General features: G+C 46.6%; 7 protein-coding genes, 1 long non-coding RNA gene and 1 other non-coding gene across 25 annotated transcripts; 6 read left to right on the forward strand and 3 right to left on the reverse strand.

Annotated features, from left to right (window-relative positions):
* Positions 1-3,316: 3,316 nt before the first annotated feature.
* On the forward strand, positions 3,317-4,523 carry IMP3 (IMP U3 small nucleolar ribonucleoprotein 3). The gene has a single exon (XM_019750991.3). It carries the CDS (start codon positions 3,424-3,426, stop codon positions 3,976-3,978), a length of 555 nt encoding a protein of 184 aa, XP_019606550.1. The 5' UTR covers positions 3,317-3,423; the 3' UTR covers positions 3,979-4,523.
* Positions 4,524-16,848: 12,325 nt separating this feature from the next.
* SNUPN (snurportin 1) lies at positions 16,849-35,995 on the forward strand. The gene is given in 10 exon segments (XM_019750989.3): positions 16,849-17,380; positions 20,362-20,524; positions 22,933-23,080; positions 27,830-27,934; positions 28,141-28,237; positions 29,552-29,649; positions 32,508-32,582; positions 34,056-34,136; positions 35,412-35,690; positions 35,693-35,995. Coding segments are annotated over 9 exon segments (1,083 nt in total). The 5' UTR covers positions 16,849-17,380; positions 20,362-20,366; the 3' UTR covers positions 35,735-35,995.
* Positions 35,996-45,166: 9,171 nt separating this feature from the next.
* On the forward strand, positions 45,167-115,296 carry PTPN9 (protein tyrosine phosphatase non-receptor type 9). The gene is made up of 13 exons (XM_074328305.2): positions 45,167-45,810; positions 75,478-75,621; positions 77,844-77,933; positions 78,605-78,729; positions 81,827-81,932; positions 91,284-91,394; positions 93,148-93,476; positions 102,069-102,162; positions 105,991-106,057; positions 110,817-110,895; positions 112,022-112,172; positions 112,590-112,797; positions 113,452-115,296. The coding sequence occupies exons 1-13, from the start codon at positions 45,748-45,750 to the stop codon at positions 113,664-113,666; spliced, it is 1,782 nt and encodes a 593-aa protein (XP_074184406.1). The 5' UTR covers positions 45,167-45,747; the 3' UTR covers positions 113,667-115,296.
* Positions 115,297-122,938: 7,642 nt separating this feature from the next.
* Positions 122,939-186,839, forward strand: SIN3A (SIN3 transcription regulator family member A). Of its 4 annotated transcripts, none has more exons than XM_019750986.3 (21): positions 122,939-123,042; positions 142,455-142,676; positions 146,656-146,835; positions 151,133-151,239; positions 151,862-152,144; positions 153,157-153,408; positions 153,968-154,120; positions 154,259-154,417; positions 156,221-156,310; positions 158,491-158,609; positions 159,186-159,396; positions 159,674-159,790; positions 163,752-163,990; positions 165,552-165,735; positions 167,087-167,660; positions 169,867-170,036; positions 173,436-173,609; positions 177,410-177,502; positions 178,359-178,453; positions 182,540-182,747; positions 184,924-186,839. In XM_019750986.3, exons 2-21 carry the CDS (start codon positions 142,488-142,490, stop codon positions 185,152-185,154), a joined length of 3,828 nt encoding a protein of 1,275 aa, XP_019606545.1. In that variant the 5' UTR covers positions 122,939-123,042; positions 142,455-142,487; the 3' UTR covers positions 185,155-186,839. The 4 variants fall into 4 exon arrangements, with proteins under 4 accessions (XP_019606545.1, XP_088652940.1, XP_074184399.1 ...); XM_088796814.1 differs by lacking the exon at positions 122,939-123,042 and adding an exon at positions 123,175-123,345; XM_074328298.2 differs by lacking the exon at positions 122,939-123,042 and adding an exon at positions 126,982-127,244.
* On the reverse strand, positions 164,186-164,290 carry LOC141570851 (U6 spliceosomal RNA). The gene has a single exon (XR_012495297.1). It is a non-coding gene; the product is annotated as a U6 spliceosomal RNA (small nuclear RNA).
* A 1,314-nt stretch (positions 186,840-188,153) lies between the features above and the next one.
* On the forward strand, positions 188,154-199,120 carry MAN2C1 (mannosidase alpha class 2C member 1). 4 transcript variants are annotated; one of them, XM_019751009.3, is made up of 26 exons: positions 188,154-188,397; positions 188,668-188,793; positions 189,242-189,365; positions 190,536-190,606; positions 191,682-191,859; positions 192,099-192,288; positions 193,415-193,521; positions 193,706-193,816; positions 194,134-194,226; positions 194,354-194,470; positions 194,694-194,789; positions 194,906-195,051; positions 195,402-195,525; positions 195,858-195,979; positions 196,112-196,197; positions 196,304-196,459; positions 196,618-196,732; positions 196,863-196,994; positions 197,244-197,348; positions 197,454-197,610; positions 197,682-197,825; positions 198,058-198,167; positions 198,260-198,339; positions 198,458-198,606; positions 198,699-198,808; positions 198,880-199,120. In XM_019751009.3, exons 1-26 carry the CDS (start codon positions 188,291-188,293, stop codon positions 199,004-199,006), a joined length of 3,183 nt encoding a protein of 1,060 aa, XP_019606568.2. In that variant the 5' UTR covers positions 188,154-188,290; the 3' UTR covers positions 199,007-199,120. The 4 variants fall into 4 exon arrangements, with proteins under 4 accessions (XP_019606568.2, XP_074184400.1, XP_019606567.2 ...); XM_019751008.3 differs by having other exon boundaries at positions 188,156-188,397; positions 196,631-196,728; positions 196,900-196,994; XM_074328299.2 differs by lacking the exon at positions 188,668-188,793 and having other exon boundaries at positions 188,155-188,397; positions 196,631-196,728; positions 196,900-196,994.
* Positions 199,121-199,583: 463 nt separating this feature from the next.
* NEIL1 (nei like DNA glycosylase 1) lies at positions 199,584-206,597 on the reverse strand. Of its 11 annotated transcripts, XM_074328304.2 has the most exons (11): positions 205,836-205,971; positions 204,381-204,538; positions 204,104-204,227; positions 202,187-202,306; positions 202,027-202,090; positions 201,681-201,780; positions 201,008-201,135; positions 200,605-200,632; positions 200,365-200,426; positions 200,028-200,193; positions 199,584-199,883 (listed from the first exon to the last, which is right to left on the reverse strand). In XM_074328304.2, the coding sequence occupies exons 2-11, from the start codon at positions 204,535-204,537 to the stop codon at positions 199,813-199,815; spliced, it is 1,020 nt and encodes a 339-aa protein (XP_074184405.1). In that variant the 5' UTR covers position 204,538; positions 205,836-205,971; the 3' UTR covers positions 199,584-199,812. The 11 variants fall into 11 exon arrangements, with proteins under 11 accessions (XP_074184405.1, XP_019606529.2, XP_019606528.2 ...); XM_019750970.3 differs by lacking the exon at positions 205,836-205,971 and adding an exon at positions 206,163-206,597 and having other exon boundaries at positions 204,104-204,538; XM_019750969.3 differs by lacking the exon at positions 205,836-205,971 and adding an exon at positions 206,140-206,597 and having other exon boundaries at positions 204,104-204,538.
* Positions 206,598-207,098: 501 nt separating this feature from the next.
* LOC141570641 (uncharacterized) lies at positions 207,099-214,964 on the forward strand. Its single transcript, XR_012494879.2, has 2 exons — positions 207,099-207,931; positions 209,190-214,964. It is a non-coding gene; the product is annotated as an uncharacterized LOC141570641 (long non-coding RNA).
* On the reverse strand, positions 212,326-217,735 carry COMMD4 (COMM domain containing 4). The gene is made up of 8 exons (XM_019750978.3): positions 217,589-217,735; positions 214,269-214,340; positions 213,997-214,062; positions 213,750-213,789; positions 213,364-213,483; positions 213,185-213,265; positions 212,678-212,854; positions 212,326-212,593 (listed from the first exon to the last, which is right to left on the reverse strand). Exons 1-8 carry the CDS (start codon positions 217,589-217,591, stop codon positions 212,553-212,555), a joined length of 600 nt encoding a protein of 199 aa, XP_019606537.1. The 5' UTR covers positions 217,592-217,735; the 3' UTR covers positions 212,326-212,552.
* Between the last annotated feature and the right edge of the window lie 42,050 nt (positions 217,736-259,785).

Raw genomic sequence — 259,785 nt, forward strand, 5'->3', positions numbered from 1 at the left:
TGCTGGCTCAGGTAGTAAATGGCCATCAACTGTGATTGGATGGCCATCAGCTGTGGCTAGTTGGCCATCAGCTGTAACCAGTGAGCCATTGGCCATTAATATAACTGCTGTGGCTACGCTAGCATCAAATGGGGGCTAGCAAGAAGATGGTGGCTGGCAAGCGCGGATTGCAGTTAGGATGGCGGGTTGCGGACAGTGTGGCTCCTGCTTCCTGTGTCTCCAACCCAGCCGCCAGCGAGAATATAGTGGTATGACTCCCCTGTCTATGGCTCCGTGAGTGTTCCTTTTTGGCCTCACCATGTCCTGTGTTCTTATGTGGGGAGCGGGACCAGAGACCCCGCCTGACACCCTGTGTGACACATGGTGCAGCGAGCAGGGTCTCCCGCACGACAAGTGTCCTCCTCTCACTCAGCATAAAAAGTCCTTACAAGAGGCAACAGGCTTCTGTCATCTGAGTCCCTTTCCCTCCCCACCTAGCCCACTCTGCTCCAGCCAAGATGGCTTTGTCACTCCTCTTCTGACATGCCAGGCACATGACTCCTGTCATAAAGCATTCACACTGTTTCCTCTTCCTGAAATGCTAGTCCCCTAGATATACATATGGCTAAACCCTTATAAAATATCACCTCAATAAGACCTACCCTGACAAGCCCTACTTAAAATTACAGCCCATCCTCACCCCAAGTCCTATATTGTGCTGAGTTTTGTTTCATACCACTTATCACCTGCTAACATATATAATTTACTTATTTATCATGGTTTGTCTGAGGAGAAGGAAGTTAACCAAGAGCCCTACTGCAGACATGCTGAGCAGGAGCTGAGGATGGGAGGGAATGAGGCTAGGGGACTAGGAAGGGGGAGGGGGTAAAGTGCAAACTGGGTGTACCATGTGTAACTGGTCAAGGATTAATATCCGGAAATACACAAAGAACACCTTCAAATCAATGAAAAAAAAAAAAGCAATCTGTGTGAGTTTTTTACTGCAGCTGTTAACAAATTACCACAAACTTAGTGACTTAAAACAACACAAAAGTCTTATCTTATAGTACTGGAGATCAGAAATCCAAAGTGGGTCTCACTGGGCTTAAATCAAACTGTCAGCAGGGCTGTGTTCCTCTTGGAAGCTCTAGGGAAAAATCCATTTCCATGCTTTCTCTGGCCTCCTAGAAGCTGACCACATTCTTTTCCTGGCCCCCTTTCATCTTCAAAGACTTAGCACTCACATCACTCAGACTTCGGCTTCTATCATTGTATCTCCGTCTGGCTCGTCTGCTTCCTTCTTTCACTTACAAGGACACTTGTGATTACCTGGGACCCACCACATAATCCAGGATAATCTCACCATCCCAAGATCCTTGATTTAATCACATCTGCACACTCCTTTCTGTCATGTAAGGGAACATATGTGTATTAACAGGTGCTGGATGGACATCTTCGGGGGCCCATTATTCTACTTACCACACAACCCAATAGAAAAATAGGCAAAAGACATGGAGCATTTCATAGAGGGGGAAATACATATGAAACCTTTATTCATTGGGAAAATGCAAATTAAAATCATAATGAAACACTGAAACACTCCCCAAATTGGTAAAAAAAAAAAATTTTCTTCTCCCCCCTCCAGTTTACGCTGTTCTCAGTTTAGATGGCTGCCAGCCACCCAGCCACAGCAGCACACAGCAGCCCACCAGAGCCCAACTCCAGGGAGAGCTGTTGTTCACAATCTTAGCTGTAGAGGGCACAGCTCACTGGCCCATGTGGGAATCGAACCTGCAACCTCCGCCTCAGGAGCATGGTGCTCCAAACACGTGAGCAACCCGGCTGGCCCTGGTAAAAAAATTTTAAACTATCAATTGAGAACAAGGAGCAAAGGAAACTCTCATGCACTGCCAAAGGAGTATATAAACTGGTACAACCCTTTTGTTAAACAATCTGGCAATATCTATGTACTAAGGTTGAACACACACATATTTTACAACTCAGCAATTCTGCTCCAAGATGTATACTAGAAGCTATTGCAGATGTGCAACAGGAGCCCTAAACAAATGTTAACAACAGCACTGCTGAAAAAGTTCCTACCAAAAAAAAAATAAATAAATTGGATAGAGCCAAACAATGGAATATCATGCAGCAGTGAAAAAAAGCAACTACAGCTACACATAATAAAATCCTTATGGTGTGATTTCTTCTAAGCAACACTTCTCAAATGTCAATGTATATACAAATTACCGGGGATCTTGTTAAATGCAGATTTTGATTCTGTAGGTCAGGAGTGGGACATGAAATTCTGCATTCCCAACGAACTCTCTGCTGGTCCACAGGATACACTTCAGGTAAGAAGGTTCTCAGCATATTTAAGGATGATGTATAATGATAAAACTATTTTTCTTTTTTAAACAAAAGGTTAAAATAAACAAATGAAAGAGTCCTAGTGACGTTTTCTTAAACTGGCTGTTGGGTTCATAAGTATTCGTTGTACTGTATAACTTACATGTTACGTATATTATTTTCCACATATCAAGTATTACATTTAAAAAGACAATGAAAAGCATACAAAAATAAAACAAAATGATCAGCAAAGAAGCTAGGTGGCGTCAAAGGCTTGGGCATGAAGAGGCTAGCCCTGCAGCACCACACTCGGATGTTATCTAGCTGAAACAGTTAACCTGGTTAACTCAATACTCGCTAACCAGAGATCCACCCCGTCAGATATCGTTTGAGTCCATACTAAAGGGTCTGGGCGTCTACCTACTAGCCAAGTTTTTCAGATGTGTTGGGTTCTATGAATCAACTGGCATTCCTGTGAACAACGCAGATTTCCAGGAGGCTCCCGTGTAGATCACGATTCTGTGCGTGTAGGAAGCGGCCCGGGCCCACTTGGCAGAGAAGAACCGCTCCGCCCGCCGAGTGACTCGGCGCATGCGAAAAGAAGGGGACTAGCAGGTCAGCCCCCAGGTCGGCCGGCTCTGGGGATCCCTGAAGGTGGAAGGAACGCAACGGTCAGCACAGTAAACCCAAACAAGCGCCTCCTTCCCTCTTCCCGGCAACTAGACTCTTTAAGCTCTTGTGGGGGAGACTCTACTGGGAGTCCCTGAAAGGCAGAACTCTGAGGGTAAATGACTATGGCACTAGGGGATACGTTTCTGGCAACTGAAAACCTCGCTCCGCTCCCGGGACACCCACCCCAGGGCTCATGCCGGTGTTTCTTCCTCCGCCCCTTCAGCAAACCGGAAGAGGAGAAACGCGAGCTACAGTGTGGAGGCGTGGCCCCATTATAACCAATAGAAACCGGGGGCGTGGTCTTTAACTTCTCTTTCACTGGCCCAGTGGCCCGTGGGCGGCCGGGTCTTCGCGAGGCGGAAGTCGGGTGGGCGCCGGAACGCGTTCTTAGCCTTGGGTCCTGCGGCTCAGTCAGCCACCATCATGGTGCGGAAGCTTAAATTTCACGAGCAGAAGCTGCTGAAGCAGGTGGACTTCCTGAACTGGGAGGTCACCGACCACAACCTGCATGAAGTGCGCGTGTTGCGGCGTTATCGGCTGCAGCGGCGCGAGGACTACACGCGCTACAACCAGCTGAGCCGTTCTGTGCGCGAGCTAGCGCGGCGCCTGCGCGACCTGCCCGAGCGCGACCCTTTTCGCGTGCGCGCCTCGGCTGCGCTGCTGGACAAGCTGTATGCTCTCGGCCTGGTGCCTACGCGCGGCTCGCTCGAACTCTGCGACTTCGTCACGGCCTCGTCCTTCTGCCGCCGCCGCCTGCCCACCGTGCTCCTTAAGCTGCGCATGGCGCAGCACCTTCAAGCGGCGGTGGCCTTCGTAGAGCAGGGCCACGTGCGCGTGGGCCCCGACGTGGTCACTGACCCCGCCTTCCTTGTCACACGCAGCATGGAGGATTTCGTCACCTGGGTTGATTCGTCCAAGATCAAGCGGCACGTTCTGGAGTACAATGAGGAGCGCGATGACTTCGACCTGGAAGCCTAGTGACTCTTCGCTCCCTCACTCTGCCACGGCTGCATTTTATAGATGGAGAAGCGGAAACCTGACGCTGGAGTGTCTGGAGGCGCTCTCCCTGAGTGGGTCAGCCAGTCGTCGGTTCATAAGAACGTGCTTCCTCAGCTGCAGGGCACGCACGGAGCCAAAGGGTATGCTCCTGTTTTCCACGAAATTTTCTTAGCCCTTGGACTATTGGTAATTAAATGACTGTTTTGAAACAATGGGAAGCAGTTTTATGCTGCGCTGGGGAATCATTAGATTCTTGTATCTGAAACGTAATGTGAAAGCAAGAACTTTGCAGGCTCCGCCCCCCCGTTACCCTTATTGTCTCGTAGCAGGACAGTTTGATTCAATTTATTTAACTCGAATTCTTGCTCCTTTTCGTGATTAAGCTGTATATGTACAGACGATGAAGAATTTGGTCTCGAGTTTTTATAAAATGGGTGAAACTTTACCGTTCAGCGTCCCGTCTTTTGTTTAAAGGAATGCTTTCCTAATGCCAATAAATGCCCCAACTGCTTTGTAAGCACAAATTTTTGCCTTTCTGGTTTTCTCACGTAGGGTCACATCTGTGGGTCTCCTTGGCTCAGGAACGCGAAGAAGAGGGATAGGGTCGTCAGCGACCTGCCCATGGGTGGGTGGGGGGAGGCCTGCAATAGGGGCCACAGGTGGAGGTTGCAGGATATTGTACAACATGTGTCAGTTTACCAGTCCCTTCCTCGGGTGTGATAATTCTGGCAGAGCTCTTCCCCACAGGTCTTCTTGTTGATATTCCAGCTGGAGGAAATACCACATTAGAGGGCTGAAGTGTTTGCTTGCCTAAGGAAATAATCACCCTGTACCTTGGCCATCTAGTGGTTAGACGTGGCCCAGGAGCTTCCTGGAAACTTGGATGTTTCTAGGAGTGGTACAGAATTGAAAGGAAGAGTAGGGAGACGCCTTATTTTACACAGGACTTCTGCAAGAACAATAACTAGAGCACCGAGACCAGAGGAACAGCTTTTGTTTATTTATTTTTCTTCATTTCTTTTTTCTTTTACTTTTTAAATTTAAGTGTGTTTTTCCAGGAACAATCAGCTCCAAGTCGTTTCAGTCTAGTTGTGGAGGGCGCATCTCACAGTGGCCCATATGGGGATCGAACCGCCAACCTTGTTGTTAAGAGCACCACGCTCTAACCAACTGAGCTATCCAGCTGCCCTGAGGAACAGCTTTTAGATGTGCGTTCTCCATCTCCCCAGGTGTGAGGCAGCCTTTGGTGAACAACCAAGGGAAGTGACACTGGTAAATGCTCCTACTACATGTCATACAAGGTTTAAAGTGCATTACAAATCTTAACCATTTGATATAATACTCCTTTGAAGTAGGAAATCACTGTGTTTCTCTACTTTTCAGATGAGGGAACTGAGGTCCAGCTACCCAAGATTGCATAGCCAATAAGTGATGGAGCTGGAATTATGCTCCTTTAAGAGACTGTCGACATTGGCACAGCTGGCACTTGGGATTTGTCAGGGTTTAGAGAGTCCCTGAATTTGAGTTTTCAAACCAGCAAAGGAACAGCGGCATGAGGCAATGTGAGTGGTCCCTGGCCAGCTGCTGCTGTGGGAGGGTGTGAACCAGGAGCAGGCCTTGGGCAGCCAGGGCTTGGCTCTCTCCTGGAGGCCCTGCCTACGTTGGGCTGCCAATCGCTCTCCCCAACAATCCTGTAAGGCAGCTGTGCTAGCCACACTTTTGCAGTTTGGGAAACAGAATTGGGACGAGAATTTGTCCAAGTCTGGCATTCAAGTCCAGGCTCCTGTGACTCAGAAGGCCATGTTCTTTTCAGTGTCATGCCTTAGGAATGAAAGGAGAAAATCCTATTACTCAGCTCTGTTGGCTGGCACAGTGTCTGCCCATTTGAGGGGTGTTCTCAGGTCTCCCAGGACTAGGGATCTCATGGAAGGAGAGTTTGGTCTCTGGAAGGCAGGGCCCTCTTGCAGCCCTCCGGCTCCCTCCCACCAGCCCCCACAGAGCAAGGCAAGTAGACCAGCCAGGACATTTGGAGTGGTTGGAATCTGCACCTCTGGCCCAAGCACATGCAACTTCAAAGTTCTTGATGGGAACTGTGTTTGGGAACTTACGGGTAAAATACAAGATTGTTGAGAAAAGTCTTCTTTCTTCCTTTTTGGGGAAGCTGTGAAAGAAATGACTTACCAGAACGTGTAACCATAAACTTTGGCTTAAAAATAAAAAACTACCCAAGACAAGTGATTGAGAAAGTAGGCTCTGGAGAGTGACTGCCTGGTCTTAGGGCTTCTGTACTTAACTAGCTGTGTAATATTGATTATTTTACTTAGCCTCTCTGTACTTCCATTTTCCTCACCACAGATATGTGGTAATATGGGGTGGGGGAAAGAATGTGGGGAGTCATTACTTAATGGGTACAAAATACCTGTTTGGGGCAATGAAGAAATGTTGGAAATGGTGAAGGTTTTGAATGCCATGTGTGAATGTGGTTTGCTAAAATGGCAAGTGTTATGCTAGATACATTTTACCACAATTTTTAAAAAGGGTGGATAATAATAATACTGACATTAAAAAATAGAGAGAGGGGGCGGCCGGATCGCTCAGTTGGTTAGAGCGCGAGCTCTGAACAACAGGGTTGCTGGTTCAATTCCCGCATGGGAGGGTGGGCTGTGCCCCCTGCAACTGAAGATTGAAAATGGCGGCTGGACTTGGAGCTGAGCTGCGCCCTCCACAACTAGATTGAAGGACAACGACTTGGAGCTGACGGGCCTGGAGACACACTGTTCCCCAATATTGCCCAATAAAATCTTTAAAAAAAAAAAATAGAGGACTAAATGATTTGATTCCAACGTCAGAATCTTAGAAGAGTTCCGGGCATATGGTAGTTTAAAGCTTACTCCCTCCTCCCTCCCCAAATCATTAAACAAAACAATCTAATGGATTAAAAAATAGGTATACAAAGCAGGAAGGTAAATTGGTACTACTTCTCAGGAGAGCAATTTTACCATATGTGTAAAGAGCCTTAAAAGCACATTATATACTCTGACCTAGAAATACCTCTCAAGAATTTATAAGTAAATTAATGAATATTTTCAAAAAAATAACTATAGAGATCTTCATTCCAGTATTTATATTATTAATATAGTACGGAAAAATTGAAAATGTGTCCCAAGAGAACTGGTTAAATTATGATGAAACACAACCATTAAAAATTATTTTAGGGGCCGGCCTGGTGGCTCAGGTGGTTGGAGCTCCATGCTCCTAACTCCGATGGTTGCCGCTTCAACTCCTCGAGTCCCGCAAGGGATGGTGGGCTCCACCCCCTGCAACTAAGATTGAACAGGGCACCTTGAGCTGAGCTGCCTCCCGGATGGCTCAGTTGGTTGGAGTGCATCCTCTCAACCACAAGGTTGCCGGTTCGACTCCCGCAAGGGATGGTGGGCTGCGCCCCCTGCAACTAGCAATGGCAACTGGACCTGGAGCTGAGCTGCACCCTCCACAACTAAGACTGAAAGGACAACAACTTGGAAAAAAAAAGTCCTGGAAGTACACACTGTTCCCCAATAAAGTCCTGTTCCCCTTCCCCAATAATAAAAAAAAAAAAAAAAATTATTTTAGCAAGATATTTAAGAACTCAAAAAAGTTAACAAATAAAACAAAATGGTACCAGTAGTATCCCATTTTTCTGAAGACAAATGTAGGCATAGAAAAAATAATGGGTATAATATTGTCTCTCTGGCACTAGTAATACTGGCACTATTACTCTTCCTTTGTGCTTATCAATATTTTCTAACTTTTCTATGAAGACAGTACATTACAATACGAAATATAATTTTGTATGATCTCAATTAAGCTGAGACTTACTTACACGTGGTGAGTTTTGGAAAAAGAAATACTTAGCTTTAAAAAACACTGTTCCTAATCAAAGAGCAATTGAAAGGGTCTCATTAAAAGGGAAAAGGATTGAGGCTAAACTGGCTGCCCTCAGAAAGCGGCTTAGACAAAGGGCTCAGTGAGTTATAAATTAATTTCTTCCCCAAATGCAGTCAGTCAAAGAAAGGTTCTCAGCCTCTGGAAGCCTGATGTGCCATCCTAACTTAGACCAGCTTCCCAGAAGAGTTAAAGGTCTGTGAATAACTGAAACAAAAGTTTTATGAAACTGATGCCCTCTGGTGTTATCTGCTTCTTTTATTATTGTTTAAATGCTGATCCCAACCCATTAAAAATGTCACAAGTCTGCTAATGGGTCAAACTTTTTGCTGAAGTTTGAAAGTTAAAATTTGAAAAAGTGCTCTTGATGACACTTCAGCCTTTTCCCAATTAAATGGGCATTTTAACTTGGAATATATAAGAAATTGCTGTTTCTACCTGTTGAGTTCGAACACTGGCTCCATGTTTCTCTTAACGACTTGACCTCAAATAAGCTACCTCCTACCTCAGAACTTGTTTGCTGTCCTTTGAAATGGTGATAATAGGAAGAGTAAATGACGCCACATCCACACACACAAAAACTTGGCAGCATGTTTTAACTCAGAAAGTGCTCAGTGTTTATCAAAAGCAAAACCAAAACACGTGAGATCAGTGCTTCTCTGAGCATGCTCTGGGAAGCAGAGCTCAGATGGAGGAGCCCTGAGCTCCTCAGCGTGGCATTCCGGGGCCTCCCGGATCCTGCCCACTCCATACCATATTTCTAGCTGCCATCATCTCCCAGCCTAGGCTGTCTGCCTGTGCTTTGTCATCTGGCAAACTTCAGCCCTGGCATTGCCCCCCCACCCCATCCCCATCTGTGAAATCTTGGCCTACAACGTGACATCCTCTACGTGCTACCTTTATAAGGAGTGGGTGGCCTCACTCCGAAGGCTATGAGATCCTCCAGGACTGGGGGCCTAGAAATCACAGCTGACTCTGTGACTTGCAGGATACCTGGTTCATTTATTCCTTCATTAGCCTAGTGTTTATTGAGTACTTACTATGCCTGGTGCTTGACACACAGCAGTGAACAAAATAGATACGGCTCTGGATCTCTTGTAACTTACAGTTAAAAAAGTGAGACTTTAAGAAAGAGTCACATAAATTGAAATACACATTATGATAAGTGCTAGGGAAGTGAAATGCAGTGATAAGAGCATAGGAAGGAACCTACTGTAGCTGAGAAAGTGACATTTGAAACAATATCTGGCAGATTAAGCAGAAATTCAGCAGTCTGGGCAAACCTGGAGAAAGTGAAATTTAAGACCTGCAGATAAGCATGAATCAAGCAGAATGTCGGGAGAAGAACACACCAGGCAGAAAAAACAGAATGTGCAAAAGCCCTGAGGTAGGAAAGATGTGAGTAATCCAGAAACTGAGAGAAAGCGAGTGTGGCTAGAGCACAGGGAGCCAGCGGACAGATGACCCAAGGTAAACAACAGCCAAATCCTTTAGGCCTGGCAAGGACTTTGAATTTTATTCTCATTGTAGGGCGCAGGCATTTAGGGGGTATAAACGTGGCAGTGACTAATACGTTTTGAAGACCATTTTGGCTTGTGTAAAGACTGTACTAGATGTGGCCCTGCCTGCATGGATGCGTGGGTGGCAATGAGAAGGCTTTTTCTGAGTTTGTAGGTGAGAAACATGGCCTGGATCAAGGTGGTGGCAGTGGAGCTGGAGAGAAGTAGGATTTGCAGTCTGTTCTGGAGGTTGTAGTGGTTGCTCTTGGCACCCCCCCAGATGCTCTATGCCTAGCCAGGGTACCCATTCCTCAGGTGCTAAGAGTGTTGGCTGCTTCCCTTCTCTGGGGAATTGCGTCTGCTGACCTGAGCCTCCACACCTGAGCCGTTATACCTATTGCTGCCACCACCATTCATCTCCACCAATGACTGACTGATTTGAGGAACAAAAGGCCGAGCCCCTCGGTATCAAGGCAGGGCAACTGTGTGGCAGAGTCCCTGTGGGTCAAGCAGAGCCTGTGTTCCTGGAGAGTGGGCTATTCTCGGGGCAGTGTCCAGGTTCTTGGTGACTTGAGCAAAGAATTGAGTGAGACACAAGAATAAAGTGGTAAAAGAGTAGTTTATTAGAAGAGATAGTATACTCTAAAGGGTTTGGAGTGGGCCCCGAACAAAGGCAAGGCTCAAAAAGCTTTGTCATGCGGGAGACCCTGCTCGCTGTGCCATTTGTCATGCGAGGTGGCCTGCGGGGCCTCTAGTCCCGCTCCCCACATAAGAACGCAGGATGTGGCTAGGCCAAAAAGGAACACCCACGGAGCCATAGATAGGGAAGTCATACCACTATAGTCTCACTGAAGGCTGGATCCACACTACCTGCAACCTGCTGTCCGCTTCTCTGCTTGCCAACCAACCGACTGACCAACCAGCACAGCCGTGGCAGTTATATCAGGGGCTAATTGGCTAACTGGTCACAGCTGATGGTCAATTAGCCACAGCTGACAGCCATCTACTACCCGAGCCAGCACCTTTCCACATGAGGCCGAGAGCCTGGAAACTGCTCTCTGGGACTCTGTCCCCACACTCCACCCCTACAGGTCTCGCCTCACAATCTACGCGACAAGCGTCTTCCGCGAAGGTCCCTGTGCGAGGACCCTGGAGGTGAATGCAGTATCCTGGACACAGCTAGGCTCTCTGGACACAGCCAGGGTTTCTCAGGGCACCACCAGTCCTTCTGGGCACAGCCAGACTTCCTGGGCTTCTTAGGGTACCACCAGTCTCCTCCTGCCCTCCTGACAGGCGGTATTGTCACACTGTAACCACGCACCGGGGCTGCAGCAACACTTGAGGAGGGTGGTGAGCATGCCCGCGTGTCAACGCTTTCACCACCCGGCTCTGGAGACCGAACTCTCCTACCGACATCTGTAAGCTGAGGCCATGTAGCACATCCACCCCTAGAATATACTCCAGCACGGGGGAGACATAAACCTTGTAGGTATGAGGGGGAAGCCTTCCTATACCCAGTGGTAAGGAAACAGCTTTCATAGTCATAGTCTTTCCCCCGTAGCCATCAATGCAGATTGCTGGTCCAGGGAACAGTTCTGGGTTCCCATAAACAACACTGCAGTCTGCGCCAGTGTCAACTAGGGCCAAAACCCTCTGCACATTAGAAGGGGACCAATGTATGGACAGTTGCACGTGGGGCCTCTGGTCCCCGCTCGTCCCCTCTGATCGGGTATCTTCGCCCCACCCCTAATCAAGCTGAAAGGAGTCGGTCTCAAGTGGCCGCATGAAGTTCTGGAGGGACACGGGTCGTGCTTTCCCAGACTTCTCCTTTAGGCTTCTCCGGAATTGCTGTTACGGATGCAACTGTTTCTAAAGTTCCAACAAGACTGCATTGGATTGTCGGTCCATTTTTTCCCAATCAACCCCTGCTGCCACGAGATCACGCCACATCTGTGCGCGTGTTACTTTCTGAGGCCTGCGACCTCGCCCCTTTACTTTTGGTTTGGGCTTCCAGGTCTCAACTGTGCGGACCTCCTGTCTTAACTTCCTTTGCCTCCGGCTTTCAACATCCCCTAGGGTGGCCATGGCAGTTGTAACTTCATGGATCCGCCACCCCACATAGGGTGTAAGAATGGCAACCTAGGATCCAAAAGCACTCGTAGGTGCAGTGTCTCTCATGCTGGCTGTAACCAGATCTCTCATGCTGGCTGTAAAAAGCTCATCATCCAGCCCCCGCATATTAGGGTTGAAAATAGGATGTCTCATACCCATTTCACAGATGATTTGAGTAAGTTCTGTATATGACTGCCATTGACTCACAGTGTCTGGCAGCTCGCCAGCCTCTCCCCATACTGTGCGTACCGCAGCCGTGAGCCATGCCATTAGAGAATGGTTGCCCTGGTTGTGGGCCAACCTATGGCAGTTCTGTAACCTTTGTCCCAGGGACGGATGCACTGTCATGAAGGCTAGCTTTTCCATCTCGCCTGGGGAGCAGAGAATGCTGTCTGCTCCCTCATCCCATAAACGTAATAGCCAAGCCGAGACTGGCTCTCCAGGGCACTGTTGGTACTGCCTCCCCAGCTCCTGCAACTCAGTGGGAGTGTATGGGGTGTAGGTAGTGAACTCAGTCACAGCTGGGTTGCCGGCAGCAACGCCCCCGGGGCCCAAAGGTTGCTCACGTTTTACCCTTTGCTTCAAGATTGGCCGGGCTTGGGGGTTGGGAACTACATTGTCTCCACTGGCTTCCTCCGCCTCTGCCTCAGAGTCTCCACTGTGGGGCCCCTCTTCTAACAGGTGGACCTGAGCTTCCAGTGCCTCCAACCAGGACACCTGGTCCGGCACCTGGGCCATTTCATTAAGCGCATTTTCCATGTTGAGACTCAAGGCCGTGAGGAACATCCAGCCCACGCGGCCGGCTGTAGCCTTCGCCTCCTCCGGCAACTGCTCAGCCAGAGCCCGCAGGGCCCTCTCCATGCTGACCGGAGAGCCATCCATGTCCTCTTACCCCTCCTTGGGGGTCCAACTCCTGAGAACAGTGGCCACCGGGCACCACACACTGTGTGGGGGCCACCCGTCCTCCTGCCCAGAGTCAGACGCCATTCCTACCTGGTCGGAATCCTGCTCGCCATGCCAGGTTTCTGAGTGGGGGTGGAGGCCTCCGTGTAGGATGTCCACAACTCTAGGAGTCTACAGCAGCAGCAGACCACCAAAAGGAAGGCAACTCCTTCCATGGCCAAGGGGGTGGTGTGCCATCTGGAGGCTTGAGTTTCCCAGGACGTGCCTCCCGCTCCCAGCATCTCTCCTCACGGGCCTCCCGAAGCTGAGCTTTTACACACACAAACTGCTCCACCATCCCTCGGAGAGCTTTGGCCGGTGCCATACCCTGCTCGCTGCACCATTTGTCGTGCGGGAGACCCTGCTCGCTGCGCCATTTGTCATGCGAGGTGGGCTGCAGGGCCTCTAGTCCCACTCCCCACATAAGAACGCAGGATATGGCTAGGCCAAAAAGGAACACCCATGGAGCCATAGATAGGGGAGTCATACCACTATAGTCTCACTGAAGGCTGGATCCACACTACCTGCAACCTGCTGTCCGCTTCTCTGCCTGCCAACCAATGGACTCTCCAACCAGTGCAGCTGTGGCAGTTATATCAGCGGCTAATTGGCTAACTGGTTACAGCTGATGGTCAATTAGCCACAGTTGACGGCCATCTACTACCTGAGCCAGCACCTTTCCACGTGAGGCCGAGAGCCTGGAAACTGCTCTCTGGGCCTCTGTCCCCACATGCTTAAAGGACCCGGACTGGTGAGCACTTGGAGTTGCTATCCTTTCTTGTCTAGAATAGGCTGTTCCTTTCCGGGCATGGGACCACTTGATGGACGCCTGTGATTGACAAGAGGCTATTACTCATCTTTTTAGACTGCACATGTTCCTTCCCAGAATTCAGTCTGTTATAATGATATTAATAAACTTCTGTGCATATGTATGATATCATAATGATGGTATTAATGAGGCCCAGGTGAAATGAGGGTCGTTGTGGCCTTTACTGTGCAGGTGTGAGTGGCTGGTTTAATCTAGTTGAGTATTTTTGGACCCATTTGTTCCTCATAGGATAATTACAATGAAAAGGGGAAGTTTTGGGCGGAGAGGGGAGATCTTTTGGGTGGCTGCATTCTGTGGATTATGAGGAGTGCAGAGACCCGATGTCTATCTCTAACTTCCTGCCTTGTTTTCCCCATGAGAGACATGATACCCATAAAATCTCTAAGGGACATTGAGGGACAGAAGGTCTTTTCTTCTGTATCTGCTTCCTGCTGGGCAAGGGCATAGAGCTGTCCCTACCTATTGAGGATTCATGCCCTATCTGATCTCAGATGAGAGGAAGGGGTCTCGAGACCTGTATGGGAGACCGCGTTGGCTTCTTTGGTTGTGACTGGAAACCTTGTTGGGGCATCCTCCACATTCCCAAGACCCCTGAATGAGGAAAATAGATTTTAATTAATCCATTCAACCAGTCATTCAGGTATTGTTAATTGGCTAGGAGTTAGGCCCAGAACTGGCAGGAGAGAACATTAGGCTTCAATGATTACAATCAACAAGTATGAATCACAAGTTTTCTTTTTTTTTTGAAAGATTTTATTATTGGGGAAGGGGAACAGGACTTTATTGGGGAACAGTGTGTACTTCCAGGACTGTTTTTTCCAAGTCAAGTTGTTGTCCTTTCAGTCTTAGTTGTGGAGGGTGCAGCTCAGCTCCAGGTCCAGTTGCCATTGCTAGTTGCAGGGGGCGCAGCCCACCATCCCTTGCGGGAGTCAAACTGGCAACCCGTGGTTTGACTCCTGGTTGAGAGCCCACTGGCCCATGTGGGAATCGAACCAGCAGCCTTCGGAGTTAGGAGCATGGAGCTCTAACCGCCTAAGCCACCGGGCCGGCCCCCGATTTCTTCTTTTCTAGGTAGAGATCCCCACGCCCCCTTTGTGGGTGCTTACCAGATTTTAGGGGTGCACAGATTCCACTGTAAATAACATTAAATCATAGTGCTAAAATGGATCTTCCCTCTTCTGTTCTTTAAAGTTTTCCAATTATATAAAAAAAATTCTGTTAATGTTACTACTTATCACTTCGCCAGCACTTGCCGATCTCTGATTTTTACAAAGTTTTCAGTCTTACAGTTTTCTGCAGACATCTTGTATATAGCTAGGTTATAAATTATACTTTTTTCCCCTGTATATATTTTATAGATACCTTCTATTGAAGTGGGAAGTGATTTAAGGTAACGCTATGGTGTTCCTCTTTTAAACAAACATATTTAAGCTTTTTAAAAAAGTACTTGATTTAAATATATTAAATACAGGTATATGTTGTGAAGGTAGAATGTGAATGGCTATGGTTGCGGAGATAATGTACCAGGCAAAACAACCCCTTTTGGAAACCCAGGGGCTTCAAATGAGCCCCTGGGCCAAGTGCCATTTCGTTTTTTTATTTTTTATTGGGGAATATTGGGGAATAGTGTGTTTCTCCAGGGCCCATCAGCTCCAGGTCATTGTCCTTCAATCTAGTAGTGGAGGGTGCAGCTCAGCTCCAAGTCCAGTCAAATCGAACCGGCCAACCTTGATATTAAGAGCTCACACTCTAACCAACTGAGCCATCTGGCCGCCCCTCCAGAAGCTCAGTGGCAGCTCGATGTCTTCAATCTAGTTGTGGAGGGCGCAGCTCACAGGCCCATGGAGGAATGGAACCAGCAACCTTGTTAAGAGCTCACGCTCTAAGCCATCCAGCTGCCCCAAGTGCCATTTAGTTTTATTTCTGTGTTCTGTGGTATGGGGAGTTATTCCGCTGAGTATAAGAGACTGGAGCATTTTTCCTGGACCTCAGTGCATGAATTCGGGGAGCTCTTTGTCAATCTTAGTCTATTTCCTTCTATTGTATAGGGCCTTTGTCCTTTTCTGTGTAGTTCTGACCACTGGATGTGACTTCCGTGATCATGGTTAGAGAATGATAACTCAGGGACACAAAATACTCAGTATCCTGCTGTCAAAGTTCCCTAGTGAAGTCAGTCTCATAAATCAGGCAAACAGCTGCTTTTATTTGTGGATGCACCAAATAACCTAGTACATGTCTTGGCGTAGAATTAACCTCTGGTAGTTCACAGAATGTTAAAGAATTTACGAGACTCTACAAAAGTAAGAAAAGATTTACTGAAAGTCAAAGAGAGAGGTCTGGCAATATGAGTTTTGCCAGGGCAGAGCTCAATAGAGACAGCTGTCAAGACAGAGGGGTAAGAGAGATACTGGCAAACAGAGTTGTGCCAGGGCACAGTCTGATGGAGGACAGCTGCACCAATGAGGAGTACTGGGGTTTTATATTTTTCCATGCAGGATGTAGGGTGCTTGTCAGCTTGCAGGGGGATGCCATTACAATTGTCTTCTCCTGGGAGCTGTTCTGTTCCCATCTATGACGGATGTCAGCTTGCAGGGGGTTGCTGTTGTGATTGGGAACTGTCCTGTACCCATCCATGATGGGGGTTAGTTTGCAGGGGGTTGTCATTTTGATTGGGAACTGTTCTGTTCCTACCTATGATGGATGCAAGGTGCTTATCAGCTTGCAGGTGTGTGCCAGCCAGGGGTTTCAGAGCCAAGCAGTTAATGTTTAGCTGTTCCTGTTATTCCACAGACGCACTCCTGTTAACTCTTTGCCCATCCCATCCTGCCAGCTCACAAGCCCACTCCTGTTAGCTTTTTACTTGTCTCATCAGTACATGGCTTTGCTTAGTGTGACCATTGAAAGGCAGAGCTCACCTTCATAAATTCCGAGGTCCAAAAAAATTGGTCCCCAGAACCCCAAGCACCATTTATCTACTGTTTCATTCTGATTTCCTGTTCTTTTTAGTCCAAATGGATGGTTTCGTATACTGTACATAAAATATGCAAAGTCCACATCTTGGCATTCGTTGGACTCAAAATATGCTAACTTTGTACATTTTGTTTTTGTAGGATAGTATGTAATATCCAATTTATAACTCAAACACTCAGCAAATTCAAATGTTTGGCTCAAAAGCTGGGTGACTTTGGCCAAGTTATTTAACCTCTCTGAGCTTCGGTCTCTACTTCCTCGTGTTACTTGCAGATTAAATAAAATAATGCATGTGAGACAGTGACTGGCTCAAGGTAAAAGCACTCAATAAATGGCTATTCCTATTTTTACTTTGCATCTCATCAGCCCTCCCCCGCAGAGGTCGCACTGTAGTTTGATTAGCTCTCCTGCATCTGGGCTGCTTCCCCTACCCCATGAAGGATCATTCCTTTACCAGCGTCTACTCAGTGCCTCGTGCTGGACGCTGATGACTTAAGCAGGAATCAGCCGACCTTGCTTTGCCAAGCCCGCCACCTAGTAGGAAAGAGAACCTCCCAAACGGAGCAAAAGGGCTGTAATCAGGGCTGTTTCCGGTGTTGTACGGGCAGTGGGGAGGGACTTGGGGATGTCAGGGCTGCGGAAGAGTCATTCAGGAAACCCGCACCGACCGTACAAATCGCCGGCACGCGAGAGAGGACGGACCGTTGGCGCACCCTAACCACAGGGCGGGCCTGAGGGGCGGCAGGACCCCGGCCCGGAGGGCCTCGATCGCCCGGGACGAGATGGAGCTCCTCCTATTGGCGCCAATTGTCCCGAGGAGCTAATGCCCAGGGCCGAGGGCGCAGCCCGGCCAAGTCACCTTATAAGAGGGACTCGGAGAGACGGGAAAAGCGCCAGCAGCGGGCGCCAGATGTAACCGCCAGCGGAGCCGCTCCGCGAGAGGACTTCCGGCGGCCCCCGCGGCTGGAGAGGCCGGAAACGCTTGACGAGAGGCCCGTGGGCCGGACAAGGGCGGCTGAGGGGCGGGCCAGGCTCTCCCGGGGCAGCTGATTGGTCGGCCCCTGGCGGCCGTAGTGGCGACGATTGGAACTGTCACCTGAGACCGGTGAGTCCTGGGTTCGAGCTTGGGCCCGAGCCTGGGCCCCACTGGCTCCAACTGCTCCTCGGCGCCCGGCTATGGCTCCCGGTAGCCGGTTCCGCATCTCCGGCTCCCCGAGGCGTTCCCGCGAGGGGCAGAGCCAAGTCGGGACCTCCGCTGGGCGCGCTTCTGCTCCTCTGGTCCACGCGGTGGGCCCGCAGCCCTCGGGGACTCTGTGGGGGAGGGCGAATCCTGCAATGCCTAAATGGCCCCAGCCGTAGAGAAAGGCAGCGCGGGGCCGTGGCGGGGGGAGCTGCCACCCCGTGAGAGATGCCGAGGAGGCCCCGATCCCGGGCTGGGGATGCGAGGCTGGGGCCTCGGAGGACAAGAAGGGGGAGGCAGGGGACGCCTGGGCGCGTCGGAAATTTGGGAGTTAATAGGGGGCAGATGCAGGTGGAGGATGAGACCACCGGGCTAAGGTGAGAACCCTTGGAGACCGCCCCACCTGAGGAATGGGTTGAAAGAGCAGGAGCCAGCCAAGAGCAGCCATAAAGGAAGGTCCAGCCCCCGCCCCAGTATCCCAAGGCTGCGATTAACTTCGGCAGAGCGGGAGCTCCCACCGAGATAAAGCATGATACGGCCTAATAAATGTATTTGGTCATTACTTTGGTAAGCCGAAGACATAATTAAAAACATTTTTATTATAGAAGTGTTTAGATTGAGACTAAAGTACAGAAAAATATAGAAAATGGCACACCATTATGGATCCCAAGTACACATCACCTAGCCTGAACCACAAGATGGCCACACTGGTTGCATTACAAATATGTTAAGGTTCCACACTGTTGATCTTAAGAGTAAAAAAAAAATTGTTTTAAATTAAATTTATTGGGGTGACATTGGTTAGTAAAATTATATGGGTTTCAAGTGTGTGGGTTTTTTTTGTTTTTTTTTTTTAAGGAGGGCACAACTCACAGTGGCCCATGTGGGGATCAAACCGGTAACCTTGGTGTTCTTATTAGTACCACGTTCTAACCAGCTAAGCCAACCAGCCACCCCCTCAAGTGTACATTTCTATAATATATCATCTATATAAAAAAAGTTTCGTGTTTAATGGGTGCAGCGGTTCAGTTTTGCAAGATGAAAAGAGTTCTGGATATTGGTTGTACAGCAATGTGAATTTAACACTACTGAACTGTACACTTAAAAATGGTTAATACGGTAAATTTTGTCAGTTTTTAACTGCAATTTTTTTTTTTTTAAAGATTTTATTGGGGAAGGAGAGAGAACAGGACTTGACTGGAGAACAGTGTGTGCTTCCAGTTTTTTTTTCTTTTTCCAAGTCAAGTTGTCTTTCAGTCTTAGTTGTGGAGGGCGCAGCTCAGTCCAGGTCCAGTTGCCGTTGCTAGTGACAGGGGGCACTGCCCACCATCCCTCACTGGAGTGGAACTTGCAACTTTGTGGTTGAGAGCACACGCTCCAACCAACTGAGCCATCCAGGAGCTCAGCTGCAGCTCAGCTCAAGGTGCCATGTTCAATCTTAGTTGCACGGCGCAGAACCCACCATCCCTTGCAGGAGTTGAGGAGTCAGACTGGCAACCTGGTTGAGAGCCCACTGGTGCATGTGGGAATCGAACCGGCAGCCTTCGGCTTTAGTAGCACGGAGCTCCAACCACCTGAGCCACCGGGCCGGCCCTAACCACAATTTTTTTTTTTTTTTAACTTATTGGGGTGACAATTGTTAGTAAAATTACATAGATTTCAGGTGTACAATTCTGTATTACATCATCTCTAAATCCCATTGTGTGTTCACCACCCAGAGTCAGTTCTCCTTCCATCACCATATATCACAGTTTTTAAGAAAAGGTTTCTTTCAAATTAAAAAATCTAATGCTGCAAATTAAGAAAAAAAATCTGACTTCAAGTGTGCAATGGAAAGTAGCTCATTGCCAAGTAGAGGCCCATAGAGTTGTGTTTTTAACGATAGAGGCTCTAGAATGAATCTGTTGGTTTTGGTGTTCAGAGCAGTAGGACCTGGCCTGAGGTTGCGTTTAAGCACTGTGGTGCCCTCTGATTTACACTAGAACTGAAGGGTTAGGCCAGCTCAGCTCTGTGAGTCAGATGCCTCTTAAATGTTCCTGTTTTCTTACAGTCTTAGGTTCACCTGTAACCCTTGGGTATGCTCCTGTGCCACGTCCTAACTTCATTCTCAGGAGAGTTAATGAAATGTGAATTCACCTTTCTCTCCACTCCCATTCCTACCTAGATAGTCTCTCTCTAATATATCTACTCCTGTTTCCCAAGTGCACCACATGTCAGTCCTTCACACTCCTGGAGCGCCTGATGTTAGCCATCCAAGTTCTGGCTACATTCTAGCTATCACTTTGCTGATGAGTCCTACCTAGGTAGTCCTGAAACCTTCCTTCTGCCCACCGCAAACAAAACAAACTATAAAACCAGAAAGTAACAGGTTTGAGTTTTTGGCTTCCTCCAGGAGCTCCAGAACCAGTGTTTCTTCCAGAGGTAAATTTTCTTAATGTGAGTTGGTATTTATGAGAGAATTAAACAACCAATTGGATAAGATTTGCATCAGAAGATTATATTAGTTATTGAGTAATGGCTATTTAGAACTATGTAGGAAAAAATTAGGTGCTTGATCACAGCACTGGTTATCAGTGACAGTAAGAAGAAATTAGTTACAGGACCCCTGGTGATAGATGGCAAAGTGCAAAAGTTAGATTCAATCACAGGTTGAATTTGCTTAGTGACTAGTGTCTAAGTTTATATAATCAGAGCTATTGAAGTGATTATTAATGAAATATCTACAGGAAATAATGTAATGTTCATCTGTAGCTCATTTACTCTTTAACTTCCATTTTTCCCACGGAAACAGTTGTGATTTTGGATTGAGATATTTTTAGGAATGTAGCCATCATGCTACATCATAATTGCCTGTATACAGGAGGAAACATGAAATGAATGAACCATTTTCTTGTTTTTCTTTGTAGGGAAGATGGAAGAGCTGAGTCAAGCCCTGGCTAGTAACTTCTCTGTATCTCAAGATCTGAATAGCACAGCTGCCCCACACCCCCGCCTATCCCAGTACAAGTCCAAGTACAGTTCCTTGGAACAGAGTGAGCGGCGCCGCCGGTTACTGGAACTGCAGAAATCGTAAGGGATGCTTTAAAAACTCCTTGGCTTCTGTCTCTAGGCTGGGCACTGCGAGCCATTCAGGAGGCTCTAAATTTGCCTCTACAGAAACTGCTTCAAAGTAAACCCTTTGTAGGCTGATGGTCTTGCCCATGAGGTTGGAGGGGTAAATCCGGAGAGGTAGCCATCCTTTATACCAGAGCTTAGGAAAAGATGAGGAAGTAGGGAGAGGCTAAAGTTTGAAAATAAAAGTTCAGTTATTTGGTTAAGTTTTCTTTCCTTCCTGGCAGCAGTACTAAGCTTTGCAATTTAGGGACTTGTGAAAGCCACGCCCAGACTTCCACTCCCCACATTCCCTGTGTGGCTTCTTCTGCACTCTGAATCCTGGCATCGGTGTGGTCTTCCTGTCTGACTGCAGCCCAAATGTCTCTGTGGAGCCCTTGGGAGTTCCAGACAAATAATTCCACAGGAAACCTGAGGAAATGTCTTCCATACACATAATTCTCAGTGCCAAGATGGCACACAGGGAAAGAGAGCAGAATAGGAGTGTTTAAGGCTGGGCTGCTCTGAAAGCAGGGCCTGTCCTTTTGTTCTCAGTGTAACATGGACCTCTTCTGGGTGAAAAATTAAGGAATTGAAAATTAGTAGGAACTATTAACAGCCACACAGTTTCTAGGCTGTCTGCATTTTGCCCAATGCTGCATCCCTGGATGTATTTAGCAGAAATGGTTCCCTGTGGCCTCCGGGTTGCTTGCAGATTACATTTACAGATCACTCCAACCCCCCTCTTTAAAAAATTATAATTTAGATATTTTGAATTTTGAACTGTGAATACATACAATGAATGTATTACCTATTCCAAAATAATGTGTAAAAAGTCTCCTTTCCAATTCTATCCCCTTGCCATCCAGTTCCTCTTCCATATTATTTCTTGTGTATCCTTCCAAAGATATTCTATGCACATATGAGTGAGCAAGTTGTGGTTGCATGTGTACATAAGCTTTTTTTTTTTTTTTTTTAAAGATCTTATTGGGGAAGGGGAACAGGACTTTATTGGGGGAACAGTGTGTACTTCCAGGACCTTTTTCCAAGTCAAGCTGTTGTCCCCTCAATCTTAGCTGTGGAGGATGCGGTTCAGCTTCAAGTTTAGCAACCTTGTGGTTGAGAGGGTGCGCTCCAACCAACTGAGCTAACTGAGTTGCAGGGGGCGCTGCCCACCATCCCTTGCAGGACTCGAGGAATCGAGCTGGCAACCTTGTGGTTGAGAGCCCACTGGCCCATGTGGGAATCGAACCGGCAGCCTTCGGAGTTAGGAGCACAGAGCTCTAACCGCCTGAGCCATTGGGCCAGCCCAAGTTTTTTTTTTTTTTAAACAGAAGTAGCAGTGTAAAATACACTATTCTGCACATTTATTTAAGTTCTTTTTGTTGTTTGTTTTTTTCAGAGATTCTATATTGGTTCATAACGTACCAACTATTCTGTTCCATTGAATGGATAGTTCATGATGTCATCTAACCAGTCCCTTACTGATGGACATCTGGGTAGTTTCCTTCTCTTATACTTACAAACGATGCCTGGGAAGTAACCACGGGTGTGCATCCTTTGCACATGAACAAGTACACCAGCTCGCCCTTATTTTTGAGATAAAAGACCATTCATGTGCTTGCATGTGCTCTCTGGTGTGCTCCTTCGTGTGAGTGTGCAGGAACACGTGTGTGTGTGAGAGAGGAAACCAGCCGGCTTGGTCTGTCTCAGGGGATGACCTTTGGCGTCACTCAGCATTGAGGAAAGCAAGCCTGGGAGGTTATGTGGTATCTACAAATTACTTTGGAACAATTAGGTTCCAAAAATTCTTTTACCTCTCAATTTCCCAAACTTTCTATAATATGTAGTTTTTAAAAACGAGGAAGATAACAATAAAAGGAAACAAATAAAAGTAAATCATAAGCCACATGGTCCTTTTTGAAAGTTAGACAGGAGCTGGAGAAAGGCTTTAAAATTCTCACTGCATCTCAATGGTTCCTCTCTTCATTCCTGGAGCTTTTGCATTAGATGTCTGCCCGGCAGAGAAGTGGCAGCTCTTACCTGGGACAGGTGGGAGGAGTCTTGGAGGGTGTGGGGTGGGGGGCTTGGGGGGTGGGTGGGAGTGGGGTCAGCCTTTCCAGCTAACAAACCTTGAAATTTCCTTAAAATATTTTACTTTGCCCATTTTTAGGAAACTGGGGAAGGCTATGTTTAGAGTATTTAGGCTCTGGGAGGAGGTGGTCACTAGTTTAAGCCTTACAGAAGAAATTCTGTCATCTCTTATCCCTTTGGAATCCCCAGGTTGCTCCTGAATTTGGAGGCTTTGAATTGAATTAAATCTGCTACACTGTAGGGTGTCTTCCTATAAGAACAAAGAGCTGTCTTTATGCCTTTTCTTTCTCCAGCAAGCGTCTGGATTATGTGAATCATGCCAGAAGACTGGCCGAAGATGACTGGACAGGGATGGAGAGTGAGGAAGAAGAAGAGAAGAAAGATGATGAAGAAATGGACATTGACACTGGCAGGAAGTTACCAAAACGCTATGCTAATCAAGTGAGTATTCCAGAGACCATTAGGCCCAGCTAGTCCACTCCACTTCCTATGCAGTCAAACCCGCTGAACTAAATGTTGCCATAAAGAGAGGAGGAGGCAGCAGGACCAAGGAGGGGACTGCCAAGAAAGTGCTGATGTCCGGAAGTTTCTGGCTGCAGAGAAGAACTGGCTTACCGTGCGTGTGCTGACGGGGGTCACTGCTGGTCACTGGTGGGTTTGGGAACCATGACCCGGGCTGTAAGCCCAGGCTGCTGACACTACGGGACTCCACACATGTGTCCCTTTCATAGCCATTGCACAGCTGCTCTGCATGGGGCCTTTCCAGCTTAGCACTGCCCCATCCCACCTCCCAGACTTCCTATTACCCAAGCAGTGGACTAAATGTGTCAGCCTGGGATTTTCACATTCACATAATGGAAGATGGGAAGTACAGCTGCCCGTGAATGGAAGGAGCCTGTCCAGCCAGCCCAGGCCAACCAATTGGCCTCCGTGGGGCTGAGGCCATTAAACAACAGATCACTGTCAGAACCTTACTAAGTGCCCTATTGCTTCTAGAGAGCAATGCCAGAGGGAGAGCAGGCATGGGGACTGGTCAGCACTCCAGGCAGCCCAGGGATTCCCAAAGGCAGGGTATCGGTCCTAGTGGGGTAGGGGTCTGCCCACAACCAAGTGTGTTGTCACCCAAGAATCTCTCCCACCTTTAGCCTGTGGTCCTGGGTGCACATACTCCCCTCTTCCTTCTATGTCACAAACACAGCACCGATAGCATCCTCTGTGACAGGATAATTCTGTCATCTTCGGCAGGTAGTGTTGAAGTCCCTGCTATGCGTTAAGCTAGGCTGTGCCATGGGGAAGTAATAGCCCCTACACTCCTCGGCTGAGTGCAGATTATGGGTTTTGATCTAAGCAAGTGAGATTAACTTCCAGTAGGGAAAGAAGCAGGGCTGTAAAATCAGGACCACATTGATAAAAGAGGAGGCAGCTTTGAAGTGTGGGGTCGGACGTGGACAAGCAGAGGTGCAGGGCGTCCCAGGAAATCTAGGCAGTAGGAGCAGGCTAAGCGAGAGTGGAGGTGGGACAGGAGTATATGGCGTGTTCAGGAGTGGTGTGCCGGCCAGTGAGGATGCAGCAGCGTAGGGCTGGGGGAAGGAATACAGTGGAAATGTGTGTGAGGTTAGACTTTTAGATTGTGGGACCCCTGGGGAGTTTTGAGCCAGGGACTTCATGTGATGATAGCCACACCAGTGTGTAAAAGTGCCTGGAAAGAGAGACTGTGGTAGGGAGCTTAGGTTTGCTAAGACAATGTGGTGGTGGGCAGTGAAAGTGGGAAGGAAATGACGTCACGAGCATGAGAAATGTCACCAGGTAGCATGGACAGAATTAAGCAGTGGGTTGGATAGAAGAGGCACTATAAGGAGTGGTTAAGGGTTTAAGCTCTGAGGTCACTTAGACCTGAACCTGACCTCAAAGCCAGGCTCTTTGTTGACCTTCAGCAAGTTACTTAACCACTCTAAGTCTCGTGTTTCTTATCTGTAAAGTAGGGGATAGTAATAGCACTTTTCTCATAGGATTGCTAGAAGGGTAAATGAGATATAGTGTACCCTAAACACCTAGCCTAGCGCCCATAATAATGCCCCACAAGTATTAGCTGCTACTATTATTTTTTTAAACAGCCATATTGAGATATAATTCACATACCATACAATTCACACATTTTCAGTGTACAATTCAGTGGTTTTTAGTATATTTATAGGGCTGTGCAACCATCACCGCTGTCTAATTTCAGACTGTTTTCATCATCCCATAAAGAAACCTCGTACCCATTAGCAGTTGGTCAGTCCCCGCTCCTTTCCCCCAGCCCCTGGCAATCGCTACTCTGCCTTCTGTCTCCATGGATTCTCTATTCTGGACATTGCATAGAAGAGGGATCATACAAGATGTATCCTTTTGTGTCTGGCTTCTTTCACTCAGCATAAGGTTTTCGAAGTTCATCTGTTGTAACGTGTTCATTTTTATTGCCAATAATATTCTACTGTATGGATAGACCACATTTGTTTATCCAGTCACTAGCTGATGGGCATTTGGGTTTCCACTTTTTCGCTATTATGAGTAAGGCTGCTGTGAACATTCATTTACATTTTTTTTTCGTGGTCATATATTTTCATCTTGCTTGGGAGTGGAATTACTAGGTCATATGTGTGGTAACTCTGTGTTTAACGTTTTGAGGATTGCCAAACTGTTTGCCAAAGTGACTGCACCATTTTACATTCTCACCAGCGATATATGAGAGTTCCAGTTTCTCCACGTTTGTCAATACTTGCTGTTGTCTGTCCTTTTAAATATGGCCATCCTAGTGGGTATGAAGTGGTGTCTCATGATCCTGATTTGCATTTCCCTAATGACTAATGATATTGGGCATCTTTTCATGTGCTTATTAGCCATTTGTATATCTTCTTAGGAGAAATGTGTATTCAAATCCTTTGCCTCATTTTTAAGTTGCAGTATTTGTCTTTCATTACTGAATTGTGATAATGCCAGTCCCTTATTAGGTACATGATTTGCAGATATTTTCTCCCATGCTGTGTGTTTTCTTTTCACTGTCTTGATGGTATCATTAGCAATACAAAAGTTTTAAATTTTATATAGTCTAATTTCTCTATTTTTGTTTTGTCACTTGTGTTTTAGTGTTGTATCACTACTGTTCTTTGAGGGAATGTTGATTTGTGCCTTGGGTTTAAGATTCAGTAGCACAGGGCAACTGGATAGCTCAGGTGGTTAGAGCGCGGTGCTCTAAACAACAGGGTTGTTGGTTCAATCCCCACATGGGCCACTGTGAGCTGCGCCCTCCACAACTAGATTGAAACAACTACTTGACTTGGAGCTGATGGGTTCTGGAAAAACACACTTAAAATAAATTAAAAATTAAAAAATATTCAGTAGCACAGTTAGTGGTGATGTAATTACCAGGGCTACAGAAGGCAGCCAGGGAAGGGTGGGCGTTTCGGGATGGGAAGTACTTGGGCACCAGAAGACAGCGAGTTCTGTTTCGGAGACACTGAGTTTAAGGTACAGAGGGGACAAGCAGAGAAAGCGACAGCAGGTGGCCCACTGGGAATACACATCTGGGGGAAAGGAAAGAGACCCGGTGCTGAGAAAGAAGTTGGATTGGGAGGCATCTCTTAGAAGTGACAAGAAGGTACAGAAGTCGATGAGACCCACCCCATGGGGGCAGCATCTAAGAGAAAGGAAAAGGGAGACCTAAAACAGTCCCCTGAAGATTATCTGCATGTTTTTGGGAAGTGTGTGGAGGAACGTTTGGAGGAAAACACAATGGCACAGGGACAAGGGAACACGTGTGAAGGGGAGGATGTGAGTGGCAACGTCACAGGGGGAGGAAAGGGAGGTGAGGGCAGAAAGACTTGGCAGCACCTGAGGAGGTCACTGATGGCTTCAGCGGGCTGTGGGCAGCAGTGGACTGAGGGTGTCAGTGGGAGGGCAGGCAGCATCAAGGAATAGGAAGTAACTTAAAAAAGGAGAAAGTGCAATATCTTAACAAAAATGCAGAGTGATAACAGCTTTTCATTTTTGTTTTGGTTTTGAAGATTAGGGGTTGAGTATTTTGTGGGCTGAAGGGAAGGAGAGATGAAAGATTCAGTGGGAGGGATTAATTGATAGGCCAAAGTCTATAGATGGGAGGGACTAGGAGTGATGAGCAGAAGAGTTACATTTACTTCACCTTAGCCCCCTCCTTTTTTTTTTGGTTGGTAACATGATATTTTAATGACATTGATTGGTCAGGTAGGCTGAGAAATTCTACATTTTTAGGTTGGGCAAATTCTCTCTTCTGGAACATTTGAGCGACAACTATACAAGTAACCAAGAAAGTAACCATTAAGATTCCTATTTTTCTTTTCTGAGGCAGATTTCCTAACACGTGTGTCACCACTTGGGGAAATGATGATCTAGTTTAAAAGCATCTCAAGGTCAGGGGTCGTCTTCATCTCTGAGGTAGAACCCCAGGAACATAATAGTTATGATAATGGTAGGTGGGTGGCCAATGTAAGGAAAGGAAGAGGGCCCCGCCACCCGGATACAGGGGGTGAGGTGTAAGAGTGGGTGTGGATGCAGGGAGCGAAGGCGTGAAGTTGAAGTTCACAGTGAGTGGACTCTGTCCTGTCAGTTGAGCAGCAGACGAGTTGATTGCTAAGAGCAAGTGGGGTGGACGTCCCACTGTCTGTCTTTTCTGCCCCCATTCTTTTTTTTAAAGATTTTATTTCGGAAGGGGAACAAGACTTGATTGGGGAACAGTGTGTACTTCTGGGACTTTTCCAAGTCAAGTTGTTGTCCTTTCAATCTTAGTTGTGGAGGGTGCCATTCAGCTCCAGGTCCAGTCCCCGTTGTTAGTTGCAGGGGACGCAGCCCAGCATCCCTTGTGGGAGTCGAACTGGCAACCTTGTGGTTGAGAGGACGCGTTCCAACCAACTGAGCCATCTGGCCACCCGGGAGCTGAGTGGCAGCTTCTTGACTTAATTCTAGTTGTGGAGGGCGCAGCTTGCTGGCCCATGTGGGAGTCGAACCGGCAGCTCCGTTGCCCAGAGCTCGCACTCTAAGCAACTGAGCCACCCGTCTGCCCTGCCCTCAGTCTTTTAATTGTATTTTCGTTACAGATATAGGATGTGAATTCTCTGTCATTGTGAAGTGGAACAGCACATTCCTATTGATTTTTAACACCATGTTTTGTGTTCCCAGTTGATGCTGTCTGAGTGGTTAATTGATGTCCCTTCAGATTTGGGGCAGGAATGGATTGTGGTCGTGTGCCCTGTTGGAAAAAGAGCACTCGTCGTTGCGTCCAGGGTGAGTGCCGCCTCCTGTCCACACACCGTCATGCCTAGTCTGTAGCAGGAGGGGTTCTTTGTATTCCCGGTTCCTTGTCTGCCACAGCAGCTGTGCTTGGCCTGGGGACGGAGGCGCTTTCTTACAGGAGGATTTGTTGAGAGCCACCTTTGGATTGATGGCAGCCCTTGATGCCTAATGGGATTGGTACCTTTCTTTCCACACAGGGTTCCACCAGTGCCTACACCAAGAGTGGTTATTGTGTCAACAGGTTTTCTTCCCTTCTGCCAGGAGGCAATAAGCAAAACTCAACAACAGCGAAAGGTACCCACATAAGATTGCCTATTTAAGTTTTATAATCAGTAAAAGACAGTGTCAGTTGCTTGGGTAGTTCTTTTAAAGACCCATTTTGAAAGCCTACCTTTGGAACTGCGTAGACAGTGTCCTGTCCACCAGACAGGCTGTCTCCTTCGAGATCAGGTCTCCTCGGCTGCAGAACAGTCTCAGCCGAGTGAGATCTGCTGGATAGCACACCCCTGAATTAAAGTGAACATGCCTTTCCCATGGACCATCATTGCAGGTGATAGTTGCAGGGTGTTGCAAAACGTCCCTCAGGATTCCTAGGGTAACGGACAGAAAGCTGTTGGTGGGGAGTCCCTGCCAAATTCCCTTTTCTCTTTCATCATTGTCCTAACCTTAGCTTCTCCCTCCCACCTGAGCCCAACTGAGGAGAATAACATCACGGAGCTTAATTAACTTCCACAGTCATTGAGTGAGGAAGTGGCAGAGCTGGGCCCAGCTCCGCTCTCCTCCCTGCCTGCCTGGGCTCCCTTGGTGCTTCACTGTGCCCTTGGAACTAAGCCCCGACTTCTCTATGGGCTTTTTGAGGCCCTCCCGCATGGGCTTTGACCCACACACCCTTGTATCTTTCCCCTGCTCTACGTATCCATTCTCCGCTCTGCTCAGCGTGCTTGCCTCCTTGTACCCCACACGTGTCCAGTTCATTCTACCTCTGGGCCCCTGCTCATGCCACCTCAGTACTCTGGCTTGAAATGCACCTCTCCTCTGCCCTGTTATTTTCATCCTCTGGTCCCAGAAGACTGTTCATATCACGTCTCTTCCACGAAGCATTTCCTGCTGCTCCAATCCCTTTTCCTGGAATTCCTATTGCTCTTAGTTTGTGCTATGCAGTTCAGCTGTTTGTTCTTTCCTTATGTACTTAACTGGATTGTAACTTCCTTAAAGGCACGACTACCCACAGTTAATATTCCCCACAGAACACAGTGCCCGTGATAGCAACTCCAAAAGTAGTTGTAAACTAAAAGGGAAGATTACTTGCTTTCAAACGTGAGCTTCTCTAAGGTGGGTAAATGCCCCAGTTTATCTAGAAGTTGAGATTCCCACTTGGTTGAGGGGCTGTCTTGCTCCTTGTGCTCTCCTACCTCAGGTCACCCTTCAGTTGTGTCCTGAGGAGCTCTCTCTCCACTGAATCCTTTCTCCTTAGTGCTGGTGCTTGCTGCCAGCTCTGAGGATTGTTGGTCTCAGTTCCGAGGCCCTAAGATGGGGCTCCCTGGATAGTGATGCTGGGAACCCTGATTGGAGGGGAATTGTGTACCAACTTTGTGCGTTGTGTCACAGACTACACCATTCTGGACTGCATTTACAGTGAGGTAAAGCAGACCTACTATGTTCTGGATGTGATGTGCTGGCGGGGACACCCTTTCTACGACTGCCAGGTAAGGAGCGGTACTCCCCTCATGGCTTCTGTTCTCTCCTCTCCTCCCTGGAAAACGGCTGAGCATGTGGGTTTGGTACGTGACCAACTTCTTGGTATGCACAGGATGTGGTATATCAAGAACATTGTCTAATGTTCCTTGCATCTGTGAGTGTGTTTAAATTAGCTTCATTTAAAAAAAAGAAGTAGAAGGAACTATGGAAAGTATAGCAAATTCTTGAGGGGAAGAAAGAGAGAAACAGAGCAGAGGGTGGGCTGGGACTTTGTAGGAGCTGCAGTCACGGCTCCCCTCTCCAGAGTGCGGGAAGATTGCTGGCAGGGAAGACTGGGTGAAGGGGGTGCCACCTTGTGCAAGGAAGAGAAGGTGGGATGTAAGGTACCATCAGACAGACTCCTGCCACCTCCACTCCTTCACAAACCACACCCTGCCCCTGAAAGTGGCGGGTCTCCTCGGTATGACACAAAGCCTCGGATCTCTGAGGGGCTAGCTCCCGGAGGTTTCCCAAGTGAGGAGCAGCCCCAGTGTTCTCCTCTCAAGTTTCACCTTTCCCCATTATTTTTCTCAGCTTGGTGATTCTTATAAGTGACAGTAGCAGCCATCAGGGTGAGGCGAGGTCAGCCGCTCAGGCCCTATTTCTATTCCCAGCAGTTCCCATCCATGTCCGTTTTATAGTGTTGACTTTTTGTGCTCCCTGTCAGTTAGTTGATTATAGTGGTGCTCAGTGTTGTTAGAAATGTAAATTCTCAGACCTACTGAATGAAACTATGGGGTGGCTTATGTTTTAGCAAGCCTCCAGGAGATAGATCCTCATGCAGGTCCAAGTGTGAGAATCGTGGGTTCTCACCATCGGCTGCTGCTTCTCATAGCCTTTACCCGAAGCTGGGCTTCCACATGGTGCTAGGTGGTGGCCCTCAGGACCCTGTCGTTCTAACAGTAACAGCTGAGACTTGCACTGCTCAGGCTGTGTGAGCATCTTCTCCCTGGTCCCTCACAACAGCTCTGTAGGTAAGTACTGTTATTAGTCCTCAGCACACAGATAGGGCAGCACAGCCACGGGTGGTAAGTACCTTCTCCAATTATAGACTTAAACCTAAAACTCAGAGCTCGTACATTCAGTCCAGAACATATTTTCCTTTAATTCTGTTGAAGGATGTTTCCTAATGTGCATTCACAAGCTATGAATTTGGCAACTAAAGCCACCTGTATTTTTGTGTGTTTTTTTAAAGTGGTGAAAAAGGTTTATTAGAAGAGATAGTACACTCCAAAGAATTAGGAGCGGGCCGAGCCCAGCCACCTATGTTTTTACAATATAAAGAAAAAGACTGTGTGTGTGTGTGTGTGTGTGTGTGTGTGTGTGTGTGTATTTGAATGTTTATATCAACTTTATTCCTAATTGTCAAATTTGGAAGCAAACGAGATGTCTTTGAATGAATATACAATCTGGTAAATTGATCTCAAAACTATAAAAGTGCATTCTTCCCCCAAAAGGAAATATTTAAACAACATGAATGAAAATACCAATGTCATAGAGTTGAAGTTGAAGTCAAAGTAAAAATAAATCATCATCTGAATTTTCAATATTATTAAAAATGAAAGTATTAAACACATGAGAATAATAGATCAATGCAATAAAAGAAATAAGAGAAACTAATTAAAAAATTGATAAGACATTAAAGTAATAGAAAAAAATAACTAACCCAAATAAATCAATATGTAAGATAGTTCTTAATAATGTTCAGTAAAGTTTATGAAGTTCTATTTAACCTAATAAGGAGAAAAGGAGAAATGACAAACACATAAAATAAGAACTGTTATGATGACTAGCCACAAAGAAAAACAGGTAGTTTGCAAAAATAACTCTGAACAATTTTGTACTTTTTTACACTACTTTTCTTAACTCTATGCAAATAAAATACACATAAAATAAAAATTTAACAATATATTTTGTCAAAATTGACTCAGAAGTAGATAATCCAGAAAAACTGACATATATAGAAAAAATGAAAAGAGCTGTAAAAGAATTACTCTTCCAGCTGTGAAGACTGTGTGTGTGTTTTTTTCAAATTTCCAAAAACAAAATAATGTAAGGAAAGAAAAGGCCCTAAATAACTATAGGAGGATACATATCAGTAATTCAAAAAATAGTTTATGAGACGTTATAACTATATAGTAGTTTCTAATCCTCAGAATTAAAACAGAGGTTGCCCTCATGTGCTTTGGAGTTGGGGAGTCCTGGGCCCCACAGTATTTTCTCTGTGCACCTGGGCAAGTGACTTAATCTCTTTGAGTGTCAGTCCTCTGGTGTAAATAGAGATAATGGTAATACAACTCTCAAAGGGTGGGCAAGGGTTAATAAGATTGTGTGTGTAAAGTCCTGAGCACAGAGTCTGACACATAGTAGGCCTTCATGATAAATATTGGCTCTACTACTATCAGTAATCCTACTGGATTTTTTTTTAAATTAAAGTTTGTTGGGGTGACAATTGTTAGTAAAGTTATATAGATTTCAGGTGTACAATTCTATAATACATCATCTATATATCACATTGTATGTTCACCATCCAGAGTCAGTTCTCTTTCCATCACCATATATTGGATCCCTTTTACCCTCATCTACCACCAAACCCACCCCATCCCCCACCCCCGCCCAGTAATCCTACTGGATTTTAAGAAAAAAATCTTCGAAGATTTTATAAAGATCTTCCTGACCTTATGGCAGTTTTTTAAGGGAAATGAGTACAGTGACAGAAGGGCTTAGGTCTGCAAAAATCAGGTGGCTATTTAGAATGGGGTGTTTTTGTTCACATTCGAGTTTGCGATGAGCAGTATTTCATTTTTCTCTATCCATTCTCTGGCAGACGGATTTCCGATTCTACTGGATGCATTCAAAGTTACCAGAAGAAGCACTGGGAGAGAACACCAAGCTCAATCCTGTAAGGCCTTGGGCTTAGGACTGCAAAGCTTTTTAGGATTGGTCTATTATCTGAATATTATCCTGAATGAATTATCTTTTTTGGAGTCAGCGAGGTATAATGGGGAGAGTGTGGGCTTAATCGTCATCCAGATCTGAATTCTGTTTTGGGCCTTCACAGTTTCTAGGTTAATAACTTCACTTGGCCTTAGTTTCTTCATCTATGTAGTAGGGTTAATAACACTCATCTTATAGGGATGTTCTAAGAACCAGATGACATAAATATGCACGTCCTCCCAGCATAGTACTTACTTACAGTAGGCACGCGATAAGTTGTGACTGATACAAAGGCGATACAAAAGGCTGATAACTGCTTTTATTACTAAGGGATTACAATCCTCGTAGAGTGTTTCTCAGCCTGTAGCATCAGCACCCCCGGGCCTGGCAGAACACTCCTGGACATCATCCCAGAGCGTCTCACTCAGTAGGTCTAAGGTGAAGCCTGAGAATTTACATTTCTAAGTTCCCCAATGATGACGATACATGAGCCACATTTTGATACCCTCTGCTCTTATATCTGAGCTGAGAGTGACCTCATCTAGTCAGTTCCCTCATTTTACAAATGAGAACTTAGGTTCAGGGAGGGGACTGCCTTCCCCGAGGTCCCACAGTACAGGATGACAGCCCAAAGTGCATTTGTCACCTGCCCAGTGATTAAATAAGTGACCGCTATTTTCAGGGCATTTTATTAGTTAAGCCCTATGGATTGGCCTCTGCTTGGATGGCTTACAGCCTTTTTAAAGGCAATTGGATAACAGTTACGGGACAATCACTGTGGTCAGAACTTCCAGTGATGTTATCAATAGTGTCCTGGAGGAACATGCATTGAGGAAGGGGCAGTGGGAGCTGCTTTCTCTGAAAGGCTGTTGTATTATCTCACTAAAGCCACACGACAACCCTATGAAGCAGATACTTCTATTATCCCATTTTACAGCTGGGAAAATGGAGGCTTGCAGAGCTGGGAGTCAGACCCAGGCAATCTGACTGTAGAGTCTGTAGTCCTAATCATTTTGTTATGCTGCTTCAGTCTAAAAATCCTTGCTGGTGTGAAGGGGGCTTCACTCGTCCTCCATTAGGGGCAATTGTCAGAGGGCTGAGAGAACACGATCCCTAAACATAGCATGGGGCGGTGGTTCTCAGTCCTGACTGCATGTTAATATCCACTAGGAAACTTAAAATTGCTTGGGCCTCTCCCCAGACCAGTTCAGTCAGAATCTCAGGGTGGGGCCTGGACATCAGCAATTTTTAGGAGCTCCTCAAATGATTCTCCGTATAAAGCAAGGTTGAGAACCACTGACCTAATAATTCAGTGGGTAGGTGGAGGGGAGGGGAGAGGGGAGGAAGAGACTGAACACTTCTTCACATAGCTTTTCAGTTGCTAGAACCAATATTATTTGTAACATGTACTAATTCTTTGTTCTACTTTATATTTTAGTTTAAATTTGTGGGGCTAAAGAATTTCCCGTGTACCCATGAGAGCCTGTGTAAAGTGCTGTCTATGGATTTCCCTTTTGAGGTAACAATACCATAGTCTTTATTGTTCTGATGTGATTGCAGGCTGCAGTGAAAGTTGGTTACACAGTCTCGCGCCCTCCTCTGCCTGCTGTGTCAGAGCATCAGAAAAGGGCTGAAAGCTGGGTCCTGGTAGGGGTGTGCTCACCCCCTGCAGAACCTTAGCTCCACCCTGCTAGATAAGTCAGAGTGCCGAGCTGGACGGGCCCTGAAAGGACAGCGTATCTGGCGAGGCTTCCATTCCTACGTCCTTCTTTGTGTGCCTCTGCTACAAGCCTGACAACGAGGGCCTTTGACTTCTGTGACTGACAGAACACAGGAGTGTGGTCCCTGAGCAGTGGCGACCCACCCGTCCCAGTGTGCCCTGCACTGTCCCGGTCTCAGTGCTGAGCACCCCACATCCCGGAAGTTCCTCAGCTCGGGCGGTCTTTTGTCGTCCTTGGAAGCTGCTGTTACCCTCTCCAGGCTCAACAAGCAAACTTTCCTTTGCCCATCACACCCTTTAAAACTCTGCCTAGCCACCCACAAATCTTTGCTTGAACTGGATATAATTTTACTAGAAGAATCACAGCTTCCCACATGGCAAAAGCAGAGTTGCCTTGATTTCTGGGAGTCAATTAAGAAGGTGGTAAGAACACCATCTTTATTTATAGCTCTTATGCCCCAGTGACAATAAATGTTTTTTACAGATGAGTCAATGACTCACCAGAAAAGAAAATGTGGGACTATAGGCAGTCTTCCCGTTCAGAAAAACTGAGTTTCCCAGAACATAGCTCGCAAAAAATGTAGGGGGAGGTTTAGGCAGCCAGCAATGCTTTGGAGCAGGGATTCTTGACAGCCTGTTTCCTGTGCTCAGCAGTCCATAGGGGCTGCCAGTTCCCCTGCTTTATTCCCTGCGCAGAGCACATACCCCACCGCAAGACCTTTGGGTGGTGGAAGAGCATGGAACTGGGTTCAAGGTGAACGTCTGCTTCACCTTGTGTTTTCAGAGAGGTCCCCAGAACTCTGAGCAGTCCCACCTCTCAAATACCCTCACGGTGGGTGAGACGGTGAAATAGTGGGTAGGAAAGTACCCTGTAAACAAGAAAGTACTATTTTTGTTTTTATTGTCTAAAATTTAGTTTTCTAGGCCATTTCTTCATTTAGGGAAATTGCATGTGAGAAATAAGAACTTTTTTTCCTCTGGCAGTGGACCATAAGAGCTGCCCCTGTAAGTATAGGTCTCCTAGAAACATGTGGCCCCAGAAGTCATTTTGATCCCTGCTGTGCCCTCTTGTAGGTAGACGGGCTTCTCTTCTACCACAAGCAGGCCCACTACAGCCCCGGAAGCACTCCTCTGGTGGGCTGGCTGCGCCCGTACATGGTGTCCGATGTCCTTGGCATGGCCGTGCCGCCTGGCCCGCTGACCACCAAGCCAGAATATGCGGGGCTCCAGCTGCAGCAGATTATTGAGCACAAGCGGAACCAGAAGGAAGGTACGAAGGAGAAGCTCGCCCACAAGGCTTCTGACAGCGGACACTATGAGCTGGAGCACCTGTCTACCCCTAAGCTCACGAGTGCCCCCCACAGCCGGGACCGCCCGGGAGCCTGATGGAGAACTAACGGAAGCCTCCTTTGGGACTCACAGGGCAGTGCTTGGGCCCAGAAGGAAGGTTGGGGAGGACAGTGACTACAACAGGTGACTTCATTTTACAGTGGGCTTTCCAAACCCACTGCAGCTGGACACAGCTTATCTTCTATCTGAAATGCTGGCTCAAACAGTTGGGGGAGGTTCCCAGGTTAATAGGTCTCTGGATTTGAGCAACTCCTGTAAAAATGTATCCCAGATCCACAATGCAAATATACGTGATTCTTAAGAAAGAACCCGTGATTCTTAAACTTTAAACAGTCATGAATCTCCTCCAGCTGCACCCCCAGGCTAGTTAAACCATGACTGTTCACATCTTGGTCCATTCTACTGTTTTCAGCACTTACGCATTCTGCTGAGTTTCCAGTTGCTGTGTTGCCAACGTCATTTTCTAAAAGGTCTTACCAGGAACTGCAGTTCTTGGTATTTGACAATGTTCCTTCTTCTGAGAAAACAAGTGTGATTTTCTTTGGTTTAGACATTGCCAGAGATAAAATGCAAATGGGGTTCACTCACTACTTGGCCAGATGGTTGAGCTGTCGAGTGGGTTATGGAGATGGACAGGTCCTGCCCTTGAGGAGCACCCCACCCAGTGAGAAAGTAAATCCACCAGCAGCACCCAAAGTGCATCCAGGTAGTGAGATGGTTGCTTTAGTGCAGAAAGGCATCTAGAGCCTGGGGACTGGGAAGAATAGGAGGAGGGTCCACAGAGGTCGTCAGAGATGGGCTGAGGCTCAGAGGGGGACAGAAATGTGCTGTGCGGACGAGAGGGCAGGACTTGCTCGCCGGCGGGAGGGCATATGGTGCAGCCTGCAGAGCAGGGCAGGACGTGCTGTGGGACTCAGAGGGGTTCAGCATGGCTCAGCGTTATGCAGGACTGAAGGGCCATGGGAGAGGCAGCCCCAGAGAGATGGGCCAAATTATGTTATGCGGAAGTTTTGGATTTTATCTCATAGATGCAAGGGAGCCAGTGAAGAGCTTTGAGCAGGCCAGGTCCATTCAATTTGTGAACTAGAGCTCTTTGGCAACTGTGGGAGTGGAAGGACGAGGTGTCTGCCGTGTTCAGAAAACGTCCCATTTCCCATGGCTGCAGTATGCTCCCCACACTGCTTTCCACCTTTCTGGGACTTCTCTTATTGGACCACAGGACTTTACTATTCCACTCCAGCAGCACTAGCGTCCTGTGGACAGAATTTCAGAGGGATACATGTTAATGTTGTGTGACACGCTGTTGTTCCTTTGTGTTAATTCTGGTAACAAATCCGGGCAGGGGTTGTGCTTAAGTGGAGCCTGATCACACAAATTCAGCACACGAGTGGGACCAGCCTCGGTGTGGAGCTCTTAGAGGGCTGCTCAAGCGACTGTGTAAAATCCCCCCCACCCCCACCAGTGATGCTCCTGCTGGCTGCAGATTTCAGCATGCCCACATCAGTAGGCGCTTTCCTGAATTCCAGTGAGGTCAGCTGTACAGGAGGCCCTGCTCCTCTGGCCCAGATGCGTGCTGTGGGCTGCCTAGGCAGAGCCACCTGTATCGTCTCAGGAGCAGTGTGTGCAGTGGTAGTGAGGTGGGGCTGGGCCAGGTCTGGAAGGGCTACTTCCCCAAAGGACGCACTGTGGGGACAGATCCATGAGTCAGAAAACATACAACCAAACTTAGCACCACGCACAACTTGATACTGTTGAATGGTATCTGGATGGATACATCTCAGAGGAATGCCACTTACATTTTTAACCGAGGAGTCTGGTATTTCTTGTATTACTGAGCAGAATGTATCTCCTGGTCATATTTCTGTGTGAAATGTGTGAAATGCGACCTATTTCAAAGATGGCTGTGTTATAGGTTGCTGTGATGGCTGTGAGTTTTCTGGCCACACTTCTGAACAGCTCTGTTTCTTTTTGTGGAATTCTCTCTTCCCCAGGCTGTATGGTTCGGTGGGACTGTAATTTGGGGGAAATGCCCTCTCTTAGCCAAGCATCGGGCTCAGGCCTCAAGGTGGGCCAATCTCATGCCCCTCACCAAGAGTTTGTGTCTTGAGCCAAGGACCAAAGGGAGTGAATCAGTAGGAATGCATTTATTTTGCCCACGGAGGGGCAGGGGAGTTTCTTTTTCTTGCTATGAAACCTGTGAACATCCAGTAAAGTCGATCATGTTTAAAGTAGTCAGAGCTAATTTCTGGGCTTGCAACCGAAGAATCCTGATACCACTGCCCACTGTGGCCTACCCTGCTTGTCTTGACTAGAGGACCAGTTTGACACGAGTTAGCAAGGGATTACGAGTTGAGATAGTCTATTTCATGTGAGGTGCCACTGGAACCCAGGCACCTAGAAAAGACCAGGCAAAATAAGGAGTCTTGGTTAATTTAATGTTAGGTCAGAAAAGCCATGCTGGTTCTAATGCCTGCATGGAAGAAATGGTGTCAGACAAATCCACTGGTATTTGGCAGTGGCTTGTCTCCTTCACTGTTTCTCCACTAGCTCACTTCTCACTCATGTCTCAACCCTTGAAATCTGACCTGTGTTCCTACCACTTCAGGTGCTCTCCTCAAGGGACGGGTGGTCTCCTGATTTCCAAATCTAACGGGCATTTCCCAGGCCTTGTCTTACCTGACTTACCTGCTGTGTATATGCTGATGCCGTCTCTGTCTTACCTGCAGCCCTGCACTACGCAGCTAACACTTACCAGCCATCTCCCAGTCATCTCAAGTTCAGCATGTCTCAAACTGCACTCGGTATCTTCCCCCTCAGTCATGCTCTTCTTGGGATCCCTGTCCTTGTTAATATCATTTAGTCACCCAAGCCTGGGAATCATTTTTATGATTTCTGTCGATTTCTGACTTTTCATAGCCAGGTAGTCACCATGTCCTTTAAATCCCACCTTTTCTCCATTTCCTCTACAACCTAAGGCATTAATTCAAGCTTTCATCTTCTCTATCCTGGAGTACTTACCTCATTTCCTACCAGTCTCTGACCTAGTTTCCTGCCACCAGTGCCCTCCCCACACCACCACCACCCTGTCCCTGCCACACCTGGCACAGTGATCCTTTCTAAAAATGCAAGTCTGATCATATTAGTTCAGGGACTTCCCATTGCCTGGAAGGTACACGGAGCTTCTTGGCTTGCCGAGCTTCCTCGTGACCAGGACTTGTGTGTCTGTCCAGCCTCAGAATTACCTGGCCTTCTTCGCGGTAAAGTGATGCTGCTTTACCGTTCTCTGCACAAACACCTCTGTGTCATATTTCCCCCAGTGCATACACACCGTCCCTCCTTACTCTGATCGCAGTCACCTGGTGAATAACCTGCTCATCTTTGAAAAACTCCATTCAATAGATACCTATCTGAACCTTTACCTCTGTGGGTAGAATCAGCCATTGTCATCTTTGTGTCCCCTCCCCCCAGTCCCGCTACATAATCTATTAACCAAAGTTAGGGATGATCCACAGACCCGCCTCACTCTGCCACAACTGCAAGTCAGGGATTGCCCCCAGGACCAACCTCAGGTTTGCTAATTCACCAGAAGGATTCGGAGAACTCACCGAAAGCTGCTATACTCATGGTTACAGTTTATCACAGTGAAAGGAAATAGATTAAAGCCAGGCGAGGGAAGAAATGCATGGGGGCAGAGTCCAGGAAAGTTCTAAAGTGAATCTTCCAGTTGTCCTCTCCCAGTGGAGTCACGGACAGCACTGAATTTTCTAACTATGTATGACAGTACTCACCGAGTATTGCCAACCAGGGACTCACCTGAGCACTGGTGTCCAGTTTTCATTGGGGGCTGGTCATGTAGACCTGGTTAGCAGACCTCAGATTCCAGCGCCTCCAGAGGTCTAGCTGATAACATGTGATCCAAAGTCACCTCCCTGGGCCCAGTCACGTTGCTGGACTTCTCGTGTGGCCAAAGACCCTCAGGTAACAAACACACTTCTATTAGGCAGGACATTCCAAGGGCTTAGAAGTTACTTCCCCAGAGCCAAGGGCAAAGGCCAGCCTCTCTATGGGCAAGGTTAAGTTCTTTACTACACACTTCCTCTATTAGATTGCAAGCTTCCTGAGGTCAGGGAGTACCTGGCATTATGCCTGGCACTTGTATCAATAAATGTTGGTTGAGTAATTGAAATGATGAGCTGGAATGAGAAGGCAGTTTGGAGGAGCGCCCCTCCCCTCTCCACTGCACAGAAGAGTGACCCTAGAGAGAGAGAGAAGGCTGATTGGAGGTATGTGGCTGGCTGCTAAGAGGTGGTTGGATATGTTGCCGACATCTAATAACAAGAACTATATTTAGTTCTATGGATGTGATTACAAGTATAGCCTAAAAACCTCACACTGTGTACATTGGAGGGAAAGAAATAATCTCCCTAGCTACAGACTACCTTTCTAATAAGGGGAGAATAACAAGGAAGCAAATAATTGTAATTCAGAGTGTTGGGTGGACTCTCGACACAAGTATCAGGTATAAAAGTAACAGTATAGTGATTGATTAATCTGTGATGTGAGAGTGGTAAGTAGGGGTGTCAGATGAGAAAATTGTGTGAGGAAAGAGGCAGATCATTTTTTAATTATTAAAAAAACAAAAGCAGAGGATAACAATGGTAAGGACCAGTCCCTCAAATACTGGGTAATGGGCAAAATGTAATCTACCTGGGATAAGATTTTTCACCTTCCATACACCCTAGTGATTATAATAGACATGGCCTCTAAGGAAACAAGAAAATAATTTTCATTCTAGACACTGGTTAGCAGTATGACCTATTTATGAGGTGTGATCAAACAATATGGTGAGTGTTTAAATAAAAGAAAAATTTATTACAGTAAAAGACACAATGCTATTAATCCCCCTCAAAATACCTCCCCTCACTTTGAACACTCTTATCCCATTGTTCTTACCACTTTCTGATGCGGTTCTGGAAGTCATCTTTCGTGAGTGTCTTTAATTGCACTGTCGTGGCTGCCTCCATGTCCTGAATCATTTTGACTTTGGAGACAAGCCAGAAGTCGCATGGTGCCAGATCCGATGAATATGGTAGATGAGGACATGCTGTAATGTTTTTATTTGAGAGAAATTATTCCAGAAGCGATGTGTAACCCGGAAGATTGTCTTGATGGAGGATGAAGTAAAGACACTCATGTAAGAGGACGTCCAGAACTGCTTCAGAAAGTGGCAAGAATGATGGGGTGAGTGTGTTTGAAGCAAGGGGGAGTATTTTGAGGGGAATTAATGGCAATGTGTCTTTTAATATAATACATTTTTTTAAAACTTAAATATTCACTGTATTGTTTGATCACATTTCGTACTTTGTCTTGGAAAAATGGCAGTAAGAACTTCTTTGGATCTTTTATAGCCAAACATGTCTATAGCACAACACATGTCTCTTTCATAGGCAGTAGATATTTTGGAGCAATGTTTGAGAAGAGCTTTGGATTTTAGAAGTAAAGTTGTTTTGGGGGAAAGGTTAAAAAATTCCAATCACAGCTTTGGGAGTATCTCTATTCTTAGACAAGAACAGATATAAATAAGGCAGGAGAAAATGGCAAGATAGAGGCCTCAGAGTTAAAATGACTATCTTCATTGATTAGTCACTCAACACATTTGTATGAAGGGCCTATTTGATACTAGGCTCTAGGCACTGAGGGTCCAAGGGTCAGCAAGACAGACGGGCTCCTGCATTCCTGAAGTCTCCGCGAGCAGGCAGACCAATCCTAATGAACAACTACATGACTGCAAATCAACTCAAATTTTGATCAGCTCTCTGGTAAAAACTGAGAGGGTGCTGTGAGAGAGTAACGGAATCTAATTCAGTTTAGGGAAGAGCCACAGAAGGTCTTGCTGAGGAAGTGCCTTTTGAGCTGAGACCTTAAGGATGAGTCAGATTTGTCTGGTGAAAGAAGTGGGAGGAAGGGGAGGATAAGTTTTCTAGACAGAGACCTGAAACTATGCTTTAAAAGCAAAAAAGAATCATTACACCCCTCCCCCTAAGGTGGTTCCCTCTTTTATACTTTCAACTTTCAGACTTCAGTTCATGTTAATCAATTGATTAAATTTATTGGAGTAACTTGATTAATAACATTATATAAATTTCAGATGTACTTTATTTTTTTTCACAAAAAATCAATTTTAATAGATATTATTTTGTATTTATGTAGTGCCTTCTTCAAGAACTTAGATGCTTCCCAGACATTATAGCTAATTCATCCCCACAACAACCCTGTGAGGTAGGTATTACTCCCATTTTACAAGACAGGGCTATTGAAGCACAGAGAGGTTAAGTGACTTGCCCAGGGCCACACACTTAAGTTCGCTGAAGATCCAGGACCTGAGTGCCTTAGCCTCCCAGTTAAATACTTCATGAGAGAATCTTTAATGAAAAGTATCTTTAAAGAAAGTATCAAGAGTAGTATGTTAGGAAAATGAAGTCTTTCTACTGCCATCAAGGAAAGAAAAAAACCTATACTGATGGTTAGGCCCATATTATACTATTTGTATACTCTACTGTGTGCTCACCATCTGGTCTAATTTCCTTCCATCACCTCACATTTGACCCTGTCTACCCTCTTCCTCCTCCCCCCACCCTCATGATGATTTAATAAAAATGTGATTTTTCACCTTCACTCCTCTAACCCTATCCTAGCCTTCCTTCAGAAGCCCTGCAGCCAAACATTTCAAAATGTAAGGAGGCTATGTCAGTACGTATGGATCTACCATAAATTTTCTTTTTTTTTGTAAAATGAGGATCATAGTTTCAGCTATCTCATACTATGATGGTGAGGTTAGATGAATGAAAGTCATTTAGAACAGTGTCTGGCACATGGTAAGGACACAATAAATGGGAACTTACTATTTCAGTGTATGTGTGTACTATATTAAGTTTCCTGTTATGTTGTTTCCATTCTTTTGCTATTACAAACCATTTTGCATCTTTAAGATTTGATTGAGCAGAATGACATTGCCATACTTGATTTCCTTGGTTTGATCCTGCAGTTAAAGGCAAGATTTGTACTCTCATTATCCTAAGGTTTACCTCTCAGAACACATCCAGCCAGCTGCCTTGCACCTGGTTTTATTACCCACATCTCTGCTCAGAAACTTCCAAATATTATGCTGTGAGGACTGTGATAGGCAACAATTCTGAGAACTGTTTCCTTACACACCCACACGCCCCCACACACAGCTGTGCCTCTGAAAACATGTGTGTTCTCTTTCCTAGCTCACTCTGTTAAACTTCTCCCTTTAATTCTCACTCTATCCCTGCATTAAGAGTTAGAATGCTTGGGTTCAAGTTCTAGCTCAATACTAATTAAGTAGCTGTGTGACTTTGGATAAATCCCTGACCCTCGATGTCTCGAGGATCACTGGGCAAAACAAGTATAAAATTAAACAGTGGGCTGAGACTCTATCCTCTCCTGTGTCTACTCAGTGGTTGGTACCACTCAGGTCCTGCCATTTCTTCCTCTAGCTTGGTCCTCTAGCCATTTGCCTGCTTAGGGAGAAAAACTATAATTTCCACATATCAGTGGATCTGTGCACTTCAAACTTGTGTTGTTCAAGGGTCAACTGCATTTAAGTTACTATTTAAAAAATATTTTGAAAGGGTCCACATGTGAAACTTAAACACACAAACACACGCAACTCTATTAGAAACCAAGATAGTGGTTACTCTTGATTGTAGTTACTTGGGGGTAGTGACTAAGGGAGGGAGGGGGGTTTGCTATTTCTTGATTTGTGTGCTGGTTACATGGGTGTGTTGAGTTTATGAAAGTTCATCATGCTGTATACTTGTATGTTCACCTTTTCTGTATGTATAGTATACTTCAATAAAAAGTTAAAAAAAACCCCACCAAAACCTTAAAATGTACAAAAGACCATATAGGGAAAAGTCTCTCTGTCCCTTTTGTTCCCCAGACACCCCCCCATCTTCACCTTCCCCACTCCATCCTCCTCCTGAGAGACACCCAATTAACTTTCTTGTGTATTCTCCCAAAGCTTTTGCATGTATAAATTTACAAATATATGTTCACTTTTTTCCTTTGCACAAATGACAGCATATTATGCACACTGAGTCTTGCTTTTTTAAACTTAATAATACAGTTCAGGGATCATTCCATATCCTAACATATGGATGAAACCATTGTTTTGTTCATCGTCGTAACCCCAGTGCATAACCCAGTGACTGGCATGTAAATGTACTTGTTAAATAGCTGGTCTTCCAGAGAAGTGTCTGGTCGCAATACTGAAACTGGAACTGCTCTGGGAGGTTATGAACTCAACCCAGTCAGCCTTATTGGTATAAAGGATAAAATAACCTAAGTACCAGGATTTTCTTCTCGAATCAAGGGCACTCTGAAGTTCATGTTGCAATGATGCAGAAATGAGGTGAGGTCAGAGGTTGCTTTGAAAGTCCTAGGAGCATATCTTCAGTTGTCTGAAGACCCCCTCCCTTGGGTCTCTCAATTTCTCCAGGCTTTCAGGCCTTGGGACTAGCTGTAGCACTTGCTTGTTCGTTGGGTCCCTTTAAGAATACTTTTGGTGGGGGGGGTGGGAGATGAGGGTAAAGGGGATCAAATATATGGTGATGGAAGAACTGACTCTGGGTGGTGAACACACAATGGGATTTACAGATGATGTAATACAGAATTGTACACCTGAAATCTATGCAATTTTACTAACAATTGTCACCCCAATAAATTTAAATAAATAAAAAAAGAATATTTTTGGTCTGGACTGATGTAAAAACATACCAGACCCAGTCCTGCCTTCCTTGTGATTCCCGAACTGACTCCAAGACTACCCTGTAAGCTCCCCAAGCTTTTTGCTATACGCCTGAGTGAAAATCAAAGGCTTGCAAGAGCTGCGTGATTTCTGTCTGAGGTTTCTAAATCAGATGCTGTTTTCGAGGGACTAAAATTAGCTACACTGGCAATAAATGACAGGATACAGCAAGAACGAGCGAGCTGTAGGGCCGAGATGAGCATCCTGGACCTCTCAGGCAACCTTTCAATGCGCTTTCAGTCAGCAAGTGACAGGGAAATAGATGAGGACTGTGGGTTCCTCACTTGTAGGTGGGAGCCGACAGTAACCCCGAGGTGCCCGTAGGCAGCTGGTTTTCTCTTCCTCCTCCATGGAACTTAACCTTCCTTGTAAAACTCAACACTCACCTTTTTCTCGCTCCCCGCAGTCCCGAGTCGTCGAAGTCCCTCGCCTGCCCCCCCCCCACCACCCAGTCCTCGAACTCCTCAGCTTTGCCTTCTCAGGCTCCTTTTCCCCCACCGCTTCGCTCCCCCCTCCTCGAGCTCCTCTCCCCTATCCCCCCTCCGAACTCCTCCCCCACCGCTTCGCTTCCCTTCCTCCATCTCCTCTTCCCACCCACCGCCCCCGGGCTCCTCTCTGTCGCCCCCTCCCGGACGGCGTCCGTGCTCAGCGGCCCTCCTCGTGGCCCGCCCATTTGTGAATGAGACGCTCAGTTTCTCAATGGAGCCGCGGGGGGCTCGGGCGCCTGCAGGGTTGGCCGTGAGCCGGAAGGGGGGTGCGCGGTCCTGTCCCCTCCCTCTCCCTCCTTCTGGCTCGGAGGCTTTTGAGGAACGGCGCTGAGAGGCGGCCGCGCGGGTCGCCGGGCCCGCAGCCGGAGGAGCGGGAGCGCCGCGGAGGAGGCCGGCAGCCTTCGCTCTGGGCCTGGAAAGTTCTTCACTTCAGATTTCCTTTTTTCCTCCCGATTCCCTCAGCTCCCCGCCTGCACTTTTTCTTTTCCGGGAGAGGAGGGGGAGTGTGAGGAAAGGAGCAGAGAAAATAAACAAGGATTTCCGCCCAGAAGACAGCGACAGCTCAGAGCGCCTTCTCGTGAGGAACCAGCGGCGGCGTCCGTGGGCGCCGCGGGCGCGGGCCCGCCGGCCCACCATGCGCGAGCCGGCCCCGGGCTGCTGAGCGCGGGCACGAGGGAGCCAAGGCCACATCGGGCCCCGGCGCTCCGGGCGGGTCCTGTTCGCGGGCGGCGGCGGCGGGATGGAGCCCGCGACCGCACCCCAGGCCGACATGGCGCCGCAGCTGACCCCGGAGGAGGAGCAGGTAAGCAGGGCCGCGGCGGTGGGCGTGTCGGACCCCTGGGGCCTACGTGGGTCCCTGCCCGCCGCGCGCTCGTGGCGCCCGGGGCCCGCTGTGGCCTCCCCCTGGCGGCCGCGCCTCTGGCCGTCATCCCCTGAAACCGGGGCGCCGCCGGACGCTGCTTCTGCTCCGGACCTCCTCTGTCCCCTTCGGCCCCGGAGGCTCAGGCCTCGCATCGCCCCTCCCCCCACTCCGGAGGTGATTCAAGTTCCTGGACCTGGGGGCCTTCCTTTCTATCCACAAACGCCCCCGCCCCCGACGTTTGCAGAACAGCTCCTTCCTCTGGTCTTTGCGCCTTATACATATTTTGCTGCTTTCCGTGCGGGTTTTGTTTCTTTTTTCTTTTTAAGGGCAAGAAAAGCTCACTTTGGGGGATGGGCTTCTGCGGGGACCACCGCCCCTCCCGAGGACAGTCATGGTAGGCACTGGGTAGTAGATGCCCTAGATTTTCAGACGAGCCCCTCGGGCTTATCCCAGGGCCGTGGCAGGCCTCCTTGGACACATTCTGAAAGATCCAGGCCTTCTCACGCTCCCCAAGCCCCTGGCCTTGACTGCCCCATTCCTCTCGGTCTGGGCATATCCCCCACTCACACTTCCCTACCCCTATCTCACCCCACTGTCTACATTTTTCCGAAGTCTACATTGAGCTCCATTGTGCCTTAACTCTTAATGACCTTCAGTTCCAGAAGGAAGTGGTTTGCGGTGTCATTTTGGGGACTTGGGTAAGGGAAAAGTCGGGGCCCTTGTAACTTTCACTCTCGCACATTCCTGCGGGGGAGACGTGGACCACTCCTTCTGAGAAAGATAGGAAAGCCTGCGGCAGAGATGGGAACCCTAAAGGCTTTTCGCTGTCTCTTTGGCACTGCCCATATCCGGCCTTGGCTGTTTTCAAAAAGAGTCATAATCTGATTCCATGTTTTAATAAAAATCTGAAACAAGAAAAGATGAACCGTGCTGGTCACCCATTTCGACCTCTCCAGCCCTTGTTCCCAAGAACCACATTTGATAGCACAGTCTCTAGTGTGGAGACGGTCTGGGTTTACAAACTAATATTGGTTAATGGGTTTCTTTAAGACCTGATTGTTAAAAAGCCCTTGACTTTTCTCCTCATTTGTGGAGATGACATGTTTTCATATTTGGCCTCAGACCGCAGTCTTACCTTTTGATGTTTTGAGATAAAATCAGCCTGGGGGAAAAGAATTGTGCTTCTCTGTACAAGCATTCTGGTAACTGCAGTTGAGTGTTAATAAAATGCTAGTCAGGGCCTAATGCAAGCAGGTGACCAAGGAGCCCATCCTGCCAGAATTAGAGAAATACTTTAGTACTAAGGTGTAATGTGTTAGGTTGATTTTAAAGGGGCAAAACTCTTTCACTTCTTTTTCTGGGGTTAGTCAGATTTAAAATTCTATGTTTCTTAAGACTTATGGCATTAGTATTCCACTATGAAAATGGCATTAGGTTGCAAATGAAAAAAAAAAAAAATACCAAGGAGAGCAAATATTGAAGCATTGATAGTATTGCTAAAGTTGTCTTCATCTGTATACAGTGTAAATATACAAGTGTGTTTAGTAAAAATCTATTACATTGAATGGGTGTGTTGGGCATTAACAAGGACTGGATGGAAACAAAATATTTGTATATTAAGATCAGGAAGTTAATGTGGTTTTTTATAACCATACCTTCTCCTATATAATGCCAAGTTCTCTACAGGCGTTTCAAAATGTTGAAACACAAAAGCAGCATAGTTCCAAGGAGCATAGTTCCTTCCAATTATTGTAATGCCTGGTGGATTTCATATTTTACTTTAATAGCACAAGAATACTCTTAACTGTTAAGATTTCTTTAAAATATTTAAACTAAACGACAGCAAATTTGAGTTAGACTTAGCAAAGTAGTCATCCTGGGAAATGACACATTCATTCCATAATGCTACCTCATTGCTCAAACCAATTTTGGAATTCATTTGGAGTTGATTTCAAAGCTGTGGCAGAATCTTTTAAATGTTTTCAATGTTGGTTTTCTTGTACTTTCAAGAGTCAACTGGATTTTTGGAAATAGCAAAAAAAATATAAAATTAAAATGCATTTAGACCCTTTTTGGGGTGTGAAAATTGCCTTAAAGATGTTTCTGAATCAGATCCTTCCTGAATGGTATCTCTTTCTATGCAGTCATGTGAATCAGAAATCCAGACGTTTTCTTGGACACTCTTCTCCCTCAGCCCCTCTGTACTATATACGTCAGCAGGTTTTCCAGAATATTTCTTGAATTCATGGACTTCTTCCACTACCGTTCATCACCTTAGTCTCCAAGCCACTGTCACTACCTGACAGTACTTTTGTTTCCTGCCTGACCCATCGGCATTCCTTAGCTCTTACTCCAGAAGCCAAAGGCAAATTGCATTTCTGATCCCTTCAGCCTACCCGCTCCCAAAATGAGATTCATAAAAACCCTCCAGTGGCTTTTCATTGCTTTTGGGATCATGACAACTCTTGAATGTGGTGTATAAGCCTCCGCCCTTGAGTGGTCTAGAGCCTTAGCTAACTCTCACATCATCTCTGCTTCAGGCGCACTGGCCTTTTGGTTCTGCAAGCCCGTTTCCTCCGTCCTGTGGGGTCTTTGCACAAGTTGCTGTCCTGTCTAGAAGCACCCTCCACTGTTGACTCCCTCCTCATTCTTTAGCTCTCAGCTTTCACTTTCTCTGGAAGGCCTTCCTTGTTCTCCCCAGTTAGGTTAGATCTCTTTTATTGGCTCTCAGAGTACCATGTACTTACTGTCTTTTATATCGCTTACCACAAGTTTACACTATTTGTGTGATTGATGACCAGAAGCTCCATGAGGGTGGGAACGGTGCCTGCTTTTGCTTACCATCATATGCACATTGCTTGGCATAATGACTGGCACTTAATGGACGTTCAGGAAATAGTTGCGGGATGAATGGAAGTAGTTCTGTATGTGATTTGTACAGAGATGGCATCATCTACCTTTCGAAAGGCTTATAAGAATACGGACATTGTTCATTTTGACAAGGGTTGGAGGTCACTATGACTTCATAGTCTTGTTTCCTGTCTAGGCGTTTGTTGAACAGGTACAGTGTTTCCCCGAAACTAAGACTGGGTCTTATATTAAAGTTTGCTCCAAAAGACGTATTAGGGCTTATGTTCAGGGGATGTCATCTTGAAAAATCATGCTAGGGCTTATTTTCCGGTTAGGTCTTATTTTCGGGGAAACACGGTATAGCGAATCCTCATTTGTAACTTTGATGTTTCTTGCCTTTATTTTTTCAGTTCTCAGTTACAGAGCTCTGCAGTTGAATTACAGGAAAAAGTATGCTTTGCCTTTAAGGAACTTACAGGAATAACAACAGAGTAGTAACAGTAACTGTTTCCTAAACTCCTGCTTTGAGTCAGGCTCTGTTCTGGGCATTTCACACACAGTTAATCCTCATAAGATTGGAATTATTACCTCACATTGCAAACGAGAAAACTCAAACCGAGAGAAGGAAATTGCCCCAGATCACATGGCAAATGATGGGGCCATGCATTCCACCCAGATCTAGGTTCTTCGGCCTCCACTGCAAATGTTCCCTTTGTTATATATTATATAACTTCTCATGAAGCAATTAGCCAATTTACTAAGATGCCTACATGGGTATATAATAGATCATGTTGTGGGTTTTGGTATTGATATATGTGTTTGGTTTTGATGATTCTTTTTAAAATGTGGTTCAAAAAATTCAGACAGATGAAAAAATTTGGAAAACCTTTATCAGACCTATATATTGCCAGCAGAAGCATACCATACAATCTACGTAAGAAATTGTGATGAAATTACTCTTGGAGAAAAATTTGTTCCTTAAGATAGAGTTGGCAACTCTTCATTTTGAGGTGTAGTCAATAAAAATTTAATTTTTCATATCTTTTCCTTTTGTACAAGAGAAATAACTATTCTTGGAGCCAAATATGAGGAATGTTATCTCTGAACTGTAAAAACCAAGGGTTTTTTTTGTGTGTGTCAGGAATACATTCTTTTTTGATATGTTTTTGTGTAAATATAAGAGCCTTTTTGGAGCCAGCCTGGTGGCTCAGGTGGTTGGAGCGTCATGCTCCTAACGCTGGGGTCACTGGTTCAATTCCCACATGGACCACTGAGCTGCGCCCTCTACAGGTAAGATGTGAACAGCAGCTCTCCTTGGAGCGGGCTGCTGTGAGCAACTGGAGCTCTGTGTGAGCTGCCATGTACTGCCATGAGCAGCCAGTGGCCGCTATGGCTGTAAAAAACAAAAAAAGCATTTTTTCTTTTTAAAATTTTTAAATTGGGGAATATTGGGGAACAGTGTGTTTTTCCAGGACTCATCAGGACCCATCAGCTCCATGTCAAGTCATTGCTTTCAGTCCAGTTGTGGGGGGCGCAGCTCAGCTCCAAGTCAAGTCGTCGTTTTTCAATCTAGTTGTGGAGGGCACAGCTCACTGGCTCATATGGGAATCGAGCTGGCGACCTTGGTGTTATGAGCGCTGCGCTCTAACCACTGAGCAAACTGTGCAGGAGCCTTTCTTAATGTGTTGACAAAGTTGTACATTTGGCAGGTGTAGGTTGATTTCTACTTATTAGTATCGTGTTCATTCTTACTATGTTATTGTCTTAAATTTTATTTTTCCAAAGCACATACTTGCATTTGTAACATGACCTGAAGTTTTATTACATTTGCTAAATTATAATTGACCACAAAGGATAGTTAAAAGTATTTTATGTTATATGTCTTATGTTCTTAATGTTCAATGTCTGTGTAACCGACAGAAAGTTAAGTGCGACTCCTTGGGTTACATCTATTTGGGCATAAGTTGTGAGGAAAACTCTCTCTTTGTAATAAACTATAAAACAAAGACTCTCAACTAGGATTCTGAAGAAATTTGCATTCAGCAGTTAAGTAGCCTTTTAGGGTCTTGGTTTTGCCTGGATTTCCCAAGTCGTGATTCATAGGATAGAGTCGTTTTCTAAAGTACATGTGCTTTTATTCATATTTTCATTTTAGACTAGAGATTGTTCTAATGACCCATACAGTGTTTCCCTCACACTAAAAATAATTTATGAATTCTGTAAAGTCACCTTACTAAATAATCTAATATTTATTTTCAAAGCCTGTAAAGGAAATTCCCGTGTTGGAGTGCATGTTGTTTAGAGATTCTAGCAACTGTTGGGAGGGTTAATAAGAAATGCATGTAGCGCGCTTAGCCTGATGCTTGCATAGTAAGCACTGGTGAAGTTAGCTGCTGTCCTCATATTCTCTGTCTTCCCATATAGTGAAAGGTTTCACAGTGAAGTCAGCTTAAACCAATCCCAAGGGGGAAAATATTCATATTCACCCTTGGGACCATCTTTTAGCATGGATTCTTATAAATGCCAGAAAATAGTTACTTGTAACTGTTTAGTGTAGTTTTCAAAGACCTATTCTAATTCTGTGCTCTGGTTTGTGTTCTTCTTATAATGGAATCTTCTTTTTATTTTTTATTTTTATGAGTTTATTTGATCCAAACTGACGATATTTGCCAGGGAGCAAGATTTTAAATGCTCCCTAATGGAACCTTCTAAAACTAAAAATTTAATTGCCTTGCAGTAGACTTAAGAGATTTTTGGCATTTTTCCCAAGGGCAGGGGTTTTGTCCTGGTTCTTGTGGCCAAGAACTTCCCTTTTCCCACAGTCTCACATGTCCTGTGCTAAATGTCATCTGTCCCTCCGGAAGTCACCATACGTCAAGGACCAAGTGATTCATAATGTTAAGTTGAGGCCTTCCAGAGAGGGAAAGGAGAGGAGGGAAAGGTGAAATAGTCTCATTTTTGTTATTGCCAGTAACTAGTGATATTGTAATGAGCAATTAGGTAAAAATCTCATTTGGATGTGAGAATTTTACTCTTAAAAAATTTCTGAGCACCTAATGATCTTGGACTTTAGTTATATGAACGTTAAGGAACCTGGAGGTTTTCTCTAATGAACCTGACCTGAAGTACTTATTAATGAATTGAAAAGTAAGATAGATACTGCTTTATAGAACGGAGCTGAACTGTTTTGCGGGGATAACAAAACTCATTGTAGGTCAGTATATTTGAGTCCCATTTTCTGACTTGTGTACCTTCACTGTATTGGAAAAGATGTAGTAATGTTGGGATACTCCAACTTCATTTTGTAAATATTAAGCCCCATTTTATAGCAGAATGGCTGGTCTGCTGTAGTGTCAAGATGAGACGTTACAGCCCCTAACTATCTGTTCAGATACTAAAACACTCCAGTGAAATTTCAGCCACTTCACATCAGTTCTGCCACCCTGCTTGGTGTCTCAGATAATTGGAGGCACTTTGTTTTTCCAAACCAATCACTATACACACCTCCACTCAAGAGCTCCTTGGTTGCCCTTTCTGGCCGTTGCAGTAGTCACCGTTTTTTATTCCTCTTTCTCTGGAGTAGGGGTGTATGTTCCTAGAACAGATAGTTGAACCTGCACTCTTCAGTGCTAGAGGGCCTGTACCTACTGGAATGAGCATTTCCATACCTGATTTTGAAGAAACCTCTTGAGAACCTAACTGAGATGGCAAGGGGATAGGGTGATGGTGGTGGGAGACGGAGAAGCTTCAGAGCAATAGGAAGAGTTGTTTGTTTATTAAGGATTGGTTCTCTCTTAGGTCCAGACTATAAAATGTTGAGACCAAAACAGTAGATTAGAGGTAACTTTTTTTCTTGAGTTTCTGCTTCTGAGAAAAGCATTCCTTTTTTCCCTGGGAAAGACAGTTTCTGTTACCGTATATGTACTGGTTTCCTCTGAAACCCAAACCCATCAAAAACACACACGCACAGTTCTTGTCTTTTTATCCAGTACAGATGGCACCGACATGACTATGCTTACAGAATTATTGTGAAACCAGAATTTATTCTCAGAATTGATGGGCATATTCTAAAGAGAGTCATCTATGACTTTAGTACTAAAACGTCTTGAGGACATTGATCCATTCATTACTTGTTCGTTGCTTCAACAATTGGCTAATCTTTGCCTTTACTTTTGTAGACATTATTACATGATACACATCATTACTAAAATCAGTCTTTTTAAAAATAGGCATTTTAGATTATCTACAAAACCATATGTTTTTTAAAATTAAACCCAATATTTTGTAAAAAGTGCTGCATGCCCTCTATATGGGTATAGGCTTATGTGAAGTGCTGAGACCCCGGTATTTAAGATGGGTGCAGATAGACTTGTCAGGGGGGTTGCTGCATACAGTGTAAGCATTGTGACTGCCAGGAAACTTCAGTGGTTTCTACTGAGGAAAAAAAAAAAAAGATGAATGCAAATCTGGCCATTTCCTACTTTTTTAGTTAAAGATAGGTCTTTGGTTAATACATTCAGTATTCAAAAATGTGTCCTTAAATACTGATTTTAGCAATAGACTTCACACACTGAAAAACTCTAAAACTTAATTATTTTGCAGCTTAACCATAACAAAGGATAAAAGCCATTTCCACAGCCTTTGCAGGGGTTTTTAGAAACGGGATTTTAGATGACAAACAGAACACCTGAGCCCTGCCCTGGAATAATAATGGGAAGTGTCATTTTTGCTTTTTCCTCCAAATGTTTCTAAGGGTTGCTATGAAGTGTGTTTCTCCAGTGAGTGAGGTGATTATTATATATCAATCCCTTTCCTTTTAGGTTAATGTGGACCGAAAGGAAGGTTTTACAGATCATAAACAAAGTACAGTTTGTACATCCATTCAGCAATCATTTATAGTCTGTCACTCTGTGCCAGGTTCTTGTTCAGCATGGATTGGGGGTTCTCTGTCCTTGAGGAATTCCTCTCTAGTTCCCTCTAAACATTTCTTGAATTGTGGGGTACCCACCAAGGAGGAAGACCTCTTATACACAGTGAGTGCAGGGACTCGACCTCCTCTGCGTCTTTAGTGCACATTGTGAGACTTCAAAATATGTTTGCTAAAGAATGAGGGAAACTGTATTGAACTTAGTATCCCTCACTCAACCAGTGAAGGGTATTGTTTTGCTTAGGATGGTTATCTTTATGATACTGAAATGATATTCAGTGGCTGTCAATCTACCCAGAAAGGCAGCATTTGGACTCAAACTCTTCTGACTAAATGCAGCTCTTTCTAGTAAGCTTCATCTGTGTTACATTAACCGTGTATTTCTGTGTGTGCCACACCTATGTACATATAGACCAGAGACCACGTGTCTCTATGTGTGACACGCCTGTGTACATATGTATACACCAGAGATCATGTGTCTACACCTGTGTACATATACATCAGAGATCACGTGTCTCTACGTGTGACACGCCTGTGTACACATACACCAGAAATAGCTCTCTCTTGGCATTTGTGGGTTGAACATTCCCAGTTTTAGTCACTCACAAGTTTCCCTGCAGAGATGTGGTACATTGTTCCTAGTTGCTTATTGTGCATTTACTTATGAAAGAAATTATATGCTTTAATGGGGTTAGTGAACTTGAGGTTTCATGTAGGTCTCTGGTTGTTCCTCTGAAAATGTTGTGGGTCGGCTTTTTGCCTTTATAAAACCAGTCTTTAGTTTTTTATATATAGAATTGAATTTTTCAAATATTATCATCAGCATAATGGGGAAGTATACGAGTGTGTGGCATGCTCCTACACCAATAACTGGGCTGAAACTACAGCTGTTTAAGTTGTTTTTCCCAGGGTACCCTCTCTGCCCATGTTTTTGTCTGTGCTTAAGCTAGTACTAGATTTTCTTTCTCAACTTTTGCCAAGTCTAAAAGTCGAGGGAAGAAAACTTTCAAAAAATGGTTTTCCCCCTTGTTTTTACTTTCTATACTTCTAAGTGTTTTCTTTCTTAGACCACAAGAGTTACTGAGAGAAAGGCCTGAAGCTTGAGCATAATAAGTGAGCACAAGAAAACAGTTTTATTTGGGAATGGCGTTTGTCTCACTGAAACTCTAGCTCTTCCATTGGAAAAACCCCCAAATAAAGTGAGAACGGTATTTCTGGCTAGGTAACAGACTTAGAAGTGATATAGCTAGCAACATTAAAATATGTAAGGTTTTCCAATATACTTTCGTTTTAAAAAATAAATCCTTTTAGATTAGCACTCTAAATGTTTTAGAAAAACATTTTTAATATTTTAAACAGTTTAATATTTCTTGAACTGAATGTCAGTGAGTCATTTTGGTTATTGGTAAAACTCTGCATTATTTGGAATTGTTATAAGAGATACTGAAAACCATTCATCTTTTTTTTTGTTTTTCCTTTAGCTACCCAGAGCGTCATTTTCTTTTGTAGTTGATATCAAGCTAGGGAAATGCTAGCTTTCAAGGTGATTTTGTGAGAAAATTAGAAGCAAGTGGAAACTTTGAGTTTTGAATGAAATTGCTAGGACTACTTCAACTTGAAAACTAGTCAGAACCTCTGATTGTTGTCATGCTGTCCTTACAGTCCTACAAGTACCGGTAAAAACTCACATGAAAACTTGTGATAGTAATGTTGGCTAAGCACTGCCTGCCAGGATGGCTGTGATGAAAAAAGAACAGGACAGGTGCAGGCATTGCTGATGGGAATGGGATGGAAAGTAGCGCAGCTGCTGTGGAAAAGTCTGGCAGTTTCTCCAAAGATTAAACCTAGGTGTATATCCAGAAGAACTGAAAGCAGGCACCCAAACAGATACTGTACACCCATGTCATCGCAGTGCTATTCGCAATAGCTAAAAGGTAGAAGCAGCCCCAGTGTCAGTGGATGGGTGAATAGATAAACAAAATGTACACACACACACACACACACACACACACACACGCGAGTATTATTCAGCCTTAGGAAGGAATGATATTTAGCTACATGCTACAATATGGATGGACCTTGAAGACATTATGCTTACTGAAATAATGCCAGACACAGAAAGATAAGTGTATGATTCCACTTAGGAGGTACCTAGAATAGGCAAATTCATAGAGATAGAAAGCATATCGGGCTGGGGGAATATGGGAAAGGGGAGTTATTATTTAATGGCTACAGAGTTTCTCTTGGGGGTGATGAAAAAGTTTTGGGTATAGATAGTGGTGATGGTTACCTAACATTATGAATGTATACAATGCCACTGAATTGTATACTTCTGAATGGTAAAAATGATAAATATTATGTGTATTTCACCGCAGTAAAAAAAAAAAATCACGGCTAACCATTATTCTAGGCACTTTACAGGTTTTAATTCATTTAGTGAATAATGCAGCTGGTGAGGCAAAGGAAAGAGAATAGAGGTGTTACTTCTAGTTTGGCCGCTGCTCTTGAGCTTAGAATCACTTACATAAGTACCATTTCTTAGTTACAGAATGTATCTGCTTTAATAATTTGTTAGAACGTGAATTGCCATCTATTTTAAACATCCAGTTGAGGTCTATTCTGTAGGAGAATTCAGAGGTTTTTGCATGGGACAAAGCACCGAATGTTGTGTGACCCATATGTATAGCATCCTCCCTTCTTCCCAGTACAGTCCTGGGCCCGACTTGAAATATTACCCATCGAGAGCAGTGGTTCTCAGAGCATGGTCTCCACACTGCAACCAGCAACAGGAGAAAGCCCTGGTAGCATTATTAAAAATGCAGATAGTGGGCCGGCCCGGTAGCTCAAGCGGTTAGAGCTCCATGCTCCTAATTCCGAAGGCTGCCGGTTCGATTCCCACGTGGGCCAGTGGGCTCTCAGCCACAAGGTTGCTGGTTCAATTCCTCGAGTCCCGCAAGGGATGGTGGGCTGCGCCCCCTGCAACTAAGATTGAACACGGCACCTTGAGCTGAGCTGCCGCTGAGCTCCCGGATGGCCCAGTTGGTTGGAGTGCGTCCTCTCAACCACAAGGTTGCCGGTTCGAGTCCTGGAAGTACACACTGTTCCCCGATAAAGTCCCGTTCTCCTTCCCCAATAAAATCTTTTTTAAAAAAAATGCAGATATTCAGGTCCCACCCCAGAGCTACTGAATCAGAATCTTGAGGGGTGAGGTCCAAAATTTGTATCTTAGCCTCCAAATGCACGCTCAAGTTCGACAACTAGTGATCCCAGGGACCAACCAGAGTGCTGTATTGAGTTGGTCAGGGAACCACCTAGACGTGAGTTTAGACGTTCAGCATCACTTCAGGAAAGGAAGACCTTGATTTACAAATTGGCTCAGGAACTCTAGGTACAGAACCAGTGTGAACTGGATGAAAGCTCCAGGAGTCATCCGATGCTGGACCAGACCATGCTGTCCCGAAGAAGAGGAACAGTAAGGCGAAGTTCTCAGAGACTAGCATTTACCATGGTTTCATTCATCCAAAGAAAGAGCAGAGCCTCTGTCTACTTGAGAAACAGAAATGGAACCAGGATGTTAGCATGGCTGCATACAGGGTATTGAGACATCTAATGTCCACTGCAGGCGGCATTCCCCAGAGAGCTGCTTAGCTGCCAGAGGAGTATTAATGAAAGGAGACAGGCTGTTCTGATTCAGCTAGGAAAGCCTGCCTGCCTGGACAAGGCTGTATTCCCCAGGGATGCTCATGTTACTCCAATGTCAGTTGCCCTGAGAATCTGGACCTACGGTAGGAGTTACCAGATTTTACTACCTAAGTCCTTTCAGGGAACTGAGCCCAGTTCTAATTGGAATTGAAAATGAGGTACTGCCGTGAGGATGGCCAGATTGCAGACAGGTTTTCTAGGCTTCATTCTTGTAAGTTTGCACATGGCCTCTCAGGTACAATAAGCTGATCTGCTTGTATTATTTTATCAGCATGAATACATTTGTCCCTGAGTTTATCTGATTTTGAAACGGCTGAGATGTGAGATGACTGCATTGCCTGATGGTAGTCTCCTGGCCAGCTGTATCCCTCTGAAGGCAAAATGGAGACCTTTAGGGAGAGTCCCAGTTTCTTGAGTATGTGACAGACTCAGGATTCAGTTACCGAGGGCACAAGTTGTGGGGCTCAGTCTCAGGAAGCAAGCAGGGGGCCAGTTAGATTTGGTGTAGGTTAGGTTGGCAGCAGCAGGTTTAATCTGCGGCCAGGACCAGATTAGCTACAGGTCTGACATGTCAATTCCGAGAGTTTTGGGCTAGAAGTCGTGAAGTCACTCCTGTCAGATCCATTTGACATGGGCAGAATTGAATTTGAAGAGTGTGTGGGGGGAGGGAGATGAAGGTGGGGGCAGTGTTAGCTATTAGGAATGGAAGCAGTTGTCAAGTAGCTCCAGGTGTGTGGAGGGAATGTAGAATGAGGAAGGAGCTGTGACTGTGTTTTCAAAGCTGCTCACCTGATCTTTTCCTGGGCTGATCATAATTTGCCAGTGACCTTCTTAAAGTTGAGCGCTCAGAACCAAAGAAGACAGTATTACAGGTCTGACGCGCCTCCTTATTTTGGGCTCGCTTGTTTTGGACAGTGCTTCTGCAGTGTGCTCGGAACTCCAGTCATTTTTGGCTGTCTTAGCAAACTGTAGATAGCAAACTTAGCACACTTGATTCATAGATTTAAGTCAACTGAGATCCTTAAGCTTTTCTTAACGTGTTTCTGTTAAATTTCATCTGGTGCTTCTAAAACTGATTTTCTTGTACTTGACCTTCTTTAATGTTCACTATCATTTGTTGAGCTTTCTCATGTGCCAACAACTTTACAAACATTGCCTTTTCTCCCCTCTTACAACAATTTTATGAGGCACTGCTCCCATTTTATGGATGTGGAGAGTAAGGCTCAAAGAAGTTCAGAAACTTACTTGCATTCCAAACAGTAAGTGATAAAACCTGATAGTCAAACCCTGTTTGTCTGACTCCAAAGCCTCTTGCCTTTGAATACCATTCTAGCCCGTTGTCCCGTTCTTGATCTTTCAAGTCCATGTTGTGTATTTCAGTATGTTTGTCCTCTTAGCGAAGGCTCCTCCTCTTACGGGGTCGGCATCACCCTGTGCTCTAATCTGAGGCATTCGGCAGTGGGACCAGGCCAGGGGCAGACACACAGCAAATCAAGGGAAGGGTGGGCTTTAGAGGCAGACTTGGTTTTGGAAGCTCAGTTGTATCATCACAAGTATTGTGACTTGGCAAGGGCCTCACCTTGTCTGGGTCTTCATTTCCTCGTTTATAAAATGTCTTAATACCTACAGATGGCCTGTTGGAAAGGTTGAATAAAACATGGATGCAAAGTGCTTAATTCATCGCCTCATACTGTAGGCTCTTAATAACATTAGTCTATTTACCTCCCTCCTTTCAGGGAATGCCTGTAAAATCTTGTTATTTTTTATATCCTTTAAAATACACCTCCCACCCACCCCCCCCCGCAGGTCCTATTGATTTAAAAAAAAAAAAAATTGACTGTCTTTGGGGAGGATTGTTTATTGTGTCCCGCCAGCTACTCCATGCCCCTCGGTGGCAGCACACTTTGCCACGGGGAGTAGTGGTGAAGACCCGCACCACAGGTTTCTGGGTGATTCCAAGCAAATTGCTTAACCTCTTTTTGCCTCAGTTTCATCACATGTAAAATGTAGGTAATGATAGTACTTATCACAAAGACTTGTTAGGATTAAATAAATTACTACATATGAAGTCCTTGGAGCGATGCTGGGCAGGTAGTGCTGTTTGATCTGTGCTAATATTAACATCTGTAAGTTACAGATAGTAATGCCGACTTTGCAGGGTTATTATGAGAATTAAATGAGAGGTGTGTCAACTGCTGAACAGTTTGCCTGGCAAATACACATATATATATATATATATATATATATATATATATATATATATATAAAACAAATTAATAGAAGGCACTCTTTTTTTGTCTTTTAATTCAATTTTATTTAAGTAACCAGCATTGAAAACTTTACAAAAACGTTAATGATCTTAAATTGGTTAAAGTTCTTTTCTTTCCTTAAAGGGGCTAAGCATACGTGGGTCTTTTGTAGACACACCTATTTTAATTCTAAGGGGCATGTGATCGATTTTCTCTCAAATCAACTTTTTCCAAACAGAAATCCCTATATATATAAATGGGACCAGTATATGTTAATTTACGTGATGGTGTTAGTTTTCAAAAACATCTTTAGTAAATAAAGGGAGTGTGTAAAACACTGTGGCTTGGTGAATTTTGTGAAATTTCTTCGTCTTTTGAAACATCTTTCCTGCTGCATTTGCTGATTTTTCAGTCACGATCTCTGAGTAATAGAAGGCACTCTTATTGTCCACAGAGAGATCATGAAATGCTCATCAAATGCTTGAAAATGTAGATCTGTTCTATGCATCAGTGATTTTCAAACGTGATCATCTACGGAAATGACCTGGGGATCTTGTTAATGCAGCTTCTCACTTGGCTGCAGGCTGTGGTGGGGCTGAGCGTCTGCATCTGGGCAGACTCCGAGGTGATGCCAGTGCTGCCGTCTGCAAAAGTGAGCAGCGCCATTGGTACCACTGCATTCCTTTGTCTTTCAGTCTAGTTGTATTCTTTTTTGAAAGACATGTTTTCAATAACTTGCTTCTATGACCACCACTCTCCTTTCTAGAAGCTCAAAGCCCACCTTTTTACAAAAGAACCAAATGGGTCAGAGCTAGGTGTGTATGTATGTGAAAGAAAGCTCAGTTGTGCAGTTTATCCAGGACTCATGTCAAGGTTGCCAGGGACTGGGAACCATTTGCAGCCCTTAGTAGATGCCCCCTCTTTGAAATTTGGATTCTGTCCTTGTCATGCGGGGTCTCTGGTTCCGCTCCCCACACAAGAACGCAGGATATGGTGAGGCCAAAAAGGAACATCCACGGAGCCATAGGTAGGGGAGTCATACCACTATATTCTCGCTGGCGGCTGGGTTGGAGACACAGGAAGCAGGAGCCGCAATCCGCCGTCCGCTTCTCTGCCAACTAACCAACCCCGAGCTTAGCCATGGCAGTTACATCAATGGCTAATGGCTAACCGGTTATAGCTGATGACCAACTAGCCACAGCTGATGGCCATCTACTACCCAAGCCAGCACCTTTCCACATGAGGCCGAGAGCCTGGAAACTGCTCTCTGGGACTCTGTCCCCACAGCCCTCCTCAGGCTTTGGCAGCTTGCTCAGCCTTTAAATCCTTCAGCAGAGGCTCCTCAGGTGCCCCAGAGCTCAGGACGGGGACACGTTGCAGGTCTGGAGACGCGCTGGCTTGGAGTAATTAGGGGCTGTGCTATGTGAGCTTCAGTCCTTGCTTTCCACAGGCTTGTTCTTCCCCTCTTGAAGTGGAAGATTGTACTTGTTGATAGAGAAATGGAAGAAGTCAGAATTGATCTAGACAATTCTCACAAAGCCCTTTTTGTTCTCTGGCTTTATTAACAGGACTTGGCTCATTCTGGGCTGTGACTTTTCCTGGCACTTTTCTTTAGGTCAGAACCACCACTCTATTATCTATTTTTACTGCGACCGCTTTCTTTGTGCGTGTATGTTTGTGCGTATCCTTTTAACATCTATCTCGTTGGAGCATTCTGTGCAACCATGCTAGTCTCTTCAGATTGTTCCCTTTTAAAATTGGAATTGGAATAATTTATAATTAATTGCATATCGATGGTCAGAATCTCACTTTTGAGAATTTCTTTAAAAAATACCAGCATCTGTCCTCTCTTTAGAGTTTTGGATTATGAGATTTAAAATTTGTGAAGTGTACATTTTTTCTTTTTAAACTTTTATTTATTTTAAGTGTGTTTTTAGGACCCATCAGTTCCAAGTTAAGTAGTTGTTTCAACCTAGTCGTGGAGGGCGCATGCAGGGATTGAACCTGCAGGGATTGAACCTGCAATCTTGTTAAGAGAACTGTGCTCGAACCAACTGTCGTGCGGGAGACCCTGCTCGCTGCGCCATTTGTCATGCGGGAGACCCTGCTCGCTGCGCCATTTGTCGTGCGGGGCGTCCGGTGGGGTCTCTGCTCCCACTCCCCATACAAGAACGCAGGACATGGTGAGGCCAAAAAGGAACACCCACGGAGCCATAGGCAGGGGAGTCATACCACTATATTCTCTCTGGTGGCACTATACTCTCACTGGAGGCTGGATCCACACTGTCCGCAAACCGCCATCCGCGCTTGCCAGCCCAGCCGCCATCTCCTTGCTAGCCCCCATTCTTTCTCTCTCTCTGCTAGCGTAGCCACAGCAGTTATATTAGTGGCCAATGGCTCACTGGTTACAGCTGACGGCCAACTAGCCACAGCTGATGGCCATCCAATCACAGTTGATAGCCATTTACTACCTGAACCAGCACCTGTCTATGTGAGGCCGAGAGCCTGGAAACTACTTTCTGGGGCTCTGCCCCCACACCAACTGAGCTAACCGGCCGCCTGGCCGCCCTGCGTGTACATTTTGAAAGCCTATAACACAATGGATAAAAATGAGGGCTCTCCAGACTCAGAAAACCTGGGTTCTGATTCAGGCTCCACCATTTTTCTTGTTTGGGGAAATTGGGCAGTTAGTTGACAGTTGGAAATCTTAATTTTCTCGTCCATAAGATGGGGATAATAAGAGTATTGATCTTCTAGGGCCATCGAGAGGACTTGGCAGACTCTGTAAAACTCAGTGTCTGACTGGGGGTTAGAACTCAATACCTGACAAATATAGTAGCTATTGTTAATAGCTAATTTAATTTTGTTTTTTAAATAATTTTTTATTTTTCAATTACACTTGATGTACAATATTAGTTTCAGGTATACAACAGTGAGCAGACATTCATAAAACTAATGATCACCTTGATAAGTCTAGTACCCACTTGGCACCATAAATAGTTATTACAATATTACTGACTATATTTCCTGTGCTTTACTTTATGTCCCTGTGACTGTTTTATAGTTACCAATTTGCATTTTTTAATCCCTTCCCCTTTTCCACCCATCCCCCTAACCTCCCTCTCATCTGGCAACCATCAAAAATGTTCTCTGTATCTATGACTTTGTTTCTGTTTCATTTGCTTGTTTTTTTAAGATTCCACATGTCAGTGAAATCATATGGCATTTGTCTTTCTCTGATTTCACTTAGCATAATACAGCTAATTTTGTTATAGGCCTGGTGGTACTTAAATAAGGGTATAAGGTTTACTTACTTTCACAGATAGCCAATTATTTGATCTTGGGAGGTAGACAGGTGTCCTTTTCCGGAACAGGAAACTGTGGCATGCAAAGTGGTGACTGTCCTGAGGGCGCATGGCTGTGGCAGAACGGGGTCTTCACTCAGGATTACTGGTGCCGTGTTGAGGACTTGCTCCCTTAACAGCTTCCTCCAGATGTCACTTCCAAAGATTACATGTCTACTTTCTTTTTGAGACCCTTTGAGTTTTTCAACTAGTCTGTCTTTTGGTCGGGATTAAGTCCAGTATAATAGTTCCCTCATCCTTTTAGGACGAAGCTGTCAGCAAGAATTTATCCCATTTTCTACCCCCTCCCCTTTAAGATAAATGTGGTATCAGCAAAGCCGAGGTGCTTGAAGTTCCTTCCCTCTAACATCATTGTCACTAGGCCATTTTGGGATCTGAGTCAAGAAAACGATCCATTCTCCATTACTGAGCAGGCTGAGGGCACTCCAACAGCTGTAGTGTGTCCATTACTCTTTCCCTCATTCAGAAATTATCTAGTGTGGTTTGTGGATTTCTACTGGGGAGTATCATTTTGAGACACACTACCATCCTACTTCCCCTTTTAAGGTTTGAATGAGATTCACCCATCCATTCACATACAGCATTAAGAAATCCACTAAACTCAGATTTTCATGGATAGGGAGCGTGTCTTATTTATTTTATAAAAATCATAAATTTTAAATTTATCTTGGATATCTATTATGGTAGAGGTCAGAAGTTACGAAATTGGCAACTTAATTCTCAGATATTTTCTCTTCTGAGTTAATAGTCACCTCTCCCATTGCTTTTCTTCTCATGTCATCGCTTACATTGTTTCCCAGTTTGATCCAGGAATTTTTCTCTGTTTTCAGTTTTAAGCTCTCACAATCAGATGGGCAAGTGCTAAGACAACCGTGTCCTTCCTGCTCCCTGTGGAGGGCACTGCAGCAGGCGGAGAGCCACAGTCGCTCACACGTGCTCACCGCAGTGCTGCCAGGCAGTGTGCGTGGGCCCGAGCGCGCCGCCAGGAGCACGCCCGCGCCCTACCCTGCCCTGCCCCGCCCCCAGCTTCTAGTCCAGTGGGAGCTGATAGACGTAAGATTTTATAATGCTGTCTGCCCAGCTGGAAGGCTGTCAGCATTTACAGGAGGAAGAAGTGGGATTGACACTGACACCTATAGGGTGAACGAGGAGTAGGGGAAGGAGAAGAATGTTCCAGCATGGTCTGGAAAGGCGACTCCAATTTACCGACAGCCATTCACATTCCTCCTTTTCTAAAGTCTCAGCTATCAATTGGAAGAAGAGGTCATCAACATTGTTATGAAAGCCGTCCCCAGCCCCTAGGTTCTCCAAGCCCTTTAGAGTTTTTTTCCTTAGCAAGACTTTCCAAGTCTCTTCTGGTGTGTGACACACCCCTAATTAACCAGCTGGAGTGGGTAGCAGTTGGCAAGTTGCCCTAACAGTCTCCTTATGGAGGGTGACCAGCTACCCCCCCCCCTCCCTCGTCCTGGGGGGTGGGGAGGGGGAATGAAGGGCTTGGCTCCTGCTGGTGGCGAGGGGCTCCCTCTTTATTCTCCACATTGCTGTTTTTTCCTGTTTCCTTCGGTTAAATTCTTCTACCCCTCAACCTCTTGACATGAATTTTCTCCTGAGACAATTTAGAAATGTTTATTTCCTTGTTTGGAGAGTGGTTTGTAAGCTTGAGAGGTGAGATGCCAGCTCGTGTTTAGTAACCATGCTATTGGCTAATGCCTCCAGCAAGAAAGCAAGTGTGGCACAATTCCTGCCATGCCTGGGAGCACCCTGTGTCAGGGCTGGGGGCTCCTAAAGCACCTATAATCCTCTACCCCTTCTTAGAGGTCCCTAACTTGTTCCCTCTGACCCTGGTATGAAGACTATCAACAAACTTACATTTGGTGGCATAGTTTAGTTTAAAATAGTAGTTTTAAAGCATCTAGTTTTAAAGCATCATGTTCAGATGTCCCTATTATTTATATGCCGTGTTTCCCGAAAATAAGACCTAGCCGGACAATCAGCTCTAATGCGTCTTTTGGAGCAAAAATTAATATCAGACCCGGTCTTATATTATACTACATTATATAAGACCCGGTCTTATAGTAAAAGAAGAGATTTGATATCTTGAAATACATGGATACCAGAATAAAGACCTGATGATGGGGGAGATCTTTCCAAGTGAGTGCTCCCTGTGTCGTGTTCTGTGCTAGATGTTGTTTTAAGCAGTTGGTTGTGAGTTCCCAAAATACTGTTATCCAGGTTGCTGGGAGTTGTCGCATTCAGGACATGTTTTATAAACAAATTATATTTACTGTGTCCTCTCCAAAGGGACTTGCTATTTAGTATATTGTACAGGAGACTGAATGGGGGCACTACTGAAAGGTAGAAATGTCACCCATTTGAATGTGTGGAATTTGAATATGTCGTATTTTATTAGGAAGTGTGAAATGCAGAATTTCTTAACAGCTAAGGCATACACAAGGAATCAGAAAACATTTTAGAGACATTAAAATGCCCTATACTTTATCTGATTTTTTTGAAAGAAAGCATTAGAAATGTTGACTGAAAAATACCTACTAGGTGTTTCATCACCAAAAGGATTTATTTGGGAAAATGAAAGGGATGCAGCCCAGCGCATGCGGACATGGCAGGCCATGTGCACACTCGGCCTGTGTGCCCAGACGGAGGGGTGTTTATAGAAGGGAGAAGGAGGTTAATGGAACGGGAAGTTAGAGCCAGAGTTTTATTGTCCACAGAGCTCTTCCTGTAGGGTTCTCGCCGTTATGTAGCGTGGGGGCGCTTCTGGAAGCCCTCGCTCCTCCCACAGACCCTCCCCACTGGGTATGTTTGCTTCAGGTTCCACTTCATCTTTATCAGAGATCAGAAACAAACGAAAGTGAAACTGAATCTTAAAAACGTTTGGTCCATAGAGGTGGAACAAACACGGACAATGTAAAAAAGTGAGTAGGAATCAATTAGACCTGAGCACACTATAAACACTTTTAAAAAATAAAGGGCAGCAGGACAGACTGCAAGCCCTGCCCGGCCTGCCGCCCCGCCGCCCCTGCCTCCTCCAGTGGCTGTATTTTCAGCTGCTGTATGAGTGACCTGGGAACTGACCCAGCTGAAGGTAGACTGGGAATGCAGATGATAAATCATTGAATGTTGATATGTTGCTCTGTGATCTTTTTATGAAAAAAATAAGCTTTTTCTTTATTAAAAACCATGAAAAAGTCATTTATTGCCTTTAAAATAAGAACAATTTACAGTTATAAATGGATGCACAGATTTGGTTTTCACTTCCAATTTTTTTTAATTAGAAATTTAAAGGGCTGCCCATTGGAAGGACTTCCCCCACCCCCCCATTTTTAGGAAGTTTTTAGTGTCAGTAGTAATTATAGTATAATTTAAGTAATATTGGTAGTAATTTAAGTAAGCAAGTAGAACAATTTTGGATTTAAGTTGAAATTCATGTACTTTTTTCATTTTATTTTTTTCTAGAAGAAAAATACTGAAAAATGCAGAAAAAGGAATAAAAGGTTTTTGGTTCACTATTTTACAGTTTGTCATGTTTGCGGTATCTTAGGTTTTTTTTTAACAGAAAACTCTGATGTACTTTGATGGCTGCATAGTGTGGTCTATTATATGGACATTCCATAACTTTTTCATTTCCCTATATACTGTTGGTCATTTCGGTTATTTCTAATATTTTGTCATTAGAAACTGGAGATCAATAAATAGAAACCTCATTTAAATTGGCTTTGGGAGGGCCTGCGGGGGCGCTGTCAGGCACTAGCACTCATTGTCAGTTACCCCAAACAGGAGGCTGTTTTCCTACCGACCTCTCCCATAGGAAGAGGGAGGGTCTTTTCCTTGCCTGGCTGCCACTCAGCCAATGAAAAGCCACTTCCAACTGCCAGTTTCCTCCAACCGACTGTTGACAGCAGCCCCCTAAACACCTCTTTCCTTTGTAAAAGAACTTTTCCACTCCTTTCCTCTCCGGACTAGCACATCCCCAAGGGCAATTCTTTGTTGTTCTCAAATAAACCCAATTGTTGGAGAAATATCTGGCTCTTTAGGGTCCACAAAACAGTGCTGCAGTGAACAACCATATACCCAGTGTCCATTGCAGCATTGTTTGTAATGGCAAAATGTTACAAACAACGTGTATGTATATATCAACATACATATAATTTGTCTGTACTATTTTGCTTATATTTTTGTACAACAGATTCCTAGAAGTGGTGATGTGGGTCATAGGGTTTGCACATTAAAAACTGCTAGGTAAGTGCTATATTGATACAAAGAAGTGATATGACTTACATAGTTGCTATATTACATGAAACCTCCGTTTCCCATATTATCTCCAGTATTGTATGTTAACAATCATTTTAATTTTTGTCAATTGATAGAAATGGCATCTTTAAAAAAAATTTTTTTTTAAATAAATTTTATCGGGGAACAGTGTGTTTCTCCAGGCCCATCAGCTCCAGGTCATTGTCCTTCAATCTAGTTGTGGAGGGTGCAGCTCAGCTCCAAGTTCAGTCGTTGTTTTCTCGTTGTTTTCAATCTTAATTGCACAGGGCGCAGCCCACCATCCCCATGCGGGAATTGAACCGGCAGCCTTGTTGTTTAGAGCTCACGCTCTAACCAACTGAGCCACCTGGCTGCCTCAAAATTTATCCTTTTAATTTGTACGTTTTATTTCGCTCTTGACTAGGTTGTGCATAGACATGGACGTTTATAGTTTACTCTTCCACCCTGTTTCCCAGCCCCAATTTAGTTCCTCTCTCCAGAGGTAAACAATATTACCAGTTTTTAATATATCCTCCTACAAGTATTTTGTGCATATATGAACAAATTCATATATACTTTTTCTATTAATTGGTGTGTCAGTTTTATCACGTGCAAAGGATTGTATAGAAAAAATCTGTATATGCAGAAGGTTATTTCTGGATTTTCTCTTTAAAAATTACTGTCTTTATGTATCAAGTTTCTTTTTGTCTCATGGTGTTATGTAACCTTCACTTCCATAGTGGTAGTAATCTCAATCCTTTGGACCTTCCCATCTTTAGTAGAAAAAAAACACACAAACTTTTAATGTTTAACCATTTAGTATGAGGACTGCTCAGGTTTCTATTAGGTAATCCTTAACCAAATTAAGGTAATTCCTTCTGTTCCTAGTTTGCTAACTTTGTTTTTTAATCATGGTGGGTGGTGAATTTTATTCAATGCATTTTCAGCATCTGTTGAGAAGGTTGTATATACTTTTTCTCCCTTAGTATCTGTTAATACAGAAAATTGCTTTGATAGATTTTATGATAGTAATAGTAAACCATCTTTTCATTCCTGGAATAAGCCCTCTTTGGTTATGATATACATTTCCTCTGTTATCCTTCTCTTTGTATAGCAAGAGTTATCTGTTATTAAACATGAAGGTTTAATAAATATGGCATAAAATCATTTGAGCCTGTTGGTGTTATTATTATTGTTGTTATTATTTTTGGTAAGAGATATTTGGCAAGTCTTGTTTTTTTTCTTGTTTTTTTTTTTTAAGATTTTATTGGGGAAGGGGAACAGGACTTTATTGGGGAACAGTGTGTACTTCCAGGACTTTTTTTTTTCCCAAGTCAAGTTGTTGTCCTTTCCATCTTAGTTGTGGAGGGCGCAGCTCAGCTTCAAGTTGTTGTCCTTTCAGTCTTAGTTGTGGAGGGCGCAGCTCAGCTCCAGGTCCAGTTGCCGTTGCTAGTTGCAGGGGGCACAGCCCACCATCCCTTGCTGGAGTCCAACCGGCAACCTAGTGGTTGAAAGGATGCGCTCCAACCAACTGAGCCATCTGGGAGCTCAGCAGCAGCTCAGCTCAAGGTGCCGTGTTCAATCTTAGTTGCAGGGGGCGCTGCCCACCATCCCTTGAGGGACACAAGGAATTGAACTGGCAACCTTGTGGTTGAGAGCCCACTGGCCCATGTGGGAATCGAACCAGCAGCCTTCGGAGTTAGGAGCACGGAGCTCTAACCGCCTGAGCCACCGGGCCGGCCCCAACAAGTCTTGTTTTTTAATTTACATTTCTTTGATACTCAGTGGTAACTAATTTTTCTAAAAGTAAATCTTAAAACTTCCTTGGTTCTTTCTTCTCTGCCCTCTAAATGTTAATATACTTCAGAGTTCTGTTCATTATTACTCATCATACATACTTAGTCGGAGATATTAGAAACATTGATTTTGCTCTGCACAGTGCTGAGAACTAGGTGAGTTAAATAGACATGACCCCTACCTTCCAGGAACTTCCCTCTGTGCGCCTAGATTTTTTTCCTTCCTGTCTGGTTTCCCCACTGCTAACAGTCATTAGGGGGAAGAGGAGAACCAAATTTACATCCTCGTCCCTTTGCTTAAGATCTCTGTTGACCCCAGCTTCCTGCCTGGGAGCTGGAGCACAGCATCCAAGGGCCTTCTCAGTGTGGCTCGGCCGCCTGTGAGCTCATCTCCTGCCCGTCTCTCTCATACCCTGCTGGACACACCAGCACACTGTATACCCAGTAATCCCTGTTCTTTCCTGACTCTGTCTTTACACGTTTTGTTTTCTCTAGCCAGAATGCTTGTTTCTGCTTGGCAAATTCCTGCTAGTCCTTCAGGGCACTCTACAAAGGTACTTTTTAAAAATTCTCCTAGAGAGAGTTCAAATCCCATAGTGCTCTGCTCATAGATCTGCCCTAGAACTTAGGCATTTCTGTGATGGTGACCTACTTATACATCTGTCTCCATATTTAAATGACTGTAAACTACTCAGAATGGGGTCTGTCTCTCTAAACTGTGTCTCCCCAGCAGCTACTACGTGCTTAGCACTGAGTAGGCCCTCAGCACATACTTGTGGGATGGCCATGGCAGGTTGCCGGAGAGGAAGTGACTAAGCTGGAGCCACATGTACTTGGACAGTCTGTCTTTCTTCTCCCTTCCCCCCAAGATTTTTTTTTTCAGTGCGGGTGTGGGAACATATACCTAGAGAATTATATATTTATTAGTATTTTTCTGTTGACTTTAACTTTGAACTTATTAAAAACAAAACAGCTGTGCAGGATGATGGGATTATGGGTGATCTTTTTCCTTTTTGCAGATTTCCTTAATACATTGTTTCATAACATAATTAGAAATTTCTCTTAAAACCTTTCCCTTCCCAGATACAGTAAAACCCTATTTAAGAAAGCATTGGCTCTTTTAAGATCACATTTAAGAAAAGGTAAAATTTTCCTGATAAAAATAAAAATATCTGTAATAAACCAGTAAATAGTAATTCAAAAGAACTAGGTTTAGTTACATACCTGGCCCGATAACAAAGGGCTAATGGAAAGATTGTAGATTTTAGTTTAAAAATTCAATAAATCTCATCTTGCTGCATCATAGCAAGCTAGTGTGTGGTAGCTCATATTCTGTTTCCTAGTATATTGATACAGACTGAACAGGTTAACAGACATAACAAGGCAACAATTCACTATGAAGGAAAGATGGAAACAGGCATAAGAGAAAGGTAGCTTTCCTAGTGCATTTCTCCCTGAAATTAGTGGGGAAATGGCATGTTTGCTGAAACACAGAAACAGCCTCAAATTTGGTGAAAAGCAGACAGTGTGTCTCATATTGCACCACTTTTCCTTACTTAGGTATTCAGTGCAGGGTGACAGACGGCATTTTTTGCGTGGTGTTTGTCCTGCACCAAGTTTTTTCTTTATTATGGTGAGAAATAGTCTATAGTCGGTGTGATGCTGTTAAAAGGACTTGTGCTCAGGATGGCAGTGCTAATTCCCAGAGCTGCCAGTTCGTCTGAAAGCAGGGACAAAAGGATTTGAAGATGGGAGCAGGGGTGTCCGTCCTTCTGGAGCCAGCTTTTATACTGCCACAGAGCCTGGGTGAGGAGGACTTATTCCTTTAGACACTTGTAGTTTGCAGATTAACATACATTGGAAATTTCTAATTGAAACTTACCCTTTTGGATAAAATGGATTAGAGAGATTGAATTGCTATAGGCTAATGAGAAACAGCAGAGGCCACTTGATTCTGAGGAACTCTTATATCTCTGTTGAAAGAAGTTTCAGTGTGAAGTGACTGGAGTAAAGAAAAAAGAACATGAACACCCACTCAGACACTACCTACACATGCCAGGTACTGAGATGGATGCTTTTCTGTCCTTTGTCTCTTTTAAGCGTTATTTTTCAGATGAGGAAATTGAGGTTCAGAGAGGTTAAATGACTGCCCAAGTATCACAGAGCAGTGAGTGACAGGATGGTTCTTTCTGCCTCCTGTGGTGAGGTGGCTGATATCCCAGGAATTTATTTCAAGAACATGTTTGTCGTGGGTCTGGCTCTTCCACACTCTCCCACATTTTCTTGGAATGCACATGTTAAGGTACCACTTGTGGAACCGAGAACACAGGAGTTAAGGAACCACCCATGGAACTGAGAACACAGTTAAGGCACCACCTGTGGAACTGAGAACACAGTTAAGGCACCACCTGGGGAACTGAGAACACAGTTAAGGCACCACCTGGGGAACTGAGAACATAGTTAAGGCACCACCCGTGGAACTGAGAACACAGTTAAGGCACCACCCGTGGAACTGAGAACACAGGCGTTAAGGCACCACCCGTGGAACTGAGAACACAGGTAAGGCACCACCCGTGGAACTGAGAACACAGGTAAGGCACCACCCGTGGAACTGAGAACACAGTTAAGGCACCACCCGTGGAACTGAGAACACAGTTAAGGCACCACCCGTGGAACTGAGAACACAGTTAAGGCACCACCCGTGGAACTGAGAACACAGTTAAGGCACCACCCGTGGAACTGAGAACACAGTTAAGGCACCACCCGTGGAACTGAGAACACAGTTAAGGCACCACCCGTGGAACTGAGAACACAGTTAAGGCACCACCCGTGGAACTGAGAACACAGTTAAGGCACCACCCGTGGAACTGAGAACACAGTTAAGGCACCACCCGTGGAACTGAGAACACAGTTAAGGCACCACCCGGGGAACTGAGAACACGGGCGTTAAGGTCCCACCTGTGGAACTGAGCGTGTGAGCACATTTTTCTTGACCTTTTGTGTGGCTAGCCTTGTGCCTAAAGCTCATCTCAGAATTGTAGCTGCTCTTGGGAGTTTGATGTAACGTGAAGACCATTATGCTTGTACCGTATTTCAGCGCCAGTGTGGATGGTGTGCAGGGTGTAATAATCCACCTACTGGACAGGTTTCTCAGCCGTTTTTTAGCAGGTTCTCAGTACCTTATTCTTCGTGGTTATAGTCAAGAAACTTGTTTTATCTGTTTAAACCTGATTGTGGGAGACGTATTTAATTACAATAAGCTTTTGGTTATGCTGAAATAAATCTTACCTGCACCTCAAAGTCTGGTTGAGGAGGGTTGTAAGTGGTGATGGTAGTTTTTCTGTGCATCAGTTCAGACCTTTTCTCTAAGGGAGACCAAAGTTTGAACTGTGACTACTCCTTAGCTGCCGGGCGGTAACAACTGTGGTTACTCAGAAGTCTAAATAGAGTCAAACCATTGACCTTGAGCTGAAGTATTTTGTAAACTGTGACTCATCTTTTGGCTCATCCTTTCTTTCACCAGGAAATACACTGAATATTAATTTAAGGAATTTCAGTTATCCCTTCTGAAGAGTGTGTTGTTCATTAAAATATGTGGGACTTGTTTTTCTGGTAACTAACAGGACCACAAATTGGTCTGTGCTCAGTGGTTGTGCCAAATTCATGTGTAAAGAGGGGGAGATCTGATCGACTGTCTAGAGAAAGGCTGTAGAAGGGGAGACCTTCGTTTCTGAATTCTTTCAGAGGTCCCTGTCTTCCACCAGAGGAGTGGGGATGTGCAGGAGGATGGATCTGAGGCTGAACACAGCAGGTGGTGTGTGTGTGTGTTTGTATCTGTAAATATCACATCACTGTTTACAGTACACTGGACTCTAAGTGCAAGACCTGGTCAGGCCAAACCAGGAGGAATTGTTCCCTTGCTTGAAGCCAAGAATAACATCCTGACCAGCAGGGGACAGAGGTCAGTTCAAGGCAGCAGCTCTTGGGAGCTATAGGACATTAAGAACCTTGAAGGAACTGAGTTTAATAAGAAGGAAGCCAGTATGTACTTTGAAGGAAGTGTTGTGAAACCTGTGTGTCTCTTATTGGGGCATGGCTCATTTATAAAAAATGAAAAATCATCACTGGATATGTGATGAATTCATATTACCTCCTGGTCATTTAACTGTATTTGCCCCTCCTGCCTCATATTGATTTGTCTGTTTATTGTTTTTATTAGAAAAGGGGGAAAGTATGTTCTAATATTCTGGTGTTTTATTCTATAAGCAGCTTCAGAAATGCCAAGAGAGGGATGGATTTAAAAGATATGTTAATTAAAAGACAAATATCCTTTATTAAATCTCCTGGGGAACTTCCAGACTGGCTGAAGTCTCATTTGTGGGATCTTTCTGTCCCCACTTTTCTTTTCCCTTTGGTCTTCCCTAATTCTGATGCTGGCCACTCACCCCACAGAGGCAGCTCACACTGTTTTTGGGGGTAGCATTCTAAGTTTGTCCTGTTTTCTTCGCTGGCGCTGATTTTTCTAATCTGACTTCAACTACTTCTGGGCCAAAGTGTTCCTCTGAAAGCTTTTCTTCATGGCCTTTATTTCTTGGCTCTTTTTATGCACTTTGCCTGATTAGTTTTGCTGGTTTTCTCCTTTTCCAGTATTCTAAGTTATATTGCCTCGTTTGGAAGGTTTTAAAGCTCAGGTGCAGCTTCAGGCCTCTTAGATTTTACTCTGGTTTGTAAAGTGCCTTTTCCTTTCCTAGAAATTGGGGGGTGAACCAGGTGCTCTGAAGGCAGGCGTTGCTAACCAGTCCTGGAACCCTAGTTTGCTACTTGTTTAGACACATCTGTAACAATTGGATTGTATTTGCAAGGTCCGACTTGTTGCCAAGATTCCGGTGGGTCATTGCAGCTCATTGGTGTTACCTTTTATCCCCTTGGTTTTCTTTCTTTTTTCTTTTTTTTTTTTTCTGATTAGTTTGTTCATTCATTCTTTTTTTTTTTTTTTAATTGCGGTGACAATTGTTAGTAAAATTACATAGTTTTCAAGTGTACAGTTCTGTATTACATCATCTATAAGTCCCATTGTGTTCACCACCCAGAGTCAGTTCTCCTTCCATCACCATATATTTGATCCCCCTTACCCTCATCTCCCAGCCCCCACACCCTTACCCTCTGGTAACCCCCTTGGTTTTCAATAGAAAATTTAGAGGCAAAGAGAGAACTACATTGTCCATGGTCACTTAGTAGGTTGGTGTTATACATCTTAACTGTGGGTTGATTGGTTGATCAGTTAAATTTCATAATCCTTATCAAGTTGATCACATTTTGGACCAAGATGTGAGAAAGGTTTCTGGATGGAAGGGACTGAATAGCCTTATGTAGAGAGTATTTAGCAACTTAGAGTACACATGCAAAAAATCCTCACGTAAATCCTTTTTTTTTTTTTTTTTTAATTTTATTGGGGAATATTGGGGAACAGTGTGTTTCTCCAGGGCCCATCAGCTCCAAGTCGTTGTGCTTCAATCTAGTTGTGGAGGGCACAGCTCAGCTCCAAGTCCGGTCACCATTTTCAATCTTAGTTGCAGGGGGCGCGGCCCACCATCCCATGCAGGAATTGAACTGGCAACCTTGTTGAGAGCTCCTGCTCTAACCAAGTGAGCCATCTGGCTGCCCTGTAAATCCTATTCTTAATGAAGCAGCAGAAGTGTGGGTTGGCTGAGTGGAAACTGGTCATAAATGTAAGGAGAAACAGGGTGAAAGGAGAAAAGAGCATGGGTTAATCAAGAGACGAACAAATAGGCATCTTGTCAGCTCCGGATCAGACAGGGAAAATGAAACTTTCCTACCCTCCCCCCAGTATTAGGCTTTCCACCACCCCTCTCTGTAAACCACTGTCCAGAGGGGCTGTTAATGAGTCTGGGGCACTAGTGTCTGGTTTCGGGGCTGCCATGTGAAGCGTGAAGAGGTCCTGTGGGGTCAGTCAGCACGAAGAGCAGTTGTCCTTTTGATTTGTTCAATTTGCAGCTCCCAAATAGCACTGCTAATTCCAACACCACAACATTTTCTGATGGCTTTGCTGTGTCCAGTGGCTTTGGGGAGCAGAGCCGCAGCAGACCGCTGCGCTGCGCTGCACATCGCACAATAAACTTCTGAGGGTCCATCTACCTTTTATTTACCTTAAAAAAACCCCACAAAACTGCAATGTTTTTGCTATAGGGCCATTAGTTTGCATCCCATTTGGGAGCCTTCAGTCCCCTTACCTGGCCTCACTGAGTTGTATGAATTTTCACTATTTCTGGTTTCAGACATGTTTCCAGCTTTTGTCTTTCCCTGGCCCATGTAGTAAACTTTGGGTACAGACTTGCTTGGGGGAAAGGGTGATATTTTTTCCTTCCTCGTTTGTTTCAGTACGTATGTTCTCTACTTATTAATTATCTTTTCCTTTCTCTGTCAAACAGGCCACCAGGCAGTTTCTGGAGGAGATTGACAAGTGGGGCGCGCAGTACAACGTCTCCCCTCTCTCCTGGCATGTGGCTGTGAAGTTTCTCATGGCTCGGAAGTTCGACGTGCTCCGTGCGGTGGAGTTGTTCCACTCCTACAGGGTGCGCACCCGGGGTGGGCCAGGCCTGTGTGGCTGGGCTCTGTTGCTGTTTTCTCTGCCATACTCCATACACGCAGTGGTTCTGAATGTTCTCCCCACTCCCATTACAAAAAGGGGATCCGTAGTCAAGAGTTCTACCTTGGGGTCAGAGAGCCCTCCTAAAGAGATATAAAATCTCCCTAAATTTTTTTAAAAAGGAGCGGGGAGATAAGCACTGAAATTCTTATCTTTTTTTTTTTTTTTTTAAGGCTAAGGCCCACTCAGGCTTGTCTTGTGGGTTATCTTGTTCAGTAGTCATCCATTTCGTCAGTGTATTTATTGTATACCTGCTGTGTTCCAGTTGCGGAGATCACTATTTAGAAAGAGAGAGCAAACAGTTATAGAGGTGTTATGATAGGGCAGTACTGGGCTCGGTGGGAGCACAGTTAGTGAGGAGAGTCAAGAAAGCCTTCCTGCAGGAGATGACTTATAAATTAAGATCTGAGGAGTGAGGAGGAGTCAGACGGGTAGGAACGAAAGCCCACAAAAGTATGGCAGAGAGAACAGCAAGTTCAGTTACCTGGAGGGAAACGGAGCTGAGCAGAAATGCTGAGTGGGAGCAGGGACAAGACATTGAGCAGCAGAGGGAAGGGAAACAAGGCCAGATAAGGGGTGTCCATCTGCTTTTTCTTAGGGGCAGAGGAATTCATTGAAGGTATACATAGCAGACGGCCTTGATCAAGTTTGCATTATGGGAAGATTTTTCTCACTGTACTTTGGAGGATGGGTCAGAAGGGCTGAACTAGAGACAGACCAATTCAAAGCCTTTTGTACTTATTGGGAAAGAGGATTGGGGTTTCCTTAAGCCCCGAGTCAAGGGGAGCTAGATGAAAAGCAGGCAGATTCTAGAAGTAAAATCACTAGGACAGGGTTGCTTTAACTGGTACATGAGGACGGAATCAAGGTTCCAGGTCTCTGCCTTGGGTGGGGCGTTCACTAAGGTCGGAAGTGCTGAAGGGGTATGAGAGAAGGTCACGAGCTCAGCTTGTCCATGTGAAGTTTGAAGTGCCATTGGGACATCCAAATAGACACGTTCTCTGAGCAGTTGGAATATGAATTTAGGGTTCAGAAAAGCAATCTGGGCTGCAAGTAGAGATGTCAGAGTAACAAAGTAGACCTGAATATTGGAGCCCTGAGAGTGGGTGAGGTCATGGGAGGGTGTGAGGAGTAGGAAGGTGTGTAGGGCAGAGTCTCCACTCAGACCTTTTGCTTTCTTGGGTCCAGTATTGTTTTCAAAGTGGAATTTGAATGCTTTAGGTGAGGCATATGCTCCCGTGATCCCAGCACTGACGCTGTCTTCACTGGCTACCTTGCCCTAAGGGCATTGGAATTTGATTTTAGAGATGGATTGGGGAAAGTTATAAACAAAGGCCTCATTTGTTTTACTCACTAGCATGTTCCTAGCACTTAGCTCAGTGCCGGGTACTACGAGTTACTCTACAAATATGTGCAGAATGAATAAATGAGTCAGTGGTGAATTGAGTGAGCACATGAATTTTTAAAAAGCCCACAAAAAAGGCTTAGAAGGAGTAGCTGGAGAAACAGCAAAACCAAGAGCGTATGCTCCATCAAAGATAGAGATTGTCTCGGGAAGAAGGGAATGGGAGTGGTCAGCCTTGTCATGGAAGGAGGGCTGAAAATGCCCACTGGATATGCGTGCAGTGCCGGGAAGGCCCTTCGGTATTTAGATTGGGAGGAAATGGGGTGCGGTAGGCCAGGCACCAGGGAGCTGCTGGCGAGTTTAGAATCTGGCCACGGAAATGGGGACGATAAGCTTGTGGCAGCTGTTGCTGGAGAGGCTGTCGATGGAGAGGCTGTCGAGAGGGGTGGCTCCTGTCAGTGATGTGGGGTGCCTGCTTCCAGACTTAGGGTATATATTTTAATATCCTGGTGCAGTGTCTGTGCTGCTGCGTGTTTAAGAACTCTGACCCTGCACGCTAATGACACGTCAGTTCATCTGTAGAGTTAGGATTCCCACTGATTAAAAGGAAATATCCTACCTAAGCTGGCTTTGGACAGGAATTCTGATAATGCCTGGCTGGCCTAGAAGGGGGTTACAAAGGAATTTATGATTCAGTTAGTTGACTTGTAAAGTCCTTTACCTCTGAACATTGGTGATTACATAAAGCTGTCCTGGATATACAGTATTTTCATATTAATTCATCTTACGTGCTTTATTTTTAGGAAACACGAAGGAAGGAAGGCATTGTGAAGCTGAAACCTCACGAGGAACCTCTCCGTTCTGAGATCCTTAGTGGAAAGTTCACCATCTTAGTGAGTCTTCATGGACCCCTCTTGTAATGTCTCTTTATTCCCCTGGTAGTTGTTGTCCTCTGCACTTTGTTGCTGGATACCTTAACCTGAATGGAGAGAGTGCAACAGTAGTGAGCAGACATGAAATGGCAGTGCAGTTTGGCGCACGGTTAGTCCAGTAATAATTGAAATTATGGAGAATTTGTTGTACAGATTTAGAAAAGTTGCTTCAGTGGCCCATTACAGTCATGACCTTTGGGATGGTACACAGTGTGTCAGAGCCTGTCTTACCTTATGGAATGTGGGCGCTCTCCCCTTGAGGTCACAGCCTTCCAGGTCAGTATGCAATGGCTGGATTTGGTGGTTTCCCTGCTGCTTGTTTCCTTTGGTGTCCTGTCTGGGAAGTTAGCTCCTCAGCCAACATAGACCATCCTTTAATCTCTCTGCAGTTGAAGAGTTAAGATAATGTGTTTTCCTACCACAGAAACCTGGCCTGGGGGGATGCTCAGCGTGATGCGATGCGTAGGAAGGTAGAAGCTTCTTCCTTTTCTGCAGCAACTGATGCAAGTCAGAGGAGCCTTGCCAGTGTTGGTTATCTTCATACCAAATCTGTGTCCAGGATTTAAGAACGCTTAGGGATTATTGGGATTTTCTGTTCGATTTCTAAATGCTTCTTGTTTCATTTGCTCTAGAATGTTCGGGACCCAACAGGAGCTTCCATCGCCCTCTTCACTGCCAGATTGCATCATCCCCACAAGTCAGTCCAACATGTGGTACTTCAGGCTCTGTTCTACTTGCTAGACAGAGCTGTGGATAGGTGAGCATAGATTATCTCAGGTGGGCTATATCCAGGTGGGAAAGTAAGTGCTTGATTTGATTAAACTGAGCAGGGCCTTGACTATGTCCTCAGGTGTCCCCTGGGCAGTGCTGTGTATAGAAAATGTCCGTGCCCTTAAGAGCTTGTTTCCAAGTACTCTCAAGGTGGTGGTTTTCCTGTAGCTTTACCTGCTTTGCTATTTTCAGGATCACAGAAGCTGAGAAAGTCAATTAAATAGCAATGCTCGGTGTACTGAGAATTCCTCACTGAGAGTGTGAGGAGGTGATCTGTGCGGGCTCTTTATGCTCATTCTTCCCTGAATGTTGATTTTTAAAACCCTCTGGGGCCTCAGTTTTCTTGTAAAATAAGAATAATGCCATTTATACAGAGGATTTTGAGAATCAACATTCAGGAGAGAAGAGTCCAAAAGTAGAAAGTTAAGCAAAATCCCAAGTGATCTGTAACCAGTCTTATTTCATTGATAGCCCCTCACCTGTTCCCTCCCCGCAATTATTTTGAAACAAATGTCAGGGACGGTGTTTCGAACTTCTTGGTGTTCCCAGTAGCATCCGGGTTGGGAATCAAATTCAGGAGAGAGCAATTAATTCTGAGGGAATTAGCTATTATTTTGAACCTCATATTCTGTAAGAAAGGTAAAAATCTTACTGCATTTATATTTTTTTCATGTGCTTTCACAGGATGAGCAGTTCTCAGGAATATAGAACCTGCATCATTATGAGTGATAGCTATTTTTATTTTATTTTATTAAATTTATTGGGGTGACAATTGTTAGTAAAATTACATAGATTTCAGGTGTACAATTCTGTATTACATCATCTATAAATCCCATTGTGTGTTCATCACCCAGAGTCAGTTCTCCTTCCATCACCATATATTCGATCCCCCGCATGATAGCTTTTTAAAAATTAAACTCTATTTCTCCTGACAGTGCCTTCTCTTTGTTTCTGCCCCCAGCCACAGGCTGGAACTGTGAGGGGAAAACTTATTAATTCGTTAAATTTGGCCTTGATGAGCTTGTGGAGAAGTGGGAAGACTCTAGACCTTGGTAGTCTACTCAGTAGTCATACCGTTTGTTTAACAGCTTCTTTGATCTCGGTCAGTCAGAGTCTCTGGAGTCTTAAAAGAAAGTTAGGATTTAGTACTAGCTGTCATACGTTAGAGGCCATTTGAAACTAAGCCTGTTAGAGAAACTTGGGTCTACCTCATAGTTAGGTATTTTTGAAATGCTACTTCGTGAGTGGGTGCTTCTCTCTTGGATTTTGTTGAAAGGATGATGATATGAAGGCTTCTAGGAGGTCATGCAAAAAAAATAGAATACAAAATAACATTGAGACCCCTGATTTCAGGATTATTTTGTGCCCAGAATTTTTCTCAATTTTGAATACATGTAAAAACTGTTGCTGTCACTTGTGAATAGTTCAGTCAAATAATTTCTTCTGTGTACAGAAGCAAGTGCAGGTCTGGCTTGGTGGGAGAGTGGCTTTGGGCATTACGGACACTGTATTGAGGAATGCTTTTCCTTTCTTCACGGGTTCCTAACCTTGGTCTGGGAATAGGCTCACCACCTCTTAATTTACTTTTGAAGATGCTTTCCAAAGACCATTTGTGGGTTCTCTTCTTCCAAGTCATCAGAGACAAATTCACAATCATGAAGTGTAGTTTCCTACAGCTCTAAAGTGTTTTCTTAGTGATGGCTTCCAGTCTACTGGATTATAATTTCATAACTGCTCATTGTGGACCTGTTTCCAGGAAATTTGCTAGGGACTGTTGGGGATAATGGGGTGAACAAACACATTTTCACACTGTAGGAGAGAATCCAATAGCTACACAAAGTTGGAGTATTTTAAGAGCTGCAATAAAGATCCACATGAGATTTTTGGTATTTAAGAGGGTGAAGGATGGGAATACATTTGATTACAGTTACCAGCGAGATCTTCATGGAGGAGGGGACTTTTGAGTTGAACATGGAATGTACAGAACATGGATGGGCGGATTCAGAGACATGAGAGGAAACAGTTCAAGTGTTGATAACCTAGATGCTCTAGAACATTCTCAACTTAGGAGTTTGGCACTTGATAAATCTGCATCAATAAGTATAATTCCAATTCCAGTTCCAACATGTGAGGCTTTTCCTTCACATCATCACCAAGCAGCTCTTTAACACCAGCTTGGTGTTCCACAGTCATCTCATTTCTGACACTACCTACCTGGAGATAGCATCAGCTCCCACAGGTTAAGGCTCAGTCCCACAAGACTGCGCCCTCCCACCCCCTTCAGATGTCAGTGACAAGTCCAGGTTGTCACCTGTGTTTCTTCTGACCGACAGTCTGAAGATCAGAATTTCCAATGATCCCCTCGCTGGGTTTGATGAATTTGCTAGAATGGCTCATAGAACTCAGAAACATTTTACTTACTAGATTACTAGTTTATGACAAAAAGATATAACTCAGGAACAGCCAGATGGAAGGGATGTGTAAGGCAAGGTATGGGGAAAGAGCATGGAGCTTCCATGCCCTCTCTGAGAGGGCCACTCTACCAGCACCTCAACATGTTCACCAACCTGAAAGCTCTGCGAACCCCATCCTTTTGAGGTTTTATGGGGGCCTCATCACTTCAGTATGACTGATTAAATCATTGGTTGCTGGTGACTGAACTCAATCTCTAGGTGTCCCCCGATCCCCTCCAGGTGGGGCTGAAAGTTCCAACCTCTAGTCACATGTTTGGTTCCCCTGGCAACCAGCTCCCATCCTCAGGTGACCTCATTAATATATTAGACACCTTTATTGATCTCTTCACTTAGGAAATTTCAAGAGTTTTAGAAACTCTGTGCCAGGAATAGGGTCAAAAACCAAATATTTATTATTACAAATCACAGTATCACAGTAAGCATAGCAGATACCAAAGGTAATCATCTTTTTGTAAGACCAGTGTTCAGGGAAATGGTTATTTTGGTCCCAGATATGTTCTGTACTCTGAGTCCCAGATGTGTCCCATACTTTTGTTTTTGCCCCAGGCTCTTAAACCTGCCCCATCCATCTTATTACTGACATATTTTTATTCAATGGTTGGTTTACAGCTTTGAAACTCAGAGGAACGGACTGGTGTTTATCTATGACATGTGCGGTTCTAATTATGCCAACTTTGAGCTGGATCTGGGCAAGAAAGTCCTAAACCTGCTGAAGGTAAGGCTGTGAGAAGGCCCTCTCAACTCTCCTTCAGTGGTTTGGATACTTTATTCTTTGGGAGATTTAGGAATGATGTAAATTTCAGACACTGTTTTGTTTAAAGGTCATCTGTAAATGATGACTAATATCTGCTTCCTCAGAACAAGCAAAAGTCTTAAAAGTAAAGTGGGAAGAATTAAAATAAGAAATTCACAGGAACATTCCAAATCATAAAGGTGGATGTCCCTTTCCTGGAGTTTTATAGAGTCAGAATTAATGAAGGTGTAGGTATGGCCAGTGTCATGAAAAATGTCACTTGGCTAGTGACTTTCAGAATTTTTAACTTAATCTAGTCAGAAATACGTTTTACATTGCGACTTACTACACAAAAATGTATGTTGTACACTTACACATACATGTAGAGTTATATACATGGGTAAGGTTCTTAGTCTCTTATCCAAAACTCTGAGGTCCAGAGGTGTTTTTTTAATATTTTGAACACATTAATATTTCTGCAATGAGATGTATTATTCATAATGAGTGCAGAAGAGTAAAGGCTGTAAATAGCCTAGGGAATTTCAGGTTAGATTTTGCTGCCCTGTGAATTTTTGCACCAAACCTAACAAAAAAGGCTTAAGGTTTTCAGAGTTACTTAGATATCGGAATCCGTGGATAGGACCGTTTATCTGTGTATACATATTTATAAAACAAAACAAAAAGGTTTCACACACACACACAAAAATCAATAACTTTGATCATTCCCGTCTATTTTGTATTTTTAAAATGTTAGTCATGACCTAGTAAATTAATTTCAGGACCTACTGAGTGACAACAGTTTGAAAAAATTCATCTCAGAATCTATGAAGTCTTTGTACCAGGACTTCATGTGGGAGTACTGTGGGACTACATAGATTTCTAGAGGTGTCTATTTACTGTCACTGCTTTACAAAGGAAGTATATAAGGAGGGTGTGTTGTTTTCTGGGACTTCCATTGTCCACTCATCCTTATATTACTGAAATTCCTTGTGTTGCATGTAACTGTAATTCATTCCTTTTTATTGATGGTTGAAGAGTTGTTACCTTTTTACTCATCCATTGATGAATATACCAGTTTATTCATCCACTGTTCTGTTGAGGGCTCGTTGGATTGTTTCCTGAGTTTTGCTGTTATGAGCAGTGCGGCTGTGAGTTTTCTTACACTGGCCTTCAGTGCATGTGTGCTGGAGTGTGTGCAGGGCAGTGTTTCTCGGCCACTTTAGTCATTATCGCCTCACTAAGGCACGTTTTTTAGACATTCCTCACAGTTCCTCTTTTAATGGAATTCTAATACCACAGAGGTACTATATGTATCCTTATGTAGTGACTGTATGTCTATGCTTTATACATAAAAAGGAGCGTGATTTTTTTCGCCCATTTCCCACTGTCCTCAAAACTAATTTCACCCCTTGGGGTGGTATCACCCCCATTGAGAATGCATGCTCTGGAGTATACATCTATGAATAGAATTAGCAGGTCAGAAGGTCTATGAAGATTCAGCTTCATAAAATAGTGTCATAAATTGTTTTCCAAAGTGGTTGTACTCACCTGCCATGGGTAAAATTTCCATTGATCCACATCCTCTCCAACACTTGGTAGTGTCAGACTTCTTCATTTTGTTCCCTGTCAAGTGAGTATAAAGTGGTGTCTTGTGGGGTAACTTGCATTTCTCTTGTGAGATTATCTCTTCGTATATTTATTTATTGGCCATATGTTTTCTGCAAAATGCCTATTTATGGCTTTTACCCATTTTCCTATTGTTTTGTTCATTTATGTAGTTTTTCATGTATTACTGATACTAATTCATTTATATATGTATTAATATACACTGGCTTAGTTTACAGCTTGTTGTTTTTTCACTTTTTATAAAGTCCTTTGGACCAACAGAAGTTCTTAATTTTAATGTGGTTCAATGTGTCTGTATATTCTTTTCTGTATTTGCACCTGATAATGCGTTTGCACCTTAAATCCTTCCTGATGCCAAAGTCAGAAAATATATGTTAACTATTATCTTTTTTTTTTTACCAAACTACCATTGATGCCATGTGTATTAATTTTTTTGATTTTTTTTATTGTAAAATATACATAACAAAATTTACCATTTTTAAGTGTGCAGTTCAGTGGCATTAAGTACATTTACAACATAACTACACCACTATCCATTTTCAGGACTATTTTGTCATCAAACAGAAACTCTGTGCCCATTAAACACTATCACCCCTTACCCTCCCCCCCCCGCCTCTGGCATTTTGTGTATTCTGGGTTCTCATTTAAGTGGAATCATAATTTTTTCCTTCTGTGTCTATTTTACTTAGCATAATGTTCTTAAGATTCATGCATATTATAGCATGTATCAGTGCTTCATTCCTTTTTAAGGCCAAATAATATTGTGTTGTATGGATATACAATGTTTTGCTTATCTAGTCATCTGTTGATGGACATTTGGGTGGTTTTCACCTTTGGCTGTGGTGAATAGTGCTCCTCTGAACATTGTATACAATCACCTGTTTGAGGATCTGCTTTCGATTCTTTTGCATATATACTACTAAAAGTGGCATTTTTGGATCACATGGTAATTCTACATTTAACTTTTTGAGGAGCTATTTCCTTTTTAAAGCTTAAGCTTTTGTTTTTGTTGTTTAAGACTTTAATCCATTTGTATCTGGTTTTTGAGTATGGTATGAGATGTAAGAATCTGACTTTTTTTCCCCCCACCTGGATAGCTGTTTTTTTTCCACTTTAACATTTTAAATAGTCCTTCATTTCCACAACTTACACTATTTGTCAGTTTTAACAAAGTAATAATAACCTGGTAAGTTAATAATACAAGGTGTGATAAAAAAAAAATAGGGTGAATGTTTACATTTAAAAAATTTATTGCAGTAAAAAACACATTGCCATTAATCCCCCTCAAAATATCTCCCCTCGCTTTGAACACACTTACCCCATCGTTCATGCCACTTGAAGTCTTGAAGTCCTCTTTCTTGAGTGTCTTTAGTTGCGCTGTCGTGGCTGTCTCAATGTCCTGAATCATTTTGACTCTGTGGAAGAGCTAGAAGTTGCACAGCGCAAGATCCAGTGAATAAGGTGGATGAGGACACACCGTAATGTTTTTATTTGACAGAAATTGCCGTACCAGGAGTGATGTGTGACATGCAGCCTTTCTGTTGTGATCACAAAATACGGTGAATGCTGCTGCTGAGTGCCATCCAATGGAAAGGCAGGGATCTTCAATATGGGAAGCGGCACGTCGCACCTTAGTAACAGTGTGTGACAAGTTTCAACTTGTTCGGTGCAGTCTGTCGTGTATGAGCTACGGTTGAGAGAAGGTGTGTTTTAAAGTGTGCCGTAAATCATCCTCCATCATGACAACACTCCATGTCACACATTGCTCTGGTGTATGGCAATTTCTGTCAAATACAAACATGACGGTGTGTTCTCATCTACTTTGTTCACTGGATCTGGCACCATGCGACTTCTGGCTCTTCCCCAAAGTCAAGACTGTTCAGGACATGAAGGCAGCCATGACAGCACAAGTAAAGACGCTCAAGAAAGAGCACTTACAGAACTGCATCAGAAAGTGGCAAGAACGATAGTGTAAGTGTTTTTGAAGCGAGGGGGAGTATCTTGAAGGGGATTAATGGCAATGTGTCTTTGACTGTAATCAATTTTTAAAAAAATTTAAACATTCACTGTATTTTTTGATCACACCTCGTACTATAAACAATTTAACCATCTGACAGTCTTTCTGTATTATTCAGGTTATTTCCAGGTTTAAATAATACTGTTATGATCATATTATTATAGCTTTTCCTTTTAATTGATTTTAAGAAGATACTTCTAAGACTAGGATTTTTTGGATAAAGATTATGAATATTCTTTCATTTCTCCAATACATGACTAGGTTACCCTCCATAAAAGTAGGAAAAAAATTTTATTTTGACCAACAAGTATGAATATCTTTTTCCTTGAACTATCCCAGCACTGCACTTTAATTTTTCTTTCTTTGAATTTAGAATTTCTAAAATGATACCTCTTTTGTTTTGTTCAGACTCCTTTAAGTGTCTTGTTTTCAAATGTTTTTCTGCGTTTGTATGTCCTCTTTTATTTGGTTCAAAATAATGAAATACTATAGATACTGTTTTGTTGTTTTTGCTGTATAAATTGAAAGAGACTGAAATAAAGTCCTGTTGCTTTAGAACCTATATCATGTTCTTTTTTTTTTTTAAAGATTTTACTGGGGAAGGGGAATAGGACTTGTATTGGGGAACAGCGTGTACTTCCAGGACTTTTTTCCAAGTCAAGTTGTTGTCCTTTCAATATTAGTTGTGGAGGGTGCTGTTCAGTTTCAAGTTGTTGTCCTTTCAGTCTTAGCTGTGGAGGGCACAGCTCAGCTCCAGTTGTCCTTGCTAGTTGTAGGGGACGCAACCCACCATGCCTTGCAGAACTCAAAGAATCGAACTGGCAACCTTGTGGTTGAGAGGACGCACTCCAACCAACTGAGCCATTCGGGAGCTCATTGGCAGCTCAGCTCAAGGTGCTGTGTTCAATCTTAGTTGCAGGGGGTGGAGCCCACCATCCCTTGCGGGACTTGAGGAATTGAACTGGCAACAACCTTGTGGTTGAGAGCCCACTGGCCCATGTGGGAATCGAACCGGCAGCCTTCGGAGTTAGGAGCATGGAGCTCTAACCGCCAGAGCCACCGGGTCAGCCCCTCATGTTCTTATTAGTGACTTAGTTGCTCTGTCATTGGGAACAGATACAATATTAAGTGTAATCCCCTATCATCCTCATACTCATGAGAGTTGTAAATAGAAGTTTATCTTTAATGCACTGTCTCACACTTCAGATTCTGTTTATTAATAGTATGAATTAATTTCTAGCAGTTAGTGTGATGAGGATTTGGATCAAAATATGGCATTGGAATAAAAATATAACCTTTGACTTCTTAAATTACTCTGAGTAGATTTTCTCTATTTGGTAAAATTCTTAGGATAAATTCTGGTTTTAAGTTTTAAAATGTCATAACTCCTATTTTAGTTGCCATCATGTGGATTCTTAACTGTTTAATTATTGTTTTGGATGAACCATTTAAACTAGACAAGGTGGAATTCACCCCCTGTAGGATAAATCTTTAATTTTTAAGGAAATGCATGGCTGAAAGAGATGTATAAAATAAATAGGTTTAAAAACATTCACGAATGCAGACACTTACAAAGTAATAATTACTAACACTTACTGAATGCTTTGCACACTAGTCTATGCTGTTTTCATGCTTTAAAGCTCATTTAATCCTGACATCCCTACTGTGAAGTGTGATGGCTGTTACTATTTCTATCCCCATTTTACAGATCTAGAAACTTAGACCTGAAGATTTAAGAACTTGATGAAGGTAATACAAACTATTAAGTGACAGAACTAAAATATTAAAATCCTACCCCTTGGATATTATCAGTATAATGAGCTTGAGGTATATGTGTCCAGACGTTTATTTATTTATTCATTTATTTACTTACCTTTTCATTTTCTTTTTTTTTTTTAATAATTTTTTATTTTTCAATTATAGTTGACATATAATATTATATTAGTTTCAGGTGTACAACATAGTGATTACACATTTATCTTACAAAGTGATCACCCCAATAAATCTAGTACCCACCTGACACCATCGTTATTACAATATCATTGACTATATTCCCTACACCGTACTTTACACCCCATGACTACTTTCTAACAACCAATGTGTACTTTTTAATCCCATCCCCTTTTGCACCCAGCCCCACAACCTGCCTCCTATCTGGCAACCCTCAAAATGTTCTCTGTATCTATGAATTTGTTTCTGTTTTGTTTCTTTATTTTGAGCTTTAGATTCTACATATAAGTGAAATCATGTGGTATTTGTCTTTCTGTCTCTGACTTACTCCACTCAGCACAATACACTCTAGGTCCATCCATGTTGTTGGCAGGTGGCAAGATTTCATTCTTTTTTACAGCTGAATAGCATTCCATTGTATATATGTACCACCTCCTTATCCATTCATCCATTGATGGACACCCAGGCTGCCTCCAGGTCTTGGCCATTGTAAACAATGCTGCAATGAACATGTGGATGCACTTGTCCCCTCAAAGTAGATTACTGGGTCCTTCTTTGTCTCTTGTTATAGCCTTTGTTGAAAAGTCCATTTTGGCTCTGTCCCACACACATAGCAATCAGCTGTGGAGATTTAAAAAAGACTTGCTCTGGGATCCCAACCCAAAGACTGATCTAATTGGTCTGGATACTGGAATTTGTTTGTTTGTTTTTAGCACTTTCTGGGTAATTCTGTTGTGCAGGCAAGGTTCAGACTATTATCCAAAACACACAGATCTTTTTGGAACTTTAATTCTATTAAGGACAAAGTTTCCTACATATTCAAATCATTCTCTTCCCCATTCCTTTACCTGTTCATATGAACTGCAAACTGGATTTTCCAAGTAATATAGCATCCCCCACAATCCCTGCAGTGAGGACCACACCCTCTAAGACGCCAAGAGGAAAAATGCCAATTGTCCTCATACCCCATGACCGCTTCTAGGACATCATTCCACTTCACTGGCTGGTTCTCTGTTCTGTTATTCTTTATTCTGTCACTCTGTTATTCATTACCCATTTCAGTTCCTTAGTGCAGAATCCCCTTAGTATGTATCCCCACCCTAGCAGTACCTGCCTCATGGTCTTTCTCTCTATTCATTTTATTCCCAGCATCCTCTCAAATTCAAAGTCACCACTTAATCACAAGGCCTTTGCCCCAATTTAGTCTCGTAGCCTTCACATCATCCCACATTATCTATTCTCCAGTGCAGACACGCTGTAGATTTCATCTTCATTAGCAACTGCACCAAGATCTCCACCTGCGAAGATCTTCACCTGTGAAACACCCCCTTTCTGACCACAACCATCTCACCTTCCATCTCTCACACATAAGGCACATGCAAGCTGTCCTTTGTTCTTTAGTAAGAACGCCCTTAAAAAAAAATTATAATAAAAGTCTGTTTTGTCTTGTATAAGTATTGCTACCCCAGCTTTTTTTTTTCCCCTCCATTTTCGTGAAATATCTTTTTCTATCCTTTTACTTTCAGTCTGTGTGTGTCTTTCGATCTGAAGTCTTGTAGGCAGCATATGTAAGGGTCTTCTTTTCTTACCCTTTCAACGATCCTATATGTCTTTTGATTGGAACATTTGATCCATTTACATTTAAAGTAATTTTTGACAGTTGTGTAGTTATCGCCATTTTATTGTTCATACTTTTTATCTTCTTCCTAATGAAGTCCCTTTAACATTTTTTGTAATACTGGGTGCTGGTGATGAACTCCTTTAGCTCTTTCTTGTCTGGGAAGCTCTTTATCTGTCCTTCAATTCTAAACGACAGCCTTGCTGGGTAGAGTACTCTTGGTTGTAGGTCCTTTTCTCACTTTGAATATTTCGTGCCGGTCCCTTCTGGCCTGCAGAGTTTCTGCTGAGAAATCAGCTGACAGTCTTATGGGAGCTGCCTTGTAAGAAACTGACTGCTTTTCTCTCAGTGCTTTAAAGATTCTCTCTTTGTCTTTAACCTTTGACATTTTAATTGTAATCTGTCTTGGTGTGGGGCTCTTCGGGTTAATCTTGTTTGGGACTCTCTCTGCTTCCTGGGCTTGTATGTCTGTTTCCTTTGCCAGGTTAAGGAATTGATATGATTCTTTTATAATCTTTTTTTTTCTGTGAAACTACGTGTGTGTGTGTGATTTTTTTTTTTTAAACAAAATTAAGGTTATAGTTTTGATCTTGTTTAGTTTAAAGATTATACTGTGAGCATTTTCCAAAGTTTTAAAAAATCTTTGAACTCTTCATTTTAAAGGTTATGTAACAATCTTGTTAAAACATACCATTTTGTTAATTGCTACCCATTTTCAGACATACATACTCTTCCTAGTTTTTTTTTTTTAGATTTTTTTTGGGGGGGAGGGGGAAGGGGAACAGGACTTTACTGGGGAACAGTGTGTACTTCCAGGGCCTCTTCCAAGTCAAGCTGTTGTCCTTTCAATGCTAGCTGTGGAGGGCACAGTTCAGCTCCAGGTCCAGCGGCCATTGCTAGCTGAAGGGGGCGCTTCCCACCATCCCTTGCTGGAGTTGGACCGGAAACCTTGTGGTTGAGAGGATGCTATCCAACCAACTGAGCCATCTGGGAGCTCAGTGGCAGCTCAGCTCAAGGTGCCGTGTTCAATCTTAGTTGCAGGGGGCGGAGCCCACCATCCCTTGCGGGAGTCGAGGAATCGAACTGGCAACCTTGTGGTTGAGAGCCCACTGGCCCATGTGGGAATCAAACCGGCAGCCTTCGGAGTTAGGAGCATGGAGCTCTAACCGCCTGAGCCACCAGACCAGCCCCTTGAGACTGGTTTTTGATCTAGCAGTTGATCTGGCAATTAAAGGAGCATTGGCTATTTATAGTTAGTCCTTGAAATAAATTGTTGCGTCTTTGAGGGAAGAGATGTAAGGTAATTTCTCAGACTGCAGTGAAGAGGCCTTTGGAGAACTTTGTCCTGAATGCTGCATATTAACTATAGGGAATGTGTGCAGTCCCCCAAATTAGTAGAGCTGACATGTCACATTGAGACTTAGTCTTTTGAAAAGAATATGGAGAAAGTGGTGCAAGATATTTAGCTAGTTTCCTCTTTTTTTGTTTGATTCCTTGGGGATAATTTCTCCCCGGTTAGATTGCCAGAATTACATGGTATCTCTTCCTATGAGAAGGGCTGGAATATTGAGAAACTAAATGAGGCCCCGAGCTGTAGATGAGGAAGTCATAATTTTTCATTGTACTTTTCTGTTGTACTTCCTTTGCCCTTGTGCCCACTAGGTCATATTTATTATTAAATAAATGAATACATAAATAGAGGAAGACTTGGGTAAAAAATAAATGATTATAAATACACAGGTACCAGAACAAAAGAAAGATTATGAGAGAAATATTTCTTTCATATTAAGTTTATTCATGATATAATTTTTCCTTAAAGTTTTAATAAGCAGAACTTAAGGAGGCACACATGTATACTGGTTAGAAAAGTCGGAGTAGGTTTTGATCCGTAAAGCTTCTGCTGACAAGAATATGACATCATTATTTTTAAAGGTAAATCAGCTTTAACCCACTTCTCTTGCTGCTCAAGTGAAATCTGAATTAGGCTGTAGACTCCCCCTGCTGGGTAAGAATGGGGAGAAGAGCCGACACCTAAACTTTGGCCTTGAGCAGGCAGAGGTTCTCCTAGGGCTCTTGCGGTGCCCTAACGGTTCCCTTGACACCATCCTCTGTGTTCTCACAGGGAGCGTTTCCAGCTCGTCTGAAGAAAGTGCTGATCGTGGGAGCACCCGTGTGGTTCCGCGTGCCCTACTCCATCGTCAGCCTCTTGCTGAAAGACAAAGTCCGGGAGAGGGTAAGGCAGGCTGGCTTTATTTCATTTGGAGGTGGGCAGATTCCCACATTGCTAATTCTCTACCTTCCAAAAAATCCTCCTGTCTTGTCTGCTAGAGCACTATCTGCTTCTGCTAGTATATTCACTTGTGTTCTCTGCTTTCCTTCTCTCAGCTCAGTACATGCTACCTCTCCCCCAGACTATACGTTCCTGAAGTTAGGATCTGGGTGTAGTGTATGTTGGGCACCTCTCCTCCACGTCACTTTGCAGAAAGATAGGACTGAAGACTGTGTCCTGTGGGGACTCAGCGGTAGCTCCTACTTCCTGAATTGAGTTTAGTGCCGTACAGGCCTTTCATAGTCAACGGCGCCTAATATAATTGCATTGGTTGGGCTGGTATTTGAATTTGTTCAACAGGAAATACCATTCAGTCCCTTTGACCACCAGGGTGGCAGAGGAGAGCCTCTCATTCTGTCTCTTTCTACTTACATTCCTGGCATATTCTTTTAAAACAGTGTGTTTCTTCTTAAATTCAAAAGTGTTGTCTAAAATTGGCTTTATTCTGTTATCATCGCCTGAGTGTTCCAGGACTGAGAGATTATGGCTTCACTCTCATTTCTCACCCTTGAAAGAAATGGCATGTGAAACATTGGCACTATTGGATAAGATAACAAAGTTGTGAAATATCAGAGATTTTGGTAGTGCAGGGTTCTGAGGTTCTCTGAATAATAACAGTGCAGATCTTTACAGCTGACGTGACTGGGGTTAGAGAGGGGAAACTGAAGATGTTTTATTCTGTGGAATTATTAATACTTAGGGACCCAGAGTAGGGGAGTAGGGGGCATCTTTCCTGAGACAACTCTGTGCGAGGTCTCCCTGGGCAAGTTCTTGCACTCGTATATACAAGTATGAATGTGTATATAAACTCAATATAGTGAGTATCGTTATAATCCAAACTCTGGGCCCTGGGAATGAAACGTGCAGTGGGACAGTCCTTAGCCTGGGGGAGCTCTCTGTCCTGATAGGGGGACCCAGATGCAGATAAGGAGGACTGTGTCTCTACAGAGCTGGGAGGAGAGCACTGCCTCGGCAGGCAGGCCTCAGGAGCTGTAAAGTGTCCTGAAGACGCTGAGGACAGGAAGGGGCATTCCAGGAAGAGGCAACAGCAAGGGAGGCCAGTATCCTCATCCCACACAGATTCCAAGGACAACCAACTAGGCTAATTGGGTCCAGTACGGCCGTGTCCCAGCAGGGAGCAGAGATATGATAGGGATGACTTCTCTGTCATTTTTGCTGGGCTACCCTGAGTCTGGGTGACAGGTCTTGTCTTATTTCCTAGAAGCCTCTCTTGGAGAACATCCATAGCCAGCTGTGAGTGAAACACATGCAACAGGCAGAGCAGCCAAAACCACCACTGCCTGTGCAGATCGGCGGTCAGAAGGTGGGGGCTGCCTCACATGTCACGGGGGGCCTTGTTCATAGTGTAAAGCTTTAGTTCTCCATGGTACCTGTCAGAAGGCGCATAACAGGGCCCTGTTCTAGGAGGAATCAGATAGACATGCTGGGCAGTCAGACCTGTCTGTCTGGCAGAGTCGTAGGACATCAGTCCCAGGCAGGTGAAGTGCACTGTACTTTTAGAACTATGTCAAGTATTTCACGTAAATCTCATCCCGTTCTCCAAACCTAATAAAAGCACATTTGTTCTTTCTCGTCACTGTCTCCCCCCAACCCCACCCCACCCCACATACTCATACAGTTCTTTCTGGCCTTCCAGATTCAGATACTAAAGACATCAGAGGTCACCCAGCACCTGCCCAGGGAGTGCCTTCCAGAAAACCTGGGTGGGTATGTGAAAATTGACCTCGCCACTTGGAATTTCCAGTTCCTACCCCAGACGAATGGCCACCCGGATCCCTTCGATGAGATCATCCTGTCCTCCCTCCCTCCTGCCTTAGACTGGGACTCGGTGCATGTCCCAGGTCCCCACGCCATGACCATCCAAGAGCTGATGGAGTATGTTAACACCAGGCAAAAACGGGGTATATATGAGGAGTATGAGGACATCCGTCGCGAGAACCCTGTTGGCACTTTTCACTGTTCCATGTAAGTGGGAAAGGTGTTGGTCCTTAAGACACTTGTGGGTGCTCTGGCCGCAGCTCCTGCCACGCCTCGCTTCCTTAACAGACTCTTCCAGGTAGGGAGCCCCACTCTGTTAGGGGAGGGTTTCTGTCCTCCTGCTTCCGTGCTTGTCATCGTCCTGGTCTCTGAAAGTTCTGACAGTCTTTGGTACCAAAAGCGGAACACTAATAATAATGGACACATTTTTTGATATTTTCCTGAAATGAAAGTGTTTTTAGGGGAAAAAAAATGTAGGCCCTCCATTCTTGTCCCCAGTGTGGTCTCTCGTCCTTTCGTTTGGGCACCTTCTCTCCAGGGCATTTAGAGTATAGCATTGCTTTCTGGGGGAGGTGCTAGTGCATTCCAACTAATTCACAGTAAGAGAGAAGAACTGCCTCTTAAGAATTCTGCTGCGGGCCGGCCCGGTGGCTCAGGCAGTTAGAGCTCCATGCTCCTAACTCCGAGGGCTGCCAGTTCGATTCGCACAAGGGCCAGTGGGCTCTCAACCACAAGGTTGCCGGTTCGACTCCCGCAAGGGATGTTGGGCTGCACCCCCTGCAACTGGAAAACAGCAACTGGACCTGGAGCTGAGCTGCGCCCTCCACAACTAAGACTAAAAGAACAACTTGAAGCTGAACGACACCCTCCACAACTAAGATTGAAAGGACAACTTGACTTGGAGAAAAGTCCTGGAAGTACACACTGTTCCCCAATTAAGTCCTGTTCCCCTTCCCCAATAAAATCTAAAAATAAAAAAATAATAAAGATTTTGTTGGGGAAGGGGAACAGGACTTTATTGGGGAACAGTGTGTACTTCTAGGACTTTTTTCCAAGTCAAGTTGTTGTCCTTTAATCTTAGTTGTGGAGGGTGCCATTCAGCTTCAAGTTGTTGTCCTTTCAGTCTTAGTTGTGGAGGGAGCAGCTCAGCTCCAGGTCCAGTTGCCGTTGCTAGTTGCAGGGGGCGCTGCCCACCATCCCTTCGGGGAGTCCAACAGGCAACCTTGTGGTTGAGAGGACGCGCTCCAACCAACTGAGCCATCCGGGAGCTCAGCGGCAGCTCAGCTCAATGTGCCATGTTCAATCGTAGTTGCAGGGGGCAGAGACCACCATCCTTTGTGGGACTCGAGGAGTTGAACTGACCACCTTGTGTTTGAGAGCCCACTGGCCCATGTGGGAATCGAACCGGCAGCCTTCGGAGTTAGGAGCATGGAGCTCTAACCGCCTGAGCCACCGGGCCAGCCCCAAAGTTCTTAAAAAGAAAAAGAATTCTGCCACATGGGATCTTCCTTCACCCCAAATCGTACCACAGAGCCACCTGGTTCTAGTTTATAACTGGCTCTTAGATCCCTGATAACTACTGTTTGCAATAGAGCATAGATCGTTTCTCTTACTGCTGCTCTCATTTCTATTACCATGTTTTCATTGGCAGCAGCAGCAATTTCTTCTCCAAGTTGAGCTCTGTTTGTTGAAAATTAGGGAAACTATCCCAGTAGGTCCAATCTTAGCCAAAAATCCCCTCTGACTTTCACAAGTTATTTTCTTCCTCTGCACCTCAGTTTTCCTGTGATGTTAGCTCTGATATCCACCTTCTTCTCTAGCTTAAATGTTGTAGGAATCCATGATTCTGTGAGTACCTCCTGTAATTCCCATCCAGTTAGTGTGCTGCAAAGATGATGTAGGGAGAGAACCTCTTAGCAAAGGAATGAGGGAAATAATGAGTTAAGTAGGAAACAGTTTAGGGAAGTAGGAGAGAAGCAATGGAGAAAAAAGTCAGTAAGATCAGGAATGCAAAGGAAAGTAAGAGAAGAAAAAGATAACAGGTCGTGTACCAAGTGGGAGAGTATTCTTTTCTCCCGCACAGCCCTGTTTCTTCCCTGCCAGCTTAAGACCCCTGTATGCATCCAGTATTTTCCCCAAGCAATTTTTACCCTGTAGTTCTTTTTTTTTTAATTAAAGTTTATTGGGGTGACAATGGTTAGTAAAGTTACATCGATTTCAGGTGTACAATTCTGTAATACAGCATCTATAAATTACATTGTGTGTTCATCACCGAGAATCGGTTCTCCTTCCATCACCATATATATGATGCCTGTAGTTTTTTGTTTGTTTGTTTGTTTGTTTTTCCAAGTCAAGTTGTCCTTTCAGTCTTAGTTGTGGAGGGTGCAACTCAGCACCAGGTCCAGTTGCCGTTGCTAGTTGCAGGGGGCGCAGCCTACCATCCCTTGTGGGAGTCAAACCGGCAACCTTGTGGTTGAGAGGACGCCCTCCAACCAACTGAGCCATCCAGGAGCTCAGCGGCAGCTCAGCTCAAGGTGCCATGTTCTTCAATCTTAGTTGCAGGGGGCGCTGCCCACCATCCCTTGCGGGACTCGCAGAATCTAACTGGTAGCCTTGTGGTTGAGAGCCCACTGGCCCATGTGGGAATCAAACCGGCAGCCTTCGGAGTTAGGAGCATGGAGCTCTAACTGCCTGAGCCACCGGGCCGGCCCCTGATTCCTGTAGTTTTGAATCAAGGAAGGATTCTGGAGCAGGGAGGAACTGTGGGCTGCTCCACGATCATGCACACTGGTCCTGGGGATTCCTGACTTGCTCTGGGTGCTTCCGCTGTGGGGTCCTTGTGATGTCATTTCTACCATGGCTCCGCCACTCCCCCATTAAAAAAAGTAGGTTTGGATTGTCCTCTAGGTGTCACCCAAACCAGCTATCATGTTGTAATTAGAGAACACATCCCAGTCCTGTGGAAAGACTTCCTAATCCTGCCTCTTTATTGATTGAATGAGTCCCCCACTTTAGGAGCTAGAACCCAGAATCCTGATCAGCTCCAGACGTCTGTCTTACATCAAGTTCCGGTCAAACTACTCATTTGGAACCAAGTCTCCCTTGGAATTCTAGCTTATGAAGTAGATAGCAGAATAGTACTCACTGTTGTCCAGGGTGCCCATGGACCAAGAGACTTCCCGTTTTTGCTGCCCCCTACACCATTTTTAAAAAATATTTTTAAAATTATTTTTATTATTTTTTCATTTACAGTTGACATTCAGTATTATTTTATGTCAGTTTCAGGTGTACAGCACAGTGGTTAGACATTTATATAATTTATGCAGTGATCCCTCTGATAAGTCCAGCAACCACCGTACATAGTTATTACAATATTATTGATTATATTCCCTAAACTGTACTTCACATCCCCGTGACTATTTTGTAACTGCCAATTTATACTTCTTAATCCCTTCACCTTTATTACCCATCCCTCCAGTCCCTCTCCCATCTGGCAACCATCAGTTTGTTCTCTGTATCTATGAGTCTGTTTCTGTTTTGTTCATTCGTTTATTTTGTTCCTTAGATTCCATATATAAGTGAGATCATATGGTATTTGTCTTTCTGTCTGACTTAATTCACTTAGTATTAAAACCTCTAGGTCCATCACTGTTGTCGTATAAAAGATTTTTAAAAAACTTTGTAGTATGAGATAATTGTAGATTCACGTACCGTTAGTTGTAAGAAGTAATACAGAGAGATCCCATGTGCCCTTCCCACAGTTTTCCCATGGTAACATCTTCCAAAAGTATAGCAAAATATCACAACCAGATCTTGACATTGATACAATTCACCAATCTTACCCAGATTTCCCCACTGTGGGTGTGTGCGTGCGTGTGTGTGTGTGTGTGTGTGTGTGTGTGTGTTTAGTTCTATGCAGTTTTTTATCATACACTTAGGATTGTGTGTCCCTTACAAGAAAAAGATACAAAAGAGTTCCATTACCACATACCTCCATCCAACCCCTCCGTTACTGTAACTTTGTAATTTCAAGGATGTTATTGTATAAGTGGAATTGCACTATATGTACCTTTTGGGATTGCTTCCCTCTTCTCACTCAGTATAATTCACTGGAGATTCACCTAAGTTGTCAATATTTTGTTCCTTTTTATTGCTGAGTAATGTACATGTTTTTGTTTAACCATTCACCTGCTGAAGGAGTCCTGTGTTTCCAGTTTCTGGCTATTACAAGTAAAGCTGCTATGAATGTTTGTGTCTAGGTTTTGTGTAAATGTTTCCATTTCTTTGGGGTAGATGCTGGGTCCTATGGTAAGTGTATGTTTAGTTTTAGGAGAAAGTGCCCAGCTGTTCTCCAGAGTGGTTTTGCCATTCTTCCTACTTGCCAGCAAGCTATGAAGGACTCCTTTTCTTCGCATCCTCACCAGCATTCGATGTTGTCACAGTTTTTTGTTTTTTCCCCTTTTTCCGGGCCCCCCACCCCTCCAGTTCAAGCCGTTGTTCTCAGTCTAGTTGTGTAGGACGCAGCTCCCTCTCCCGTGCTGGTATCATGAGCCTTGCGCTTCCCCAGCTGAGGCTGTCAGTCGCCAGTCGTCAGGTCTTCAGTCATCTGCTCACAACAGCTTACAGCAGCTCGCCGGCCACTCACGATGGCTTCCGGCCGCACACGGCAGCCCACAGCAGTTCACACCAACCTCCGGCTACTCACAGCAGCCCAGCTCCAGGGAGAGCCATTGTTCACAATCTTAGCTATAGAAGGTGCAGCTCACTGGCCCATGTGGGAATTGAACTGGCGATCTCGGAGTTCGGAGCATGGTGCTCCAACCATCTGAGCCATCAGCCGGTCCCAACAGTTTTTTATTTCAGTTGTTCTGATAGGTGTGTAATGAGATCCCATTGTGGTTTTAATTTACATTTCACTAATAGTAATGATATTGAGCGTCTTTTCATGTGTTTATTTGCCATTTGTATTATCCTCTTCATAAAGTGTCTTCATGTCTTTTGCCGATTTTCTATTTAGATTTTTAAAAAACAATTGAGAGTTCTTTATGTATTTTAGATACTGATTTTTTGTTGGACACGTTTGTGAATATTTTCTTCCAGTATATAGCTTTTCTTTTCATCCTCTTAACAGGGTCCCTTGCAAAGCAAAAGCTTTTATTTTAACAAAGTCCTTTTACTCAGTTTTTCCCTTTATGGATTATGCTCTTGGCGTCAAGTCTAAGAATACTTTGCCTAGTCTTATATTCAAAGATTTTCTCCTGCTTTTTTTTCCTAAAAGTTTTATAGTTTTATGTTTTACCATTTAAGTCTGAGATCGATTAATTTTTGTAGAAGGTAGAAGGTTTAGGTTGAGGTTTTTGGGGTGTTTTTTTTTTTGCATATGGATATATAATTGCTCTAACCATTTGTTAAAGAGTATCCTCCCTGCATTGAATTGTCTTTCGAACTTTGTAAAATGTTAGCTGGGCTTATTTGTGTGGGAAGAAGGAATTTTTCACAATGTGGAAAAGTACGCAGTATAACATGACAAACAACTATGTTCCTTCCCATCACCAGAATTGATCCTAACGATTCTTAATGTTTTGTCATATTTGCTTTGTCTGTTTTTATTATATGAAAGAATGAACTTATTATAAAGTTGAAATGCCTTCTATTCCTCACCGTAAGTTCTCACTCCCAGAGGGAGCCCTTAGTATGAATCTGGCATGTTTCTTTCCAGTCCATTTTGTTTATACTGTTACATATACATTTGTACCGATGAACAAATATGGAGTATTATTTTATATTGGTGGTCTTTGTAATCTTTTTTTTTTGCTTTTAATCAATATATATGCAAATAATATTTTTCAAAACTAAATACTATCAGAGAAAAAAAGCAATGACAAAATTAACAGCAATCTCCTGCCTTAACCTCAGTTCCACTCCCCTAACTTCTTCCGTTAGTCTAAATAAAATGCTTATAATACTTACATTAATTTTTTATGGTAGGTAAGTATTTAGCTCTTACACTCTGTCTCCAGTTCCCTTTTGACTATTTTTCCAATATAGTTATGTCACAATTTTTTATTAAGTCAATAGTCACAGTGCTTACATTATTATGCCTGTAAATTTTTTTACTGCAGAGCTAAGTGGGCTTCTATGAAAGGTTCAAATATATTAAATTTTACCAATTCCATTTTTTTGTTCTTGAGTTAGTGACCAATTTTTTTAAAAATTTGCTTTTCTGTGTACCTATCCTTATTTCTTTTTTATGCTTGGTCAGATTTATTTTACACTATTATTATTTCCCAAGTGGTTAAATATATCAGATAATTAGCTGATTTTAGTTTTTCCCCTGGAGACCTCACTTCCAGCACATTTTGGATTTTTTGCTCCAATCTTAACTGTGGTGGTTGTTGTTGAGATTGGTTCTTCAGCTTTCATCCTGCAATTTCCCCTCCCCACTTTCCTTTATCAGTGCTTGTTTCCTGTGTCCACCAAGTTCTTTCTTTACTTATATTCTATTTTGTCAGAAGATAGAATTCTAGGTTGGAAAAAATTTTACCTCAGAATTTTTAAAGCAATGTCTTTCAATTTTGCTAGCAATACTACTAGTCTGATGCTATTCTTATTCCTTCTTAAGTCTTTGTAAATGATGTTTTTTTCTTCTTTGACTATTTTTAGATAACCTCCTTAATCTTCTTGTTAAATTTCTTTTACTCTGAAGGCTTATTTAGTTCTAGGACTTTTTTTTTTTTACTTTCTTTTGTTTTTTTCCTTTTCTTGTATTATGTCAATTCTTTCTCTCTGGGACAGTATTGTCAGTCTGGTTGGATCTAGAGCAAGGATTGACAGATTTTTTTCTTTTATTATTATTAATTAATTAAATTATTAATTCCCCCCCCTTCTTCCCCCTCCCCCTCCCGCTCCTGTTCAAGCCGTAGTTTCTCAGTCTAGTTGTGTAGGGCACAGCTCCCTGGCCCATGCTTGTATTATGTATTATGAGCCTTGCGCTCCCCGCTGGCTGAGGTAGTCGATTGGTTGGCAGCTCACGGCAGCTCTTGCCAGCTGCCAGCCATTCACACTGGCCGCTCGCCACTCATGGCAGCACACGGTAGGTAGCCCACGGCAGCACACAGCAGCCCACGGTAGCTCACGATGGCTGCTTGGCCACTCATGGTGGTACACAGTAGTCCACGGCAGCACTCAGCAGCCCGTGGCAGCTCACGCCAACCTCTGGCTGCTCATGGCAGCCCAGCTCCAAAGAGAGCCATTGTTCACAATCTTAGCTGTAGAGGGTGCAGTTCACTGGCCCATGTGGGAATGGGACCAGGGACATTGGCGTTAGGAGCACAGTGCTCCAAACCCCCTGAGCCACCGGGCTGGCGCTGACAGACTTTTTCTTAAAGGGCAAAATAGTAGACACTTTAGGCATGTGGGCCTTTACCGTCTCTGTTGCAAATACTCAACTCTTCCATGATAGTGTGGAAGCACCCCAGACAGTGCTAAGCTACGGGTTTGGCAGTGCCCCAGAAACACAGGGAGCCAGACTGAAGTTTGTTGACCCCTGTCTAGAGTGATTCTTTTATTTTCTTAATTTTTTCATCACCTGGACTTTTTGTTGTATATTCTGGGAAATTTCCTCAACTCTCTCATCTTTTCTATTAAAATTCTTATTTTCGATATCATTTTAATTTCCAAGAGGTTTCTGTCTCTGTTCCTTTTTCATAGCTTCCTACTCTCATTTCATGTGTGCAATATCTTTTTCTCTCTGCAGTTCTTAATTATAGCCTTTTAGAAGTCATTTTCTCTTACTGACTCTTGTGCTTCCCGCCCCTCACTCACCCTCAGTGTATTTGAATTGGTCTTTTTTTGTTACAGACTTTCCTTAATTATCTGGAGATCCTTGGCTGTTAGTTTACACTTAGGAGTGGGGTTCTTGAAAGCTGCTTGGAAGTGCTGTTAGCATGGGTGAGCTTCAAATTAACATGATCAACTAGCTTGTTGTTGGTGTTCTCCAAATCACAGAATTCTTTTACGTAGCGACTATTCACTTTCTCCAGAGAGGAATTCTCCATTCACTCTCTTGCGTGGTAGGGGCCAAGCCTGGATATGAATGTGAGATAGGATAGGGCAGGGAGAACGAGGCAGGGAATGCTCACTGTATGTCTTTAAGATTTTCATTTCTTCCTCTGTTTTTAGCCCTGTACCTCCACTTGCCTTCCAGGGTGTGGGAATTCTGAGGGTGAGTCATTGTGTCTCTCTCTAGATACCTCTGTGGGTCCTAGCTTTCTGCAGTTGGCCACGACAGCCAAAATCCTTTCATTAGTTTTCTCTTTGACAAAATGGTTTTAAATCTCTTTGTCCACTTATGTTTCTGCTGTCACTTTTTGGATTTGTACTGATTAGTTCCTTTGCTGATTTTAATGAGACTGCTGGATGGAGTGTTGTCAACTGTTTTGTCAGCCTGCCATGTTAAACTGGAACCTAATAGATTTATTTTGCACGTCTTTTGGGAAATAAGTAGTAGTAAATTTTATTTGCAGCTAGATGTTTTTGATGCTGTACTTCCTTTTTCTCTTTTGAATGGAAACATCTTTATTTCCATAGTAATACATACTTAGTAAAATGTTAAACGATGTAGAATTATATAGATTAGACAAAGAAAAACTCTATGTACCCACCCCCAATAGTAACTGACAACCACTTCGCACTGCCAGAGTTTGCGCGCGCACACACACACACACACACACACACACACACACACACACTGCCTCTACTGTTTTCTTTATTTTAGCTTGTTTGTTTTATTTTCTTCAGGTCTCCAGGAAACCTAGAGAAGAACCGCTATGGGGATGTGCCCTGCCTGGACCAAACCAGAGTGAAACTGACAAAACGCAGCGGCCAGACTCAGGTAGACACATAAATGCTATCTTCTTGGGAGCACTGAGGGAAATGTAAGTCTCTTACAAAGTGAAGCTTACTAGTACTATAATAGAAAGAACATGGATTCTAAGCCAGAGAGAGAAGTTTGAGTTTTAATTTAGCTACATACTAGTCTATCACCACAGGCAAGTCTCTATATGCCCATCTCACAGTACTAAGTGGAAATTAAATGAAATGCATTATGTAAATACTGACAGCATAAGGTCTGGTGTATTGTAGGTGCTCGGTAAATGTTCAATTATTTCTCCTTTTACTTCTTAGTTGTAAAATCATAACATCGTTCACTGTATTGGTGAAGTTATATGCATCAGTACAAGGCAACTCTGATCAAGTGACCGCTGAGGTTTTTGTTTTGGAAGAGCTGAAAAAAATGTTGGACGAGTAATGTATAGTATACATAAATATCTAGGAATCAAGATGAAATGGTCCAATGATTTTATTATTTTTAATAGATTAAGTTGCTCATATCTATACATATTTAAAATTACATATATTAGTATGGATATTGAGTGAAAATGTTATTTAGACATTTAACATTAGTGTTTTTGTCCTCGTTTGATCTACTTTTTGAGTCAATTTAACAGATTTCTAGACCACATCATTTTTATTTCCTTTTTTAAAAAAATTTGTTTTTTAATTGGGGTATATTGGGGAACAGTGTGTTTCTCCAGGGCCTGTCAGCTCCAAGTTGTTGTCCTTCAATCTAGTTGTGGAGGGTGCACCTCAGCTCCAAGTCGTCGCTGTTTTCAATCTTTAGTTGCAGCGCACCATCTCATGAGGGAATTGAACCGGCAACCTTGTTGTTGAGCGCTTGCGTTCTAACCATCTGAGCCATGTGGCTGCCTCTCCGAAAGCTCAGCAGCAACGTCATTGTTTTCAGTCTAGTTGTGGAGGGCACAGCTCACTGGCCCATGTGGGAATCGAACCAGTGATCCTGTTGTTAAGAGCTCACGCTCTAACCAACTGAACCATCCGGCCACCCCCACTTACTCCTTTTTAAAGTCCTCCTTAATATATAACTTGTTTATAGCAATATCCAACACTTAGAATTTTGAGGTCAGTGACTAAATAGCTGTTACACTTTTTTCCTTTTCCGTCTGATATACCAATTCTGTCTGGTGAGCTCTATATGCATCAAAAAACAGTATTGATTGAGGTTGTTGTTCAAAGTAAAGGAATTTAAATGGTGCTCTTAACTTGAACATGATACACATAATAGGTAGGGACTTATTACATCCCGTCTCTTTTTTCTGGGGGGTAATTTTTTAGAAAATCATTGCCTTGTATATGGTACATGGGTCAGGATCCTAGGATCCTGGTTTCATGCTCTTTTGACCCTCATGTTTCAAGCACATCCACTGAATTCCTAGCCCTGTCCAGGACTCTTACGGAGGCCTTTCTCGCAGGAGCAGTAGCTAAGAACCTGTCTGGCTGAGGGCAGATTCATCAGTACCGTGTTTCCCCGAAAATAAGCCCTCGCTGGACAATCAGCTCTAACGCGTCTTTTGGAGCAAAAATTAATATAAGACCCGGTCTTGTATTATAGTAAAATAAGACCGGGTCTTATGTATTAATTTTTGCTCTAAAAGACGCGTTAGAGCTGATTGTCCAGCGAGGGCTTATTTTTGGGGAAACACGGTATTACTGAGATCGTCATAGTACACGTGATGTTGTGAATGAGTAGAGGAGTCGGCGCGGCCAGTGTTTGTCTGCCTTGTTGACAGCTTTGTCGCCCACCAACCCTTACAACAGCACCTGGCACATACCCGACGTTCAGTGAATTATTTGTGAAGGAATGAGTGAATCCCATTGTACCAGGAGACAATGCTAGTCATACTGGAATTAACGTGCGCGCGCCACTCGAGTTATCCCTGTCATTACTACAAACGTTGGCAGAGGCTTTATCCCACAGTAAATGGAGGATTCAGGTCTATTAGTGAATTGTTCACCAGATTCGCTGCTGGGATTATGAAGCTGTTAGTCATCGTTGCATTTGGATGTTCAGGTAGTAATGGAGCCTGGGTGTGTGGCTCACGGTGTTGATGGTCCCAGACATGAGGTGTAGCTTTCTTCCTTCGCGAGTCCCACTTCGACTTCTGTGTGTGGCACCATGACGAGATGTCCTGCTCAGGTTGCTTGGCTTGTCTCCGTTTTGGTTCTGGGCTGTAATATTGCAAGTCTTAATGCACTCCCTCTTTTGTAAATAACAGCTTTATTGAGATGTAATTCACATACCATGCAATTTACCCATTTAAAGTGTATAGTTCAGAGGTTTTTTAATGCATTCGCAGGGTTGCAACCATCACCAGTAAACTTTAGAACATTTTTATCACCTGAAAAAGAAACTCCATAACCTTGGCAGTTACTCCCTATTTCCCCTAACCCACCTACTTTCGGTTTCTATAGATTTGCCTGTTCTGGACATTTCATACACATGGAATCATACGATATGTGGCCTTTTGTGTCTGGCTTTGTTCATTTAGCATGTTTTCAAGGATCAGCCATGTTGCAGTGTGTGTCAGTACTTCACAGCTTCTTACTGCTGAGTAATAGCCCATCATATGGCTGCGCACACACCCATATTTTATCCAGTCATCAGTTGAATACCATTTGGGTTGTTCCCGTTTTTTGGCTATTATGAATAATGTTGCTCTGCATATTTGTGTATAGGTTTTTCTGTGCGTACATGTTTTCAGTTCCGGGAGTGGAATTGCTAAGTCATATGTTAACTGTTTAACATTTTGAGGAACTGCTAGACTGTTTTCCAAAGTGACTGCACCGTTTACACTGCTACTAGCAGTGAATGAGGGGCCAGTTTCTCCACACCTTGGCCAACACTGTTATCTGTCTCTTACCCAGAGCCATCCCAATGGGTGTCTAGGTAATGGTGTCTCACTGTGGTTCTGCTTTGCATTTCTCTGACGGTTAATGTCATTGAGCATGTTTTTGTGTGCTTGTTGGCCATTTGTACATCTTCTTTGGAGAAATGGCTATTTTGCCATTTTAAGATTGGTTTGTCTTTTTACTATTGAGTTGTGTAAGTTCTTTATACATTCTAGATACAGGTGTCTTATCCAATATGTGCACTGTTTTTTTCTTGATGGTATCCTTTAATGCACAAAGTTTTCCATTTTAATGTAGTTCATTTATATTTTTTGTTTTGTTGCTTGTGCTTTAGCATCATGTCTAAGAAGGCTTTGCCTGACCTGGTGTCAAAAATGTTTAATCATGTACATTCTTCTAAGAGTTTTACAGTTTTAGCTCTTTTTTTAAAAATTGTTTTATTGGGGAATGTTGGGGAACTGTGTGTTTCTCCAGGGCCCATCAGCTCCAAGTCGTTGTCCTTCAATCTAGTTGTGGAGGGCGCAGCTCAGCTCCAAGTCCAGTTGCCGTTTTCAATCTAGTTGTAGGGGGTGCAGCCCACCATCCCATGCGGGAACTGAACCAGCAACCTTGTTGCTGAGAGCTTGCGCTCAAACCACCTGAGCCATCTGGCCACCCTAGTTTTAGCTCTTACATGAAGTTTGTGAACCATTTTGAGTTAATTTTTGTGTTTGGTGTGAAGAAGGGGTCACTTTGATCCCCCCGCCCCCCACCTGTATGCGGATATCCAGTTGTTCCATCAACATTTGTGGAAGTGAGGTTTTTGAATTGTCCCTTTCGCTTCTCTTTTTTTTTTTCCCCAACAAGAAGAGAATATCCACCTCTTGGGTTTTATTTACCTACTAGTACATCATTTTCCTACCCAAATGGTGTATTCCCTGCAGCTGCAATAATATTTCCTTTTTATCATTAGACAGATTACATCAATGCCAGTTTCATGGATGGCTACAAGCAGAAGAATGCTTACATTGGTACACAAGGTAAGTTAGTCTGCCCCTTACAAGTTGGTTTTCAGTCATCTACCTGTGATTCCTTGCACCAGATGATAGCATAATTTTTAAAGGAAGTGGTTACTTGAGGTAATGTGTGGCCACTAGATCCTGTCCCTTCATAAAAATTGGGGGTTATTAAGGAAGGCAGATCAGAGGTGTGGAGTTTCTGTATTAGATGTGCCTAGAAACTCACTGCATAGAAAGAAACTGGAGATTGGATCACATAACACTAGTACAAGGTTTTGGGCTGTGTCTTAGTATTGCCCACCCCAGGGAATGGGACATCAGGCCTCATTGGTCAGTGACATCCTTTTTACGGCCAATAGGAGGCCTGGAGTGGCAGTGGAACTTCCCAGAAATTGAGTGCAATCTATGAATGGGTGTTGCTGTCCTAAGAGGTTTTTGCTCGTGGCTGGACCATCATAGAATACCCCCGCAGTCTGCTGATATGGCTAGTCTGTACGCGGTCTGACAGTGAGACCTGGAATCTAGGAGCATTTCAGGTGGAGTTTCTGTAAATGCTCTGTGGGCCCAGCACTCCTCCTGACCTGGCCTCTGCTACCTCAAGGAGAATACCAGGTTGCCTTCTAAGAGGGTGGGTAGAAATCACAACACAGGAGGACATAAAAGTCCTTCTTATGGGCTTAAGCCCTTCTCACCCCTGCAGAACGTGGCCAGCACAAGCTCTCATGGGTACACTTCCTGAACCCAGTGAGTAAACTTAGTATCACCAGCAATGGACAGACAGATATTATATGTCTCCTATTGTGATGCAGTGAGAACTGGACCGCATGACCTATATGGTATATTGCCAGTTTTTAAGTCTGAATCTAATCATGAGAAAAAAACCCAGATAAATCCAGATTCTGGGACATACATAAAGAAAACTGGTTTAGACTCTTCAAAGTTAATACACTGAAAAACAAAAAAAGTCAGGGAACTGTTCTAGATTAAAGGAGACTAAAGAGACATGATAAACCAAAGGTACTGTGTGATCCATAATTGGAACCTCAGTTTGGAGGAAAAAACCGTTGAGGACAAACTATTAGACAATTGGAGATTATGTATTAGATAATATTGTATCCGTGTTTAATTAGTGATAATGGTGTGATTCTGTAGAACACCCTTGTTCTTCTAAATATGTTTGAGTATTTAGGACTGAAATGTCATCACGTCTGAAACTCACTTTTAGGTAGTTTAGTAAGAAAGAAACTGTGTGTGTGTAAAGAGTAGTCCCCCCCTTACCTATGGTTTTGCTTTCTGCAGTTTTAGTTAACCACAGTCACCCATAGTCTGAGAATATTAAATGGAAAATTCCAAAAATAAGGAATTTATCAGTTTTAAATTGCATGCTATTCTGAGTAGCATGATGAAATCTCGTGCTGTCCCGCTCTATCCCACCTGGGACGTGAACCCTTTGTCCACTGTATCCACACTGTATATGCTATCTGCCTGTTACTCACTTTGTAGCCGTCTCAGTGATCAGATGGACTCTAGCAATATTGCAGTGCTTGAGTTCAAGTAACCCTTGCAGTAGCCTAGCCTAATGCTGTCTCAGTGCCAAGGTCACTCACCTCACTTCTCTCGTCACATGGGCACTGTATCATCTCACATCATCACAAGAAAAGGATGAGTACAGGACAGTAAGATATTTTGAGAGAGCGAGAGAGACCACAGTCACATAACTTTTATTACAATATATTGTTACAATTATTCTATTTTATTATTAGTTATTGTTGTCATCTCTTCCTGTGCCTGCTTTATAAATTAAACTTTATCATGGGTATATATGTATAGGGAAAAAAGTATAATAGGGTTCAGTACTATCTGTGGTTTCAAGCATCTACTGGGGGTCTTGGAACATATCCCCATGGATTAGGGGGGACGACTGTATAGAGAAACGCAAATGTGACAAAATGATAGCTTTTGAGCTAAAGAATGTATGAGTGTACTGTGCTGTTCTTTCCATTTTAGGTAGGTTTCAGATTTTTCCAAATAAAAGTTGAGGGAGAAGAAAAGGGAAAAGGGCCTTGGGATTCTTGGTACATTGTTAATTGGTCTTATGGTCACAGGTTTATTTTTTTCCCTAGGAGGGACCACTCCCTCCAAAAGGAGTCCTTTCAAGACCCTAAGAAGAAACAAAAGAATTATCAGGAAAGCTTTTTGGCAGGTGTAGGATATCGTGTGATCTGCCTAAGAGTCAGGGCTTTGTTGGGGAGGATGACCTCGGCGTGGTTGGGCTTACGGAGGGTGAGGATCGGCATTAGGGGCCTCAAGATGCTCTTTTCTCTAGGTCTAGAAGGCAGGGGTGTTGCTGAGCGTTTCTAGTTATTCAGGAATTGGGTCCTTTAGGCTGGCTCCGCAGGCCCTGTCCAGGAGAAGGGACTTCTCCAGAGTACGAGATGGACGGTTTCTTGTGTCAAACACTGATCACCGTGAGAAGGCGTCAGTACTGTTAGCACCAGAAGACAGGGGTCCTGGGGTGTTGAGAAGGCTGTTTGGTTTGCCTGGCTAGCCTTCTTGGCTGTATGTAGTATTCTAACTTTCAGTCATAATAACGTTGCCACTAGTAATACCAGTCATTCATTGCAAGTATCTATTATATATCAGGTACATAATCTCCAGCTAATTCTTTTAGACTCTGCAGGGAAGGTTTATTAATTGTGAAGCCCAAGCAGCTTAGGTGATGTTATATCACAGCAAGGAAATAGCAGAGCCAGGGTTGGAACACGTGTCCGTTTGGTTCTAAAGTCGTAGCAGGCCGTCACTGGATTGTTTTACACACGTCAGCACAAACTCGTGACTTTATTTCTTCAGAAAAGTGTACTGTTAAAAGAGTCTAATCTGAGAGCGCAGCTTGCCCTTCCCGATCTCTCTGTCGTGACTGAGGACATCACGGCCCCTGAGCCCAGCCTGAGTGAGTGGTGTCTGGGCTGTCAGTGCTCTGACAGGCTACACCAGTGTGTCCGGGATTTGAATGTGGGAAGTAAAATACGGGACAGCTGCTATGGTACAGAATAGTGAGAAGTGGAGGACGCTGGGGTCAGAGAGAGGGAAAAGGTGTTCTTAGTATCTTACTGTGGTAATGCATGTCCATCACACAACATTTAGAAAATAAGGAGGAAAATCTCTCATAACCCTAAAATCCAGAGATAATGTTAACATTTTGCAGCATCTCCTTATAAACCTTTTTTTTATGCATGAAATAGATACAGACATATAAAATATAATGTCTAACAAAATTGACTCTTTCTGTGTGTTATCTCTTTTTTCATTTGATAGTATCTTGTGAATTACCTTTCCATAGAAAGAATGAAGCTCTTACAACATCGCCTTATGAATTGTTTAAATTAGGGATATGCCATAATTTAATCTTCTTTTGTTTGACGTTGAGCTTGTTTCCGAGATTTCACATGCCTTTGGCAGTGTCCACTTTTGCAAAGAAGAAATTCTAGTATCATATAACATGTTACTGCTTGCTGAAAAGGCTTTAGCAAAAATGGTAGCGAAACCAGCAGACTTCCAGGACGAAATCAACCCTGTTCCTTCCCTGCTTCCCTGAAACCAGAGGAGGAAAACGCCCTGAGGAAGTACAGGAATTATCCTGAGTTGTTACTCCCTTGATTGCAAGAGAGTGGTTGGCCCGTAGGTGACTTCGAAGTTGCTGCTGAGTGCCCAGCCCTATGCGGGTTCTGACACCAAAGGAGAACTTGATGCCGTGGCCCTTGCCCTTAGCACCATATTTGCTGAGATGGGATTAATGCTCATAAAGGAAAAAGATTGATGTTGGGACCACATACATTAAATGGTGATGCTGTTTTGATCCAGCTGTGCTGTCAGGATCTAAGAGGAGTGTGGTGGTCAGAAAGCTTCCAAGAAGAGGCAGCACTTGAAAATGGGTAGAAAGTGAACAGCCTTGGAGGTGAGAGAGACAGCTTGAGCAAAGGAGTAGAGGCAGAACTGACCATGGTGTCTCTATATTGTGGTGAAGCCATTTTTCAGAAAGATTAAACTGGCAGTGGTATCCAGAATAGACTGGAAGCGAGAGCTCTGTTCAGAAGAGTGAACTGAGATGGTAGTGCAGCAACTCAGACGAAAGAAGACGTGGTCCTCATAGCAGTGAAATTGGGCAGGGACATGCTAGGGGCAAAAGGATAAGAACCGAAAACAATTCAAAGGCAAAAAAAATCACTAGGACTTGGCAGTTGCTTCTGGGAGACAAAGAAAATGGATAAGTCAGAGTTGCCTCCCAACTTAAGATTGAGTGATTGAAGAATGCTGGTACAGAGATGGGAAAGTCGAGAAAGCTAGTTTCAAAGAGGAGACTGAATTGCCAACATGTTGGGTCTGAGGAGAGGATGGGACACGGAAGGGGACTGGTGATTGTAAGGCTTGGGAGGGGAGCAGGCAGAGGAGACACCTATCCAGCGGCCACTGTCAGATTGGATGTGATAGTGGCAGCCCCCACAATAAGGCTCTGAGAGGGTATGTGACAGCGCTTCTCAAACTGTAACCTACCGAGTTTCCCCTGGGGATCTTGTTAACATGCAGATGTGCATTTCTAACACTCCACACGATACTGGTACTGGTGTTCCAGGGGGCCGCTCTGAACAGCAGAGATGTAGCGAGACGAGCACAGAGCCATCCAGCACCTGTGCTCTGGAGTTAGTAGTTGGCAGACAGACCGAAGAGCCTAAGCAGGAAGAAGTGCTTTCGGGGTCATATACCTGTCTCCTTTGTGTTCCAGGCCCTCTGGAGAACACCTATCGTGATTTCTGGTTCATGGTATGGGAGCAAAAAGTCTTGGTGATTGTCATGACCACTCGGTGAGTTCATCCCTTTTCTTCCCACTGCCCTCTGCCCCTATCCTGTCCCCAAACATGAGTGATTCAAAAGAGAAGTTTAGCTCCTAGAAACCGTGAGGATTAGGAAAGCCGTGGCAAACAATTTGAGATGTCTTAGCTTTTTCTTGGCTGACCCCAACTTAACACAGCCAGAGTGGTGGAGATTGATAGATCTAACTTGTTAAAGCTTTGATCTGTGGCTCTAGTGACCCTGTGCTGGTGACAGCCTACTCTGAGGGCCTGGTCTTATCTACTAAAGGCAGTATGAGGAAACATGGGGTAATTCACTTTTAATCTGGTCCGTATTTCCAAAGGGCAGCTGTCTTGCTGGTTTCTGAATTACCAGTTCCCCTCTCCTCTCCCTTTCTTGCTACTTTTGACCATTTTCTGTTTGTTTAGGTAGGAAGCTCTTGATAAAAGGAATGTTTTTGAAATTTTTGTCTACATATCTGCCAAAACTTCAGGAATTACTATTTCATTAGCATCACCACTGTTATTACAACACTTGTCACCTGTTCCCGATGAGGGAAACAAATGAATTGGCCCAGTTTCCTTTGGCACGGCACTGTTACAGCCACCTGTGATTTGGAGAAGACATCATGGAAGAAGTCCCACCTTGGACTATTTTGAAGTCACTGAAGAGCAGTGAGGTGGACTTCAGGCCTTTCCACAGACCTTCTGCTGGCATCCCAGGGCTGTGCCTCTCCTAACCCCCTACCACCCAGAGGCCCTTACTGGGGCAAAGAAGGAACCGTGGCTGAGCTACAAGGCAGAGTGCAATCTGGCCCCCCACATTTTCTCTACTGCCTTTGTCCACCCAGTGTTTGTCCCAGATACATGATGACTAGTACAAGAGGTGTCAGGAGAGGGGCCAAATGACAGAGCAGGCGCTCAGTAAATGTCTGCTAAATGAGTACATGCAGAAACTTTAGCTGTTGTTACATCTGCTTAGAGTGAAGGTTTCCTTCTCTTCCTAGAAGCAAGGGTGTAAGTTAGACAGAAGCAGTGCAGAGATGACCCTGCTGCCTTGGGGTCCGGCAGGTCCCAGGAGGGCAGGGGTAGTGTCGTGGGGAGGACAGAAGGCTTACCTTGCTCTGTGTGTCTTCAGCTTTGAGGAGGGCGGCAGGAGGAAGTGTGGCCAGTACTGGCCTTTAGAAAAAAACTCTCGGATCCGATTTGGCTTCCTCACAGTGACCAATCTAGGCGTGGAGAACATGAACCATTATAAGAAAACAACGCTAGAAATTCATAACACAGAGGTAAATCCAGGTTTCTATTCTCTCACTTTTTTCAAGCTAAGGGAGAACCTTTACTGTAAAGAAAATCTCCAAAAGGAATAGGCAGGATTCCAGGGAGCTTGTAAGTTATTTCCATTTTTCTGGGAACAGGATCAGCATATGCATCTCAGAGCCAATATAGCCATATTGTTGCAACACAACAGTGGCGTTACCTGGGAATAAAACTGAGAAGAATTCTGGGACTACAAATAGGAAATCTGCCCTGCGCAGACATTGCACCTTTACTCTGGGTTCGTGGAGAAGCAGTGGTGTAGGAAGTTGAGGGTAGTAGGCGGGAACCTTGGCAGTAGGGATCCCCGGGTGGAGACCTAGAAAAGCGGAAGGTGGTCAGGGCAGTCAGAAGTGACCTCCCTAACTTTTGTTGCTTTTCTAACCAAGGAGCGGCAGAAACGCCAGGTAACCCACTTTCAGTTCCTGAGCTGGCCAGATTATGGTGTCCCCTCCTCAGCAGCTTCCCTCATTGACTTCCTGCGAGCGGTCAGGAGCCAGCAGAGGCTGGCAGTCAGCAGCATGGGCGCGCGCTCCAAGGGGCAGGGTCCTGAGCCGCCCATTGTGGTCCACTGCAGTGCGGGCATCGGCAGGACAGGTGAGGCGCCTGCTGCAGCTCCGGAGCCCCAGACGCCGTAAGGGCCACACTGACAGAATGTGGGCCATTGGTGGTCGATTGCCATGAAGAATTATTTCTTAATGTCCTTTTGGTGTCCCTAGTGGTCCTTGTGCTGGCCAGGATGTGCAGTCCTCTGGGGGTTGACACTTTGTCCATCCTGTCTGCCCTCATCCTCTGACCCCGTCACTGTCACCTGAGTGTTGCTGCCCTCCCAGTCCCGTCCTGGGAGACCCCAGCCTGTGCTGTGCTCCCCGTTCTGGAGCCCCTCAGCAGCTTCTGCCTCGGGGTGGGCATCGCAGGGCTGCTGGCCTGTCTAGTCAGAGGTCCTTCTGGAAGGTCAGGCAGAGTAGGCTTGTTAGGTCTCTGCGGAAAAGTTGTAGAGTCTCTGAAAATTAGGGCCCAGCTGTGGGAGTGCTGTCATTCTGTCTGTCTGGGACAGACTGTCACCTTCCCCCTGCACTTCCTGTTATCTTCATGTACCTCCTGAGACAAGAAGCTGGCCCGTTTCTCTGGTCTCCTCCTCCAGTCCCTGTGGGCCTGAGGCCCTCTCCTCCAGTCCTGCCTGGGTTATTTGGTAGAGGGAGGGGGAGAGGAGAGGTCGAGCAGGCCTGACCACTGCCTTCCTCCCTTCAGGCACCTTCTGCTCACTGGACATCTGCCTGGCCCAGCTGGAGGAGCTCGGCACCCTTGATGTGTTCCAGACAGTATCCCGCATGCGGACCCAGAGGGCCTTCAGCATCCAGACCCCCGAGCAGTACTACTTCTGCTATAAGGCGATCCTGGAGTTCGCAGAGAGGGAGGGCATGGTGTCCCCCAGCCACAGCCTCCTGGCCACAGAGGGTCAGTGACTGGTCCACGGGCCTCCCACCTGCCAGCCGGCCTTCCTTAACTACCACGGACGCCGCTGAGCCTGTAGGTTGCCACCAATTATGCTGAAGGCATGTGCCAGCCTCGCCCTCGTGTCCCCTGGTGTGCACGAGGCAGCCTTTCCCTGCGGCTGACAGAGGTGGTTAAATTTTCACTAGAAAGGGCCAGCAGCAATGTGTTCTTCATTCCTCGCGCCTGCCATTGAACTGTGCCTTATGAAAACCAAATTGTGGCTGTTGGTTTTTGCCAGGGCCCCCAGGTAGGTGGGGAAGAAACTCCCTCCCTCTTTCCCAGTGCCGTTCTCCTTCTGGAGGTCTCTTTCCCATTCCTGTCCTTTGCCAGGATTTCATGGGGAGGCTGGGTGAGCATCCACCTTCCTTCCCAGAAAGCTTGACCAAGTTACATATTCTAGCGACTGTCCCGAGTGCCAAGCACGTTTATACCTAGTGTGTATTCCAGTCTTTTCTGTCATTCTATGTGCGTGCGTGTGTGTATGTGCACTTACGTGTATGGGTCCATATGTACGTGTGTATATAATATATACTGTATGTGATAATATGGTTGTGTTCTATAAATACATATACAGAGTTACTCCTTTGTAGAAGTTCCTGGGGCTGGCTCCGTGTTGCAGTTCAGGACTCCTTGCTTCATGGACCTTCCTGTTTATCGTGGGTTAGCGGGGGCTGGGGATCATGTCTCCGGTGGTTAGCCCCCAGAGTGGTGGATGAGGACACACATCCACTCTCCGTGCTCCTGCCACAGGCCCTCTTCCTTCCGTAATGACTCCTCTCTCTCTGGGATGCTGCCTGTTGGAGCCAAGAATACTGGTTTGCAGTGACACTGGGTTACTCAGCATGGATTGCCCTTGCTTAATGATTTCTCTGTTTACTTTGCTGATTTGGGGAACAGACCTCCACTGTGATTCCTGACCCTCTCCCTATCCCTTAGGGATTGGAGCCTGAGGGTAGAGATGAACTAACTGAGCAACTAGAGTCAAAAGCAATCGGTACAATGTCTTAGAAGGAAAGAGAAGGAGCCCAGGTATGTGGGAGAGAAAACTACTATGAGAATCCTTCCCTGGGAGAATGAGCTGGAGGGCCATTTTTCTTTTCTAGAAGGTTTCTTTCCTTATACAACTTAGCCCTGTTCACTCAGTTGTCCATCTCTCTCTGCCTACTAGCCTTCCAGACCCTGGAGCTCAAGTTCTGTGTCAATAAAATGCTTAACTCCTATCTGGGTGAGGCAGTCCCCTGCAATTACTGTTTCCCGCCTATTCACTCAACCTGTCGCTTTCTGCTCCCAGCCTACCCAGCCTGATGTGCCAGGGATGGAATCAAGAGTCCCCAGCACTCTACATTCCCAAGAGAATCCCAGGAACCCAGAAACCTTCCCCCATTGTAGATGAGGTTGGCAGCTGATCAGACCTCAGTAATTTTATACTGTAATAAGCTCTTTGAATGTATATGTTCTTATTTTTACAATCTTTTCATTTTGTATTTAATGTCAATGGACTGAGTCCGATTCAGAAAATAATTGTAAATGTTCACATTCAATATCTTACACCGATACAGTTTTGTATTTACATATAAATATACCGACATGATCAAACCATTTTAGCTTCATGAATTTAGTAGCAGTTTGGGGCTGGGAAGGTGAGGAGGGGGTCCAAGAGTTGGTGTGGGAGGGAGAGGAGACAGGGAGGGCCCCAAGGCCTTAGTACTGAGACCTTCAGGTCTGAGAGCTACTCACCTTGTCTGTAGGCCATGGCCTTTGCTCTGGGCAGAAATAGGGAACCGGCACCAGCCGAGTGCTTGCTGGGTTCCAGTCTTTATGCTTGGCGCTTTCTCCCCCTTACGTCATTCAAGTCTCACGACAATTCAGTGAGAGATTCTCCTCCTTCCACTCCGCTTTCTATAGACGAAGGTCAGGTCCAGAGGGTCACAGTGATTTCCTCTAGAACCAGAGCTCAGGTTGGTGTGCTTACAGAGCCTCGGGCCTCTTTACTGCATCGCTGTCTCAAGGAGCGAGATGGTTTTGTCTTTGGAAACCAGAGGGGGATTTTGGTATCACTCCTTCAGAGTATAAACAATTCTTTAAAATTCAGCTAATTGATCTTGAGCTCATGCTGCATGTAGTGGACTAGAAGGGTGGCAGAGGTGGTGACTGGTTCTCGCAGATGAAATCTCGTGGAGGGGCTTCAGGTCTGCAGAGTGCCAAGGGGTCATGCTCCACTCAGCCCACAGGGAAACGCCATCCCTGTGGGTTCCTTGTCTTTGTGAGAAGATCTTATCATTTGCATCTCTCTTAGAATGGAACCAGAAGCTCTGTCTATGTAGAGCCACCGCCCTACTGACCAGTGACAGCCTGCCCACTTGGGACAGTATGGGCCTGGAGTGTGTGCAAGTATTGGGGTGTTCTTAATAAAAGTTATAGCAGCTAACATTTACTGGGTGGCTGTGTTCCGGATACTGTGTAAAGTGCTTTGTAGGTATTGTTTCATCCAACCTCAAAGCATTTGACAAAAGAAAAAAACCGAAGCCCAGGAAAATTAATTTGCCACTGCCAAGAACCTAGACTACTTGACTCCAGAGTAGCTGCCGTCAGCTCTTACACTAGACTCCCGCCAAGGATTCATCCCCTGATCTGCCAACACAGTTTTCTTGAGTTTCTTACTGAATCAAGAGCTGAAGTGTAGAAGAGCAAAAGATTAAGCCTGTTCTTTCCCTCTATTCTCTTGGGGACATGCCACCATAAGAGGTGAACAGAGATACTTGAAATCTGGGAAATCAGAGAGGTTAGGGGTTTGGTGAAATGTGTAGGGAACAGGATTAATGATAAAAAGATCTGGGAGAGGTAGACTTGAACTGTCACTTAACTTGAAGAGGCTGTAACCACTGCTCTGTAAATTCAGAAGTTACGCGTGAGTTCCTCATTGAACATCTAAGGATTGGGGAGGTTGTCACTTGTAAGAGCTCCACAAAGATTTAGCTTCCAGGATCCTCCTACCCAGTAGGTGGTTAAGTGAGTGGCCACATGAGCCAAGTTTTATCAATAGACAGAGGTAACCATGTGTGTCTGTGTCCCTGACTCTCAGGAAGGGGAGCCAGTTGGTATCTTCCAAATCTGAGAGAAAGTGATCAGTAGCTTTCCCCCACTGCCGTAGTTTATTGTAGCTTTCACCATTGGGAAGATCAGTACTCAGCGTGAGCCTACCTGTGCTAGGTGTTACAGGACGCAAAGAAAGGGGAAGACAGAGAAGAAGCCCCAGGTCTGTTCAGGAAGTCAAGGCTCTCACACATTTGGTGAACAGAGCAGAAGAGCCCACAGTCAAATGCTGGAGTGTACAGCTGAGAACACAGGTGAAGAAAACGTTCACGGGAGAAAGCATGGTGGGCTAACTCGGGCTTCCCGATGGCTATTTTCTCAACCACTTTGCTCCCTCTAGCATTGTTCCCCTTCCTCCTGCCCATCCCTGTCAGCTAGGGTGGGACTCCTGAGGTGAAGGGTACCCCAGCATGCTCAGCCTAGGAGGCCCACTGTCCTCAGTCTCCATGTCTCCATTTGCAGGTAAATGACAGAATGGGACTGGTTCTTGGGACACTGGACCACTTCAGCATTGTCACTCGATGAAGCTGGGACTTCTGCGCTTAAAGGCTTCCTGTCTCCAGTCCATATTACAGCTCTACATAGGGAAACTCACAGATCAGAGATGGGGAGGGAGGTGGGCAGGTAGAAAAGCCTTCCTGGAGTGACTAAGCTCTGGAAATGTTGAGGTCTCACCTCCACTCAGCCCAAGCCAAGTCCTAGCTTCCTTTTGTAGAATAAGAGCCTGCTTTAAGGGGCTGTATTAGATGATTCTACTACAGGCCCTCCAACTAAAGGTCTCGTTCTTTGTCGGACAGTGTGAACGCCTGCAGAGGGACCACCAGGCCCTTTTCCGGTTGTGTCAGCTTCCAGTGGAATTGCCAGTGTTAGCTTGTTTTCAAAGTCTATTTCAAGTTGCTGTCACTTCCCTGTATTCCCTCAGTTCCCTTCCCACTCGGCCCCCACTGTGGAAAGCGGGTCAAGTCCCTGTAATCCATGGGCTAACCCATAGGCCTTTAAGGCTTTCATGCTGCTCCATGGAGGGTAGGCAGAGTGACTCAGAGCCAAGGAATGAACCAAGGACCCAGAGTTCCCAGCCAACAAGGCCTTAGATTTGTGTCAGGTCTTGGTCACCACCATAGACCACTGTTAGCTCACTGAGGGCAGGAGCGAAGCACCTATCAGCTTGGAACCAGATTTTTCTCTTGGGAGGTATCTGCCCCATTTACAGTCACAACAGTCATGAGTGGTGTTTTCAGCTACACTGCTCTCAACCACAGACGAGACTGAATGGTCTTCACAAATAGAGATCTAGCGCTCAGAAACCCATTGCAGTGTTTAATCTCTCTCCACCTGTCACCGTAGCGTTCAGAAAATCCTTCTGTTTAAGCTAAATCTGCAACACCCGAATTTTTTTCTGGCTACGGCCAGCATGGCCATAGCTAACTATACCAGAGTCCTAGCTAGGCTAGGAGAGTTAGGTGGAGACTAGGAAAAGTGATTCTTTTTCAACAATTTAGGGTAATGTGTTCCTGGTAGTTGTTAGGACTGATGAAATGAAACTAGGAAAGCAGGACAGTGAAATGTAGAGAGAAAATGGTCAAAAAAGGCACAGTGCCCCTCCCCCACTCCAGGTTCACTTCCGTCTCCCCCTCCCTCCACTCCCACACACACACACTAGAACCTGGCACCTTCCCTAAGACAATGTTGTCCAAACCTCATGACTGGCCAGATGTGCAGCTGAGCCCAGGTCAGCCACTTTATCCCATGGGGTCTCTGTTTTCCTTCCTTGACCTTTAATACCTATTGTGTGGGCCAGCAGCCAGTGGATGTATGGAGTCTGATGTTCAAGGCAGATTCTGGGCTGGAAGATGTCAGTTGGAGACTTAATTTAGATAGAAGCTAGGATCCTTGGAAGTGGGTGAGAGCAGAGAAGGAGGAGGGCAAGAGAAAAAACCCTTGGGAGCCACCAACATTTAGGGGAGGAAGGAGGAAGAAAAGCCGGTGAAAGGTTTTGATTAATAGATAGTGGTAACCAAGGACCAGGCCAGGCTGTGTTCTCAGTCGTGAGAGGGGAGTGGCTGGGATGAATGAATGGGACTGGGAACTAGGTTCACTAGTGGCCCTCGGGGCAGGGGCGGACAGGAGGGGGCATGCGTGGGAGGGGAAGGAAGAGGCAGCAGGCAGCTGGGGCTGTCGCCAACCGAAGAAGGCCCCCCTTTTCTCTCTTATGTGCCAGGCCTCTGATTACTATTTCATTGGAACAAAGGAACCTGGTGCTTTACAATAAAATTAGCTGATACACAAAAGGAAACACTTTGAAAACAGTCAGGTAAACGGGGGACATACTGTTTTATCTACTTTCTAGATTTGGGCTAGAAGTGGCCCAGAGGGGTAAGTTAATGCTCAGTGAGGGGAAGACATTTCAAGGCAGTGAATGGCAATCTTCATACCCACTGCAAGATTCCAAGCCTCCAAAGCTATCCAGAAACCAGAAGCATGAAATATGTACACTCTAAGGCTGAAAAATGGAGTTTCTTCACACAGTGGGTCCTTCTGCCTGTCCTGGCTCCTCAGACTGCAGCACCAGCGAGGGGTGTCGCATTTCAGTGGCCCGGCCATAGGATTGAGAAGAAAAGTTCTGAGAACTTGACTAAATGCCAGGCATACTTTAATCTCCCAACAGTCCACTGCTGTAGGAATACTTAGTTTACAGATAAGAAGATTGAAAAGATAAATGACTTGCCAAAGACATCCAGCTAGGAAGTGGCTAAACAGATTCTGACCAATAGCTTGAGCTTTTCCCCTTGAACCTATAGAATACTTTGGGTTGGGGGTGGGGACCAAGCCTCATGCCCCTCACCTGGATATTCCCAAATTGGCAATGGTCTATAGCTGGCAGAGGCTCTGTCAGCAGGGCACTGGCAGTGACACCCTTTTTATAATCACTGACGCGCAAGGCCTCAACGTCTCAGCCATCTACCATAAGCACCCTAAAGAACAGTCCTTTCTGTGAATGACTGTGTGTGTGTGTGTGTGTGTGTGTGTGTGTGACAGAGACAGAGAGACACATGTGAGGCATGGTGTCTGAAGGTGTGACAGTTTTCAGTATATGTGAGCTGAAGACACTGTATGTGCTTGGAAGACAGATCTTGCTTCTTCAAGGATAATATTTGTGGAAGGGCCAGAAATAGTTTGGAATGATCTGGGAACAAACTACTCTTGGAGTTCAGGAGGGAAGAGCAAGAGGAGAGGCTGTTTTCCTCCAGACACCCCAACCTGATCACGGGCCTAGTGTGTACAGACAGCATATGGGGGAATGGATAAAGCTCAGGCTTTGGCCCCAGACAGTCTTGGCTGCTTGACTTGGACAAGTCCCTCTACTACTCTGACCCTCAGTGTGCTCAACTACAAATAGGACAGTAATCCCTAACTCACACAAAGGAGGCCGCCTGGGACTCAGAACCTGGCTTCTCAGTGTGACCTCTCCAAGGAAGGCCCTCACCCACATCCACTTGCTGGTTTGTCCTCACTGACAGTGTAGGGGATAGGTAGGGTGGATGCAAACTTAGGTGCAACTGGAGGGCGCCCCCATGTCGCCAAATCAAACGCTTTCCCAGAGCCTGGTCCTCACTGCTATGCAGGCATCAGTGTACTGAGTCAGAAACAATTGCTGTCTCCTTTCCAAGGGGCCTCCTTTGCCTGACTGCTGGGCACTGGGGGCTCCGAGGTGAATTAGTGGTTGTCCTACAGGTACACAATCCAGGCGGTTTTCTAGAAGAGATTTCCACCAGGGTGGTGCACATAGAAGGTCGGGAATGTCAGAAAAATCTGGTTCTACTGAGTGGGATTAACTATTCTAGTTGTAAATACTCCCTAAGTAACGTCATCCACAGTACACCATGTGCTGTCCAGGCTTACAATCAAGTGCTTGGGCCTTTGGCCTCCACAGAAGCTCAGAACCTCACGAGGTGTATTAAATAGCATTACATTTGATCTTCATAACGGAGCAAGGATTGCTATGTTATCCTCTTGTACAGCACAGGAGGGAGAGCCACAGATGAGAGACTAAGTGGGAACCATGGGACTCAACTTCTAATGTTCTTTCTGCTCTACCACTCTGTGTCATCTCACATTCACACAGTATCTGTTAGGCCTTCATCTAGGTCACAGCTTCTTGGGAAATAGAGCAGGAATCTGAGATAGGGCCCCAGATATCAGGGGGATCTCTGTTCTGATATAGTGAAAATTGGTTCTCACCCTAGGGAGCCCCCAGTCTGAGAATGGACTTCAACCTTGGTGGCCCTGCCAGGTGCTGGGCCTCCCACTGAATATACAGTCCTCAGCTCCTGGCCTTTCCCCTTCCATACCCTTTCCCCCAATGATTCGACCAAGCTACCACCCAAATTTTAGTCCCCACTTTAGGACACACTGCCCTTCCCTAATCAGTAATTCTTCCCACCTTCCCCCTCTCAGTGTCAAGCTTCCCTCCCCAATCCGACCCCCCAGCCCCATGAACTCTCAGTGGGGAAGGGTCCTTTGAGCCTGTCTTTCAACTCCATTTTCCATCCCCATTTTCCGAGTTGGGTAAACAGGCCCAGAGGGAGGAAGGGACTTGCCGCAGGATGTATCACCAGTTACTGACCACGCTAAATCTAGAACCCAGATTACCTAACCAGTAGCCTCAAGCTCTTCTCCCTCTTCACGCACCAGGACGCTGACCCCTTTCCCTCCACTACCCACACTGAAACAGCCTTGTTTACCGATTGCCACTGTCCTGGTCAAGTCCATATTACCGCTCACCTGAAATGTTGGGACGGCCTAACGGGCAGCAGCCCCCATTTTGACCACAGGACGCTAAGGCTCTCATGCTGCACACACCGACTCACCTACACTTCCTTTCCTGGACACTTCAGTCAACAGGTCTGCACTCATTGTGTGTCTCAGGCTCAGCTCTGTTGAGCTTTGCCCCCCAGAAACTCCTTTTGGAAGTTAAGACAAACACTGCAAATGATTCAAGGAAGAATCTGAATCAGAGCTTTGACTTGAGGTCTACTGAAGGCTTTCTGGATTGGGTGGCTGGGAGAGACAAAAGAAACCTCTTGACTCCCCCCATTTACCTCTCCCACCAGAAGATGTACCTCTGCAATCTCCAAACCCAGTATTACAACAGCCTTCGTGCCTTACCTTGCTGCCTGTAGGCCCCCCTCACTCAACCCACCCTCAGCTGCTGGGATGCTGAGCATCTTACACCACAGTTCTGAGCCTGTAGTCATGTGACCATGCTGCTTGCACATTCTACTGTGCAAGTCCAAGAATTTTAACCAGATATTAAAGTCTTCTGTCATTTGGTTCCATCTTTCCAACCCTGACTTTCATGACTACAGCCACACTGGAAGGCCTTTAACAGTGTCTTGCATTTACTCCTTGGTGCCTGTTGTTGCAAATGACTCGCCCCTCCATTTCTGCCTGATGAAATCGTTAAGACCCAACTTGAATGCCACCTCTTCCATGAGACTTTCCCAGTTTTCTCCAGCTAGAAAAAAAATCTCCCTGCTCTGAGCTTCTATGGATATCTATACATACATTTCTGCCTTGCTGTAGCTCTTTTCTGTAGCATCTCCGCAGCTAGGTCTGGAGCCCTTGTAAGGTACATCGTGAGCATCCCATCTAGTCTCTGTAATCGCACCCAGCAGCGGGTGCCACATGAATGTGTCTGCCTCACCCACGGCAGGTGCTCAGACAAGTGCCTGTTGCCCTTAACGCGGGACTTACCGCTTACACAGTTCATTTTTAAGGCAGGCGCCTAACAGAATGGGCCATACACGGTTGGGTTACACAGCCAGAGGAGTTGAGACATTCCAGCCAGTCGCTAGGGTGTCTCTATAACCTCCTTCTACCCTCGTACCGCGCGTGCGTGCGTGCGTGCGTGCGTGCGTGTGTGTGTAGGAAGTGGGGGCGGGGTACCCTCACTGGCTCCTCCTCCCAGCCCACCCTGTGGATCAAGTCCTAGAAGGTCTCCCTCCAGTCCAAGAGCCTCAAGAAACTCGAGGCAGCGGTGCCGGAGAGATAGGTTCCTCTGCCACAGATGCACCTCCCACGCGCGGCTAATTTATCTCTCTATATATTTGTTGGAGGGAGGGGGAGTTCAATGAAGGAAAGAGGTGGGGCGAGGGGAGGAGGCGGGCCGATGGTGACTGACGCGAGCGCTTGGGAGCCAATGGTCCGTGGGGGGCGTTCCCCCCATTCAGGACTCCTCGCCTGGCTCGCAAGGTATGTTAAACAGCTGCTTTTAATTTGGTCTCCCCAATCTCCGGCGTTTGGGGGGCTAGTTCGCCGGGCGGTCGCTTTGGCCGGTGCGACACAGTGCGGGCGCTGCGGGCCCCGAGACGGAGCTTGGGCAGGCTCGGAGTCCGAGGAAGGCAAGGGGCAGGCCAGGAAGGAGAGCTCTTGGCGCCGCCCGCTCGCCAGTGTTTCCCAGCCGAGGGGGCTCCGTGGGGAGGGGGTCGGCCCGGCCCGGGGTAGCCAGTACGCTGGCCGTGCTACCTAGTTTATTTCACCGAGCAGTCAGTTTCGGTAGGTTGCGGTGGCGGACTGGGTAAGGGGGCGGGCAGGAGAGGATCTCCCTATGCTTCTGAAACGCCTTAAAAAAATTGTAAAGGGGAAAAAAAGAGACTCCGCACACCGACTGGAACCGGACCGGAGCTGCGGCGCGCGGGCTCGGCAGGGGGCAGCGGCCTGGGCCCTCCAAAGCTGAGTGGGTCGAGAGCTTGAGTTCGCGAGCGAGCTGAGGCCCGCAGGTTTCTCCGCTAACCACGCCGGGCGAGTGCGGCAGCCGCCCCGAGGGTTTCGTTTCTATCCGCAAACTTGTCGGAAGGGGCGGTGGGCGCGCTCCGGGGAGGCGCGGGCGCCGCGGGCCCGCGGTTGTTATGGACTCTGGGGGCGGGGAAACGCAGGCCTAGCAGGAGGGGCGGCCGGGGGCGGGGAGGCCACCGGAAAGAGCCCCTCGCGTAGGTAGGTCTAGGCGTTCCGAACTCGTGGGCCGTGGCGGTAGAGCCGGCCTTCGGCCATTGAGCCAGCCAGGCCGCGAGCCCGCGCGGAACTCGGCCCGGCGGTGTGGAAAGCTCCAGGAACTCGGCGGCTTCGACCCTTGCTACAGCTGATCCCGCAAACAAGGAGCTGCTTCCCTCCCCGCCCACCCCAAGGCGGCGGGGGCGGGGGCGCGGGCGTGCGAGCGCGCCCACGAGGGGGTGGCTTGAAAGGGGCAGTGAAGGTCGGAAACTGGGAAAATAGTCTCCACGCTCGGACTCGGGAAAAGGAAATGCATCAGCGGGAGGGGAGGGGCGCGCCTGTCAGCAGGGATGGCGGCCGCGGGCTGGGAGGTGGGGCTCCGGCGCGAACCGCTGCCGTCAGTCGGAACGCCTCCGGGCGAGGAGTAGGGGCCCGAGCCCCCAGAGCGCCCGGCCGCTCCAGCATCCACTGCTTGGCCTATCCTGTTTACTACGTATCTACTCCGACGACGGCTTGTGCAACTGGCGCGGAGAACTGGGGGGGCGGAGCTTTTCCTCTGTCTTCCACCCTCTTCGGACTCTTCTAGAGGGCCCGCCTTCTCTTGTCTTCCACTGGTTGGGCGCGACTCCCTTTTATTCTTCTCGGTTATGGATTGGATGACATTCTCCCGAGCTCCGCCTATCGAAGCCGGGCTGGAGTTTAAGTTGCTAGGATTTTTTTCCGTGAAGGGCGGAGGGAGGATTCCTGCGGCTTACGAGAGGCGCAAGGTTCCGCCCCTACTTGTGATTGGTGGGATGTCGTCCCGCCTGCGGCGTAGCGAGCTTAGAGGGGGAAGTCCACCCCTGCCTCCCGCCCCCTTCCCGGGTTGCGTGCGCTGTAGGCACACGTGTGAGACCCGCCTTGCTCCTTCGAACTGTCCTCCCGCCCGGAAGTACCGGACTTGGAGCCTTTGGCGGGGCGGGGCGAGCCGAGAATAACACAATGACCCTCCAAGGCTCGAGATCTAGTAGCCTTTGCGATGAAATTAGGGGTTGAGGGTGTGGAGTGCATTTAGGGGCTCAGAGCTTTGGGTTCTGCAGCGGGTGGTATCTGTCCTGCCGGGCCAAGTACTAAAGTTCTGACTCTGTGGCCTGGCTATTCCTGCGCCCCTTGACTTCCCAAAGATCGCCCTGAGCTCAAGCTTGAGAACGATACGGACGCTGACAGTGTGTTTTCTTACCAGAGTAAGGCAGCCGCTGTCCTTAGTTGGCTTTATCTAAAACTAAGCAATCTAGGATTGGCCTGGATGCCTTAGGCTGGATCCAGGGCAGTTATCCCTTGTTGACAGAGAAGTCAGGAGGCGGGGGGAGGAGGCTCGGTGGCCCAATCCTGCTTGGGTTCGGAGTGGTTCTTGATATGAGGTGGGAGCGCCGTGGTGCACCCAGTCCAGGGAGTGGAGACGACCGAGAGTTAAAGGTAGCCCCTGGTGAGTTCTGCAGAAGTGCCACTCCTTCGAAACCTCCGGGGGATTTGGCCCGGGGTTCGCTTTAGTCGGTATTACTTATTTTTAGAGTTCTGTCCTAGGGCAGGGCTTGGCTCCCGGCAAGGCTGCTCCCATTTGTCGGCTGCTCGTGGGGTTCACAGTTAGCTGCCTTGTCCTTGCGGCTGGAAGCCACCCTTGCAGTCAGGCCCACCTGTTGCCAGCGCTCGCTTCTGCCGTCTCCGCTTTGCGTAGGGAGGACAAGATAGGAGGACCGAGATTCCCTGTGGCCTGCCACTTGTGGACTGGGCCTTTTTGCTGGAGAGCGGGAAACTCTAGTCCCGCCCCCTCCTCTCCTGGCGCTCTGTGAGCGCCCTCCAAAGCAAGGACAGGGTCAGTTCGCTCTATCTGGTGAATAAATAAAAGCAACCTAGGCACTGCAACCACTTTGTGTGTTCGAGGCACTAAAACCTATACAAAGAGGGTCTATGTTCTGCCATTAATACTCGGCCGAGGAGAAGGTGAACAGCCGTTCTTACTATTTTTTGTCCCCAGCTCGAATTGTTATCCTTACTCTGAAGTGTGTGGTGAAGGTTTATGTATACCATGGCCTGTTTGATCTCCTTCCTCAGTTCTTCGAGTCTGAAGATGCCTCCCTGGAAATCGCAAGTGCCTTACGCTTCACGCTCCGCCTTCCGGAGGCTTGCCAGGGCGGTGGCTGTGAGGGACCTGCCTTCATTTTGGTTATCTCCGCCCTTTTAAGACTGCTCATTCAGGTTTAGGGAATGTCGGTGTTAGAAGTGTGCAGAAGGTTGGCAACCCCTGGGGCTACTCTCGGTTTTGGTTTCCAGTCCTTAATTCTGCACTCTACTTACTGATGGGAGTTGTCGGCTGCTCCGGATATTTGTGTTTACGAGGAGGCAGCGTGTGGAAATGTAAATTGTGAAGAGAGAACTGATAGGAAGGATGAGGTTCTCCTTTTCTTTTTCTGTAAGGGGGTCATCCAAGGGTGGTAATGCTGCTACCTTTCCCCTTAAAATCCCAGGGACCGGATCTTGGCTGCTGAGCTTCGCAGCACCTCTTGTTTCGGGCCCTGGAACTCTGCGCTCAGTCTCTAGTGTAAACATTCCACAAAAGGACTGCTAAGGTTCAGCCTCCTCGCGCAGGGCGGAGTCAGCCCCTTCTAGATGGGCGTCCTAGCCAATGGAGGCTTCTACCGGCCGCGAGATCTCCAATCCGATGGTTGGGGGCGGGGCCTGGCCCGGCAGTGTGGTAGGAGGAGCCTTGTCTCACTTACCGACATTTTACCCCACATCGGTTACTTACCTTCCTAGGGCAGCGGGAGAGCCGGGGTAGCCTTCCAATGCGATGACCGGCGAGGGCGGGAGCTGACTTGTTGGGCCTGTAGCTGAGACGGCACAGGGCGGGATATGTGGAGTCCTCCAATGAGACTTGAAGAGCTTCCCTCCTTCACCCAATAGTGTTGCGGCTTGGGGGTGGGATTCAGCAATTCGTCTCCAATAGGCGGGGTTGAGTTAGGGACGCTCCCCGCCAATAGGGGCGTGGAGGAGGCGAGCGGCTCCCCCTCCCCATCCAGCAAGGGGGAAAGGGCGGGCAGTCGGCGGGCAAGGCACAATGATTGGCTAAGCCTTTGACAGGCGGATAATATAGCCTGTGGTGGAGCGAAGTTGAGTCTTTCCTCTGCGGGGCGGGCCGGCGGAGTGGGCGGGATTTCCCGGGTAACAGAGAAGCGGCCGCGGCGGTAGAGGCGGCGGAGACGGTTTCTCCATCTTCCCCCCCTCCCCTTCCCCCCTCGGAGTTTCCCTCCCTCCCTCCCTCCTTCCCAGTCTGGGCACCGGAGCCTGTGACCGCTTCTTTAGCGGAGAGGAGACTGCCAGTTCCCTTCGGCGGGCCTATGCTCCGCGCCGTTCTCGGGCCTCCCTGCTGAGCCCGAGGCTCACGCCGAGAGGGACACGCAGTAAGGAGCGGCCGAAGCAGCTTTGCGGTGAGAACACGCCGGGCCGGGGTCGGGGCGGGGAGCCTGGTGGCGAGTAACGCGGGACTCGAGGGTGTGTATTTTTACGGGGGGGGGGCTGACCTCCTCGGCTTCCCGTAGAGCAGCCGGGCGGGAGGTGTGTGGATATGTGCGGTGGGGGGGGGGGGCGGAGCAGGGTAGCTCCGTGCGGGAGGGGGAGGAGAGCGTAGTCCCGGTGCGCGCGGAGGGGGCGGGCTCTCGCGCCGCCGCTCAGGGGCGGGGTCGGCGCGCGCGTGCGATTGTGGAGAAAGGGGCGGGACCGGCCCTGCGCTGAGTGCTTTCTGCGGTCGACCCCCTCCTGTCCTCCCGGGGTGGGCGGGGCCGCGGCTGGCCATCCGCGCACCGGCCTGTTGGGTTGGGGGACGGGCAGGGGGGTCTTCCGCGTGTGGCTGCGGGGCGAGGCAGGGAGGGGGCGTGAAGTCTGGCTTCCTCCTCCTCGGGATCCGGTTGGCCGGAGGGGACGTACGGAGCGGCGATGCCACGCCCCCGGGCCGTCCTCCCCTCCCCCCGGTTTCCGCCTCCTCGGCAAGTGAGGCGGGGCTCGGGAAAGCCCGCTGTTGGATCTGGCTTGAGAGTCTCGGCGCCTAGATTTGCCCCGCCCTACGTCTCCAGGGGTGGGAGGGGCCCTTGCCGACCAGAGCTGTGGAGGTGTCAGGACTTAACAGTTGTGGCGCCGGCATTGCTTTTTGCCTGGGGCACGGGCCCGGTGCTGGAGCTGTTGTCTCTTCCTTGGTGCTTGCAGTGGGGATCGCACCGCGCAGCTTGGACAGTGGGAGTATGGTCACCACCATTCCTCTCTTCGTTGTAATTATTGGGGCGAACTGCCCAAGGTCCTTTCGTTGAAGTCTGTGGTCGAACGCAGCTTGTGCTGTGACCATGCTTCTACAGCGGTGATGGTGGGGGGAGGGACGGAGAATGATCAGAGACTGGAAATGTGGCCGGGGACTGTCCTTCCTGGAGTTCTTTGGATGTTAAATTACCGTGGCTGTACGGGGCGGGGCTTCCTTTGAGCCAATGGGGTGGTGGGTAGTTAAGACTTGGCCACTGTTTTGGTGACTTAGAACTTCAAATCCAGTTAGCCATGAAAAAGGCTGTGGAAGCTTCTGTTCTTCACAAGGCTCAGATGTAGAAAAGGGAGGATCGGATTTACATTTTAAATGTAAATTACAAATGATTTGTTTTTAAAAGATGGTGACATAAAAATAACTGTACAAAATGCTCTAATTCCTTTTACCTTTGCTTTTCTGAATGCTTTCATTATATAGGTGGTTCTGCTGTATGAGCTTAATTTCGCAGAGAAATAAGTTGTAAGTTAGGTAACTATAGGCGTTCCTGAAAAGTTTTCTGGTTTTCTGTAATTGTTAGAACATCTAGACCACTTTCGATTTGATGAAATCTAGTGTCCTGCCCTGTTTTATTGCAGAGAGTAGGTTGAAGTCGAGCACTAGTGTAGCCTGTGTCTGTGTACGAGTGTTCTCCAACCAGTGTGCAGTGGGGAGTTGCCTTAGGGCATTTCAGGTTTAATGAACCGTTTTAATTGAAAATTTTGCTCAGACTTGATACATTCTCTAAAGAGAAATTAAGTGTTTTTGATAGTTTTCATGAGAAAATAAACATTGAATGAGTATGTTTCTTTGTTCAGTAACATCTGAGCAAGTCCTCTGGCTACTTGTCTGAACTGAAGTAAATTCTAGATTTGTACTTTGCTCAGTTGGGACTGAGCTCGGTGCCCTGTGCAAGCAAGACACTTGTGGAGAGAGTAAGTCCCACCTTCTCAGCTAGGGAAGTAGGAGTGGCAACAGTAGCTTTTTAGTTTGATTAATGGTGGCTGTAATAGAATTGGTGTGGAGACTGAAAAACTGGGTATTTTTCCTGATGTTATAAACTGACAAAGATAGCAGAGAATTTACCACTGAGGAAAGTTTTGTCAACACATAATTGTTCCCACCATTTGCAGTGCTGTATGCTGAGAAATGGAATTCTTGCCCTTAAAGAGTATTGCCTATTGGTGCGGCAGCATCACAAGTCCCACACAGGCTTTAAGAATTCAAGTAAGAATCTGGATATACTGTCTTAGGAAAGTTTTCATAAATGCTTCTTATCTGTCCAAATATTAGTATTATATACTATATAGTTTTGTCAGGATTAAAGGCATTTTGTAATTAAGGTTTCACCTGAAGAGTAAGATTTTTTTTCTTTTTTAAGGAAGGAGGTGTGTGGTGATTTGATAAGATTCCTAGCAAAGCATAGTCCTGTTCACATCGTCAGTGCAAACAGACAGGATACTGGGGAGCTGTGTAAGGCGGATGTTAATGGCTGTCAGTTTTAGTTGGGCTGAAAAGATTATGTTCATGACATTCAGTAATTTAGTGCAGGGCTTTAAAAAGCTTTCTCATTCTTCTGGGTAACTCTACCAACAAAGAGTTTGTTAAGCGTTACTTTCTATGTAACACATGAAAAAAAGCATGATAGCTACATGTTTTTTCAAAGTACACCGTCTGTCTCCTTTAATAATAACTCAAGATTTATTGAGCCCTTACTATGTCCCAAGCACTGAGGTAGGCACTGTACATTTGTTAATCCATTTAATTTTCATGACAATCCTATATAGTGGGGACTATGAAATCCACGTTTCAAAGATGAATGGCACAGAGAGGTTAGACATACAGTAAGTGGCCAAGCCAGGACCTGAAGCCAGGCATTCTGCTCCCAGAGTCTGTATGCTCTTAACTCTACACTTCGGCTGCCTCTGGTCTAAGGATGCTAAACAGAAGGAACAGTGTGCTTTTTAAAATTTGTGGTAAAAAGATACACACACACCATAAAATTTACCATCTATACCACTTTTAAATGTACAGTTCAGTGGCTTTAAGGACATTCACATAGCTGTGCACTGCCATCCATCTCCAGAACTTTTTCATCTTCCTAAACTATACCAACTAAACAATACCAAATCACCCCCAGCCCCTGGCAACCACTATTCTACTTTCTGTCTCTGTGAGTGTGATTACATCATGGAAATGGAATCATACAATAATTGTCAGTTGTGTCTGGCTTATTTCACTTAGAACAATGTCTTCAAGATTTATCCATGTTGTCGTATGTGTCAGAATTACCTTTTAAATGGTCAGTAATGTTCCATTGTATGTATATACCACATTTTGATTATTTAGTCATATGTTGGTGGATATTTGGGTTGTTTCCACCTCTTGGCTATTGTGAATAATGCTGTTTTTGTGAATTTAATAATGAACGTGGGTGTATAAATATCTCTTCAAGTACCTGCTTTCTTCTGGGTATATACCCAGAAGTGGAATTACTGGATCATATGGTAATTCTTTCTTTAACTTTTTTGAGGAACCAGCAGTATGATTTTTGAAAGCAGCTTTGAGGGAAACGATTGGGACTCAAATTCTTAAGGTGAATTGAATCAACACCCATTTATTGACTACTTTCTTGTATAGCTCTGCGCTGACACAGGAAGAATCTTTGTCCTCTAGAATTTTACATTGTTAGAAGGAAAGGCAGTATACACATTGATGGTTTTACTACACAGTGTTGGTTGAATGCCATTAAGAGTCAAGTACAAATAGCTGTGAGGAATTCAGAGAAGGGAGAGCCCACCTTTGGGTGGAGGAGGAGGGGACATGGAGTGAGCAACGCGAAGTCTGAAATCATAGATCCAGTTGAAGCGAGTTGTTAAATGACTTCGGACATCTCATTCAAGGTACCCTCCATGCTTTGAAATGTGAAAAGGGATGGCATCATGTTGAAATTGGCAAGTGGATTGTAGTCTCTCTTCCAGAGTTTGTGAATCCTGCTTCTACTGCTTTGGAAGTTAGAATCACAATGAAGAAATTATGGAATTGGCATATACAATAGTACCTTGGTTTTTTAACATCTCCATTGACGAACATTTCGGTTTACATACACTGTAAACCTGGAAGTAAATGCTTTGGTTTTCAAACACGCCTCAGAAGTCAAACATGTCCCACGGCTTCTGCTGAGTACAAGATCCTGAGGCCAAGCTGTCGGCTGTTTTCGAATGTTTCAGGCTGTTTTTGAACGTTTCGGAACTCGAACGGTCTTCTACGTTTGAAAACCGAGGTACCACTGTATAGTTACTGTTACCCTGTCAAGCTCAAGATGTATTATTAATATGGTCAACTACTTTCTAGTACCTCTTTTCCTTCACGTGGGTTTATGTTTCTGCTGCTTTAACAAGTGAATAGTAGAAGTAATATCTTAGGATTTTTATCTTTTTCTTGTTACAGTTTAAGTAAATAATTCTGGATGTTTGTTTTTTGTTGAGGTTAAGGTCAAATAATGAAACCCCTCATACTTGGGTAGTCTGTGAATCAGGATTCTGTCATTATTAAATTATATGCTTTCCAAATATTTCAAGGAATTTTGTTTTCCTGACTGACAGTTTTTTTAAAGTGTGAATTCTAATTGTCATTAGACGATTATCTAACAGTCTTTTAACGACACATTTAAAAAAAGCAAAACCTTGCCTTTTTTAATTATGTAACTTTCTTTTTGAGTCTCTATTTAAAAGCCATGCCCACTGAAAATTGTTGTCAGTTACGACCAAACGCATGGAGGTTTTGTGCTCACACTGGCAGGACAGCTGCCTGACGCTGGTTTTTCTCCAGGAGTGCTCCCCGGTGGCGCACAGTCTTTCTGGACCGAGACTTAACTTGTCTTGATAGTGACAGTGCTGGGACACAGTAGGTGATAAATACTTTACAACGTGAATCTAATGACATTATAAAGTTTGCTAACTAGAGCCTACCTCTGTTTAGTTGCAATTGGCTTCAAAGTTAGTTAGGCATTTATTGGGAGCGATTTCTAACTTACCCATCTCTTTTTTTGCCCCTCCCTTTTTTTGCTCTTCTACTCCCCATCCCCATCTGGTGTGTATGTCTGCATGTCATTCGTATTTACCAGCGTCTTGGCAGTAGACACTGCTCAGTCCTGCTGGTACGCTCCAAGGCTCGGCTGGCCACTCGCAGGGTGTGGAAGCATAGACAGGTCCACAGCCCCTTTCCTGCAACTCTGAAATGCAAGAATTTTTGTTGGTTGGTTGGTAAGTTTGGTTTCACAGCTAATTTAGGGACGCAACCTGGTCTAGGCCTGTCCCTGTTTGTACAAAAATGTGAATGCACTTGATTTTGGAGAGCTACCCTAGCCACTAGGATTTTGGATTTCCTAAAATCCAAACCGCTGATGACTCTCAAATTTCTGTGTCTGAGACCTCTCTCTCGTGTACTATAGGCTAACATAGCGGGGGGGGGGGGGCATCTTATTTCCTCTCAGATACCTGCTCGGCATCTTGGACATCGGACTTTCTGTCTTTTTCATATGTGGTCTGTTGGCAAATCCTATTTACTCTGTATTCAAAGACCACGTCACTTCCCAGTGGCTTTCTGTTTCCGTCTGAGTATTAAGGCAGAGTCCTTATTATGACTGATGAGAACAAGCCACTATCCACAACCCCATTACCTCTCTGACTTCATTTCCTAGTCGCCCCTCTTTCCTCCATTCTGCTGTAGCTACCCAACCTTCCTGCTGTCCTTGGGAAATACGCAGCTCATGTGTGCGCAGGTCACTGCGTTGGCTGCCCCTCTGCCTGTAATGCTTCCACTGCTGTTTTCCATGTGGCTAGCTCTTTACTTCCTTTACTCAGAAATTACCTTGTCAATGAGGTATTCTTTGGTCACTCTTATCTAAAATTTCAAAAACGTTCTCTGCTTTTTCCTTAACACTTGTCTGACTGCTTTATCATCTTATTGTCTGTTTCTCCCACTAAAATGTAAACTTCGTGAAGGAGGAGGTTTTAGTTTTGTTTACTACTGTAGCCCCAGCTCCTGGAACAATGCCTGGCACCTAGTGTACCGTGTTTCCCCGAAAATAAGACCTGGCCGGACAGTCAGTTCTAATGCATCTTTTGGAGCAAAAATTAACATAAGACCTGGTATTATATTATATTATAGACCCCGTCTTATAGTAAAATAAAACCGGGTCTTATATTAATTTTTGCTCCAAAAGACGCATTAGAGCTGATGGTCTGGCTAGGTCTTATTTTCGGGGAAACACTGTATGTGCTCAGTAAATATTAGAAGATGCATGCATGCGGGAATGAATGATTTGGTTTCCACCACAGACAAGGCAGTGTGCTAAGCACAGTGGAGGATACAAAGATGGTTAAAGGTGTGTGTGCCCGTGTCGGTGTAGGGGCAGAAATACAGCTCATAGGACAAAGGCAGTATGAGGTGAGTGACACATCTCCGTATCCTTTACTTCTCGAGTCCTATTCTTTATAATGCTTTCTTTGTAGCTTTAGCTAGCATATCTTCTGTTGTACTTAATCTGTTGCTTTATACCATTCTCAGTTAATTTATAGACATCGTACAAACTAAATGTTAAGTGTCCTTCAGAATAGCGATGCACAATGATTTCCTTCTTTTATATTCTGTGATTCTTAAATATTTTTTAACTTTTCATTTTGAAATTATTTTAGACTTCAAAAAAGGTTTCCCAAATGCATTTTAAAAAACTATATAATACAATGATCTAAATCATAATGTTAACATTAATACAATTAATACCCTTTGAATTGAACCAAACAGTTTCCTGTTCATTTTCTACTTGTGACATCAATGTCAATTGGACCCAATTTTAGTTTTTGAGTTTCTTTTTGAGCAGTACTACTTGTAAAGATTTATATTTCGTGATTCTTATTCTTTATTGTAGGTCTTCGAAAGAACAGAAAATTTACTTTTCTTTTTAATGGAATAAACTCATTTTAGTTGTTATTTGTACATCTGAGCTATATTATGGGATCTTAATGATCTGAGTTTTCCAGTATCTTGAAACATTTTGGTATTTCATCATCCTAGGAATTATTTCATCGTTGCTCATCAATTATTCCCAACCATGCTAAAAACAACTAAAATAATAATAAAATGGAAGAATGATGGAATTGCCTATGAGTATGGTGCAGCAGTAAAATAAATCATCACTGTTACTCTTCGGTTTTCTTACTGCCTTGCCCAAAGCATTATAGCATCTTTCAAGAAAGTATAAAAGAAGTTGGGAGATAACCATCTTAAACATTATGTAAGATGTTAACATTTAACATCTGGATGAAGATTATGTGGCAGTTCTTTATACTATCATAACTTTTAAAGCTTTACATTGAGCATATTTGGTAATCCATAGTATTTATTTTCCTCCTATAATAGCAAAGAGAAGAAAACTAACAGGAATGCACTTCACAATTATTAGAGGAACTAGTAGATGAATGCAGTGCCGCAGACAGCTGTACTCTAGACTGTAATGATGCTGGTACAAGTGACTGCGTAAGCCAAGTTGCAGATTTTGAGTCTTCAGATGACAATATCTTAGATGAATTTTCTTAAACTGAAGAACTTAGGAGTGCACAGCGTATTTGAGGGAAAAAGGAAAAATGGTGTTCTCATGTTTCTTCATGAATCACTCATCCAGGTAGTCATTTAATGGGAAGGACTTCAGAATGTAATACTTCCACCGAAAATCAAAAAACATTCCAATTTACTAAAAGGATGTACAGTAGTATTTTTTTGTCTTTTAAGATGTTTGTGTACCACAACTTACTTGGTGTGGTTTTAAATGGACACTGCTGTGTGTACCAAGGTTATTGGAAGGAAACATGGTGTAGAAATGAAAAGTCATTGGATTGATTGTTCCAGTTGGTATTTACTAGTCTGAAACTTAGAACACTTGCAGTTACAGAGCAAGGAAAAGGATTGTCCTCTCTTTTACCAAATTAAGAACTGAGTTTTTAAAGTGTGTTTGATGATGCAAGGGGGGAGAAAAAGACACCACAGTGATGATAAACTGGAACTTTTATAGAGATGTACCTGAAATCTGGAATCAGAATTTACAAAATGGCTGTGTTCCAAGTTCATGCATCACAGTTGATGACTAGTCAGTTGCATTTTAATGAATATTGCCTATATTGGGTATTTATATTTTCAAAACCAGGAAAACATGGAAAAATAATTCGGATTTGCTGTTTAAATTGTTACTAACATTTTTTTTAAACTTTATTTATTTAAGTGTGTTTTTCCAGGACCCATCAGCTCCAAGTCAAGTAGTTGTTTCCATCTAGTTGTGGAGGGTGCAGCTCACACAGGCCCATGGGGGGATTAAACACGCAACCTTGTTGTTAAGAGCACTGCACTCTAACCAACTGAGCTAACTGGCCACTCCCTGTTACTCACATTTTTATAAAGTTGTTTTTCACCCAAGTGGTAAATGATAGTAAGTTTTTTTGGTATGCTGAGGGTTAAAGGTGAATCATGTCATAAAGAAAGCGGTGATGTCTTTTACACAACCAAGATGATTCTCCTGAGCCACCTTGGTAAAAATTGTCACACACTATGAAATAACCGCCAAAGCTCACAAAAGGTACATTCCAAATGGGGTTATCATATTATATCGAGGTTTCTCATCCTTGGCACTATTCAGTATTTTGGGCTGAATACTTCGTTGTAGGTGGCTGTCCTGTGTATTATAGGAAGTTATCTATTCATAAACTGCCAGTAGCACCCCTCCCCCCAATTGTGATAACCAAAAGTGTGTTCTGACATTGCCACATGTGCCTCAGTGGGGCAAAATCTCCCCGGTAAAGGACCATCTCATTGAAAGGATGCAAAACTGAGTTCAGGGGAGGCTTGGGTATTAGATCTTGTGGTGTTTTGAGACGAAAGCTTTGTTAATTTTGTTGATCTGTTATTCTAAGTAATATGGGAAATGTAAATAGATTGACTTTTTAATTTATTTTGGAATAGTTTTCATTTTCGAGCAGAGTTAAATCCAGAAGTGGCGTTTGGGACAGGTTTTGAAGTAGATTATGGTGGGCAGTTGCACTGGGCTGAAGTAATAGCATTCACTTCATACTTTGACAGATTTTCTTAGCTTCTGAAGAGAAGTTTTCCAATTTTTCGAGAGTATTCATTGAAGTAAACTAAACAGGACACATCTTAGGTGATGCTGACCACCACCAGTAAGAGAATAGTTTCAGAGGATTTTTTTATTATATAAAGGAATTTAAAAATGTGTCTAATTCAGGATGATCTCGATACATAATTAAGAGGCACTAAAGGGTCAACCATAAATTAAATACATTTCAAAAAGAGTGCAGAGGGCCGCTGGATGTTTCAGTTGATTAGAGCACAAGCTCTTAACAGGGTCGCCAGTTCAATTCCCACATGTGCCAGTGACCTGCGCCCTCCACTACTAGATTGAAAACAACAAGCTGCCGCTGAGCTTCCAGAGGGGCGACCGGATGGCTGAGTTGTTTAGAGGGCGAGCTCTCAACAACAAGGTTGCCAGTTCAATTCCTGCATGGGATGGTGGGCTGCGCCCCCTGCAACTAGATTGAAGGACAAGGACTTGACTTGGAGCTGGTGGGCCCTGGAAAAACACTGTTCCCCAATATTCCCCAATAAAAAAAAGAAAGTACAGTATTGCATACTTAAAAGCATCCAGAATAGAGTAGTTTGTTTCGTACACTGTATTACTCTGAGCTTATCTTGACTAAAATAATTCTGTTGTCTCCATTTAAGCCAATTTGTGCAATTTAAGTGAAAAGATAAGATTCTTTAAAGTTCAATTTTCTGTTTGGATTTTAATAATCATGGGGAAATGTCTGGATTTCCAGGAGGGAAACTTTTTATTAAAGACATTTTAGGTTGTAGAACTAGCAAATTGTTTTTTTTTTTTTTTTTTTTTTTATTCTGAAAGGGTTATCTTTTACCCCTGCCCTTCCAACATTTGTCTGAAAGCTTTCACATTCACTCCCCAGCTCTGCCCTGGAAGATTCCCCTGCAGTTTCAGAATTGCCCTGCTCTGCTTGCTTTATTTGGGCATTTTGATGCCTTTGCATGATGATTGGAAGCTGTTCCCACCTTTTTGTTATCACACATGGCCAGGTGACTTTTTTAGTGTTCTGCCGACATTGTTCACATTAGTCTTTCTCACTAGTTTCCATCCCTCCAAATCCCTCAAAGTGCTTTTTTTTTTTTTTTTTTTTTTTTCTAATTCTGTCTTCACAGACAACAGTTCTGATAGCAGTGTAAGCTCCAAATCTGAAACAGTTGGAGACTATAGGGGGATGTGAAAATCATTTCAGCTGAAGCAGAGCTTGGAAGTAGCTTTGTGTCTGACTTGCGGCTCCATCATCTGGTATTGGAATATAGTCAAGAATTAACACTGTACCTCTGCAAGCAGGATGCTATAGTCTGTCCAATATTTCTACTCCAGATTGGTCATGTCCTCCAGGGAGAAAGAATCTAGTCTCTTGATCCTTTAGCTAGCTATGTGACCTTAAAGAAGTGACTTAATATCTTTGCGTATCAGTTGCCCTCTAAATAGGAGGGTGGGCCCATCTGACAGGACAGTTGTGAGGGGCACACCTGCTGCTAACAGACCTGTTTGGAAGACGTGGTTGTTGTGGAGCAGGATATTGGTCCTGGTCAGTGCTAGAGCGCCCACTCCAAGCACAGAGCCTGGCACTTGGAGACACTGGGGAATTAGTATGTGGGACAGATGAATGGGCAAAGATTGTAAATAGCTATCACCTGAAAATCTGCAGTTACTGTAATATTTTAATTTCATCCTGTATACCCCCATGCCCCAACTCATCCCTAATTTTCAAGATACAGCTAAACATTTACCTTCTCTAGAGTTTTCCCCAACGTACACATTTCTGCTCCTTTCCAAATTTGTAATACTTACTTGTACCACTCATGAACTGATTTATATTGTTAGCTTTCCTCCCAAGATTTTAAGAAAATCTTCAAATATACAGAAGAGTTGATAGAATTTTATAGTGGGCACCCATATACACCACCTAGATTTTTCCATTACCATTTTTACATTACTTACCTATTCCTCCATCTATTAATCCAAACTAATTTCTTCATGTATTTCAAAGTGAATTTCAGGCATTAGTACACTTTTACCTGAGTATTTAAGCATGCATATCCTTATCTAGAGTTCATTATTTGTTTATAGCTTTTTCCTGTTGATGCAAAATTTACATAAAATGAAATGCACAAATCTTGAGAGTCCATTGAGTGTTTATCACATTGTAGCTTGTTCTTTTCACTAAGGAGCACTTTCCTTGTAGATGAACCCTAGTCTTTCTAATTGCTACATGGTTTTTCTGATATGGCTGTATTGAGTTTATTTAGCTATCTATGGACATTTATGCACTTTTCTGCAAGAAACATATTTGGCAGATATGTGGGATAGAGACCTAGAAGTAGAATTGCTGGGTTAAAGGGCATGCACATTTTGAATGTAATTTAAAATTTTAATACATTCCTGCAAGTTGCCAACCAAATAGTTTACACCAATTAAAACTTCCACCGACAGTGTTTCCCTACACACACACCTAGGGTTTCCAGGCGGGAATTCCCGCCCATTCTCAGGGATTTTTTTCGTTTTCTCGTTACCGAATCCCAAAAAAAGTTGGTCAGGAAGTCGGGAAAATCGGCTCCTTGAAACCAGTAATACCCACATTGGAAAATAAACATACTACTCACAGTGTATCTCTTAGACATTTTTCCTATTTATTGGTAGGGTTTCCTGGTGGGAATTCCCACCCATTCTTGGGAATCCCCCCGCTTTCCTCATTCCCGAATCCCGAGAAAAATTGGTCGGGAAATCGGGAAAGTCTGCTCCTTGAACCCAGGTGTTTAGTAGTATTGGCCGTCACTTTGTGGGAACGATTCATTGAGGAGAACAGGAAACAGTTTATATCTTGGTGTTCGGGAATGGGGAAGTGAAAAAAATTCCTAAGAACGGGCGGGAATTCCCACCTGGAAACCCTACCCTCACCCACACTGAATGTCATCATTCTCTGTTAGCCAGTTGCTTTGGGTATCATTTTACTTTGTATTTCTTTGATTAGTAGTAAGGCTGTATGGGGTCTTCTCAACTAGTTTCTAAGCTTTTATTGGGCAAGGACCAAGGTCATCTCCCACCCTCATATCTGCTCACTGAACATTTGTTGAGCGAATGAATGCAGCCAAAGCATTCCTGCTTCATTGGCTTGAGGCTGCAGAAGGATGAGTGAGCTGAGTGCGTGAGAGGGTAAAGCTGCAGTTGCTTGAGCGTATATGCCTTCAAAAAGTGAAGGAACTCTTCCTTCTGCCTTCATTTCTTCTGTGAGGAGGTAGGATAGTGAGGAGGTTAAGAATCCAGGTTCCGGAGGTAGATTTCCTGGATTCTATCCCAGCTTTGCCTGTTAGCTGTACAACCTTGGGCAGTTCACTTAATGTTTGTGTTGCAGTTTCCTCATTTATAAAATAGAGAAGAACAGCACATTGTTGTGGGGGATTAAATTAAGATTTGTAGATTGTATAGAATGGTACTTGGCACTCAATATTGCTAACTATATTGTCAGGCTAACTATTATGTGTTCTTTCCCTTCTGTGTACACAGTACTTGAGTGTCTGTGACGTTTGAGGACGGTGGAGATGCAGACAGATTTGGAAAGGACTGTACCTTGAAGATACTTACAGACCTGAGGCTTATTAGGGAAGTGGGAAGACATTTGACAGGACTGGAGAATAGGGTGGAGACTAGAAGGGGATAATTGGTAAGTTAAATTATCCCCCAGTCAGTAAGGGAAAATTTTGTAGGCAAAACTAAGGAATTTGAATTGCTGTTTGAAGTAATTGGAAGGAAGCCACTGATGAATTTACGACTAGAGTGTATTTGCATTTGAGGCTGACCATTTGGAAAGCAGCCTGGAAGGTAGACTAGACTGGAGAGAGGCTGAAGGGTGTTGGCACCAATTGGGGTAAGGGGTGATGAGGTCCTGAAATAAGGCAGTGACTGTATGGCTGGAGAAGCAGCAGTTGATTTGAGAACCATTTAGGAAATAGAATTAAGAGTGATGATTGTTAAAGGAGTAAAGTGTGGCTCAGAGAAAGTACAGACCCTGGGCTGCCTCTTCAGTGTCTTAGAGATGGTCTGGAAGGCAAACTCTTTAGAGGCAAATGAAATTAAATACTTTATAAAATCACAATCATTTTATAAAGAAATTTCAACAGCAAAACAGTAGGACATGATCTCAGACTCAGTACTTTACTACTTAACCCACGAAAAACTTAACCATAGTCCTCCCCATCTCTTTCTTTTCCATTTTCCTATAGACTGGTCCATAAACCAGCGTTTGGGAATCACTAATGTAATCTAATCACCTCCTTTTTGAGGTCAGGAAACAGGACCAAAGTCTTTGAGTCAAGAGTTTGGGCTAGAATCTAGGTCTTGTCAGGTACTCGGGTCTTTTTTCCCATAGTCCTATGCTGGGCTTTTTTGAGCTAAATTTGGTTTTTCATTTATGAAGTATTGACTTTGCTTTTGGTTACAGAGATTAATCTCAGGTGAGTTGAAGGATCTAGGTTTCAAACAAACAGAGCCCAAGACCAAACTATGGTCTGGATCATCAGTGTACGGAGAAGTGGCAGCCAAAAGGTTTTTATACTGCAGAAGTCTAGGAAAACAAATTGAGACATTTAAATTACATGTTTCCCTGAAAATGAGACTTAACCAGACCATCAACTCTAATGCGCCTTTTGGGGCAAAAATTAATATAAGACCCGGTCTGATGGTCTGGTTAGGTCTTATTTCCGGGGAAACACAGTATTTCCCCTCAGCAGCTGTCAGCACTGTTTTCAGCTCCAGTTAGCTGAGTTCAACATATATCACACATGAATTTGGGAGACGTAGTCTTTTGATAACAAAGTTAGGGCCAACAGCAAGAGACTATTTGTGGTTTGAGATTTACAAGAAGTATTAGAGATGACCAGCTTGCACAGGAAGCATCTGTCCTGCCGAGTCAAGGTAAACGGAGGTGTGAGAAAAATCCAAGAGCCTACTTGAAGGCTGAGGATTAGTGCGACAAGCAGGGCAGGAATGGTGGGGGGAGAACAAGAGGTACGCGGCCTTGGGGGGCTTGTGAGAACTGCTTCACCTTCAGGAAGGAAGAAAAGAGGGGTGGGTAACTTAGAAATTAGGTAAAGGCATTTTTGTTTTCCATTTACAGAAAGAGCTTTGCTTCAGATGGCGGGGTAATGACTTGTGAGATCTCCTACTATTACTGTGTTTTTTATCTTCTTACCACAGGAGTGGTGTCTTTTTAAGATATTTTTTGTGACTGAAAAAGTGGTCGGGTTTGGCCCCATTTTGTCTTTGGATGGTTGGAGCTTTTTTATTGATATGCTTGCATTAGTGCTGGTGCTGGTGTTGCAATAGCTCTGAAGAGACGCAGCCAGCTTCCCAGCCAGTGTGTAGCTGGGACACTTTTTGTGTCCTACAGGAAAGAATGTGTCCCCACAGAGTGATTAGCTACCTAAGGGATACTGGAATCACCTTAGTATCCAAGAATGTTAGCATCAGAAGAAACCTTAGAAATGATCTGTTGCATCCTAGGTTATATAAACATCTAATCACTGTGTTGTACACCTGAAGCTGATATAATAATTGTATGTCAACTGTGGTTAAAAATCAAAAACTATTTTTAAAAAACTACCTACTCCAACCTTTTTATTTTATAGTTGGAGAAACAGACTCACATGGCTTGAGGAACTTTTGGAAATGTACATGGCTTCTTAAGTTGGCAAGTCTAGAATCATTGTCCTCCTACTCCTGGCCCCGTGCTCTTTCAGTGATGCCATTTAATTGTTGAAGCAGTGGATATTTTAAATTAGACCACAATTAGAGTACAGATTTTGAGAGGAGTCAGGAAGAAGCACTTAAATGTTTTTGTAACATGTGGCTATCTAATTAATGGTAGGAATGATGGCATTTGAGGAGAAAAGTAGAGAATAAAGACAGGTGTTATTTGTGTGTTTTTTAACAGGGGGTTATGTTTCAGTTCTACTGAAGTACAGATTAATTAAATGTGTTATTTAAATGTCTTTCAATGATGAGAACCTGCCCATTGGGGTCGGGGTGCGCACACAAGCACTTACACTGCCCCGCGGTCGCCTCTAGGGGGAAGCAGGCTGTCGGTTCCAGGAGTTGAGCTCATACTAAATTTGGGTGACGGGTCCTAAGTTGCACACGTCGTCCTGGAGCACGACTGGGTTTGCATGTTGTTGCTTGTGGTTTCTGCAGGTTGTGCAGTGCATCCCTGAGCATGAGCGCAGAATGAAGCGCCGTTTGGATGACCAGGAGTCACCGGTGTACGCAGCCCAGCAGCGTCGGCTCCCTGGCAGCACAGAGGCCTTTCCTCACCAGCACCGGGTGCTGGCCCCCGCCCCTCCTGTGTATGAGGCCGTGTCCGACACCATGCAGTCAGCCGCTGGGATCCAGTACTCTGTCACTCCCAGCTATCAGGTAACGCTGGAGCCACCGGGCCACTCGCATGAGGGCGGCCGCGCCTCGTGGCTGGTGGTTTCCTCCAACGGGAACATGTTTTATTAAGCATTCGGTGAGATGTAAAAGGTATCTAGGAAATATGTGTAAGGTGTGAAAAATAAGGAAAACTGTGTGCACTTGTGTACTCAACATCGAAGTTTTTTTAAAAGAAGAATGTTGTCACGACCTTTGACATTCACTGGATTCCTCCTTCCTGGTCCCATTTCCTTTTCCCTTACTTCAGAGGTAGCTGCTAATTTGAATTTTGTGTTTATCATTTCCCTGATGGACTTTATTTTTTTAATTCATTTTGTTTATATCTCTCGACAATAGAATTGGTTAGTTTGGGTACTTTTGAACGTTATTATATAAATTAAAACGTATATTTTTTTTCTTTACTCACTTTTTTCCCCACTCAGTGTGGTTCCCAAGATTTAGCCATATTTTTGTGTGTAACTGAGTCATTTTCACTCTGTTATGAATTATATGAGTATATCAAATTTATTTATTCTTGTGTTGGTGAATAGTCCAGGCTTACGATGTTATAAAGGTCTACTCTGAACAATGGTAGGTGGTTCTCCTAGTGCAGTGGCACTCGCAGTGACAATCCATGACAAAATAAGCTTGCACCAGAATCTAAATGGGGCGCACTGCTTTTATCAAGAGACGCTTGACTGGGGAAAATGGCAGCTGAATTAAAGAGTAGCTTATTAGTAAAGTGGTTGCGGTACGTTCTGGTGCAAACTCCTTATCTTCTTGCCAGACCCCTTGGCAGGTTTGAAGGCACATGAAGAAGAGTAGCTCGAGTCCTAGAGGGACTGCTGGTGTGCAGGGCGTGCGCATCTTCACCTTACAGGTGATGTCAGATGCTTTTCAAAGTTGGGCCAGCTTGCATTTCCACCAGTATTGTATGTTCCTATCATTCCACATCCTGACCAACGCTGGTCACTGATCTCTTGTCTGTTCACTCTGTTTTGTAAAAAAGGAAGAAATTTAAATTTTTTGCCCTTTTTAATTATGAAAGTAAATGTCACCATTTTCAAAAAATGATATGATTACTTTTTCCTTTGACCCCCTCAGACTATCCCACTGGTACATTCCCTGGGTATCCAAAATTTTTATGCATATACAGTATTTCTGTATTTACCTGCCTAACTAGATACACTTCTCTTTTTACACAATTTGGGTCATACAGTATATACTGTTGTTTGCACTTTTCACTTAATATATAGTAGACAGCTTTCCACTTGAATATATATATAGAGAGAGAGAGACAAGTAATTTTTTAAAAAGTGCGGCAACCTAACTTGTTAATGACTTTAAAAAGGTATCACTGGTACTGGGAATATAGATTGGTATAATTTTTCTTGAGAGCAGCTTTACAGTTTGTGTCTGGTTCTTTAGTTATTATAAGAGAAAACAATCAAAGAAGTAGGATAAAGTGATTCCTTAGGTGTCCCTCTTCCTCAGGAATTGTCACTTTTGAAGCAGGGTAATGCCTTCATGTGGGGCTGGGGCAGCAGTCAGGACTGCTCCCGGTCACATCTTTAAGTCAGGGCTTGGAAGAAGGAAAACTTGCTTGTTTTCCTTGGTTATTTTATCTGAACAGGTTCGTGATTATTTCCTACACTGAGGGTAAGTTACATCTGTTCCTATACTAGAAACTGGTTCAAACAAACCAGCCATCGCAAATAATTAAAACTCCAACTAAGTCTTGTAAAAACCTGTCCAGTATATGCATGTTAGAATTAGAAGCTCAGAATAATAGCACTTCTTGTGAGAGATACATTAGAGCTTTTGGAATTGTCTAAATTTCTTTTTACCTCTAATGTGTATTGTATTATTTCTGTAGATTTGTAAGTAGTCGTTTTATTTCCCCCTTGCCCAGGGGTCTACCCAGGGTAATCCTTACAAATTTGTGGGGACTTGAAAAAAACTTATCTTCTCTTGTGTTGTAGTACACAACTTACATTGTTTGGAGGAAGTTTCATGTTATTTATTCTCCTTGTTTTGGAGATGTGGCAAATCAAGTATACTTGTCCTTAGTTGTCTTCTGTAGTGATTAACAGTTCAGAAATAGGAAAATTTTTAAAAAAGCTCTAGAAGTTTTACGACATGTGATCAAACAATACGGTCATTGTTTAAATTAAAAAAATTGTTACAGTAGAAGACACATTGCCATTAATCCCCCTCAGAATATTCCCCCTCTCATCAAACACACTTACCACATCATTCTTGCCATTTTCTGAAGCAGTTCTGGAAGTCCTCTTTTGTGAGTGTCTTTAGCTGTGCTGTTGTGGGTGCCTTGATGTCCTGAATCATTTTGACTTTGGGGAAGAGCCAGAAGGCACATGGTGCCAAATCTGGTGAATAAGGTGGATGAGGACACACGATAGTGTTTTTATTTGACAGAAATTGCTGAACCACAAGCGATGTGTGACACAGAGCCTTTCCATTGTGATCACAAAATATGGTGAGTGCTGCTGCGGAGTGCCATTCAACGGAAAGGCAAGAAGGATCTTCAATACAGGAAGCGGTGTGTCAAACCTTAGTAACAGTGTGTGACAAGTTTCAACTTGTTTGGTGCAGTCAGTCAGGTGTGAGCTATGGTTGAGAGAAGGTGTGTTTCAAAGTGTGCCGTAAATCATCCTCCATCATGACAGCGCTCTGTGTCACACATCACTTTTAGTATACGGCAATTTCCGTCCAATAAAAACATTGCAATGTGTTGTTATTCGCTGGATCTGGCACTGTGCGACTTCTGGCTCTTCCCCAAAGTCAAAATGACCACGAAAGGTAAACATACTAAATTGATTCAGGACATTGAGGCAGCCATGACAGCGCAACTAAAGACATTCACGAAAGAGGACTTCCAGAACTGCTTCAGAAAGTGGCAAAAACAATGGAATGAGTGTGTTCGAAGCGAGGGGGAGTATTTTGAGGGGGATTAATGGCAATGTGTCTTTTACTGTGATACATTTTTTAAATTTAAACGTTCGCTGTATTGTTTAATCACCTCATATATAGCATTTCTTGCAATAGAAATGGGAGGAAAGGGACTTATACTTTTATGCCACCCCTAAACTTGTAAGAGGATGTGAGAGACACACAGAGAGAGAGAGCGAGAGAAAGAAGAGAGAGAGAATGATTATGAATGCGAGAATAGAAAAGAAATGTTTGAGGTCAAACCAACTATTTGGAAGAAATTTTTATTTTACTTTAGAAGTAGCAAATTAGGATAAGCAAAATAAACAAAGGTAAAAAATCTTCTCTAACCCCACCACCAGAAGATAAAATGCTAACATTTTGATATATTGTATATTTATTGTCTAGAGTTTAAAATTTTTTATTGTATTACATATACGTGCTTTTAAAAATTATTTAAAAGTTTGTGCTTTTAAAAATTATTTAAAAGTTTAAATTCATATGCAATACATGAATGAATACATTCAACTTATGGATTGTGAACATTTTTTAATGTTAAAATGTGTGCATCTATATTAGTGCTATTCAAAAGATGGTCCACAGATGGCTGATATGCATAGTTTCTTGCTATCCTGTAATGAGTATAGAAATTGAGTGTTTAGAAACTTTCACAGTGACTGGACATTGTAATTTTATATCTGTAAAATCCAATGAAAATTACGGGCTAGGTATTTTTTATTTCACTTTTCTAGTAATTCATTTTTATTGTATTTTACACAATAAAATGGATTGGAATTTAGAAAAAATAAAAACTGGTTCTCAACCACAGATAGTTTAAGAAGTATGGAACTATATAATATATAACAATGCAAAGAATGCTGTTACAATTTTGGTGGGCTCTAATTCATTTCACCGATTCCATCTTGTGGGAAATTTGGATTTCTAATTAATTATCTTTGTGTATGTAAAGGTACGCATGCGTGATCTTGAATGCACAGTCTTGAACTTCCTGTGTGTACTTTGTCCACTGCAGGTTTCAGCTGTGCCGCAGGGCTCCAGTGGCAGCCATGGGCCCACCATAGCAGCAGTGCACAGCAGCCATCATCACCCAGCAGCCGTGCAGCCTCACGGAGGCCAGGTGGTCCAGAGTCACGCTCACCCAGCCCCGCCTGTCGCACCAGTGCAGGGACAGCAGCAGTTTCAGAGGCTCAAGGTGGTATTCATCTCCTTTTCTTCTGTTACGAAGTTTGTCTTCTAGCAGCAGCATGGGCTTCAGTTTGTTAACAGTGGTGGTGCAGCTTTCTTTTTAACTTTTTTTTTATGTATAGAAATATAAATTATATTGGAGAACTGTGTGTTTCTCCAGGGCCCATCAGCTCCAAGTTGTCCTTCAATCTAGTTGTGGAGGGCGCAGCTCAGCTCCAAGTCCAGTTGCCATTTTCAGTCTTGTTTCAGGGGGTACAGCCCACCATCCCATGCAGGAATTGAACCGGTAACCCTGTTGAGAGCTCATACTCTAACCAGCTGAGCCATCTGGCTGCCCCTCCGGCAGCTCAGTGGCAGCTCATTGTCTTCAGTCTAGTGGAGGGCGCAGCTCACTGGCCCATGTGGGCATCGAACCAGCAACCCTGTTGTTCAGAGCTCATGTTCTAACCAGCTGAGACTTCTGGCCACCCAGTGGTACAGCTTTTAGCACACCAGTAGGGGCTGCTGAGTCACAGGAAGTTTCACTTTGTTTTTGTTTTGAAACCCACTTAGATTCCCCATCATAGCACCAGTGCCTGATTGAGAGAATAACTCCAAGAAACATTATTGGGAATGGATGAATGCATGGCACTCAGATGTATCAGGATTGAGGAGCTATTTTCATACGAAATTAGCAAAGTCCAGAAATGCCTCCTTTTGAACTTGTAGTTCTTAATTCTCAGGATGGTATAAGGTTTTATGGAGCATGCACATGGTTGGCTACAGTCCAGTACAGTAAATGGGCCCAGTATTTATTATCTTTTGGGTTAATTCTCTTAAATTCCTGTTTATGAATAGTGGAATTGGCTAGCATCTTCGAGTCCATCCTTAGTAAAACACACACTCCTTTTTGGGGAACCTTTATAAAGATAGAGGAAGATTCTAATTGTGAATGAAGCGTTAGTGTTTTAATCTGTTCTGCTGAGTATGTGCTGTAGGTTTTCAGTGCTTTGAAATTCATGAGGCATCTGTGGAGAAGTGAAGCTTGTTTTCCCAGCTAACCTTTTTTCTGTGCTTACTTGAGTGCTATTTTTTTTTAAAGTGTGATGCAGCAAGAGTTTTAGATTTCAGTTTTTCTAATTTTACATTTATGTAAAATTTAAACTCAAGTGCAGGAAATACAAAATTAAAGAACTATAGAGATAAGATGTTGAATCTTTATTTGGTCCGGTCAGCCTAATTATATCAAGCAGCTTGCAGGTAGGAGTGAACAAATATCTCAGCCTTCTGTTCTCCTTGGTACTTAGTCTAGTTCTCCCTCACCCTGTCCTCCTTAGTTTGGGTTCTCAGGAACTTGTTTAATTTTGGTCTAAGGAAAGTTAAATGCTACATAAATATAAAGCATACCAAAGCTAAGTGATATAGAGGGATTTTGTAAAATTTACTTTGTCTATATTAGCTTAAGTAATTAAAAGTTGACTGTATTTAAGCATAGTCTTCAGAGTACAGATTATTTGAGCCTGAAATTTCACTCTGGGCTCCGTCCTGGGGAAAAGGTATATAAGCTATATTGATGTTTTCCTCATGACATTTTTATTTTCTGCTTGTGGAGTGATGTCTGTGTACCAAAGTGTAGTATTGCTATAGACTTAGCACTTCACCAAGCCCTGAAAAATATTGTTTAAAACTTGGTTTGTTGTGATTTCATTTCATATTAATATAGTATTCAGCATTTAATACCTTAATGTTGCAAAAGAGCTTAAAACTTGCTATTAATTAACAAAAATGTGTTTATAGCTTTTGTCAGCCATCTCCATCAAAGCATAGCTCCTGTTTTACTCACCTTCCTCACTCTGTTATAAGTAGGTAGATTGTGCTTTTTTTGTGTTAGAGAAACTGTCAAGGAAGCGAGAAAGGGCTTTGGAGTTGGGGTTATAGAATGAGTCATTGGTGGAGTTAGGACTTCTTGCTCTGTTCTTGTAGTTACAAGCTCTGTGCGACTCCTGAACACGGTAACTTGTTGCATTTCCTTTCTCATGAGGAGAGGTAAAATGCTTTCCTGTGCCTCCATGCAATTTCATTCAGTGTTCCCACACTGCCTGCCATGTTTGGATCAGTCTTAAAATGCTTTACAAGCATTTGAATCAACTTCCATAAACCATTTAATTCTATAGTAAGGAAGTGTCCAGTGAGAACGTGTAGGTTATTTCAAGCATCAATATTATCTATACTTTTTTGTCTTTGGCAGACTGATGACAAGGAAAATTTGAATAATGAGGCTTATTTAGTGTGATTTAGTTATTTGTTGAATGCAAGCAGCATAAATATCTGGCACATATTTAGCAAGTTCTCTTCACAGTTGTTTGTGTTTGTCTCCCCACCAAGATTATGAGTTTCAGGAGGTTAGGTACTTTAATAAATGCCTGTTGAAGTGAGCCAGGAAAATGCATCAGCAGAATTGAGGGGTCTACCCTAGTACCTCCTTAAAATGTGTAGTTCCAAGGGGTTTTCTTCTACCCTGTTTCCCCAAAAATAAGACCTAGATAGACAATCAGCTCTAATGCGTCTTTTGGAACAAAATTAATATAACACCTGGTCTTATTTTACTATAATATAAGACCCAGTCTTATGTAATATAATACAATATATAATATAATATAGTACAATACAATACCGGGTATAATATAATATAATACCATATATATTAATTTTTGCTCCAAAAGACGCATTAGAGCTGATGGTCCAGCTAGGTCATATTTTTGGGGAAACATGGTAGCTGCGGTTCCAAGAACTGTATACATGCCTTTGAACTATATTTTAGGTAGTGAGAGAATTTTCTCACTGTTCTTACATGCAGGTGTCTCATTTATAATATGGATGTCAAGCTGGTGTTTTTAAAGCATAGTGCTGTTTTATAACTAATTTTTAAACAGTGGTTCACTATGACCCATACCTGTTCTTCCAGACATACACACATCACATATTTCTTTCCAGGTTTCTGCACTTTTTCTCTCTCTGTAGTAATAACATACCATGTGTGCTCTTGTTTAATTTTTTGGTGTTTATTTTTCAAACTTCATTTTTGTGAATGCCCAAATAATTTATAATTTAGTGAATGCACTTCCCTTATCTCCCATATTAGTCAGTCCCCAAACTGTCACTTCTACCTCCTAAAAAGCTTTTCAATCTGTCCAGTTTCTCCCTGTTCCTTTAGTCCAGGGGTGTCCAAACTGCGGCCCATGATCCATTAATTGGCCCACAGCAAATTCCAAAAATACATTTAGTTTACTTAAATAAACCAGGTAAGGCAATACGTACTTCACCTCGAGAGAGTGGCCCGGCTATTTGTGTATTTTACCGAATATGGCCCTTGGTGAAAAACGTTGAAAAAAGTTTGGACAGTACTAGAATTCAATCCACTATTGTTCACATGTGAGTTAGCCGTAGAGCATAACTGGTTTTCCTGGCACCTTCAGTCTTTCCTCCCTTTGCACCAATTGGTTCTCAGCACTGTGGCCCAGCTGAGTGCACTGAGATGCAGACGATAAAAATCTCAATTGCTTTCTAACAGGATTTACAAGGCCTGCTTCCTCTCTTGTACATTTCTCATTGCTCTTCCTCCACCGTTCCTCCTCTCCATCCCAAATCCTCCAGCCAAACTAAACTGTTCTCATGTTTCCCCATGTACCAGAAGGTGGTGTCCTGTCTAGGATTTTGCCCATGCTGCTTCCTCTGATTTTCTTCATAGGTCTTCATTTTTGCTCATTTGTACTCATGCTTAGTACTCAGTTTAGACATCGCTTCCTTGGAAAGAAAGCCTGTGTACCCTTCTCATGTGCTCTCTGGGTTTTCAGTGATTATCCACTTATCCACTGTGTGAGGATTCCCAGCTAGATGTGAATGAACTAACATAGAGTAGGGACTGTGGCTTGTTTGTCACTGATCCTTAGTTCCTCACGTTGGCCCTGGTGGAGCATGTTATGGCTTTAATAGATTTTGCGAAATGAATAAATGAACGAATGAGTGATATATTAATGTGATTATTCTTCACTAATCATTTTCTCCAAGATTATCCAAGGCAAGGCTATAGATTTTGAGTTGATTTTTATTTGAGGTTTGAGTTTTATTATTGGCATCCATACTACTTTTTTGGTTTACGACACCGACGCCTTACCACTTGCTTGGACACCATGCCTGGTTCATACTGATTTTTAATACTTTCATGTATATTTATTATATATTTCTATTTCACTATGTTAATTTTATTTGGGCATAAATCATTTTTTTTATAATTTGGCTTATTTTCTTTTTATAACCTGCCTCAGGTGGAGGATGCGCTGTCCTATCTTGACCAGGTGAAGCTGCAATTTGGTAGTCAGCCTCAGGTCTACAATGATTTCCTCGACATCATGAAGGAATTTAAATCTCAGAGGTAAAAGATGTATGTGGTTATACTCAAGCTTTGTGCTTGGAATGTTGATTTTTGGGGGGAGGATATAGTTTATTCTCATCTCCTGAAAGACAAAGGATGCCCCCGTTTCGGGGGTTAATTTTCAGGGTCTTTTTATTTTATGTGTTGTTTTATTGATGAAAAGTATAAGCCCTCGATCTTTGTTTTCTCTCTACTGGTAAATGTTTCTTAACTAAAATTTTTCTTAGAACTTAATCAAGGGAGTGGACTGCTCATGATTAGGCTATTTGCTGTTTGAGTGAAGACATGCTGCAGTTCTGTCATGGCTCACTTATAGGAGAGTCACTCACCTCTGAACATGTAGATCCGTGACGATTCATCTGGTGGGCCGCGGGCTGGACCTTGGCGTGGGAATTGCAGCTTTAGAGTTACTGAGTATCTCCTCGGTAGGACTGTTGAGAATTGTGACCACATCTCTTTGTGAAGCTAAATAGCTTTGGAATTTCAGAGTTCTTTGTGTTCTTTATGTATAATATGCAGCTTGATTTTTATCTATTCTCCAGTTTAGAGAACCTAGTGGAATATGAATCTTCTTACTAGGTGTTTGTTGAGCTTGCCACTTTAATTTTCGATTTCTCATCAGCATTGACACTCCAGGAGTGATAAGTCGTGTGTCCCAGCTGTTCAAAGGCCACCCTGACCTCATCATGGGCTTCAATACCTTCCTGCCCCCCGGCTACAAGATCGAGGTGCAGACCAATGACATGGTGAACGTAACGACTCCAGGCCAGGTGCACCAGATCCCCACCCACGGCCTCCAGCCCCCGCCTCAGCCAGCACCCCAGCATCCTTCCCAGCCTTCAGCCCAGTCAGCCCCAGCTCCTGTCCAGCCAGCTCCTCAGCCCCCACCTGCCAAAGTCAGCAAGGTGAGCACTTGGAAAACTGTCACATGAAATGCATCCCTAGAAAACACCCTCCTTTCGCATTTCCCCTTTATACAAGACTTAGATACACATGTTACAGTGGTTTCATTAGAGAGGATGCAACAGTCACATCCCTATACAATGGTTCACATTTACATACCACATACTTAGAGATCTGTTTAAATCAAGACATCAGCAGCCTTCAAGGACTGTCTTGCCCCCAACTTCTGCTTATTGAGCCCACGAGCGTCCCACAGGCGGCGGCTTCGTATAGTAGCACTTTGACAACAAAGGCAGGAATGGTCAGCTGCTGCTGCTGCCTGCACGGTCATCGTTTTACAGAAGTCACTCCATTGACAGAGTAGCTCACACCAAGCTGAGCGAAAGGTCCTGCTGATGACGATGTTCTGATGATGAGGATGAGGTGTTCTTGGCCTAGAACTGCACTGTGATACAGCAGCCACCAGCCATGTGGGGCTATATTTAAATTTAACTTATTTAAGATAAATTCTGCTTTTCAGTTGCACTAGTGTTTCACGTGCTCAGGAGCCTCGTGTGTCTGGTGTATGTCACACAGGACAGTAAATAAAGAACTTTTCTCTGTCATCTCAGAATTCTGTTGGGCAGAGCTGGTTTTTAGAAGATTTTTATGTGCAGTTACTGCAATAATTGAATTGTTTTGACGTTAAAGATCAATGTAGAATGAGGTCTTTTTCTATTCTATTTGTACCTGTTGAGCTAGTGAGCTTAAAATTGCATATGAAAAATTCTTCCTTGTATCTACTTTTAAGGTTGTATTTAGAAACTTGGAGACTGAAATATTTGTATTAGAATGTGTGAACCCTCCTCACCTCCCACCCCTGCCCAGTGTGATTTGAGTTGGGCTAAAATGGCCTGGCCAGAGGAAATAAAGGATATAAGTTGATCAGATACCTTGTTTCTCTTTAGTTTGAATTTCTTTCCTATGTCTAATCATCTGTGTTCCGGAGGAGAATAAAAACTTTTTTCTTTTTAGCCTTCCCAACTACAAGCACATACTGCAGCCAGTCAGCAGACTCCCCCACTCCCACCATATGCATCCCCACGTTCTCCACCTGTCCAACCTCACACACCAGTGACAGTCTCATTGGGAACGGCCCCATCCTTGCAGAACAATCAGCCTGTGGAGTTTAATCATGCCATCAACTATGTTAATAAGATCAAGAACAGGTTCCAGGGCCAACCAGACATCTACAAAGCATTCCTGGAGATTTTGCACACGTATCAGGTAAGAGAGTTGCCTTTTCGAACTGTTGTTACCAGATCAACTTCTGAGGGTATCTAGTCCGAGAAGAAGTTGAATAACTGTTTTTGTGCTCACTAATTCTTACTGAAAATGAGTTAGAAACCATGATACATGTTTATAATACGTGTGATTGCTCGGCTTTAATTGCCTTGTAGCAGGCAGTCAGGATTTTTAAAGTTAGCCCTGGGAAACGAATGCTTATTTATGTGGGAAGTTCAGAGGATGACTTGTGTAGTATATAGTTAATTTTCGGTAGAAGGAGGAGAAATTGTCTGTTTTTTGTTTCATTAATTGGTAGTAGTCCCCTGAGCATTCACACATTAACTTCCCTAGTTTTAAAAGGAATTGCCAGGTCCATCTTCCACTCCTTCAACTTACAAGCTTGCAGTCAAAACAGTTTCTTGAGAACACAGACTTTCTTCGTAAGTGCACTCCGAGTAGGTAACATACAGAGCTCCTGTCAGACATCTCAGAGAGCAGAAGTGAGTCATTCCAAACAGTGCTCCTCCAGTATGATCTCTTCCCATTTGCAATTTATCAGAAAGAGCAGCGGAATGCCAAGGAAGCTGGAGGAAACTACACTCCAGCATTGACTGAGCAGGAGGTTTATGCCCAGGTGGCTCGTCTGTTTAAAAATCAGGAAGATCTGTTGTCAGAGTTTGGACAGTTCTTACCAGATGCCAACAGCTCAGTGGTAAGTTGTATTGATAAGAACTATACACTGTTTAGAATTATTAGATAAGTTAGGAAGCTGGAATGGGGGGGGGCTTTTTCTAAATGATACTTACTTGCTTTGATGAGCGCATTAATCTCTTTCATGTGTCTTAATTAGCTTTTAAGCAAAACAACTGCTGAGAAGGTTGATTCTGTGAGAAATGATCACGGAGGCACTGTGAAGAAGCCCCAACTGAACAACAAGCCACAGAGGCCCAGCCAGAACGGCTGCCAGATCCGTAGGCACTCTGGCACGGGGACCACCCCCCCGGTGAAGGTGAGAACGGGCAGCCACAGCTGGCCTTGACTTCCAGGAGCCTTTCTAGTGCGCAGGTTCTCGGGATTGGGCCTGTGCTCTGTCCTGAGCCTGCTGACGGTTGGATCCTAGATGCTCAGAGGAGGTTGGTGCAGGTCACAGAAACTCAGCGCAAAGTCTTACGGGGCTTTGCAAGAATGTTGGAATACTAGTAATTACGCAGATCACTGTGCTTTTTGAGTTTTTATTGGTTTTCTCTATATTTTTTCTCTCTGCTGTTACCCGTCATCTATTTTTTTTGTTTTGTTTTTTGCCAAGGGTTTCTGAGACTTATTTTTTCCCTTCTGATTTGATGCCATAAACCTGCCTTGTTCTAAGAAATAAGATTATTATGTCTGATAATTGTTTCAGAAATAAGTCAATGGTCTTTGAAGTCCTTCTGTGAGGAAAGTGCAAGTGCTCTTGTGAGATAGGTTAGAGGCCTGTCCTGCCCAGGTCCCATCCTGTTGTTGGGTTGCCAGACCTTATCTGTATCATCTTAATCTCCAAGGTCGGACCTTCGGGCTATAACAGAAGGAGGTCTTAAACTCCTTTTAGGGACCTGTCGTATGATGCCCCTTGTTACAGCAAACACTGCTCATCCGCCTGCAGAAAGCCAGGCTGGTCCCATCCGCGTTGGTGGTGCAGTGGGCCTGGGAAGGGCTAATGTTGGTACCGGACGTGCTTCAGTTCATTCTAAAGCAGTATACAACATGGAAGAGAGGAGAGGCACGTCTGCAGAATTTAATTAACAAAACCCAGTGGAATTACTAACAGTGAGAGGTGACAGGTGAACAGGCAGATAAGTCATAGACTGACGTGTTAGGTGTTGCTGACACTTTAGAAGGTCTCTTTTTTTAGTGCTTGTAATGGTTTCTCCTTTCAAAGCAAGTTGAATGTAGTAATAGTTTCTATTTCTTCACTTCGGTAAAGGATATTATTTATGTGAGTAGCAAGAATCAGGTCAGTAGATCTTCTCCCTTCATGAGTTGGTCTCCTCCTGCACTTGATCCCCACAGGTGGAAACACTATATTGGGGGTTAGAATTCTCTGCCTGCTTTTTCCTTGGGCAGTGGAAGCAGTGGCTCCTCGGCCGGGGAACTCTGGCTGCAAAGGTGAATGTTGCGTCTCCCAAAGTCTGTGCATTTCTTCACGGATCCTTGAGAGGTGGCATTTTAAGAGTAAATTATCGCCTGACAGTATGTCATGGCCTGTCCTTTTCCTTTGAAAGAGCAGTCTTAAATTGGTCTGAGTGCATATTGCTGACAAGACAGGTATTTCTTCTGTTAGAAAAATTAACTGCTTTTTTTCCCCCATGAATTTTTAAATTGAAAGATAAAGGTTAAAGATTGATTTCTATCCACTCTAGGCTGTATACTCCAGCTGTTTTTACAAACAGCCTCTCTTGCCTCCTCAGCTAGGAAGAGAGGAGTGGCATTAGGCAGTGGCATTAGGATCAAAATAAAGTTACTTTGGGCGCATGGAATAAATAAGGATGTTAAGTGTAATACCGTAATGCTGGGACCATTTGCAGAGAGAATCTTTGGGGAGTGGACATTTGTGACTCTTTGGGGAAAAACAGGCAAACTGCAATAGAGAAGACGTGTGGAAGTCTTGTAGGGCGCAAAGCGAGTTCGGTAGGGACTTGAATTCTCTCATTTGTTGCAAATTGTTAATCAGCAATGATCAATGAAGAACGCAGTGAACACAGCTGAAAATATAATTCAGAGGAGCCCACCATTTGAATCTTACACATTTGTGGGTTTTTTGTTCGTTTTTTTGCAGAAGAAACCCAAACTGCTTAACCTGAAGGATTCTTCTATGGCAGATGCCAGCAAGCATGGTGTAGGAACCGAATCATTATTTTTTGATAAGGTGAGTAAATGAATGAGTTAGATTTAATATCTACTGTCAATGCCAAAAGAAAATTACCCCATCCCCAAGAAGATTTTGCTTCAGCAGCGTCAAGCTGATTAGGATGTTCCAGTACTTAACACAGTTTCCAGGTTGTAGGTCCTTTCAGTCTACTAGAACTATTAGCACAACCAGAGAAATGGTATTTTGTCTGCTTTGGTTTTGTGAAATTGTTTGCGGGAAATACAACATTTTCCCTCATAAAAGACAGCTTTAACAACAAGCATGCTATAAATACTCTCCAAAGATGTTTGGGGTGCCCAGTTGCAGGTGTCCAGGTCTGTATAGTGGGGGGTGTCAGTGCACCAGTTGTTGAGGACTTAAGATGACTTGCCACTTGTAATTGCTTGTGATCTTTGTTCGCAGTGTTGCCCCTGGGGTTCCTGGGGATTCTGATTTAATTGTATGTTGTCACAGCTCCCCAGGGGATTCTAATGAGCAGCCTGCGTTGCGCTCACTCGTGTCAGTGGTGGGTGTTGTGGGGATGTTTGACTTCTCCTGTGTCTGACTTCCTCCTTGGAGGCAAGTGGGTGATTAGCAGCTGGTAACCGTCAGGCTTCTCACTGGCAGGAGCCAGCGTGGCTCAGCCTGCGGGTGGTTCCCCCCTTGTCTTGCACCTCCGGGTCCCTGCAGAAGGGGAATGATTTAGCATCTCCATGCTGGTGCCTCCTCATCGCTCTCCAGCTGGCTGTGCTTACGCCAGCTCTTTGGCCCAACAGTCAAGAGTCTCTGGCTCTGACTTGAGTCATTTCTGAGGGCTGCCCGGTCATTTGGATGCTTTTAGGGCAAATGTAGAAGTCCAGGTGACAACCAACAAATGGCAAGAAAAGAGTGGGGCGACTGAACAAGTTCATTTTTTAAAGAGTAATGGTGCATATGTGTATATATACATACATGCATATACATACATACATACATACATGTATGTATCTACTGTGTTTTCCCGAAATTAAGACCTAGCCGGGCAATCTGCTCTAATGCGTCTTTTGGAACAAAAATTAATATAAGACCCGGTCTTAGTTTACTGTAAGACCGGGTCTTATATAATATAATTATAATACAATATAATAATACCAGGTCTTATATTTTTGCTCCAAAAGAGCCATTAGAGCTGATTGTCCAGCTAGGTCTTATTTTCAGGGAAACACGGTAGCACAAAAAGGGCAGTGCTCTTTCATCTTTGGCTTTGAAAGTACATATTCCATATACTTTCTACTGATTGACAGTTACAGAAAGTATATGGTTGCCTAGAGAAGGGGCTGATAAAACAGTTTGGTTTGGTGTGAGGGTCTGCAGTCCCCACTAAAGGACCACAGTGCTAAATAGTTACTTTTGATACTGAAACTCCGGGTGGCTCATCTAGCCAGGCTAGTTTTACTTTGTCTATGCCAATCAACATTTTAAGATTTTTGGATATTTAAATGCTCAGTATTATAAACGGAAGAAGGAAAAGGATCAGGTCAGAGGACAGAAGTATCTTATCATTCGGGGTGGCCAGTTAACCCAGTTGGTTAAAGCATGGTGCTGGTAGCACCAACGTTGCCAGTTTGATCCCCGCATGGGCCACAGTGAGCTGTGCCCTCCTTTAAAAAAGAAAGAAAGAAAGAAAAAGAAAATATCATTATTAAAGATTTACCAGAGTTTGAAAACAGTGTTGACAAAGATTCTTGCTGTATAACATGTTAGAGGAAACAGAAGCTTGGGTAACTCTGATTTTGGTCTGGAAAGGCAAGCATATGGGAAGGTAAATAATCTTCTTTACTCCAGGATCTCATTTTGAAAAATTTTTTATTATGGAAAATTTTAAACGTGAAATTAAAAGAGAATAGTAAAATGACTCCTCGTGCCCATCATCCAGCTTCAGCAGTTCCCAGCGGCTAGCCAGTATACTTCTTTCATATGCACTCTCACCCACCCCAGGTTTTTTGGAGACAGATCGCAAATATTATTTTATTCATAAGCGTTTTACTAAATTTCCCTTTAAAATAATACTATTTTTCACACAGTCCAGTATCACATCTAGAAAACTAGTATTAATTCCTTAGTCTCATCACATAACTTCAGATTTCCCCAGTCATTTAAAAGCGATCCGGGATCTCTGGATTCCCCACTGAACGGTCTGTCCTCGGTTGTCCCCTAAGGTCCGCAAGGCGCTGCGGAGCACGGAGGCCTACGAGAACTTCCTGCGCTGTCTCGTCATCTTTAACCAAGAGGTGATCTCTCGGGCTGAGCTTGTGCAGTTAGTCTCTCCTTTCCTGGGGTAAGTGGAGTTGAGGGGCTTAGCCCTGATACATGACATGAGAGTGAAATAAAACTTAGTTTGTGAGAGTATGTGATAGGCAAAATTCATTTGATTGTGCTGAGTCGGTTGGTTTATAAAACTTCTGTCAAAAGAGTCTTCCGAGAAGTCTTGTAATTCACCTCTAGAGACGAAAAACTAGAGAGGGCATCGGCCAAGATTAGTGGTCTCCTGGTCCTCTGCCCGGTGTTGGATGTTTATAGTGACCAGTCTCTCTCAGGGTTCTAGAACCTTGACTGTATTTGACAACATAAGAATTATCTGAATATTGATGCAATATTCTTGATCAGAAGAGTGGCTGGTCATTGTCTAGTTTCAGGGCAGCTCTTCCTTCACCACCTTAACTCAGAGCACTCTGTAAGACCAGGAGAAGCCAAATGCTCAGAAGCAGTGCTTCTGAGGCAGGAAATAATCGTTGTCCTTGGAATTGGTCCCTCGTAGCAGCGTTCTGACCCAGCATCAAACAGTAGTAGCAGTACTTCAGGATAACTGCATCATGCTTCTGATTGCTCATCAGTGTTTGGTTTGATTCTTCAGGAAATTCCCTGAACTGTTTAACTGGTTTAAAAACTTTCTGGGCTATAAGGAGTCTGTACATCTGGAAACCTTTCCAAAGGAACGAGCCACAGAGGGCATTGCCATGGAGATAGATTATGCCTCTTGTAAACGGTTGGGTTCCAGCTACCGAGCCCTCCCAAAGAGTTACCAGCAGCCCAAGTGTACAGGACGGACTCCTCTCTGTAAAGAGGTAAGTCTTTCCCCAGAGGATCAACCCCGAATTTTCCACTTTCTCTAGAAGGCCGTGTTCCTAGGGATGAAGAATTTGTATGAGTGAGGAAATCAAGACCGTCTCTGTCTTTAAAAAAAAATGTTTTACACTTATTCAGAACCTTTTCCTTACTAATATTTTGTAAACTTGTAATAGTAAATGTTTTTTCCTTCCCCTAGGGTTTTTATCTTTTTATTGAGGATGCTAATCACCAGGATGCTTTGTCAGACTTCTGTTTCTCTTCTTTTACCCAAAGGTTTTAAATGATACCTGGGTTTCCTTCCCTTCCTGGTCTGAGGACTCCACCTTTGTTAGTTCCAAAAAAACTCAGTATGAAGAACATATCTATCGTTGTGAAGACGAACGCTTTGAGGTACAAGCTCCTTTATCAATTAAAGTTAAGTACGTATCTGTGAGGGTTGGCTTTTAAGACTGAAGATCCAGAGGCTCACATTCTTTTGTGGTAAATGTTTGTTGTGCTTATCATGCTTTATGAGCTTGTAATATTTTTATGGCAAATGTGATTTATCTAGGCCACTTTAATCCTCCTAACTGAAATTATCCATTGATGGCTGAATAATAATGCTTTGAATTTTTAACGGCATTGTAAAGGTTACTGTATTTTACATGGTATATAAACTTAGCATCATAAGGCTATCTTGAAGCTGTTTGAAATTATTTAAAGTGTGTATTGTTCTTAGGTGGTTAGCAAACCAGCTCTCCTGTGAGAACTGGAATTCTCATATTTTTTATGTTGATTTGGCTCCTTTTGAAACTGTTAAATTAGGGACTTTATTTTAATAAAGTAGGTGAGAAGGGATGAGCTGGTAGCGCCCTATACCAGGAGATGGGAGTACTAAAAGTGAGTTCAGAATCCCTGGTGTGCTTAAATGTTCAGCTCACTGATACCATCAACAAAAAAGGGAATGTTACTATGAATGGATCTAAAGAGGTAAAATTACATGTATCCTGTTTAACATATTATAGAAAACTGACTGGCCCTGCTTATTCTCTGGGTGGTGCTGTCTTGCTCTTTTTTAAATCCATACTGATATAGCGCTCTGGCAGTTACCCCTCACACCTGCTCCGGCTGCTTCCGGCATGTTTTTTTTTAAACTAAGATGGAATTTTATTACACTCTCACGTTAAAGAAATTTCAGGTTGCCAGTCCAGGGCTGGCGTGGAGGCTCCATGATCATGTGGGACCCAGACTCTTTCTGGTTTTTGTTTTGTTTTGTTTTGTTTTTTAGTTTCAGGTGCACAAAACAATGTAACAGACATTTACCATTTATATCCCTCACACACTGTGTCAACCCCCCTCCCCCTATCCACTATCCCTCTAACATCGCACAGAGCCATTACATATCCACTTTCTCTGTTCCTAATGCTGTACTCCGCTTCTTGTAACTATATACATACATACATACATACTTACATACATATATATATATAAACTTGTAATTGACATTCATTATCGTTCAGCCTCAGCTTCAGGTGTACAGTGCAGTGATCAGGCATCTACATCTTCCCTGAGGTGGTCTCCCTAATGAGACAAGTGTCCATCGGATCACCGGGCGTGTTTTGAATGAAGAGCCACGTGTTCCTTGGCCACTGGCAGGGTATATGAGGAGTTTCAACCACTTGCAGAAAACTAAATCATGACAGATGTTAACTTCCATGGACAGTTTTATCAGGCTAAAGAAAGCATTTCTTTGTTACCTATGTTTAGTAAGGTCATCTGAGTTAGAAAGAGGAGATTGTCATCTGTTTTTGGTAAGAAGTTTCTGTTCGCAACTGGTATGTCTGCAAATGAGAGGCAGCATCTTCATTTCCCATTGGTGATTATAGGAGTGAAGATAATGGAAGTGTGTGTGCGCATGTGCGCTTAGGATTGGGTGAGGTGGACTAGTTTGAAGGAACGTTCCTTTATACATCAGGATAATTTAGTGATCCCCCAAATCTCAGTGGCCTGAAGAAACAGATTTATTTCTTACTCTTGCTGCATGTGCATTGATGTTATTAGGGGATTGTGCTCATCAGAATTGGGGACCCCGTCTGATACGTTGCCACCATCTTGAACATTGCCAGTTACTGGAGGGAAAAAGAGAGCTTAGAAGGTATAATGAACAGGGAAAAAGAAGGAGGAGGGATACACGCTAGTATGGGGCTAATTAATTAATTTTAATATGTAATTTATTTAGCAATATGCAATAGCAAAAGACAGGCAATTAATAGAATGTGCTAATCTTAGAAAGTAAAGGTGGTTCAGACTAAACTATATATACACTGATAACAATGCCATGTCAAAGGAGTACACATACATGTAAGTTTAAGAGATCCCAACATATGTTTACTATTGATCAAAAATCACTTGGCTAAAGACACAACTAACATCAGTAAGGAGTATCCAAAAGCAGTAATAAGCTCTATAGGATAGTAACTATTACAGTAGATGTCAAAAGCTCACCACACTGGGGGAGAACAACACTGAAAAGTCATAAATCAAAACCTTGCCAGGTCTGTAGCTGAGAGAAACTCAGGCGTCTCCCACACCGCTGCTTGTTAGTTCCCAAGAATGCTGCTGCTGCTGTCGTCGTCGTTGTTAGAAGTTAGGACGCCTTCTGATGCTGTAAGCTGCAAGCTGCATACAGGTTTTCTAGATGCTAACAAGTTCTCAAGGCTAACCGTGGGGAACAGCACTGGGGAGGCCGGGAACCAGCCAGCCCTCACCAGGTTCGCGGCTGGAAGTTAGGACATCCCCTGGTGTCGTAAGCTGCATGTTGCTGGAAGTCTTCAAAATGTTAGCATGATGAAAAATCACCAATGAAAAAAAAAAATCACCAATGACAAATGACCAAATGACGAAATAATAATTAAACTGCCAACTGAGGTCTGTCATATATTTTCTCAGATGTACCTTTGAGACAAGTTTCTTGTTCTTGCCTCCCCCTCCGGGAATGGCCAGTTCTGGGAGGGTCCGGCAGTCAATGATAAAAAAAAAAAAAAGAAAATGTATTACTTATCCGGCCGAAGGGCTAGTTCATCCGGACAAGCAATATCTACTGTTCTTGCTTGGGACCTTCAGCCCAAGGTCTTCCCAAAGCCTGGCAACGTGCCTGTCACGTCGTCCTGATATAACTTAGCTACTTCACTTTATCTGTTGATGTGGGTGAAACAAACAGAACAAAGAGGGAATTCTCTCAACCCCTGATCAAGAATTTCTTTAATCCTAAGCTAACCAGCACCTCACAGCACAGACAGAACAGCAAATATCATCTCATATCACCCCTGCTTGGGAAAATGAGACCAAAGAGGGGATTTACTCAACCCTTGATCGCAGCACAGAAATCACCTCACATGCAGGAACAGATAAAAGCTAATAGACAGAAGCTCATCAACCAATGAAGGCAAATTTTCCTCAACATCTACCCTACAGAAGAAGGGTCTTGCACTGTTAAAAGCTCTAGCCTAGAAGTAACAAACATTACTTTGACTCACCTATTTACAACTCACTTGCTAGTACTAGTTACATTGTCCCATCCAATCACAAGGAGCCAGGAAGTTCAGTCCATCTTGTTCCAAAATTGGGGAGAAGGAGACCAGAAATATTTGACAAAATGACTATTACAGTCCCCAAACTAGAAAACTTAGGGAAGCTTCTACAGACATTTGGTCGTAGGCCTTTGAGACTGCTTGTTTACTTCATTTTCTGTTTCTCATCTAGAGAATTTTGTGTTAAGCCTAGGGAAAAAAGTTACCTCAAAGGCTGCCAGTCATATCCTTGACCACGTCAGGCCAGGCAGGCCCTTGCCAGGAATTCAGTAAGAATTGAAATGGGTCCCTACATACACAACTTTGACATTCTCCCGCTTGTCCATCATTTGTTGATGTTTGTTGTGTGCCAGGCAATGTGCTAGACCAGGGGTGTCCAGACTTTTTTCAACGTTTTTCACCAAGGGCCATATGCGGTAAAATACACAAACAGCCAGGCCACTCACTGGAGGTGAAGTACGTATTGCCTCACCTGGTTTATTTAAGTAAACTAAATATATTTTTGGAATTTGCTGCGGGCCAATAAAAAATGGATCTGCGGCCCATGGGCCGCAGTTTGGACACCCCTGTGCTAGACCTTTCCTTTATGTGGATTGTATCGTTAAACCCAGAAAACAACTTTATGAGAGGAGATCTATTAGTCCTACTTCACTGGTAAAGACACACTCTTACGGCTGGGAAGGCAGAGCCAGGATCCCCTCCAGGGAGTGTGATGCCTCACCTTCTACGTTTGATCTCTGTTCTGTTCCGGTTGGGTCCTGAACACACTTTGTCTTCTTTAGCTTGATGTAGTTTTAGAGACCAATCTGGCAACAATCCGGGTTCTGGAAGCAATACAGAAGAAGCTTTCCCGCTTGTCTGCTGAGGAACAAGCCAAATTCCGCTTGGACAACAGCCTTGGGGGCACGTCGGAAGTCATCCATCGGAAAGCACTGCAGAGGATCTACGCTGACAAAGCAGCTGACATTATTGACGGGCTGAGGAAGAACCCTTCCATCGCCGTCCCCATTGTCCTTAAAAGGTACCCGCACAAACGCCCTTCATGCTCTCGTCTGCTTCACGACAGGCTCAGTGTCCGTTCAGTGAAGCTCTTATTTTCTTGGTTATCCCAGGAGACTGCCAGTTCTCCCCATCTGGGTTGAAAATCAGGTGCAGCATGGGATAGTGGAGCTTCCTTTTAAAAAAAATTAAAAATGTAACGCTTCATAAATTTAAAAAACAAATGGAATGCTTCACAAATTTGTATGTCATCCTTGCACAGGGGCTGTGCTGATTTTGTTTCATTCCAGTATTATATACAGAGGGTGCCAAAAAAATGTATACATATTTCATGAAAGGAAAAAACCATTAAAATTGTAATGCTCAATATACACTGATAACAAAAGATGAGTACAAGTCAGGTGTATACATTTTTTTGGTACCCCCACTATGTGCTGCTCAAGTGAGCATGATAGTGGGGCTTCTTGATGGGGTTGTATGTAACCACCAGGAGAGGACAAACCTTGCAAGTCCTTAGTGGAATGCTCTGTGTTTGAGGCCATATTTTAAAATACAGAAAAGAATAAAGAAGAAAACCACCACCCACGTTCCTGCCGTTCAGTATTAACTGTTGTACATCTTTGGTTTTTAATGAGACTCACTCCTTGTCTGTGTAAAATTGATATGTATTATTTAAAGAGACTTGGATTGCCATTTCTACCAAGAATGTCTCCTTTTTCAGTCTGTGGCGTAGAGGGATTTCATGCCCACCTATGGCCAGCCATCAGGAAGTGGGCCAGAGCCAGGGCACTCTGGACTACACTGACTGTCAGCCAGGACCTGGGTCCTCAGTCAGGGTCACCTGATGGAAGAATTCCTGCATGCTGCACAGTTCATAGATGCCCCTATTTTATTGTTCTGCCCTCGGTGCTGGCACAGGTGGTTCCTCTTTTGGCCGGTAGCATTTCACTTGGCTTTGAGATACAAGGGTATTCTGCAGTCTCCATGCTGGTTTTGATTTTACTCTCCTCTCTTCTGGAGGGTTAGGATCAGTTGTTCTCATCAGAAGTTTCCAAACTGTGTCCAAAGGAACATTACTGTGCAGGTTCTCTGCCCTTGGACTTCTGCATTTATATTAGCAGAGTAAACATTCTTAGAAGTGCTGTAGCAAAGACACTTGTTTAACTTTGCATTAGCTGGCCAAGGAAGAGAACCCCCTTTTCAGGGGTATTCTGGGGATGCTGTTTGAGAAATCACTATTCTAAGTAGGATCTCTGACTTTGGGACAAGTTACTTCCCTAAAATCAGTCCTGAATGAATAATCCCTCATATAACAGAGTTCACGACTGGTTTGGATAACATTTATCCCAAGTCGCCAATAATTTTGACAGGCCTTTTTATATCTTTTGACTTTTGAAATCAAGTAAGTATAACATGTTTCTCATTTCTGAACTTTTAATGATTAAGAGAAGATGCTGTTACCCCACTTCACTGGTCAGGAGACATTTCTGTGTGGCTGTCATGGCAGAGCCAGGATCCCACCCAGGGATTGTGACGCCCCACATCTGAATTCTCACATCTTGTTTCTGCCCCCACCCCTCTAGGTTGAAGATGAAAGAGGAAGAATGGCGAGAAGCTCAGAGGGGCTTTAACAAGGTGTGGAGAGAGCAAAATGAGAAATACTATTTGAAGTCTCTGGACCACCAGGGCATCAACTTTAAACAGAACGACACCAAGGTGCTGAGGTCTAAGAGCTTACTCAATGAGATTGAGAGCATCTATGACGAGGTGAGTGGGAGGTTTCTAGGCTGGGCGAGACTACCGTCTTTGGGTTCAGCATAGCTCTGATTCCTGGAAATGACCTGTTAAGTGAAAGTGAGACCCTCTAAGACTTTCAATTTTTGCTTCGTGACTGGCGGAGACTTCTGTTCCTGATTCTCCCATTTTAAATCTAAACCTCTCCTTTATCCCTAAGCTGTTTTACTGGTTTCCCAATTTAACACCATGGTGTTAGTTTACTCCACCGCCTCCCTCTCCAACTCCTCTTCCCATCTGTTTCCCTGACACAATACCTTGTGTTCATTTGTATAACCCATCTGAACTTCCCACAGCTTAAACCCTTATCACTGATCCTTAAATTCTTTCTAATCCTTGTTTATTCAGCACACTTGCAAGGTTTATGTATATAGTACGGGAGCTAGGATACAGAGATGAATTAGAAATTAATCCTGCTTTCTTTGAGTTCATAGAATTAGGTGGTGGATAAAAACATAAATGCACTGTGATTGAAAAGTTCCGGGAGCAGACGGGTGGCTCAGTTCGTTAGAGCGCGAACTCTAGGCAACGGAGCTGCCGGTTTGATTCCCACATGGGCCAGCGAGCTGCGCCCTCCACAACTAGAATGAAGTCAATGAGCTGCCGCTCAGCTCCTGGGTGGCCAGATGGCTCGGTTGAAGTGCGGGCTCTCAACCACAAGGTTGCCTGTTCGACTCCCGCAAGGGATGGTGGGCTCTGCACCCTGCAACTAACAACGGCAACTGGACCTAGAGCTGAGCTGCACCCTCCACCACTAAGATTGAAAGGTCAACAACTTGACTTGGAAAAGTCCTGGAAGTACACACTGTTCCCCAATAAAGTCCTGTTCCCCTACCCCAATAAAATCTTTAAAAAAAAAGAAAAAAAGAAAAGTTCCTAGAAGTAGTTTGATCTTCACTTCTTAAAAAACTTTATTGTGGAAATGTCAAATATAGACAAGGGGAGAGAATAGTAAAATTAGTTCTTATGTAAACTTAAACATTGACTCCTGTTTGCCACTGCTATTACATCTTACACCTCTGCACTCCCACCCAGAAATACTTTAAAGTAAATCCCAGATCTCATAGTGTATCCTCCATAAATGCTAATCCACAGTTTTAAAATATGGTCCCAATTCTGTCCCATTGTCCCCTATAAGTCTTTAAAGTCTAGCAGGTACCATTTTGGTATCAAACCACATCTTCCATATTACCTTATTGTTTCTGGAGGTTTGGGATTGGAATCCTAGCTGCTGTGGTTACTAAAGGACTGGACTGTTGGTGTGGTCTCACGCTGTTGTTGCTGTCCATACGGCACTTAACCCTTTGTGTCTGTCTCCTGGTAGCGGCAAGAGCAGGCCACGGAGGAGAATGCTGGTGTGCCGGTTGGCCCGCACCTCTCGCTGGCCTATGAAGACAAACAGATCCTGGAGGACGCCGCGGCTCTGATCATCCACCACGTGAAGAGGCAGACAGGCATTCAGAAGGAGGACAAGTACAAAATCAAGCAAATCATGCACCATTTCATTCCAGACCTGCTCTTTGCTCAGAGGGGTGATCTCTCAGATGTGGAAGAAGAGGAAGAAGAGGAGATGGATGTGGACGAAGCCACAGGAGCAGCTAAGAAGCACAACGGCGTTGGAGGCAGCCCCCCAAAGTCCAAGCTGCTGTTTAGTAACACAGCAGCGCAGAAGCTCAGAGGGATGGATGAAGTGTACAATCTCTTCTATGTGAACAACAACTGGTATATCTTCATGCGGCTGCACCAGATTCTCTGCCTCAGGCTCCTGCGGATTTGTTCCCAAGCAGAACGGCAGATCGAAGAGGAAAACCGAGAGCGAGAGTGGGAACGGGAAGTGCTGGGCATAAAGCGAGACAAAAGCGACAGCCCTGCCATCCAGCTTCGTCTCAAAGAACCTAGTGAGTGCCTGGGCTGTTGTTTCCAGAGGGAGTGAGGAGTTGAGGACCTCAGGGCCTATTAGACTCTTGACTGCTTCCTTTATACGTGGGGCACAGACAGGCCTCAGGGGGTCACATCCTAGCTCTGCGACTTACCAGTCGTGTGCTCTTACTTAAACGCTCTGAACCTATGGACTAAGTGGGGGTGCTGCCTGCTGCCCTGCGGGGTGGTTGGGAGAAGGGGAGAAAAGATGCGCAGCGCCCTGTGCGGTGCTTGGATTCTGGACACTCAGTGGCTGATCCTTCGGACTCCGGGGAAGTGACGGGGTGGGGTGTCAGCGCTGTCAGTTTCCCAGAGGCGGGTCCCTGGGTTATTGCAGAGGGTTTTAAAGGCGAAGAGGGACTGAAGGGCAATGTTTCCACTCCATGACAGGACGCAAATTCCTGGTGGTTCATGCCTAAGACTGGTGTGAATTTTCTGATGTGTTTAGGTAGAACTTCTCTTTAACCAGAGGGGTTTGTGACTAGTGCCTAATAAACAGAGATAGGTTATGGAGAGGAGATTGGAACTCGAGGTAGTATGAGACTGCAGAACCGGCAAATCAGTGATGAAGATAGAGAACTCGGGAAAAGGAAAAGGAATAAGGGTTGAGGAAGCCACCTTGTGCGCTAAGTAATTATGGGCCACCTACTTCTAAGTAACTGTTCAGTATTTGAGTTGTGGGCCAAAAACTTTTTCATGAAGCCTTTTTTCTGTGCTCTTAAGGAAACAGCCAAGCTGTGGAGCAAATCATTATTATTATGTTTGTTTTTTTAACTGTTGCTGTTGTAAGAAGACCATGTGTAGCCCCAGCCTTCTATCTGTTGAAGAGCTAATGACACTGGGAATTAAGTCTAAAAGCCTTTATCTATATTAACTCAAGCTTGAGAGAGACGGCTTTTGGACCTTAGTGTGGTGGTTCCACCTGCATGGGTAGGAATGAGAGAAATGGCCTCACCCTGGCATGACCACCGACCTCCCTTGGTGTGAGCTTACACAGTGTGGTCTTGAGTGGTAATGGCACTTCACATTGGTCTCAGCTCGTGTGCCGGAGTCCGTGCTATGCACTTGGAGCTTTATTCTGGCCTGACCACACCTTTTCACGGCACCTGCACAGCTGGTGCTGTGTGTAGCTCTGAACGAGGTGACAGTCTGTGATGCAACACAAGCAGCTGCCACTTTGGAACAGTGGCCGTCCTGTGTAGCCGCCTTCACGGGGTCTGTCCCACTGCAGCTAAGCAGGCTGTTACCCTCAGCCTTGGCCCCTGTATAGACTTTAGAAGCGGGGAGCCAAATGTCAGTGATAGAGTCCCTTTTGTAACTTTTTTAATTTTAGTGAACTTTTTATTGAAACTGACACATGCATCGGAAAGTACACAGCTCCAAATTGTATGGCTCAGTGAACTTTTACAAAGTAAACACACCTCTGGAGTGGTCCCAGTACCTAGATCAAGAAGCAGCGTAACCAACCCCAGCAGCCCCTCCTGCCACTGCCTTGCTTGCCAGCCCAGCCCGAGACCAGATGTGCCCAGCTTTGAGCCTCATGTAGTTGCTTTTCCTTTAGTGCGCCAAAGGCAGTCCTTTCACCAGTCCTGTGCCCCTGCCAGTTTCCCGTGTCTCAGGAACAGCCGGTAAGGTTCTCGCTGGTGGCAGAGTGGTTCCTGGGCATTGAGTACAGACTGTTCCATGTAGTTGTGGAGTGAGCGTCGCAATCGGTCGTTACGCAGGACTTGGACAGATGGAGATGGTGTCATTATTCTAGCACTGGTTGTTCAGTTCCCGACAGGTGGCCCAGTGTAACAGTCACCCTGTCTGCACTCTGTGCGTCACTGGAAGAGCTTTGTGGGCTGTGACCCATGTCAGGAATGCTCTTAGCAGACGGGCCACCAGCCTTCGGAGGAGACCTGTTCCCCGGGATAGTTTGTGCTCCTACGCAGAGCCAGTCAAGCTGGCAGTAAGTGTCTTTGTGGCTTGTCAGGGAGAAGCCGCTGGTCATGGCGCAGTCACTCCGGGGGGCTGCGCTGGGGGCTGCGGCCACCGGTCGGGTTTCGTCTACGCAGCTGGTTGAGGGGGGATGTGCAATCCCCGAGGGTTGGTCCTCCCGGTGCTGCTGAGCGCGCTGCGGCCCGCCCGGCCTGCTCCCTGCGCCGCCCAGCAGCGGAGCCTCAGCTTTGCCCTCTCCCGCAGTGGACGTGGATGTGGAGGACTATTACCCGGCTTTCCTGGACATGGTGCGTAGCCTGCTGGACGGCAACATCGACTCGTCCCAGTACGAGGACTCGCTGCGGGAGATGTTCACCATCCACGCCTACATCGCCTTCACCATGGACAAGCTCATCCAGAGCATCGTCCGGCAGGTGAGCGCCGGCAGGCAGGACGCCTTCCTGCCCGAGGGAGCAGGCCCGATGGCAGGTTCATAGCCCTGTGGGTGACGAGTGCTTGGGTGGGGGGGAGATGATGGGCTGTCGTTTCCACTGGCAACCATAGGGCAGTACTTCTGCCACAGCACTGACCCCGGCTTTGCTCAGAGTGCGCCCCCTCCCAGCTCTGAGCCCCCAGGCCTGGCGCTCTGCCCCTGTGTGCTGGCCACCTGTGGAGCCCACACTGGCCTGGCCCTTCCCTTGTCTTCTGGGTGTGGGGAGAGCTTTCAGCTTCTGTAGATGCTGGTAATTGTCATACTTCCCTTGTTTAATATTTGAAGTTCTTTTTATAGGAAGGTTTCACATACCATCTTTTACAATACATTGCCCACCTTACTATCTGAGGTTCCCTCTGAGTTAGGTTTGTGGTGTTTTCCTGGGGCACCCTGGGAGCCTGTAAACATGTTCTCTACAACAGCAATAACTTCATAGCAGAGAGCATGAATAGTCAGTCAGGTTTCCGCTCCTCTGCTCCGTTGCCTTGAGTTCTGAACTCCTGAAGGCAGCCTGTTGTTGATGCACTGCTTTTTAAAAAATGTTTTTAATTGTATTGATTGATTGATTGATTGATTTTTGAGGGACGGCTTCTTTATTTGGAAAAGGTCACCTGTCAATGTTCAGTATCAAGACACTTGCATTATTGATTTGTCTTTCTCCCAGTCGGCCCCCAAAGAGACCACACCTGTGCATTACTTTCTTTAAAGTGAAAACCTGAAAAAAAAATTCTACTTCTAGAGTGTACATTGCCATGGTATAAAGAAAGCTTGTTGTTGCTCAGTGCTTCCTTGGTGTAAAATGTGGAATCATTTGCAGAGTGCCCATGCTTTTGCCTCGAATCTGAAAGGACGCATGGCTCTGCATCTCTCTCACAGGATCTGCTGAGTCAAGTAAGAACACTTCACGTGACTGAATTTTCGCATCTTCACAGAAGTTGTCAGGCAGTTTTGTTAAACTTGAAAGTTGAAGAATTTTTAGGGCTTCCCTTAAGCGGTCTGTATGGTGACTGACAGAAATCACTGGATGGATGCAGTTAGTTCTGGTTATAGTTTTTGAGAGACTAATCTCAGTTAACATCCTCTGAAAGTTGCCATGTGCTTATGTTTCTGCTTATAAGTTTGCTGCTGCTATAGCTAGAAGTTGTCTTTCATACTTCCAGCACAACTACTATGAATTCAATAAAAGGAACTTTTTTTTTTTCCCGTTGGGGAATATTGGGGGACAGTGTGCTTCTCCAGGGCTGCTCAGCTCCAAGTCCAGTTGCCGTTTTCAATCTTTAGTTGCAGGGGGCGCAGCCCACCATTCCCATGCGGGAATTGACCCGGCAGCCTTGTTCAGAGTTCGCGCTCTAACCAACTGAGCCATCCGGCCGCCCTAAAAGGAACTTTTTATAAGCTGAGGTTGGTTTTTGAAACAATAGATATAATTAGTCCATTTACTAGGAGCACCTGGTTATGATTTTGAGTCAATAATACATCATGTCTAGTCTTTTTATGGAAACGGGTTTTATCCAGAAACCCAAATTCAGTGTTTTTAAAACATATGTTCATGGTTTTCATCTTAACCCCTCAGTTGGTGACTTATCTTCTCTCAGTTCGTTTGGTGTTCTCCCAGAGTTCATTGCTGACTAGAGATAGAATATACAATTCAAGGTCAAGCCACTCATTTATCTTACCATTTCCAAACGAGTTTAAGAGGGATTTGTCTTAAGATTACTGTAGGTGGTCTCACCTCTAGTACAGAACTCAAAATATGCCCAACCACGTAGGGATTGCATTGGGATGTTTTTTTCCCTTGCCTGCATGCCTGCCTTCTGGATGTCTGCTCATTCTCATGCTTTTCTCTGCCCCTGAGGCTTCGGCTTACCTCGGCAGTGCCTCTGGTCCCAGCGCTACCTGACCTCCCATCCAGACGCTCCTCTGTCTGCTAGGCACACTCGTTGTGACATTTCACATTGGTAGTAGCAAGAATCTGCCAGCTTCAGGTTGCAGTTGTCTAGTTGTCGCTGGGATAGTTACAGTGCTGCCCTTTCCAAAGACTAGACGGGCCCACATGTCCCAAGAAAGAGGACGTGGGTGGAGAGTCAGTGACCTGGTCTACATGGTGGATACCAGGCTTTGGATATACTTTGTTAACACTACTTTTTCTCTCCCTGAAACACCGTATCTTAAGCTTTTCTTTGTGTTACCACTTTATAAGCATGATTTTAATTGTCCATTAGTATCCATTGTCTGGACTGATTGTAATTTATTCAGCCATCTCCAGTTGTTGGCTTTCCTGCCACCGTCAAATCACTTACCTTCTGACCTCTCACTGTGTCCGTTTATCTACAAATATTTGTCATTTAAGACTTTTTTAAATATTAAAAATAAATAATTTTCGTAGTTAATAGTACTTCAAAAAGAATGTGTCTTCCTAAAACTAGAATGGCTTAATGGTTATGAGAATTTTAACGGAAAATAGACAAATTGATATTGCATTGAAATTTTTGCTTGCTTCTTGTATCTTGTTTTTTACATGCTCTGGCATTTTGATGGATAATTTCATTTGAGGGAGTTTTTATTTCACAATAGAAATATCCATGACCATGGAAAGAAACTCTGATTCGACTTTCTAGTTACCAGATAGTTTGATAAGATAGTTGTAAATCTATCTAATCTGATCGTTTCCTACATATCAGATGTAGGAAAATAGATGGGGTGTTAGAAAGAATATCGGCCTGGCATCATGGAGCTCGAATATTAGTCCTAACTCTGCTCCTTCAGCTGAGTGCCCCGGGACAGTTAATTCAGGAACAGCTTCTTAAATACCTCTTGAGTTTCAGACTTTGTACAAGGGCTGAAAATACAGACTGGTTTCTAAGGCTCCTTGACACACACCGAGTTTTCTCATCTAATGTGTAAATTTATCTCGTGTGTAATAGGTCACTCCTCTGCAATCTCTTCCCAGTACAGTTGTCTGGATCAAAAGAGAGTATGTATGAAAGCAAATTGTAAATGGTAAATAAGTGCCATAAAAATAGGAAGCCATGTCACGTAAAAATATTTTTCAAGTTCTTTAGAACTTTAAATAAGCAGCACGTTTCCCTGACTTGCCTGTGGTTTTGCCCTTAAATAGGTATGAAAGTTTTACTCATGGACCAGTGATATGGTTGAATATTCTGGCTTGGTTATTCTCCAAGAAAATAAAATAGTGGTCTTGTGTGATTGATTTTTTTAAATGACCAACCCAAAAAACCTTTCTGAGCTGAGTGACAGGACCTGTTAGAGGAAGGTTAACTGTGTGACAGGGACAAGAGTCTTCTTGGTTCACTGGCACCTTGCCTTTGCTTGATTCCAGCTGCAGCACATCGTGAGTGATGAGATCTGTGTACAGGTGACTGACCTATACCTGGCAGAAAATAACAACGGGGCCACTGGAGGCCAGCTGAACACGCAGACCTCGAGGAATCTCCTGGAGTCAGCGTATCAGCGGAAGGCAGAGCAGCTCATGTCGGATGAGAACTGCTTTAAGGTGAGAGTCACTTGTGCAGTGAAGGACTGGTGGTGACAGTGTGCGTAGTTGGGACCGTCTCCACCAGCAGTCAGAGCCATACCATATGGGTGCTTTGCCCAGTGATGCCACTCCCGGAACACCTCCGAGTTCCTGTGAGCTCACTGAGGAAATACACGAATACAGAAAAGTAGAAGTAAAGTCTCCCAAGCACAGTCTGTTACTTTTCCTTTGAAAAAAATTAGTTATATATGATTTTTACAATTTTCTGTCCTGCTTTATTTCTTTGAACATTTTTTCATAGGATAGAACTTTGTAAGTATATTGTCTTAAAATGTTTATAAATGTAATCCTTTATCACAGTAGAAAAAATAGGAAATGCAGAAAAAAAGTTACCTACAATTCTTCTCAGAAATAATCACTGATGACATTATTAGACTTTTCTATGCTTGTAAATATTTTGAAAGAGATTATATTATACTAGACAGTGTTGTGTAACTTATTTTGCTCAATTAACAACACCTCAGCCTTCAGCATCTTTTTGTGACTCTGATATTTCATTTTGTAGAGAATTATACCTCTCTGGTTTGACATCTAGGTTGTTTCCAGTTTTCCACCATTGTAATCGCTAATTTGAAAAGCATGTGTGGAAACAATCTAGACGTTCTTCCCACTATGGGGGTGGTATTGTGTGAATACTGGATGGCATATTTTGCAGTCCTTTAAAGTTAATTATAAATTATAAGAATACTGACGCAAATAAAATACTATGATTGTAGCTGTGTAATAAATGTGTATAGGTAAACAAAGCTTGTATGTATTTAGGAAGACAGGTTCAGGTTTATACTTGGCCTAGTAGAAAGATTTAATGTAAGTGTTTATTTTGAGTTTACTGCGTGTTTACTTTCAATGGTGAACAGAATTACCATCCCTACCCACAGTGAGTTAACAGCATATGAAACTGTTGGTGAGGGCCTGTGAAGAAATGGACAGACCCTATAGTAGGTAAGAACAGTTGTCAGAGTGGCAGAGAGAATAGCAGGAGCAAAGGCTTGTTTAGTAAGCAGGACAGTTGTGTCACCAAGTGATCCTTGTCTTGAAAGTGTTTCCTCAGAGTAAACGTTAATAGTGTGACCACTAAGCTCAGAGTAAGCAGCCCTTCAGAGCCCCTGCCACCCCCGCCCCAGACTCCAGCCTCCTCGCCCTTTATTTCTCCTGTGCACATTCTGTACTGCTTTGAAAAAATCAGGCATGTTTAGCTCTCTCTGTCCATTCAGACCCTTTTCTGTGCATTTATTATATATACATACATATGTGTGTATATTTAGAAATAAATGATATTAGACCGTGTATATTCTACATCGTGCTTTTTTCACCTAATATGTCTTAGAATTGCTCTATTTTGGTTTATGTAGATCCAGTTTATTTTTTTCAACTGCTGTGTCATAATAGTATGAATGTACCATGTATTTTAAAAAATCATTCCCTTATGTATAAACATTTAAACTATTCCCATTTTCCTACTACCGCAAATAGCGCTACATTGAATGCATTTTCTTATACTTGTGTTTTTGTGTGCTTGTTAGTATTTGTCTAGGGTAGAGACAAACAAGTGAAATTAAGTGGTTAAAAGGGTATGCATATTTTAAATTTTTAATTTTAATGGATATTACCATTTCACTCTTCAAACTGTTAGGCTACACATACCAGTGTACACTTTCATAAGAGCATTTATCGCATCATCCTTAGTCACTCGGTATTATCAAACTTCTTTATTTTCGCCAGTTAGATGGTTAGAAAATTATGTTATTTAAATTCACATTTCCCCATTTCCTACTGTTGCCCTTTTTTTCACCCTCTTCTGTGTATTGCTTAGTCATGTCTTTCACCTCTTGGGGTGGGGGTGGGGTTCTTTTTATGTGCTTACTAAAATGTTTCTCTCTGTCATAATTTGTCTAAAACTCATTAGTCTTCCTCTAGACCTTCAGTGTCCAGCTGAGTGTCACTTCAGTGAAGTGAAATCTTTTTCAGCTCACTGAGGAGGAAATGTTTGTTCTCACAGCATATTCTTCATGTCTAAAATACAGTACCTTTGTAGTTACTTAGTTCTAGTGTAAATACAGTTGTTTATATTCCTGTTTCCAGTACTAAATTGAGCTGCTCCAAAACAGAAACCATGTTCTTTTCTGAGTGTGCCCCTGCCTGATAAATAGTAGACATCCAGTGACTGTGTTGAGTGAATGAAGTACAGGTGCTGGCCGAGGGGCTGTGTAGAAGGGGACTCCAAATGGTAGAGGAGCTTTACAGCCACACTGAGGACATGGTTCGGGTTTCTTGTGGTGGGTGAGCAGTGAGGCATTAGTAAGGGCCAACTGTCCCCCTGGATTTGAGCTTTCAGGAAGGTCAGTTTGGTAGCACGGAGGAAGGAGTAGTGGAGGGGCCAGAGGGGCGTGCACCACTGGAGGCAGTTACCAAACTTGGGTGATGGGTGTGGGCAGTGTAATACTGCGGCTAGTCGAGACTTGGACAGCCGTTCCAGAGGTGAGAGTGCTGGGCGCACATGTGGGCAGGGCCTGACGAGACCAGCAGCAGGAGAAGGAGCGAGCCTGCTGCGGTGAAATTGAGTTCGGTTTTAAGCATATCTGTTTAATGTCACTTTGAAGGGAGATTTCCTTAGAACGGTAGGACCAGTCTGTACTATAGGTCGTCCTAGGTGTAGGGCAGTTAGCAAACTCCTAGGGGCAGTTTTTTCCAAATCGATTTTGGGAGAGAGACAGAGACAGAGAGATGTTCTTGCCATGTTTTAAATTTTACTAACAGATAGGAATTTTTAAAGCTTCTCCAGAAGAGCACTAGGAACCATAACTGGCTTCTGGTCCTGTTTGCTTACTGACTGGCTGTGTGCCCTTGAGAAATCAGAACTCTGAATTTTAGGTTTTTCCCTGTGTAAACCTAAGAAGTAGAAATAAATGGTTCTCAAGCTTCCTTCTAGTATCTTCCTATGTGATTTGAGTAGTGATCTTGTCCGCAGCAAGCCCTGAGGATGAGGGCTTTGGGTATCCAGGGGCTCTGAAAGGGGACTTCCATGTGCTATCACCGTTTGATAGTTTTTTGTGTGCACAACATGACTTGCTTTTTACCTCTATCACGGTATTGCTTTTAAATGTGGACTTTTTAAAAAATCGCACAAATAGTATTAGTAGAACTGAGAATTTCCAGAACTTCCAGTGACTGATACCACTATAGCATATCAATCACTTCCTATGGCAGTGTTTGTGTTCCTTGCCCCAGGCGGTGTGACTCCTTTGCCATGGAAATACGGTTGCTGCTCTGTCATGTTGATGTTTTCCACTTCACCTTGGTGTGAGAGGGTTCCTTTTTTCTTTCTTACTCCTTTTTTTCTTTCTCTTTTTTTTTAAACCACTGTGGACTTGTTTGAATCTTTGTATTAAGTCCTAGAAATGGAATTATCAAGTGAAATGGCATTGTCATTTTATAGTTCTTCTTTACCATATTTCTTCCTAATGAACAAACTGCTTTTAATGCACTCTTACTGACATTGATTATTGTTTTAGCTAATTGAAGACATATGAAACATAACATGGTGCTTTTTGCTCTAACACTTCATTTTGCTGGTAGCAACATTAAACTTTTCCCTTTGTGATCAGCAGCCTCCTGAGCTTTGGAGTGCCTTCCTCATCTCTTCCTTTGGAGCAGAGCTTTACAACTTTATTGCCTCCCCACCTCCCGCCCCTTGAGAAGCTAGGTAGGGTATAGCTTTGGAGATGGTCTTTTGTTTACACTCAAGTTTCTTTTTGCAGCTTATGTTCATTCAGAGCCAAGGCCAGGTTCAACTGACCATTGAGCTATTGGACACAGAAGAGGAGAACTCGGATGACCCAGTAGAAGCAGAGGTATGGACAAGTATATTGCAGAAATTGCTCCGAGAGCTGTCAAAGGCCAAGACAGCCGCGGGCCTGTGTAAGCGTCAGGGCCTGATGCTTAGAGTACAGCTCTTTCCTGCCATGTCTTAAGCTCAATAGAAGGGCTGCCTGGTGGTACACATTCAGTTGATGGCAGTCTCATCTAGCTCTCGGTAAAGCTATCTCCTCTGAGGCAGTGTCGTGACTGGCACAGTTCTTATTTTTATCCTGAAATATAAGAAACAACAAATGAGCTGCCGTCTGCCTGGTATCATCTGGACTCTTTGTGTCTTGTTTACTTTTTATTGGGATAGATGAAGCCAGGAGTTCACAACCCCACAGAGCAGACAGAGTGAGCTGGTTATCACAGCTGGGTCTGGCTGGTAATGTCAATGAGAGAGGCAAGCCCCATGTGTGGTGTTGGGGTATATGGAGGGGAGACTGTTTTTGTGGGAAGACTGGCTAATGGTTGCCAGATCTTTACAATTTTTTAAAGAGATGCCAGAATCCAGATTTGAATGTGAAAGACACTGACTTTCATACATTTGCCACTATCATTGTATTCTTTAACAAAACACTCTTTGGGGAATTAAAACTTGTCAGTGAGCCAGCTTGTACACATTTATGACTTTTGGTAACACTTAAATATCTCAGAGAAACTTTGGGTTTTGCTGTCTAACAGAATTTTTAAGCTGTGTTCCAATACCAAGTAACGAGCATGTCATTATGGAAAGAAATTTTTTCGATCTTGAAATTTTCGGGGTTTCAGACATTTTAGTCAGTAGCATTTGCTAGGCTGCCTGATGAGGATGGAGTTCAGTGTTTGTGCTCTCCCCGCGTCTCCTAGCGCTGGTCAGACTACGTGGAGCGGTACGTGAATTCCGACACCACCTCTCCTGAGCTTCGTGAGCATCTCACTCGGAAACCAGTGTTTCTCCCACGGTGAGTGGCCCACGTCACCTATCCTTGTGCACCTGAGCAGGCTGCGAGAGCCTTAAACTTCTTCCAGGTTCTTGCTTGTCACGTACTCCATTCATTGTTCTGTCTGCTTTGGACACTAGTCAAGGCTACTTGTGTTGCTGTTAACACCAGGAGCTTACCTGGAGCCCACGCCAAAGCATCAGGGAAGTGAGCGTTGTAGAGAACCCGCAGTGACTGTCCGTGTGTTGGCTAGGGATGTGTGACAGGACACAAAGCCAAGCCAGTCGGGAACAGGCGCACGGTTCCAGAGCCCTCTTCCTGTGGAGTCACGCAGAGTACTCAGGGTTCCCCCAGCAGCAAACTACTACTACATATCTCAAATGCTGTCTGCCAGGGTTTTTTATTGGGTGCTAGTCATGTGGGCACCTCTGCCCAGCATGTACCCAAATTCCAGACTTCCAGAAGGAAAGCACATTTTCAGCATGAACCATATTATTTTGTACAAACCGTTTACATACAGTGAGCTAACTCTTACCATTTAGGGAACATGGAGACTCTCCCCAAATCCAAGATCCAAACACCCAGCCAAAGGACACAACCTAATAAGCAGGCCTTTCAAAGGATAGCAGTCTTAGGCCTACTTTGCTAACTTTTTATTTTTATTTATTTATTTATTTATTTATTTATTTATTTATTTATTTATTTAATTTTTGGGGGGGAAATATTGGGGAACAGTGTGTTTTTCCAGGACCCATCAGTTCCATGTCAAGTCATTGTTTTCAATCTAGTTGGGGGGGGGGGGGCACAGCTCACTGGACCATGTGGGAATAAAACCGGTGACCTTGGTGTTATGAGCGCTGCTCTCCAACCACTAAGCCAACCAGCCATCCACTCTATTAACTCTTTATGGGATCATCTTTTCAATTCCCCACCACTCCCACATAAGGGCAGATTGTAAATGCTGGTTTTCTGAGGTTGAAAAAGAGTTTCAGAAGTAGGAAACAGGTCTTGCTGTAGTAGAATGGCTTTCTTCCCTCCCAAAAGTTTGGAATTGAATCTCATGCCTTATGTTTCCAGAAAGGTACCATGTTTCCCCCAAAATAAGACCTAGCTGAACAATCACCTCTAATGACCCGGTATTATTTTACTATAAGATCAGGTCTTCTATAATATATAATATAATATAAAATAAATATAATACACTATAGTGTAAGACCAGGTCTTACATTAATTTTTGCTCCAAAAGACGCATTGGACGTGATTGTCCAGCTAGGTCTTATTTTCGGGGAAACACGGTATTATCCCAGGATCATTAGACTCCGCCCCAGTGGGAACTTGTAAAGGGGTGTGAGCAGAAGGGCTCTTCTAGGCTCCTGCAGTCACTGATGTCTGGCACAGACTTTGGGCAGCTGCTCTGCCAGGCCCCAAAACAGAACAGACTTAGTCTCCGTGTTTATGAAACGGTATAATAAAAATACGTGTGTTTCTCACTAGGTTGGCACAAGGTTTTAAAAGCTTTGTAATCTGTGTTCAGAGAATACAGAGAAGGGAGCACTTTGATGTGCGCTAGGGAAATCCAGGAATTGATGCGGTCACTCTGGAGTGGGCGTTAATGTGTGCGGCCTTCACCACGGCACTTTGGCTTCTAATTGCCTCAGAGCTGCGGTTCTCAGTCTTTTTAGCCTTGAGATTCCTTCACTCTTAGAGATTGAGCTTTTGTTTATATGAATTATGTCTGGTAGTATTTACCACTATGTTATTTGGTTGAAATATGTGAAGAAAATCTGGCCTTCCTCAAATATGTAGCTAGAAAAATAATTATTTTCATATTCTTTCAAATAATTGGGGATATTCTTTGATAGGACAATAAAACTCTTCGAGTGGTAGTTTCTTAAAGGTTAGTTGCAGTATCAGTGAAACATCAGTGAGCTTTTCATATAGTTAATATCAAAATCCATTTGTTTATCTTGTACTTGGAATGAATTTTTTCCACGCGTGACTGTATAACTTCATGCAATTGTTTTTTCGGAAAATGGTAACTCACTAAGTTATGCAGACCTACCATATGTTTACACATTTTCATTTTACAATATCCAAAAAAATCACATTTATTAGTATTGCCATTGACCTCATCAGACACATGTTTAAATAGTGGGAAGCTGTTAGCTTACTGCGGCAAGTACCGGTGTACCAAAATCCAAAGTTTTACTTGAAAGCTTAAATCTTACTATGGGCAACGATGTGTGCAGTTGTTTCCCTTGAAGTGCCAGTCTCCCTTGTTCAGTTTTGGGCAAATGTGTACCAGATACCCCAAGCTGTCTAGTCAGTTGTCTTTCAGGTAAAATTGGTGCTCCGTCTGCAGCTCAGGCAAACTCAGTGCCTTTCTTCAGGGGTCCTGTATTTCAGTGTGGTTCCCATTTCACCACATAGCATACTAAAACCATGCGAACTAAGGGATTGGGGTCCCATTTAAAATTTAGTTTCATCCAGGACATTCTTCCTCGAAACCAGCTTTCTTTCTTTCTTTTTTTTTTTTTTTAAAGATTTTATTGGGGAAGGGGAACAGGAATTTATTGAGGAACAGTGTGTACTTCCAGGACTTTTTTCCAAGTCAAGTTGTTGTCTTTTCAGTCTTAGTTGTGGAGGGTGCTGATCAGCTCTAGGTCCAGTTGCCATTTCCTGTTTCTAGTTGCAGGGGGCACAGCCCACCATCCCTTGCGGGAGTCGAACCGGCAACCTCGTGGTTGAGAGGATGCACTCCAACCAACTGAGCCATCCAGGAGCTCAGCAGCAGCTCAGCTCAAGGTGCCATGTTCAATTTTAGTTGCAGGGGGCGCTGCCCACCAACCCTTGCAGGAGTCGAATCGAACTGGCAACCTTGTGGTTGAGAGCCCGCGCTCCAACCACCTGAGCCATCTGGGAGGCAGCTCAGGTCAAGGTGCCGTGTTCAATCTTAGTTGCAGGGGGCGGAGCCCACCATCCCTTGCGGGACTAGAGGAGTTGAACCGGCAGCCTTGTGGTTGAGACCGCACTGACCCATGTGGGAATCGAACCGGCAGCCTTCGGAGTTAGGAGCATGGAGCTCTAACCGCCTGAGCCACCGGGCCAGCCCCCAGCTTTCTTTTTCATTGCCAGTACCTGGAAAGAAGGATACCACGGTTTCTGAGGACAGCTTGGTGCTGCCACCAGCATTTTTATTCTCCACTACTTTCGCACTGCGAGTGTGTATGTTAATGAAATAAAAAGGGAAGGCAAATAATGTTTTAGTACTATGATAAAAGTATTTGTGATTTCACAAACCACCTGAAAAGGGTCTTGGGACTGCCAGGGGTCCTTGGACCAAAGAACTGCTGTCCTACAGAAATACATGTATAGAAGCAGCACGTTTCTAAGGGCAAAGTATTGGAAACAATGTAATTGTCTATCTAAGCTTTCTCTGGTCATTGTTGGAGAGAATTAAGCTCTAAATACGCACCAAGGCATCCACTGATGTGAATTATCTTCTTTCCTGTGTATGTAGAATAACATTAGTTAATGAACCATCTATGGAAGAGTTGAAAAAATAGGTATTAAAATAATTTTCTGTGCTCTGTGGTTCAGAGGAGGAGCCCTGATTGATTCCTGTTAAGGAATGGTTAAATTACGTCACATTCCTCTGCAGCCATTAAAGAGAGGGAGACAAATCTATGTGCGGTGAAATGAAAACATCTGCATGAGAGTCAGTGAAAAGTGGAGAAGAGTAGGTTAATATTTATAGTGTGATCTGATTTTGTCTCTTAAATCCCAAAAGCAGAACTACAGCAAGTGACTGCTTATTTAATTTTGGGAGGCCTAGAAGGTTTTAAGACTGCTAACAATCGCTACCTCTGCCAAGGCACGTAGGGTTTGAAAAATTGGGGTAGGGCATGGTTGAAGATTTCTACTTTTTATTCTGTGTATCTCTGCAGTTGAATATTTTGTTACAATGACACCACTGGGCACTTTTTATATGTATGTAAATAAATTTGTGATGAGTGCTATGAACGCACAATAAGGAAAACTCTTCTGGAGGAGTCGTGTGAGTCTGTGTGGATGAGCTGTCATCCTGCGGGGCTTTTTGCTTTGCAGGAACCTTCGGAGGATCCGGAAGTGCCAGCGTGGTCGAGAACAGCAGGAAAAGGAAGGGAAGGAAGGCAACAGCAAGAAGAGCATGGAGAATGTGGATAGCCTGGATAAGCTGGAGTGTAGGTTCAAGCTGAACTCCTACAAGATGGTGTATGTGATCAAGTCTGAGGACTACATGTATCGGAGGACTGCCCTGCTCCGGGCCCATCAGGTGAGGCCCAGCGGCCCCAAGGCTTCAGGGCTTTGCTCTTCCTTTATGAAAACCTCCACTTCGTTTGAGAACTGTTGAGTAAGCAGGAGTATTAGTCTGTTGATGCCGCGACACAGTACCACAGGTGCATGATCTACACAATCAAAAGTGTATTGTCTCAGAGTTCTGGAAGCCAGAAGTCCGAGATGGGGTGTTGCAGAGGGGTTCAGACCTGCCAAGGGCTGTCCGGGAGAATCTTCCGCCTCTCCTGGGCTCGGGCGCTGTGCTGGCCTTTGGAATTCTGCGGCTTGTGAATATCTGCCGCCTTCTCACATAGTGCTCTCCCTGTGTGCCTGTCTGTCCACAATTTCCCCCTTTTAAAGGATGCCAGTCATACTGCATTATGGGTTCACCCTACAAGCTACGACCTCCTCGAAACTAATTATATCTTCAACAGACTTACTTCCAAATAAGGTCCCATTCTGAGGTGCTGGGGGTTAGGATGTCACCATGTGAATTGGAGAGCGGGGAGCACAGTTGAACCCATAACGGCTGGTGGCACCTTCTAGCATTTACTTGCAGGTGGTATTGCTTGCATGAGGCCGCCCTGCTCGCACACGTTATCCCAATTGTGAGGGCTTCCTGATGCACTTAGGCACCAGAGATTGTGCCAGGCCCTGGACGACAGTCATGAAATAGAGCAGAGAAGGTAGTGTGATCCGCACTACCAACAGAGAAACTAGGTGAAGTGACCAAGGGAAACCAGTACGCAGGCCCAGCGTTTATTGGGGGAGACCTCTCTAAGGAGGTGACACTGAAGGCCTGAACAGTGACAAGGATCCAGCCTGGTAAAGAGTTGGTGGTTGGTATTTTCTAGGCAGAGGAAACAAGCAAGTGCAAGGCAAGGGAGGGAGGAAAGGACTTGGCACGTGTGAGGAACTAAAACCCTCAGTGTGGCTGGAGCCATAGGAATGTGGGAGGCGTGACGTTGGAAGGGTGGGCAGAGGCCACGTACTTAGTCTTACAGGCCATGGTTTGGATTTTGTTTGAGGTACATGGGGGACATGGTTTGGACTCTGAGGAGAATGGGACTGAGTGTGAGCACAGAGTTGGACTACTTTTGTCCAAGTGAGACGTGCTGCTGACGGGCTAGCAGAAGGGTGGCAGTGGAGTTGTGAGAATCAGACAGACTGGAGATGTGATTCGGATGCGCAGTTGTCAGGATGTGGTAATGATTAGGTCAGCACCCGAGGGAAGAGGAAGGAGAGCGGCAAGGACGATGCCTGGCGGTCTTCGCAGTTTGGTTTTGTTTGTTTTGCTTGAGTCAGTGGGAAGTTTGGGGGCACAGCTGTGAATAGAAAGGGGTTGCCAGGTTTGAGGGGCCGATCAAGCACTGCTTTGAATTGGATGTGTGTGCAAGGACGACAGAACATTGGGAGACGCTGGGGGGGCGCTTTAATGTACTTCTCTCCTGGTGCTATGCGTTGTTTGTATGTTTCTGATTCAAATTGTTTGGGGAACTGGGCAGCCCCTCATCCATCCTTATCCCCTACTCTGCCTTGCATGTGGGCACCAGTACATATTTATGGTGGCATAGGTAGGAACGTGAACCTGCATTGGAGATGTGCTGTGCCAGGTGGGGTGGGGGTGCTCTGAAGGGAGAGTGGGTCTGAAGCCTTCTGTGGTGCGCTGCCTTCCTTAGTGGCGCGTGCCCTGCTGATAGAAATGACCAACAGTACCCCAAGTGCGACCTAATGTACCGCAACTTAGGTCATACTTGGGGTACATTAGAATCAGCTGGGATGCTGATTTTAAAAGGTAGGTAGATGGAAGGCAGTCTGTAGTTTCTCAGGTTGCCCAGGTGATGCTAATGAATGCTGAAACAGAAGTGCTGAGCTACTTCTGCCCAGACCCTGAGTTGGCATTTCTTTGGGGGCTTAATGGATTCTAACTCCTTACATGTTCTGTTCTTAACCTTTCAGTTCTCTTCTTGAACATCTCTTATTGTCTGCCTGCTTGCTTGCTTTCTTCCTGTCTCTCTTTCTTTCATTCAATCGTTTGTTCGTTCGTTTGTTTTTAACCAGTGGTATCAGAGACTTGAGCCCACATCTTTGCTACTTTAGGAGAAAATTGGGCTTTGTATTTGAAGGGAGTTTTTGGTCCTAGTTCATTGTTTTTTCCTCGTTCTATTTTGCAGTCCCATGAGCGTGTAAGCAAGAGGCTCCATCAGAGGTTCCAGGCCTGGGTAGATAAATGGACCAAGGAGCATGTGCCCCGTGAAATGGCAGCAGAGACCAGCAAGTGGCTCATGGGTGAGGGGCTGGAGGGCCTGGTGCCCTGTACCACCACCTGTGACACAGAGACCCTGCACTTTGTCAGCATTAACAAGTACCGTGTCAAGTACGGCACTGTGTTCAAAGCCCCGTAACTGCAGAGCCAGAGCACATAACTGGAGGGAGGTGTGTGTGGGGTGGGGGTGGGTTCATGGGCCCTCACATGCACTGAAGAAATGAGGAAGATGCCTTTCAAGCCTCACTGGGCCTCTCTGGGACATGGCCACCTGACCTGTATGTGGCTGGTGCAACCTGGCATCAAGTGGGCTATGTGTAAGAAACATGGGTACCTTACACGGCTGGAGCTGGAACTTTCCTCATGGGGTTTTGGGTAGTATCCTGCCCGAACGGGAAGGAAATCCATGCAAGCACAGAGACACTCAGCTTGCGTGCACACACCAGCAGAGCTAAGACTGGAGTTTCCTGGGGCCTGACCTTTGCTGAGGGAACCAGGTGCTGGTCATACCTTGACTGATGGGCGTGCATCGACAAACAGACTGGGGGAGGACTCAACACCTAGATGGGTGGTAACTGATGGTCACTACTCCTCTCCCCCCAAAAGGGGGAAAAAACTGGATTTGATTCTTTTCCTGGTCACTCACTCGAGCACATCTAGATTTGATACAGGACCTGCGGTTTGGCTTGAGAATTGATCATCTCGTGGATCTGATTCCTGGCGAATCCCTTGCCACCTTCCCTTTACTCTCTCCTCTGGTTTTCAGCCTCAACAAGTTCAAATCAGTCATCCTTTTTAGCTCCCGTGGAACTGTTTTGTACCTGCTTCTTTACTAGTCTACCTTAGTGCCATCCACCAGCCTCTCTCTCTCTCACACACACACACACTTTTAACTTCATTTTTTCTTTTTTTTTGTAAATAATGTACATACTGTCAATTTTTTATTAAAAGAAATATGCTTTGATGTGCTAGCATAACTGCTCTAGCTTCTTGTGTACCATAGTTCTATGTGGCTTCAGATTTAGTACCTATGAACAGATGTACAAGACATTTATTACACTTTTTACCAAAGGGAGTTACCGTTGTAGTACTTTTGTGTAAAACTTGTCTTCCCCCTTGCCCCAACTTTTTTTTTTTTTTTTTTTTTTTTTTGTAAATAAATAAAGCTTGGTTCTTACTTAAGGAATAAACTTGCAACCCAAGTCCCTTGTCCTCAGAGGAGAACTGTTGTGAAGCAGGGATTTGGTCTTAGTTCCTTATCCACGGTACCAACAGGATTTTGCTTTAAATAGTTAGCAGTCACTTGTATTTGTCTCAAGTCAAAATATCCCAAATTTTCATTCTTTTAGTACATGGTTTCCCCCCCACCCCTTATTTCAACTGTTTGGAAATACTTTATATTTGTGTAAGTTGTCCAGCTATATAGTTTGTATTTCTCTATATTTTTTCTTACCCTTATTGGAAATGGGGGTGAACAACTTAAATACCAAACCAGTATTTCAAAGAAGTGTGTATAAGGCGTGTGGTATAAATGGGGTTGGGAGGGAGCAGATTTGGTACATTTCATTAGCAAGTGAAAATGGAATATATATTTTTTTAATTACATAAATTTAAACTGGCAGACATGAGTGATTAGGATTTTTACGTGTGGTCAGCCTGGACTTCTGGATTTTCCTTTAGCAACCATGACCCTAGTCATAGTTGTAAGTAACCAAGTGTTGTGTGGTTTTTGCTTTTTAATTAAAAATCACCACCACTACCACTAAAACCCCACAAAGTTTTGGTTTCTGGACTTTCAAAATACATGGTAAACTAATGATTTTAGATTTTTTGTTTGTTTGTTTGTGTGTTGGAGGTGGGGTGGGGGGGAAGATGACACAAGAGACCGTGAACCCAGAAATGTAGAGTGGCACAAGAGCCTTTTGGGAGGAGAGTCTAGGGTGAAGCTGGGGCAATGTCTTAACTTTGGGATAGAGTGATACAGACTGATTGGGAAGGGGGAAATCTTCAGGTTTTCTCAGCAATAACTCACCTATTCCCCTCTGCTCACTCAAGAAAAAGATCATGTGGGGTGGCCAATTAGCTCAGTTGGTTAGAGCATGGTGCTAATACATAACACCAAGGTTGCCGGTTTGATCCCTGCATGGGCCACTGTGAGCTGCGCCCTCCTTTAAAAACTAAAAGATCATCTTGACTTGGATTACAGGGGAAACTGATGGGGCCCCAGCTGTTGCTGTCTCTGCACAGTTATGTCCAGAGCACCTGCTTGCAGGTCAGGATAGGGTTTCAGGGCCAGTTCAGGAGAAAATCCCAGTCTACTAGTGCAACTAAAAGGGGGGGGGGGGGGCTTCACCTACAACCAGGGTTTTCACAAGCAGCGTTTTTAACCCTCCTGCCTTCTGATGCCTGAGCTCCAAGCTCTGAACCCAGCCTGTATTATAGCAGGTTATCTTTATTTTAAATCATGTTTGATATTCTGTACTCAGTCACCTTTCCGTGTAATTTGCATTTGAAATGTTGTAAATTTGACTTGGTCAGTATTTTCATTAAAATATCAGGGCTAATGCTGTGTACATATTTTTCTTATTAATGGTTTTATAGATAACTCCCTGGTAATCAGAGGAGGGGGGAAAAAGCTGCCAGTGGACTACTAGGGTAATGTGAAAATTGAGGTGTTTCTGGCATTACGGTTTCTCTGAATTCGTCAGTCCTGTGGTGTGAAACATAGTATTCTATGAGGGTCTTCAGTGCTATGACTAATATGCACCGCAAGTTACAATCTTGCTAGAGTTTCTGGCGATGACTGACAGTCATTTATAAACAGTAGAGGAAGCAGCGGTTACTGGGGTTACTGGGCTTACTGGGGTGCTACCCTCCCTATTGAACACCCTGGAGCCCCAGTTCTTTCCACGTTAAGCAGACGAGGGTTTTTGAGACAGCCAGAGCCAGAGGTGGGGCTGGGACTGGAGGGCCAGAGGGTTGCTGCTTGCTACTGCTGAGGCTGCGTGATCTGCGTCTGTCGTGCCTCATTAGGTTCCCGGACAGAGTCAAACTTCCCATTTAGGGATTTGCCAGGTGGCCCGCCCACTAGCCCGGGCGAGATAGAAGAGAACCCCGGAAGCACTGCTTTCAGTTTTTAGCGCCCGGCTCAAAGTTCAGAGCTGCGGTGTTGCAAGAACAACGGCCCGCGCTGGAAGGCACCTCGGGACGCCGGAACCTTTGGTTCCAGCCGCGCTGGCAGCGCCCGGGGCTTCCCGAGAGGACGGCGCGTGGCGATGGCGGCAGTGGTGGCCCCCGCTCTGAAGCACTGGCGCACTACGCTGGAGCGGGTGGAGAAGTTCGTGTCGCCGCTCTATTTCACCGACTGTAACCTCCGCGGCAGGTGTGGCCCCTTCGTTCAGGGCGCTGGCCGGCGCGTCCGTGCGCCTCAGCCTTCCCTTTCCGGGGGATATCCAAACTGCGGCCACCCGAGCTGAGGGACAGTGCCCGCCCGCCGCGGACAGGCAGGAGCCAGGAGGAGGGGACGGGGAGGCAGTGCTGTGGGGCAGCCCTCTCGGCGGCGGGTCGAGGGAACGCGTCCCTCCCGCCGGCTGGTCGGTCCACGGGCAGAAAGCGGGCCTCGAGCGCGCGCCCACTGGTCCCTCCCGGCTAGGCTCTTCGGGGACAGCTGCCCGGTGTCCGCGCTCTCCAGCTTCCTGACGCCCGAGAGGCTTCCCTACCAGGAGGCAGTCCAGCAGGACTTCCGCCCCGCGCAGGTCGGCGACAGCTTCGGACCCACGTGGGTAACTCCCAGCGGGAGCGTGGGGCCAGCGGGCCAAAGGGAAGGCCCCCCTTCCTGGCTAGCTCACCACCTGGAGGGGCCACCCACACCTACATTGCCGACCCTCTGTCCTAGACAGCTACTTGGGGCAGACCAGCACCCTCTGCTAGGAACAGCTCCCTGGTCCCTCAGACCGTGAAAGAGTTCATTTCCCCCTTTTACCCAGTCGCTGGACACCCCATAAGAAAGGCACTCGGATGGATCACAGACCTCTGTCTCTTCTGCCTCTGTTCTTCACCATGCTGCACACCCCGTGGCTTCTTTCTTGTCGATCAAAATTGTATATCTTGTGATGCTACAGATACTTAGGGAAAGTCTCAAGCCCCTACTGACCCTTAATTCAAGGAAGTACTGTTTCAAAAGGGCGTAATCAACCCTGAGGTCCATCTCAGTGGCTCTCTTGCAGATGGTGGACCTGTTGGTTCCGGGTGGAGCTGACCATCCCGGAGGCATGGGTGGGTCAGGAAGTTCACCTTTGCTGGGAAAGTGATGGAGAAGGCCTGGTGTGGCATGATGGAGAACCTGTACAGGTAAGGAGCCTTGCCCTAAGGACAAGCCTGGCCACATTTTAGTTCTGGTCTCTGGAGAAGCCACAGCTGAGTGGTTCTCCCTACAGGGTGATCAGGACTGGGGAGGTTGCTGCTTGTGCCCCTGTTTTATTGGCCACTCTTATACTGGGAAGTTAAATGGATGGCTTATGGGTTGCAACGTAATTAGTGCTAAACCAACACTACCACTCCCTGGCCCCCTTCTCATTCTGGGCTGAAAGTAGTTCCTAATCAAGTATAATACAATAATAAGTATAGCAGAATCATTTATTAACCCTCTGCTAGATGCCAGGCACCAGATCAGTGGTTTTGCAGACCACATCACTGTTTAGTTTTTAGTGAACTAGTTTTTTTTATCTGTAATGTACACACATGGGGGAAATCTTTCAAACAGTTCTGGACAGTGTAAAGTAAAAATTAACTCCTCTTCCTCTGAAGTAATGGATCTCTCCCTACCATCCCATCCCAGTTCCCCAGATATAAAGACTGATTAAGTGTCTTGTTTATGCATCCAACCACATCACATCTAATCTTTATAATCCTATGTGGTGGGTCTTTATGCCCGTTCCCAGATTAACAAGCTGATGTAGATGGAGGTTATTTCACTCTTACACATAGAGTTTCTATAGGGATACTCTACATACAGAGTTTCCATTCCAGCTGGACTCTCAGTCTCAGGGTAGGACTGTTGTCCTTCCTGTATGGAAGGATGGCAAAGACCTGTCCCCTGCCTCCGTTGGCTCAGCAGGTGTCTCCTGAATGCCCTGTCTAGGCAGGGCCCTAGGCTAAGCACTGGGGATAAAGCAGGGAATGAGGCAGACCTGTCCCTGATTTCAAGAGTTTCCTTTTAGATACTTCCTCAGGAATACAGAGGCCACCAGAAGCCACACCCAGGTCTCCTGATGCCTGCCCAAGACCCTTCCCATAAGACCGGGGTCTTTTCTGCTGGTGCCATTTGGTGGTCATGACACTGGCTGCCATGAGGATTGGGGCACCCGCTACCAGGGGTCCCTGATTTATCAATCTTGGCCTTGCTAGGGGAGAGAAGGCAGAGCTGGGGACCAGGTGGAGGGGCCTGGCCTCCCTCAGTTTGTACTTCACCTGAACTGTCCAAAAACCTCAGGCCGGTCTCTGTCACTCCACTTCCACCAGGGTTTGACCAAAGAGGGAGAGAAGACCAGCTATGTCCTGACTGACAGGCTGGGGGCAGGAGACCCCCGGAGGTGAGTGAGTCCCTGTGCCCTGGTTGACCAGGGCTATGGGGGAGGGGACAACAGTGGGGGAGGAGGAGCTGAGGCCCAGAATGATCTTGGAAACACACCTGCCTCCAACACAGCCATCCTCAAATCTCATTTTGTTTTTTAAAAGCAGGTTGTTTTTTTCTGGCTATAAAAATAATGCTTGCTTTGTTACGGTAAACACAGAAAAGCACAAAGAAGTAAATACATCCCATTGTCCCACCACCTGGAGATGACCATTATTCTTATCTAGGCGTTCATCTCAGAATTCTTCCACGCATAGTTTGCACTAGTTGAGGTTGTATTTCTTTGATATTTTGCATCCTGATTTTTTTCATTCCGTTTTACAACACAAGCATTTTATGAGATCATTAAAAACTCTTTCTCAGACATACGATTGTATGTTATAATATTTGTTGAACACGGTGTGTCTGGTGCTTCTGGATGCTGGGACTGATGGTGAGTGGTGTGGTCCTCCACAGCCAGGGGCCTCACACACTTACGCAATTACAAACCTCTGAGGACTCAGAGACAATGCTGGGAGCTCAGTGTGAGAACGCGGTTCCAGACTTAGGAGAGGGGTGGGAGGAAGGTCAGGGATGGCTGCCCTAAGGAAGTCGTGTTTGCTCTCTGAACACCGAGCAGAACAGCACCACAGCCTGCCGTGCTGCTCCAAAGAATGGCCCACCCCGTGTTGGCTGATGGGTCTTTGCTCTGGGAGATCCAAACATGTTTTTAATATGCAGAGAGGGTTCTGAGACCAAGGCAGTGCTCTGTAAAGACAGCTTGGGGAACAAAAGTCTAAAGAGCAGCATGAGTCACACAGTTCCAGGCTGGGCTGCTTGCTCTTGCTGACTATGGCCAGGCTCTCACCATCACAGGGTGCGTGCAGCCTGGTGCTTGTACTGTGGCCCTGACGTACTGGGGGGGTCCTCTGGGTGGTGGGTCCTGGAGGTGAGTGGGGAGGGGTCATCTGGATGCCTCCTCAGACCTCCCCCCCCCAGGCCCCCAGAGGCCTCTGCCAGTCCCTTGGCCTGAGGCTGCCTCCCCACGTTTGTAGCCTGACCCTCTATGTGGAAGTAGCCTGCAATGGGCTCCTGGGGGCTGGCAAGGGCACCATGATCGCAGCCCCTGACCCAGGGAAGATGTTCCACGTGAGCCGGGCCGAGCTGGCCGTCTTCCGCCGGGACGTCCATAAGCTCCTGGTGGACCTGGAGCTGCTGCTGGGCATAGCCAAGGTACTTGACACCCCGCCCCACTTGGCCACTCTCTAGAGAACTTGAGGCCGGCAGTTTCTTGGGTTGGATAGTTGGGACTCTGGGAATCCCAAACAGGGAGAGTGTTTCTGCCTAGCCCGGTGCTGAGGATTTCTCTTAAAGGGGGGAGGAGGGAGACCAGCAGGGCAGAGGGCTGGAGGTAGGGCAGAGCTCTGCTGAGAACCCTTGGAGATGGGATTAAGGAGAGAACCCTGCTGCAGGGCCTCGGGGAGGACAGCCAGCGCAGCTTCCAGGCGCTGTACACAGCCAACCAGATCGTGAACGTGTGCGATCCTACCCAGCCCCAGACCTTCCCGATGGCCCAGGACCTGGCCTCCAGGTTCTTTGGCCAGCGTGGAGGTGAAAGCCAACATACCATCCATGCCACAGGGCACTGCCACATTGATACAGGTAGGGGGCAGCTGGCTGGGTTGGCTGAGGGGACAGAAATGCCCTGGGAGCGCTATGTGATTCTCAGCAAATTCTTGCCTCTCTTGGGCCTTGATTTTCTCCCATCTGTAAAATGGAGCAAGGGGTTTGGACCGTGGGCTTTGCTGGGTATGACTTCATTTATTCATTTCAACAAAATCTGATGCCTCCTGTGACCCCAGGCGAGGTGCTGGGTAGAATTATAGACTGATGATCACAAAATGGGCAGACAGTTAGTGCCATGACGGAGGGAAGTATCGGGGGGCTGGGGAGCCCAGAAGAGGCACTTAACCCAGCTGGGTTGGGGGGATTCAAGAGAGCTTTTCAGGAGGAAGTGACTGAACTGAGGGAGAATGAATAAGAATTTGAGAAGGTGCCCATGTCATCAGAGAGGAGTGATGTGGAAGTAATTGAGGTGGGGGTTCAAATGCCGGGGAGGTTTCCTAGGGAGGATCAGGGGTTCAGTTTTTAACCTGATGAGTTGGCAGTGTTTGTGAGGCTTATGGGAAGTCCACATTTTTAACAAGCTTCCCAAAGTATTGGATCTGATACAACTAAAGTTTCAGGACCAGAACAAGGGCTTCCTCTGATATGCCAAGGTAGGGGGTGGGGGGTGGGGCTCTGGCTGGTAAGGACTGAGGCATAGTGCTCCAGAGAGGCTGGAGAGCTTCACGCAGGAAGGCTGCCCAGCACGGTCCATCTTGGGGAGCTGTGCCCTCTGTTCTGAGATATCCATCAGTGTGTGTTAGAGAAAGAGTTGACCGAGGGTTAACCCGCTTCTCATAGGATCCTCTCTGGAGGTGTCTGAACCTCAGAGAGGCTATTCTAGGGTGTAGGGCCTCCATTTCCTGACCTGTAAAATTGACCTGATAGCCCTGGTGGCCTCCTTTCCCCAACCCTTCCTCCCACCTTGCAGAGGTGATTGAAGTGACAGCTCAGGAGGGGTGCCACAGGCTGCAAAAGGAAGGACCTGGGTGGGAGGAAAGCAAGGACAGCCCTCGAGGTCCAGGCTGGGCCTGGTCAGGGTAGGGCGGACGCGTGAGGCTGCAGACCCATGTGCAGCTGGGCCTTGCCGCTCCCTTCCACCCTCCGCCCCCTTCCCATCTAGCCTGGCTTTGGCCCTTCAAGGAGACTGTGCGGAAATGTGCCCGGAGTTGGGTGACAGCCGTGCGGCTCATGGAGCGGAACCCTGAGTTCATCTTTGCCTGCTCTCAGGTCAGAGGGACAGCCATGTGGGGCACCAGGAGCCCAGTAGGTCTAAAATGGAACTTCCGGGGGCTTCTCTGGCCTGAGGGGCAGGGCTCTTCCCACCCTCAGCTGCACACTGGGCCCCAGATACTCAGCCCTGGGTGGGGTCCTTGTCACTCCCTGTGCAGCTCCCTCCCCATCTGCCTCACAGGCGCAGCAGCTGGAGTGGGTGAAGACCCACTACCCTGGCCTGCACGCCCAGCTCCAGGAGTTCGCCTGCCGTGGGCAGTTCGTGCCTGTGGGGGGCACCTGGGTGGAGATGGTAAGTGGTCTGCATACCCTCAGCCTCGGGCCAGGGTCATGGGCTTCCTGCCTGGGCTTTGTGGCCTCCTGCAGGCCCTTCACAACCCTTCTGTGCAGTGCTCATTAGTCCCTGGAATTCTAAGGCGGAGGGAGGCCTCAAGCACTGTGACTGCAGGACCCAGCCCAGAAGCTCCCCCGGCCGCAGACAGGTGGACAGCTGGCTGCTGGCTCTAGCCCCGGGTCGGAGCCCTGGCTCATCCTGACGGGGTGTGCGGCCTGCGCTCCTGCCTGTCCCCATCTAGCGTGACTCGGCTGCCTCACTCTTCCCTCTGCTAGGATGGGAACCTGCCCAGTGGAGAAGCCATGGTGAGGCAGTTCCTCCAGGGCCAGAGCTTCTTCCTGCAGGAGTTTGGGAAGATATGTTCCGAGGTAGGCTAGGAGTTGCTGTGCCTACAGGCGCAGGGGGCTGGACCTGGACCTTGAATGAGGGCTGAGGCGGGGGCTGCTGCACCAACAGCCCTGGTTCCCACGTCCCAGGGCCCCTTCTCCCGCACAGTTCTGGCTGCCGGACACATTTGGCTACTCAGCTCAGCTCCCCCAGATCATGCGCGGCTGTGGCATCAGGCACTTCCTGACCCAGAAACTGAGCTGGAACTTGGTGAACTCCTTCCCGGTGAGCAGACCCCAGGAGGTCGCTTTAGAGTGGGCCTGAGCCCCACCTGGGCCATTCATCTCTTCCCAGGCTTATTCAGGGGTCCTGGACAGACCACCCACCCCCCACACAGAGAGGGCGTGCCTCCTGCATAGTCACACGGGCAGGGCAGGTCTGGAAGGCCCAAGCCCGCCTGGGCCCTGACGCTGGCCGCCCTCCTCTGCCTCTGTCTCCCTACCTGAAGCACCATACCTTTTTCTGGGAGGGGCTGGATGGCTCCCGTGTGCTGACCCACTTCCCACCCGGTGACTCATACGGAATGCAGGGCAGTGTGGAGGAGGTGAGAGGGTACCTAGTGGCTGAGATGGGGGTCTGGGGGGTGGGGAAGGCTGAAGAGGGCTGGGTGTCTTCTCCTAGGCTGACCCATGCTGACCTGACCTGCCCCTGCCTGTTCAGGTGCTGAAGACAGTGGCCAAAAACCGGGACAAAGGGAGGACCAACCACAGTGCCTTCCTCTTTGGCTTTGGGGATGGGGGCGGTGGCCCTACCCAGACCATGGTGGACCGCTTGAAGCGACTGTGCAATACAGATGGGCTGCCCAGGTCAGGCCTGGCCCACCTGCAGCCCTCACTGAGCTGCTCACAGCCCTGTCCAGAGCCCTTGGCTTGAGCCCTTCTTTCTGCTCAAACATGTGGCTCCACCCTCCACTGGGCCTGTCCTGCCCCAATCCTGGACCTCGGGCTCCTCCCACCTTCCACCTTGGGGGTGGTGGGGGGGGGAAGCTGAGAGTGGAAAGGGGCTTAAACTCACCAGAGAGAGCTCTCGTGGAGTGTCCAGAGCCGGCTCTGTGTGGACTGGGAGCGTTCTGGGGGCGGCTCCTTTCTTTGGGGGCTGCACCTCTTGTCCATTGTGGTGTGGAAGAACGGTAAGCCAGGCTTGTGGTCTCCCTCAGGGTGCAGCTGTCTTCTCCTGGGCGACTCTTCTCGGCGCTGGAAAGTGACTCGGGGCAGCTGTGCACCTGGGTTGGGGAGCTCTTCCTGGAGCTGCATAATGGCACCTACACCACCCACGCTCAGGTCAGAAGCTGGCAGCTCAGCTGAGCAGGGAGAGTGTGCTCTTGATCTGTAGAGGGTCAGTGAGGAAGCAGGAGACAGAGCCCTCCCAGACCTGGGGTGGAGGCTTATGTTCCAAGGAGGAGCTGAGGAGAGAAGTGCAAGAGCCTGCTGGGTCAGGAGCCTGGAGGAAGCTTGAGCTGAGGGAGGGAGGCTGCGTCACCCACAGGGGTCTTTATCCAGCAGGACTTGCAGAGCCATCGGGTTCTGAGCCAGGGAGGGCTTGGGCAGGTTCCTGGGATGCTTGAGCAGACAACACTGCCACTCGTCCCCCCACCCCTGCTGTCCTGGCTCAGATCAAGAAAGGGAACCGGGAGTGTGAGCGCATTCTGCACGACGTGGAGCTGCTCAGCAGTCTGGCCCTAGCCCGCAGTGTCCACTTCCTGTACCCGGCAGCCCAGCTGCAGGACCTCTGGAGGTCGGCCCTGCTCTGCCCCCCCCCCCCCCCCCGCGCCTGCCCTCACCCAGGCACCTGTGCGCTGCCCCTCCCAGCCCTCCTTCCTCCGCCCGCCTGCCTAGTCTTCCCTATCCCTGCACTTGGCTCCTCCAGGCTCCTGCTGCTGAACCAGTTCCATGATGTAGTGACGGGAAGTTGCATTCAGCTCGTAGCAGAGGAGGCCATGTCCCACTACGAAGGTTAGGCTGCCCTCTCCACACCCAGGACTGAGCCCAGTGTCCCGTATGGGACACTCAGGTCACCCCAGACCCACTGCCCACCCGTGACCAACCAGTCTTTCCTCAGACATCCGTTCCCATGGCAACACACTGCTCAGCACAGCAGCTGCAGCTCTATGTGCTGGGGAGCCAGGTCCTGAGGGTCTCCTCATTGTCAACACGCTGCCCTGGAACCGCACTGAAGTGCTGGCCCTGCCCAGGCCTGGTGGGGCCCACAGCCTAGGTATGAGCTGGAGAGAAGCTGCTATGCAGCAGGAGGGATGGAGGCCGGCCACACTCCCCAGGGCTCCCTGCCTGGGTGCCCCAGGCTGGAGAGTAGCACGATAGGAGGGGCATCTCCCCCCAGCCCTTCACCCCCCATGAGGCTGCGCTGATGCCCAGGCCTCGTCCCCAGCCCTGGTGACAGTGCCCAGCATGGGCTATGCTCCTGCGCCTGCCCCCAACTCACTGCAGCCCCTCCTGCCCCAGCAGCCTGTGTTTGTCCTGCAAGAGGTGAGTGCTGGCACATCCGGGTGGGGCGGGGGCTGTCCTGGGCCCTCCTCAACATGTGCTTCTGAGCCCCCTAGTGTGGAGCACGTGGGGAGGCAGGGCTGCGGCTGGGGTGGGGGGCTATTGTTTGTGGGAAGCCCCTGCCACTCAACTTCAAGGCCCCCTCCTGCCAAGACTGATGGTTCTGTGACTCTGGACAATGGCATCATCCGGGTGAGGTTGGAGCCGACCGGCCGCCTGACATCCCTGCTGCTGGTGGCCTCTGGCAGGTACCAACCCCTCACTGCCCTCTCTCCTTGTCTGGCAGGTGGATCCTAGACCCAGTTCCGTTCCCTGCCCCAGCACTGCCCACAGCAGCTCACCAGTGGCTCTGGGTTGGGACCCACTCATGGAGCAGGGCAGGCAGGGCTGGGAGACCCATCCCCCTGGGCCTAGTCACCCTGTCCCCACTCTAGGTCAAGCAGCTGGAGAAACCACAAGCATACAGATGTAAAGGACCAAACGTCATTTCCTTCCAGGGAGGCCATTGCTGAGGGTGCCTTGGGGAACCAGTTTGTGCTGTTTGATGATGTCCCCCTCTACTGGGACGCGTGGGACGTCATGGACTACCACCTGGAGACACGGTGCTGCAGGCAGGGTGGAGGGGGTGGGGGAGGGGTATACAGGCCTATGGCTCCGCCTACCCATCAGCAGGCCCGGCCTCAGTGCCTCCCACCCCTACCCCACAGGAAGCCAGTGCTGGGCCAGGCAGGGACCCTGGCAGTGGGCACTGAGGGCGGTGTGCGGGGCAGTGCCTGCTTCCAGCTGCAGATCAGCCCCAACAGTAGGCTGAGCCAGGAGGTCGTCCTGGACATGGGCTGCCCCTATGTCTGCTTCCGCACTGAGGTAGCAGGCGCGGGCTGTGGCTGTCCTCCCCAGCTGTGTCTGCCCTCCCTCACCCCTTCCCTCCACTCCAGGTGCACTGGCACGAGGCCCACAAGTTCCTGAAGGTGGAGTTCCCTGCTCGTGTGCGGAGCCCCCAGGCCACCTATGAGGTCCAGTTCGGACACCTGCAGCGGCCCACCCACTATAACACGTCTTGGGACTGGGCGCGATACGAGGTGTGACGGGCTGGGGAGAGCCTGGCTGTGTGGGGTGAGGAGGATGCGCGCGCAGCTGCCTAACGTGCGCTGAGTACTTCCTGTGTAGCTGGCTGCTTGTGCCACTGTGTAGTTGGATACTAGGCCTCTGGTGGTTGAGAGCCGGAATCAGTCCTGGGCTCCCAGACCGTGCGCTCACTCGAATGACGGGAGGAGGCGCGGCCCCTAAGTACGCCTGGCGTCTGCCCTGCAGGTGTGGGCGCACCGCTGGATAGATCTGTCAGAGCACGGCTTCGGGCTGGCCCTGCTCAACGACTGCAAGTACGGAGTGTCAGTGCGCGGCAGCGTCCTCAGCCTGTCGCTGTGAGTGCGGTGCCCCCGCCAGGCCTGGGGGCCGGGTGGGACCGCGGGTCTTCTGGCCAGAATTGCAGCCCAGCCCATCCCCCTCCCCCCAGCTTGCGGGCGTCCAAGGCCCCCGACGCCACTGCTGACATGGGGCGCCACGAGTTCACCTATGCGCTGATGCCGCACGAGGGTGAGTGTGCCACCGCGCTCCTTCTCTGAGCCTCGCTTTGTCCAGTTGTCGGTGGGGAAAACGGCCCCTCGCCCCGACCCCCATTTCCACCATGTATCCCTTTCCGGCCCGCGCCTAGGCTCCTTCCAGGACGCTGGCGTTATTCGCGCTGCCTACAGCCTCAATTTCCCACTGTTGGCGCTGCCGGCCCCGGGCCCGGCGCCTGCCGCGGCCTGGAGTGCCTTCTCGGTGTCCTCGCCAGCGGTCGTGCTGGAGACCGTCAAGCAGGCAAGGGGCAGGGTGGGGCGGGGCCGGACCTGAGCTGGGTGCGCCCGGGCCCCACCTGCCGCCCACCGCCCACCTCCCACCTCCCTCCGCAGGCTGAGACTAGTCCCCAGGGTCGCACGCTGGTCCTCAGGCTGTACGAGGCCCATGGCAGCCACGTGGACTGCTGGCTGCACACATCGCTGCCGGTTCAAGAGGCCGTCCTGTGAGTGGGGTGCGGGGTGGGAGTGGGTGTCCTGCCCTCGCAGGGCCCTCATGGTCCCTCTTGTTCTCCAGCTGCGACCTCCTGGAACAGCGTGACCCTGCTGGCCACTTGCCCCTTCGGGAGGCCCGCCTGAAGCTCACCTTTTCTCCCTTCCAAGTGCGATCCCTGTTGCTAACACTGCAGCCCCCACTGAACTGAGTCCCTGAGGGTGGGGTTTGTTTGTGGAAGGCTCTGGGGGCTCCTCCTTTTTGCCTCCCCAGTCTGAAGCAAGGACGAGTTGTCTCTGGAACAATAAATCCTTGCCTTTAGGAACCCTGCTGGTGGCCCTTGCTCTCTCCCCTTAGGGCCCATCCTCAGGCTTTCCCCCGGGCATTGGGGGACAGGGACAAAGTCTGAGGTGATCTGTGTGCAGGGGCTGGGTTGCAGTCCCATGAGAGAGTGGGGATATCAGTGACCCCAAATTGACTAAACATGAGATAAGAAGCCCCTGAATAGGCAGAGGGCCTGCGGTTGCTGGGCTCTGCCTGGCCCCTACCAGCAGGGGAACTCTGCCTAGTCCAGGGCAGCTGCAGGCCCGGGAGCCCTGGGCTGCCTGGGGCGAGGGTCTCTGTACCCTGAGGGGTTGTCCCTGTAGAGGCAGACTGTCCTCTGAGAGCCAGGGCCTTACCGACCAGGAGGGGGCTCAGTTTGCCTTGCTGAGGAGGTGGACCCCATCCTCAGGGCCAGGCAATAGGCCCTCCTAACTTGGCCATCCCAGACTTCTGCAGCCAACCCAAGAAGTTCCAAGTTTATTAACTTATTTTTTTAAAAAATACAGCATTTTTCACATGGGTTTAAAAATGGGGGAGGTGGGATACAGTGGAAAACATCGCAGTTGTGTAGGGAACAGCCACAGGGCCACGGGCACCCAGCCCCCTTCAGCCATCACCTGCTCCTAGGGAGGCACAGGCGGAGACCCAGGGCCAGGCAGCGGGAAGGAGGGTGCAAGCTGGGAGAGCCTCCTGCTAAGGCGACACGGTGCCCTCGGGCTCCAGAGACATGGTGTCAGCCTTGATGCTTTGGGGTTTGTGGCAGGCTGGGGGGGAGGACAGGTGAGGTGGCAGCTCAGCCCCCAGGCCTTGACAGCCCCCCTCCCTCCTTTGTCCACACCGAATTCCCTGGAGAACCCCTGTGGGTGGTGCCTCTCTGTCCCCAAAGGAGGGTGCTGAGGAAGGCCCACCTGATGTTGCCTGTTGCCCCCTCCTCTTCCCTTTCTCAGCAACTGGGGGGACTTCTGGGCCCTGCTGGAGGCTCGTCCCCTCGGGCTGCTGGGCTGTAGTTTGCTCAGGATGTCCTCTCCGTGCCCTTCGTGTCCTGGAAGGGGCCTTGCTTGGAGGTGGAGGGTCCTGGGTGGGAGAGACACAGGTTCCTGAGGGGCTCAGAGAGAGCAGTTCAGAGGTGGGTTAGGACCCCCCACTGCCCCCCATTGTCAACAGAAGCCAGCTGCCCAAAAGGCTGGTGTGGGAGGTCGGCCAGGGCAGGGGAGAGTGCAGGGAGGCGTTGGCAGTGGGAGCTACCTCCATTCTGTCCTCAGGATCCCGCGATGCTCCCTTGGGTTTCTTCTTGCGGGACTTGCCCCCTGCACAATACTGACGCTGGGGTTGCACGTCCTGTCGCCTTGGGCCCTTTCTCCAGATTCCCACCCTCCCACTCCGGGGTAACTCCCAGGGGTGGCGTGGGGACCAGGGACTGCTGTAGCCTTTGCAGGCAACTCGTCCTTTCTGCTCTCTTAGCTCCCTAGAGTAGGAGTAGCTCACCTTTGGGTGCCAGAGGTCCAGGATCCCCCTAAAGTGGGACAGGGAGAATTCAGGGGTCAGCCTGATTGGCACGGGCGCTGTTTTTCCTTGGAGAGGCAGGACTCACTGATCCTTCCATATCCGTGTACCTCCTCCCCTTGGAAGCCTCTGATCCCCCCCACTCCCTGCCGGGTTAGAACCAGCATCAAAGCCACCCTGCCTTGGGCTGCTTCACTAGCTGGGACCCTGGGACTCAGAGAATGGGAGGGGGATACCACAGGGAAGGCTTAGCCTCTCAGGGACAGTGACCCTTGGGGACCTAGACAGAGACCCCAGCTCCTGCCATGCTGTGACCCCAGGTCTCTCCACCATACCCGCCTCCTTGGGGGTCTCTGTCTGCCTATGTGAACATTAGGGCCCAAACCTGGAACCAGATGGTACGGCCGTGCCGGTCCCGAAGGGAGCTCATGCCCGCCATGCCATAGCACTGCAGCCAGGCTCGAAAGGCCGCGAAGTCCTCCTCCCCACTCTCCTGACCATAGCCCTTGCCCCCTGTGGACAGACGAGCCAGGCAGAGGTCAGAGGTCAGACTCAGGCGGACGCAGGAGGGGGAGCCTGATGACTGAGCAGGGGCCAAGGCTCCCTTCTTTTTTTTTTTTTTTTAAAGTGGTGAAAGAGTAGTTTATTAGAAAAGACAGTACACTCCAAAGGAACAGGAGCAGACCTGAGCAGTAGAGAATGGCTCAAAGGATCATTATTAAAAGAAAAAGTACACTCCAAAGGGTTTGGAGCAGGCCCCGAGCAAAGGCAAGGCTCCCTTCTCCAGCTGTGTGGCCTCAGCCTGGTGTCTTCCCCACTCTGGGCCATGGCTTGCCCATCCTAGAGGAGGGTTAAGAATCCTGCCCCGCTTGCCTGTGAGCAGCTTGGAGGACATAGACACCTGATGAGGAGGAGGCCTAGTCCACTTAGCAACAACTGGGTCTACAAACTTCCATTTCCCAGGCAGGGAACCGGGCCCAGAGGGGCACAGCAGCTGTCCCGGGGTTACAGTATTCCAAAGCAGAGGTAGTTGGGCGTCTCTGCCTCCCGGGACTCACCCAGCTGGACCACTTCCTTGGGCACTGAGTGGCACAGCTCCAGCAGGTCCGGGTTCTGCAGCTTGGCCCTGATCTTCTGGCTCAGGGTCAGCTCCGGGCTCTGGAGAAGCGGCAGGGGCGGGGCCTGGCTGTCAGCATGAGGCAGCTGGCCAACGCCAGGGAGCAGACCATCTCTGAGCTTGGTGGGACTTATCCTCAGCCCCAACCCATTCGCACACATTGTAGAGAAGGGGAAACTGAGGCCTGAAGCCCAGAAAGGACCTACATGAGCCACACTGGAGACACCTGGCCCAGCCCACCTGCAGCCCTCACTAACACGTGTGCGCCAGCCTCGCTACGTGCTCACCGGCTTGTGCTGCTGCAGGGCCTCCAGAACCGTGCGGGCCTTCTCGAAGGGGGGTATCCTCAGCCTGAGTGGGTGGAGGGGGGCCATGCTAAGCAGTGGGGAATGCAGGGCACACCAGCCCACCCCAGGCCTCCCTCGTGCCCGTGGCCTGCCTGCTGACCGGTACAGAATCTCTGCCCGCAGGTAGTTGCCAATGCCATTGAAGAACCTCTGGTCCAAGAGAGCCTCGCAGATGGGCCGGTCAAAGGCCTTGTCCGCTAGGTTTCGTAACACATTCTCCCTGGTGGGACACAGCCTGGGCACGTGAGACCCATTCTGCTCCCATTCCCCACCTCGCCATGGGATGGGAAGAGGAGCTGGGGGAACCTGTTCCTGAGTGCCAGGGGAAGGAAATTGGGAGTCCCAGTTCCCCTTCCCCCAGCCTCTGTGCTGTTTTGACAGTGGGAACCTCAGTTTTCCTATCTGTTAAATGGGAACAACATAGGATTTTAATTCATTATGAAAGGTAAAACATACCAAGCAAAAGCTACAAGTTCAAGAGAACACACGTGAGTCTGTATCTGTTGTGTGTATATCACCAGAGTGCCTCAGGCTCCAGACATTTTTGAAAGCAAGGTAATCACAGGACCTCAGGCGTGCCTGTGGTCTGGAGCTCCCTTTCTAGAACTTCTGGTTAGTTAGAGATGGGGAATTAACATTGGTGGCGTCAATTCTTCTCAAGATCTGCAGATTCCAAGGAGGCTGGTACTAGCTCTGTGCAGCAGGTTGTGTGCGGGGGGGGGGGGGGGGGGGGGCAACCCTGGCAAGCGAGGACCCCAGCAGCCCCCACCCCACCTTCAAGGGTCATGGGTCTCTCTTCACTGTGTCATGACAAGATTGACTCAGTGATGGACCTGAAGAGCATCTGAAATAGGGGGCCCAAAGACAGAGTATTGGGGGGAAAGGAAGAGTGGAAGGTTAGCCTGGGTGGCCAGCTCCCTGAGGGGAGATCCCTATAGACTCCCAGCTGTAGGACCGAGGAAACAACTGAAATGCTCGCCATGCATAAGCAACTTCAGAGCCAGTTGGCCAAGCTACATTGTGGCCTGACAGGAGGAGAATCCAGGACCACAGATGTCTCCCTGGGGCTTCACTTGGGGTCACGCCTGGGAAGGTCAGGTGGCTTCTGTGGCACCAGAGACACCCTGAGCCACTCCTCGGGGCCCATGAAGGTAAGCTGCTCCGAGTAAAGGAGGACCTGCCAGATCTCCAGTTTGAATACTTTTCCTCCAGAGCATTGCAGGGCTGGCTCTCAGCCAGGCCTCAGCTCAAATATCACCTCCTAGTGTGGCCTTTCCTAATGCCCCCACCTCCTGGGCCAAAACTCAATTCTTTCCCTCTTAGATTTTTCCTTCAGGCATGTGTCTATTTGAATTTATCTAGTTTGTTTCCTTGTTTCCCCTGCCCTGCGTGAACATGGGCTCTATGAGAGCAAGGAACACATCCGGCCTCATCACTGCTGTACCCCGTCACCTAGAATAGGGCCTGGCATGAAGCAGAGACACACGTTTCCTCTTCAGAGGAAGGGAAGTGGCTGACACTGCCATCTTATGTGACTGTATCACATCCCAGGTAGGGCTGTTAACCCCTCCCGCGGGCAGGAGACAGTCACAGAGACGGTGAGAGACAGACCAGTGGGCAGGCAGAATGTGGGAGACCACAAAAGCTGACTCAGAAACCATGTCATTAGGCAGTCCCCTCCCCACCACCTTGAAACCCTTCCTTCCTGCTCAGCCTCCCTTCGCCAGGTGACAGCCCTCCACCTTTCTTCTTAGCCCCTGAGGGCCCAGGAAGCAGTGTGAGGGGCCTCGGCATGCCTACCCACCCACCTCTTGCCCCCACCTCCTACCACATCAGTTTTGGGGTTTCACACCCATTAGCTCAGGGAGCTGTCCCCAGGGAAGGACACTGCCTTGGTCTTAGAGGAGGGGACTGAGGCTCAGAAGGGGCTGGGACTTGCCCCTCATGGGCCTACCAGGCACTGACAGAGCCAGGCCCAGAGCCCAGAGCTGGGCATCACACCAGCTGCTGGTCCCACCTGAACTGCTCGTACTCTCGCAAGACACAGGGCCCGCGGCCTGGCTGCCACTCGCCCCCGATGTCCCAGCGGCCGAAGCGGCGGATGTCCACGAAGCAGAGGGCGAGCCGGGGCGGGGGTGGAGCTGTGTAAAAGCGCAGGTGAGCGTGGGCGGGCAGCGCATCGCCCGGCGCCAGCTGGAAGGAGCCGGACATGCCGAAGCGGAAGACGAGGGCCAGTGGCTCCCGTGAGGGCTGGGCCCCCGGCAGGGGGCTCAGTGTCAGGCGCAGCTCCTTGCCTCGGGCTGACGCTGAGATGTGGTAGGCGCTGCTCTCAAAGGGCACCTCAGGGTTGCGGCTGATGGGTGACTTCTCCACACACCCGCCGAACACCAGCCCTCTGCATGCCTCGTTCACAAAGCGGCTGGCCAGGTGCAGCTCGGGGCCCTCGGGCATTCTGTGCGAGAGGAGGACAGCAAATTGGGCCAGGTGTGCACCTTGTGAGGTAGGAATTTACCGAGACGGAGCCTGAGGATCAGAGGGGATCAGGACAGCTGGGGCAGGCAGGAAAGTTTGCTGGCCTGGCCACAGCTCTCGGCCCCCACTTGAAAATGCTGGGACAGCCCAGGCCACTGCGGGAGTGCAGGCTGGGAAAGGGTGACTGCCTTGCTCGTTAACACCTTCCTCAGCCTTCCAGGAACGTTGCTACCTTTAGAATAAAGTCCAGATCCTTCCCGGGCCCACACTGTCATGTCATTTCGTCCCAGGCTCCCCCTCACTTGCTCCTAGCACACTGCCCCTGCTAGCCCCTCAGTCTTGGAGCACTTGAGCTGCCCTCCCTGAACACTCTTCTGAGGTAGCATCTGCACTCCCCCAGACTCACGTTCTTTCCCTCCTGGCACTCCCAAATCCCAAATCGTCTTATTGTCGTCTGCCTCCACGTCTACTCCCATCCCAGTGGAAGCTCAGCTTGCTCATCACCCCATGGCTCAGAACCGACCTCAACTGTTGCCACACCACTGAAGGAATGAGCCGGGCCCGCCTGGGAGGAGGGAGCCGGGAAAACTAACGCTCAGGGTGTCAGTTGGCAGTGAGGCCGAGTTAAAACCCAAGCGAGGTCAGGAGGAGGGGATGCAGGTGTCTCCAGGTGCATCTGCGCAGGAGCAAGGTACCCGCGGCTGCAAGGAGGGCAGGGGAGCCGGGAAGGTCTTTAGGAGCCCCAGGCCAAGGTCTAGGGTGGAACAGGAACGCCCAGGTCAGCGCCAAGGTCGGAAAAGAACCGACTCCACCTCCTCTCCCTGCCCCTGCGCACCCGCTTCCCTTTCCCCTCCTCCTCGACGCGGCGGAATCGAAGGTCGGGCAGAGGGGGAGTTTGGCCGATACAGACTCCTTTCCTCTCCCCCACTTCCGCGCCGCCGGGGACCAGGCACCCGAAAGGATTCTGTGGGGACAGAGCCCCAGAAAGCAGTTTACAGGCTCTCGGCCTCACGTGGAGGAGTGCTGGCTCCGGTAGTAGATGGCCGTCAGCTGTGGCTGATTGGCCGTCAGCTGTAGCCAGTTGGCCAATTAGCCGCTGATATAACTGCTGCGGCTACGGAGGAGAGAGGAGAAGAGGAAAGAGAGAAAAGATGGGGGCTAGCAAGAAGATGGCGCTGGGCTGGCAAGTGTGGATGGCGGTTTGCGGACAGTGCGGATCCAGCCTCCAGTGAGAGTATAGTGCCGCCAGAGAGAATATAGTGGTATGGCTCCCCTACCTATGGCTCCGTGGGTGTTCCTTTTTGGCCTCACCATATCCTGCGTTCTTATGGGGGGAGCGGGAGCAGAGACCCCGCAGGCCGCCCCGCACGACAGATTCGCTCGCAGGGAAAAGGGCGGTCCAGCTTCCTAAGTCCGCGAGGGGCGAGCGCTCTGTGGCCGGCTTCCCCAGCCCTCGTAACGCGCCCTGCTGCCTGTCCTCGGCACACCCTGGCTCCCTTCTTCCCCAAGGCCCCCAGATCCCATCCTCCTCAGCACTGCCGCACACCCCCCAGGTGCGTCCCCCGCCCCCGGGGCACCTACTCCACACGCGGCTCCCCGCCAACCTGCAGCCACTAAAGGGTTAATGTCGCCGGCGGAGCCGCGCCAAAGAGCACGCCGGGAGCTGCGGTCGCTGCTCCAGCGTCTGCTGGGAAGTGTAGTTCCTCCGGCAGGGGGGCAGAGGCCTTCGGGGTGGGGTTCCCAAGCTCGGGGTTCAGGCGTGTGAGAAAGCCTTTGGCTAGGAGGTGGCGCCGGCGGGATCTGGGGTCAGGTCCGAGGTCCCGCGTCGCGGATGTCTATGGCTGCGGAAGTCACCAGGCTAGTGACAGGGTCGGCACTCCCAGCAGAAACAGCAGCTACTGTCTGTTTCTACTGTCAGAGGCGCCTGCAGAAGTGCGCAGGGAACGGCAGGTGGGTGACAGATGCAGGCCCTGGGGACCTGGTGGTGGCCCTTAGTATCAACGCACAGTCAGACATGGCATATAAACAGAAACATCATCACCACCTGCGGGTGGGAAGCGCAGCCAAGCAACAAAAAACAGGGGCCCAGAGGTAGAACCCACATCAGATGGTTTTGTGGGGGATGGTCTGTCTGCGGTTGTACATAGGCTGAGACCTGAGAAGGAGCCAGCAGAGTGGGGATAAGATAACGTGCCAGGTGGGAGGGACGACCAGTGCAAAGGGGGAAGGAAAGCAATTGGCCAGTAAAAGGTCTGTAGCTGGGAGTGCTGGGAGGCGATGACAGGCAGAGACACACGGGTTAAGTCGGTCTCAGGAGGCCTCTGTGACGAGTTTGCATTTTATCCTACCTGAGTCTGACGTGTAGCCATGATTTGCCCCCTTTGTACTAGCACTTGTGCTTCCTCCCCCCTCATCTATTAATTCATTTAGTTTGATGTATTTCAGGTAAACAACGATTTCATTCCTAATACTTCAGCATGCATCTCTAAAAAGCAACTTCCTACAAAGCCACAATACCTTTATTACATCTGGTAAACAATAACTTTTTTTATTAGTTTCAGGTGTACAAAACATAGTGTTTAGACATTTATATATCTCACAATCATAACTCCAGTAAGTCTGTCACCCATCTGACACTGCAGTTATTACAATATTATTGACTACATTCCTGTACTTTATATCCCTGTGACTATTATAGCTGACATTCAAATTATTTTATATTAGTTTCAGGTGTAAACAGTAACTTTAAAAACAACTTTGTGTTTTTCCAGGACCCTCAGCTCCAAGTCAAGTAATTCAATCTAGTTGTGGAGGACGCAGCTCACAGGGGCCCATGTGGGGATTGAACCGGTGACCTTGGTGTTATGAGCACCGCGCTCTAACCAACTGAGCCAACTGAGCACAGCTCCCTGGCCCAACAGTAACTTCTTAATATCATCTAACACATAGTCCACATTCAGATTTCCCTAATTGTCCCCAAAATGTCATTTATAGCTGTTTTTTCAAGGCAGAGTCCAATCAAGGATTGTATGTCTCTTTCTAATCATTTTTAATGTAGATGGAATCACCCTCCCCACTGCCCACCCACCTCATCTCCTTTTTTGGTTTCCACCATACTGACCTTTCTGAAGAGACCAAGGCAGCTGCGCTCTGAGATGCCCCATCACATTCTGAATTTGGCTGAATGTTTTCTCATGTGTCCTTAGCTTGTTGCTGTCTAGTTTTTCATGCACACTGGGAGTCAGAGCTAAAGGACTGGCTACATAGATTCAAGGGTGTCTCCCAGAGGCTGCCCTGCACTGCAAATTGCATCCCAATAGGAGGTGCTCAACATCTGGTTGTCCCACAGCAGTGACGCTGAGACTGATCACAGGTGAGGTTGTGACAGCAAGACCTGTGTTGTAAAGGAATGTTTCACACCTGCTGACCCTTAACTAATCTGTGGGGTGATTTGTTTTGTTACTTTTTTGTTTAAATTAAGGTAAAATTTACATATAGGAAATTCACCCTTTTTGGAGTACGAGTTTTTTTGTTTGTTTTGTTTTTTCCCCCTTCTTCCACCTTCTCCCCCCCTCCCCCCCCCACACACACACACTCTGGTTCAAGCCCATTGTTTCTGTCTAGTTGTATAGGGCACAGCTCCCTGGTCCATGTGATATTATGAGCCTTACGCTCCCCCGGGGCTGAGGCAGTCGGTCGTCGGTCAGCCGCTCACAGAGGCTACCAGCCACTCACGCTGGCTGCTGGCCACTCACGGCAGCTCACCACAGCTCACACCAACCTCCGGCTACTCACGGCAGCCCAGCTCCAGGGAGAGCCATTGTTCACAATCTTAGCTGTAGAGGGCGCAGCTCACTGGTCCATGTGGGAATCAAACTAGCGACCTCAGCATTAGGAGCACAGCACTCCAACCACCTGAGCCACCGGCAGGCCCTGGAGTATGATTTTGACACATATACATCACCACAATCAAATGATCACATTTCCATACCCCCCCCCAAATTTGCCCACGCACTTCGTAATCAACACTTCCACCCTACCTCCGGGTAACCAGTGGTTACTAGGTTTCTGTCCCTCCAGTTTTGCCTTCTCCATAATATATAAATGGAATCCTTAGTATGTAGCCTTTTGAGTCTGGTGTTTTTCTCTTAGCATAATGCATGTGAGATCCGTCCAGGCTGTTATGCTTATCAGTTCGTTCCTTCTTACTGATGAGTAGTGTTCCACTATGTGGACGCACAAGTGTGCTTACCCTCTTACGGGCTGAGGGGCCTTGGTTCTGTATGTGAAGTGATTATTTAGCATCACACAAATACCCAGTTTCACTGGGAGTCACAAAATGGTTATTTTCTAATTCTGTCATTCCTTCTATTAATACATTAGCTGGAATTTTTCTGTGAAGAATAATTTTACCGCATTGACTAGGGCTATTTGATTATCCTGAAATACTAAAAGGACAGGATAAAGTCTAAATTCCTTCCTTTTAATGATCAATTTTCAGACTAAGAATTTGGTTCAATAACAACATCCAATGGTGACAAATTAGGATTGACTTGGGGTTATGGGGGGGGCAGAGACTTTTTTATGGATTCAAGGATTTTTTACATTCAACATCTTTCAATCTGTTGCAGCTCTTATCTCTCCACCCCACCGGCTTCATTTACTGGGCATTGAGGATATATTAATACACACATGGAAACACAATCTTCATCCTTAAACTCAGGCTGGTAAAAAAGGCAAATGAGTAAATACAAAGTTACAATGCAATGTTACAATAGCAATGAGAGAAGTGTCCACGGGATTCTGTGCTAACTCAGAAGAGGCAATCAATGCGCCCTGGCAATGCCACAAGAGGCAAAGCTCATGTTACATGTTTGATGAGACCTAGAGCTTTCCTTGTGACTCTTATCTGCCACTTGTTTTATTTTGTTTTTCACTTTTGTTTTTCTTGTCCTCCTTTGGGCTACCTGAACATTTTTCAGAATTCCAGTTTGACTTAATCTAAATTGTTTTGAGTGTGTTACATTGTATAACCTTTGAAGTGGTCACTCTACATACAGCAGGGTCCTCAAATAAACATTTTGTACAATGTCGTTATAACACTGATGAGATGCTATAGGAACTTAATTCTTGTTTGTATAAATTAGCCTATAGTAAAATTGGATTAATTATATGTCATTTCAGTTCAAGTCATACAACCTATCAACATTGAGGACTTACTATATTACATTATACATGTATGCACAGTTCACTGGTGTCGACACTTTGTCAACTTGAGTGAAGTGTATAAACCTTAACTCCCTTTAACCCTCTCCTGTTTATAATAACCTTAAATATTTTCTCTACATATCTTGAGAACCACATCCAACAGTGTTGTAAGTTTTGCTTCAACTGTTGAACATACTTTAAAATATACAAGAGAAGCAAAGTCGACTGTATCCATATTTTTACTCTTTCCAAGAGTCCTTCTTTTATCATTTCCTTTCTGTTCAGAGATCCTCCTTTAGCCTTTGTATTTGGGGGTTAGGTCTGCTGGTAACAAAGTATACTAGTTATGTACTAATACATATTTTTTGTACATATTAGTTATGTACAAAGTACATTCTCTCTTTCATCTGAGAATGTCTTAATGTCCCCATTTATTCCAGAGGTCATTTTCCCTAGCCACGGAGTTCTGGGTTGACACTTCTTTTCTTTCAGGGCCTGAAAAATGCCATGCCTCTTTCTTCTGGCGTCTGCAGTTTCTGATGAGAAAGCCACTGTTATTCGAATTGTTTCCCCCTTCTCAGCAAGGTGTCGTTTCTAGCTTGCTGTTCTCAAGACTTTTTCTTTAGTTTTCAAAAGTCTGATTGATATATCGTGGCATGGATTTCTTTGGGTTTAACCTGTGTGGGGTCCATTCTGCTTCTTGACTCTACAAGTTTATGTCTTTTGCCATATTTGGGAGTTTTTTAGCCATTATTTCTTTCAATACTTTTTCTGTCCCACCTTCTTTTCTTCATCTTTTGATCTCTGTGGTGACACAAATATTAATCTTTTGTTATAGTCCTATAGGTCCCCAGCGTTCTGTTTCATTGTGTGTTTGTCTTGTTTGTTTGTTTTCCAAGCTGTTTTCTCTCTGTTTTTCAGATTGGTAATTTCTATTGACCTTTCTTCTGCTGTTAAGTCCATCCACTGAGATTTTCACTTTGGTTATTGTAGCTTTACTTCTAAAATTTCTATCTGTTTCTTTATATCTTCTATTTCTTTGCTGAGACTTGAAGGATTTTTATGATGGCTGCTTTAAAATCCTTGGCATTGAATTCTAACATATGAGTCATTTTGGTGTTGGTGTCGGTTGTCTCTCATTCAAGTTGAGTTTTTCTTGGTTCTTGGTATAATTTTTTTGTTGAATCCTGGACATTTTGCGTATTATGAGGCTTTGGGTCTTAACCGTCTCTTTTGGTAGGTCTCCTCTGTCACAGTGCCAGTGGGGAGTGGGGGTACCACCTTCTTACTGCCCGATGGGAGCCAGACCTCTGGGGCAGGTGGAAGAGGGGCTGCACTCGATGTGCATGGCTGAAGCACAGCCGTCACGGTGTCTTGCCGGACTGCCCCTTTCCTGGGCCTTGGGGGCTTTGTCCGTGTCAGTGTTTCCAAGGGGCTGGCTTCTCCAGCCCAGGACACATACAGAAAGCAGAAAATCTAAGGAATACTTTGCTATGTTGTTCTTCACGTCCTGAGGATCCTAGTCTGTCTTCTCTTCTTCCTTTCAGTCTTCTTCTTCTTCAATGCAATGTCCTAGGATTTTAGCTGTGCTTAGTGGAGGCATAGGGAAAAGCACATCTGCTCCATTTTTCCAGAAGCAGAAGTCACAAATAGAGTCAGTTCTTATCTTTTTTGATGTTTAAATTGTCCAGTCTTTGGCCAGGGGAACAAGATGTCTCCCTCTGACATAACTCACTATTCTTTGATTGCTTCTCTGCACCCCCACTAGCTCAGCTTGTATTCTGCCCACCCCAGCCCTGGACTCCATCTCTTCTACAAGGAGCCCGGGTTGGTCTAAGCCAGTCGTGGGAAGCCATCTGCCTTAGTCAGCTCAGGCTGCTATAACAAAATACCCTAGACTGGGGGCTTCAACAACAGACATCTATTTGGCATGGTTCCATGATTCTTGGAAGTACAAGATCAAGCAGCTGGGAAATTTAGTCATCTCCTGCCCTGTAGACAGCTGTTTTCTTGCTGTGTTCTCATGTGTACACGCTTGTAGAGAGTCTCTCTTCCTCTTCTTTTACGGGCACCAATCCCATCACGAGGGTCCCCCAATCACCTCCCAAAGGCCCCACCTCCTAAAACCATCTCATTGGGAGTTAGGGCTTCAACATATGAAATTTGGAGTGGGGGGGGCATATTCCTTCCATAGCCCCATTTCTCTTGCCAACAAGTGGTTCTGGCATGGGCCCTTCTCTCTTCCTAAAGATGGCAGGAAGACAAGGGCTCTCTTCTTTCTCTACTTGGGGCATCTGGCTTTGGGGCCACCGCTTGCTGTAAGGACAAGGCCACTCAGGGCAGAGCCAAGAGCATCACAGGACTGGGTGAGCCAAGAGAACCCTGACTTTCCCATTTACAGACAGGCTGTTACATTTTGGTCCTCCATCTGCCTCACCCCTGACCTGCCTCAGTCAGCAGTTGAAAAGAGAAAACGAGTGATGGCCAGGAAAGTCCGTATGTTACTTGATGTCTCTCACAAAAGCTTTGATCTGAACCTAAAAGAAACCTAGCACACACTCCTTTACACTTCTGTTTATTCTTCTTGCTCGAGAAAACCACTGACAAGTGTCTTTCATGGGGGAAGGAAGGCAATACTGGGAAAGTCCTGAGGGCCCCTATGCTGAATTCTCAGGTGGGAACCCGGAGATACAGGAGACAGGCCCCCAGGGTCCTGAAGAGAGATTCAAAGGGCAGCGACTCAACATGGGTAGGGCAGCTCCACGCGGCCCCAGACACTCTTCTCCTCAGCCCAGGGAGCTCATCAGGGTCTGGGCCTGCTTGAGTTCTGCAGGGGAAGAGGTAGGCAGGTGGGCAGCAGTCAGGTGGGACCTGGGAGGGCCCCGGACCCCTCCAGATATATGAGCCTTACCTGTCAGGAGGACCTGGAACTTGTCTGCTGAAAGGGACATGGCAACAGGCTGGGCTGGGGCACCCGGGGCAGCTGCCACCTCCAGCCGCAGGTGTACTAAGGGCTCTTCCACGGAGCGCAGCAGGCTGGAGCTCAGGGTGTAGTCTACCCGCCAGCCCACGCCGGCCAGCCTGTTCACTGCGACATGGGGTGGGGCTCTCAGGACCAGGGAGTCAGGCCAGACAGCCCTCAAGCCTTCCAGGCTGTGTGACCTTTGGAAGCTCTTCTCCCTTTCACCTCTGACCCAGGGCAGGTGCTCATTAACTGGGAGCTCAAATTATCCACAGCGGACCCCAGAGGAAAGAAGCCTAGCTGGAGTCCGCAGGCCCGGCTCTGTGGTGTGTGATCATGGGTAACTTCTGAGGACAAGTGCTCCCCATCTACATTCCCTTGAAGAACGGAGCCCAGATTCCCTCTGGTGCGCGCCACCCTCACCACCCTCACCGCACAGGCGCGCGCCACCCTCACCGCGCAGGCTGCCGGCTCGCAGATGCTCCTGCAGAGGGCTTTGCTTCTCCTCGTAACAGCGACACAGGCTGGCCGCGTGCTCTGGGGCAGAGTGAAAGTGGGGGCTGGGCCGCTCAGAGGGCAGGCCTCAGGCTCCTGGCCCAGGGAGGGCTCACCCACCGGCCTGCCCGCGTCCCTACCTTTAGGCAGCCCCAGCTGCTGTAGTTCACTGGACAAGGACTCGCCGTCCACGCTGTGCTTGGCCGCACTGGACAGGATGAAGTTCAGCACTGCCACCGTGGCCTTCACGTCGCCAGACTCTGGGGGGACCCATGGCGGGGCAGGGGTGTCACTGGACCGAGCCGTGTCCTTGTTGCCCTACTGTCCCCAGGCCTCCCTGAGCCACGAGCGCTGCTACTGCCGGCAGGACCCTGGGGACAGGACTGCCAACACCTTTCTCCTCCTCAGGTTTCTCTGCCGAGGCAGGTGGATCAGGGCGGGCTGCTGGGAGGAGGGGCCTCTGTGCCGGCCCCAGGCCGAGGACCCAGAGTTGTCCAAAGGTCTGCAGACTCGGTGGGGTACTCACCAAACCTGGCGTCAGCTGTGAGCTTCAGGATCTTCTCGTACTGTGGGGAAAGGCGGCCCTCAGGGGCTACTAGACCCCACTCGCTAGCCGCCCCCCATCCCCTCAGCCTGGACCCTGTGGTTGGGATGGAGATACCCAGGCAGGGCTGGAGGCTCATCACCCACCTCCCTGGGGCTGGTGCACTTTCAGGGCAGGGGGGGAGGTTCAAAGAGTCGGGGGACAGTGGGGTGCTGGGCCAGGCACTCACATCAATCCCCTGTCCCAGAAGCTCCTTCAGCACCTGGCTGCACAGCAGCCTCAGCTTCACAGAGGACTGGAGGGGAAGGCCTTACATCAGCCAGACTGGCCCACCACACCCCTCCATGCTGGGGGGCTGGCTCAGAGAGGGCCAGCCACATGACCATCACACAGCATGCGAGGATGGGCTGAGAGACTGACCTCTCACCCTCCAGTGACCTCTCCACCCTCCATTCCCAGAGCCTCCACCCCCTGCCCCCAAGAGGACCCTGTGCACTCAACAATCTTGGCAAGTGTGCTGATCTCCGCCAGGACCCAGTCGGGACAGTCCAGATCTCCACAGAACCGGAACCTCTGCATGGGAGTGAGGCAGGCAGTCAGGCGAGAGGGGCTGAGGTGGGCCAGGGGTCCCCCACATTACCGCTCCTCAAGGACCCTGCTCTGTCCAGGATGGATGCCCTCTAGCCACTTGTTCTCCCTGACCACTGAGCTCTGTAGAGAACCCTCTCTCCCTCACCCACCCTGCCACACCCAGCCTTTCTGTCTGACCGCTGCCCCAGGCATTGATCTGCTCAGCAAACATCGACTGGCTGCCTTTCTATGACAGATCCCACTGGAAGTGCTGGGGTTCAGCACAGAACAAAGCAAAGGCCGCGGCCTCGCTGCCAGGGACCTCTCGCCCCTCCTCCTTTCCCGGCCGGCTCCAGCCACCATGGCCTCCCTGCTTTTCCTCAGTGACACCAGGCACACTCCGCCACGTCCCTGTGGCTTGCTTGCTCTCTCTCAGCTCACTCAGGTCTCTGCTCAAACAACACCTCTTCCGAGGGGCCTTCTCTGCCCCTTGCACAAGGAACTTTTGGGGCCAGTGGATATGTTCCTCATCTTGATCCTGGGAATGTTCTCATGAGCACATACATGTCAACATTATTGAACATTTACATATGTGTTGTTCTCAATAAAATGGTTAAAAAAATGAAATCGCTCTTTACCATCATACTCTAGTCCCTTCTTTCTTGATCTCCACAGCAATTATCACCACATATGTCACATTTTGTTATTTATGTGAGTTCTGTCTTCTCTATCAGAATGCAGACCCACCCTGTCAATCATTTCTTGCCAATATCCTGCATTGCCCTGATCAACTGTCTTTGTCCTGTTTGCCTGGCAAGACTAACCCACAGTAATGCACATGTCCACTTTTCTACACCTCTACCTGGACTGCTTCCAGTTGCTGGGCACAAATGCTGCAAACAGAGGGTATGGCAAATCCATGTCCTCCTGAATCGACTGGCCCCTCAGTGGAGCCTGGCAACTCCGTGTCCTCTACCTGGCCTCACCGTTCACCTTATCCGCCACTAGACCTGCCCCACCGCCCTTCCACCTCCAACCCTCCTGCTCCTTTCTATCCCCCGACCACACCTGATCCCACTGCTGGGGCTTCTACGTGGGCCTCCAGTGAAGTCCTCTAGCCACGGTCACAAATGACTCATCACTAAATCCAGGGTCCCCTTCCTTAACTCGGCGGCATCTGACACGCACCCATCCTTCCTGAAGTAGCATACTCTTCCAGACTGCTCCCCCAGGCCTGGCCTCGGTCTCATTGGCTGGCTCACCTGCCTTTCCCAGACCCCAGGGATGATCTCTGCAGACAGCCTGCTGTCACTACTTTGGGACAGTGGACTAGGACTGCTGGGAAGGTGACAGAGTGTTCAGGACAGCCTTGTACTTCTTTCTCTATTTCAAGGGTTTTTAACCTTTGTGTGCCATGGATGCATCTGGTGGAGTCTCTAGGCCTTTCTCAATGATTTTACATGCACAAAATACACAGGATTACAAAGGAAACTAAGTTATCAAAATCTTCAAAACAAATTGGTGATATGCTATGTTTCAAGTCTAACAGCCATAGTAATTAGAAATGATGAGCACACACACACTACATAGCAATGCCAACAGCTGTGATGTGAGATGACAGTACCTGATGTCTATTAGTGGCAAAGCCAGAGGTGCTGCTAATAATCCTGGGGTTTGTTGCTGGCATTCATAATTAAAAGAAATACTACACTTCAGTTTGAAATTTAGTGAAAATTAAAATATATAGTTTTTCCTACGTTCATGGTCCCCTGACTTCTGCTACCTCTGCATTATTTACATTCTTTATCACAAGAATGTGTTCCTTGTATAATTTCTTAAAATGCTGGCATTTCTCTAGGCTCTGTCCTAGGCTGTCTCTTCCCAATTCAGATTTCCGTTGAGACAGGTTACATATTTTTTAGGATCTGACGATCACCTTTGTGCTGATGACTCCCAAACTTATCATTGCCATTGTAGATTCTCTCCTGAGCTCCAGAGCCTTAAATCTGGACCTAGCCAGGTGCATCTGGTGGCCCACAGACACCTCACTCCACGTGCATCAAAGTAACTGATGCCCTTCCCACCCCACCGACCACCATCATCTGGGAACCAAACCCAGACACCTCCCTCTCCTTTTCCTTCATGCATTTAGTTCCTGAACCCTGCTGACTCTCCCCAATTCTTTCTGCACTCTCTCCACCCTAACTCAGGTCACCACCATCTTCTGGGAGTCTGCTGCCCCAGCCTGGGCTCTCTGCTCTCTCTTGTTCCCTCCACAAGTCGGCCAAAAGGATGTTTCCCAGTGCCCTCGTCTTAAAGTCCAAACTCCCTTACGTGGCTCTCAAGACCAAGCAAGCTTTGGTCTTTGCTTACCCGTCCAGGCTCATATTTCACTAACCTCCAGCTATATTCTTCCAGCTAGGGGAAATGCATCCATTTCTAGGGGCCATGCTCTCTATCCCCTGACATCTTTGATCATGCTATTCCATCTGAAGCTATAGTCCCCACCCTCCGTCCCTCCCAACCCCTGCTACACAAACCGCACTGCAGAGCCAGCTTTCTTCCCTGCCCCCGGCCCTCAGGAAGCCTTCCTAAAACACTAGCTCAAAGGCACTTAGATCCCTTCCCCTCAAGTCTTAACTAGGAATGCCAAACGAAGCCTCCCACTTTGCCCTTCCCTCCTGCAGCCGAAGTCCCAGTGCTGGAACAGGGCACGGTGTACAGTGGGTACTCAAAAGCTGTTGAAGGAATGAATGGATGGATGAGTTTCCAACCCAAAACCTACTCCTCTGGCTCTGGGAGCCAGAGAGAAGGGGCTTCTTAACAGTGAAAAGTGAGACTACGCCTAATTCTAAGCAAGTTCTTGTCCAAGTCCCACAGGAGGGTTGGGAAGTGGGCACCTTTGAGGGGTCCTCTCGGGGCCAGGCAAGCCCTGACAGGACTGCCGCTCCGGACGAGCCCGTTTCTGCCCGGCGGGGCAGGGGGCCCTTCCTTCCTGCCAAGGAAGCTCCCGGACTCCCAGGCCGCCGCCTGCCCTGCCTACCCGGCTGCGAGGTGGGTGGCGGGGCCTTTTCTGTCCCAGCCCCTGGGCCCGCGCGACTGCACCAACGCTGTTTGCCGAGCGGCCAGGGAGGCGTCCCCTCTGCTCGCACCCGCGCCCCACCCTGCCGCAGGGGCAGCGACGAGATCTGGGGGCTCCTGCCCTGCCCGCCCAGCACCCCCAGCCTCGCATCCCCTTCCTCAGCCCTCACCATCGCGCCAGAAAGCCCGGCCTGGGACTTTCTCCTTCCTGTCGCTCGGGGTCAGCTGAGACGGCGGTCACGTGACGCTAAGGCGTGGCCTCCTCGGGCGGGGCGGGGCCTCCTCCGCGGGGCGGGATCTGGTCGTGCTTCCCGGAGCTGCCACGGGGCGAAATGCCAGAGGCCCTTCTCGGTCTCCCCAGAAACCCTCCCCGGAAATGACCGGCAACAACCCGTTTAACCGAGGGACCCAAAGCAGTAGAAAACAGGGAGCGGAAGCCATTTAATCTGTTCTAGTTAAGAGAGCAGGAGCCCCGGAGCCGGGTCTGGCACTTAAGAGTAATGCCCTTAGGAGGGTCACTCGGGTCATTTCCACGGTCTCCACCGCTAAGCGAAACCCATGTATAGAGCTCTGATAAAAGCCATATTTTTAAAACGCTATTGAAATACGATACACGTACAGAAAATTGTACATATTGTAAGTACAAACCTTAGTGAATTTTCATGAACTGTACACCCCATGTCACCGGCACCCATGAAAGGAAACGTCTTCAAAGTGCCTGGGTATTTTGTTTCGTTTTGATGACCTCCCTTGGTTGCCTAGCAAAGAGGATGGTAAGGATTGCCATGCTCAGGAGCATTCTTTCACTACTGCCTCACCAACATTAGATGTTTTATCTTAATTTTTCCCAATCTAATGGGAGAAACATACGTTATAAATTGCTTAGTTTGCTTACTGGTGAGCTTGAGGAAATAGGTGGTCTAGGAAAACTATTTCCAATATTCACTTGAAGAGGAAAAAACAACAAAAAAAAGCAACAACACAAGTACACGAGAGAATGGATTAATAAACAAGAAATCCAACAGTTTGAGGTCTCTCTTCAATGCCATGTCCCACCCCTCCGTACACCAGGCCCAGCTGGTTTTATTGTTGGAGCCTTACAAAGTTACAAAGGACAGATAAAGCCCATGACAATTCAACTCCATAAACAGAAAGATGTGGAAAGTTTCCCAATTCATGCTAAAATTGATCTCATTTATAAAGAGCTTTTTAAAACTCGTAAACATTATCATGCTGAAGTCAACAGTGTGTTAAAATACTACACCGTCAAAGAAAATTTTATTTTAAGAATATAAGAATAGTTCAGGGACTGCTGGTTAGCTCAGTTGGTTAGAGCGCAGTGCTCTTAACAACAAGGTTGCCGATTCGGTCCCTACCTGGGTCAGTGAGCTGCGCCCTCCACAACTAGATTGAAACAACTACTTGACTTGGAGCTGATGGGTCCTGGAAAAAGACACTTAAATAAATAAAAGTTAAAAAAAAAAAGAAAGGTTCAACTTCTATTTTATCATATCAGTAGGTTAAAGAAGAAAACAGGTGATATAATTGGAAAATCATTTTTTATTGAAAAAGAGAAAAAAGAAAAATTAGGAATAGATGAAAACTTCCTTAAGTTGATAGAATATTTGAAAAACAAAACAGCAAACTTTAACATCTGATAGTCCAATGATTTAAATTTGGAAATAAGACAAAAAGATGGATGGCTTATTCTTTTAGTGTCATACTGGAGTGTTGTCTGATATTTGTTTTGCAAATAAAGATTACTTGACTACTTAGATCAGTGGTTCTCAAACATTATAGTGCATCAGAGTCATTGGTAGGCTTGTTAAAACAGAGCACTGGGCCCCACCCCCACAGTATCTCTTAAATAGGTCGGTGGGGAGACCTGAAAATTTGCATTTCCAGCGTGTTCCCCAAGTGATGCTTAGGCTTCCAGTTTGGGGACGATACTTTGAAAACCACTAATGGAAGGAAATGTTAACGTACAGATTTCTGTTCAGTAGAAAAGATAATCCCAAAGATCATTGTTCTGTTGCTCTATAGAACTTGAACGAGTTTTGTCTGTAACTCAGCACATATTTCAAATGCCTTGCCAAGCATAATATAAATACTTTTTCTCAAAAAGTTCCTTGAACCAGCTTTACCACCTTGTTGTTCCCTCATTAATTATTTGACACACATTCCTTCATATTTTGTGTGAAAGTCATGTTTTTCACTTTTTGCAAGAAGCCAAAGTGAGAGGCAACATTTATATGAGATTAAAAAAAACAGGATAGCTATTCCAGAATCACTGATTCAGGCAGAATTCCATATAGTGTTGCGATTAGGAGACAAAGGCAAGGGGTATTTATGAGAAAGAGAAGGGGAACAATGACATCAACAGAAGGATGGAATTTCTATTAGTGCAGAGAAGCTGACATGCTAATCTAAACAACGTTTTTCATTTCCATCCCCAGAATCATCAGCCTGGCAGTCACATTTGCTTCCTGTAATCCCTGCACACACTTCTTTGAGATGCCATGTTGCTTTAGGCCCATTCCAAAGGTAACTACTTTGCCCTTGTGGGGGCTAAAAAAATTATTACTTGTCCTCCCACTTTCTAAGTTCTTTTACCTAGGCTAATGATCAAATTAACAGAGGCAAATTAACAGGAGAAAATCAAAGTGTTAATATATGCGCACAGGGAATTCACATAAGCATGAAAATTCAAAAGGCAGTGAGGCAACACTGGGCAAACACGACATTTTTGGATAAAGGAGAAGGAGGGGGATGGGTATTAGATTTCAGAAGTGAGAATGGGCGATTTACAGGTAGTTGAGGAAGAGGGGAACACACACGGCAGGAAAATTCTTGCTGCACCTCAGAAAGAGTGGGACCCAGGGGTATCTAGCTAACAGGCTTGGCGTCTTCCTGACGAGTGCGAGGGTGAAGATTCTTAAGGTGACTAAGCCCAGGCTCCTTGCCGACAGCTTTTCTGTCTGAGTCTCTGGGGCAGGAAAGGGGGGAGGGTCAAAGGGTCTTTCTGAACCTTGTTTCCTAATAAACAGCTTAAAATCAATATCCCAAAGAAGCAGCTTCAGGGTGGAAAATTTTTGGTTCCCTTGTTTTAACTTTCCAAAGTTTTGAGGCATAAGACGTGAAAGGCAGTTCCTCTGAGATGACAGCTCTCGTTTCATTTTAAAGTGGCTCCGTTTATTGTTTTTTACACGAGTATAGTAGCCCTGGACAGCAGTGTACAGACACTAGTATGTTTTATCACTAGGGTTATTCCCATTAAGGTCAACAGCAGTAATGTGCTATCATTGCTATGATCCAGCGTTGTTCTAGAGATTCTTAGGCCAGGAATTCTCAACTGGGGGTGATACTGCCTCCCAGGGGATATTGGGCAATATCTCTGGTTGTCACAGCTTGGGAGAACTGCTGGGATCTAGAGGGCAGAGGCCAGGGATGCTGCTAAACCTCCAAAGTGCACAGGACGGTTTCCATAACAACGAATTATCCAGCCAAAAATGTCAATAGTGCTACTATTGAGAAACTCAGTTCTAAACAGAGCTCTATTCTAAACAGATAAGCATCGTTAGCATAAATGTTGCAAAAGAATAAACTAATGTTACGAAAAAATATCCAGTCTCAGAGACAGCTTGGAAGAGTTTATTTGAGCCAAACTGACAATTGCTGGGAAGCAAAATCTCAACGGATTGAGAAAATGCTCCGCAAAATGGTGGTTTTGCAGCTTATTTTATACATAGAATCAGAGGAGGGTTACAGGAAACCCATTGGTGGTGGATTAAGAGCGTGGCAGAAAGCAAAGCGGGGATGTCTCTGGGATTGGATAAAAGTAAATTGGAGAGACAGGTACTTCTTTCACACAGGTGGGTACAGGATAGCTAATAGTTCACAGAGATGTTAATCAAGGGACAAGAATAGTAATGAGGGATTCTGTACTTTCCTGCTCTGGTCCGGAAAAAATGATTACTGACATTCCAAGGATGTCGTCTTAGGTGCAAAAAGACAATAGACAGGCCCACTTAAGGTGAAGATTGACTTTATGAAGGAAGCTTCAGGCCAAACATGTGACTTCCCGCCATGGCCCACCTTAGTTATGAATTTTTATTTTTTATGTTCATGCCATCTTATGTGGTCATTTTCAGTTTCCTGAGCTTGTCATGTTTAACCTGTAGCCCCTTTTCCATCCTCAGCAGCTTATTTTATATGTAGAATCAAAGGAGGAGGGTTACATGAAATCCATTGGTGGTAGATTAAGGGGGTGGGAGAGCAAAGAGGGGAAATCTCTGGGATTGGATAAAAGTAAATTGGAGAGACAGGTACTTATTTTACATAGGTGGTCTCGACTGCCAAAAATAACTGTCCAGAAAATCCACCAAAAGAGCGGTTTATTCGGGAAAATAAAAAAGAAACAAAAAGCACCACTGCAGTGCGGGAACACACACCTCCAACGGGGGACTCCAACCGGGTGCCCACGTGAAGAAGAATAACCCCGGTTCCAAGATGGTTATTCTATCTCTCCGCGTCCCTCCCCAGGTAGTTACCGCAAAGTCCAACAGGCAGTCAGCACCAGAGAGCCAACAAGGGGCCCAGCTCCACCCACAGTCCTCCCAGCTCTATCGGTAAGCATCATAGGATGCCTGTTCACTTTTATCAGTGAGTACAGGATAGTTAATAGTTTACTTTTTACAGCACATAGAGATGGTAGTCAGGTGACAAGAGTAATAATGAGGGATTCTATAGTTCCCTGTTCTGGTCCGGAAAAAGGGATTACTGCCATTCTAAGGGTATGTTATCCTTGATGCAAAAGACAATAGACAGACTCACTTAAGATAAAGATTGACCTTTGTCAAGGAAACCACAGGCTAAGGATGTGACTTCCTGCCTTGGCCCACCTTAGTTAGGAATTTTTAACATTCACACCATCCTATGTGGCTATTTTCAGTTTCCTGAGCTTGTCAGGTTTAACCTGTGGCCCCTTTTCCGTCCATCACACTAGTATTTGCAGATGAAAGTCTATCTAAGAAAACGAAGAACGATTAGAAGCCACAGAATGCCAGGTGGCCTGTGGGGGGTAGTGGAGCATGGCATGTAAAGCAGGTTCCCCAGGCCCACCTGGGGAAGGAGTCAGAGACCCCGTTCGCTCCAGCCTCAGCCACCTCACAGGTGAAGAGAAGGAGCGTCACAAGGAGTTGGAGGCAAGCAGGGGAGCCCAGGCCGCATCTGTCTTACCTCCTACCAGCCTGAGAGAAAGCCAGCGTGCAGAGCTGGGAGTCTTGAAAGCCCTGGCCCAGCCCTGCCTGCACCTATGGAGGTGAGACCCAGGGAGAGGCAGGGTCAGCCCAAGTCACTGAGCCCATAACGGAAGGGCCCTAACCACAATCCAGAAACCCTGCGGCCTGAAGACCCATCATTTCGTCCCACAGATCGAAGTGGGAGTTCAGTCCAGCCTCTGGTCAGGATGTGAATTTTTGGCTTCTAAAGCCAAGGGCCTTACTTCCTCTCACCTGCAGTTTGCAGCCACATTCGTGCAGCCCCACATTAAAGATGAGTGTCTCCCTGAAGGGGTTTGAAGGGCTGGGGGCACAGGCCTCAGGCTGGAGCAGGTGGCCCTGTACAACTTCACCGTCAGCTGGGCCTTCCTGCACTGTGCAGCCATGGCATGGGGCAAGGGAGCTGTGGGACGCTAAGGGGTACGGAGGGGGAATCCAGGGATGAGCCCTCCCTGAGACTGGCCACGTCCTTGCGGCTCCCACTGCATCACTCACACCTCCAGACCTGCCGCAAGCCCCATGTCCATCCGCTCTGCCTCCTCAGGTTGCAGAACACTGGGCTTCATACCCACTCCTCTCTTCACACTTGGTTCCCTGCTCAGGGGGTTGTTAAAGGGGAGCTGGTCCTACCTGCTGGAGAAAGGTCTTATGAAATCGTCTTTTCAGGATTAGTTCTTCATTCATTCATTCATTCATTCACTTACTCACCAAATACCCATTGTCCGCTTCTCTCCCAGGCCCCGGGGTGATAGGTGAAATCGAGTGCCCAGTCCAAGGAGCCCCCCTTTCTTTTTAGAGACAGACAGACCCTCAGACCACGATGTCCTCTGGTCAGGTGTGTGCCCAGGCCTGGAGGGTGGGGTGGTGCTGAGTGTGAATGTGAAGGGAGGTGGGGGTGTCCAGGCAGAGGGCCCAGCCTGCAAAACTGGGGTGGAAGCAGGGCCTGTTCTATCTGGAAGGCTTTCTGACCTTACCAGTGGTAGGCCCAGTCTGGGTCACAGGTAAAGGCTTCATGTTAATTTTTTAAATGATATTTAATACATTTAATTATATAAAAAAACATGATTGTTGTATAAAAATCAGAAAAAGTTAACAAACCCCGTCTCCAAATCGGTAACCCTCTCTCTCCAATAACTGCTCTAACAGTACTTTCTTTTTCCATGTGTATACAACCATGGTATAATAAGAAATATATATTTGGTCTCTGCCCTTGGTTCCTGACAGAGAGCTCCTAAATCCCTCAGAATTTCCTGGGTGATTGAGCATTTTGTGGCCTGATGAGGCAACTCTTGGTGGGCTCTTGGATAGCTTCAGGATGCGGCTGGTACCAGGAATACCAAGCCTTGATGAGAAGCTCGCAGAGGGGCTGGACATGAGTTAGCAGTCGGTCATGCCTGTGTGATGAAGCCTCTATAGAATCCCTGAGCCACAAAGATTCCAGGTTGCTGAACACACCCCCATGTTGGGAGGGTGATGCACTCTACCTGTACAGAGACAGAAGCTACTGCTCTCAGGACCCTCCCAGATCTCTCCCTATGTATCTCTTCATCGGGCTGCTCATCTGGATCCTTTATCATGTCCTTTATCACGCCCGTATAGTAAACCGGGGAGTGTAAGTGTTTCCCTGAGTTCTGTGAGCCATTCTTGCAAATTGTCGAATGTGAGGAGGGGTCGTGAGGCCCTGATTTCTAGCCAAGTCAGGCAGACGCGTGAGTAACCAGTGGGCCCACTACTTGCAATTGTCATTGAAATGGGAGCTGTCGTGTGAGACTGAGCCCTTAACCTGTGTGGTCAGCTGGTGTTGGAGAGCTGGTTGGTGTGGGGGGAAAACCCACACATTTGATGTCAGAGTATTCATTATGTAGAGGAGCAGAGTTTTTCCTTTTGGCCAGCATAAATACGAATTTCATAAAATGCTACCCTAGTCTATATTCTGTATCAAAACCTAGTTTTTCACTGAGCAGTGACTAGGGGCAGGCTTTGAACAGACTAAAAATTCTGTGCAGCCTGCCCTGGGTCCCAGCAGGGATGAGAGCACTGGAAGAGGAGTCTACCCATGATGCTGGGTGACCTTGGGCAAGTCTCTACCCTCCTCAGAGCCTCCCTGTTCTTAGTCAAATTAAGGTCAGGCAGGGGTGTGGCTAGGACTAGATCAGTTTCCCAAAGTCAGAAATACCACCTAAAGCTGTGTAGGTTGTGCATTGCACAACCCCAAGCAGAGCGGTACTCTTGTCATAATCTGTGAGAACAGAGCTGGGCAGCAAATGGGCCCTGCCCAGAAGGTGGTGTGTGAGCCTGGTGGTACACAAGGTGGTGTTAGGTGGTATGCAGACACATTTATTTTTATGGTTACTGTCCTTTCTATTTACAGTACATGATCCTGATTTTCCACCTTTGGTATATCAGAATCCCCTGAAGCGTTTGTTAAACCACGGATTGCTGAGCCCCACTCCCCAGAGTGTCTGATTCAGTAGGTCTGGAGTGGAGCCTGAGAATTTGCATTCCTAACAAGTTCCCAGGTGATGCTAATGCTTCTGGTTCAGGGACCACACTTTGAGATCCACTAATCAAGTAGCCTTTTAAAATATGTTTGTTTAGTTTTTAACAATGAGTTGATTTAAAACATGTGAATAGATATTCCACATCACTAACCACTAGGGAAATGCAAATAAAGACCATAGTAAGAGATCAGTACATACTTATTAGGACAGCTGAACCCCAAAAAAGTGACAATATCAACTCCTGGCAAAGACGTAGGTAAACTGGATCTGTCATACATTGCTGATGGGAATATAAAATGGTACAGACATTCTGGAAAATAGTTTGGCAGTCTTTAAAAACTAAACATATGTCTTCTATATGACCTAATTGTACTCCTGGGCATTTGTCCAAGAAAAATGAAAACTTATATTTTCCACAAAAACCTGTACATGATTATTCATGGCATACTTATTTGTCATAGCCCCAACCTGGAAACAATCAAATGATCTTCAAATGGTGAACGGTTAAGCAAAGTTTTTTATAACCACGCTATAAAATACTACTTAGCAACAAAGAGGAACAAGCTACTGATACATGCAACAACTTGGATGGGTCTCAAGGGTTTTATCCTGGGTGGAAAACAAAAAGCCTGTTGCGACCTGCACAACACAAGCAGTGGGAAAGCGAGGGAGGCGGCAAGGGCTAAATTCTATTATAGAAATAAAGAGACCAGAGACACTGAATGCAGAGAAACCACAGAGGACCAAGGGACTCACAGCCTCAAGAGACTGGAGCCCCGAATCGGGTCGTCGTGGGTATTTATTGCTTTTTTACAATAGGCATCACATGATTCTGGGCAGGGTCTGTAAAACTCTTACACCACTAATACAATTAGCATGTTCCCAATATCCAATCATATTGTCCCAAAGCAACCTGTGCATGCTGTCCCCATGTGAACAAGGTGCGGTGTATACAATCCCTGGGGGAGCAGGTCTCTCATGGCAATCATCCCATGAGCCAAGCAGGGAGTGAGATGGTTTCACTCAATTAATCATTCCTTAGCACAATAGGGTGCTGGTCACTTGAAGCAGGAGTCAGCAGCTCCCAGGAAACATTGGAGGAGGGGCATCCCTCCTAGTTTCAAAGGCTAACTCATGGGGGTCCCTGGGGTCCCGTCTGGCTTAAGTCGTTCCTCCCTTGAGGAAACTTACTCGTCTTTGACCGCAGACCCAGCATACTGGGACCAAGAGAGGAGACCTATAAAACTCAACCCCTAAGAGGGACAACCCGCAACCCTCTTTCCCTAAGGAAAGGATGGTAGGGACAAGCGGCTAGGCTGCTGTGTGACAACAAAAGCCAATCTCAAAAGATCATAGTATATGACTCCATTATATGTAACAGTCTTGAAATGACAAAATTATAGAAACGCAAAGCACATCAGTGGTTGCCAGGGGAAAGACACCGTGGAAGCGAGGAGGCAGGTGTGACTACAAAGGAGTAGCAGAAGGAACTCTTCGTGGTGATGGAACAGTTCTGTATTTTGATTACAGGTGGTTATACGAATCTGCATATGTAATATAATGATGCAGAACTATACATTTTTCATTGTTTTGATATTGTACTGTACTTACGTCAGATGTCACCGTTCGAGGATATGGAGTGAAAGGCACATTGAACCTCTCTGCGTTATCTTTGAAATCTCGGAATCTATAATGATTTCAAGTTAAAAGTTAAATAAAAATGAAAAATAATTGATTTAAATAAAAGTATTAAGTGAAAAATAATACTTAATAGTATGCAAATCTGGCAAAAATTTTGACATTGCAAATAACTGAACTGCAAATCTCTAATCTGTTCAATGAGCAGTTGTCCCCACCAGGCCCTGGTCTAGGCCAGGCCACCTGCAGAAGACTTGGACTTTGCACTCTTTTTCCTCCTTGGCATTGGGGTAGGCTTTCCAGATAAAATACAAGATGCCCAGTAAAATTTAAGTTTCTGATAAACAGGAATAATTTTTTTTTAGTATAAGTATGTCCCATGCATTATTTGGGAATGCTTATACTAAAAAAAAAAAAAAAAAAGATTAGTTCTCTAAATCTTTTAATGTATTTAATGTAGTCATTTTTTAAGTTCTTGTCTGCTAATTCTAATATCTAGGCCATTTATGGGTGTGCTTGTATCAACTGGTTTTTTTCTTAATTTTAGAATATCTAATATATATATATATGCAATATATATATGCAATATATATATATATACAATGTATATATATATATACAATATAATTGGGGAATATTAAGGAACAGTGTGTTTTTCCAGGATCCATCAGCTCCAAGTCAAATCATTGTTGTTGTTGTTTTTCAATCTAGTTGTGGAGGGCACAGCTCAGCTCCAAGTCAAGTTGTTGTTTTCATTCTAGTTGTGGAGGACGCAGCCCACTGGCCCATGTGGGAATCGAACCGGCGACCTGGATGTTATGAGCACTGTGCTCTAACCACTGAGCAAACCGGCCACCAAGTAAATATTTTTTGATAGGTTGAACATTGTGAACACACATTGTAGAGATTTGGATTATGTTATTTTACTCTAAATTGTGTTGAGTTTTATTTTGGCAGGCAATTAAATTACTGATGGATTAACTTGGTCATGCACATCAAGGATTGATTTTAGGTTTTTGGTGCATGTCTTTTTCCATTTTGCCTTTTTTCCTAGGGAGTCCTCCTTACTCCCAAAGCATAGCCTTCTAGGCTCTCATGTGAATGTCTGAGATGTTCACCAAGGACCCTCCACTCCGGCTGGCTCAGAACTCCAGTGTCTCTCCAGCATTCTTTACATTCACTCAGGAATATAAAGAAGGAAGAAACTAGGACCTATAACCAGGAGAAAAATCAATCAATGGAAATAGACCCTGAATGACAGATGATATATAGTCCCCCCTTCGCTATACAATAGTCCCCCCTTCGCTATACAATAGTCCCCCTTCGCTATACAATAGTCCCCCCTTCGCTATACAATAGTCCCCCCTTCGCTATACAATAGTCCCCCCTTCGCTATACAATAGTCCCCCTTCGCTATACAATAGTCCCCCCTTCGCTATACAATACGCCCCCCTTCGCTATACAATAGTCCCCCCTTCGCTATACAATACTCCCCCCTTCGCTATACAATAGTCCCCCTTCACTATAGTTTCACTTTTGGTGGTTTCAGTTATGCGTGGTCATGAATCATCCCTTTGTCTAGTGTATCCACATTGTGTACGCTCCCCGCCCATTAATCACTTATAGCTGGTCTTGCTTATTGGATTGATTGCCGTAGTACCCCAGTGTTTGTGTTCAAGTCACCGTTATTTACTTAATAAGAGCTCCAAAGCGCAAGAGTAGTGATGCTGGCAATTCAGATATGCCAGAGAGAAGGCGTAAAGTGCTGCCTTTAAGTGAAAAGGTGAGTACAATATAATAAGATTTAGAAAGACAGAAAGACCACATTGACATATCTTATTACAGTATATTCTTAGTATAATTATTCTATTTTATTATTAGTTATTGTTAATCTCTTACTGTGCCTGATTTATAAATTAAACTTTATTATTGATATGTAATAGTTTCCTATTAATCATATATATAGGATTGAGTATTATCCAGGTTTCAGGCATCCAGTGCGGCGGGCGGGGATCTTAGAACGTATCCCCCATGATGTAATTAGCATATAGGGATATTTAAAAACAATTGTTATAAGTATGCTCCAGAAGTTCAAGAAAGTAGGGAAAAACCTGAACATGATGAGAAGAGATAAATGGATGATATAATATAATATGGAATCTCTAGAGATAAAAATGTCAGCAGTGCATGAGATTAACAACAGATTAGTCACCACAGGAAAAAAAAAACGTGACCTTGAAGGCAATGGACTTGAATAGAAGCCATCAAAAGTGAAAGATAAAGAGAAAAAAAGACTGAAAAAAAGAGAAGAGAGCATCAGTGATTTGTGAGACAATATCAAGTTGTCTAACATACATGTAATTGAAATCCCAGAAAGAGAGAAGAGAGAGGAGGCAAAAATATTTGAAGAAATCATGGCCAAAAAATTTCCAAATTTGATGAAAACTGTAATCCCAGAGAACTAAGATCCTCAGTTAACTCCAAGGAGAAGAAAACCACACCAAGACGTATCATAAAAAATTGCATTTAAAAAAGTGATAAAGAGGGGCAGCGGGATGGCTCAGTTGGTTAGAGCGCAAGCTCTGAACAACAGGGTTGCTGGTTCAATTCCTGCGTGGGATGGTGGGCTGCGACCCCTGCAACTAAAGATTGAAAACGGCAATTGGACTTGGAGCTGAGCTGCGCCCTCCACAACTAGATTGAAGGACAACGACTTGGAGTTGATGGGCCCTGGAGAACACTGGGGAACACTGTTCCCCAATATTCGCCAATAACATTTGTAGAAAAAAAAAAGTAATAAAGAAAAATATCTCTTCAAAGAAGGTAGAGAATAAAGGCCCATTATTCATAGAGGAATGAAGATGGCCACTCTCCTTAGCAACTATGTAAACTAAAAAATAATTGATTGTTATCTCTAATGTGCTGAAAGAAAAAAAGTTATCCTTCTAGAATTCTATATTCAGAAAAAAACTTTTATAAATGAAGGCAAAATAAAGACTTTTTGACACATAACACCTGTTCTCCTCAAACTATTCCAAAAAATCCAGGAGGGAAGTCTCCCATGCTGATTTTGCGAGGCCACCATTTCCCTGATCCCCAAACCAGACAAAGACATTACAAAAAAAAGAAAATTATAGGCTGATATCCCTAATGAACATAGATGTAAAAATTCTCAACAAAATATTAGCAAATTGAGGGGCCAGCCCGGTGGCTCAGGTGGTTGGAGCTCTGTGCTCCAAACTCCGAAGGCTGCTGGTTCGATTCCCACATGGGCCAGTGGGCTCTCAACCACAAGGTTGCCGGTTCAACTCTTCAAGTCCCGCAAGGGATGGTGGGCAGCGCCCCCTGCAACTAGCAACAGCAACTGGACCTGGAGCTGAGCTGCGCCCTCCACAACTAAGACTGAAAGGACAACAACTTGAAGCTGAACGGCACCCTCCACAACTAAGATTGAAAGGACAACAACTTGACTTGGAAAAAAGTCCTGGAAGTACACACTATCCCCCCCCCCCAAAAAAATAGCAAATTGAATTCAGCAATACACTAAAAAGATAATACACCATGATCAAGTGGGATTCGTTCCTGGTATGCAAAGTTGGTTCAATAGCCACAAATTAATGATTGTGATACATCAATAAAATAAAAAATAAAAATCATACGGTTATATCAATGGATGCAGCAAAAGCATCTGAAAAAATTCAGCATCCATTTATGATAAAAACTCTCAACAAAATGGGAATAGAGAAAACATATCTCAACATAATACAGGTCTTACATGACAAACTCATAGCTAACATTGTATTCAATGGGGAAAAGCTGAAAGCATTCCCCTTAAGATCAAGAACAAGACAAGGTTGCCCACTTTCACTACATAGTATTGGAAGTCCTAGCCATAACAATCAGACAAAATAAAGAAATAAAAGGCATCCAAATTGGAAAGTAGGAAGTAAAATTGTCATTATTTGCAGATGACATGATACTATATATAGAGAATCCCAAAAAATCCACCAAAAATGTATTAGAACTGCTAAGTGAATTAAGTAGCAGGATACAAAATTAATATTCAGAAATTGGTTGCATTTTTTAAATTTTATTTTTCATTAATTTCAGGTGTACAAAGCAACATAATAGTTAGACATTTGAACCCCTCATAAAGTGATAACCCACCCCCAAAGCCACTACCCCTCTGACATCTTATGTAGCTGTTACAATACCATCGACTATCTTCCCAGTGTTATACTCCACATCCTGTGATTATATATACCTATATATTTAGTTATAGTTGGCATTCAATATTATTCTACTTCAGCTTCAGGTGTACAGTGCATTGGACACAGTCTATGAAGTGATCCCCCTGATAAGTCCAGTGCCCATATGTCACCTTACATGATCTTTACAGCATTGTTGATTATATTCCCCATACTGTATTAACTGTCAATATGTATTTCTTAATACCTTCACCTTTTTCACCCTGCCCCCAACCCCATTCACTCTGATAGATCTAGTACCTATCTGGCACCATACCTAGTTATTACAATATTATTGACGATATTCCTTATGCTATACCCTACATCCCCATGACTACTGTATAACAGCCAATCTGTACTATTTTTATTTTATTTTATTGGGGGAATATTGCGGAACAGTGTGTTTCTCCAGGGCCCATCAACTCCAAGTCATTGTCCTTCAATCTAGTTGTGGAGGGCATAGCTCAGCTTCAAGTCCAGTTGTTATTTTCAATTTTTAATTGCAGGAGGCACAGCCCACCATCCCATGCGGGAATCAGGCGCCCCTCCGGTAGCTCAGCAGCAACTCATTGTCTTTAATCTAGTTGTGGAGGGCACAGCTCACTGGCCCATGAGGGAATCATACCAGCAACCCTGTTGTTCAGAGCTCATGTTCTAACCAACTGAGCCATCTGGCCACCCCCCAATTTGTACTTCTTAATCCCTTCCCCTTTCACCCACCATTAACCCCCCTCCCATCTTAAAGAAGTCCCTCTAAGATTATGTGTCTTGTAATACTGGTTTGGTGGTGATGAACTCCTTCAGCTTTTTCTTGTCTGGGAAGCTCTTTATCTGTCCTTCAATTCTAAATGGTAGCTTTGCCGGGTAGAGTAATCTTGGTTGTATGTTATTGCTTTTCATCACTTGGACTATTTCCTGCCACTCCCTTTTTGTCTGCAAAGTTTCTGTTGAGAAATCAGCTGCCAGTCTTATGGGGGCTCCCTTGTAGGTAACTAACTGCTTTTCTCTTGCTGCTTTTAAAATTATCTCTTTGTCTTTAACCTTTGGCATTTTAATTATGATGTGTCTTGGTGTTGGCCTCTTTCGGTTTATCTTGTTTTGGACTCTGTTCTTCCTGGGCTTGTATGTCTATTTCTTTCACCAGGTTATGGAAGTTTTCTGTCATTATTTCTTCAAATAGGCTTTCTCTTCTCCTTCTGGTACCCCTATAATGTTGGTACACTTGATATTGTCCTGGAGGCCCCTTAAACTCTCCTCAATTTTTTGGATTCTTTTTTCTTTTTGCTGTTCTGGTTGGGTGTTTTCTGCTACCTTATCTTCTACATCGCTGGTTGGATCCTCTGCTTCATCTAATCTACTGTTGATTCCCTGTAATATATTCTCCATTTCCATTATTTAATCCTTTATTTCTGACTTTTTCATGGTTTCCATCTCCATTTTTATGCTTATCTCTCTGTTTAAGTTCTCCCTGAGATCACTGAGCATACTTATAACCAGTGTTTGGAACTCTGCGTCTGATAGATTGCTTATCTCCATTTCACTTAGTTCTTTTTCTGAAGCTTTGTTCTGTTCTTTTATTTGGGACCTGTTTCTTTGTCGCCTCATTTTGGCAGCCTCCCTGTTTGTTTCTATGTATTAGGTAGTGTGGCCACACAGCAGCCTACCCGTCTGTCTCCTTGTACCTGACCCTAAAGAAAGGAGAGTCTGTGAGACGGATCCTTTCAGGGACATTGCTTCACCTTTGTGTTTGCACCTTATGTCTCCCTGTTTGGCCCCAAAAAGATGGTTGGTCAGCCAATGATGAGTAAGATTCCCCACGGGGGGCAGGGGGGACAACTCAAGCCAGGCGCAGTCGAGTGGGGACCAACAGGAGAACCCACGGAGTTCATAGAGGTGGGCACAGCCCCCCACCTTCCTCAGGCTAAGGAGAGCCTCTGCCTCTGTGGCTGCATTCCTTCCCACAACCTGCAAGGGAAGAGATTCAATGATGTGCTCTCCGTCTATTCATATGGTTTTGCCCCTTGGGGAAGTACATACATCCTGAGACTTATGGTTCTGCTGCCTGCAGGCAAGGGTGATTGGCTTGAATCAGTTTCCTATTATGATGTGTGGGATTCACAGATCTTGAGATTGACAAGCTTTATCTCTTTTACTTCCCCACCTAACTAATAAAAACTAATGCATAGGCCCGATTTGGGGTGTCCAGTCCTTGAGACTGGGGGTCCCTTGGCCCTGTTTATAATCTATTCATGGCTACTGTCTTTTCTTAACCCTGCGCCGCCCTCCTCGCTCCCCACAACTCTCGTCACATGGGATGCGACAAGGTAGGGCTACTATGTCTTCCGGTCTTAGTAGAATGGCCTAATGTAGTAGGTGTGCTGTGGGGTTCAGTGGCACACTCTTTCTGTTCACCTGAGCCACGTGCTCCAGGTGTGTCCCTTGTGTGGGTTGTGTGTGCCCTCCCCTTGTAGTTGAGCCTTGGTTGATAATTGCACATCAGTGGGAGGGACTTGTTGTGTCCTCACTGGTTTTGAGGACTGGCCTTGACTACAGTGGAAGAGTTTTTGTGCAGGGGCTGATCCTATAGAGCAGGAGCTGCCTCAGCAGGACTCTGGTGCCTGCCCAATCTGCCCCTTGGGTGTGTCGTACTTTGAGGTGGCTGGGTAATACTCCAGCTCATTTTGAAGCTGGCTAATGGGGGCGCCATCCCCAGGACCACCTTGGAGGATCCGCCGTAGGTCAAGTTCAGCCACAGGCTGTGTCCCACCCAGCAGGAGCCACAAAGAAATCCACAGATGGCTGGTACCTGTGCTGTGCTTGGAATCACCTTGAGAGGCCAAGCCTAAAACCAAGGCCAGCTGCCACTCGTGCTGCTGCACTTAGGGCTGCTCAGCCAGAGGTACAGGACATGCTCAAGCCGGATGCTGCTTTACTGGGTTCCGTGAACCTTTGAGCAACCCTAGGAAAGTCTGCAGTTGAGCTAAGGCAGGCGGTCTGCACGGAAGCAGCCTGGGCGTGCCAAAAAGTTGGGTGGGGTTAGGTCTCCAATTGCCAGGATGTGACAAAAGAATAGCAGAGACTCAATTATGGCAGCTGCCTTGCCTGTGCTGTGCTGGCATCCCACCATCCTCACTGACACTGAGAAGGTGGTTTCATGGCAGCATAACCTGCTGGCAAGCCTGGCCTACAGAGAGGCAGGTGCCCCCTCACTGGAGCCCTCCTTGTTAACTTAGGGGCATTTCTCTGAGCCGAATGGTGGATTCTCTGCTTGCACGTAATGAAATCATTCTAACACTCTTACCTCCCTGAACCTTGGCGTGCTTTGGGAAAGCAGCTACACAATTTCCACCTATGCAGCTACCATGCCTGTGCTTCAAGGAGCCGTGCCAACAGTGTGTTAGAGCTGCAGGTGTCCTTGCCAGGACATTAAATCCTTAGTCACAGCTGAGGGCTCCCAGCTCCATACGTTCTCATGTATACAACTTTTTATTCTACCCTTGGTCCACCACCCTCATTTTCTCCTACACCTCCTCTCACAGAGTCTCCCAGTACACATCAGAAAGCTCTTGCAAACTTTTGGTGAATAAATCATTTCACCCAGAGCGGGACTGACCCTAGTTATTGGTCTGGTGGCAATAAGGAGGACACATGTAATCACTCTGTAAGGCGTCTGCCTCTGAGAAGTTCTGTGCATCGTCTCCAGGCAGAGGTAGGCCTCCAGTAAGGAGGCAGAGGGTGGGTGGTTCACTGGTCCTAGCCACAGCATTCAGGGGAACTGGAGGTTCAAGGTTCTCAGGTGTACCCACTCACATTTCCCATACGGGTACAGAGACCCTATTCAGGAGCTCTGCATTGAGGATAAGAGACCCATTACATTCAATCTCCTTTGCAATTCTGCCAACTTTGTGATTTGATTCTGTGTCTGATTTCAGGAACAGGAGAAGAGAGTTTCTTTAAATCCTGTCTTTGGCTTTGAAGAGCCTGTTGCTGCTGACCAAAGATAGGACATTTCAAGCATCAAAAAGAACTGCAAAGAAATGACACGCATCAAATATGCTAACAACCTAGGAGGCTCTGAGTTGATAGTTGGCTGAGTCAAGCCTGTCTGTCATTCTATTTATTTAGAAGAAAATAAGTTAATCACCTTTGGAAAATGCTAGAGAACCAACTTGTATTTTAAAAGCTGGTTAGTAACGGGAAAGAAATGAGTATTTTTTTCTGCTGTTCTTATACAATCTATACTTTAGGGTTACCATGAAGGAAAATTATTTGTTATTGTGCAAAAATACACATAACATAACATTTACCATTGTAACCTTTTTTTTTTTTTTTTTTTTTTTAATGTCTTTTATTTAAGGAAAAACAATCTGTGGATTGGGGGAGTACAAGACCACACAAGTAGTGGGGAGCTCTTTCCTAGAGATTTTCGTCAGGGCTGAGTTTTATACATCCTTAGAAGAGGCAACCTGGAAATAGGGCACGATTGCTGGGAGAGTGGCTCGCAGGTTCTATTTTCTAGGATAAAGTAAGTTACCTACAGCTGAGTCGGAGGATTGTGGTCAGTATCTGTGAGGATTCCTTGACAGAGGTGTTTTCCATAAGTGTAGGCGACTTAGGCAGATTTAGATTTGTGACATGGGCTGGGCCACTGCGATGGCCTCCATTTTGTGGGTCCTGATATATAAATTAACTTTATCACTATGAAGTGGAACAGAATTTACCACTTTTTAACCACTCTATACATTGTAGATGACAGATGGCGATGCAAAATAATTCTTGTTGACAATCATGCAAATAAATCGCCTGCTGGAGAGTCAGTTGACTACCTACCAATGGAAAACCCAGTTTTACATTTATAATTTTTTTTAACATTCCTTTACTCCATTTAATTTATGCTTCTTTGACTTCTCCTTTGAACTGGTTGTAGTATCTGCTTGGTTCCCTGATTAATAGTGAATTAAGCACAACCTTTAACATGTGCTCATCCTTATATGAGAGCCATCATTTCCTTTTTTAAAATTATTTTTCAACTCCACACACCAGCTGACTTGGTAAGGGGGAAATCCAGCCAGAGATTCCAGCAGGAGAGGTACCAGCCTGGGCAGAAGGCTCAGGAAGGAGTGGCATTGGATGTCGGGCCTCTGACCGGGGAGTCTGGGGCCAGGTTTCCTTCTTGGGGCACCATTATTTCCAGGAGAGAGAGAGAGAGAGGCCACAGACAGGGCAAAGGTGGGCAGAGGAGAGGCAGTGCTAAAGTGCAGAAGGGAGACAGAAAGTCTCACTCAGCAGGGGCATCGATCTACTTGTCCTTGGCCCAGGCAAGGGCTCACAGAATGATACTGACCCTGTCAGCCTGCTTGGAAGATGTGGGGTGACATCCTGGATACCTGGGTGATGAGGAAGTAGGCAGGGACCCTTCCCAGACCCTGAGGGAGCCTTGGCTGAGTACCCTGATGCTGGAAGCCGGAGGCTCTGGAATGTGGCTGGAGAGGGGGAAGGTTCTGCCCTCCCTCCTCCTCTCAGCTGACTCACCTGGACATTTTTGCTAATGCTGTTCTGTCTGCCGGCAACACCCTCCCTGGAAGCGCAGAGAGTCTGGAAGGTGCTGTTTCCTTTCTCATACTGCCTCTGCTGTCCCTCAGAGCCAGCATGTGGCCACCTGGGCAAGAGTGGCAGGTGGGGGAGAACGGAGGGGCTCCTGCAGGAGCTAGTGTGGGGAGGGGCCAGGATGAGGTCAGTAAGGCAGGCTGGAGCCGTGGGGACTCAGAACTTGGCAGAGGACGGGAGGGTCCTTGGCTCCCACACTCTTCTCCTGTCTCTCCTGCGAGCCCCTGTTCTGTCCTGGCCAAGTGGTTGGAGCCCTCAGACCATCACAGCAACCCCTTTCTGAGAAGCAAGGTAACAGGGATTAAAGGTTGGATCTGGCAGGCATTTGCCAAGAGATGCTGGTCCCACCCCTTCTCCACAGGGGATTTGGGAGCCAGAGGAGAGTGCCAGGAAGGGCAGGCCCAGATTTGTACCCATCTCTGTGGCTGGAGAGGCCTTACCTCTGCTGGGCACACAGGCAAAGCTGAGCTCCCACTGACCCCACTACAGGTGTGTCTAGGCAAAGCTCTGCCTGGTCAGCCCTGAGATGACTGGTCTGTCCGGTCCTCCCCTTGGGGTTCCACCTTGCCCGCTGCTGTCCAGCTCTCCAGGACCCTTTGGGTCTCCACGCACCCTCTCTTCTGGTGCTGGACTAGGGACACAGGACGACCTCCAGTGCAGCCCCCTCTTCCTGTCCTCGAGAGTCAAGCAAGCCCTCAGCTATCACAGAGTGAGAGAGGGCTCCTGTCTGTACTCAGCTGTGTTACGGAGGGGTCACACAGGGGGGCAGAACTCAACATAGAAGAGCTAGACGGTGGTACTGTCAGGGGAGGAGGGAGGCACTGCCCGGGCTGGCATGCCAGGGATGGCCCTGGCTGAGGGGTTGGGGCGGGTCCATGAGAAGAGGAGTATTAGCCAACTCTCCGTGCTGGATCCCCATCCTGTCCTGGAGGTTATGGAGCTTCGAAATGTTCTTTTATTGAAACCTTGTTGATCTTAGGCTAGAATTCCCACTTGATTTATTTTAGGTATTAGGATGGGCTGTTTCAAGTGTTGAGAGGCTGTTTCAAGTGCAGGAGAAGAGCAGTGAGAGAGCCCAGGTCTAGCCCAGCTCAAATGCCAATTCCAGTACCAACCCTATCCCTATCCCAGACTGAGCCCCAATCCTGGGCAAACCCTGGGCCCTCACCCCAGACACAGGCTGAATCCTGATCTTCAGTTCTTTTTTTTTTTTTTTTTTAACTTCTTCATTCCCAATTTGGATGCCTTTGATTTCTTTCTCTTGCCTGATTGCTCTGGCAAGGACTTCCAACACGATGTTGAAAAGCAGAGGTGATAGGGGACATCCCTGTCGTGTTCCTGAACGTAGAGCAAAGGGCTTCAGTCTTTCTCCATTAATTATGAGATTAGCAGAGGGCTTGTCATATATGGCTTTTATTATGTTAAGGTATTTTCCTTCTATACCTATTTTATTAAGTGTTTTAATCATAAATGGATGTTGTATCTTGTCAAATGCTTTTTCTGCATCAATTGATATAATCATATGATTTTTGTCCTTTATTTTGTTTATATGATGTATCACATTGATGGATTTGCGTATGTTGAACCATCCTTGTGCCCCGGGGATGAACCCCACTTGGTCGTGATGAATAATCTTTTTAATGCATTGTTGTATTCGATTTGCTAGAATTTTATTTAGGATTTTTGCATCGGTATTCATCAGAGATATTGGTCTGTAGTTTTCTTTTTTTGTGCTGTCTTTACCAGGTTTTGGTATCAGGGTAATGTTGGCCTCATAAAATGAGTTAGGGAGTACTGTTTCTTCTTCAATTTTTTGGAAGAGTTTGTGCAGAATTGGTATTAGATCCTCTTTGAAGGTTTGGTAGAATTCACTAGTGAAGCCATCTGGTCCCGGACTTTTGCTTTTGGGAAGGTTTTGGATGACTGATTCAATTTCGTTACTGGTGATCGGTCTGTTTAGATTTTCCAGTTCTTCATGGTTCAGCCTTGGAAGGCTATATGTTTCTAAGAACTTATCCATTTCTTCTAGGTTGTTGAATTTGGTGGCATATAGTCCTTCATAGTATTCTTGGATGATCCTTTGTATTTCTGTGGTGTCCGTGATAACTTCCCCTTTTACGTTTCTGATTTTGTTAATCAGTGTCTTCTTTCTTTTTATCTTAGTAAGTCTAGCCAAGGGTTTGTCAATTTTGTTAATCTTCTCAAAGAACCAGCTCTTTGTCACATTAATTTTTTCTATTGTCTTTCTGTTCTCTATTTCATTTATTTCTGCTCTAATTTTTGTTATTTCCTTTCTTCTGCTGACCTTGGGTTTTACCTGTTCTTCTTTTTCTAGTTCTTTAAGGTGTAACATGAGGTTATTTATTTGGGAATTTTCTTGTTTCTTGAGATAGGCCTGTAATGAGATAAATTTCCCTCTTAAAACTGCTTTCGCTGCATCCCAAAAATTTTGGTAGGATGTATTTTCATTGTCATTTGTTTCTATGTATCTTTTGATCTCTCCTCTAATTTCTTCTTTGACCCAGTTGTTCTTTAAAAGTATGTTGTTTAGTCTCCATGTATTTGTGTTTTTTCCCGCTTTCTTTTTACAGTTGATATCCAATTTCAAAGCCTTGTGATCAGAGAATATGCATGGTATGATTTCAATCTTTTTAAATTTGTTGAGACTGATTTTATGTCCCAATATATGGTCTATCCTTGAGAATGTTCCATGTACAGTAGAAAAGAATGTGTAGTCTGATGTTTTAGGATGAAGTGCTCTATAAATGTCAATTATGTCCATTTCATCTAATGTGTCATTTAGGGCTACTATTTCGTTATTTATTTTCTGTTTGGATGATCTATCCATAGCTGTCAATGATGTATTTAAGTCCCCTAGTATAATTGTGTTTTGGTCAATTTCTCCCTTTAGTTCTGTTAGTAGTTGCTTGGTGTATTTCGGTGCTCCCTGACTGGGGGCATAAATATTGATGACTGTTATGTCTTCTTGTTTTACAGTCCCCTTCACCATTATGAAATGTCCATCTTTGTCTCTTGTTATCTTTTTCACCTTGAAGTCTGTTTCATCTGATATCATTATGGCTACACCTGATTTTCTCTGGGCACCATTTGCTTGGAGTGTCAATTTCCACCCTTTCACTTTGAGTCTATGCTTGTCCTTGTAGCTGAGATGTGTCTCTTGGAGACAGCGTATGGTTGGGTTTAGTTTTTTGATCCAATCTGCTACTCTGTGCCTTTTTATTGGTGAGTTCAGTCCATTTACATTTAGGGTGATTATTGATATGTGAGGATTTCCTGTCATTCTATCTTTAGTTTTCTGGTAAGGCTGTGTCTCCATTGTTTCTTTGCCTTTTTGTTGTTGTCTATTATTTCTGTGTGGTGGTATTCTATGATGTTTCCCTCTGTTTCTTCTTTTATTTCAGTATATATTTCAGTTCTGGATTTTTTTTGAGTGGTTACCCTTAAGTTTATGTAAAAGTAAGTTTGATATTTAGAGTATTCCATTTTCTTCAGCACGCTTACTTTCTCCATTCCCATATTCCGGTTCAGGCCTTTATTCTCCCCCTTTTTGAGTTTTGGTTGCCACAAATTGTCCCTGTTGATGGTGGTCGAATAGCCTCCTTTAGTATTTCTTGTAGTGCAGGTCGTGTATTAGAAAATTCCCTCAGCTTCTGTATGTCTGGAAAGGTCTTTATTCCTCCTTCATATCTAAAGGATATCTTTGCTGGATATATTATTCTTGGCTCATGATTTCTCTCTTTCAATAGTTTGAATATTTGGTTCCACTCCCTCCTGGCTTGTAGAGTTTCTGCTGAAAAATCTGATGATAATCTAATGGGCTTTCCTTTGTAAGTTACCGTCTTCTTTTCCCTGGCTGCCTTGAGGATTCTTTCTTTGTCGTTGATTTTAGACAGCTTCAGTACAATGTGCCTTGGAGAAGGCCTGTTGGGATTGAGGTAACTAGGTGTTCTATTTGCTTCTTGGATTCGAGGGTCCAGTTCTGTCCACAAATTTGGGAAGTTCTCATCGACGATTTGTTTGAATATATTCTCTGTTCCCTTCTCTCTTTCTTCTCCTTCTGGTATGCCCATTATTCTTATATTGCTCTTTCTGATGGAGTCAGAAAGTTCTTGTAGAGTTCTTTCATTTCTTTTAAGTCTCAAGTCTCTTTCTTCTTCTATCTGTGTCATTTCCAGGTTTCTATCTTCAATGTCACTGATTCTTTCCTCCATCTGGTCAACTCTACTACCTAAGCTGGTTATTTCATTCTTAATTTCTTCTATTGAGTTCTTAATCTCCAGAAATTCTATTTGGTTCTTTTTTAAAATTTCAATCTCTTTCGTAAAATGCTCATACTGTTTTTTAATTGAGTTTCTGAGTTCATTTAACTGCCTATCTGTGTTTTCTTGTATCTCGTTGAGTTTTTTCAGAACTGCAGCCTTGAATTCTCTGTCATTTAAGTCACATATTTCTGTATCTTTAAGTGCCTTTTCTGGAGATTTTTCACTTTCTTTCTGAGCTATCTTGTTGCCTTGGTTACTCATGGCGATTACTGGTTTACTATTTCTCTTCCTAGACATCTACAGGAGTGACTTCTGCAACAAGTTGATAGGAAGAGGTCTTTCTTTTGTTCAGCAGTGCTGTTTACTCCTGCAGGGATCCGCCCAGATAGGTGGGGTCAGGGGCGGGGTGAGCTGTGAGAGGTGGCCCAGAGCAATGGCAGCGACCACCACCACAGCCGGTCCTGCTTCTACAGCTCTCTTCCCTTTGCCGGAACTAGTTGGGCTGTGGATTTGTGTTTGTGGGCCACAGTTCTCAAATATAGCAAATTTTCTGTTGTTTTGATCTGACACTGCTACTGTTCCCCTTCTAGCACCAGGCAGGTGGGGGCGGGGCGAGCTCTGGGAGGGGAGGGAGGGGGCGGCTAGTCTCAGTGCCTAAGGCTCCGTTCTCTGCTCGGCAGTGCGGGCTTAAACCACCGTTTTCAGCCTTTTTCCCTCAGTCTTTTCTCCGAGGTCTCTGCCGTGAGCGTTGGGTTCAGCCGTGTTATATGCTGTCCCCTCAGCCCTGTGGAGCCCTGGCGGAGCCCTAGCAGTCCGATCTCCCGCAGCTGCTGTAGCTCCGGGAAGCAGCGAGCTCGGCGCACTGAGCTGGGTCTCCATCCTCCGCCCGCGCGTCTCCGTCTCCGCGCACTTCTCACTTTCCTCCTCCCCCCGCTCGCGCGCGCGAATCTCCCACCTGTAGGTGATTTCAGTCGGTAGTGGGCCTCTTCGTCTTGCCTGTCTGCTGTGCAGGGAGTCCTTTGTCTGATCTTCAGTTCTTGACGGAGCCTTCTCTGTAAAGTTGTTCTTGATCCAGAGGGCCTTGGTGGTTAGAAGGCATATGCCCGCTCCAGAGATTGGAGCCCGACCTCAGAGCCCTCACCTGCTGTGGGGTGGCCTTCAGTCACGCTTCTGTCCCTCATCCTGTCCCAGGATCTCCTGCTTCGCCCATTGCTGATAGGCAGGCCTCAGCCCTGAGAATCTCTAGCAGGGGTCTAGGTCTGCCAGAGCCCTGCCCAATTTGGGCTCCAGCCCAGCCCGGCCCAGAGGGAAGCCGCAGGGGCAGGAGAGGAGGACCCAGTGCTCTGTGCTTGGGCTGCTGTCACTCTTGGACTGGAGCTGTCAGAACCAAACCTTCCTGGCCCTGAGGGTGCCTGGAAACGGGGGTGGCCTGTCAGGCTGGGCAGGGCTGGGGCAGAGGACGCTGACGCAGCTCTCACTTTGCTCTGTGAGGCACTGACACTTCTTGGCATCACCAGGTCCATCAGGTGAGACCTGGGAATCCAAGCAAGGAGACAGAATGGGGAAGCCACAGTGGGTTGTTTGGCTGAGGGGCCGGAGTCACAAACCTGCAGGACAGGAAGGGTTCATGGAAGCGCTGTGGTGAGAACAGGAGTGATGAAATCAGGACTGGAGGTGGAAGTGGCCACAGACCACAGCCTCCCTCCCTGCCCTCGGTGAGGGGCATCCCACCCCACACTGGCCAGGCTTGGACCTGTAACCTCTTCACCCAGAAGGGGTTTGGGAGTAGTGTGCAGACAGAGGAGCACAGGTTTACAAAGCAAAGGATTGAACAGTGACAAAGGGCAAAACTGAGATGTGTTTGGGGTGGGGGTGGGTCATGGAGGATTTCTTTCCTTAGAAAAGGAGAGTGGGTGGGGAGAAGGGGAGGGTGTCAGTCTGGCTCAGCTCTCTCCAGTCTGAAAGTCACTGACCCTCATGGAGGTCCCACAGAGGCCAGGAGCCTGGTGGGAGGATTTGGAAAGAGCTGACAACTTCCTGTGGCCCCCAGAAGTGAGGTGTGGAACACAGTGTGATTCTCTGTGCCGGGCTTCCACGAAGGCACCAGCCTCCAGCCCCACCCCACCCTTCTTGCCCTCTTAGGGCCACCCCAACCCTTTCCTGTGTCTGCAGTGGCATGAGCAAGGCCCCGGAGGAGGCTCTTGGCGAGAGCCCACACCATTCTGGGCCTGCCCACCCACTGGGCAGAGCAATGGTGGGGACCTGGGAAGAACGCCTGTACACAAAGCCCGCCGCCTCCTCACTCAGCATCCCGTCAGGCCTCTGGCCAGGATCCCGTGGGCCTAACATAGGGTTGGCCTGGGAGGCCGTTTGCTTATCCTCCGTCCCTCAGGCTCCCCATCCAACCCGATGGAATGGGAGCAGGGACCAAGCAGCTGCAGGACTGGTGTGGGGTGGGGTGGGGACGTGGCTGCTAGGGTTGCTGCCTCCCGCTAAGTCCCACCCCTCTTGGACAGAGAGCCCTCACCATGCTTAGCACTCTGCCATGATCACAACTCTGCCATGACTGCCACCGTCACCACAGCCATTCCCATCCTGCCATCAGCACCACTAATGCCCCTCCACTCGCACCGTCACACCATTGAAACCCTCACCACATCCATGAAGGGCACCCCACCTGATATTTGAAGCATAGACAAGACTTCTAACTCTTCCTCAATGGGCCTTGAGGCCCATAACCTCTCAGGCTGTGGGGCCTCATTCAGCAGGGTCTGCAGTCCCAGAGAGGGGCTTTGCTGGAGGTGCCAGGTGGGTTGGGCAGCGGGGGCCTGAGCTGCAGGGCAGAGCTGTGCGAAGGGGCTGGGCAGAGCAGCCCTGGGGGCAGCTGGAAGCTGTCCGCTAACCACAACTCACCACTGGGCCACAATCCTTTCCTGAAGGGGGACCTGAGAGGGTGTCTGCCCCCGATTCTGGAGGCTTGGAAGCTGAGCAGGAGCCTTCAGCATGGGTGGGCAGTGGCTTCCGGCTGCTGGCATTCTCCTGGCCGGGCAGTGGAGTTGGGGCAGGCTGGCCCTGGGGCCTGTCCCACACCCCATGTGCTCACCTGGGGGATATGATTCCTCCTCTTCAGCTGACTCCCATGGCTGCCACATCAGGCCTGGTCTTCCCTGGTCTCATGGCAGTCTGGCTTCAATCAGCTGGGGGATCGCCTCCCCAGTCAGCCAGGCTTGGGGCTCCCTAGGGGCACTCAGGGCTCCCTGGGGGCACTCAGGGTCACCTACTTGGGGGGCACAGGGCTGGCCCCCCATGGGGCTCAGTGCATACTTGTAGACAGGTATGGTATTAACCGCCAAGATTTTCAGAGATGGTTCCGCACCCCACCCAGCCCTCAAGAAACACCCTGTGTCCTGGGAATGTGAGAAGATAATAGCCTGTTGTACGATGGACACCTGAGCAACGCTTCCCAGCACGCGGGTGGGCCTGCGCCTCACAGGAGAGGGCTCCCTTTCTTTGGGGAGGGGCCCTGCAGCGGGGTGGCGCTGGGCTGGGAGAGGAGAGGGACCCTGAGGTATGCCCCTTATCCTTATGGTCCTCCTTTCTGGGTGGCAGGGCAGGCTTTCCCCATCTTTGGGGGGCTGCATCAGAAAGCGGAGGTCTCTGGCAGGGTCGCTCAGTGGTTTGGGGACAGAGCTGGGGCCAGGATTTGGATCTCCTCAGGCCCCTAAAGGAGGCAGGGCAGCTGGCTGAGCGGCTGTGGGCCAATGCCACCCACTGGTGGTGGACAGAATAGGCCTCTCCTGGTTTGCCGCTGTCCCGGTGGTCTTGACCTCTGCCCAGTCCCTTCTTCCAGCTCACAAAGACCTGCGCTGGTCTCCCGTGGCCTCTGGCACATCTGTTTTGCGAGGCGGCAGCAAGAAGAAAGTCCTGTCATTGAGCTCCTTGGTATAGCCCTTGTTGAGGTCTGTCCCTCAGCTGAGAGGACAGGAGGACCTCCTGGCACAAGACAGGAGCCCTCCCCAGAAGCAGCCAGAGACCAGGAAGTTCTAGCCTTTCCCCACGTGGACTAGCCTGCCCCTTTGGGAACTGCTGGGGCCTCAGGCAGGGCCACACCTGGAGCAGCTCCATCAGCAGTGGCTGAGCCTGCAGTTACAGGGCCACCAAGGCCCAACCGGCATCCTATGTGTCTGGACGTGCACAACAGCCTTTGGCCCCTGGATCTCCAGAGGTTGCTGCCACCTCATCCTCGCAGGCTTCTCCTGACCCAAAGCATCTTGGGGTTGGGACAAAGTCCAGGGAGGTCCCTTGGTTGGCTGTGACCATCCACGCTGCTTCCGTTGGTTGTCTCTGGACCAACCTGTCAGCCAGTTGGAGCACTCCTACGCCCACATCTGGATACCTGCAATTGACAGCCTGGCTCAGGGACAGATACACCAGCCCCAAAGCCTGGATCCATCTGTATCAAGGGCTAGAAACTTTGGGTCAGGGGACTCCCTACTTCTGACATTGGCTCCGAGGGCCCCAGAGAAGGCCGTGTCCTTAGTAATGCAGGGGCCACCTGTGTTTCCATCAATTGCGAACAGGTTGGCCGCCACAGAGCCTCTTCTCCCTGTAGCCCCAAGGTGGTCAGGCCTCCCTGACCGCACATGGCCTGCACATGGCCTCCCCAGTCCTCGCAGTGGGCTCAGGGTCACCCAGAAATGGCCTGGCCTCCAGTTTGGGCCCAGTGGCCCTTTAACGCTGCCATTGACCTCAGCTGCACCCTCTTCAGTTATCATCACACTATCGTCCCCATCGCCTGTACTTCTGTCTTTGCTGCTGTCACCATCAGCTTCCTCACCACCACCATCACCACGTCAGTCACCAACAGCATCTCCCTTCACCACCGCAGCCAGAACTCCTCCGGACTCTCGCATGTCTGCGCTCCCCCCACAACAACAGGCTTCATCCACATCTCCAGCCTGCCCCCTGCCCTGCTACCCGGGTTGTTACAGGCTGCCACTCTTCCGTGGGCAGCCCAGCCTGGGCCAAGTGTCCCCGGCAGCCCAGATTCTTCGGCCACCCTCTTCCTCAGCTGTGCCTCCCACCTTCCCTCTGGCTGCCCAGGCGCCACTGGGGGTGCCGCCCCCCTCCCGGTCTTCTTCCCTGCCTCGTCCTGGCCAGGCCCTCTCAGTGCAGGGTTCAGGACCCTCCTCCCCAGGACAGGCGTGTGACCTGCTCCATGACCTTCAGAATCACCAGTGAAGCCTCTCAGTGGAGCCCAGGAATCCTGCCTCCCTGGAGTGAGGCCGCTGGATGCTGGCCTCAGCCTACCCGGCCCACCTACTTTCTGAGCCTACTGGACCCAGCCACCCCTCTGTGCCCTGGCGCAAGCTGTCCCATCATGGTGGACCGGCTCATGCCCTGCACTGCCCTTTCTGCCCGGTGAAGCCTGCCTCTTGGGAGAGGCCTCCCTGCTGACTCAGACCCCTGCCCCCCATCAGCATCTCTCTCTCTGGCGCTATCTTTCCCACACAGTCCTACGCCGCCTGCCTCCCAAACCATGAGCTCCGTGAGGGCAGCTGGGCACAGAGCTACGTACAGCTAGGGGCTCTGGAGTGCTGAATGAATGAGCGAGTGAATGGACGAACGAACAAACACCCACCTGTGCCTCTCCTTTGGGTGTGGGGAGGAAGATGTGGGGTAGGAACTTAAGTAGAAAAGTGAGCAGGGAGGGAGAGCCCAGGCAGAAATACTCCAGGGGGTGGTGTGGGAGAGGACTCCCCCTGCTCCCCGAGACTCCACCCACCAGGGCACTAGACAGGGATTTGAGGGCCACCTGGCATTTTTGTCCACTCCAAACACCATCAGGGCCAATAGGCCCTCAACATTCCATGCCCCGCCTGCCTGCCCCTGCCGGAGTTCCCAAACCAAACCTGCCTCTTGCCTGGGAACCATGGACCGAGAACGTGCCCCAGCCTGTTTCCTGTCATCCAGGGGGCTTCTATCTGAATCTGTGCCCATTAGTTCATTTGTGTATTCATTCAACTAATTCCTTAATTCATACAACTAACTGAGCACCTAGTGTACCAGCCACTGTCCTAAGTGCTGGGGGAACAACAGTGAGCAAGAGGAGCTTGGCCCCTGCCCTAGGGAACCTATGACCTTCAGAAGGAGACAGAACGAAGGAATGGTGGAGCAAATCCTGAGGTAACTGGAATCATGCTAAGCTACCTACAGGAGAAGTACAGACAGGGTAAGTAGAAGACGGATTTAGGGTGTGGGGTTGCCCAGAGAACACCTTTTTGAGAAAGGGGAATTAAACATTTTTTTATTACCTAGGCATGATTGATTAAACCATTGACTCAATCTCCAGGCCCGCTCCCCTCCCCCGAAGACTGGGGTGGGACTGAAAGTTCCGACACTGAAAGGGGAATTTTAACTGGGATGGAGAGAGGCAGCCAGATGAAACAGCGTGTGGCTTTCTAAGCAGAGGAAACAGCATGTGCAAGGACCCTGAGGTGAGAAGGTGGGCAGAGGCCAATGGGCTGTATAGAGAACAAGATGGGCCAGGGGGCTGAAGGGGAGAATGGGAGACCAGTTAGGAGGAGGGGCTGTCATCCCAAGAGAGAGGTCCAGATCTGGGCCAGGGTGGCAGCTGTGGGGATGCAGGATGAGTGGACTAGGGAGCGATTTTCAATGAAATAGCAGAGAAGGAAAGGCCTAGGACAGCTGCATGTTTGGGAGACAGTTGGAGCCCCATGCGGTTTTCAGTAGAGGGTGATTGGAGGCGATCTCTGGTGGCTGTGTGGGGAATGGCCTGGGTGGCCCCAGGCAGTCCAGGTGGTCAGTGAGGGGCCAAGCCAGGGATAATGCGGGTGGAGAGGGTGAGCTGATGCTGCAGAGAAGTGGGGGGAGGGGCATGATGACCCTCCAGCGCCTCTGCCTGTCCTCAGCTCCAGCCCATCTATCACGAAGGCTTCTCTAGCTTCGAGAGAATTGATGTCCTGCCCTTCAGGTAAATGAGGCAAGTCTCAGACTCTGCCACACGCCTGCCAGCCGGTTTGTGCCTCTGCAGGCCATGAGAGCACTTTCTAGACTGTCCCATCCTGCCAGCCCTACCCAGCCCCCACAGTGTCCAGGAGCACCTTGGGGACCAGAAAGAGCCCTGGATGGGCAGGCAGGAGGGCCATGTCTGATCTTGCCACTGGCTATGCTGTGTGACCTCAGGTGACCTGCCTGCTCTGAGCCCCAGTTCCAGCTGCAGTAGGGATGCCAGGCATGGCCTGAGTGTGGTGGGGAAGGCAGGGGCAACAAGAGCACCAGGGCACTTCCCTGGGGCCGGGACCTTTAAATGACATGTAAATAGATACAAATCCCCTGGGGTGGGGCCCTTTCTGATTCTGAGCCTCTGCAGATGCTGGGGGAGGCCCAAAGCGGGTTTGCCAGTGGATACCAGCCCTGAAATCTCATGAGAGAGGAGGAGAACTTCCAAGTCATCACAACTCCACTTGAGTTGTGAGCTCAGTGTGGACCTTGATCCTATAGGCAAATCCCTCCCAGTGTAGGAATATAGGGGCTTGATTACTGCCAGTGATGGGGAGCTCACCATTGCTATCTCTCTAGGCCTTGCTCCCAGCTGGTTAGAAAATTCCCTTTTTAATGAACTGAAATCTCCCTCTCTGACTTCCCTGCTCTGGGTCTGAACAGAAGTTTTGTCTTCAACTCCAGGATGGCACAGCACAAAACTCAGTAGAAGGAAGAAGGAAAGCCATCCTGGTTCTTGAATCTGCTGGTTTCCAGGTCTCCCTCTACAAACTCCTTCAGCCCCATGCTGAGGCCAGGCTGCGCTTTCTGAGATTCCTCAGACCCTTCCTTCTCTCCAGGGCCTACTCCTTATGAAGCAGGTGTGGTCACACAGCAGCCTAGCCGTTTGTCCCCTCCAATCTTTCCTTAGGGAAAGAAAGAATCTGCGAGACTGTCCCTCTTTGGGGTTCAGTTCATTTATCCTAAGTCTCCCTATTTGGTCCTTGTAAGCTGGGTCTGCAGTCAAAGACAAGTAAAGTTTCCTCGTGGGAGGAACGACCTAACACGTTGCGTACGGCGGGGTTTAAATCCCTCATACCCCTCTGTTCCGGCAGGTTTTTAAAAGAAACTACTTTAAAATGCACTCTTCTCTTTAAAGCGTAAATGCTTCTATGTCATTTATTATTTTTCTATGGCATTTCTTAGGATTTACTCACCTATGATGTTAGTAATCCCTCCTGGTGTGATACTGCAGAAAGCAGCTTCCTTTGTGCAGTGGGACATGGCAAAAATTGCATATGTACCGAGTTTCTCTTCTCACTTTTTTTGATGCGCACACGGGTGTGTGATATTTTTTCTTTCCTCTTCCCACTATGGGCTCCAGATGCTGCATGGCCAAATCTCCCGAGAGCCTGGCCGGATTGTCTTCCTTGAGGGCCCGCTGCGTATGCACTTTCACAGCTGGTTCCCTATCGCCACTCGTCTCACCTCCCTGTCTTGGCCTCTCACTGCTCTCTGTCCAGTCTTTTGAAATTCTCGTTATCCGTCCTTAACGCATGGCTCAGAAAAAAAAGAAGATTCTCGTGATCCGTACACAATGACTTAAGCCAGACGGGACCCCATTGGGACCCCCATGAGTTAACACAATAAAAGTCAGGAGGTAGCCATACCCCTCCTCCTCACCATTATGGGAAGCTGCTAATGCATGCCCCAGTTGTCCTGCACTCTGCTATGCAAAGGACTTCTTAGAGTGATAAGATATCGCTCTTCCTGCTTAGCTCATGGGATGGTTTTACCTTGTGAGACTTGCTCCCCCAGGGGGTTGTACACACCCACCTTAGTCGCCTGGGGACAATGTGCATCGGTTGCTTTGGGACAGATATCTGGGAATTGGAAGAATTTTTATGGTGTGGTGTGAAAATTTCACAGACCCTGCCTCTAATCATGTGATGCTTATTGTAAGAAATCAATAAATACCCACTACGACCCGATTCGGGGCTCTAGTCCCTTGAGGCTGCGAGTCCCTCGGTCCTCCGTGATTTAACTGTATTTGAGTCTCTGTCTCTTTATGATAGTTTAACCCTCGCCGCCTCCCTCGTCTTCCCACGGCTTGTGTTGTGCAGGTCGCAAGAAGCAGCCAAGGACGTTTTTCTCAGTCTGGCCAGGCTGGCTTCCTGACAGCTCCCAGCCGGCACAGCCTGGCTGGGTAACCCCGTTCTAGGCTCTCCCTGGGTGGGATTCACCACATTCCCATTACAGCCAGCTACTTGGGTTGTCCAAGGGAACTTACTGTCTCCAGCTTTGTGCTCTGCTGGCTACACCGTTAGTCCTTTGCACACCCTCAGGAAAGGGGTCATTATCCCGATTTTATGGAGGAGGCAGCTGAGGCCCAGATGGGTGATGTCACACAGGGAGTGCAGTTTCCTGTGCAATCTGTGGCTTGCCCCCCTTGGGACACTGGCTGACTCATTGGACCAGCCAGGTCCCCATCCAGCCCCAGGGCGGCCCCCCTCCCCCCACCTCCCATGGGCCCCACTGAGGATGTGGCTCTGTAGCTGTGAACGCCTCCCTAGTGTTTGGGGGCCGTGACCAGGGCCCCTCTGAAGACCTCTGGACTCTGCACCACAAGGTGAAAGGCGCAGGGCGGATGTTGGGAACCTGTCCCTCTGACAGTGAGTCTCTACCCCAGCCCACCCCCTTCCCAATGCCTCCTTGTCTGGGGGGTGCCGGGGGCTCCCTAGAGGGGTCCAATGTGTGCCCTGGCCCCAAAGCAGGTGTGGTGGGTGAGGAGGCTCCTGGGGCTTCCTGAACTACCCCCATGGCCCTGCAGGGTCCAACCTGACCAACCTGGCCCCAGAGACCATCAGCATTTGCCTCACAGCCAGGAGGCCCTTCCTGCCCCAGCTCCTCAGCCTGGCTCTGCCCCCTTTGTTTTGCTGGGAAAACAGATCCTCCGGCAGGTGGGGTGGCCTCTTGCTCCCCCTCTGAGGCCTGGGACATTCACTTTGCTTCCCTTGACTGTAGGCCTCCATGGCTTGGAGGTGCGGGGTAGGTGGAACTCTATGGGGCCGCACCCAGCCACGGCTCTGTGGGGAATGCAGGCATGGGAGGCACATAGCCCTGCCCCAGGGGCCCCATTTGAGAGACGATGCCCTACCCAGGGTGGGGGATTGTTGAGGGAGGTGACGGTTCTGTCCTGGGGGCACTTGGCCGGGCTCAGCAACCAGACACCCCCATCCAGGGCCAATGCAGGGTGAGCCACTGAGGTGCTCAGGATCAATGTTTAAGGACACGCGTGCTCCTGGGGTCGTGTCTCAGTGGCCTCACCTTAGCCCTGCCACTGCTCCCCCCGACAGCTCCCAGGCCCGCTCCCCAAAGGCCGTGCCCATGGCGTCAGGATTCTATAAGGTGTATCCCCAGGAAGGTGCCCTGCTCCTCCACAGGTGGCTCAGGTGTTCCCTCCTGCCGCCATGCCTGCCCTGCTCCTCCCCTGGGGCTGTCCTGGGCAGAGGAGGGAGCTCCATGCAGTGACTCTGAGCCAGGACACAGGAGGCATGGGTTTGGGGGCCGTGCAGGGCAGGACTGTGTGCCAGGTAGCGCCTGCTGGCCCTAGGAGGTGGGAGCCCATGCCTGAGGTGTGCCAGTGGGGGCTGGATGCCTGCTTCTGCAAACATGTGCTGGCAGAACCTGTGACACCTTCACTCTCCCCTGTACTTTGCCCTAGTAGTTCAGACCAGTGAGTGGGCATGTACAGCTAATACAAGTTCTAGACCCTCTTTCTCACCCACCTCCAAGGCCTGGCCAATTACATAATGGATCCCCCGCTCTAGAAACCCTGCATCAGGGCTAATGGTGGGTCAGGGCTGGGATTCCCGTGTGTCTTTGGCCAGCAGCCTCTGAGTCTCTCTGGGCTTCAATGCTCCTCTTCTGGAGAATGGATGGAATTTCATTTCAACAACAAATACTCATGTGCTGGGGCCACAGAAAAGAATTAGAAATGGAGCCTTTGATGGGGAGCTGGATAGAGATGAGAAGCTGGGATCAGACACAATATGGTCCAGTGAAGTCTCTTACTGCACAGGATCTTAGTTAATCCTGACATAAGCAACAAAAAATGTCCCACCAAGTCAGGGGCAAAAGTGCTCAGCTCCAACCCCAGTGCCCAGTCTGCAGGAGGCTCAGTGTCTTCTCCTGGGCACCCCCCTCCCCAAAAGGAAGACTTACACGGGCTTGTGCGACCAGGAGGGCATCAGTTCAACACCCAACTTAGGAGAGTTCTGGGTCCAATCAGCCCACTCCGGCTACACAGCCTGGTGCTGCTCTTGGGAGCCCCCTGAGCCACAGAGGGTGCTGGGCCAGCCCCACCTGCCCCATCCCTACAGCCTCTTCAGGGGGCTCTGTGCTGCCCTCCTGCTGGCTCTGCCCTGCGTCACACACACAGCTGCCCTGGGTGCCAGCAGCCCCCATGGGATTGGTTTGGGTCTCCACCCTCTCTCCCCCTCCCTAGGGAGCCAGCATCCAGCAATGGGGCACGTTCCCTCTTCAGCCTCCGCACAGAGGGCCCATCACACCCCTTTCAGCAGACACCCACGCACACACCCTCTTAAAGAGGGCTGCACTGTTTATGTTCACAAGCCCCTACAGAACCCCTGACCAGGGAATGGCTTTCTTACATGTCTCCTACCAGAGCAGGGAAAGGTACAAATAAAACCAAAAAGGCATAAGTTGAATTATCAGCAGGACCTTCTTACAGCAACCCTGGGACTGAGCAGAGTATGCGGCATTATTGCGTTAGTTAGATGAGAGCAGGGCTGAGCACCATGTCTCTGTAGAGATCCAGAGAGGAAGCACTGGAGGCCAGAGGGTCTTGGTGCTGCCCCCCACTCTTCCCAGCAGTGGGCGTGCATCCGTGTGCCAGCACAACGTACTGGATACCAGAGTTTGTACATCACACAACTGTCATGTGTCACAAAACATTATTTTACTGTTGTTTTTCAATCATTTAAAAGTGTAAAAACTACTCTCAGCTCATGGGCCATACCCAAACAGGTAGTGGGCTAGACTGGGCCCTCGGACTAGATTTGGCCGATCACTGGATGAGAACGCTAGAGCTTGGTCCTACCCCAGGGCTCCCAGAGAGGGGCCTAGGCTGATGCCACCCCCTGCGTGGCTCTCGGGCAGAATGCAGAGCTGGTGCTATGTGAGGTCAGCTGCAGATCCTGGACCAACCCTTCACTAAGGCCTTGAACCCTGAGTCCCAGGAACTTCGGGGGATGCTGACGAGATATGTGAAGGGTGGGGAGAAGGGGAGGGAGGGGCAGGAGACTGGAGCCTCATGGAAGGAACCCAACAAGGTTCCGTAGAGCTGGGACACTCTTCGCCCTCTCCTGACCCCCAGCTAACCATTGTCCTCAGACCTCTGCAGAACTTTGGAGTTCCAATAAGTCCATGGTGGCTCTGGTGACACAGGGTTCAGGACTGGATGCTGGGGGTGGGGCAGGAGGTGGAAGAGATGACCTGACCTCCCAGGGTTGTCCAACCCCTGACATCCGTGATGCTCCTCCTGCCAGTCTGAACCCTCTGACCGCCAGGGAGGATGTCACCTTCAGGGTTGCACCAGACCCGGGCCTTGGGCTGGACTTGTCCGGGGTCTGCACACCTTGCAGGAAGCTGAGGGCCTCGGTGCACATGGGCACCCCAGACCTCGGTCAGTGCCTCTCCCTGCAGGTCTCTTCCCTCGGCAGTGTCCCATGTCCCTATCTGCCTCCTGCCTCAGGCTCACCACCCTGCCTCCCCTGCCTGCCTCCCAGCCTCCTGGACTCAGCCCCAGCGGGTCTTTAGGACAGAGGCCTGGCCCTGAGTCCTGGTAACTCTCCAAGGCAGCTCCAGCTCTAACTCTGTTCCCGCAGCAACTTCTGGGCCCGGATCCCACGCCTGGGACTTCTCTGCAAGCCTGGCTTTGCCTTCTAAGAGGTCTGTGGTCTGGGAGGATGGGGACCCATACCTGCCGCCATTTTCCTGCTCTGCTCTAGGTGTTACCCGCTCCGAAGCCTCAGGCTGGCCAGGTAACCCCATCCCCAACTATCCTGTGGCTCTTGTTATCCTGTTTCTTGGCCTCTCCTTTGTCTTAGTGAACATCTGGCTGCGCCAGGGCTTTTTTGGGGGATTGGCGGGGCATGATGGGCCTTTGACCTCTGAGTCAAGCTGAGGGGTGAGCTGGCCCCTTTCTGACTCACTCCACCTGAGCCCTCCAGCTGGAGCTGAGGGGTTTCCAGCCAGGGCTCAGCCTGACGCCAGCAGCTCTACCCTTCCTGCTGCAGGCACTGGGATGGAGTGCCAGCTTCGGCGCATTCAGCCTGGAGGCCTGAAGCCCCACCCTCAGAGTAACCACATGCTGAGGCCTGAGGATCCTCTCCAGACAGGTATGAGGTCAACCATTTCTGCTCTCCCTGGACATTTACTCTGTGGATGAGTTCTGTCCCCCAGCCGCCAAGGTCTCAGTGCAGACAGTTCCCAGTGGGTGTCGAGAAAGCCTGGGTGGTAAAACCAATATGCCCAAAAGCTCAAAGCTCTGCCATGGGTGAGGGGGTGGGGATAGGGTGACCCAAAAGTGGTAAAGCAGAACCCTCTAAACAGGCCCCACTCACCCCAGTCCATTCCCAGCTGCCTTCCCCTGACCTCCAGATATGACGTGGAGGGGTATGGGGCTGACAGAGAACTAGGACTGCACATGGCCAGGGAGTCCTGGGGGAGGGAGCTTGACTTCTCTACCTCCCCCACATGAGGACCAGCCAATGGCACCTCCAAGAAATAGGGACACGTGTGACTCCAACTGAGTTTCCCCCTAGCCCCAGGGCCAGGTGGATGTGAGGGAGGGCAGGCAGCACTGTCCCAGGATACATTCAGTTATTCCAGACGCCTGGTTTTTGCCCCCTTTTTTCTGCCCCCAGGTGACCCTTCACGCCGCTGTTCCCTCCACTGAAACGCAAACTGCAGGCCTCTCCTCCTACAGCCACAGATAGAGAGGGCAGGCTCTGCCTTCCCCAGACAGAGCCCGGAGCCAGAGAGAGCAGGTACCACAAGAGTCACACAGCAAGGGGTTTCTTTCCTCCTCAGATTCCCAAGGCCTGGACTCCCAGGGCTGGGACAGAGGGGACGTGGAGGAAAGCAACAGCTTGTCACCCACACCCCCACACTGGGGAGACCACCTGACCTTTAACCACAAACTCCCCACACCCAAGGTGGGTAAAGTCTCAGAAAATACTACCACGTCCGTGCTCACCGGGGCCAGGCCCCATCCAAATGTTTCCCTCACTCGCACAAGCCTCCCACCTCTCTACTTCACTTAAGATGGGGAAACTGAGGCAGGGCCACCTCCAGCACACACAGCCAGACAATGAAAGCAAGGACCTAGGCCCAGGCAAGGGGCCCTCAGTCTGCCTCCCCTTGTGCTGTCTTCTCTCCCTGCAGGGCCAGGGCCATGCCAGGGAGGTGGGGCTCCCAGCCAGTGCTCACAGGGGGCACAGCGCAGAGGAAGGAGCAGCCGGGGAGGAAGGGGCAGCGTCCAAGCTGTACACACCTGTCCATAAGTCTGAGGCAGGCCCTAGGGATTGCCCAGCAGCGCAGGCCCAGGAGCAGATGGCGATGATAGCCTGGCGTCCCTCCTCTAGAGCTCTGTGAGGAGACTGCATCCCCTCAGAGGGCCAGGACAGGGAACAGAGCCGGCTCCCCGACACCTGGCCTGGCATAGGGGGCCTGGAGGTATTACTGGTCTTAAGGAAGTGAAACTCCAGTCCTTTTGAGGTATGGAAAATTAAATGACAAGGGGCAATCAGAAGATGGTATAAAAATTCCTTTTGTTTTAGGCATTCATCCAATGTGAGGACAGGAGTGGTACAGAGTAGAGCCTACAGGAGGAGGCGGCAGGGCAGACTGACAGGGTCCTGGAAGGGAACAAGGACTTCTGGGGGCAGCTGCAGATCAGAAGGCTTGGGTGCTGGGGGCTGAGGTGAGGCCTGGCTGATGCGTAGCAAAGCAGAGGGCTGCGTGTGTGTGCTGTGCCAGGGGAGGTTTGGGGCTGGGGAGGTTTGGGGCTGCAGAGGCTAGCCAGGTTCAGAGAGCAGGCTATCCTGGCTGGGGAGGTCTGGGACTGAGGCCGAACCCAACCACTGGTCTCCAGGGGGCGGTAGCAGGCAAGGCAGCTTTGGCGATCTCCCATGAGGCAAAGGCCTTGATCCACAAAGCTCCGATGGCCCCTGGGCCCACGGGAAGAGGAGCTGTTTGGCAGCATGGGTGCAGGGGATGGTCTCTGAACCCAGGATCTGGGAGGGCAGGGGGGCTCAAGTGCATACTGCCCCAAAGGCTCCCCCACCTGCAGGGGACCCAGGAGCCCAGGACCCAGACCAGGCTTAGCTTGGCCCAACACAGCAGTTGGCACCAAATACCAAAGAGGGTGGGCAGGCAAGTCTCCACATTGGGGTTGACTATAGCGGGTGGCAGGTCCCGCTGTAACTTCTCATTCCTACCCTGAAGGGCCCCTGTCCCTACCCCCCACCCCCAAGGCTCTACCCTAATATACGCACATATCCCAGGGAGCCCCTCTATCCATGCAGCCACAACTTCTGAATACAGGGCAGTGCAGGCCAGTGTAGAGGAGGGGGTGCTAGAAGATGCTCCCCAGCTTTCATTATATGTAAAACATCCCCATTATTGTTTCTCATCTTTGGGAGGGAGAAAGGGTATTCCAGCCTTGTTCTCTTAAGCTACCTCCATTACTACAGAAGCCCTTGGAGGTGACCTGGGAGGGAAGGGGGTGGAATAACCAGGCACAGAGCCTGAGGGCTGAGGCTGGCCAGGTGAGCTGAGCCCCTCCCCTCTCTGGGCTTTTGTTTCCTGGCCCTCCACAACCCAGGCTGTGTAGAACCTCATGGAAGGGTTGCAGGAAGATAGATGTCAGACACACCCAGTGAATGCTGCAGGTTTTAGGAGGTGGCACAGACTGTAGCAGGGGACACAGGGAAGGGAACCCATGTACCTTATGTGGCCTCTTTGGAGGTGATGCGACAGAACCTACAACACATAAGGAGACAGGATCCCCCAGGAAAGATGAGCCCGCCAGATGGCCATCAGGCTGGATGGCCGCCACTAGGGTGTGCAGGCTGGTGGAAGGGCCTGGCATGCCCCTAACGGATCTTCCCTGTGGGTGGGATGGGGCACGCAGGACATACTTCCCACACTCGGCCCACCACCAGCATGACACAGACTTGTTTGCTTCTCACAGCCATCCCGGAGCTGAGCAGGCCCATTCTCCAGATGAGTACAAAGAGGCTCAGAGAGGGAAACAAGCCGGCTGCCTTGATCACTCTCCTGCCACCTCCTGCAGAAGTCCCTGTTCACACATCCAGCACCTCTGAAACAGGCACTGTTATCCCCATCACACAGCTGGGGAAAGGGAAGCACAGAGGCTCAGTGACCTGCTCAAAGTCACAGAGTGACAGGGCTGGGCTCAAACCCCAGCCATCTGACTCCAGAGCCTGCTTTCTTGACCACCACACATCCCCATGGTGGGGGCTTTACAAATCTGAATCTGGGAGGTGGGAACACTGTTCCCCCACACACCAGGGGACAGGGCATGCAGCCCCAGGCTTTGGTAGATGACAGTTTGGGAAACAAGCTAGCCCAGCCTCCACTGGGCCATGGCCCGAGCTCTGCTCGGTCCTGTTGTCTGTGACCTGGGGCAACCCCATGCTGGGCCTCAGTCTTCCCCTCTGTCTCACTGGGGATGTCAGTATTGCCTTGAAAGTCAAGTTAGGTAGCAGAGGCAGCTCCACTTCTCAGCAGGCACTGGCCAGAGGAAGCAGGGCTCTGGCTCGTCCTGGAAGGTGAGGCTGAGGAAGGTAAGAGCCTTCCCTATGGGAGTCACCACTATCTGGGTCCTAGTTTAGACCCTCATATGCCGTCCCCTAAAGCCCAACCCCAATGATACTTCTTACCAGGTCGGTATTGTAGATTCAACAGGAGTCCCCACCAAAAGCTGTAAAGTGAGGTGTGTGAGGGTGGAGCAACGCTTCATGGAAAGGTTCTTAGGACAGGGAAGGTTTGAGCTGGGCCCCAGGGCAGTCAGAGGGGTAAAGGGACAGACATCTTCAGAGGGGCTGCCAGGGAAACCAGGAGGGACAAAGGTGTGTGTGTGTGTGTGGGGGTATGTTCTGGAAGTCAGCAGGCACCCCCCAGTCACCAGCGGGCTCGGCAAGGCCAGGTCCATGCGCCAGGAAAAGTAGCCCCCATCATGGGCATACCTGGGCTGCCACAGAGTGTGGGAGGTCTGAGCTGTGCCAGCGTGTGTCCCCATCTGGCTCTAGATACAGCCTGACCTCTGGTTGTAGCAGCAGATGTGGAGAGGGCTCAGCCAGTGGGTGGTAGTCACACTGTTGGCCCAGGTACCTCTTCAGTCTGGACGGGCCTTGAAGGCTGGGCTGGGCCCCAAACCCTAGGCCTGAGCTCCATCCAACCCCGGGGAGCCGAGAAGACTCACTAGAAACAACCTGTGGATTTCTGGGAGCCGGGCATAGAGGACAGCGGCCACCTGAGCCGATGAGAGAAGACTGGTAAGAGGGGGCCTCTCAGCTTGCCATCCACTGGGCATGACCTGCCATTAAGAGTTGGGCTGTGGAGGAACCGTCCTGTGTCTCTGCCCCATGTCTCTGCCCCCGTTGGCCCTCTGTGTTGAGGAAATCAGGGATAATTACATCTCACATGGACCCTGGGGCAAAACAAAGCCCTCAGTCCCACAGGAAGACGGGAGGCTACTTTCCAGGGAGGGAATGACCAGGGGCAGTGTTGTGTGTGCTTGGAGCAGGTAGGCAACATGGGGGGGCAACTGCCTTCTTTGAGGGCCAAGAAAGGAAGATAAGCAGAGAGAGGAAGCCCAGACATTCTACCTCAGGCCCTCTTCCACCGACCTTCAAACCAGGCTTCTCCCCCGACTTGGCCCATAACTCAGATGGCACACCTCTCCTTCCTGTCCGTGCCGGACGCTGACAGAGTCTGTATTCCTCAGGAGCTGTGCACAGGTGACCTGTGTGACACAGAAGTGGAGAGGAGCAAGGGACCCTGAGGGTCCGGTCTGGAGACTCTGACATGTTACCTGCCCTGGCCATGGGCAGGCCGTGCCGGCACCTCCTGTTAGCTGTGTCTTCCAACTTGAAGGTATCCAAGTTCCAGGCCAGGACGGGAGCCAGACACCCCTTGGGGATGGGGACACAGTGGGATGGAACACAGGCCACCCAGACATCACTGGGGCTCTGGGCTTGCTAACCAGCTGCAAAGACAAACAAGGAGGGAGGCTCTGCTAGAGGGCAGGACTGCACTGGACTCAGGCAGTCTCACCTTCTGGTCAGACTCCTGAGCTGAGAGCCCGCCTGCCCGGGGGTGGGGAAGAGGGCACCTGTCGTCGCCCCAGAGTCATGTTCCCTCCCACCATAGTGGGTACCATATAAAGGGGTGCAGTATATTGGATACTCCTTCCAGCTGGTTGTGGCCTCCTGGGGTGGTCTCTACGGCCCTGCGTGAGTCAGGTTGTGGGTTCCAGAAGTCGTGTTGGGAGGACAGCTAGGTCCCTGGGGTAGAATACTTGACAGGAACATGGCAGGAGTTTGAGCATTGGTTCCTCAGGACTGAGTCCCTCTGCCCAGGTGGCCTTGGAGACACTTGCTGCCCCGCTCAGCCCAGCGAGCCAGGGCCTGGTGTCAAACAGCCTCTCTGCTTGAGAGCAACCTTTGGGGCGTCATTACTCCTCTGCCTAGGACTCA

Source organism: Rhinolophus sinicus, chromosome 3 (genome assembly GCF_057876585.1).
Source record: "Rhinolophus sinicus isolate RSI-liver-muscle chromosome 3, RSI-T2T, whole genome shotgun sequence".
NCBI lineage: Eukaryota > Metazoa > Chordata > Mammalia > Chiroptera > Rhinolophidae > Rhinolophus > Rhinolophus sinicus.

Bases quoted from the DNA above. Each gene is read 5' to 3' on its own strand.
- IMP3 (XM_019750991.3), top strand. From the start codon at position 3,424: ATGGTGCGGAAGCTTAAATTTCACGAGCAGAAGCTGCTGAAGCAGGTG.
- PTPN9 (XM_074328305.2), top strand. From the start codon at position 45,748: ATGGAGCCCGCGACCGCACCCCAGGCCGACATGGCGCCGCAGCTGACC. The intron at 75,622-77,843 runs GTGCGCACCCGG...CTTTATTTTTAG, and splicing joins AGTTGTTCCACTCCTACAGG to GAAACACGAAGGAAGGAAGG. The intron at 81,933-91,283 runs GTAAGGCTGTGA...GTGTTCTCACAG, and splicing joins AAGTCCTAAACCTGCTGAAG to GGAGCGTTTCCAGCTCGTCT.
- SIN3A (XM_019750986.3), top strand. From the start codon at position 142,488: ATGAAGCGCCGTTTGGATGACCAGGAGTCACCGGTGTACGCAGCCCAG. The intron at 142,677-146,655 runs GTAACGCTGGAG...TGTCCACTGCAG, and splicing joins CTGTCACTCCCAGCTATCAG to GTTTCAGCTGTGCCGCAGGG. The intron at 178,454-182,539 runs GTGAGTGGCCCA...TTTGCTTTGCAG, and splicing joins AAACCAGTGTTTCTCCCACG to GAACCTTCGGAGGATCCGGA.
- MAN2C1 (XM_019751009.3), top strand. From the start codon at position 188,291: ATGGCGGCAGTGGTGGCCCCCGCTCTGAAGCACTGGCGCACTACGCTG. The intron at 190,607-191,681 runs GTGAGTGAGTCC...CCACGTTTGTAG, and splicing joins GGGGCAGGAGACCCCCGGAG to CCTGACCCTCTATGTGGAAG. The intron at 193,522-193,705 runs GTCAGAGGGACA...TCTGCCTCACAG, and splicing joins TCATCTTTGCCTGCTCTCAG to GCGCAGCAGCTGGAGTGGGT.
- NEIL1 (XM_019750970.3), bottom strand. From the start codon at position 204,537: ATGCCCGAGGGCCCCGAGCTGCACCTGGCCAGCCGCTTTGTGAACGAG. The intron at 202,307-204,103 runs GTGGGACCAGCA...GTGTCCCACCAG, and splicing joins CGAGAGTACGAGCAGTTCAG to GGAGAATGTGTTACGAAACC. The intron at 200,633-201,007 runs GTTTGGGCCCTA...GTCCCACTTTAG, and splicing joins GCCGTACCATCTGGTTCCAG to GGGGATCCTGGACCTCTGGC.
- COMMD4 (XM_019750978.3), bottom strand. The intron at 212,855-213,184 runs GTGAGGGTGGCG...CCCATGTCGCAG, and splicing joins GCGAGCCGGCAGCCTGCGCG to TGAACAGGCTGGCCGGCGTG. The intron at 212,594-212,677 runs GTAAGGCTCATA...CTTCCCCTGCAG, and splicing joins GTTCCAGGTCCTCCTGACAG to AACTCAAGCAGGCCCAGACC.